Genomic DNA, 251,153 nt, shown 5'->3' with positions numbered 1-251,153 from the left:
GTGTTCACAGAAGTTTTTGCCACCGAGTTGATGTGTATAAACATCCAAATGACGTGCAGTTTGAACATCTCCTATGGTGCTATGAGTAAGGACATTGGATTTACCCGGTAATAACATGTTGTGGGGAGATGTAGGGTCGGTTCAAGTTCTGAAGTGATTAAAGGTGACCCATTGGAAGGTTATCTCGGCTGCTAAAACCTCGTGAATATTGCTCTGGGAAACCCTAGTAAAACTCAAGCCAAGATGTTTTACAATGCAACACTACCCGCCATGTCCAACAAGCCCATTTCGATGTGGGATCTCAGCCCACAACCTGCTGACTCACAGGAGGAGAGAGTGCTGCCAACTGAGCCAGATAACACCCACCACTGCCAGAATAAAACACTGCCCAGACCTCAAAAATAAGGCATTAAATCAGCTGCGTAACTATTCTTGGAGAGACAGAGGCGGGATTTCCCCCTTGTAAAACCTTGGCCTCGCTAAGGTCTGGCAATTCACCCCAACAGCGCAATCATCCTCAATCTCTCGTGGCTCAATTAATCTCCCATCAGATCCATTTCCTCCGAGATACGTAACCACAAGGTCTTGTTCCCCGCAGGGCGGTGCTGAAGGCCAGCTGCTGAGTTCACCTGAAACACATTAGCTCTTCAAAAGCTTTGCACCCAATCCGTTCGGTTCCGTGCGTACGGATCTTCAAAAAGCCGCCTGTCAGGCCACATGTGTGATCTCAGGGATTTGCTTGAGTCTCGAGTCGAAAAAGCTCTTTCCTTCAAAGCTCTCTCTGTGTCCAGTGACCTAGACTGCCAAGGTAATTGTCTTTAACAATCTTCTGAACAACCACAGGGCAAGTGTCTGCATTCTCGCTTTAGCCAGGTGGTGGTTTTTTTTTATATATTGAGATGCAAAACACGAGGTCTAACAGCTTGAACACTTTCACTGAAGCACAAGCGGTGAGATTTATTAGCCCTTCACGGCTGCCCTTGTGAACGTTTGAGGTTCACTCGAATTTCGTACCGTACCAGCCCTGCCAGAAAAATACTTCTGTGCAGTGCGGAGGGAGAGAGGAGGCGGCCGTTGGGGGAGGGGTAGAGGGAGGGGGCCAAAAGAGCGCTGCATTGCTTGGAGGTGCCGTCCTTCGGATGAGACGTCAAACTGAGGTTTTATATAGCGCCCCTCATGCTGGAAGTGAATCAGAGCGCTTTGCAGGGCAATGGGGTAAGAGCGAGGGAGTGGGACTAGTTGGAAGCTCTTTCAAAGAGCCGACACAGGCAGGATTGGCCAAATGGCCTCCTTTTGTGCTGTAAGATTCTATGAATGGCTTTTCTTCCTGAATCTGACCCTCTCCTCTCTACTCTCTCCTCTCCGCCTGTTCCAAAGTTTCAAGCCAAGTCTCCACTTCGCACTGTGTCCCACCGCACTTGAATGAATCCTTTTGTTCCACACACAAAAAAAGGAACGGGAACATTAAGGAATGTCACGTTCAATAACCGTCGAGGCAAGATTCCAAGATGTGTGTCCATCACGATCAGATAACGGGTGGGGAAAGAGAAGAGGCAGAGACGTTTTCTGCTATTGATCCATTCGCTGTTGTCCAGACAGTGTAAAAGAGAGACATTGGGTGTGTCCACACTCAGAACCCAGAGACATAACATTCCCATCCATCAGCACCGTTATCAGCTCAGGTTGAAGCCGTGCACTCAAGCCACGTTGAAATGGATTGAGGAGCTCGATAAGGAAGAACAGTGTAGACAATGCCAATATTATTGAGACAGCCCTGAGCACGACAGCATCAGATGTCTATTCAGATAGACATGGGGCAGAAGAATAGCGCTTTAAACTAAAACAGGGGCTTCTTTTCTTGCTGCTTAAGTGGAAGCAGATTCAATAATAACTTTCAAAAGGGAATTGGAGATACATTCTTGAAAAGGAATTGTGCAGGGCTACGGGGAAAGAGCAGGCGGGGGAGTCAGACAAATTGGATAGTTTTTTCAAACAGCCGGCACAGGCAGAGGCACGATAGGCCGAATGGATTCTATGATTCTATGTTGGGATGAGAGGTTACACCAAGGTCCAGTCTTTCTGGTCAGGTGGATGTTAAAGACCCGCAGCACGATTCGATAAGAGTCCAGGCAGCGGGAAATGATGGGCAGTGCTCACTGCGGCCAATGTTTCATCCCGTCACCTCAGGCAAAGTGAAGCGGGAATGTAAAAAGCGAGTTGTCTATTTTAATAGTCTCCCACGGTAACGCAATCGCCAATCATTACCCTTTGAAGCGAAATTAACACCTCATCAGACAGGAATGCTGAGGCTCAGCGGGAGAGGCTGTTAAAACAAAAACACCGAGTCGAATTTGGAGAGGCAGAGATTCAGAACTTGCTGCAAAAAGAAACTCTCAGGAATCAGTTCTCCTGCACAAGACATTTCCCTTCAGATAAACGACTGCAATGTCCAAGAGGAATACATTAATAACAATAATAATCCTTGCATTTGATCTGGCGTTGAAACAGAGTTTTAGAATGATGTGCTTCACAACACCCAATCTTAAACTGATGGGTAAAACGGTCCGGCAGGCTAAGAATGGGCGGAATTTCAGGTCTCCACACCCGCTAAACTTTGGGACGAGAAGCAGCCATCAGGACCATGGTTAGGGTGTACAACAAGGACCATCAGGTTATGAATGCTTCTCAATCCGAGGTTCTCAGGGGGCGTTTCAAACAAGCATTTAAAGTTCCATTCAGAGGTCAGATAACATCATCATTCACAACAGGCCCTCAGATTCCATTCTCTGACGTTTCAATAACTGGCCAATTTATGGAAACAAAACCTAAAAAGCAAATCTCCGAGGAAGTCTGGATTATTCCTGGTTCCTCTTGCCTCACTAAAGCCCAGTGTGGGTCACAGACCCGCCTCCATTCTGTTCTCAGTAGAGAGCAAAGCATTACTCTCCCTGGGAATTTTAATGATCAAAACTCGATTTAACCGGTTCGTTCCTTACAGCGCGGGCTGACACCGGAGCACTCCTCACATTGCCAACCTGGCTGCTCAATCCCTCGGGAACGCCGAGCCAGTGAGCCATCGCTCCTTTTGCAGCCCCACAGCCTCTCCTCTCCGCTTGGCTACAGGGAGGACATTTTGTTTCTCAACAACACGTCAAAATATCTCACAGCACTCAACGGTAATTACTGTCAATCTCAACGGCTACCTTTTTTTTAAGGAAAATTAGTCATTTTGCACGGAGCCAGGTCCCACAATCAGCCCTGAGATGAACAGCCACCCTATACGGTGGGAGCCTGATACGGGATCTCTTTAAGTTCCACTTGAAGAACAGACAAACAGATTACATCTCGATTCAGCGTCTCTCTCGCAGAACAGCACCTGTGACACAGCTACACTCCCCCAATGGAAGACACCCTCAGTTTACGCCGTCGATTCAAGTATTAAATGCAGCTTTTCTGTTAAAATCCTCAGTCTTTGGGTATATTCCCGTGAGGTGTTACCTGAATTATAATAATAATAATAATCCTCGCTTTGATATACCACCTTTCACATCAGGAGGGCGTCTTGAAATGTTTCATGGCATTTAATGCGAAATGTAGTGACTGTTTTTTTGTAGGCAAACTTGGCAGCAATACACACCCAGCAATGAATATCCCACCAACAGCCGTGAAGTGAATGCCATCTAAACAGGCGCAGAAGGGTTGTCAATTTAACGTCTTATTCCAAAGCGCAGTACTGTGCACGAAACCCACTTCAAAATCAAACTCATATTATTTAAGAATTGCACAAAATCTGCACCTCTGAAATGTTAGATAAATAGAGTAGATCGAGTCCCAGGTGGAATTTCTCCCCAGTCGTGTTTTCAAACAATGACTGCCTTTGAAGCAAGTTATGTAGGCAAACAATGCAGCTAATCTGAACTGGCAGATTGGCAATGAGATGATTGTGAGCGACCAATTAATCTCCTTTCCTTCAGTGAACTACGAGAGCAATTAGGGCCCCGCTGGGGTCTGCAGGCACATTCTTCAACCCGCGCAGCCTCAAAATGCTTAGGTTTTGGATTGTGGATCTGGGGGACTTGGCCAAGGTCAAGTCATACACAGCAGAACCAAGTCGGAGTTCAACTCTGTCAACAGCTTGTAAAAAGCTCCAGGTTGCTAACCGTGTAAAAGTTGTGAGTCAGCTAAAACCTGGCCTCAGCAGCTGGAAAACATACTAAGTCTCTCTCTCTCTCTCTCTGTCACTCTCTGTAGTTTGTGGAGATTCCCTTGATGACAATGGAGGAAGGCTTGTTTGGAAACCGACATGCACGACCCCACTAAGTTCTCATCTCCAATTTGCTCTGTCTACTTCCTACGTGCTTTTCCGGACAGGTCATGTAGAGTTGAGGGTTAGATGCGATGCAAGAGCTGTGGGGGTACCGAACAGAGACACCACTATCACTTGACCATCAATGGTCCAACGATCTGTCTCCGGACGACCACTGCTGCATTGACCACAACACTGAAATAAGTAGCTAGACTTCAGGTTATAAGACCCACCAATTGTCAAAGGGGTTACTGTCAAAACTACAGAGTTACCCCCCACTGTCCCTGTCAATGGATAACTTCAGGGCTCTCAAATGAAAAGCAATGCTTAAACTCCAGCATTTAACCCACAATGCATACCTAGGGGTTCTCCTAGCCTTGGCTCTTTACTGACCTGCGTCTAATATTTATCGGGATAAGGAAAGCAGGGGGTGGGGTGGGGGGAACGTCCCTCTGGAGAGCGAGAGTGCCCATTCCATTCCAAACGCAGGAATTTCCACATCTCGGCGGCAAACACATGTGTGGAAATCTCAGTCTGGTTGGGATGCTCTGAAGCACGGCGATGGGTTTCCACATGTGGCAAGCAACTGGACATTAAAGAGCGTTAAGAATAAAAAGTACATTTCCTCAAATAGACCGTGGCAAATATAAAGCACGAGCGCGCAAAAGAAAATCCCACTGGCTCGAAAGTGTCTCAGTCAGAGCGCTTTCCACACAACTGGCGCGATTTAGGAGCACTCTGCTGCCAAAAAGGGAGCATTCCTAGTCAGAAAAATTAATCGAAAACAAATCGCTCATATTATTTCAAATTGGCGTCTCAAATATTTCAGTGTAAAGCCAAGCAGCACTATGGCTGTTAAGCATCTGAAGAAAGCCACCTGCTTTGCTTTTGATAAATTATGTTATGTGATAGGCTTTGTATATTTCTGGAGAACCCAACGTTAATAGAATTTGTAATCTAATTGTACCCGAACGATATCTCCGCCCGTGCCAAAGCCGCACTTTTTTCTTATAAAACAGACATGCACTTAATTTAGCTGCAACCAAATGTTATTGTTGGCAAGAAAGATATCTGTAAAGGAAAGTGGTCCAATGTTTCACACCAGGTGCCAAGTATTTCTGTCAGTCTTGGCCAAGGCATGACTTCATATTACACGCGGAAGGCTCTGCCCAGAGAGAAAAAAATATGTTCAACCGGTGCAGGTGCAGGGAGCAGTGAAGAAGTGACAACATGGGGGGTAGTTGTCAATCCAATAACAACAACTAGATCACATTTGTATAGCGCCTTTCACGTCAGGAGGACGTCCCATAAACATCCAATAAACTGGTCACTCGCTTTAGGGCTGTTTGAGTAATGCCGCTGTGCACAAAATGGCTGCCCCGTTCACCCACAAACTACACTCACTACACTTTACAGTAAATCCCATCAAGCGCTTTGAAATGTCTTCCTGACGTGAAAGGCGCTGAATCAAACACAAGGATTATGACCGTGGCTATGATTATTAATAATCATTTCACTCTCAATAGTTGTATACGGAGCATGATCTGTGCAAACCCTAGAGAATCCTACAGAAAGAAGTCAGTCCATTTGGACCTGAACCATTACTGCACTTGAGATTAACCTTTGTCCTGATCTTCATGAGTGAAAACGCATCAGCGCTCATGAAGTTCAGTGAAACAGCAGGAATTAGGTATTCACTGTCACTCCCAATCCCTACTTTCCGGTGTAGTTGGAGGAATGGGTCCCTATTAATCACCCTGACGCTGAGAGCTTCCTTTCAGAGATGCCTCATTTACCATCTTCCAAAAGTGGCCCAATGCGCTCCCTGCCAGCAGTCTCTCCCCCCCAAACATCTTTACATGTCACCTTTGTCGCTGGTGACTTGTGAAGAAAAATGCATTTCGAAGAAGAGTTCGTAGAAACACACGCAGGACAAAAGAATAAAGTGTCAATTGCTCCCACATGGCTGGTGGTCCTTTCTGTTCAGTGGGGGGTAAAGAGCAAAAGGAAGGAATTTCATGGTACATTAACACGTAAACCATAATTTTCCACTTTGTGAGTATGTTTTGTAAAGATTCATCTGCGGGAACAAGCTGGTGGGGGAAAAGCTTCTCAATCGAAAAAAGTCACGTTCTTGAAGACGACACAAATATTTGCGGTTGTGCCAAAGGGAGCAAAAATATTCTCAGGGTTTTGGGCTTTGACACGTGACCGAGGCTTACTGACCCAGCACTGAGATAGCACAAGAAACCACAGCTGTAAACAACTCCTCTCACTTAGACTGTGCTCACCAAAACATAGAGCGTCAGAACATCGCTTTGCAATCACGAGAAAAGTATTGAAACCATTTCCCACAGTGGCGATTGCTCTTTACAGAGCGCTTGAGGCACTGTCTGAACTTGCTGAGCCACAGAGAACAGGAGGATCCGAGACTCATCTCCTAGTTTGTGCTTGGGTTTGCTGGTTTCCGCCAGGACAGCGGTGAAGGAGTGGAAATACAGAAAGGAAGGAGACACAATGGATCACTGCATCAATTCAGAGGAAAAATTATCCATCTGGGTTCAACCCGGTAGTCAATTTGCACACAGCAATGTCTTTCCTACAAATGCCAATGAAGTCTTTAGCTGGACTCAACACAGGCCAAAAGTTGAATTCATTGGGTACCAATTCCTGATCAGAGAGTATGTACTCTCACGCAACAGAAAATCCTCCTTAACATTTCACAACCCAATGTGGTGGACAAAACAAATGTGTATTGGGCTGAGAGTCATTCAGGAACACAGTTTTGCACGGAAGATTAATCTCAAGATGTGCACAAGGAATCAAATCCAATCCTCAGGGCTGTTGCACCAGATTCCCAGACAGTCAGTAGGAAATTCGTACAAACTCGAAAGTGTAAGACAAACCCCAGTGCAACCCACAAAGTGCCTAAGTGACGAACATCGTTCTCGAACTCAGGCAATAAAACACCCACATGCCATAAAGCACCTGGTCTAATTCCATAATAAAGTTATTAAAAGGTCTACTGGAGTTTGTTTTCATTAACTGACTTTCTTCTCTCTCCGTGAGCCCATGAAACATGATGCATTTTCAGAGTTTCATGTAATAAAGCTTTGCAATGTAGGAGTAACAAGTCAGCTGTCCTGACTCAATTTAACACATGGCATTCCCGTTTACAAGCTTAGTCGAACAGCGAAGTGGTGCTGAGGGGAATGTGATCCCAGCCACAAGCAAAACTCAGGAGGATTTTCCACTTAAGTCAAAAGCACTTCACAGGATTGACCATAAAGTGCAGTGACTGTGTACTGTATTGTGCAGGCGAACACAAACAGCCATGATGTCGATGAGCGGTTTTATTTGGGAGAGCAAATACTGTATTAACTTGGCAGAAGTCAACAATAAACGAAACAAATAGGACAGCGTTCGTTAAAGAAAAAATATGCGTACAACAATTAGAGCCAGTGACATTTAAATAGCGCTTTTCACGTCGGGAGGACGTCCCAAAGTGCTGGAGAGTCAGGGATTTGGACCCGAGCTGGTGGTTGGGATCAGGAGTCGTGGAGGGCAGGGAGGGTGGGGGTAGGAAGGTGGCTGAAGATAAGGGTCGTGAGACGTGCCTTGAAGGAGCTAAGGGAGGGAGCGAGGAGAGGGGACTGTGGGACAGAGTTCCAGAGGGTGGGAGCAGAGAGGCTGTTACACTGTCAAATAACTCATCGACCAAAACATGTAGCGACACAGCGCACAGACAGTGGACTTGTCTTAAGTCGTGCGGTGTCTGGGACTGACCTGACCAGACTGAGCTGATCTGTGACAAGTTACAGCTGATCTGAGTCAAACCAGGACTGTAATCAACGTGTCACTGGGAACACAGTGACTGTGGCTTTATTGCTAGTGGGGGGTGAGCGCCCCCTGGCGAATTTATAACTCCTCATCTTTCCCCCCCACCCCCCAAAAACCCCAACCCCCAAAAGAACCCCCACCCCCCAAAAACCCCACCCCCCAAAAGAACCCATCCCAAAAAAAAACCCACCCCCCAAACCCCCCCACCCCCACCCCCAAGCCCCCCCCCACCCCCAAGCCCCCCCCACCCCCAACCCCCCCCCCACCCCCAAACCCCCCCCCCACCCCCAAACCCCCCCCCACCCTCAGGTGTGCTTTCTGATCCAGATTTCTGGGTTCTGTGTTTTGCAATTTCAATGTAACCCTCTTTCCAACCCCCACAGAAAGAGAATAACAATAAACTACTCTCACACTCACTGTCACACACACACACTCACACTTACTCACACACTGTCACTCACACACTCACTGTCACACACACACTCACTCACACACTCTCACTCACTGTCACTCACACATACACACACACTCACTCTCTCACATACACACACTCACAGACCCACTCTCACACATACACACTCACTTGTCACTCACTCACTGTCACTCACACTTACTCTCTCTCACACACACTCACTGTCACTCACTCACTTTCACTCACACTTACTCTCTCTCACACACTCACTGTCACTCACTCACTGTCACTCACACTTACTCTCTCACACACACATTCACTGTCACTCACACTTACTCTCTCACACACACTCACTGTCACTCACTCACTGTCACACGTACTCTCTCACACACACTCACTGTCACTCACTCACTGTCACTCACACTTACTCTCTCTCACACACACTCACTGTCACTCACTGTCACTCACACGTACTCTCTCACACACACTCACTGTCACTCACTCACTGCTAAAATAATTCCACTCATCAATGCAAAACACTGTTGCGGACACACACATCACTGAGGAGCAATCGGAACATTCCCAAAGACAGCTTCAAAATAAACTTCAACAGGAATGTGTTCTGCACTCCCCCCTGTGTGTGTGAGTGTGAGTGTGTGAGTGTGAGTGATTGTGTGTGTGTGAGTGTGAGTGTGTGAGTGTGAGTGTGTGTGTGTGTGATTGTGTGTGTGTGTGATTGTGTGTGTGTGTGATTGTGTGTGTGTGTGAGTGTGTGTGTGAGTGTGTGATTGTGTGTGTGTGTGTGTGTGATTGTGTGTGTGTGAGAGTGTGTGTGTGATTGTGTGTGTGTGAGTGTGTGTGATTGTGTGAGTGTGTGTGTGTGATTGTGTGTGTGTGTGAGTGTGTGTGTGTGATTGTGTGTGTGTGAGAGTGTGTGTGTGATTGTGTGTGTGTGTGTGAGTGTGTGTGTGATTGTGTGTGTGTGTGAGTGTGTGTGTGTGAGTGTGTGTGTGATTGTGTGAGTGTGTGTGTGTGATTGTGTGTGTGTGTGATTGTGTGTGTGTGTGTGTGATTGTGTGAGTGAGTGTGTGTGTGTGTGTGTGTGATTGTGTGTGTGTGATTGTGTGAGTGAGTGTGTGTGTGTGTGAGTGTGTGTGTGTGAGTGTGTGTGTGATTGTGTGAGTGAGTGTGTGTGTGTGAGTGTGTGTGTGTGTGTGAGTGTGTTGACCAATTCCACCAACGTTGATTTTCTCAGTGTAATTGCACTCGTGTCTCAAACCTTTGCGCTGTTTAAAGAGAGACAGAGAGAGAGGGAGAGGGAGACAGAGATGGGCAGAAAGGAATTAAGTTAAAGTTTGTCTCTTACCTGTAAGTGACCCGGAACCCACTTCTAACTCCTCCACATCAAACTGCTCACAATACGACAAACTGAGGCAAAGGGTAAGAGCCAAAGGAAAGCAGTTCCATTTCATTGTGATTTCTGTTAGTTTCGTTGTTTGGCTGTTTCCTTTGGTGTTGATCTCTGTTGCGAATGCAGTCAATAAAGCACAGGACAGGGACAGGGCAGTTATTTTGTTTTTCCTGATAAATATTGTGGGTGATGGTGGGTGGGGGTGTGGGGGGGGGAGAGAGAAAAAAATAACTCACAGCAGCAAACTGCAGAGGGATCTACAAAGTCACTCTTCCATCCAGAAATAAATCATTGGGAGCATTTCAATGTGACTTCTCTTTTTTACTTCTCCCCCTCTCCCTCTCTCTCTCTCTGTCCTCCTCTGAGCTATAAGATGTAAGTGAAGGGAGTACAGAGACACAGACAGACAGAGAGGGAGGGAGGGAGGGGATAGGGTGGGAAGGTGGGTGGGTGGGTGTGGATCTAAGATGCTTAGAAAGCAACGTGAAACCACAACCATTCAGATTGACCTGAGTGGCAAAATAAGAGAGAGAAGACATCCAACACTGTGTCCAATGAAAATCACCCCCCACCCACCCCACCCCACCCAGCTGCAAACCCTTGAACTGTTCAGCACCACCTCGCCCCCCCCCACCCCCCCCAAGACTGCTCCAGCCTCACCAGCCAAGCTGCTCCTATTAAGTATTATTAATAATAATAATTTGATCGCTCAATCCACGGCCGTTTGCGGGGACGCTGCCGTGCGCGATTGGCGGCCGCGTTTCGCCCACAAGATACACGGTCAATTCACTGTGAAGCGCTTCGAGACATCTCGAAGACGCGATAAGGTGCTATAGCACATGCAAGTATTATTATTATTACTGAATGTAACAATTAGTTAGGATCTTAGCTTCATCGCAAGGGGGCGAGCTCATTATAAACAGTCTGCGTTGTGCTTACTCTTCAATCTGTTAAAAAAAATTAAAAATCACAATTAATACTTGCATTTAACATAGCGCCTTATCCCGCTGTTGAAGACGTCTCCAAGCGCTCCACAGAATATTCTGTGTCGTGGATGGCCTGTAGGTTTGGTGGGTGAGGTTCACCAAACTAATTCTAAATGAATGCGAAATAGTCATCCATCGCGTCCTTGGACACAGTACCTTTCACGTTGGTAAGAAATGGGAATGTCTGAAAGAGCTTCACGGGATATTACTGTAAAGCGTAGTGACTGTGTAATTTGAGAGCGAAATTAAGGTGGAATTATTTAATTTCAAACTAATGTAAACGAATGCCCAGCGGTGAGTAAACTAATCAGTTATCTGTTGCCCAGCAAGTGTTCCTCAGCTCTCTCAAGTGACAGTGCCACCGACTTAAGCCAAGTCAATCCTTTGTTGATTTTTCTTTTTGGTTTTGCTATTACAGTAAAACTCGCACGTGTCTGATCTGTATAAATCGTATAGTCCCTTCAGACCAAGTCCCGGTAGAGAGTTTATCGCCTAATGAAGTTTGATAAAAATGTAATTTTGTATAAGTCACACTTTGCACATAAAATGCACGGTCCCGGCTGCTACGACCCGTGCGAGGTTTAGTTGCTTTGTGTCGGGTGTCTGACATACTCGGAAAACCATCGCCGTGTTAAAGAGCGGACGAACTAAACTGCCGAGAGCTCCACACACAAATGGAAAAGCCTGCGAATCTCCCTCTCTCTCTCTCTCCCCCCGCCCGTCCCCACCACCCCACCCGCCCGACCCCACCACCCCACCCGCCCGTCCCCCCCACCACCCCACCCCTTCGTGGGAAGGAGAGAGGCCAATGGCGCACAACGGATAGTCAGGAATGCACAACGAAGATGGGCGGTGAAACCATAGCAGGAAAATAACACGCACTTTCTGATGTCAGAATGTGCAAAATACAAGGTTTTATTTTTTTTAGAAGACACGGGGGGAATATAGTACGCTATAGATATATATAATATCATAATACTGTATTTTAGTTTCACCCAGGGGTTACAAGAATGACTTCCAGTGTGTTGCACGACCTTCAGCCCATTCATTGACTGCAGGCATTTTACATGCTATCTATCAGCCGCCCTCAAAGGGAGCACAGTGTAACATGCAACGAGAATCCTCGAAAGATGTCGCTCGTTCCTGAACAAGATCACTTCCGTTTGCAGAGATATTTATTGTTTGTTTTTTTTCTCTTTTTTTTTTCCTTTTAAATTGTGTGCGCGTGCGCGTGTGCGTGTGTGTTTTTTTTTAAAAAATCAAGTCAAGTCCCGTTATTCAAAGAGTTTCGTTCTTGGACTATGATATCCCGCTTCTTTTCTCAGAGCCACTTGCATCTTTAACGGCTTCGGTTGATCTTGTGCAGGGGTTCAGCTGTGTGAAACAGAACGCAAAATACAACACAATGTTTTTACAATCAACGGTTCCTCGAAGGGAATCCGTGTCATCGGGAAAAGGGTACATTTGTTTTTTTTTTAGGGGTGGGCGGGTTCTCGAGACAGAAACGACCGTGTACACAAGAATTCAGGTCACCTCGTCCCTGCTTTCACCCGAGTCCACGTACACATACCCACACGCACACACACGCGTAGTAATACAATCAGAATAATCCTTGCGTTTGACACGGACTTGTTGGGTCACTCTATATATCAAACGAAGACCCTTTAGAGGTGTGCGGTGTCTGCCGCACTCACACAGCAGGAGAATTTACTGAGCGGCAGACGGATGACACGGCTCCTTTAAGCGATAACTCAACCCTAACTCTCTGCAGAAAAATGCAAAACACCTCAGAAACCATTATAGTCGCTTTTTGTTTTTCACGCAAAGAAGCCAAACCTCACTGCTCAGAAACAGGACGGGGGGGTGAAGTCCGAAGACTTATTCTACTGGAATCCTCCGTTCCCAGCCCTTTACTTACTCCTCAGTAACTGCTAACCGAGCTAACATCAGCTCATTTAACTTAGTTTAATCTAACTCGGTTAGATAGCGTCCGGCTGGTACTGTCTATCTGGTGCCTCACCAAGTGTGTCCCTCAGCTTATCTGAATCCAACACGTAAGGAGGAGAAACAAAAATAAACATTTAAAACATCCCAAAGAGTGAGTCATTGTCTTTTTTTGGAGGTGGGTGTGGGAGGTATTAATTATTTATTAATTATTTATTATTGGTTACATAAAAGACCAGCAAGACAATTAATATTCAAAGGCGTTGCATCAATCCTAGTTGGGGACCATAACGGTGATTATCTGACATTAGGTCAAGACACAAGCCAACAGGACACGGTAACTATAATGGTAAAGGTCATTTTTCGCAAGTTCGATTAGGGCTGAGTTCTTGAGCATTTTGACTCCAGAGCAAACAACAGTATTAATAAGAGACAGTGGGAGAACAGATCAGTAGATGTAACTTTATATAGGTTCAAAACATTCATACATTTTCAGCATGTTAAAGTAATGCAACAAAAATAATTGACAAATTGTTTCCCCGCCCCCCACCCACACAAAAAAAAACAATTTACCCAGACGCGCGTGTTTTTTTTTGCTTAAAAAAAAATAGTGCAAATTTAAGGGGAATAAAGCATGAAGCACGTGGAAATTTTCCTTCCGACTTTTATTTTAAGTCAAGAACTCTGTCCCGGGTACAAAATTGAACCGTAAGAAACAAAACTGCAGGAAGGTTCAAAAAGGCTGAATACTGCAGATGCTGGAAATCTGAAATAAAAACGGCAGTCGCCGGGAACACTCGGTCAGGTCAGGCAGCATCTATGGAGAGAGGAAAGTGAGTCAACGTTCCCGGTTGATGTCCTTCCATCAGAACATCAGGTCATCGATCTGAAACATTATAATAATAATAATAATAATAATCCTTGCATTTGATATAGCGCTTTTCACGTCGGGAGGACGTCCCAAAGCGCTTCACAGAACACACTGTAATGTGAATTGACTATATTTGTGGGCAAACGCGGCAGCCAATTGCGCACAGCAATGTCCCACAAACAGTCGTAGATTGAAAATGACCAATTTTATTATTGTTTTGGGTTTTGGAGGGATTATTATTAGGCTCTGTGTGGAGTAAGGAAACTTGCCCAAGGTTTCGCCCTCTGCCTGGAATTGAACTCAGGTCTCTCACTTGCAAAGCGAGTGCTCTAACCACTAATGGTAACTGCTCAGCTTTATACATGGAGCAACCTATGACAAGATTGTACCTAAACACACTAGTCACTTCATCCCAATAAACATTGGTCGGAGGAGGAGGGGGGGAAGAGGCACCAGCAATATGATCCACCACACTGCACACTCAGAGATGAGACTACAAAGCAAAGACAGACAATAATAACAATCCTTGCATTTGATATAGGTCTTATCACGCCTTTCCTTAACCCACTTGCCTCTCTCCATTAGCTGCTGCCCAACCTGCTGAGCGTTCCCAGCGACTGCCGCTTTTAATTGCAAGGAAAGTTTGGCTGATAAGTGGTGCACTGATCAGGACATCAAACTCGCCGACTTCCAGGACCACTTAGAAGTTCTGGTTGTGTTGTATAGTTGGAACCCACGATTTTTTCCCCAACACTGATAATATATACTTATATATATATTTAAGATTTTTGTAGCAGCCCCTTTCAAATTTATACCAAATGNTTTTTTCATTATGTGTATGTGTGGGTCAGCACTCCGAGACCCGAGCCCACGTAAAGGGCACTATATTGATTTTTGTGTGTGTTTAAGCGTCTCTGAGATGCTACCCCACGCGAGCAGTCTTATGTCACTACAAGTTGTATGTTCATGTGTGTGTTTGTATGTGAAACTGTACGCGTGTGCGTTTCAGCGCCTTGGGACATCCTCCCGACATGAAAGGCGCTATAGAAATGTACTTTGCTGTGTGTGTGTTAGTGACTGTTTGTGTGTGTGTGTGTGTGCGAGAGAGTGACTGTGTACTGTTTTATCTTCCAAAATAAAACACTGGCAGCTGATGAATACATTGTATAAAATAAAGTTTTACCCAAGAGAAAACAATAATTTCCATGCACATACCCTTTTATCACATGCAACATTACTTTGTCTAAGTACAGCCACTAACAAACCGGACTGGAAAGGGATGCAAAGGTATCGGCGTGGATTCGATTTGCACTGTAAACAGATTCCGGGAGGCTGCGCAGTTCAGTCGAAAACGTGTATAAACTGCGAAAGGTAGTGGGCAGCGAGGCGACAGAAAGAGGTTCAAAATCTTTCCGTCCCCCTTCGTTCAATCCCACGGCAGTTCCACACGCACAATACTGAATTGGGACAGAGTTTTTCTTTCTTTTTAAGTGTTTTTTTTTGTCAGCCGGGTGCCTGACACAGACGGAAACCCATCACCATGGCTTAAGAGTCTCCAAACCAAGCTGAGAATTCCCCACATCCCACCTAACACGTGGAAACCCCAGAGATAGGTTGTTGGAATGGAATGCGCTCGCGCTCTCTCCCTGGAGGAACGCATCCTACGCATCTAATTCCGGAAAGTATGTAGGCGCAGGTTGGCAAGAAATTTTCTTTGTGTCGTGTGCTGTGCGGTTTCCGTGCAAAAATAAAGACACAATATTACCGACACTTTAATTTACTGTTCGGGACTCTTTTGTGTAGGAAAGTCTTATTTTTTTTTAAGAAAACTAGCAAGTCAAAAGCCATCTCAACATCGTACACAAAAAGGCTGTAAATTGCCCAGCTCCCATCACTGGGTGGGTGGGGGAAGGTAGAGAAAATATAAATTTAGGAGAATTTACATTTTCAAGAAAAATGACTTGCTTTCTGCCAAAGAAGCATTTCTACGCAATCAGAGTATAATGGTGCATGCATTATTTAAGACATCACGTCTTTTAGGACTAAAATTTCCCATCGAACATTCCAGGAGTAATTTTTCTCAGTAATATTTTTTCCCCCTCTCTTTTCAACTCTTTTTAACCCCCTTCGCTCCTCTCCCCCCTCTCCACACCTGTTTCTATTCTCTTTTTTTTTTCCCCTTAAATTTCAAATGAACTTTGTGCCTTTTTCTTTTATTATAAGGAACTCTATAAAAACATTTGGTCACAATCATTCCGAAGTCTGAAATAAGCGAATCCAGCAAATAAAGTTCTGGACGCATGGANTTTTTTTTGACAATGTCTTCTTGTTGCATAGCCCTACTGACAAATAATTGGATCATCCGACACAACCCAACATAATTGTACATCGTTCGATTCTTCAAGTGCTCATTCCCCCCACCCACCCCCAACCCCCTTCCTCCCCTCCTATAAGCTATTTTTCAGACAACTCTTCGTGAAACAGAATTACATTACAAAGGCAACATCAACGGGTTTTGGTTTTTCTCCCTCCCTCTCCACCCCTTCCCCAAAATTATCCTTAAAACATACAAACTATGCACCGTACAACATGTGCTCAGAACCTCCACAACCAAGTTAAAGACTGGACATGCAAATGTGTATTGTACGAGGCAGTGTAAAGCACTGCTCTGTGTCGATTACGCGCATCGTTTTTCAAGAACGCTGTTTCCCCCCTTTTTTTCCCCCTATTGTTTCTTTCAAAACGTAAAACGAAAAGGTTAGTCAAAGCCCAGATTTGCCCACCAACACAAAGTGAAGTATTTTGGCTTTGTTTTCCCTCCCCCACCACCCCCCTCCCCACTCCCTCTCTCTTGCTCTCTATACACACACACACACACACACATACATATATATATATATACCTTTTTTTTTGCAACATGTCGTTCATTGATTTCAAGCTGGTTTGGCAAGCAGCTAACTAATTCTTTTTGCAATTCATCATCAGTTTCTCTCACCTATGCTCTCCGGCCAAACCTTTGAGTGGTGGCCACTCACCAGTTAAGATGCACTAAAGAAGCAAGAGGGCTGCACCTTCGCTAAGAGATATCTAAAAAGGTTAGGCACTTGGAATTCAACAGTTAGAGCAAGAGTGGAACTCAGAATGATTTACACGATGTTAGGTTAACGTCACGTTACAAAATCTCTCGTTTCTCTATCTACACCTTACGCCAAAGTGAATACAATTTTTTTTTAAAAAGGCAGGATGTGATGGACTGCATGTGAGGTTGATTGATGGGGAGGGGGTGGAAGGGGAATTTTTTTTGCCCCCTCTTCAAAGCAAACATGACAGACCGAAGAAAAAAAAAAACACCACCAAGGATTTTGTTTGGCAAATTAAGACGAACGGAAGGAAACGGGAAGCATGTGAAAGAAACCTCCAAAGGCCAAACCAAAGTTTGAGAGCTTAGCACTGCTCATCACCATCTGTGTAAAAAAAAATGCAGTCACCCAAGGAAATTTTTTGATATAGATGAGCACAACGCGAGAGAAAGAGTGTGCGAGAGAGAGAGAGATATGGCGATGCAGTGCAGTACCAGGGCAGGAATTTGTTTACTGGCTCCGTTCAAGACATTTTCTGTTCGATTATTATTAATAAGAATAATAATCCTGGCATTTGATATAGCGCCTTATCACACCGTTCGAGAGGTCTCGAAGCACTCCAACTTCGACTAAATTAACATTGAGTCCTACGTCGAAAGATTGTAGCCGACTGTGATAATTCTCTCGGTATGCATTAAAAACATGGCATCTCCCTTTCAGACTGTCCCGGCTTCTCCTCGACACTCAAAAGTCTGTGAAAAACCCAAACAACCCCCTCCTCCCCTCTCTCACACAACCAATATGTGTTATCAATAAACTTCTCCAAAAACATTCATTCAGCAGTGTTTTTTTTCCCTTTAACCAGAGCAGCGTAATTGTAATTTCTGTCCTTCCTCCATTGATTTGTTGTCCTTTATCATTAATAAATTTGGCATCCGATGTATTTTTTTTTCTGAAACAGCCAATATCTGGAGACAGAGATAGAAAAAAAAGAGGATGTTTCTCTGAACTAAACAGTCTTTTTTTTTAAAAAAAAACATCCTTCACTCGAAGCGAACGGTTTATTTTTTTCACTTGCGGATTTCAGTGCAAAAAAAAAACAAGCCAAAGAAAAAGCCATCCTTTTTTTTTAAAAAAAAGTGCACGATTTTCAGTGTCTTTTCTTTTCCTTTTAAAATCCCCCATTTAACGCTGCATATGAATGAATATACACTTCCGAGCTCTCACAGAACACCCTGCAGATGATAAAACTCATCGGTATTTAAATGCATAATCTGCAAGAGCCTCCTCGCGAGATCTGCCGTGCTAGCACCATTCATCTTGGGTCGTTTCGTGGTAGTATTTCCGTTCCCTTGTGCCTGTCCCAGGACCCGCGCTCACTCCCAGGTTGTAATGGAAACCGTTCGGGACCCTGCGGCTTTGGTGAGGTTGAGATGTGAAGGATGAGACGTAGGAAGAAGTCCTGGGGGTTCCTCCTGTGTTGGTAGCCACGGCTGCCTCGAAGGTAAGTGTCTCTCCCGGCAATGCGTGCCCCACGCTATCGTAATCATCGTGGTGTCCTAAGTAAGGGTCAGAGCCGATACGAGTCACCGTCCATTGCCCGCGCTCGCTCCCGACATAAGGGTGGGTCTGGGACTCGCTACGCATCATAGTGTTGTGCTCTGACCTTCCCCGACTCATTCGCCCTGGGGGAGTTGGAGGTAAGACCCCTTGGAGGTTGGTGAATTGGACGGGAGAAGAGTTTGCAGTTTTGTAGGTGATGTTGGGTCGCGGTGTTTGAGGTGTCTGGGGAAGCTGCCTTCGACCACGACACGGGGTGCTAACGCCAGAGGCTGACTGCAAAGGGCTGCCATTAACCGAACCACTGCCCTACATGAAAATTGGAACAAAGCGATTGAAAAAAAAAACGACACAAAAAAAACACACACACAGACACGGACACACGCACACGCAAACACACGAGACGCACAGAAAACAGAAATAAAATGGAAAAAGGACATTGAGCCAGATGAGAGAAAGAGAGCACATAAAAGGGGGAAAGGAAAAGGATGGAGCAAAAATACACAGAGACGCAGAAAACGGGGAGGGAGACAAAGTATCATAAGTGACAAACTCAAGTATTTAAGAAAGTAGGTAACAACTAGCACTAGTTAGTGTTCTACATATATGCTGAAAGCCTAGAAGTGTTAACTAGGAAGAACGTGCAACTTTAGTCATCGACAGCTTTACAACGAAAATATCATACTTACAACAAACACTCTGACTGTTCTTTTTTTAAAAAAATTGCAATATTACATTCCTTTACATTTACGTTACAGATGACCAAAAGTGCGGTCGAAGAGGTATACGTTTGTACCTTTAAAATATGTCTTAAAACCTTTTTTATTCTTTTTTGGGGGGTGTCTTGCATGCGATATTTCTTAACAGAAGTTTTTCTTTACTCAGAGGGTAATTAACGACTGGAACAGGTTACCAGGGACCAGGGAGGGTGGTTGAGGCCAGGACTAGTTGGGGTGGTTGGGTCTCAGTTAAAAAGCAGCTTGATATAGCTCCTTATTACATCTATGTCTCAAAGCGCTTCACAGTATATACTGTAAAGTGAATTGACTGTGTATTTTGTGGGTGAAATGCGGCAGCAGCGTCCCCACAAACAGTCGTGGATTGAGCGACCAAATTGTTCTTTTTTCCCCCCCAACAAGAATTTCTCACTCGGGAATCCAGGTTAGAAATATCGCAAACTAAGCCGTGTGTTGGTGGTTTATTCACGTGTTTAGTCTGGCAAAGGTAGGAATGGTGGGTTTAAGAAGGACTTACGGTTGCCGTTGGACTCCACTGGGGCATGTACTAATATCTTCTCACCTGTCTGTGGAGACTATGGTCGGGGCCTTGACTGGGAGACGTGGACCGGCTGTGATCGGTCGACTTGGTCTGCTGGGGGTCCCGGCTCCCATAGCGGTCGCAGGAATAATAGCGCTGCTTCTCCGTGGAGGACGGGGGCTTCCTGTCCTGCGACCTGCCACGTTCTCGGTCCCGCTCCCTCGAGGAATGATCTCTTGGAGAAGCCACTGAGACAGGTTCACCCACATGGCCTGAAACCAACACGGGCATCGCAATTAACAAATGAGACGTGTTATTCCACAGGTTGCTTCCATATGTGTGGGAGGAAGGGAGGGAGGGAGGGAGAGGGTGACACCGCATGATGATGCTGGAGGCAGAAGTTTTTTTTTGGCCAGCCGAGTGTCTTGACACGCACGATGAACCATCGCTGCGCTTAAGGGTACCCAAACCAGCCGGAGAGTTCTGTACACGCCACCTACACCAGGGACATTTCCCAGCGCAGCTTACCAGTGTCTGACTTACCTGTCTCTCCGTCTCCATGCCTGCTGGGCGACCGCTCCAGGGAGCGTTGCTTTTTGTCCTTCCTCCGATGGCAGCGGTGGTGATGGTGGTGATGGTGAGGCATCTGATCTGGTGCCACTCGCTCGAGCGGGTAGTCGCGGAGGTGGGTGCTGTGGGTCTGAGCCCGCTGCGGTGTCAGCGTGGACACTGACCGCTTCATGGGGTTGGTGTCCGGTATAGGCTACACAGAAAGCACACGTGCCCAGCCGAGTCAGTCAGTCCGTCAGTCAGTCAGTCAGAGAACTTAAACGCCATCAGTCACACAATACACCCGTCGCACCGGATGTTACAATTGCAACGGTTCTCACATTTGCACCCGCACTCACCTGCAAAACACACAGTCACTACACTTCACAACACATCCAGCAAAGCGCTTTTGAGACGTCCTCGCGGCCTGAAAAGCGCCATGTCGAGCACAAGAACGATTTGCGACTGTTATCACTATTATTTGCTAGACGGTAGCAGCTTTTCATGTCAAAGGGTTTTGAAGAGCTTTGCACGTGAAGTACTTTGAAGTGCAGCGACTTGTTATGTTGGCAAACGTAGCAGATAAACATCCAGGTGCCACAGTGAACTGAAATATCCACTTGAGTCTGTACTCGGGGGTGACTTTAGACCAGAGAAGAATATTGCCCAGGAGATCACACCCCCACCGCCCCCCCCAACCCTGCCCCCTCTTTGAATTAAAGACAGAATTTTTTTTAACGTCCTCTTGACCAGGAAGGAAGGACAGAAGGCAGATGAGGTCAGATCCATTCCATTGAGATGGATGGCAGTTCTGACCCTGCTTACATCCCAACTGGGATTAAATGCATTCCCTGTCCTGGTTGTGTATTGCACTGGGTGTAAAGACAACGAGAAATTTCAAGGCCTTTTATATCAATGTAGAGCAGTAAGGGGAGATCTTTCACCAGGACTCAAAACCACATCACCAGGCACTTAGCAACCCCTGGGCTTGTGAACTGTCAAAGCTCCTTCACACCGACCACACCTTTTGGGGGAGAACAGCAGAGATTCACAAATAAAGCTGAAGCAATCAAACAAGCGTAGACATAATATGAGTTACATACTGCAAGGAAATTCCCCGACGATCGCGTTGATTTCTTCAGCAAAGGGTCGGACAAGGTGATAGACAATTGAAGCAGCCCAGAGCACAGCAGGACACCACGGTTATGGAGGCGAGCGATGATGAGGTTGAGGGCAGTGAACAGTGGTGGGGTGGGTGGAGGTGGGGTGTAAGGGGAGGGTGGGGGGGGGGGAGGAAAGGAGAAAGAAATAAAAACACAAAGCGTGCAAAACACCAAAGATATTTTACAAAGAACGCCCCCCCCCCCACCCCTCACCCCACCCCAAAAGCCCCAAAACCACAGAACACAAAAAGATAGGCCCACAAAGCAGGTCAGAGATAAGAAGAATAAATAAGAGCCAAAGATGGAATTGAACGAGAGAGAGAGAAGAACATTATAAAATAAAAGCGAGGATGAAAAGGGACGTTTTGAGGAGGGGAAACAGTTATAGTGGATTCAGATGGGTGGGGAGGGGAAGACAAAAGCACAAAAAGGACACACAGTTACTGCACTGGAGCTCAAAATAACAAAGCCATTATGTTACAGGACGCCAGGAGGATTTGGTGTGTGTGCGCGCGTGAGCGTGGCTTACAATGAACGACGTTTACCGGACTGAACGAGTGCAAAAAGCAACAGAGAAATGTTAAACCCAGACACCGAACACCAAACGCACCCGACCATTGAGACACTCCACTCACAATGAAATGTAGGGTCTTCCGGTTACGTCTCAAGCAAGAGTGTGGCAGTCCCTGATGGCAATAGACTGATGAGTTTCATTCAGACCAGCTGGACCTCCTCTGAGCATCCGTTCTGAGCTGAGATCAGCGTCAAACCCCCACCCCAATGGGGAAGCACTGGGCGATCTCCCTCCCCACCCTCCCACCCCCCGCAGGTGCGCTCTACGTTATAAACCTGTCGTCTGCTCCTCACCTGGCACTCTGCGGTGAGCCGGGGCATGGAGGCTGCTCGGCCATGATTCTCCAGGCCTGGCTGATCCTCCTGGTTGAGGTCGTGTCCCAATTCCGTCATCTCCACAGCCTGGGCAAAGGGAAGAAAGTATCAGCTGCTCACGTTCAAACCGGATCCTCTCCCACTGGGGAGGCTCTGAATCAAATCGCCTAATGGCAGCCAATTGTGCACAGCAGGGTCCCGCAAACAGCCGTGGATTGAGTGACCACCTTTTTTTGGGGGGTGGGGTGGGGATTATTACCCCCGGAAAGCGATCCGCCAATCAACTAACAACTGGGTTCCTCCTTATGGATTGGTATCCAGAGGCCCTGTTATGTGGCAAAAAGTAGTGACCGTGAATTAATTAATCAATCGTCTGACGCTTTGGTGAATTCTTGTGCTCATCAAAGCCAAGTTCCTACCTGAGAATGACTTGGATCAATCGGTCCTTCATCTGGTTGAACCAACTCAGGGATTCGCATTCTGGACTGACTCAATGCCTCTTCGGTACGGGGCAAAGTGGAGGAGTCTTTTATTCCACTGCCCTGTATCAGACTGAAGAAAAGAGTGAAGAGAGAGAGGAGAAAGAGGAGAGAGAGAAATTGGTCCTGTACATCCTATGCATTCCCTGTCAGAAGATCCCAGCAAACCGTGCAGAACAAAATGCCGAATCTCGACTTTGCCGATTATTGTCTGAATTGTAAGAGTACGTTTACCAATTCCTGTTAGAAAACCTCGACCATTAGAATTGGGCGGGGGGGCGGGAGGGAGGAGAGTCTTCCTTCAGCTGTTATCAGCCAAACACCTACCTTAAACTATATGAACTGAAAGTTAGGCAGGAGACTTTTGACAGGAGAGGCCTGAGGAGGGGCTGAGGAGCCCTTGCCGTTCGGGAGAGTCTGATACTTACGCGTTGCCCCCGTTGTTGAGCGAGGTCCTGCTGGGCTGACGAGACACGGGCTTGGCATTGCCCAGGGAGGGCGGCTGCTCTTGTGATGGTGTCAAGGCTCCCACCATGCGCTGAAAGAACGATGTTCGAGGCTGTTGTGAGACACAATGCCATGCGGCTCTGGGATGAAAGGGACTCATGGATGCAACGGGAACAAATGCAGGAGCAAAAAACCAAAATAAAAATCCCGGTGAGACTGACACCGACTCCGCTGCCGATTGATGCTAAAGTGCACAAGGAGCTAAAGTAGAGAAAGGTGTTTTCAGAGCTGACCTGATAGAGCTACGTAGGGTTGGAACTGGGACTGAAGGAAGTACACGCAGAGCAGCACTTGCAGATGCACCGAGACAGTAGAACAAGAGGCCACAGGATTAGGGTTAGACAATAATAACAATAATAATAATCCTGCATTTGACATAGCGCCTTATCACGTCTTCGAGACGTCTCAAAGCGCTTCATAGGATATACTGTAAAGTGAATTGACTGAATATTTTGTGGATAAACGCGGCAGCCAATTGCGCACAGCAGCGTCCCCACAAACAGTCGGGGATTGAGTGACCAAATTATTGTTATTATATATTTTTTTTTAAAAGGGATTTTTGCCACAGGAAAAGCGATCCGCCAATTGACTAACAGCTGGGTTCCTGCTTCCTGCTTAAGGTTTTAAGAGATTTGTAAACTTAAAAGGTGAAGTAACGCTTGTTTGCCTTTTGCTTTTATTGAATTACAAAAAAAAAGGGCAAATTCTGGTCTTTGGCACCAAGCAGCAGCCTGGAGTAAGACAGACCCTGACGTCAGGTACGGCTTGGTGGGCAACGCTATGGCTGAGGTCGCGGACGGCTCAGGTTCTTCTCTGTAACCAGTGACAGGTGATCAGGACAGGAGCTCGGGCAAGTGGAGGGAAAAGAGGAGCAGACGGAGATTGGGTGGGTGGGTGTTTGGGTGGGGCTGCCTCCATTTCTCTTGCTGAAAACCTCAGTGTAGTGACTGGATTTGCTCTTGGGAGGAAAAAGATTGGAGAGGAGGGGTGTGTGTGTATAATCCCAGTTATAAATCAGATCAGGTCAGTGCACCTAGACACCGTTGCCATTCCTGAGCTCCTGGTCAGAGAGAGACCTCGGGAACCAGAGGCAACTGCAGTTTGGAGAGAGATCGCAAGATAAAGCGGAACAAAAAAGAAGAGGGAAAAGGGAAAGACAAGGCAGGGCAGAGTGTGTATCCAGGAATAACACTGACAGAGAGGGTCGAGCAGTGGGCCGGGGGGGAAGGAAAGAGCAACATGAAAGAGTAGGACCGGGTGGCTCAGGGTGGAATGAAAGCACTTCCGAGTTAAAGTGATGGGAAACATAGGTCTAGGCAATCAATTAGTTCCAGTAGCAAAGCAAGTCATAGTAAGAAACATCACCCAGGATCCACACATACCCACACACACACATACCTACACACCCACATACCCACACACATACCACACACACACACCCACATACCCACACACACATACCCACACATACCCACACACACACACGTACCCACACACATACCCACACAAACGAGAGAGAATACAGCATTTAAGCATTTATCCCACTCCCGAAGACATGTAGATGACATTTACAAATAGGATTCCCTTCATGTTTGTTGGTTTCTCCCATATTCACATATATCGGCCCCCACAGTAGCTTTCCCCCACTCGCCACCTCCGCGAGTAACAACAACTTGCATTTATGTACTGCCCTTCGTGTAGAATAATGCCTCGGAATGCTTCGGAGCGTTTGTGAAGTGCAGCGACTGTGTCTCTGTAGGCAAACGCAGCAGCCGATACGTTCGTCGGGTATTGAGAGATTGTAGCCGTGGTACCCAGTCACTGACTCTGTCCCTTCGCACCCTGGCACCTCCCTACCTGCTTATGCCCAACCCACTACCTGCTGCCTCCGCTCTACTGGCTCCGGCCTCCTGCATGTCCCCCGTGCCCACCACCCCAGTCACTACACCCTGAAACGCTCTTCCTCTGTCCCTCACTCCTGGCCCCTTCCTTCCCCATCTTCAGGTCCCGCACGAAGACCTTCCCCTTCGACCGCGCCCAGTCACTGTCAAGTGCTCTGGGACGCTGCCCTGCGTGAGAGGCGCTGTGCAAATGCAAGTTGTTGTTGTTGTTGGCATTGCTCAGTGCCTGACCCTGTGGTCACCAACCTGCTGCTGCTGCTGTTGTTGCTGTATTCGTTTGCTTTTGTTCTGCTTGTAGTAATCAAAAATCATCAGAGCGGCATAAACCTTCCCCACCGTGAGCTCAGTAGCTGCAGACAGAAAACACACATGACAAGAGGAACAGCCGAGTTCATCGTCAGGACACACACACCCTGAATAGAGCTCAGCACACGGCTTACTGAACCTCGACTTCATCAACTTGAGATGTCCATACATCCCACTTACTGTATTATATATATATATATATACACACACACACAGAGGGTGACCTAAAAGTCATGATATCTAGTCTATTATCTAAAAATAATCATCATTTCTTTAAGATTTATTAGACATTTTAATGGTATCATGACTTTTTGGTCAACTCTGTATATATATTATATATATATTATATATATACACACACACTACTGGTGCTACCTCTGACTGAGGATTAACAGAGCGATAACTTGGTAAGGTTCCAAGTACAAAGGATAACTTCCGTCTTTCCTACCATTATGCAAGCAAGGGAAACCAAAATGAAAGACTCAACAAGAATAATAAGCACTCAATCTGGTATTCTGTAGTGCCTTTCACATCAGGAGCAAGACTCAAAGCGCTTCACAGGATATACTGTAAATTAATAATATTAATAATCCTTACATTTGATAGAGTGCCTTATCACGTCGTTGGGACATCGCAACGTGCTGTAAAGTGAATTGACTGTATATTTTGTGGGTGAAAAGTACAGTGTCTGTGTGTTTTGTGGGTGAACACAGTTACCGACTTGCACTCAGCAGTGTCCCACAAACAGCCGATAGGGTGAGTGACCAATTTTATTTGGGGGATTGTTGGCCAGGACACCGGGGGAAAGAGAGAGAGAGGAGTGTCACAGGATCTTTAACGTCCACCTGAACAGGCAGATGGACCTTCGGTTTAACGTTCAACTGAAGGAAGACTCTCCTCCCTCCCGCCCCCCCCGCCCACCCCTTCCCCAGTCCCCACTCCGTTCCCCGATCTAAAATTATTTGCATCTAATATAAATCCGAGTGTTTCTTTTAAAAGAAACGTAACCAGATGCTCTCAAGAGTTTGCTTTGATTCCGAGCGCACGGGTCTTTAAAACGTTATAAATACACATTCACGATCCCTTTTGCGTGAACTTTTAACACAGGACTGTCTGGTGCACAGCTTCTGGCCAACCAACTGTCTAAACCTCACGGGCTTCCTGCTTGCCTTTCCCCGGCTCCCGAGCACAGCTCTAACCCAACCCAGATCCAAACATCGAGACCTGCCTTTGTTCTGGTCTGATCCGTTCAAACAAGGGAGATGCTGACGGCTGAAGGTGTAGAAATTCACCTGCTCTTGTTGGCCCTATAGGCTCTGACAGATGTTACTGTGACCACTTCAAACAGATGCCTGGCTTGTAACTCTTCACACCCGGTGATGTACAAATGCACTTTGCTTTTTACTGCATTTTACTCCCTTTTTTCCCCCCCTCCCCTTGTCCTGACTGTGAAAGGGCTCCAGTCTCGGGCTGTGTTGTTGTTGTGGTTGTTATCGTGCATTTGGTGATTTACTGACAAGTGGTAACCCACGTGGGTAGGATAAGGAAGCCGATCAGGAAGCTTTTAGGGCTTGAGCCCGGTTTGAGGAGCAGCCAATCAACTGTCACGGTGGTGAGATCCCCTCTCCTCCCAACTCCACATTATACCAGTGTCGTACTTTGGTTTCTTAGTGATATGTGATGTGTATTTTATGTGAGACTTCCTGTTCCATAAGATGGAATTAATGGAAGGTGTGGGTAAGAGTTTATCTTTATCCTGAAGCTCGGTAAAATCGCTCAGACTTCTGAGACATTTGTTTGTATTTTATGATACGTTTTACTTCAATGTTCCTGTATAATGTCCCTACACAATACTATATTTCTACAAGCAATGGAATATTTATGTTTCTTCAGACTTTGTTTGTACAAACAATTCTTATCATTTCATCAACTCATACTCTTATTTTTATCACAAGTAATAATTTTTGTGTAACTCTCTAATAGTTGGCTACAGCACACGGTCTAAATGGTTTACACAATCATGCAGGCAATTCAGCCTTATGACAGTTTAAGATAAGACAAGCGACATCCTATACTAATCTCTGGGATGATTTTGGCTGAGTGATTCCCCTAAGGTACTTCACATCATCAAAGCTGTTGGTCGCTAAGTGTACTCACAATTTCTTAATGCTAAATTCTGGATGGCGGAGGGAAAACTCTTTACCTCGGAGTACCAAGCTGATACCTCTCAGGGTCTCAACAACACTTTTCGTGTTCAGTCGATTCCGATTTTCACAACCGAAACCTCGAGCTTCTACGTGTTTAGGAAACTGGCTTTTTTGTTTATTTTGGATTTTTACTTCCTCATTTTCCGTGTCTTTGTACTTGTTTTGATCTTCCTCGTTTCCCGGGTGCTTTGTCTGGTAAGTCTCTCTCTCTCTCTCTCTCTCTCTCTCTCTCTCTCTCATCTGACTTCATTTTATCAGATTCCTCATTGTCTGATCTCCCCTCAGCCCATTTGCAAATGTCGCTTTATGCTGGGCTATAAGCTCACTAGGCACAACCATACACGGTCTGGGCTCTCTTGTATGTATCATGCCTTCTCCTGGCTCGCGACCCTTAGGCCGGGAGAATCTACCTTCAAGAATTCCCTGATCACTAAAGGTAACTCCGGTGCTATCTCCTACCTCGTTCCAGTTCACAGGCACCACAATGGGTTTTCCTTGCACTGGACCCAGGAATCCGATAGGACTCGGTACGTTATTCTCACACCACACCATCGTGTCACCGTCTAACAGCTTCCAGCCCCAATCACCAACATTTCAGATCAGCGCCAGAAGGCTCTTTCGAGAGACTTTTATATATATGTAAAAAAACTTGCACTTGATATAATTTCTTTGAGAAGTCTCAAAGCACTTGGCAAGGATTTACTGTGGAGTGACCGTGTATGGTGATGAACTCCCAACATTGAGTATTTGTGGCTTAACAGCTCCCCCACCCCAGCAATATCTCCTCTGAACTCTCTCGTCTGCCCAGTTGTCACTTGGAAGCCACACAGATGGTTCGTCTCCGGGCACAAAGAGCCTCATTCCCCCATGAGGGAAGGAGCACACTCGGAAGGTTCATGTGGAGGATACTCACGCTTGTGGGGAGGCACCAGCATGTCCAGCATCTTTTGAGACAGGTTGGGCCAGACTGTGGTTAATTCTTTCCTGAGCTCTGCGTCGCTCTGCTGCTGGAATGCGCCTCCTGGGGGAGGAGATAGAACACAGCAACACGTTCACCCTCACTTTACCACTGACCGAAGCCAGATCTCGCTGGAGTTGAAGAGACCCGGCCAGTACAGAGGACACGAGGGGCCTAAACAGGACCAGGCGACCCTCACTAGCCCGTGCTGGGGGTCTACGGTCCACAAGAGGTGTAGCACAACGACGACGACAACCTGCATTTATATAGTGCCCTTCACGGAGGGTGGGGGGAGGTGGGAGGTGGCTTAGCGCCCCGGAGCCCTCGTCAGTGGTCCAGGCCACTGTGTGCGAGCATTTCCTGAAGCTACGCGATGAGACCTCCCCCCCCACACCACTCCCCGCCCCCCGCCCCCTGCGCTTGTCCTACCCACCTCCGGCGATTTTAATATCCAGAGCCGTCCTGATCAACGCCACCAGCGTCGACGTGAAGTGGACCGAGCCGTCCTCAGCAATGGGCATGTTCATTCTCACCAGCCGCTGCGAGCAAAGGGCGACAGAGACCCGGGTCAGCAGAGACATCGCTGCCCCTGCCAGAGGCCAGTGGGCAACACGACGACGACGACAATGACAACAACAACAACAGCAAAAGCAGTGTTAACTCTTCATCTGCTGACCCGAGTGGTGTCTGGTCCAGACTGCGTGAATGTCTTTAAGAATAGCTTCTGACTGGAATGGGTTCTCTCGGGCACGACATTGGAGCCATCAACACCCATCGCAGCTGCACCCCAACGGAAGGCAAGTGAAGTCAAATGCCCGATTCGGGACATCCAATACCAGTGGACAGTAATACCGCAGCGCGAGGGGGTGGACGGCTGATTCTTAAACAAATAAGATAATAAATAATAAATAAGAAAATAAGAGGGAGAAACGTCTCTGATCAGAACAGAATTTAACAATGATGTTTGATTCCGTGCCTCTCAATTCAGGATGATATCACAAAGCGCTTCACAGGATGTACCGTAAAGTGTAGTGACTGTGTATACTGTAGGGAAATGCGGGGGCTGATTTGGGTACTGACCACAATGAAGACGACTGGTCTTGGTGCTTCGAATGGGATTAACCATATTGTGGGTGAGCAACGGCAGAATCCAGTTGCTTTACCTTCTAGTGGAATTATTCCGTCTCCCCATCTCTCTCCCGCTCCAACCACCTCCCCCCCCACCCACCCCTCCACCCAACCACCACCCGGTCAGCAGACCAGGAGCTAAGATGTTCCTTAGTCTCAATGCAACGGAATGCAAACAACTTACTGAAAGAGTTAATGTGAATCCATTCGAGAGTCAAGAGGAGTGTAGAGAAGGAGAGAGAGAGAGAAAGAAGGAGAGAGAGGAGAAAGGAAGAAATGCATGGCAATGAACAGGCAGGTGAAATGCTCTTCCAAACACGAACAGGCACAGACTCGCATGCAATTCAAGCGGCAGGTAAGTTAGTGCGTGCCAGAATGCAAGAGAAATGAACTGTACAGGGATAGGATTTTGCCCGGCTACTCTGTTACACCAGAAGACAGATCGTGGAAGACCTTAGCAGATCGATATACAAATAGAGACAAACGAGAGAACAGACGTTGAGAAGAAAAATGCAGGAATTTTGTTTGTTTTTATCTGAGAGAAAGACAGAGAGTTTCGCTTTGAGCTTTTCTTTTTGCCAGACCAAAAAAACGTTTTCGAAGCGATTTTTTAATTCCAAACAGTAAGAGGAAGAAGAAGAAAAGTTGAGAGAAAAAGGACTTTTATATATCTATATATATCTATTAAAAAAACAGTGCGACGTTAATACACAACGGATCGTTAGTTAAAGCCAATAATTAAAACAATCAATTGTGCACAGTACAGATGAATTACGTTAATAATTTAAACTGCACATCAAAATGTTTGAAATGAGGTGGAGTGCTGTTGTATTTGGTAACTGTATGGAAGCTGCTTATAAGTGGAGTAAACGTTTATTTTTGGGTGTCGTTGTCTAACCTACTCCCCACTGGCATATTGCCTCTGCCCCTGGACTGGCCTCCTTTCTGGCTGCGGGGTATTTCCGTGGACACTGGTTGCCTCCGTTACCCACTGCCCCAAGTGTCTATTGCCCGTAGGAAAGACACGGCTGTCACAGCAGCAGCAGGTGCTGTAGTAGGAACACTGGCTGATTCAGCCTCACACAGGGTGGGATTGGAACCCGTGACCCTCCTCTGTCCACTACACTATTGGGGCTGCCCCAAGTAGTCGAACTTGCCCTATTTTCTGAACTAGTTGAGATCAATGTGAACCTGATTTCAACCCTAACCCAGATCTGGGAATGAATGCAAAACACAGGGAGTTTGGTTCCCTCATTGCTTTTGGTTCTGTTGTAATCTAGCAGCTGCTGTGTTTGCTCGTTGAGTGAACTGTCACTGTCACTATCTCGCTTCATGATTGATATCAATGCTTCCATGTAGCCAAATCACTCCATTAATCAACCTCCAGCTAAGCAGAGATCAAAGGCCCCCCAGAAAGCTTCCTAACCTCAAGACCATTGCCTCTCCAAAATAAATATTGTGTTGAATGTTGGAAAATCCTTAAATTCACAGTCTTATTTCGGAAGTTATAATCCTAATAATATATAACAATCCTCACGTTTCACATAGTACTTTATCACGTTGTTGAGATGTCTCAAAAGCTTCACAGAATATACTGTAAAATGGATTGACTATATTTTGTGGGGAAAACTCAGCAGCCAATTGTGCACAGCAGTGTCCCACAAACAGTCATGGATTGAGTGACCAAATTATTACATACATATTGTTGAGGGATTATTATCCCTGGAAAGCAATCCGTCAACTGGATTCCTACTTACTGCTAGGTAAACAGAGGCGTGTGGAGTAAGGAAACTTGCCTAAGTCTTTGCCCTGCCCGGGAATCAAACCCGTGAAAGTTTTTTAAGAACTGTGGAAAACCGGTTTCAAAATAAAGGCTGAATTTTAGACGTTTCCGACATTCTCCACAATCGTATCTTTTAAGACAATGGTGAAAAGGCTAAGACTACCAGACGTTGTGTAGTTTATAACCAGGACCTTAGAAACACAGGCAAAAGGTTGAATATCGCTGCTCCAACTTTTGTGCTGCTGTTGCACGTGTGGTTTCTGAATGACAATAGAGCAGTGGGAACAGTTGGGTAAATATAACAGCACTCACAGTAAAGCACAGATTTGTTTTGGGATTGGACACAGAAGGTTTACTTGTGGACACTTAGTTTGTATTGCTACCTTGTAGGCGATTCTTGCAGGACATTTCTTTCCCAGACCTAAGGGTGGACACATATGCCTCAGCATCTCATACATGTCATTGTAAGCGATGCGCCCACTTTGGAAAAGAAGTGAGGAGGCAAAACCAAAACGGAAAGAATGAAGGAGGGAACGGGGAACGGAAGAGGGAAAGGGAGAACAGAAGAGGAAGAGAAGGATGGGGGTGGTGGTGGGGGGGGAGAGAATGGAATAAACAGAAAGAAAAAAAATAGAAATTCGGGTTAATTAGATGTCCAAATGGATTTTCCAACGCAAAGACAGAGCTTTGCACTGGGACTGTTACTTATCTCTCTCTCTCTCTCTCTCTCGCAGTGAATGCTAGGCTAGCTGAATCCCCGATGCAATAAAGAATGATGGCCAGGTTAGTAAAATGGGACATGACGTACGTGTGAGCGATGGTGGAGGGGGCGGGGGGGGGTGGGGGGGGTTTGTTTTTCAATACAAGGATCCCCAAAGTCAGCATGCCACGGGAGGTTACAACCAAACTCAGAAAAAAAGCCAAATATGGGAATGAGTGGAGTGGGATGGTCAGGTCAGTTGTTGCTTTGGTTTTTGAGTTGCAGACAATCAGGGCTTGTGACCATAGGCTGATTTTTCCGATCAGTTTAAATCCAAACCTTATAGGCCACCCTATGTGGGCAGTTCTTCCCTAAGCCCAGTGGCGGTGAGATTACACGCAACAAACTGTACATATCCTTATAATGAATGCGGCCACTGCAAAGAGAATTCCACAGGTTAGAAAGTACGAGCGCACGGATTTTCTTAACGGAATCGAATCGACTCAACGACACAACTGTACATGCAGCGACTATTTCCGTCATTTCGGAGCCAAAAAAAAGAGGAGATTTTTAAAAAAAAAAACACTTTCTTTTTAAATTGGGGGTGGGCCAACGGACAAAATGAGGGTGGGAGGGGTGGGGGGGGGGCGGCAGTATTTTGTTCACCTGTACGATTAAACGCCTTTGGAATTCCACATTGCCAAAGGAAATGGGCGTAACGGAATTTTTACCCCATAACAAACATCCCCCCACCCCTCCTTCCCCCTCACCCCCACCCACACTTCCGAAATCAAGCTGCACAGATACTGCCACGTTTCTCCTCCACTTACAATATTAATAAAGATTCGATAATGACATTGAAAGAGCGTTCCTTCTCGATTCCCTGCTTGGGGTCATCGAGGTTTAAACACAGATGTGAATATGCAACAGTAGCTCCTGCCTTAGATTTTTTTTAATTTAAAGTTTATACATTTTTTAAAAAAAGTTTATAACCTCTTGAATTTTTTTTTGTTTCTTTTTTTAAAAAAAAATCAAGGCGATTTGCTGAACCGTGTTAACCATCCTGTTGGAACAGTTTGAATAAATGGTTCCAAGGCAGACAAATAAGTAAGAAAGAAGTCCCTTTAAACGTCTCTTTCTTGGCCACTCCAACACAACTCAGGCCTAAATTGACTTGTGCGTTAAAAAAGGAACGGGACCAAAGATTTACCTCCACACTTTGTTCATATATCTCCAGAACAATATGTGCAGCGTTGAGATTAAAACATTCAACTTAATCAGAATCGAGTGAAACATAGCAATACATGCTGACTGCTTTTGAGCACAAAGGTGCTGTAAAAGGTTGGCCTCAGGTTTTATAGCTGTGATCGATAGATCGGCTGGAATGAACATTGGGATCTATTAATCCTGTAATGGTTAAAGTTCAGTCCGGGCTGTACTGTCGAATGTGAAGGAACTGGACTCAATAGTAATGTTAAATAGCCTCACGATTCTCCTACGTCTTTCTAACCAAATTTACTGTGTAATGTGGGCCACGTAAAGATCACATTCCCACCGTGGGTCCTGATGCTGTGATGTCCAGTTTATGCCGATTGCTAAAAATATTTGTTGTGTTTACAGCGGGATTTCTCATTACAGTGAAAAGATGGATAATTTCAGTGATCCACACGAGTTGGGCTGGCTCGCCTGATGTGACTGAATGAGCTGCGGGGAAATGGCTGTGTTGGTAAGTCAGGTGTGACAACAACAATTTACATATCCACAGAGCCTTTCACGTTGGGAGGACATCTCCCAAACATCCACCTTCCTCCCTCCCTATTTTCAAAGCCCACCTCAAGACTTATCTCTTTGATTTTTGGTGGTGGTGGGGGGGGGAGTTTCAGCCGGAAACCCCCATCAATGTGTTTAAGAGGATCCAAGCCATACTGAGAATTCCATGCATCCCACCTACACGTGGAAATCCCAGAGATAGATTGTTGGAATGGAATGCGCTCTCTCTCCCTGGAGGGAAGCATCCTGCTCACCTAATTCCGGTAAGTATTGGGCGCAGGTTGGCCAGAGCCAAGGCTTGGGGACCCCAGAGTGTGTGTTGGGGTAACTGCTGGAGTCTAACCAGCTAAAACCGCATAACTTGCCATTACCTCTTTGACTGCACTTTCAGTCCGCTCTCTTCTCCTCCCAATTACACTTTTTAACTCATTCCCCCCAAAACGGCTAGCTGTGTAAAATGCTCCAAAACGTCCTCCCGATGTAAAGGGCACTGCGCAATTGAATGTGGTTTGTGCTGTTCTGTATGTATATCACCTCTCATAAACTTCACTGGAATCACGCGCCTGTAATCTTCACTTTTATTGCGTTTTGACTGCTCTGCATCTATCAATCAGACTTTATGCCACATTTAACAGGAACAATATCGCTGACATTCGACTGGATGCAAGACAAGAAGGGACAATCAATCAAGCCAACTGTCCTCAAGCCTCTTGCAATCTGTGACAATGATAAAGTATCAAAGTTAACAGATATTTATGAGCAGTTAAGACCCGAATGCCTCCCCCCAACCCCCCACCCCGGGTCATTCAGTCTTATAATTTAAGATAGGGGCAGAATAGCGAAAGGAAAACAAGTTATTCAATCCAGTCTTAATTTGGAAGCCAACTTTCCCAGTTTTTTAAGGAAAATAAAGCGATTTCCGGATCGACACTGATTTTATGGGCTAAAATTAGGGGGAATTTCAGCACTTTTATGAACTTTAGGTGGGAACAGAATCTCTGTCGAATTAAATGAATGAGTTATTGATTTTTTATTGCTTGGCAAATGAGGAAGGTTAGAGTCTGAGCAACCAGATGCCTTCCCGCGCATTCAAGACTCTTGTTCAACTTCTTGTCCCCCAAGTACAATTTTTTTTTTAACCTGATGTCAAAACTTCTCCTCAATGCAAGTCCCTCACCACCTCCATTTACCTTCTGGCTTCTGTCAGTGAGATTGAATGGATGGTCTGATTGATCACTTATGTCCTGGAGGCTGTATCTATTGCAGCCCTGGATGCTACATGGAGTAACTTGTGAATTCTACATGGTTTGTTGTTTCTCATCGGCTTGTTGACAGGTCATTCATTGAGTGGTGTGGGGGGGTGGCTGTTGTGAGGGAAGCATGCTCCCATGTTGTTCCTTCATCCAATGGATGTGTGCCCCTACAGACCAGTCTATGCCTGACACTGCCACAGGAAGTAACATGTTGACTCTGTTTATCCAAGTTTCTCTCCACTGTTCTATCCCGGTGCACACCTTACTGATGTGCATAAAGGTGTGCGCTTTAATACAATGGGAGACCTAAAAAGTGAAGGGGAAATATGGAGATGGGGTAGGAAAGGAAAGTAACAGAGTGGAGGGAAGGAGGAGAGCAGGAGAATCTGATTAATTCTCACTCTTTGAACGCTCGGCTGACGTCATTGTGCCAGACGTTGCCCGGCGCCCTTTGTGGCCGGTTGTTTTTCAGACTTTATATCCGCTGTGGCCCCGGGATTGGTGGGGTGCTCGGTTACTGTTGAATCCCTCGGTTATAAAGTCAGTGATAAGTAGAGCCAGCTGTCGATGCTAAAATGCGTCCAGATGTCTATGAAAGGTACGCTTATGTTACATTACATTTTTTCTTTCTTACCCAAATCAATCATTCCCTTTTGCAGCTTCATAAAACAGTTTGAAGCCGCACATGGCTGCCATGTTGTAATTGGGTGGCCATTGTTTCAGACGCTGTACATATTGCACGGTAATACAATGCCCCTTAACAATCTACCGACCAATTCGACTGAGCTGCGAGCTTACATACCAGGCTCCAGGATCGTACTCAGCCCAGACCCGTATGAACTCATCCAGGTGGTGAGGTCCCAATATGGATGAGTCTCGCGTCAAATACTCAAAGTTGTCCATAATGACAGCTACAAAAAGATTTAGCATCTGGCAAACAGAAAGGAGAGAAAGAGAAAGAGAGAGACAAGTAAAACAATTGTATAGATTCACAAGATCGCAGGAGAAGAAGGTGCTTTTGATCTCATCCTTCCACCAGCCGACCATCCTCCCACCACAGCATCCAACTCCAAAGTAAATGGAACCACAGTTGGTCCCACTGAACACCCATCAAGATGCTTAACAACAACAACAATAACAACTTGCATTTCTATATCACCCTTCACACGGGATAGTTTCCCGGAGCGCTTGACAGTGGTGGAGTCTGACTCTGAGTCAACGCAGCCATCAGCAGAGACAAGTGCAAATCCCCCCACGGAACCCAGGGATGTCTTGTAATTGGTGGAAGGCCGTTGGATCCAATAAAAAGTCTTTTGATGCTGTAACAAATTGACCGATTCAATTTCTCAGTTTAATCTCATCAGTTTGTTCCACCCACTCCTGTGCAACAGATACCAGGCTGGGATTGGGGGGCGGGGAGAGAGTCGGGGGGTGGTTGTTGAGAATGTGTCTTGTTCTAGATGGTAAATCATGGGTGTTTGCAGGTGACCATTGGATAATTTCAGTTGCACCCAAAGTCTTCGACCTTTGTGCTATTCTGCTCTCAGCTCTCTGGAATTCCAGCTCAAAGTCCTGCACCTCACCCCCTCACCTTTAAAGCTTTCTGTCCCCCCCACCCCCCGCCCCCCTCAGTTCAGGGTCTCAGTCAGCAATGCGAAGCCCTTCTCAAGGTAAAAGGTGCTCTTCAAGTGCAAAGTGCAATAAGGGAATAATGTTGCGAAGTCAATGAGAATGATTGAGAGGGAGGAAAGGAGGAGGAATTTTAGATTGTTGGCCAAAGGCAATGTCAAAGAGAAGATATTACAAGGATTTAAAGGGGGGAGACAGAGAGAGAAGGCTAACGGATTTTGGAAGGAGAGCTCTGTAATCAGAGCCCGGCTCTTCCTCACCACTGTTGTACGAAACCTTAGTTAACAAGTAGCCAAATGTCAAACTCCAAATGTAATCAGGTGACATTGCTGTGCATCATAAATCAGCAACTGTCAGTTGTGAGCGAGATAGCAGACAGCTAGGAATGTGTTTTAAGCAGTAGTACACACAGGAGCTCCAAGGATATCAAACACCCTGCAGGCGAAACTCATATGCTTCTCAGCAACGAGTTTGTTATTCTTTCTGGGAATTTTTTTTTCCCAATGTAACTAATCCAACGAGCTGGAAGGCAGTGGGGCACAACACTGGGTCCCCCGGATCTCGGGACAATTCAGCGGGTGAATCCCGCGATGAGCACACTCGGTGTCAGTCTGGCTCAGTCGGTAGCACTCTTGCCTCTGGTTCAGTAGTTTGTGGGTTCAAACCCCGCTTCGAGACTACAAACTCGTAGTCTAGGCTGGTACTCCAACACGTTGTTGGGGGTGCACTGCAGCCGCAGTGATGGAGGTGTTGTGCTTTGGAAGAGACATCAAGGTCCTGTGTGCCTGCTCAGATGGACGTTAAAGATCCTGAGACACTATTTTTCAAAGAGAATAAAGTTTCTCCTGTTGCCTGGCTAACAAGCTCCCAGTCTTTCACCTCATGGCTGTTTGGGACGTCCTCCCGACGTGAAAGGCGCTGTACAAATGTAGTCTTGTTGCTGCTGTTGTTGTTGTGTTGTTTGTGGCACACTGCTATGCACGTATCAGATGCCGCGTTTGCCTACAAAGGTACACCAGGCACTACACTTTACAGTGAATCTCTTTGAATCGCTTTGAGACGTCCTTCCGATGTGATGAGGCGCTTTATCTGAATGTGACTCGCCAACCGGCCAAGCCCTCAAAGAGTTAAACTGATTCAGACCGGTGTTTAATGTTACACCTTATACTGGACATTGGTAGCTGGTTTGAATTATCTGGCCTTCAGCTCCGCAATAAGCTTCGCAATGCATTTTAAATACAAAACCAGCTGCTGCGTAAAAATCTCACACCTTTCAGGCGTACACACAGCATTTGTTAAACTATGCCTGCCGTCGTTATCACAGTGGGCAGAACGATTAAATCTATCAATTGGGGGGCAGTAAAAATACAAATTGTTTCCTAAATTATCAAAATCATAACTCTGAAATGAACACCCATTCAGTCAGTCTGAATTTATTTCAGGTGACATTCAGGTAGGTTTCACATCAAGTTAATTTCTTCCATTTCTCCTGGTGAAATATCAGCATATGAACCAGATTCCCAGTTCGGAGATTAAAGTGATGTAATAGTAATATAATAATCCTCGCTTACGATGGAAGTTTCAAATAAAGTGCCTGTCAATTACGTGTAGTTTCTCTCTCTCTTCAGCTTATCTCTGTCTGTGCGCTGGTGTTTCGATGAAGGCGATTTGGATATTCACAACAGATTAGTCTTTTTTGTAATTGTAAATGTATATGAAGAGCTGCAGAGAGGAGTCTCTTATTAAGATCAGTCCTGTGCTGACTGATACCTTCCACTGGTAGCCACAGAGTAACTCCACACTTAATTACTTTCGCGAGACAATATCTCAGCCAGGACCACCTGAGAGCCAAATCCAAAGCCAATAGATAGAGTGATAAATTTACAAGAAGCTGTTCAGAGTAGCTGGAGAGAGAAATGAGGCTATTTGAAACACGTTGAACAAACTCAGATTTACATCCTCTTTTCTGTTCGAAGGATCTCAGTCAAGCGAAGTCTCCCTCTGTCCTTAATATCAGATGAAAAGCGCCTCGCTTCACATCTCTCAGTTTAAGACGTTGTCAAATTTTGGACGATCCTTTACTCTTAATCTTGAAGCTGTCNTTTTTTCCGCAGGTTCAATGTTAAGGAAAGAATTTCTCTCCACCCCCCCACACCCACCCCACTTTGGATCTAACAGTCTGGGGTCTAAAGTTAGGAGGTTTCTAACACATCCCGAGTGGGAAGTTTTTTCCGTTACCCGGCAATACGTGTCCTGCTGATTCACGGGAACTCCGCTGTGAACGTTAATTGTGTTGGAGGGCACTTCCTGTGGGTCAGTGTGACCTACTTCTTGTTTACTGTATCAAGGAAACAAATAGCTGCTGCCTATTGCCCCCCCACCCCACCCCTTCCTCTCCCCCACCCCGTGAAAGGGTGGAAAGGACGTCAACTTACCAGAAAGGAGCACAGGAAAATGAAGGAGACAAAGTAGAAGTAGGCAAAATCGTTTCCACATTCAGCCTTGTCTGTGCCGGAGCGCGGATCACAGGGGCTGTGGCCCAGGCAGGCCAGCATGATCTCATGCCAGGCTTCCCCAGTGGCACTCCTGCAACAGAAAGGTGCGTTTTACAGTCAATACAGTCCAACATGTCCAACAAAAGTGCATCTCGTCTTATAGACTTTGGTTTTAGCGACATCGTTGGGGGTAAAATAATTCCCTCCATTGTTGCATGTAGTGCCTTTGGCGATGGGTGTTCATAATAATAATAATAATAACCGTTGTATTTGCTGTAGCGCCTTATCACGTCTTCGAGTCGTCTCAAAGCGCTTCACAGAATATACTGTAAAGGGAATTGACTGTATATTTTTGCGACGAAACACAGCAGCCAATTGCGCCCAGCAGCGTCCCACAAACAGTCGTGGATTGAGTGACCAAATTCTTCTTATAACTTTTTTTAAATGTTGAAGGGATTAACGGGGGGAATCCCATTGGTGGTCGATGTTGGCAAAGGCGATGCCCTGGACCCTGAATAGAATTTGTACCCAAACAATTTTGCGCTGTTTGCTAACGGATTTCTTACTGAGGAATGTTTAACAAGGTACCGAATTTCTGAAACCCTAACGGAAGAAACCACCAGTCACAGCCTGACTGTAAACTGAGGATTGTCAGACCTGATAATTGTAAATGGAATCCAGATCTCATGTTTCCACTCTTATTTTCCCAAAGCTGTGGGCCGCTAACATAGCCCATGAATTAGAAAGGCTGCAACTTCGAATGCAGTTCTTACCACAACATCTCAGAGCTTAAGTTAATGAAACGCCGTCTTGGTAAGAAATATAAGGCTGAAATGTAATATCCTGAACCCGAGTACAATATGTTTCAGATTTGGACGAGAGCAGAATGAAAGTGAGGTGGGGTGGGGCGGGGGGGGGGGGGGTGCAGGGACTGAATCAGTCTCTCCCAACATGAAGATGAGATTGCAGTTTGGTCCATGTTTGTAACAGAAACAAATAAGCCCAGATCAATGATTACATTACAGATCCCATCAACTTAAAGCAATTGCATTAATTGTTTAGGTTACGTAATACAAGCCCTGAAACGCTATGGAATTTTGAGTAAATTGTGTGTCTCTGCAGTTTGCAGCGTTTATTGTAATGTCTGTTTGTTGAATTGCAATCAAAAAATGTGGTTATACAGTACAGATGTCCAGACAGACTTACCTGAATAAGAGCATAAGAGCTTGCAAGAAGGTTCGGAAATTGTTGTGTCGATTAATCGCTCTGTTGTCATCCAGTGCGATGTTCCCAAACACCTTTTCAAAGGAAAATCTATTTGAGCATTGTTGCATCCAACTTGATCAGAACTACAGTACAATTTACATTCACACAGCTCCTTCCACCTCGGGAGGACGTCTCAAACACGCTTTGCATTGCTGACTGGGCACCCGAGCTTGGAGAAATTGTAGTAAATGACAACAAAATAATAAAAATAATCCTTACATTTGAGACTGCACCCTTCAGGTTGGGAGGATGTCTCAAAGCGCTTCCCAGGATTTACTGTAAAGTGTTGTGTATTTTGTTGGAAAATCAGGCAGCCAACTTGTGGACAGCAATGTTCTGCCATCAGCCCTAAAGTGAATGACCAATTTTATCTGGGGAATGGTTGGCAGGAACATCGGCAGAAAATTCCCTTCTCTTTTAGAGTATTGCAGCGTGATTTTTTAAATCTACCTGAACAGGTAGACAGAGCCTTGGATAAACGTCTCATCCGAAGGATAGAAAGCACAAAAGAGGTTACCTGGATTTACCAACAAGTTTTGCAAAAAGGATTGGAATCATTTGAAAATGATCATCAAACAATAGTAATAAAGGACTCCAGCTCGCTTCCTTGCTTCGACCACATGAAGCAGCCAATTTAATAGATTGAGAGGCTTCACATTTTCTTGCAGGAGATTCATGAAATTAAGGTTCCTGGAAGCAGCAGCCATCTGCCCGTTCTGGTGGATGTTAAAGGTGCAGTGGCTCTGTTTGAGAAGTGAAAAGGCGAGGCAAGGTCCCAGGGTCCTGCCCAACAATCCCCCCCCACCCCACAGAGAAAAAAAAATGTCAGTTCACTTCACAGCTGTTTGCAGTACATCGCCTTCTGCAAACTTCACCCACAGAACACACAGTCCCGACATTTTACAGTAAGATCCAGTGAAGCACTTTGAGACATTCCGATGACGTGACGAGTCATCTCATCAAATCACAAGCATTATAATCACTATTATTATTAGTAGTAGTATTATTACAGTCACCCATTACTTACCTGCATTCCAATAATGGCATAGATGAAAAACAGCATGGCAATTAGGAGACAGACATACGGCAGTGCCTGCGAGACAGAGATCAGAGAAAATTATAGTAAACGGAACAATGCCACAGAGAAAGGCACAAGGATCAACATTCCAGTAAATGGTTGTAATCCCATTTTACTAGTAGACATAACGGTGTAATGTCTATACGGTAATGTCATCAGATTACAATCGGTAGGAATAAATGTCGCCATCTCCCTGGCTCTCCTGGTTGAAGCTAAAGATGGCCAGATCAATACTATCATGTGCTTTAAATAACCAAGTGTCTGGAAAGCATTAGTTAGACCCGTGGTGTATAACACTGGACTGGATTTACCCCTCACAAGTGCCAGCAACCATTTCACAGTGAGCTTCAGGGACACAAGCAAAATGTTGCCCTCCTCCACACAACCCCACCCCACCCCCTCCCCAGGCTCCCGGCCACATGCAGGTAAGAGGCACAAACCATTCTGAATGTTAATCGCAATGCCTCCTTACCATTCACAGTTCAGGAACAGTTCAACAACAACTTCAACATTGATATAGCAGCCTCCACACCGGTAGGGTCTCAGGCTGCTCTGTTTTGCCCCCACAAAATATACAGTCACCCCACTTTAGAGTAGATTCTGCAAAGCGCTTTGAGACGTCTCGACGACACGATAAGGCGCTGTATCAAATACCACGGATTAATATGTATTATTATTAGGATTATGCATGCTTCTGGTGGAATCTGTGTGGCATTTTCCAATGCAATCATTCCACATATCAGCCAATAGATGGCACAATTATACTGTGAGACGTATATTCCCTCAATGAACTAAAACATAATTTGACGCAACAGCAGAGTCCTCGCAGTAACTCCTCTCTGCCTTACATCTTGGAGCTAACACAGGCCGACTGCACCTTCCCCAACCCCTCAGCACATCCACAGACCTTCAACCACGATTGCCCCGATGCCTGCCAATCGCCTGCCTCAATCCTTCCATTTCTCGTCCCTCTTTATCTATCTTTAAATACCAGCTCTTCGACTGAGCTTACGGTCATCCTGCCCCCCCTTCTCCCTCGCTCGGCTTACAATCCCGCCACTGTACAGCTTCCCGAGATGCTAGCCTGAGGGAAGGCCGCTGTGTAAAGGCGACGTTTCTGTTGTTTTATTGAAAATATTGACATCATGCTAAACTTTTGCTTCAAATAACACATAGAATTCCAATTCCACTACCATTTCCAATTGCGCTTTAACACGTACTGTCCCACATACTAACTAATCGATGGCACAATTATTCGGTGACAATTATATGTGGAGAATTCACATACTGTGAGACGTCAATGAACCGAGACATAATTTGCCTGTGTTCAGTATTAGGTGCTCTGCCCTGTGGTATATATAAATACTAGGCTCAGGGTCAGCAATGTATTATCATGAGACACACCTTAAAAGACTGTACGAATGTCCACAGCAGAATACGTATGGTGTAGCCCTGACGGAGCAGCTTGATGAGGCGTGCAGCCCTGAACAGTCGCAAGAAGCTGAGATTGATGAAATTATCCTGGTGAGATTGAAGATTTGAGACAGAAGAAGGATAATAAGGGATCACAGGACTGGTTCAGATGAAGAAAGACTCATCTGTTCTCATCCCTCCAGAACACCCCGCCCTACTATCCTCCCGCCACACACACAAATATACACACACACACACACATCACAGCTTCGAGCTGCTTTTTAAACGAGTCCCAAAGTGCTGGCCTCCACCACCCTGCCTGGGAACCTGTTTCCAGTCATTGGTTAAAATCGGAAACAGCGTGACTTGGGCACCAGAATTCCGAGATCGTAAGTTGACAGGGCGAAACGTTGGGTAAGTTTCCTTATTCCACACACACGCCTCTGTTTACCTAGCAGTAAGTAGGAACCTGGTTGTTAGTCGAATGGCGGATTATCACCTCCCAAAGCCTCCAGGAAGAGAGAGTGTGATTCCCATTCCAGACCCATGGAAATTTCCCTTGTGTGGTTGGCACACACAAGCGAAACTCTTTTGCTGGTTCAGCCTGGTTCGGGTAACTCTTAAACACGGTGATGGGTTTCCAAGTGTGCTAGACCAAACATACATGATACAAAATCGCATGCACCCATCAACACGACACGACAGACACGACATTTAAATAGCAAAAACAATTTCAATCAATCAATCAATCAAAAAAAAGTTTTTCTTAAGTTCATGAAACGAACCCGTTGCTACATGTCGATGTTGTTGATGGATGATTGACATTTTGGCAGTGCGCAACGGTACATTTTTGGGGTGCGGCAGGAAGACAACATACACACGGGATGGACACACGGGTTTTTCATGCGGTGTGTTCGTTTGATGGCGTGATTCCGAGTGTCGTTGGGAGAAAATTAGGAACAGAAAAAAGAGGGAAATGAGAAATTAGGTGAGGGAAACGTGAAACAGAGGCGTTAAGAACAAAACGCTGCCACAATCCAAATTCCATTTGCAATCGCTCAAAGAAATCACCCAGTCGTTGCACCTCAGATATTTCGCCCACAAAATACACAATCAATTCACTTTACAATATATTCTGTGAAGCGCTTTGAGACGCCTCGAAGACATGATGCCGCTGTACCAAATGCAAGGATTATTATTATTAAAGTCACAACAACTGGGATTCATTTCTGTGGGCACCAATGCAATTTTTTTAATATGGATCAAACAGGTAGATGACACGGACTGAAGTCATTATTCATTTATCTCAAATGACAATCTGGGTTTGATGTGCATCTTAACAATATAAGTAGACAAAGAACATCTGCAGAACTGGAATCAATGAAATTCAACATACGGTCNAAAAAATATATATCAGCTTTGATGGATTCCTGGGACAAAATTCCACCTTGGTCTAGGTTTACTCTACCCACCATTTTATTCTAGACACATGAAGGAATTTCCATGTGTTCTTGCCATGCACATTACACTCCCAGTCTGGTTTGGATGCTCTTAAGCATGGAATTGGATTTCCTTGTATGTCAGACATGACACTGACTCAAAATATATATGTTTCTGTGGGTATATATATATACACACACACGCAGAAAACTCCTGATAACTCATCACTCCAAGGGAAAAGTGCTCAGTGACTAGTTATCAGAAGTGGTGCATTAGGCTCGTGTGTCAATGCGTAAATGAATGCTTCCGGAATATTGATAGCATGATGACTTAAGTGGAAGTGACAAGTTAAGCCGGGGGCGAGTTAACAGGAGTTTACTGTACACATTGTGCACAATTTGGGAAATTCAGTCTTAACTTTCTGTCGTTCTTAAACAAATTCACAGAAAACCATCCTTAAAATGAGAGCTGTACTTAAGAATTTGACAAATTCTGGATTTTCTGAATCGCTATGTTTTAATATGGTAAATCTAGATCCAGATGGAGTCTTTCCCCCCCCCCACTCTATCCTCTCCAATTCCCTTTTGAAACCTACTATCGAATCTGCTTCCCCCATCCTTTCAGGCAGTACCTTCCAGGGATTTTTAATCTCAGTTTCTCAAAGAACAATAATGATGACAATGACAGACCGGAAGAGGAGTCAAACCCTGTTCAATTTGTCTGAGGAACCGCGGTGGCATTTCATATTGAATTGGGGGCAGATTGTAACACATACTCACCGCCAGCTCAGTGACTAAGATATCGGTTATACTTCCCAGAACAGTCACAAAGTCGAAGACATTCCATGCATCCCGGAAGTAATTCTGAAAGGAAAACGAGAGAGAGGAGGAAAACCCATCAAAGGATCGCCGTAAAAGCAAATTCTATTAACCTCAATCTCCACTCGTTCCTGTAGCATCAAATGCCCATCTGACTGAGGATGGAGGAGAAGAGAACAAAGGCGGGTTGACTGACCAGTGCTGACCGGTGGACAGGCAGAGTCTAATGGCAAATGTACCATTAATCAGAAAATCGTCAGACTGCAATGCCACAGGATAGCGGAACACATTTAAGGGCGATAAAATGCAACGTTTCATAAGAGGAGAGATTTCCGCCCAGGTTCTAGATGGGCTCTATTGGCTTAATATTTCGGAGCGCCCAGAATTGTTGACGAATCGTTGAACTCAAACTCTTAATTTCACAGTCGTTTTTTTTCTCCCCTTTCAAGAAACTCACAGAGGAAAGTCTTCAGAGCTAAAGTAAGGCTGTGTTTGAGAACTGATCAAATTCCAGACACTCGGGAACACTGAGTAAATAGAGTAACTCTGCACCCGGTTAGGATTTCTCCCCATCGCTGCGACAATTAACCGATTGAATCCGTTGCAAAACTTTGCCTATTTGACCCCCTTTTATTGTGTGCACTCCAACACAGACGAATAGACCAACAGACATGCAAGTCCGGAATGAAATTAAAAATAATTTTTGTTATTCCGTCATTTTGGATCATTTTCATCTAAAAAAAAAGCTGATTTAGTAATATTAATAAAAGCAATAATAACAGTAATCAATAATATTCACAATAAAACTGGCATAAATCTGATCTGTATTAATCGTATAATAGTCGTACATCTGCCCAAGTCCCGTTAGTTCAAGAGTTTATATTCTATGTAAATTCGACATAACTCACACACACACTTTGCACGAGTCATATTAAATGGATGGTCCCAAGATGATGAGGTTTACGGTACCAAATAATATTCAGTAGGTATTTCCGTGAGAAACGAGAAAACTTAATGTGCACATACCAGAACTCCAAAGGCAATTAGTTTCAGCACACACTCCATGGAGAACAGAAACGTGAAGAGAATGTTGAGGTAATGCAACATCCTGTCATACGGGTCGGGAGCGTTATAAAACTACACAAAAGACAAAAAGAATCAACGTTAAAATGCAGGAACATTATTACCGCCTGATTAAAAACACAGAGGTCGGAAATGTTTCCAAAACCCGCCCACTAAACTGAAAGATGTACACTTTTTTAAAAAAAAAATTGCACCCAGCAAAGTCCACTCCACACCCCCCACCCACCCCCCACCCCACCACGCAGACACACACACACACAGCTGCACAATGAAGATTAATTTGATGTGTATGTGTTCTGAGTCTTGATGGAGGCAAGGGTGGGGGCAAGGGAAGGGGCTGTGTGATGGATTTCCAAAGGGTGGGGACAGTAAGGCTGAAGGCTTGGCCGCCGATGTTGGGACGGGACGGGCGGGGGCTGTGGAGCGGGAGGGTGATGGGGGTTAGGAAGGAGCAAGGCCGTGGGGGGGGCTTTGAAGGCCAGGACGAGGATTTTTGAACTCTCTCCTCTGGGAAATGGCAACGTGGGGAGCCTACCTTCATCATCAGCACCACGGTGTTGATTGCGATCATAGCCATGATAAAGTACTCGAAGGGAGAAGAGACCACAAATCGCCACATCTTGTACTGAAAGGTTTGCTTGTTTTGAGGCATGTAACGAGTGAGTGGTTTGGCACTTATAGCGAAATCAATACAGGCCCTCTGAAACAGAGAGGTTCGTACGCGGGAGTTAATAAACACTCTTTTGTTCGACGCGGAACTCGTTCTCTTTGATTATACAACATTGCATTATTATTATTATGATTATCACTATTCTACGTTTCCCAGGGGAGGCAAGTCAGAAAACAAAATTGCATCCGAAACACAAAACTTGAAACGAACCCACCCTGGACGATAATTTTCAAAAGGATCATTTTCAAAGCAAGCAGCGTCTCAAATTAAACTTTCGCATCAGGGAGGGACGCGCCAAAACACATTACAGGATTTGCTGAAAGTGCAGCGACTGCGTGTTTTGTGGGACGAGCGCGGAAGCCCATTTGCTCACGGCGACGTGCCGCAGACAGGCGACAAAGCAAGCGAACGATTTGACCTGAGCCAGCGAGTGGTGAAGTAAAACAGTTTACCTCGTTTTTCTCCAGGCTGCACTCGGACATGACTTTGTCGCCCTGCTCCTGGAAGGTGATAATGATCAACGCAACAAAGATGTTCACAAAGAAAAAGGGGAAGACCACAAAGTACACCACGTAAAATATAGACATCTCCATGCGGTAGCCAGGGCTGGGTCCGAGGTTCTCCTCTGTGGCGTCCACAGAGTGCTTCAGGACGCTGCAAGGAAGAGAGGCGAGATCAAAAGAGGATCATCCATGGATAAACTTGAACCCCGCTTCCCCCCACCAGGAGGAAGGTACTATCGTCACTCCAGAGCTATTCACAACCCTCTCTCGCTCGAATCAGCACGGGGAATGATTACGTGCACAGTTGTTGCGTTTTGCCCACAAAAAATACTGTCATTACACTTTACAGTATATTCCGTGAAGGGCTTTGAGATGTTTAGAAGACGCGATAAGAAGCTGTAACAAAATGCGAGGATTATTATTATTGTTGTAATAATAACGATAATAATCCAATTCTCGCATTCGATATTCGATGTTGAAAGAAGTGAGGTGACTGTGTGTAATCTGTGGGCAAACCAGGAGGCCAGTTTGCACACAGCAATGTCCCGTTAATCAATTAATTAATAAATAAATAATTGTTTTTTTTGCAGCATCTTATAAATATCTTATATCTTACAATCAGCATCAGAGAATTATCTCTTCCCCCGCCCCCCACCGCCACCAGAGCCCCCCCTGCCCCCCAACCCCACTCCCAGTATTCCCATCTCCTCCTCCCACCACTATCACCAAACAAGCACAACAATGTCGCACTGCACCAGCTCAATGTTAGCATTATAGGGCTCGAGGGGACTATTTCCAGAGCTTTCATCAATACCCACAGTACACGGGCTGCTTCATGTGCCTCTAGACCTCCATTCATGGCCCCTATGGGACACTGAATAGCTGTGATTCAAGGCTGTTTTCTCTCCATTTAATATGCTCCAGTAAAACAATGCTGTGGGGGGTGGTGGTGCCGCCAGGAGATGGGGTTGCTATATTGCTACACAGCATGCAAAAAGACCTCTGTTAAAATATTTCACAGAACTGTTGGCCCTATTATTATTATTATCTTTTGTTTTCTCTGCTCCGCCGTTGATTAAGTGTCTGATCCTTTGGCCGTTCCCGTCCACGGGGGTTGGCGTTAATGAAAACTCGCTGTGTGCGGGCTTTACGGGTTGAATTGAGCTCCCCCTGAACCATTGACTGGGACATCTCTGGGAGTGAAGTTTCTCACAATGTGTTAATCATCACAGTCCGCGTTTACGTAGAGCCACCTAATGTACGGAGCGTCAAGTACATCAGTGCGGTGCTGAGCTCAGCGTTATTGGGTACATTGACGTGGATGGTGTGGTGGGGGGTAATTTTCTGGTGAGCTAGATGGAAGGTCGATCTACCTGACCCTGCCTGAAATTGTTACCGTCTTTTATATTTCTACTGCTCATTGGCTGCCGCCTCTTGCATTATATTTCTTAATTTATATTCGACATATTTCAGTACCCCACAGAAACAATGCCATGGACAGGCACTTAAAGTGTTGGCATCCAGCCCTGCTCGGAGAAGATTAACAATAAGGTGCTGTGATCTGCTTTGGAACAGCGGAAAAGTATTTTGGCATTTAGATACCATCGGCACTCCACGCAGCGAGCACAATGGGCCGTTTATCAATGATTTCACAAAAAAAAGACAGCTGGAAATGACAGAGTTCCCACTTTCCTATTGCATTAAAGCAGATCGTGACCTGAGCTTTGAATTACTACCAAAAAGCGTAGATCGGGCCACCCTAATCCAATCCTTTCACCAAATGAAGAACTGATAATGTACCTGACTGTATCAATGAATATTTTTCCCAATCAGTCGAAGGATGCTCAGCTCAAAGGGGCATTCGGAGCGACTTTTGTTGCGCACATTCATTTCTGAAGGAATTGGACTTTTGCAACTCCGAGCTTGAGTAATTCCCATGAGCCCAAGGCATTGTACTCACGTTGGCCACCCCTCTCCAGTGGATACCGTAAAGAGAGTCAGTAAGGCCCACAACACATTGTCGTAGTGAAAATCATACTTCTTCCACTCTCTGGGCTGAGCTTCAACTTCTTTCTCATACACCAGAAACTGACCCCTGTAACACCACCAGCAGTAGTTAAGGTTTGAAAAGAAATATACAACAACATCAACAGCAAATTACATTTTTATACTCCTTTCATGTTGGGAGGATGTCCCAAGATGCTGGACAGTCAGGGATATTTGGACCCGAGCTGAGGGTTGGGATTGGGGGGCAGGGGGTGGGGGCAGTGTGGGGTTGTGGAGGGCACCCCATACGTAGAAATGGAGTGGGGGAGGGGGCTTTTGAATTTTGTGGTTTGAAGAACTTCTATTGATACAGCACTCTTCCCTTAAGGTAATGCCCTTGGAGTATTTTACAAAGAAGGGGTTGGGCACCTGGTGAGGGAAAGGGGAGACGAGGAGGAGGGGAAGAGGGGGGAGGGACCATGAGCATGGTCAAAGGGATAGGGTTTAAAGTGGGATCAAAACAGATAGAGAGGGTGCGAGACGGAGTGGTACAGGGAGTGAGTGTCAGAGCTCAGCGGCATAGGAGCTCAGCAGTGACCGATTATAGTGACTGCTGACGTATTTATCAGTTCTCTGCCCCTTCTTCGGCTGGGTTTACCTGCAGTCCTTCTCAAACTCCTTCGACTCATCGGTGCAGTAGAAGAATTTGCCCTTGAAGAGCTGGACAGCAATGACAGCGAAGATGAACATGAAGAGCATGTAAACAATGAGGATGTTCAGAACGTTCTTCAGAGAGTTCACCACGCAGTCAAAGACAGCCTGAAGCAAACATGCTAAGAGTTAGGACACAAGTGAGGAGGACAACTTGTACTTGCAGAGCAGTCTGTCATGTTGACTCACCAACAGTCATCACTTCCAACCCCATACTCATCAAGGTATTGGCAAATAAATTTGAATCAAACAAGATAGCTGTTGAACAGTGCAATCAAGACGTTTCTCTCTCCAAGCCTTACTCCCCGAATCCCAATCCCAACCCCAACCCTGGTAAAGATGATAAAAAAAATCACATACTCAAATTGAATCTTAGTATATAAAAAAAAGAAAATCCTTAATAATAACCTTTGGCATTCGGTACAGTGTCTCGTCACATTGTTGAGATGTCTTGAAGTGCTTCTCAGGATTTTACTGTGAAGTGGAGTGGCTGTGTGTTTGTAGGCGAATGCAACAGCCAAATTAGGCTCCAATGTTTTAAATCAAACTCCTGTTTATTCAATTGGACTCCAAAATCTCAAACTCTGACTCAGGTAAGCAAAATACATATTTTTTTTGTTTCTTGTTGCTTTATGCATTTGAAATCTATCAGACCAAACGATTAATAAAGTCCATAACGTAAAAATATTGTACCTTTAACTTGGGCAACCGCTTGATGGTTTTGAGTGGGCGCAAGACCCGAAGGACTCGGAGAGATTTAATGGTGTTGAGGTCCTTTCCCTTGTCGGCCCTGCAAGAGGAAAGTAAAGAGTTTGATAGTTTATACAACTGAGGAAGAAGTTTTTACTCAGCTCACCTTTTGCTGCTCGTGAAAGGCTTGAAATATCTACCAATCTCAGCCTGTAAGATTGTTTAGTCTTAAAAAATGGAGACAGTGGGAAATTTCTGCAAATCAGTACCAATGAAGCCCTTTTTCGCCCCAGTTCTTAAGAAAGAAAAACCCGGCTCCCAAATTAAGACTGAAATTGAAGAGCTTTTCACAATTCTGCACGATCTTAAAACATTTCCAGGCAAAATGATGGTACAGGCTGAGACTAGGTGGTACTTCGTGGCCCAGAGGAGATAAAGCATTTTTATAGACAAGCGCATGGCGTGGAAACAATGCTTGTGAAACTAGGAGGTACAACTGAGAAGATTAATACACAGACGAAAAGGACTTAAGACACTCGTATCTTAATTCTCAATAAGAAAGCATGCCATTGAAATGTCAGAATATATCTAGCCAGACAGTGTGTAATGGGGGACAAAATGTAGACTGTGTGATGTGTGTCAGACTTCAATAGACTCACCATCACCTTAAAAGCCTTTCTTTAACTCGGTTTTCACGTGACTTATTATGATTTGCACCCACTGCGTTACAGTTGGGAGTATTTTAGGCAAACGTACCTGTCGACAGAGGGCAATTTGGGTGGGAGATGGAAGGAGGAGGGTGGGCAGCTCCCAAACACAACACCTCTGACGGGGAAGCACTTGTGGTGTGAGTTAGTTTTCCTAAAGATTTTCAAGGGAAAAGGCAGAGGCCTTTATGTTAGGGATGGACAGAGAGGTCTGGCAAAGGAACACGGGGTGAATTTCTGCCTGGTTTGCAAGAGTACAAGTGGAGCTCATCCAATAGTGATCTGTTTGCCCAAAGCTTACGTACGGTATGTGTGTGTTGTGGACGGACGGATGCATGCATATTATTTGGAACCAAAAGTTTCCTGGATAATATTTCCTTAAGTGAGCTGTACGCTCAGCACGAAAGGATCAGCAATTACAATGATTATTCGGTACATGCGGAAATTGCTGCAGTTGGACCAGATAAATCTCGGCAGTAACGATCAATAATTATGAACAGTAATCGAATTAGGCCTTGATCCTTCAGGCTCTGTTTTCAGTCACTGTCCTAATAGAGTCGACAGCATCAAGTGCAGGGAATGAACTCATGGAGCTGGCTGACTGCTTAAAAAACTAGAACCCCAAAATCTGAAACGAGCCTAAATTCTAAATAATTCCAAATTATTTTGAATGCATGTGAAAATTGATATGTGAGAACCAAAATTCTTTCTCCCTGAAAAATATTCCGGTATTTTTTTTTTCTCCCCTGCACAAAAAAGGGGTGATTTTAAATGTTTTTGTCGATGAATTAAAAACCACAACGCAGAACTGCCTCGCCACGCGGCATAGAGTCCCAGGCGAAACATTTCCGGTCAATCACTCTGGGTGAAAATGGTGAGCGCGCACAGGAACAATGCAGATATAATCGTGTTAAGCGAAGGAGAGAGGATTTACCCGAGTAAATTCCTGTTTTTCATTTCCATTTTTTTTCAAAATGTTTTTCATTTCATTTCATTTCATTTTCCAGCATTTCAGGGGGAGAAAAAATGGGGAGAAAGCAGATCAGTTCTAAAACATTCTTGTTTCAATTGCCATCAGCGTCGCTGTGACGGTTACCGCTCAACACAATTCACAGTGTCCTATGTCTGCACTCAACAACAACAACAACAACTTGCATTTATACATATTGGAGTTCACGCAGGAAAGCGTCTCGGAGCGCTGTCAGTTTCGGGCGACTTGGGAGGTGTGATGGTTAAGAAAAACGGGCTCAAAATTGAGGAATTCTAGTTCGACCCGTTTCAAATCCTGTGCTTGTAAACGGTGACGCCTGAAAGGGCGCTGGGAGCAGATTCGCTGGTAGCTTTCAGAAGGGAATGGGATAGATTCCAATGTGCAGGGCTATGGGGTAAGAGTGGGGGAACAGGACTGGTTGGATAACTCTTTCAAAGAGCCGGCACAGGCACAGGCACGATGGCTGAATGGCCTCCTTCGGTGCTGTAAGATTCTATGATTGAGGAGCCTAATTTAGGATGGAAAGTGGAGGTGGAACCAGGCTTCTGACTGCCCACCACTCCCTGGTCACACCCCGGGCACAAATAAACGAGCAGCGATAAGCACGGCACTTCGCGAGAATACTCTGATAACCATCACATCCGCGGGTCACCCACTCCACAAGAGTATTGATGCATAATAAATAATTCACCCTCGGCTGCGTGTGCGCAGGTCTGACACCTCTAGGTTCAGTAAACAGCTGCTGGCATACCTTACTGTGCCTGAATAAAGTGTTGTTTATTCCAAAGGCCTGACTCTTGTGCTCGTGGCACCTAATTTTACATTCATGTGACAGCCTTGCGGAAGAAGCTAGGATGCAACATATGCCAGCGAGGTTAATTTTTTATGCCCGTGAACAATCAACGTTTGGCAGAACAAAGAGAGGCAAGGAAACAGAATCCAAAGTGACCAAATTTGGCTACAAAATAAGACAATACTCTTCAATTACGCACACAGCTCTATGGGTGGGATGTCTATTTAGGGTTGTACTAATGCCCAGTGGCTGTTGACGCACTGTCAGATAGTAAATATTTTACAGAGGATCAAGGCTGGTTGATGGCCGTGGTCAAGTCTTGTGGTGGAGACTTGACTTCCCTGCCTTAGTTATTTGAGTTATACCCAGAAAATGGCATCGCCACTATATATTGTATGTTTTTTTTAAAATCATTCATTTCCCTGCAAGGTGCAGAGCGGAGGCCAGCGGAGGAACTGCACAGACTCGACAATACATATTGGCGACCGAACCCATCATCAAAAAAAAGATGGAACCAGAAAGGCCTTCCTCTCCTTATAAATAATCTTACTTTAAAAATAAAAGAATATTGCATAGAGTTACATAGATTGATAACAGCACGGAAACAGGTCATTGGGCAAAACCAGTGTTTATACAAAAACAACAACTAAAAGACAATAAGATTTTTTAAAAATCGAAGGATGCAAAACTTTGTAAACTACGAGCAATGTTTCCAATTGACTTATTGCTCCCAGGGTTCCAGTCACGCAATTTCAAATCAACAACCAAAGCATTCATTTTCATTGTATATAGCATCCATCATGTAGGGCAGTATCCCGGAGCGAAATCATCAGCTCTCGGCGAGGAAATGCACCAACATTGAACTCACGTGAAAGCGAAGGCGACCAGGGCTCCAGTGACCACAATGAAATCCAGGATGTTCCAAAGATCTCGGAAGTAGGAGCCGGGATGAAGGATTAGCCCTAAATCAATCATCTTAAAGAAAGGAAAGTGACGGAGAGGTGAACTCAACAGAGAAAATTAGTTGCCAACTGCCAAAGCCCCAATTTCTCAGTCCAGCTAACTCAAGCTCACACACACATTTCCCATCGTCTCTCTCCTGGAGAAACCCAAGCCTAGGGCAGAGTCCCATAGACCTATAGGATAACCAACGCTCAGAACAAAAAGAACAGCAGGTGAAGATGAGATCAATCGAGGAACCGTGTTGTACCGGGTCATAATATGGCAACAATGGATTTGAAGGGCTGAGATTCTGAAGCCTCCAGAACGTACGGGCATCGCTTACCTTTATCACCATCTCAAACGTAAAGACTCCCGTGAAAACGTAATCCAGATACTTCAGGACCTGAAGAAACAAGACAAGACTTTGATCAGAATTTACAATGTAATTGCAGTCACTTCTTTGAACGAGCTATCCAACTAGACCCACTCCCCCGCTCTTTACCCCACAGCCCTGCAAATGTTTCCTTTCCAAGTCCCTATCCAATTCCCTTTTGAAAGCCACTGTCGAATCTACTTCCACCAGCCTTTCAGGCAGCGTCTTCCAGATAGTAACAACTCAGGTTTAGTGAATTGCACTCAATACTTTGTGTAGCAATGCAAAAGGATGTTTCCAGATAAGCAGGGAGCAAAGACCATATCTGTGGTCCTTATCAGGAGCTCAGTCTCTCTCTCTCGCTCTCTCTCTCTCTGCTCAGGGCATGCTTTGCGAAGCATTAATAGTTAACGCAGCCTCTTGGAATGTAGAATGTGATACTTGGCATGGCAGCTCTTTGCGATGGCTGCTGTGATAACTCACATCGTTCCTCGGTGACACCGCCAGCACAGGGTCTTCAGCGGCCAGTGCGATGCTGCTCATCGCTATCACCAACAGGATGCACATCTCGAAGTATCTCAGGTTGACTATGTAGTGGCAAGCTCTGCGGACACTGAACACAACAACAACTTGCGTTTATATAGCTCCCCTCACCAGGATAGCACTTGCCAGTGATGGGGCACGAGCCCGAGCCAGGGGGAGAGGGTTTGGTGACCGTAGGCACGGTCAAAGAGGAAGGTCTGAACCTGAAAATTGGGAAGGAGGAGTTGAGAAGGGGCTCTTCACAACAGGAGAGACGCCACCGTTACCACACCAAGCACTCACTCACTGGGGGTCGGCACTATACAGAAAGGTGACTTGACAGTTCCTTAATCATTTCCTGGAGCGATGGCTTACAAGTCACACAGCCACACTACTTTTTACAGCACATGAAGTGAAGAGCTTTGAGATGTCCTGGCCTCAACCACTTTTCCTGGCAACCTGTTCCACCTGTTAATTCCCATCAGGTCAAGAAACTCTTCCCGGTGTCTATCCTGAAGTTGCCTTGTTGCAACTCTAAAACTACGTCTTCTTGTACTGCTGTCTCAGTGCATACGCAAGTTTTGTTCTGCAGTTACTTTTCCAATCCCATTTAACCCACCAAGGGGGGGTTGGAGTTTCACGGATTTTGTGGGCATGAAAAGGCAGTATATCAAATGCAGGCATTGTTATTATTATTATTATTATTATTATTATTATCCCTCCTGGGTGAGGTATCAGATATGTGCTGTTTTCTTGCACAAGTTTACTTGGTCGGGTTTTCAATTGTAGAAATATTGGATCTGCTGTGACTTTTCACCTTTATGTACGATGCCCTCCAGCAGTCTGAACAATTGAGTCACGATAATTTTATCTGTTATCAACCTAGCAGATGGCTTGCAGCAAGACATTTCTCCTCTGTTGATTAGATTTTGTTTGCAAACAGACTATTTATCACTGTAATTGAATTCTTTAATTATTGGCATTTCTGAATCCACTTTCTGAATTCAGATGGATTTGGCAACCTCCAATTAATTCCATTTTTTTTTTTTTTTTTTGGTCAGCCGAGTGTCTGACACACCCGGAAACCCATCACCATTGCTTAACAGCATCCAAACCAATGCATCCCACCTACACGTGGAAATCCCGGAGATAGATTGTTGGATCGGAATGCGCACTCTCTCTCTCTCTCCCTGGAGGGACATATCCTGCTCACCTGACTCCAGAGAGTATTAGGTGCAGGCGCCTGCAGGTTGGTAAGAGAAAGGGCTTGGGGACCCCACAATGTTGTGTCGTAGTACTGTCGGGAGTTTAAGCAGCTACCGCGGATTGCTATTGCCAAGAACTGTCTGCCAGTCTTCTCGCTGCATGTACAGGGTTAACAGGAGACGAGTGGGAAGAACCTGGCAAATGTCGAGCCTTACAGCAGCCATTGACTCTGACTTTGGTTTCGTCTCCTATATTCATACTATAACGAAACGTCACAGCAATTCAACATATATCACAGATATAGTCATCTCTAAGCCCAGACATGGGTTACCTTAGCAATCAGAGGTCTTTTATCACGATAGCAACTAACGCTTCACATCAAACTCTGATATTCGGCGTAAAATACAGCCGCGAGCTTTCAATTCACAGAGGAAATAAGCCGATATTTTTCGTTGAGAAACCGTGGACATAGTTTTGAAATACGTTATTTTGCTCACACACAGCCCCCGCCCAACACACAAAAATCCCTACATTAAAAAGCCCAAGAGTATCAATGATTTCCGTTTCGGCAAACACAGACAGCAAGCCGGCTGTAACCATGGTAACGGCCTGGTCCCAGAGCGGGTGGAGAAGCAGAGCCTGTCAGGAGCTTTGCAGCACGCTGGAGCTGAAACCCAAAGAGAAAAGGTGGAACCGGGCAGCGAGGTCGATCAGTGTCTGAAATGGAAAGATGGCTTAACCTTTCCACTGCGGCTCGTCATCTGGACTGACATGATTAGGCTGGAAAAGGCCACTGCTTGTAGCACAGAAGGAGGGCAGGCAGGCAAGACTAGATGAAGAGGTGATCTAGGGAGACTATAGACTATAGAGCCATCCCTTGTGCCTTTAATGTCAGTGTCTGATGTCCAAGGATCTCTCTAATAACCCGTGCATTTGATGCAACAGAAATCATCAGTCGGTAGCCGGGTTGGGGGTTGAAGGGAGGCTGAGGAAGCTGGGTGGAAATGTGACCACAAAGAGGTCTTAAGGGCGGGCTTTAAAAGTGGTGAGGGGATATGGCCAGACAGAGGATGGGGTTCCAGAGAGCGGGGGCAGAATGACTGAAAGCCAATCAAAGAAAAAACAAAGAAGCTGGACATCACCTGCACGAGGGATGGGAGTGTAGAGGGAGCTGACACCCGTCAGGAAGAGGAGACAATGAGGCCGGAAGCCTGGCGATTGTCAGAGGGAGTCCTGGATGTGGGCGGTTAAGGTTTTTGTTATGGTAAAGTGCGATCGTTGCAATTCGGGGACGTGAAGAGAGATGGTCTGTGACAAGGTGTCAAAACGTTATCGTTTAGACTGGATTGGGGCTCGCGGTTGTGTTGCTGTCCTTTGATCTCGCGCTCAGCTGCCTGGTTCATTGTCAGGTATTCCTGCCTTACCAGATCCCTATCTGGGGCACTTACAATTGGCGCAATCAAGTCAGGTTCGATCCAAACTTCTGATTCCAAATGCGTCTCTCTCTCCTATTTTCCACGGGTTAAGTAAGCCTTGGTTAAAGGGCTTCGACTGTAAACTGCTGTTTATGCAGTTGAACGCACTGCATTCGAATTTCTGACGTGTACAATATTTGGCCGGTGTTAGGGCAAATTGGTGTTATGAGTGACCAAGACATTTGCAATCTGGCACGGTTCTGTTTTTGCAGTGAGCTCAGCGGCAGAGAACTCGTGGGTCTCCTGGATGGTGTGAGTCAGCGCCTTTCTCATCAAACTCCGATTTGAAATATTTTCCCTTTGGGTGTTCATCAAAAATATTCAGCCAATGTATCACTGTTACCGGCTAATAAATATATAAAGGGTCTGGAGGAAAAGGGCATGAGAATGAGACTAAACAGATAAGTCTTTCAGAGAGCGCTGTAAACCTCTAGGGTTCTGTCATTTCGCAAGGCACGAAGTAACAGAGAATAGTAATAATAATTCTTACATCAGACACAGCGCCTTTCACATCGGGTGGACGTCTCAAAATGCTTCCCTGGGATTTACTGCAAAGTGCGGTGACTGTGTACCTTGTAGGCAAAACACGGCAGCCAACTTGCGCACAGAGACAGCCCCCTCAAAAGGTTGTTAAGTGAATGAGCAATTGTAAAAAAATAAACTGTGGTAGTTTGGGAATTCAGAAGGAGTTAAGAGTCACATAAAGCGAGCGTTTTTAAAATGGATGATGTTGCCAGATTGAGGTGGCATCTGACAAGTCTGGTTGCCAATACTTACGGGTTTGTAGGGCTGAAGACGAACATGGAGCTGTAAGGCAGGATCTGTCTCGGTCCTTTGTTGGTCAAGTCTTCCTCCTCCATCTCTTTCTTTTCCTCCTTTTTTGTCTGACTTTCCAGATCTACATTGTTGACTGACAATGACCAGAGTTATCATGGTGACAAGACTCATCGCCCTCTCTCTTTTATATATAGTCTGTCACTTTTTTTCCAATACAACACCCGGAAATTTGTACCCTGATGACTGCCAATTAGGACAAGGAGTGATTTGGTCCAATTTCAACTTAATATTTCAATGCCAATGAAACTAAGCAATTAGAAACATTTTGCTTTTGAAGAATTCTGTACAAAACAACAACAAAACATTACATTTGTATGGATCCCTTCATGTGGGGGTGTGTGGAAATTTGGACAATCGGGGATTTGACCCAAGCTGGAGGTTTGGATCAGGAGGGGTGGAGGGCAGGAAGGTCAGGTATAGAAGGGTGACCGAAAGTCCGATTGCAGAACATCCCTGATTTGGTCTCAGTTACACAGATGTCATATGGACATTGTCACAGGTGTGATACTGGTTAGTACCAAAGCTGATTTCTAATGGTGTTCGAATGCAGGTTGTAATGGTTATTAATGCAAAGCAACCTGACCAAATCGCGTTGAAAACATAAGCCACAAGTCTTCCAAGAGAGTGCTGGCATCTTCTTGTTCCTTCACTTACACCCTCTGTCAACTACAGGTGGGTGCAATGTCTATCACCACAGTGCTACATTTAATATATCGACCGAGCTTGTGTAATAGCTTGAGATCCAGTTTGAAGTCAACGCTAATGTTTCCCCTTTTTATTTTTTGTTCATCACTTACCGGGAAGCACTGTGGTCTCTCCAGGGGGAGCGGTGATGGTGACTGGGATATTGACGGTGATGGTGTGATCTATCTCTTTTGTAGGGACTCGTTTGATATTCTTCTGGTTATCAGCGTCCTCTGGCTGTTGGGGAACGTGCTTCACAGTACCAGTAGGTGGCAACGCAGTGGTACCCAACATGACTGGATCAACAGGGGCCTGGCTTTCTCTGTGGAAATTTGATCAGTCACAAAGTAAAGCGCAAGAGAGGAGACAGAGAGAGAGAGAGAGAGATTTTGTATACTCAATCAGTGGTTTTAGAAATTCATTAGTCAAAAAAACAGGTCAAAAGACAAGCCACAAATTACAGTGGGCTTTTTGTCTGATCAACATTGACCGATGCATTAATGAGCCTTGACAAGACAATGTCGGCTTTATTTTCCTGGGCGAGATTGGGAAAGGTGTTTTTTTATATACGGGTCCAGACAAAAATTGCAATGACGGGGTCTCAACGCTAAATTGGGTCATTACACGCAACAATCCAATTGTCAGGATCGATCCCCATTTCTTTAAATGTTACTTAAATTCATTACACGGACAGCCTCCCTTTCTCGTTATTAAGAAGGATCGCCACCAACAAACAGCGGTTAAGCCTTCTTTACTCTTAGTTAAAACAATCACCGCGTGAAATACAAGCAGCCGATGGTATAACACAGACATATAGATCATCTCACTGTCTGCTCTGTCACCAGAGAGGTTTGGGTTTCAACCTTAAGAATGAACAAACAAAAATGACTGCAATTATTGTTTGAGATACGTCTGGGAGTCATGGGGTGGGGGGGAGCGGGGGGGGGAGTGCGGTGGGTGGGGGGTGTGATGATCCCAATACATTATCATACATTTTTCCTCCACATTAGAAAAGTCTGATTTCAATCAGACTCAATTGTCACCATCCATCAAGCCCAATACTGTGATTGGAAAAGTCATTCTAGTCCTGAACTTCTACAGTCGTCAACTTACACTATAGGCTTTTAGAACACTTTGCCACTGATACAGCACCTTTCACATGGCGAGAACATCTCAAAGCACTTTACCAAGACAGAGCAGGAAGAAACTAGGGCGTTTGAAGGGGAGAGGAGGTGGCTGAAAGCACAGTCGAAGAATTAGGTCTTCTGATGGGATTTGGAAGCAGAGAGGGAAGGGGAGTGGGAGGGCGGGGCAGGAATGGGGAATGATTTCAGCTGAGTTTGGGGTGGGTGGTGGGGGGCAAAGTGGCTGAAGGCTCATCCGTCATTTAACCTCCAGCAAATCGAGATTCAAAAGATAAGAAAGCAGTTTGGCAATGGTAGTGAAGTCAGAAGTTTGCCAGTATCACACCACTGTTTGGGGAATTGGGGAAAATATCTGGAACGGGCAAATATTAAAGGATATGGAGAGAAACATGCGCAACTAAACAGATGGTCCTTTCAGAGAGCCAGCACAGGAACGATGGGCCAACTGGCCTCCTTCCATGCAGCAATATCCTATGATTCGATGATGATAGTAGATTTAAGCTTTGTTTCTTTGCTGACTCTTTATCCACCCGGAGACCCGGAAATGGGCCAGTTCGGTATGAAAAGGCGGCTGGTGCACAGGAATGACAATAATAATAAACCTTGCGATCGATATCGCGCCTTAAAGCATCATTGAGACGTCTCAAAGCACTTCACGGGATATATTATCAAGTGGATTGACTGTGTATTTTCTCGGCGAAACGCAGCAGCCGGTGGCACACTGCAGCGTCCCCACAAACAGTCGTGAACAGGAAGCAGTGAGAGGGGTGGGGTCCACATTGCCACAGGAGCTCATTATTCCCGGGGCCGCACAGGATCATCAAGACACAAAATAGCTACCAGCCGTCTCTCCGGAATGGAACATGGCTTCCAGCTGTCCTTAAAAATTGATGCCGTTGTTCAATTAGCAAATCAATGCTCTGCAGAGCTGTAGCTCGTTTACCTTTCATAAGAGTGAGTGTGCATCTGTGCAGAAAATTGAATCAACATTATATAGTTTTTTGTGGGGGGGGGGTGAGGGGAGGGGTAGGGGGAGAGAGAGGTAGGACTCACAGTTCAAGAGCGGATCAACCCAATTAACACTCTCTCCTCGCGCTCCAGTTACTGTCTAAGCCAGACAGAAGCCGACAATACATTTTTTTTACACTGGAACCACTTTACTCTCTCAATATCTCATCCCGTCTCCTGCAGTCGCACACAACGCGAATGTTGCACCCACCAGAGAGGGCGAGGTAATGCCTAGAATTCAGCAGATACTCAAGACAAAAAAAAGTGCTCCTTTGTCCTCACGTCTGAGGTGGGTACACCAGCCAACGAAGGGGAATCAATACTGTACATCAACCTGATGTTGCCTTCAAGTAACATCAATCATAAGGCGTAACAGCCTGGCTCAGGTGGTAGCACTCTCTCCTCTGAACCAGAAGACGTTGGGTTCAATCAAGCCCCAAATTGGCAACTTTTATCTCATCATCAAAACACTTTCACAGAGGCCATCAACATAGCTTTACTGGTACACGACAACAACCTACGCTCACTTACTTTGGCTTGTGGTTCTTGCGTTCCCTCGGAACAGGCTCCCCCTCCTTCTCCCCGTTCTCCCTCTTCCCCTCCGCCTCGCAGGTGGACAGCGCCTTTTGCCGGTGCCTGCGTCGCTTCTCCGCCCCTTCCGAGCTCTCTGTCCTGCCAGCCGCCTCCCCGTCTCGATTCCCCGAGCGGGTCCCGTCTCCTCCGCGCCCTCGCCGCTCGCCCTTGGCCCCGTTGGCCGTGCCGTTGCCCTCCTTGGGCTGCTGCTCGTTGGCGTGAGGCCGGTGAGACCGATGGCGCCTGCATTCCTTCTCCCCGGCCTCCTCCGCCGGACCCGGCTGCTGCTGCTGCGGGTGGTGGTGATGATGTCTCTTGCCTCCCTCTCGGCTCCTGCTCCGTTCGCTCTTCCCCTCCTTGCTCCTGCCCTCCTGATCTCGCTCACTCTCTTTGCTCCTGCTCTTGTGCACCCTCCGTGGCTCGTCCTTGCCACTGAGTCCATTGTCCCCGTTGTCCACAGCCCCGTCTTCCTTCTCATGTTCCCCTGCCTTGTCGCGGTGACGGTGCTGGCGTTTGGGAACCTCGCAGCTCTCTGGCTGCACCAGTCTCTCCTGCTCATAGTCCTGCCCCTCGCTTGGACGGAGCTTCTCCATGCTGTTCCGGAGATTGTTCCTGGGTTCCACCACCAAAGGCCGGTCCAGGTGGGTCTTCATATCGGGCCGGATCTGATGAGACGAGGCGTAGACTCTGCGCTGCTCGTCATTGAGTTCATTAAACAACGCCTCCTGACTGTTCATGAGGTTCTGCCGTCTGATCTGAGAGGTCCTTTGTTCCCAAACAGACATGGACTTGAATGACTTCTGCAGATCTTTGCTACACGAGGAACAAAGTAACAAAAGGCAATGTAAAGCTGTGTCTGCCATCGCGTCTGCAGAGAGAGGCTAACCGTAAACCCCGACCGATTTGGAAACTTGGTGCCCGCGCACACAGATAAATTAAGCAACTGTTGAAAACAACAGAGCTATCCTTTTGCCAGAAGTACAGCTCCAACCAAAATCTCTTAAGAATACACGTTTCCAGCAGAGGCCGGACAATAAAAGCCACCATCAAAAGCCGGAAACGTGCATTCACCGCAATCCTAATGCAATCACCCTCATCGGAAAAGACACAGCGCCACAAGCAAATGACTATGTTAAAAATATGCCATTTGTTGGACTCTATCGTCAAGCAGCAGCAGCTCCTCAGTACAATGAGAGTACGTGAAAGGCAAGGTCTGATTTTGTGCTGACGCGAAAGGTAAATCAAACGGAGACATTTCCTTTGAGAGAGAAAGGAAACAAAAGAAACTGAGAACAGCAAAGTTGAGATCAAGAAGAAACATCCTACGGAACCCAAATCCAGGCTTTGCTGTTCTGCCGTAGTGCTCAGCCTAATAGCCTTGACTACCAGCCACAAATCCTACAGCCAGATGTCTGGTAGAAGCACAGAATCACACTTGCTACAAACGATGGACAGGACTCACATACACACACGCAGCGAAGGTGCACACACAGACGGGCCAAAGACAGCAGCCTTCACGTGAGACCACAGATCAACTACACACACACACACACACACGCTCCACTCTACAGTGTGCACCAGTGCGTTGAGGCTAAGAAATGACAGTTTCACCACATCCAGCTCAGTGATCTTTTTTTTGGACTGCCTGCTCGTCTATCACTGTGGAGTAAGATTTGATCCAATAATTTAGCATCAATATTAAGCAAGTCTTTAATGATTTAATGTTATTACTGTGAAGTCTTGATTTACACCCAAGCATAGTTTTCACTTGCACTTGGAAGCTTAAGATTGTGCAAGACAGAGAGTATAAAGAAAACTTCCCCTCCCTTTTTGTTTTGTAAGACAGATAATAATTACTTGCTAAAGCGTAACCAACTGTGACTCAAAAGAAAATTACTTTTTATCAATAGAATAAAATTATATTTTTTATTACTTTTTGAACTTTAAGTACTTTGCACTGAGTATGATCCTGTATTGGAAATGAATAGATTCCACAATACTTTTTCTTAATTGTCTTTTTAAAAAGAAATGACGGCTTTAATTTGCTTACCAATTCAAAATGTTAAACGTTGAATGCTACACTGCAGTTCAAAAATATGTTAATCATTAAACAATCATCCCAAAAGGTGACTGGAATGAGATGGTGAGACGGTATTTCTTCAAGATTAGTAGGTTTGCACTAATAAGACATTGGGGGAAACCACAATTTCATCCAGCCTTAGCCTGTAAGACCAATTTGTCTTCAAATTTAAGCTGCAACTGGAAAATTCTTAAATTCTGTCTTAATTTGGAAGCCAATTTCCTTTTTTAAGAGCTGCCAGAAAACCCAGCTTCCAGACAAAGACAAATCAGTTGGACAAAAAGACAAAAGATTAGCGGTTGCACAGGGTAATTTGAGGACAGACACCTGGAAGTTTTTCTTTACTCAGAGGGCACTGAACAACTGGAAAGGGTTGCCAGGAAAGGCAGTAGAGGCCAGGGACACTAAGACTCATTTAAAAAGCAGTTTGATACTGCAGGGGGTGATGGTAAGGGTGGGTGTTCTGTTCTGGAAGGATGAGCTGAAGAGCCTTCGTCAACCAAACCAATCTTGGGATCAAACTTGAGAATTTTGAACAAATGTTCCGGCAGCTGAGACTAGACAGATATTCAGGGAAGGGGAAAGGAGAAATGGTGGCGGTATCTATCTCTGTTCAACTTGATGGTGTGGAACCTTCCACCACAGGTTCTAAAATTCTTTTCACTGCACTGTGGGGTAAAAATTGCCACAGATTAACGGGAGGATTTCTATTTCTTGAGTTGTAGCCATGTCACAAATATGTTAATATTTGTCATTTTGCCTAGTCAGGAGGAAAGTGAACTAACTGGAGAGTTTTAATTGTAAATTGGTATTTGTTTACTTGAGGTAACAATGCACGAGGGCTCCCATGAACGCTTACTGAATAGGAATGATAAAAATATTTTATTAAAGGAGAAAAAAATCCATTGTAACTGTCTTTGCACAAGAGGGGAACAAATTCTGGTTTGGGGTCTAGACTTAGTCTTTCCTCTTCGCACGTCAAGAGTTTTGAAAAATTCTTCAATTCAGCCTTACTTTGGAAGCTGGATCTCGAAAAGGTTCTTTTTAAGTAATTCAAGAATTGCCCACAATTTGCATCGTCTGAAATGCTAACAACAGAGTTTGAGTGTGGACCCTGAAACAACTTCTCCCCGTGAATGGAAACCTGGGCTCTGTATTTAAAACGCCCCAAATAAAATGTATTATTAAGTCCATTTGGCTTCAGAGAATTAAGACTGTTTGGATTTTTTTTAACTAAAAAAAATCATTTTGTTCTGTCCCCAATCAGCCAGTTTGATGGAATGAGATCTACTGTGAGCAAGAGTTTAGCTTAGCTGAAATATTAAGACTCGAGTCGAATCTGTTACCTGATTCACTGTAGAAAAGTCGAAGAAACACAGGGTATCAACAGGTTGAAATGCACAGAAGCGAGCCACTAATGACAGCGAATGTAGAAGAGTTGCCCAAACAGTAAGAGGAGCACAGCCACTAAATGTCTTTACAACATGCGCTCTTCACACTTGGTGTTACAATGGTGAATGACACTTTCTGAAGGGGTTACTTTATAATATTGTAACAGAGAGCAACTCACGGTGAATTTACGCTGCAGACTGACGAGCTGCGAGATAGAGCATCTCGATTTTGCTTTACAAAACTGCACATGCAAAAAAGATGAGACAAAAAAAAAATACATTGGGAAAAGATCAACAGGTTCTATCATATTCACAGGTAGATTGCATTTGTAGATGTCCAGAGCTTCAGAGACTTGGTGTAAAGCAGGGTGGGGTTTTTTCAGGTTGGAAAAAACTACATTTATATCAAGATCAACTCAGCAAAGCAACAATCAGTCTCCAACATAAGAATTTGCTGGGCGAAAGGTCCATCCAGTTCGCCTTCCACCCTCCTGGCAGTCACATGCATGTGTCATGTCCCAAACTACATATTATTTCCGAACAGAAATTTATCTAATTTGTTCTTGAAAGAATCAAGTCAAATCCTCAGCAACACTGGTTCCTTTGAAAAGCAACGTCCCAAGCAGTATAGCGAATGCAAAAGGAAAACCTTCAAAAAGCAAACACAATGTCAAGAAGATTAGCTCTGATGTCCTGCTTTTGGAAAAAAAAATTCCTGAAAAGCCCAAACTGAAAAAATTAGTAAGAAAATTAATATTTATCTACAACAAATACATTGGGATGTCAAGATGGAAGGACATCCCAATGTATTTGGAGTGTTGGGAGGGAAGGAAGGAGGGAGGGAGGGAGGGAGGAAGGAAGGAAGGAAGGAAGGAAGGAAGGAAGGAAGGAAGGAAGGAAGGAATCGATGGAAATGTGGGGCTTGTACTCACTTGACTCCAGCAAACACAAATCATAGCAATGTAAAGGTGAACGGAAAGACAAGGCGTCTCAAACAAAACCATTTTCCTTTCACCTTAAGGCAATAAGGAAACAAGTAAGAACAGAACATTTTACCCTTGTGCAGATGAATCTTATGCAAGTGAACGTCTGCGATAATACACCTTATATCTTTCTGGGCAGATTTGGAGAACGGACAGGGGGGGCGAGTTTTAAAATAAAAACACAAAATAGATTTTTTAACGAAAGCAGAATGTTAATTCGTTGTGAGTTTCTCTCTGATCCCCCACTCCCCCCTCCCCCTCATTTTTTTCCTCCATCATCTGATATCATTGACTCCCACGCAGATACCAGTTGTAAAGTTACCAAAAGCCAAGCCAGAGATGCCTGGTTTGGAGTTTGCCCGGCCTGGGAATGCCGAGGACATTACCCAACGCTCCTGGGAGCGTTGAAACTCATTTCCCTCTTTGGATTGCACGTCGCTGGTTACAAAGGACACTTGCATAAGGGCCCTGTCATCAGGGCTAAACGGCAAACCAAAGCCATCGGGATGGGGATGGACGTAGAAGGACGCTGGCTGGATGAAATAAAACATGAAACAAAAGGGTTGAGAATAGTGGCGTGAGGCAACAGAGAGAGCGAGCGTTGGCTTACGAAAACACAGAGGTGGTTTCAATAAACACAGCCTGTGAAATATTAAATGCTGGACTTACGTTGCTATGGAGAGGTTAGCTGCCGAGATGGGGCTGACGTCAGCCACTTCGATAGCCTTTTGGATGGTATTTTTTTGAATGTTTGCCTCTTCCATCTCTTCTTCGTCCTAAACAGGGAGACGGTAAGAAACTCTCCAATCTGCGTTGTCAGCAGTTTTTAGTGATATAACTGGAAACAGCTGCAGTGCAGTGTTAAGCTGTTACTATCCGGTGTGGGAGCAAATAACTGATTGTTTAAAAATAGCGAATCTTTGTGTTATGAAGCTCTCCAGGGGAACGCAAACACATCATGTTAGCTCTGCCTGGTGTAGGCGGGCCAGCTATAGACAACCTACAACAGAATTACATCGAGCTTTACAGCACGGAAACAGGCCATTCAGCCCAACTAGTCCATGCCCTGTGTTAATTCCCTCTGTTCCCTTCTCCCAAAGGTATGCAATGAGTATCACTGCGCACCTAATAGGTCTTCAGCATATCAGCTGCCAAAGGAGAATATCTTTCACTCAAAAACTGACCATCGACATTGCTCGCCTCTTACAAGTGCATCTTCATACCTGTGGCTGAGGCAATGATCAGAATACCGTACCTTTGTCAGTTCCTGAGCATTTGCCAGGTTGTCCACTGCAATTGCCAAGAAGACGTTCAGTAGGGTGTCTGTTCAGGTCGGCGCTAAGGAAATTGAGGGGTTTTAAGGTCAAAGAGATCACATTTTCTTTAAACAAAAAGGAAACATTTGCATCTCACTCACACCATGGGCTTAATCATGTTTCCCCAGTCTTCTTTCCACAGCTTCTGACTCTCCATCTCCGTCTAATCTATTGTTTCTAAGCATGAGTCATGAAACACACACATGGTTCAGGATTGCTGCTCCACCACTAGACTGACATCAAGGCACTGTTTTTCCCTGACACCCTTGCAGGTGGAGAACAATAACACACAGTTTATGTGGGTGCCTTTCTTGCAGGATGAGCATCTTGAGGTGCTTCACACTGACCAAGCATGGCAGGGAGGAAAAGGAGCACCAAACGCACCGCAATAACCAGTTGGCAACAACAACAACAACAACTTACACTGATACAAACACCTTTCCTGTTAAAAGAATAAACGTCTCAAAACTTTACGAAACACAATATATTAGAAAGGAAGTTAAAGCTGTTAAACGTGGGCAAACATGGCAGCCAAGTTTCGCCAGGAACATCTGACGAAGAACGATGGGACGGGTGGAAAAGTGATTTGACATTGAGGGTGAATTTGGGGTTGTGGGGGGGGATAGAGACTAGGATAAACAGGAGAAAGTTCTCTGAAACAGCGCCAGCCGGGCTTAAAAGAGCAATCAATACCCATGGCACTCGGTGGCCACGCTTTGAAGGATACAGTTACCAAACAGTGTCAAGATGATGAAATAAACGGATGAAAACATTCCTTTCTTCACGCCTCCTTGGGATTCTATCCCGAAATACATCACTGCATTCCAGTCTTCACCCGTCAGGACCTGTGCAATTATTAACCCAAGAATATAAAATCCAGGGGGTAGTGGCTGAATAATAACAATCCTTGCATTTGATGCAGGACCTCATGTTGGGAGAACACCTCAAAGTGCTTCACAGGATTCACTGTAAAGAGCAGTGACTGTGTGTGGGTTTTTTTTGTGAGTCTCCCTTTCTAGAGTGACTTGCCAGTGATATATAAAAATCGGCTGATCACTGTATGCACGCAGGCAAATGTAATGTAGGACTTGATTAATTACTCCTTCGCTCCAAGAACCCACAGACCACAATACTAATCCCTGTGATTTCGCTCACCTGCTGCTCCGGAGAGCTAGCGATTGTGTGTGTCTGTTCAGTGTTTGACTTTTGTGTGGGAGAGATGACTGGAAGCCAAGCAGGCAGATCTATCAAGCCTTGGCTGCTGGCCTTTTCACTTGTAATGCTCAATTAGGATTTGCAGCCTTGATCCCTTAATGTTATACATCCAGTTACTCTGCCTTGTCTGCTCCTTCTCGACTGCATGCGGCACATCAGGTCTGGGCATCATAATCGCAAGTGCCATCCCCCTCCTCCCCCTCGCACCCCACTGGGCCTTTGACATAGGAACAGGAGGAGGCCATTCAGCCTGCCGAGTCTGTTGGCCATTTTATTAGATCTATTTATCCTATTTCTTTCTCTTTACTCCATGACTTTGTCCCTTAATATTGTGTACATATCTGACTGTCTCTAGTAATAATCCTTTCCCATCAGTCTCAATGCACTTTGATTGGCTGTAACGTGTAGTAACTGTGTACTTATAGGCAAATGCAGCAGCCAATTTGCACACCGCAATTGCCCCCTAAACAGCCGTGAAGTGAATGACTCATTTTATTTGCAACACTGCAGTGGAGCATTAGCTTGGACTGTGAGTTCAAAACTCAGGTCTGGGGTTTGAACCCACAAGACCTTCTGATTCAGAGGCGAGAACGCAACCAACTGAGCCCAGGCTGACACACGATACAAGACACATATCAACCAACATCTAACATGACAATTGACACCGTGGTTCAACAATGAGGAGTAATTTGGGTTTCATTTACCTAATGAAAGTGTATTTCCTTACCTGGAATACAGTGAGGATCGCGGCTGGGAAAGTATCGAAATTTGTCGGAGGAGTCCCATCTTCAAAATTAAACCTGCAAAGATGATATTAATTCACTTTTCCTGATAGGAATACACGGTGGCTGAGTCCAGAAAGCAGTGGGCAGCAGTCTTGTATTTGATACAGCACCTTATCACAAGCAGTCATGAAGTGAATGACCAAGTTTATTTGTTGGCCAGGATAAATAAACAAACAAATGACATTTACACAGCGCATTTCACGTCGGGAGAACGTCCCAAGGTGTTCGGCAGTCAGGGATTTGGACCCAAGCTGGGGATTATGCTCAGGAGGGGTGGCGGGCAGGAAGGGTAGAGGTAGGAAGGAGGGGGGGGTGATCAATGGTACGGTCGAAAACAAGACATTAAACACAAGAGGACTTTGGTTTAATGTCTCATCCAAAGGACGGCCTCCGATAATGCAATGCTACCAACAAACACTGCACTGGAGTGTCAGCTTAGACTGCGTGAGCTCAAAATCCTGATGTGGGGCTGCAGTAGTATTAAAAACATTGAAGAAAAACATGGAAGGGAGTGGGGTGTAGGCGTGTAGTCAATATTCATCACATGAAATTCAGACGAAAGTGCTAGAGAAGGACCAACGTGACTTACTGTCCTCCAAAGAGTTGCATCCCAAGCAGAGCAAAGACCACAATGAAGAGGAAAAGCAGGAACAGCAAACTGATGATTGATTTCATCGAGTTTAGCAACGAGACCACCAGATTCCGCAGCGAGTTCCAGTACCTTGAGAAAACGCACAGTGCAAGAATGGGGATTACACATGGCACTAATAGGTGGAGGAGAAACACTAGCAGAGGGAGTTGATATCAAAATGCTCACTTGGTTACTTTGAAGATCCTCAGCAGGCGAAGGGCTCGGAGAACGCTTATCCCAAAGGAAGTGCCAGGTTTGACCGCAGCCCAAATCACTTCAAAAATACTGCCCACAATCACCTGCACAACCATAGCATGAGACAGGTCAGCCATTAAACTTTAGGCAGTAGGGGTCTGTGCCCTATATTATATTATATATATATATACATATATGAGCGATTGAACAAATCTCATTCTTACCCCAAAATCAAAGCAGTTGAATGAGGAATGGAAGTAATTCCTTGGTCCTAGACCGAACATCTTCAGAAACATCTCGGACAGAAACAGACCCAAGAAAACAAACTCAGCGAAATCTGAAGTAAAAGAAAGCACAGCAATTACACTTGCCTTGTTACAGTTTTCTGTACGTCGTTCATCTAATCTTTACCAGTCAGTCAGGCAGTGAAATAAATGAAGTCCTAACTCATTGCTGCCATTTCTTCCGCTGCCGCACACAAACATTTTCTTGGGCTCCTCAATGCGACAGCTAGGACAACACTGAACACGGGAGATTAGACAGCGGCGAGCACTTACACAAAGCCTCGGTGAGCCAGGGCGGCTGGTCATAGTGGACAATGGCCACACAGAGGGTGTTCAGGGCCACCACACACAGGACAACCCAATAGAAGGTCTGAGACTTCACCATGCGCCGGGTAAAGAAGCGGAACCTCTTCTCCTTCCTCCGGAAATAGGAAGAGCTCTCGTTCTTAACACTTTTAAGGCTGGGTCTGGTAAACCCTGTGGACGAACGCAAACACAAGTTGATCGTTCACTAAGAGCTGAGCAATATCAAACTTTTTTTTTAAAAAAAGTGTGACGAACATCATGTGTCACTTGGGTATTTATAAATATTCCCGAGAATCTGTTCTTCCTTTAGGTTCATGGCACCTTTTCGTAGTTACACGCTCTTTATTTGGAGTTACTGTAAAACCTTGAGGGTTCAATTTAAAAATACTCTCGAGTATCAATTAGCAATTACTCTGGATCTGACAAGAGACAAACACAGACCCCTCCTATACACCAAGACAGGAACTTCCCCCCTTCCCCCCCCCACCACCCCCACCCCGATATACAGTGCTTTGATCACTGAGGGTACTTTGACCATAAAAGTAGAACACAATCCTGTCAGGTCCCAATTTCATAATGGAGGGTGGGAAGGAGGAAACGGAGGCTAAAGAAGACGACGTGAATGATTCCTGTATTATTTTGATGTTTCTCTGCTGCCGATATAGAGTCGGGAAGATATGCACAGACGGCAGCAAATCTCTTAACCGGGAAGAAAAAGAACACTGTCCGACCGAACCGGAGCAAGAGGCGGAATGAAGGGTTTATGTGAAATGCAGAAACAATCAGAGAGACACTCACTGCTGCTGGTGTCATCCACTGGTACTGCTGTCGTGCCGTGATCTGTTCCAGCTCCTTAAGGGAACAAAGGGCAGCATTAATCTTAAAAGAAAACAAAAGGCTTCATATTTGAGGCAATTGCTATAGAGTCTTATAACACTGACAGGTTTCAATTCCAAAAGGTGACTGCTGTTAAATACGGTGACTGCCAGCCTCCGACAACTAACCATCAACTGAATGATCAATAGACTCAATAGAATAACATAGACTCCCTTCTCTTTTCAAATAGGCTTGTGGAATATCTATTGTCTATCTGAAGCAGCAAACGGGACCTTAATTTAGCATCTCATCAAAAGGATGGCAGCTCCAACTATGCAGCTCTCCTTCAAATCTTCTGAGCCTGCTTATACCTTGGCTCAGCTGGTTGCATGATCTCCATTTGGACTTAAGCTCACAGTCCAGGCTGATACTGTTTGCCTACAAGAAACATTGAACTTGACAGCGATTATCATGAAATGCTTTGAGACCTTTCAATGCTATGGGTGTAACATCAAATGCAAGGATTATTATTTATTGTAACTTTTTTTATTGTCTTGGATGTTGCTCAAAATCACAACTAGCTTTAGGAAGCTCTGAGTGGCTCTTGTGATCTGTGAGTTACCAATGACATTATCGCTGCCAAATCCAAAGGCTGGAAGTTGGATTTGTGGCCCAGCTAATCAAGGTTGTGATGGTGATCATATTCTCAGACATTTTATGTGCCATTGATATTAAAAATTAAAATACTAGCAAAATGTAGTCTCCCAATTCAAAGGTCCCCAAAGCTGAGGTCACTAGAATATTTATCAAACTTAAAATAAAGGGAAATGTTGAATGATAACTTATTACATCATATAGTCCAAATTGTTATTCTAGGATGTTAATTTAGCCAGGCGTCTGGGGCAGGCAAGGTTGGTGATGTGTCAGTTTAGGTCTTACACAATGGAGCCAAACCGATTTGCGTTTGACAAATTCCCTGAAATAAGGCTAAATGATCCACGGTGCCAAGAGGAGTAGCAGTGATATATCGTTGACATTGTAAGAAGAAACTCTTTCAAATGTTAATTCCAGCACGTTAATAAAAGATCAGGAATCTCTTGTTCCTCCACAGACACACACCCCCTCGAGAGGGAATCATGCCAATGTTCAGATGTGGAACCTGACAGTACCGTTTTCACTAAATCACCGTTTTAACAAAATATATTAAAAGGCAAATGAGCTCCAAATAAGCACCTCAAGTGGACATTACAAACCATTTGTTAATTGGCCACTTTGCCGTATAATAAACTGCATCTGCCTAGTTATTCATTATTGATCTTCAGTGTTAAATATTCAACTGCCAAACTCCAAAGATATGGGCAAAATTCCAATGTGGCCCCACGTAAATGGGTGTCTACTTCGAAGCAGTTCTTAATCATTTATAAAAAATATTAATCATATTATTTATATAATTCAAATGCTAAAGTAAGATCCCATTCATCTTATTGTTAATAATTATTATTAATATTGTGGTACATCATATTAATAATAATTAGTAATAAATAGTTGTAATTATTAAATAAGCTCCTTTCTGCCAGGAGGAAGTCTCAAAGCTGGATGAGCTCTTTCAAGTCCATTGAGTAAGAATGCCCTTGTGAGATGTCACTCACCCACGGAGGAGATGTCTGTGAAGTGCTCATCGCCCTCTTCTGCATGGATCAGGTCGTTTTTGCTCTTTTTGGTTGTGGCTCTCTTTAGGACTGTGTAAACAACGCAGTGTTACTGCTACAGGAACCTGCTCAGGCGCCATTTTGTGTTGTTTTTTTGACTGCATGCATTTTGCCTCTTTCACGTTGAAACTTTTAAACGAGCATTGAAACCAGAGCGAGCGACAAAGGGTTTCGCGACAACAGATTGGCAGGTCGCAAGATGGGTTTAGATGAGCAAGGTGAACAATTCCATCCCTCCAGAACACCCACCCTACAGTCCACTCGTAACAGCATGGAGTTCTTCAATACCCCGGGGTAGGGGAAAGGGGTGACCTTCAGATCAATGAAGTGTTACGTTAATTCGCCTACAAAACACAATCACTATACTTTACAGTATATCCTGTGAAGAGCTTTGAGATGTCTTCCTGACGTGAAAGGTGCTCCATCAAATGGTAAGGATTATTATTAGTATTATTATTATTAGTCAAACCTGTCTTCCACAACCACTAGAGGGGACTGGGCCATAGTGTCTCTTATATAAGGGTGGCCTCTAAGTAGGGGTTTGTTGGTGTGTGGGTGTAGAATTGTCTTTGAGGCTGTTTGCGAGCCGGTTGGTTGTAAACAGGAGGTGGTTGCTTGCTCAGGGTTGAATGTGGATCCAAGCATGGTTCTCTGATATTTAACGCTCCAGGTTATCCCCAGAAAGCGTAAACCCTGGGTTTGATGGACCTTTCCTCTCACAAACCTGGAGACAAATGTGGATTATTGAGCTGGAGAGGAGCCATGTACTGTATGTCCCTCTAACACGCTCACAGTAAAACTCACAGGGGACAAAAGTCCTGCTGCCCCGAATGGGATCTCCCCCTCGTTGTAAACCCGGATGAATTCCTCACCCATTGTGTCCATTACTCACCTGCCCCCACCATCCCCACCCTCAGTCACATTCATGTTGCATGCCCCCCTCCCCTACCCCGCATGCCTGTCGAACAAAGATTTGCAATTCCGTATAAATCTCAACTACAGACCCATGCATTCCCTCTCAGAGCAGTTTCACATGGTGGTTAAACGTGCGACCTGCCATGCGTTAGTTATCACCGATGATAATTAACGCATCACAAGTCCCCACTTTTCACCCTTTTTAGTTGCATTCAATGCGGCGCTTCACTACATGCAAATGTCTTGAAGCATTCTGCAGTGCAAGTAACTTTGTAGTGTAGTGACTGTAGCAATGAAGGGGGAAACCAGGAAGCTATCCAGCACCTGAAACATTCCCGCAAACGGCGATGAGATTAGACACCAATTTATTTCCCGTGAATTTGAAAGTGAAGGAGAAATATTGGTGAGGACACTGAGGTTGTGGGGCAAATAAAACAACTGTTAGTTCTCCTTCAAAATAGAGCCATAGGATGTTTAACATGATCCACCAGAACAGGGCCTGGGTTTAACATGTCAACTGAAGGACGGCACATCCAACAGTGAGGCACTTGTTCAACACTGCACTGTAGTCAGGATCAGTGATGAGGAGATACGGGCAGCACCAGATATTAAACTAAGGTCGGTCCCACCTGTGCCTGTTCAGGTGGACATCAAAGATCCTATGGTGCTATTCGCAAAGAGGAGGGAGTTTTTTCCAGTGTCCTGGCCAACAATCTCCCTCCCCCCCGATAAAAAAAATTGAATGTTCACTTCATAGCGCTCTACGGGACATTGCTGTGCGCAAATTGGCTGCCAACCTAGGTTTCTCTACACAATACACAGTCACTACGCTTGACAGTAAATCCCGTGAAGCACTTTGAGATGGTCCTCACGACATGAAAGGTCCTATACCGAAAGCTCAGTCTTATTCTTGTTCTTATTATCTTCAGCAGTAGTGGCACACACACTTTCATCTCCTTTATCTCAAGCATCTACAAGTCGTGGGTAAGATATTGCACATTGCCGGTGGAATGCTTGGATCTTGTTCACCCCAAAGAGTACTCGACTGTGCTTTCTTCTTCATTGCTGAAGGATGAAACTAGTCGGGACGCCACTCAGACACATCAGGCCAACATGCAGTAGGGAATGTAGTTGACGACAGAGGTTTGGCTCAGTATTAGAGACAAACCGAGGATGGGAATCTCAGAAGAGGCAAGACATTTATCAGTCATTTTTCATGCCACTAAATGTGAGATGGGGGTGGGGGTGGGGTGGGGGGAGAGGGCAGGGAAATGAGGGGCGCGGGGGGAAGTCATGTAGCATTTGTTACCACGGATCCACACTGCTCCTTTGTCTCGTTGGGTTTCCCCTACTGTAAGCCGTGAACAAACAAAGAATTATAAAAAGGTACAGACAGACAGACACACACACACACACACACAGATCCAAACGAAAGGGCAAAACCAAACAAATCAAAACAAAAATCGAAAGAGATGAAGAGACGGTGTGGAAACAAAAAAATGAAGAAGAGAATGAAAAGAAACAGCAGCAGAAAAAACAGAGGGAAACATATTAAAACAGAAATAGCCTCACAAACTGACCCAGGACTGAATACACAGCGCGATGGAAAGCCACCTAACATCCCGATATCGTAAAGTTGCTTCACAGTGATGGATCAGCCACGGTATCAGCAACCAACGGGGTCAAAATTCATTGAGATTAATGGTATTTTTTCCTCTACTCTGAGCATTCAGTCCAATGTTGCTGGAAAAGCCGGGTTTGCAAGGCATCTTCCATCAGGAGAATGGACGTGCACAACACAAAGAGAATGACGAGATAGCAATCCACGGTTGACCAGGCGAACTGAACGGAAATAGTGTCCAGGATTAGGGTCTGTGCAACGAACCGGGGTCTAACATGGGTTCGTTCCCCTCCCGTTCCCCCGTTGCTCAAAGCAGGATCCCGTTAGAATTCTCGTCCACCCTCGGAACACCGATCCGGAAGAAGGTGGGACCGGTGTGGAGGGTAACGTGGGTGGGTGAGACTTACGTACCAACTACCCACCTCCCCATTAAACGTAACAATTGAAGCCAGCAGCTCTCTCAGTACAAACCAATGTGATTGACACCAGGTGCACATACCATCCAAAGCAGATTTGTCTTCCGCATTCTTATCCTCTTCGGCTAACATGACCTCCTCTAAACAAAGCATAAAAGACAAGAGAGTTGAGCCACGCATAGTCCTGTGGTGCAGCAGGTGAACTGCTCCCCCGCCCCATGTTTAGTGGCCTCAGAAAATTAGCTTCCCAATAAAGCCTGTCATAAACTGCACTCTTCAGTCATCAACTTGTCCCCATTCAGATTACGACAATCGTAAAAAAAAGGGAATAGGATAAGTATTAAAATATCACAATCAGCAAAGTAACCAACAGCTGCAGTAATGTATTGAAAGTGGAACTTTTCCTCTGTTCATCCAATTGGCCAAAACGTCGAAACCAAAGGGCCACTGAACTCAAGCCCAGAGGTGAAAAGGTGAACAGATGGTTGAGATTTTACTCAGACAGTGTTGAAAATGTAGAATAGACAACCCAAGGAAGATGGTGGAGGCAGGTTCCTAAGGTCCTCCTGCCCTGCCCATTCCCTCCACTGTGCTAACTCTGGTCTGCTTTTGTACCTAAGCCCCACTATCGGCACGCAAGCTTTCGGCCATTTTTCCAAAGCTCACCTGCTATATGTATCCAGCGAAGGTATCTGTTGAACTCTTGCTCGATCTGTTGCTGTCGTCGTAGCTTCAGGAACGCACGCCTGTTTTCCACTCTTTCGCGCTCTTTCGCAAACTCACTGTGGAATAAGACAAAAACAGTCTTATTCCTGCCTCGCGTCGGGGGATGAGATACATCGATCAAAGTGAAAGGTCAATCCAGACTTACAGTTTTCTGTAATTCTATGAAGAAAACTGACAAGAAATCGGCTTCAAAATGAAGGCCAGATTTAAGAATTTGCTCTGAAATTCTACATAAATAATAATAATAATAAAAGTAATCCTTGCATTTGATACGGTGCCTTATCACGTCTTCGAGACGTCTCAAAGCGCTTCACAGAATATACATTTTCAACACTGTCTGAGTAAAGTAAATTGACTGTATATTTTGTGGGCAACACGGCAGCCAGTTGCACACAGCAGTGTCCTACAAACAGCCATGGATTGAAATGACCAAATCCTTATATATTTTGAAGGGATTATTACCCCCGGAATAGTGATCCGTTATTCAACTAACATCTCCCAGAATAGATTAGATGGTGCATTTGCATCGCTTCAAGTAATCAAATTTACTTGTATAATCAAGAGTTATCGTCAGAAATCACTTGACCTTAGGATTAATCTCGCCGTTCGTTCCCTGGGGAACATGTTCCTTTAACAACTTGTATGACAGCTTAATGAGGCATCAACGCCTGGTACACAGAGTTGCAAGATACTTCATCAGGTTTGTAAACAATGCAATTCACAATGGTGCGATCGCATCATTAATCATGTTTGACACAAAATATTTCAACATTGTATTAAGTTTGACTAACGCTGTGTTGGCACTGCTCGGAACTTGACTTACATTACCTGCGGCACATTACACATTACGAATCAGGGCAGTGAGAGCCTAAACAGCTCATTTGGGAGTTGAATGCCGAGCTCTTTAATAACATTGAAGAGGACTTTGAATGCACAGTCTAGGATGGCACTCCAGTGCAGGGCTGGATGAGTACTGCATTGTCGGAGGTACCGTCCTTCCTTTAGATGAGATTAACATTGAGGTCCCATCTGCCTGTTCAGTTGGACATTAAAGTTATTCAATAAGAGAAGGGAGATTCCCCTGTTATCCTGGAAGGACAGTCCCCCAGATAAAATTGGTCATCTGCTCCATGGCTGTTTGTGGCTCAATGCTGCCGTGTTCACCTGCAGCTACACAGGCCCTGAGCTTCACAGTAAAATCTTGCAAAGCGCTTTGAAATGCCTCGATAAGACGGGTATATCATATGCAAAGATTATTATTAACATTGAAGGACGCTTTATTGAACCTTTTTGGATGGTCCATTGAACCTCCTGCGAGCATTTGGTGAGCCACAAAAGGAACAAGCGTGCTGTGATTTGCACCCACTGTCACTGTAATCACAGGAAAGGTTCAGTTGGAAAAAATGCCCTTTTTTTTGACAAAGGTCCATTTGTCCTTATCTTCCCAGGACAACAATCCAACATTTTCCTATTATAGCATTGATCCGTTTCTTAATAATTCAATGCCCTAGCCTCATCCAATTTTCCTGATAACCCCTGCCAGCTATCGATCATGCTCTGTGAATTATTTATTATTATTATTAAAGAATTATTTTGTGGTGTCTGTCCTAACCATGCCCAGAACAGCCCAGATACAACGTGTAAAAGTATTCCTCTGCGTTGATGTTCTCTATCCCACTCGCTTCAATTGAACTCAAAATCTTCTCTGTCTATTGTGTTTCTTGTTTGTCGACTGTATACATCAATAACCAACAGTCTCCGAAATATAACAAAGGTTTGTTAAATTGGACCCTTTTGATTGCACTGCAGCTCCTATATGCTCAGATCCAAACCCCTAGAACATGATTGATAAGCATCTAGCCAAGCTCTACACTGGATTCAATCAGTCTTTGCCGTACACCCGGCTCCTTCAAATCAGCTCCTGTGATACACCTGACACATAAATAATTTACAGACAGACGATCTCAATGACTCACATCAGTAAACATGTCAGTGCACAGTCCCATACACCCTCTCAACATCTCGCTTCATGCCTGGTAGTCTAACTCAACCTGTACGGGAGACTCCGTATGGATTCTGGCGGCTGGGCTTTCAGCCGTTATGCCCCCACTTTCTGGAACTCTATCCTGGAGTCCCTCCAACTCGCTCTCTCTCTCCGCTCGTACAAGTTCTGTCTCAAAACATACCCACTATTTTGAGTAGTAAACACACTTTGAACCTGAATTCTGGGTCCGACGAGACAGACAGACAGACAATTTTCAGTCCTAGGTTCCTATGAAACTAATATGTCAGATCAGAATGGGACTTGAGAAACAGTGGAACAGTTCAACACAAACAGCAATGTGTGAAACCTCAAAGATTTTTTTTTAAAAGTTCCATCTTTATATTTCATAACCAGGGGAAATGTCAAACTCATATATTTCCACACCTTTTTTTATTTGCACCGTAGTAAAATTCACGCCTTCTGCACTTGGGATTTCTGCGATTTTTTGCTGGAATGAGGAGCGCACATTAATAACCTGGGAGCACTGGATGCGAGTGGCTTTAAGTCAATTGAGTTTCTCTCTGAGGCAGGCTGTCAATCAGGAGATAGTTACCAGCGCTGCAGACAGCTGTGGCAGCGTTTGATTCATTTTCCATTGGGCTTTGCTTGGTGCGAAGTGACGGAGTGAATAGCTGACCATTCAACGATCTCTCAGATATAAATCATGGTTTCAAATTTGATAAATGTAGCTCTGTGTTTGAACAGAATGAGGAACACACACACACACACGTGTGTCTTCATCTTGTTACACACACATACACATGGGTGTCTTTATTTTGTTACACACACATGTGTCTTTATCTTGTTACACACACACACACACACAGAAGTAAAAGTAATAATAATTGTACTTGCATTTGATAAAGCACCTTTCACACAAGAAGCATGATCTCTCTCAATGTGCTTCACCGGATTTTTACTGCGCATTTGTGGGCAAACATGGCGGCCAATTTGCACACAGCAATGTCCCACAAACAGCCGTGAAAAGAACCATTGACGTTATCTGGGTGTTTGTTGGCCAGGACACCAGAAGAAATTCCCTTCTCTTTTTGAATACTGCCGCGGGATCTTGAGCGTCCACCTGAATAGGTAGGCATCGTTTCTGAAGGACGGTCCCTCCAAAAAATGCAACGCTCCCCAGGGCTTCTGCAATTGAGATTTCTATGGAAATGAGGCCAGCTCTTCAAAAACCTGACAGCACTGAATCCAAGTGGCTCAAGTCAATCGGTTTTCTAGGCAACATGGCCTGACAATCAGGAGATGGTTAACAGCACTGCATACTGCCTGGACTGACGTGTTTTCCAGCAAACTCAGGTCTTGAGCACCCCCATCCCATCCCCTACCTTCCACTCTGCTCACACGCCACACAGACACACTCACACACACTCAAACACACCACACACACACACACTCACTCACTCACACACACCACACACACATCATACACACTCACACACACACAGCAATCCATCTCAACAAAGCACTTTGATACATTTCCTGAGTAAAAGATGCTGTTTAACAAGATTGTAAAATACAATACAATTACAATTTATATTTATATATTGCGCCTTTCACGTCGGGAGGACATCTCAAAGCGTGTTAAAGTGCCCGCTCTTGTAATGAAAAGGCTGTTGCATTGGATAATGACACAACGAAGAGCACTTGCCTGGAAGGCGATAAGCCAATGAATGGGCTGTTAGCCCAACCCGCATTTTAGTGCCCAATTCACCTAAAAAGAAATATACTCTTCACAGCCAACATAAAAAGTAAACGCCACACCAGCTGTTCATTTGTTAAGATGATTAATGCCACAGTGTTAGCTGAGTATTTGGCAAATCCACCGATAACACGGTTGCTCATGAATACTGTCAGTAATGAGAGTACTTAACATTTCTACCGCGCGTTTCCCTGGCTGAGTCCTTTTGTACCTTACTCTGAGGTGGTCTTGTTAATGTGGCTCACCAGATGTTGCTTAAAGTATCGGTGCATTTCCCAGCGTAGGGGAGCCAAGCTGAGCTGAACTGCCCGCTGAGCACGTGGGGATGAAATGGTTTATTTATTTTCTGTAACCCTTTTGCTAACGTGTCTTCAGGCGCGCGGGAGAATTTGGAAATAAAAGCCAAAGCAAAGCCACTCGTTGGGAAGAACACAGAAGGGTGCAAACTAACAGCACCCTGTACAGAACGGCTCTAACGAGTCTCATTGGAATGGCACCTCCCTATCTTTCTGGCCTCCTTTCTCCCCACTACACCACCCGCTGCCTCCGCTCGGCTGGCTCTGGTCTCCTGCTTGTCCTTCTTCCACTCGTCCCCTCCACTCCACCATCAGCGATCGCACTTCCCCCTCAAAGCCTTGGAACTCTCTCCCTCAACCCCTCCACCCTGCCCCCTCCTTCCCCTCTTTTAGATCACGACTGAAGAGCTCCCTATTTGACTTTGCCTGCGGTCACCTCCTCCCTCTCCCCACACGCCCCGGCTCAGCGTCAGACTCCATCAGACACTGCCAAGCGTGAAGGGCACTAAATAAATGCAAGTTGTTGGTTTTGTTGTGTCATTGAGAGACTGCTGCTCTCAGCACTCAGGAGTTTACAAATCAGGTTTTATAAGCACTTGGGAGTCCATGTCTTTATTATTGAGTTAGCTTTTCTTTTCTATTTAATGCCATTAGTGAGAGTGGCGCATTGTACGGTGAGGTGTTTCATTGCTTATAAAGACTTATGTTTATCGTAAATTACGTGGTGGTTTTGTTGGTAGCTGAGGTCTTTCATACAATTACTATCTGCACTTTTCCCTGACAGCAGTAATCAGTCCTGATGTTTTTGCTGTGCGGCGGCACTTTTAATTTTGAAAACCTTAAAACCGCAGAACAAAAAACTGAACTTGTTCTCGATTTTATATATTTTTTTAAAAAATACGAAGCGCCGAATTTTTTTCATTAAATAATATCACTACTGAAATATTATAATAATTGAGTCATTTATTATGAGACCTCAGCTTGATATATTAACTAATTCTCACATCTGATATGCCCCTTTCATGTCGGGAGGATGTCCCAAAGCGCTTCAGGCGATATACTGCAAAGTGTAGTGATCGTGTATTTTGTAAAGTGAACACACGACACCCAATTTGCGCACAGCAACGTCTCACAAACAGCCAGGTGGCAACGGACCAATTTTTATCTGGTGGTGGGAGGGGATTCTTGGCTGGGACATTGGGAGAAACTCCCTTCTCTTTTCAAATACTGCCACGAGATCTTAAAAGTCCAGCCGAACAGGCAGACAGGAGATCGGTTAATCCCTCACCTGAAGGAAGGCAGGTCCGACAATGCATTGGAGCGTTAGCCTTGATTGTGTGATTTTCACGTCCCGATGCGGGGACTTGAACCAACAATCTGCGAGAGTGGGACCAACTGAGAGGGACTACATGTTAAAGAGTGGGATACTGAAATGACATCACTCGCACCCTAAACCCAGCATCAATGGAACACAACATACAACTCGACTTGACTGAAGTACCTTCATGTAGCACCTCGTTTTACGATAATTATGATATAAATGACCCACCATTACATGAGCCCAGGTTGAAGAAAGCCAGACTGACACGCACTGCAATCTTAAACAGAACCCAAATTAGAATTTAAAAGCAATCTCCGCTGCCCTATCCTTCAACGTCCAGCCATCGAGGCTGACTGTGCTGTCAGCTTCGTTCAACACTGACCATAAAGAGCCGGCCAGGGAAATGTGCTTTGTGAATAGCCCCTGGGGGCAGTCCTGCACAAAACCTCGCCAGTCTCTCATTCTGCACATTAATAAGAACAAATAGTCGCAGCTGCCTGTTCCTGCTCCCACCGTCCCAACACAGGCTGCTCCAACGAGGAGAGCAGGGAGATTATAGCGCTGGTGTTAAACAGGTGTGAAGAGATTAAGGGTTTAACTCAATGGGATTTTTTTTTTTTTTTGCCTGACATGTGCAGAAACCAATCGCCGTGTTGAAGAGTATCCCAAATCGGCCTGCCACGTGATCACGCGTGCCACTTACACACGGAAACCGCCCTGCGTTTGGGAGATCGCAAAATACACCGTCGATCCACTTTACAGAATAGTCTGTGAGGCTCTTTGAGACGTCTCAACAACCGTCTGACTGAGCCGGGGTGCAGGGTGGGTGAGGGAAGTAAGATAATAAGGCAACAGCACAGATTCATCGTATTGGTGGTGGAAAACAACGGGGCTGCTTGCACCTGGGGACACATTGGAACGATTGCTTAATGTTACAATTTGGGAATGTCATGTTGAAGCCCTTTAAATTTTTAATAAAGTGTTGGCAGTTTTCCTCGCTGAGCATTGATTAGTTTTCACTGGGGTTTCTGTGTACCAACATCCTTGTGAAAGCCATGAAAACAAATGCTACTGAGGTGAATGGCAACACTTCTGTGTGCAATTGGTTGCCACGATTGGCCCACAAAACACACAGCCAATTCGCTTCTCAGTGTATTCTGTGAAGCGCTTTGAGACGTCTCCAAGACGTGAGAAGGCGCTGTATCAAATGCAAAGATTATTATTATTATTTCATAATAAATCGCATGAAGCACAGGGGGATGTTTCGAGGATATGATATCAACAAAGTTACTTTGTATAAGGTGTTATTGTAAATGTAAGAATTATTATTATAACAGATCAGATGATCTGTGTTTTGTTATTAAACGTTAAACGCATGTGAAGATCAGTTTATTGAGGGCTAAACTCAGAGATGAACTCAAATTACTTAACAGACGAATACATTGAAAATATCTTTTCGCCAGTTGTGAAGTCCTGTATTGTCGACCTGGGTGTCGAGGGAATGTTTCCTACTCACTGGCACAAGCTCTCATCTGGCGCCTCTTAAAACAGGTTGTAGGATTGTCGTGCTGAGTGAAATATTTCCCTTGGGAAAAGTGACGGATCGTACAGAGAGGTGTCACTTTAATCTGCTAGAGTTTCGCAAGCTGCCGACGCTGCATTTATGGAGTAATCAGTTTACCAGACTATGCACAGGTGGAGCTTGTGCGCGTGTCACACAGACTTACACGTCGATTTATGCCTGCGTTTCAGGGGCAAATGTAGTCGAGCAAGAAATCCAGTCAATGCCAAACTCTGTTCGAAAGTAATATCCGTTACAAGGCACAATGAGACCAGTCCCCAAACACCACGTCATTAACAGGTTCTGCCGGGTTCATCTTGCGGAGTGAAAGGTGTCTGGGTTTTACGAGGTGCACCGACTGTTTCCCGGCATCTCCGGCAGCGTGTTGTAACAATAATTACCGCACCAGTTAACAAGCTCATTTGTTTATGATCTGGTGGTCAGTCCCTTATGGCTACACGGTCCCGATAACTCTGCTTTTAATGCCGACTCGAATCGCCATGGCATCCGGTAAACTGCTTTCAATCGGCGGCAATTCCAGCGCTACGCAGCCTTACCGTCGAAAACCCCTCGTCACCACAAACGAAACGCGCAGACCAAGTACCTTTCGTGCCACACTTACCCTGACAAAACACCCAGCACTAGATTCAGCATGAAGAAAGACCCGATGATAATCAGCGGGATGAAATAAAGCCAGTTCCACGTGTTCCCCAAGACATCGTTTGCCTGTGAAACAAAGAGCGAGAGAGAGAACGAGAGCTTCAATGAAACAAGACAAGGCAACCGCTATTTCTACCCAACTCATCTTAGCCTCAAACATAATAATGTGGAATCAAATAAGCAGAAGGCTTTTTTCAATAGAATAATGCAGTTTAAGGTAAAATATTTGCTGAGCGTTGCTGAACTCTGCTAACCCGTTTCTTGCTTTCCGGTCATCATGTTTACTGACTCACATTTTGGCGGAAGGTGAAAGGAGACAGGAAGAGATGGGGAGAAGGTTGGTGCAGAGCAGCAAAGAGAGAGAGAGAGAGAGAAAAACAAAGACGGCTTTTGAAGCAGAGAGAGCTAGAGATTCCTCAGAAAACGGGTGTTTAAGATAAGTTATTAAATGGTGGTCTCCGGGGCTTTGAATATTTATAACAGACATGTAATATTTAGCCTGCATCTTTTGTTTGCGCTAGTCATATATTTTACTTGTTAGTGCAAGGTCTTATGAATAAATGCATGGCTGGCACAACGGATTAACTGCACTGTAATGACTTTGACGAGAAATGATCTCTTAATATTCAGGAACGTCTCATTCATGTACTGACAGCTCATTAGTTATAGGGTCGACTCGATTTTCACCGAGGATGGCTACTACTTTATTTTAGGATACCCTGATGATGCTATATCAAGTGCAAGGAATATTTTTCTGATAAATAAAGTGTTAGCAACAGAGCGACACAGGAACAGGCGGAGGCCACTCAGCCAATCAAGCCTGTTCCACCGGTTTATTGGACCTTGGCCGATCTTTTATTTCCAATCCCCTGGTCTTTTCACCACAGAACCATATAAATTTACAACATAGAAGATGTGCATTTGGCTTATCATATCTATGCTGGTTCTTTGAAAGATCGATCCATTGAGTTCCAATGAAGAGCACCCCCAGTGCACACTCTGGGAGCCCCAAGCCTTGGCTCTTGCCACACCCCTGCTTAACCTAGTTCCGGGTAGTATTAAGCACAAGTCAGTGCCTAATACTACCCAGAACCAGGTTAAGCAGGGGTGCGGCCCTCCAGGGAAAGAGAGAGAGAGTGAGTGAGAGAGCATTCCATTCCAGACACGGGGAGGAATTTCCGTGCGTAGGCGGCATTGTGATGGATTGTGTTGGAGCTGGGGTTCCTGTGGGCTGATGTGATGTACTTCTTCATTAATTAAACCCCATTAGAAATCATTAAATACCAGACCCCAGTGCGAGAACAAGTGGTACACGAATCCTGTCTGGCTTACAGTCCAGGAATTACAGTGGGTGCTTCCCTTGGGCCACTTAAATCCCTCATTATAGACTGCATCAATCGTCTAACCAGTTGAACTTTCAACCCACACATCCTGTATTTCTGGAGCACAAGGAGCCCCTCTTTGTGACAGTAATTCCCTTCTGTATCAAATCAATTCTTTGTCTGCTTTCCAAACCTATTGTCACCAGCTCTGCCAATTATAACGGTTCTATTTACAGTCGCCTTCTGTGTTGCATTCCACACAATGCAGCCCGTCTGTCTTTAACCGCTTCACGCCTTCCCTTTCAATGCAGGTGTTTCGCTGATTTGATTACTTGTCAGGGCTCCTCCACAAAGCGTTCACAGAGACTCCAACGCGTGTGATTTTCAGGCAAGGACTGGAATGAGCTCCTATTAAACCATGTCACACGCTACACAACACACGTCACAAGGTACACGACACACCCCACATGCTACACCCCACGTGTCACACTGTTTGATCCTGTTAAGAAGAAGAATCCTTTTATTTGAAATCGCGCCTCATCACGGCAAAATGGCTTCAAAGCTTTACTCTGAGTTTTTGTTTAGAGTGTAGTGACTGTGCATTTTGTAGGCCAACGCGGCAGCCAATTTACTTGCAACAACGTCCCCCACAAACAGCCATGAAGTGGGGATGGGGTTGTTGGCCTGGACCCTGGGAGACTCTCTCTTCTCTTTTCCAAATGGTACAATGGGAATCTTTACCATCCACCTCAACAACAGCAACTTGCACTCACACAGCGCCCTTCACATCGCGTCACGTCTCGGAGGACTTTACAGAGATCGGGTTAGTCGCAGATTAAGGAGTGGGGGAGAGGGAGGGGTAGGATTTGAGGAGGATTTAAAGAACGAAGTGGATGGGACTCAGTTTAACGTCTCATCCAAAAGACAAAAATGTCGATGGCAACATTTCTACACTGTTAATTTTAGTGACCGCCAATAATACTGTAAGGCCAGCAGCGAACATACAAACACAAGGTAACAGTTCTTAATATGGCTAAGCTTTCAACGACAGTGTGCATTTGACTGGATTCCCTCTGAGCTTGGCTTCACACTTCCCAGGACATCAGAGGATGAAAGGAAAATGTGCAATGAATAATTCAATGTGTGTGGATCAGTTTTGGGCAGATTATTTGCAAGGAATGAACACACACACACACACAAGGTTTTTTATACGTTGAAGAATTGCAGGATTGTGAATAGGATCCAAAGGCCACACTATTATGTTTCTTCATAATCAGTAGTGGTTGAAGTGGCTCCTTAATACAGTATATTGTTAAGCAGCTTGTTAAAATAAGAGTCAAAGGCTTCTGCTTTCACTCTCTCTGGATCTCAATCTCTGCGGAGAGAGAGAGAGAGAGAGAGAAAGAGAAAGAGAGAGCAGAGATGGACATAAAGCTAAGTTCCTGTCTGTCGGCTCCAGTCATTTCAGTGGATGTCAAAGATCCCAAGGTACTATTCAAAGGAAGAACACACAGTTCTTCCATTGTCCGGCACAATTTTGTTCTCTTATCCAACATCACTGAAAATCAGCTTGTCTCAACCCTGTTTCTAAGGCATTCCTGATGCTGGTGAAGATTAGGCAGCAGCCTGGCCTACGTACACCCACTCGCTCTGCTCCCGAGTAACTCCGCATGCGAAGTTCTTTGAGACGATTTGACGTGATGAGGCGCTGCCTGACTCCAGTACAGCGCCGGGGGGTGCACTGCAGTGTTGGAGGTGCCGCCCTTCAGTTGAAACGTTCTGCCGGACGTCAAAGATCCCACAGAACTGCTCAAAAAGAAAAGTGAGCGTCTATCTCCCGGTATTCTGGCGAGCAATGCTCGGGATCGAATTGATCATTCACTTCGTGGCTTGAACCCACGAGCTTCTGATCGAGAGGTGAGAGTGCTACTGATTGATCCAGGCTGAGAAAAATCAATAAATACAGGTACATGCTTGCGTACATAATAATAATCCTTACATTCGGTACAGCGCCTTTCATGTCGGGAGGGCATCTCAAAGTGCTTCGAAGGATATACTGTAAAGTGTAGTGACTGTGTGTTTTGCGGGTGAATGTGGCAGCCAATTTGCTGACGAACGCACACGCACACAGGAACAACTTGCACTTATATAGCGCCCTTCACGCTGGGTAGCATCTCGAAGCGCTGACATACATGTGGCTAGCAATTTACTTGGCATAAACCTACAATTTTACAACTTGACAACGTTCTGTCAGCGCCTGCAAGCCTTTTCTTGTTAAATGCCGTAAACATGCAGTGTGTTTTGTAAGACTGTCCTCGCTTCAATGCCCACGGGTTCCTAACCATGGGTATCGTGAGCTCTTCAAAGCCCTACCCTTCTCCAAGCAGCACTGAGCTCCTGCTGCGGCTTCCCTTTGAACATGGCTTCTCGCTACTTAAGATGGAGAATTAAACATGTGTTTTTTAAAAAAAAACCTAAAAGTCCCGCAATGTGATCTGTTGAGCAGTACATGTGTCTCACCCTCACATGACTGCGCAATTAACCTCCCAGCTCGGTTCATGTAACTCTCCACGGGCTGCGAGCCAACGGCTAGATACACGTTTCGTGGCTGAAATCGGCTTCGAATGTCAAACTGCACAGATAAAGTCCGAGCGAATTTACAAACCTCACTCGCCAGTCTGTCTCCCTCCTGCTGATGGATTATTCCTGCACACAATCTGGCCATTCCTTTTTTAATGTGTTTCATCCTCTCCTATATTTAACCTCAGTGGCATCCAATACAATTGGCCTCAGCCCTTTCTCTGAGTTTCTCAATAAAACCCACATGGATATACAGTGTGGCCCTTCAGTCCTAAGGCAGCTCCTGAGCTACAAGACGCTTGACCAAGAGAAACTCCCTGCTCTGTTTCACTCTCTAACCTGAATTTGCAGAACAATCAGACGGGACCTTGGTTATTATTATTATTATTATAATAAATTGTTTGCTCTTTCAGAGCAGCCGAACCTGGACATGAGCCGTACGGACAGCTTTTGTCTGAGGCTGTATATTCTACATCTCTTAAGTCTCCTTTGGGTTTTCCATATTTAATTAGTGATGCACTTTAGACTATGAGTCATCACCGCAAAGGTAATGGGAAATTATATCACTTTAGTATTGAACGCAAAGCGCCATAAATAATCCGACTGCAAATCAAAGGGTAACCTGAACGGCACTGCACTTTAATGTGCTTCAAAACCGTAACTTCAATACAGAAATGTACAAAGAGCACACCTAATAACATTGATATTCCTTCTACATAATTTAGCATTTTCCTATTAGTGCAAATGCTATGCTGGACTCGATCAAAAACGTTCAATACATCAACGCCATCAACACCGGCACAAAGGTCTCTTGAAAACAATGGCCCTCGCTCGCCAGCCTCTCTGAACATCACTCAAGTTGCGTTACCGACTGACAAGCGACAGCTGAACCAAATTCTTTAGAATGGGGGGACGGTAGGGACGGTGTTCTGGAAGGATGAGACCAGACAGGCCGAAGAGTCTTCCTCATCCAAACCAATCTTGTGGTCTTGTGATAACAGCAACCGACTGCAAGCATTATTATATCACGTCGTTGAGACGTCTCAAAGCGCTTCATAGAATAGACTATAAAGTGAATTGACTGTATATTTGTGGGCGAAACGCAGCAGCCAATTGTGCACAGCAGCGTCCCCACAAACAGCCGTGGATTGAAATGACCAAAAATTTTGGGGAGATGGATTATTACCCCTGGAAAGTGACCCACCAACCGACTAGCAACCGGGTTCCTACTTAATGCTAGTTAAACAGAGGTGTGTGGAGTAAGGAAACTCGACTAAGGTTTCGCCCTGCCCGAGAATCGAACCCGGGTCTTCTGACTTGCGCAGTGAGCGCACTAACCACTACCCTACGGGACTCCACTTATTATTATCATTATTACTACTACTATTATTGTTTGGGATTTCTGGCAAGTAAACAGGGGTCAGGGTGAAAACCCTTGTTAAGCAAAAACTGTATTATAATGGAGGTCCCACAGTAAATGGACTGACAAGGAAAATGAGACATTCACAGGAAGTTAAAGTGCACAGCTTCAACAATATGGATTAACCAAATGGTGGCTATTCACTCAGGAACAAACACCCTGTCAGGCGTCTTCTACACAATGAGCATCTAACACCGTAAAAGGGCTCGAAAAGCTTTGAAGATTCCATCTAACACACACACGTGTCGACGAAGGCAATTAATTCCTTTTATGCACTGTCACTTGACGCAAATGTTCTTATAAGGGAACGCCTACAAGGACGTCCAACAGCACACAAGGCGCTGACAAGTGAAGCACAGTGACTCACAACCATCCCATAATCAACCATTTTCCTGCACAACCCATTTTCCTTTCTCCTCCAACAATGCCCGGCAGAAACAGCCCCGAACAGGGCCTAGGATATGACTGTGGGGCAGCAGAGTCTCACAACAATCTGCTGGAAACTAACAGCAACAAACCCAGCCTCTAATTCTAGTAAATGCGTAAATCTAGACCTAAATTAAATTTCTCCCCCACAGTGGTTTGGATCCTGAAATTCCCTTGCCACAAACCAGCGCTGAGGCAGAACCAGTAAAGGCTTTTTAAAAGGGAATTAGATCAATGCCTTAAAAAAAAGCGGAATACTAAAGGGGAATGAACACTAGAGTGACGTTAGACCAAATGGTACGTGTAGAGAAAATGATCAGCGCAGACTTGATGGGTCGAATGGCCTGTTTCTGTGCTGTAACAGCTTACGATTCTACTGTGCAGGTGTTTTTTTGGGGATCGACGCGATAATATCACATGTGATAATATCACACGTCGCATTCTTCCCAAGTTTTGATTGCCATGGAAACGCGGGCATTTGTCAGCACAACAGATGGGTTGCAATGTGCAAGCAAGGGCTGTTCAGTTGGATCACAGGATGTGGAAAGCAACACACCCAAGTACCTGTCAGTAAATCGAATCGCTCCTCAGTGCTTGGCCTATAGCAAAGCCTTTCGGATGCGACGTTAAACTGAGTTCCCATCTACCCAACCCTACTTGCAAAGAGAAGCGAGTTTCTCCCGTTGTCCTGACAATCCCCCAGGTAAAATTGGTCAACCACTAGTTAGCTGTTTGTGGGACATTGCTGTGTTGCAAATTGGCTGCTGAGTTCGCTTACAATTGACTGAATGATTTGATAAGATGCTGTAACAAACGCAAGGGATTATTATTATTATTATAGGGGTGTGCCTGACCCAGGCGTGTCCTGTGAAGATGTTGAGCCAAAATAAAAGGGCAATTTCATCGTATTAATATCTTATTGTTGTTTGCAGTCTAAAAAAAATTGCAGGTGATTTTAAGTTTATTATACAAGCAGAATCACCTGGTGCGACTGCACTCTCCTTCTATTAAATGGATTATAATAAAAAAAATTCCCAGGTTTTCCAAACTTCTCAGTAGGGAGTGGACCGATTCTTCTGCTTAGAACACAGGCTTGCAATTAAATGGGGATTAATTACAGCCAGTTGAGTCATAACTTTAATTTAATAATGTGAACAAAGAGACAAATTTAAAAAAAACACAGCAGGAGCAGAGCTGCGTAATAGAAACATAGAAACAGGAGGAGGCCATTCAGCCCCTCGAGCCTGTTCCGCCCTTTTATAAGATCACCGCTGATCTACACCTCAACTCCAATTACCCGCCCTTGACCCGTATCCCTTGACACCCCGGTCTAACAAATAGCCATCCGTGTAATGTGTCTGTCGCACACATTGCAGGGCGTTGTCCGTGTGCGTGGAAAGGAAAAGATGAGAGAACGAAATGAATTCGGACAATAATAATACTTTGATTCGATACAGCAGCGTTCACACCAGGAGCACGCCTCAACCGTTTCACAGCATTTACTGTAAGGTGCAGCGTCTGGGTTCTGTGAAGTCCCGTAGCATAGTAGTTAGCGGGTTAGCTGTGTAAGTATTTTTGGAGGTATTATTATTATTGTTTGGAGGTATTATTATGATTAATTTTTGGAGGTATTATTATTATTTTTTGGAGGGCTTATTACCCCCGGAAAGAAAGAGGAAACATTTCAGTGTTGTATCTCATGCAGTAAATCTTTCCAACAGTGAGGCACACCTGCTAAAGGGCGTCTGTGATTTACACACGCTCCATCTCTATTCTTATCAGCTCACACCACAGCCAAATTGGTATCGGGGAATAAGAGTTGTTGTGTTGCAAATGGCACTTGTAGCTATTAAATGCTATTACTGCTTTGTTCTTCCAGGAACTCGATGCGGGGCTATCGCTGTGAGCCCATTTCCCTAATCGGTGTGTTAATCTCATGGACATCAGATGGATCTCTTTCCATTCGAGTTTCTCAGAACCTTTTATTCATTACAATTACTCCCGTGCACGTCAGTCAGACTCTGCACCTTTAACGGCACTGCCCAAAGCCAATGCTCACCACCAGCCACACAGGTGGTCAATGCCTGAGCTGGACACTGAACGGAATTTTTATCCCCGGTCTTTAAATGTCTTTGAACTATTTTTCTGCATTATAATAATAACTCTTAAATTGCCATTTTGCACAGCGCCTTATCACGTCGGGAGAATGTCTCAAAGTCCTTCACAGGCTTAACTGTAAATAATAATATTATCCTTGCATTTGATATAACACTTTACCACGTTGTTGAGACGTCCCAAAGCGCTTCATGGGATATATTGCATTGTGGGCACAATTACGGCAGCCAATTGCGCACTGCAAGAGGCACCCACAAACAGTGGTGGATTCAGTAAGCAAATTATTTTTATTTATTTGCTTTGGGGGCGGGGGGGGGCATTATTATCCCCGGGAAAACGATCCGACAATCGACTAACAACCAGGTTCCTACTTACTGCTAGGTGAACTGCTGTGTGTGGAGTAAGGAAACTTCTCTAAGGTTTCGCCCTGCACGAGAATCAAACCCAGGACCTCTCGCTTGTGAGTCGAGCGCATTACCCACTGAGCTACAGGACTCCACTAAGTGGTTTTAAACCCAGGATCTTAAAGATCATTGTGTTTCTGTGCTGAGATGTGAGCACAAGCATTTGGTCGCAGTGAGTGCTACAGTGTGCAATTGAAATAAAACCCACATCACATCACAGGATCACCAACACAGCAACAATCCATCACTGTCTTCCCGGACACCCACCTCCAACAGCTTAGAGCATGTTCAGAGAATGAATGAATGAACAGAACAGTACAGCTGTGAGCTTACCTCTCTTATACGCTACAAATATACCTGGCATCTGTAGGCCTCGACACATCACAGTGTTCAGTCACAGTTGGCTAAATAAGCCAAGCTACACTCCACTCAAGCTCCACGTCAGCCCGGCTCAGTCAGTAGCACTCTCTCTCATCCCTGAATCAGAAGGTTGTGCGTTCGAGCCTCCACGTCGGGACTTAAAGCTCCCGTGGTCCAGGCTGACGCTCCGAGGCAGCGATGGGAGAGCATCACATTGTCAGAGCTGCCGTCATTCAACTGAGATGTACACCTGCTGCTTTTCTATCGCCCTTTTACACTCCAGGCCGGCACATCCCCTCCAAACCCTTGGCTCTCGCCAGCCCATGTCTAATGCTTTCCCGAATTATGTCAGTAAAGTGCATCCCTCCCGGGAGAGAGAGAGAGAGAGAGAGAGACAGAGAGAGAGAGAGAGAGAGAGAGAGAGGGCACATCCCATACAGACCAAAGGTAAATCTCAATGTGCAAGTGGCATGTGGAACTCTGTCTAGTTTGGATGCTCTTAAGCACGATGGGTTTTCACATATGTCAAGACACCTGGCTATCCCCAAAACAGAATGTATTAATAAAAGAGCAACCCATCAGGCAACGATTCTAATCTGATGCAGCACTTGCAACAGCACAGGCTATCAGAATATTTAGAATCATTCCCCGACGGTTGCTGTTTTATTGAAACATTTTGTTTTTGGGGCTAGCCGGGTATCTGACGTGGCATTGGGACAAATGGCCTCCTTCCTGTGCTGCAAATTTCTATGGATCTAACACTCTGCAGCTGATTGCATTTATGCTTCAGGACGTGAAGACAAAACACATGGTATTTCATAACCTGTGCTTTGTGATATTTCTTACAAAAGTCACGTATTATCCTCTGTACCCCCTCTCTCTCCCCTCCCACCCCACGCCCCGACTGTCCAGTGCCCTGGGACGTCTTTCCGATGTGAAGGGGACTATACAAGTGTGATTTATTGTTGTTGCTGTTGATTGTCTCCACAGAGAACAAATTAAGGGGAGAGACATACTTGCTCATAGAACAAAGAGAGAGCAGCGACGACTGACTGATGGATGGACGGACGGACAGGCTCCAGTGTGCATCACACACTTGGTAATCCTTCCTCCTTGATTTCTCTCCGCACAGAAAACCTGGTCCATCGGGAACAAGCCCCAACCTCGCCCTGCCTTGTCTGCTGTAATGCAACCATCCATCTGAGCCTCACCACAGCAGGTCACGTGCGGGGAGATTCAGCCACAAGCTGTCAAGGGTATTCAGCGCTGTTGCTCTCAGGTTCACAGCGGATCTGTTACAGTGGCGACTAGAAGATGGATTTTTTTCTCCCTCTTTGAGAGAACCCCCCGCACCCCTCCTCTCCTCGCCTCCCCAATCCTCCTCTCTCTCTCCATCTCCAAGAAACGTCCGCGAGCCCAATTGCAGACCGGGAAACCGAGATTTACTGGAAAACTGCTCATGGGTCGGTCTCCTTGCCAACAAGCCAATATATTCGATACCAATCTGTGATTCAAAAGCTTCCTAGAATTTCAAGTCGATGACTCTCTCGTCTACACTTGTTGTTACAGAGCACATCAAGATTAGCAACCAGGCATCATGCTAGCTTCACAGTGTAGCAAGAACCTCCTCCCCTCTCGCCCTAATAATAATAATAAAAATTTGGTCACTCAATCCACGACTGTTTGTGGGGACGCTGCTGTGCACAATTGGCTGCCGCGTTTCGCCCACAAAATATACAGTCGATTCACTTTACAATATGTTCTGTGAAGCGCTTTGAGACGTCTCAACGATGTGGTAAGGTTCTGTATCAAATGCAAGGATTATTATTATTATTATAACCTGTTTGGTCAACCAAGTGGATGGCGGAACACGCAACAAAAAACAGACCAATCCTGCTGTGCCATTAAACCGAGAGATGTCAGGGGCAGTGTGGACCCATAGAATTATAATAATAATATTGTGCTTTTAATACAGCGCCTTTCAATTCAGGAGGTCGCTCTGAAAAAGTGCTTCACAGGCTACACTGCCAAGTGGAGTAACTGTGTGTTTCGTAGATGAACCCGGCAGCCAACATGCCCTCTACAGCAAAGCCCCAGAAAAAAACATCCGGTTTTATTCGGGATGATTGTCGGCCAGGAGAGAGAGAAACTCCACCTGAATGAGCAGACGGGCCTCAGTTTAACAACTCAACTGGGGGAGGACGGCACCTCCGACAAATGCAGTGCATCCCCTGGGTTGGGGCACTGCACTGGAGGGTCAGCCTAGACAAGATGCGTTCCAAAGTCCCCGACCTGGGGCCTGAACCCATGACCTTCTGAGGCGAGCGCTTTCCCACTGCGACATGCACTGACACGCACATCATTATAATGTCCTACGTTGCTGGTAAGTATTTACAAGGCTGCAGTAAATCGTCTACAAATACAGCGCTGAGGATCTTGAGTTCAACTGAGTGCGAGAAAGCCTCTCAGATTGAATCGGGCTGCAGCAAGAGGAGAAGGATTCAGAAGACACCCACAGCTTCTCTCTCTGCGCGTGGGCGAGCGCTGCTTCAAGGCACAAACTTAGATAATCTCTCTCTTCTTTTCTGCCCGTCCCCATGCCGCTGCAGGGTAAGTAGTCTGGCCCAAACATAGCAGCTTCGCCATACCTTCTCGTCATTCCCCTTTGATGACTCACTTCAGTTTTAATGCCTCAAAAAAGGACTGTCATTCGTTTAACTTTACAACAGGAAATAAAACAAGCGGCTGCCCACAAAATAGTTACCTCATCGCACAAAACGTTTCAGCTCTGAGCTACGCTGGCGATGGCATCTGTGTCTAAGCCACACTTTCCACAATAATTCTATTCCATCTAGGAACAAGGAGCACAGAATGCTGTGCGCAATTGGCTGTCGCGTTTCGCCCACAAAACACACAGTCACTACACTTTACAGTGTATCCTGTGAAGCTCTTTGAGACGTCTCGAAGACGTAATAAGGCACTGTATCAAATGCCAGGATTAATATTATTAATCTTTACATAAGAGCTGAACTTCAGGCATTCGCTTCACAGCTCTTTGAGGGATGTTACCGTGCTCAGAATTGGCTGCTGCATTCACCTATAACATACGCGCTCACTCCACTTCACAGTAACACTAATCCTTCTCTGGTTTGTAATTAAATTAATAATAATATTAATAATAATGACATTTGTCATTATTCTTGCATTTGATGCAACCCATAGCTGTAATGGTTCAATGGGGCCTTGCTATGAGGTGCATTTTTTTAGGCGAACAGGATAACCAATTTGCGCACAGTAATGTCCCACAAACAGCCGATCGATTTATCTGCAGGACTGGCTGACTTGATAGCCAGGTCACAGGGTGAAGGGGTTTAATAAAGGCACAGCATGTAACACAGCAGCCTTGGGTCTAATTGCAATAGACACTGCTACAATGGCAAGGGTGAGGCAGAGAATGTTGTTAATGCAAAAATTTGACGACGTAACGAAGAGAAAGCACCGGTAAAATTAAACAGTCACAGCTCCCTATCTCTTTCAACACAAGATTATAAAGTAGTTTACTCTGTCTACCGTACATTCAGATCTGATACAAGCATATTTAATGACCTGGAGCATTGCGTCTCTCGAGTTGACATCAAAGTGCTAAGTGGGGATTCAAACAATCTCCCACTTATTGGTTTCCTGAGCAAAAGCTGAACACTGAACGATTCTATTCCACGGAGCTGATACACACTAAATAAATTAATCCTCGAGAATGTCACAATGCCCTGGGAGTAAAATGTCAATCCATTCAACGAGCGATCACTCCAGCACACACGTCCAGCATGGCATTTACTGTAATCTTCCTTTAAAATTCTGCTTCTGCCTCATTTTCCCCAGCTACTTGTCACAGCGAGTCAGCTTAACGCAGAACCCCCTTTGTGATGGGACTCCTCTGGGGTCACTGATTCCAGGATTTGCGGGCTTTCAGAACAGGCGAGACGCAGTCAGTGGGGTGTGAAGCAGATAGAATGCATGATTCGTTCCCCGATGGTGATGCGCCCATCTAGCAAGCTGCCTGAGAGCTGACAGAACCCATACGTTAAGCCCAGGTATAGAGTCAGATCCCTCTGTGCAACACTGACAAGCAGACGGGGATCAAGGCTCTCTCAAAACACAGCACGACCAAATCACCCATTTCCTCAATCTGAATCAAATCTCATCACAGACAATTGAGTTCGGTATAACAGAGATTCTAAGGACCATTACAAAAGGTTTCCTGGTAACTTATTAGAAGAAGAAGAATAAAATAATAATAATAATTCTCGCATTTGATATCGCGCCTTAGAGACGTCTCAAAGCGCTTCACAGCAACCACTGGGAATTGCAAATATAATTATAAAAGGCTCGACTTGAACTACGTTCCGCATAAACAGGATAGGCTCTCGGAAAGCAATGGTGGTGAGGAATCAGGACAAAAGGCGTCAAAAGACCTTGTGGTTCAGTAAACTAGCAGAGAAAGTTCAGTGGGCTGAATGGCCTCCTCCTGTTCCTAGTCTCACCCAAGCGTCACGGCCAATGGCACAGTGAAAACCCAGCTCGAGTCAAGCAATGTTCCCATTGTCCCTGTGTCACTCCCACACAGGGTCTGAGCGCACGCGATGTACTTACATTGTACAGAATGTCCACCCAGCCCTCCATCGTGATACACTGGAACACGGTCAGCACAGCAAACAGGATGTTGTCAAAGTTGGTAATCCCATAGTTGGGTCCAGTCCAGTATCCTCGACAATCAGACCCATCCGGGCACTGCCGAGCCGAGTCTTCCCCACAAGGAAACTCTGCCACCGTCTCTCCTGGGAACAAAAGGACAGCGATGTTTTCGTCAGCTGTTAAACACTAGGATTCTCATCCATCACTCATGAGACTCCATTCCTCAGTGAAATTGGATGCAACTTTCGAATAGCGCCGTGGGATTGTAAACGTCCCACCTTGAGCAGGAAAACGGGACCTCGGTTTAACGTCTCATCCAACAACGCAGAGCTGTCGATAGAACTGGGCACAAACTGTCCATGTGGCTGCAGAAGATCTGGCNTTTTTGACCTTCAAACTATGGCAGAGACCGTCCCACAGTGTGACTGACTCTCGCTCCTTACCTGTATCCAAGCTGAAGCAGGTTTTATGAAATTTTCCCATGTAGAATTCCAGGCCAATAATGGCAAACATTACAATGGCAAAGAACAGGAGAAGCCCAATTTGAAGCAACGGCACCATCGCCTTCATGATTGACTTGAGCACGACCTGCAAACCTGAAGGAACAAAAACACAGGACATCAGTTGGTTAATAATAATAATGAGAATGCTTGTAATGTACGCAGCACCTTTCATGTGGTGAGCAGTCCTCTAAAGCACTTCACAGGATGTACCACAAAGGTGTTCGTGCTTTCAGCCACTACCCCACAAAGCTTTGGAACTCTCTCCCTCAATCCCTCCATCTTGCCCCCTCCTTCCCCTCTTTTAGGTCATGACTGAAGACTTTCCTCTTCGAATGTGCTTATGGTCACCTCCCTCCTCCTTTCCCCCCACCCCCGCCCCCAGCTCAGCGTCAGGCTCTGCCACTGTTGAGAGCTCTGAGAAGGGTATTACATAAGTGTAAATTGTTGTTGTCGTCCAACTATTTTACACATGGTGTTACCTTGGTGGGTGAACGAATAGCTTGCGGAACGAGGTTGGCTGATAGGCTGAAATGGTTTCACGCTCAGCGTTCAGCAGCAAATGAAAATATATATATATTTTAGAGTATTCAACGAGCTCCAAATTGAGATAATTTTTTTTAATATTGTCAATATTAAAGATTTTAGAAAGGCGACCCTAACAACAAAAAAATGAGCTCCTAAATTTTACTTCAAAATGAAATATTAAAGCCGCCTCGTACTGTGAGCTTCATAAATGACTCAAGATTTTGCTTGATAAACCCAAATTGTTAATAAATCAAGCGTTGGTAATTTATTCTCCGAAGCCATTCATTGTGGAATGGGATACAATAACAGAGGGACTTACGCTCCTCCAAAACAATGGATCTCTCAGCCTTCATTAAATGATCAATGCAACAGCTAAAAGTTAAGGTTGTCATAATCTTATAAGGTCGCAACATCCCAAAGCGCTTCTCTTGTGTTTTCTGTAAAGTGTAGTGATTGTGTATTCAACTGCAAAGGCGCTATATCAAATGCAAGGATTATTATTATTATGATTATTAATACAAGATGAGAGATGTGGGGAATAATAATAATAACCTTGCATTTGATACGGTGCCTTTCACGTCGAGAGGACGTCTCAAAACGGTGAACGCGATTCACTGTCAAGTGCAGTGACTGTGCATTCCTTTTTGGATAACAAAAGGGTGGTGGAGAATCAGCTGTGTACGCGAGATCAACACTGAAGTAAATATCACAGAATCAGGCAATTTTTTTACGTATTAAAAAAACCACTAAGTACGCCTCGCACAAAGGACTGGGTTTCTGTAGAGCAAAACCGGTGCGACTTTCAACCTGTAGTAAATGCCACACGTACTGATCAGGGTAACCAGCCATCGATAGATACATCGTGGACATTGTTAAACTTTACAGCAGGTCAATCGCTGAGATCTACAGTTTTATTGGGAAAGCTTGTGTGATCGATAGGCAGCGATGCAGTTTTAATGGAAACAAGACTCAATTAGCACCTGGTTCACAATGTGTGTTGTGTGTGTGGGCGGGGGGGGGGGGGGGGGCGGGAGGCAAAGAGGGGAAAAAGTGACCCTTTCAATACCATTTTTTAATGATTGATGTGTTAATTGTAGATGTTTGCAACAGTCCCTGAAATTCCACCTCACCTCAGCCTTTCAGATCATTGTTATCCTAATATTTAAGGTTGCACAGCATGGTGATATTCTCACAGGATAGATGGTAAAGTGGAGTGACTGTGTGTTTTGTGGGCAAAACAATTACACCACTGCTTTCTGCTTCAAATGGGCCCTCCCATATTCCCTCCACCCTCGGGGGTAGTAACATAACAGAACCAAGTGATGACGTTCAGAGCGCTACACTTTAAATGACTCTGCTGCAGAGTGAAATCCATCTCTAATCGGGATCCAAGGCACAATTTGATGAACGACAGTCACTGAAAGGCAATTTGCTACATTCCAATGACCGTAGCTTATTAGGCAGAACTGCTAATTTACTATGGAACTAAATTAGCCATCGCCATGAAAATGGCGTGTAATGTAAAGTAAAGGATCTCTCCTCTTCGTTTTCCTGATGATGAGTATCTGTGAAATGTAACCTTGTCAATTGGATACCTTCTCCCTGACATACTGTGGTAGGACTTGGAAGGGGAGAACAGTCAATTAACAGGTAGGGTGATCCAAATCTAGTTAGACAGTGAGAAAACTTGCCAGACAGTGCCCTCAATGGCGAGCTATGTGATTTTAGCTGGTTAGACTCAGGCAGTTTGCCCAAAACACACTCTGGGTCCCCAAGCTTTGGCTCTTGGCAACCTGTGCCTAATACTCTCCGGAATATGCTCAGCAAGGTGTGTCCCTCTGAGGAGAGAGAGCGCGGACTCCATTCCAACACATGGGCATCTCCACGTACAGGTGGGATGCATGGAACTCTCAGTCTGGTTAGGATACTCTTAAGCACTGTGAGAGGGAATGAACAACATACACAGACCATTGCAATCCCGCCTCTGACGTGCACCAAAGTAAAACGTGAATGCAAAGAACATACAAAGAACATACTTGGAATTCCTGACACCAGTTTCAGAGGTCGTAATACCCGAACAGCCCGCAAGGTCCTCAGGTCAAAGTCTGTGCCAACCGTGGCTAAAATCCTGCACGAAAGAAGGGGAAGAAATAAAGAGTCAGCACATTAACTCTCCAGGAAGGATTACTGTAACGACAAAAGAATTAGCACCAAAGCAAAAGAGGAATAATTGCAGCAGGCTAGGACCCCCAAAAAAGATTGATATAGCTTGCATTTATATAGTGCCCTTCATGCAGGGCAGCGTCTCAGGACGCTTAAAAGCGAAGGATTAAAAGGCAAAAAGAATAAAGGCAAAATCAAGCTTGATTACTTGATTATTTTTTTAAAGCTTCTTGGAAGACATAAGAGCAAAAGCATTGTGAAACCGGTTTCATTTCTGTCTATCTCTGACACCGGAATTTAACCTACTGATTACAATCCGTCGGTACTAACACTCAGTGTATTAAATACATGACCGGACTATTCATAACTTCTTTTTTTTTTGCTGTTTTGCTCTCTCCCCGGCATCTCCGTGCCACTGCACAAACAGGACAGGCAGAACCAAGATGAACGGATTTATTGTGAAGTGTAGTGACTGTTGTGTTTTGTCGGCGAGCGAGATTTGCAGTGTAGGAACCAACGAAGGTCTGACAGAGTAGCAATTTAGCACAGCAGCGCTGTGTTTATCAATGCAAACCACATCTGATCCTATCATGTACTGTAATATCCATCATTTCAACCTTTTCCAAGTGTAAAGTTACACGTCCCACCACTATGTAATTTTATGATATTCCGGAGCACGGTTTTGTCAAGGCAACTCATGATTTGATTTCGGTCTCTCCGATTCACAAAACAAAATCGATAACGTCTGCAGAATCTTGAAGCTAAACCGGATAAAAGCAACGACAGAAGCACTTTCCTGCCTCGGATTCCATTTTCCAAGTCTATTTACTTATAAGTAGCTCATCGCCCGTCGATCTCTGTGAGGTTTCTGCGTTCAGTATTTCTTTGTTTTTTTTCAACGATGAAACTCCCCTGAGATCCAGCAAACCACCAGAGACATCATCGGCCTGTCGTTAGGGAAGGTGTCGGTGTGGCTCACTGGACAGCACTCACACCTCTACCTCAGAAGGTTGTGGAAACGAGCCCCAAAGCCTGAACTCTGTACGGAATCTCCAGCTCATTGCTGGGGTGGGTGGGCGGGGGGGGAGCGCTGCATTGTTGGAGGAGCTGTCCTCCCAACCCCCCGACATGAAGGGCACTGAACAAGTGTAATTTGTTGTTGTCCTTTGGGTGGGGTGTTGAGCTGAGGTCTCGTCTGTGCCGGTTCAGGTGCATGTTCAAGATCCGTAAGCACTACTCACAAACAGAAGGGAGTGTCTCTCTCTCTCTCCCGATCCCTGGCCAACAATCCCCCGAATAAAATTGGTCACTCACTGCAAGGCTGTTTGTGGGACACTGCTGTGCGCAAACTGGCTGCCACTTTCACCCATAAAATGCAGAATCGGAATACTTTACAGTAAAACCCCATGAAGCGCATTGCACACATCAACAACCTTCCTACTCAGAGGCGAGAGCACTCCCAGTTGAGCCAGGCTGACACCAATTCCCAACAAGGCTAACGAGGGAGTTTGGATTGGGCTATGTGTAAACAGGGTTAATGGGTATTCACTGCAACATCTACCAGCAAACAGCTGGGCTCTGCCATACTCTGTGGGGAGATCCAATAGCTCTTTGCCTGAGGACATTTTTTTCCTCCGACAAAGAAAGCAAATGTATTTTCTACGCTGCTCATTCCAAACAAAGGAATTCAAAATGGGAGCAAGGAAGGTAGGATAGAGGTCTGGTCGACAACAACCGAAAATCAGCCGTGTCTGTACACGTCACAAAAGGCTACGCTGCTTCTGCAGCTTTTACAATCAATTATTCCGGGTTTACACTGTGGGAGTTGAAGCCAATTTTCTCCTGGCTGTTCAGCTACGCAGATCCCGGAACTAAGTTTCCCATTGCACATGGCAATCTGTCGAGTCTGTGTAACACACAAACACACCTGCTGCTCATATTGGAGTCAAACTCACGCATGGGGTAATAATAATAACAATAATAATCCTTGTATTTGACATAGCGCCTTATCACTTCATTGAGACATCTCCAAGTGCTTCACAATGTTGTGTGTATTATATATATTATATACTGTCAAGTGTAGTGACTTTGTATTTTGTGTGCGAAAGGCGCTAGCCAATTGCGCACAGCAGTGTCGTAAAATAAAGGTAATGGGTGGTGCAAAGAACACAGAAATTGGACACTTGTTTTTTAAAAAAATTCTATATATTGCTGGCTTCATTTGCTCTCAATCTGCTGCCTCAGTAACTCAGCATTATTAGGACATCAGAAACCTGGTATTGCTCAAATCTCTTCTTGTACTCTATCCACTAATGGCTCGAGACCCAACCCTTTCTCCCTCCTCTCCTCCTCCTCGCCCTCCACGGCAGCCAATTTTCTCACAGCAACGTCGCCACAAACAGCCATGAAGCCAATGGCCAGTTTTATCTGGGGAGAATTGTCAGGGTGGGGTGTGATGGTGGGGGGAAGGAAACTCGCTTCTCTTTTTAAACAGCGTTGCGGGAGTGTGTGTGGAAGAGAATAATAAACTCCACACCAACAACGTCACCTGGGTTCAATGAACGCAATGCCAAATTTTAACAACACTATTTTGACCAACAATCCCAGACACCGAGAGAGGGAGAGAGAACGAAGGGGAGAGAAAGAAGAGATTCTGAATATTTATCAGCGCTCAAAGCTCTTGTCCTCTCCATTGGATCAGTGCGTGCCAGATTTATGAGAATCCAGCAGACACCCAAGTGAGAGCGAGATTGAACAGGAAATTGCTTTCGTTGATGACTTTAGTATTTCATAACATGGATCATGCTGAGAATCAATTAAAAGAAACTCTCTTATTCCCTGACTCATGCCAGGACCAAATTCCCACCTCTTTACCGCACATTTAATGTTTTATAGCCAATAGTTGTTGATAAAAATAGGAGAAAAACAGACTGAATCTACCTCATATCTTCCCCTCTCTAGATTTCGATTCATATCCCCAGTCTCTTTGTAAACAATTACTGAGGCTGGACATGGTTCCACAGGTGACGATTACACTCCATTCTTTTAAATGTATAGAATAAGAATTTCTAACAGAAGGGTTTCTATCTAAGGTTTCCAAATTCCACCCAGATTTAGTCAGTAATATCAATATTTCTCTCCAGTTGCCAATCTGGCCATTTAAAGGGCAGATTTTTCTCAGCAATACAATGGAGCATCAGCCTAGACTGTGAGCTGAAAGTCCTGAGGTCAGGCTCCAACCCACAACCTTGCGATTCAGAGGTGAGAGCATTACCCACTGAAATAGCGAAGGAAACAGGGAAGCTTGACTTCCAAATAGCAGTCGAACCTTCAGCTCAGAAGAATATAAGAATTCGCGAGACGAAAGAAGACCAAGGTCCATGCAGTTTGCCTTCTACCATCCTGGCAGTTGCCAGCACTTGTCGTGTATCCAAACTCTATACTATATCCCCAGATATTATTCCCTGATAGAAATCTAATTTGCTTTTGAAAGAATTGACACTTTCAGCTGTCCATCTCCCTCGGGAGCCTGTTCCATACGTTTACGACTCACTCGCTCCAATGCAGAACAGCAGAGGTACAAACGCACAGACCAGATGGCAAAGCAATAACTGCACATTACTATGCCGTCAGATTGTTCCTGTTGCCTGGAGACGAGAGGAGTAAACAGAGCACTCCAGGACACTTTGCTCTGTCCTCCCAACACAGGACCCAACACCCACTGATCTAACAAGAATGTCAGGGGTTCAGACGACCGATCGACTGACCGGTGAATTCTCTTTGGTGTCAATGATATGCAAACAGGCCTCTGATGGAGACAATTGGCTCATTCATCTTAGGCCAAGTGTTGTCCACAAAACACACTTTACAGGACATCGTGTGAAGAGCTTTCAGACGTCTTGATGAAATGTTAAGGCACTACATCAAATGCAAGGATCTTATTATCCTATTATATATTATTATTAAAAAGGGTATAGTTTGACAAAATGCTCCACACTTTTACGCGGCTTAAACTTGGGGAGTCAGTCTGTCAGTCTCGTCACTCGCTATCAGACCAAGGTAAAAGTGATGATCTTTTTGTGAGAAAGATTGCTACCTACGTGCAGCAATTCAATTCATAACTTCATACTTCCGACGTGAAAGGCAGGATTGTATTGTACTGCACTGCAATCTGAACCCACCAAAGGGGTAAATGTGATAGATGTTCCTTAACAGGTTTGATGCGTTAACAAGCACATCGACCGAATCTGTTAAAAAATATAATAATAATCCTTGCTTTTGATATATGTCATCGAGACATCAAAACTTGCCAGAGGTTTCGCCCCGCCCGGGAATCAAACTCAGGACCTCTCGCTTGTGAGGCGAACGTAATAAAATACTACGCTATGGCCCTCCACTAATATGTGTCCAATCGTTACACAGTCACGAACCCAGCCACGCCACACACCATCAATTTCGAAAGACGGTAAATAAATGCGTCTGCAGTGCAGGCTTTCAGAGATGAAGAACAAGAGTCTAACAGAAAGCAATGCCAAACCCGTCTGGCTTTGCTTTGCAGAGTGAATAAATGCAGCTAGCCTCCAATTAACTACAGATCTGCCAAATTACCATCAAATTCCACTGATGGATCCGTCAAGCTGAGTTTCCCACTGGCCCCTTCATAACCAGTGAACTTCTGTTCAAATCTGCATTTCAATGATAATGCCAGATAAGCAGGAGCACAACATATCAAATTCCCTCATTTTGTGGTTGATCTGTTTGGATCAGAAGCTAATTGCTAGCACTCTACCTCCGAGCTTCTATTCTATACAATGCAGACACTCTCACAGGTTATGGCTTAGTTATTTATGTGGGTGCAGCATTGAGAAGGGCATATATATTGTTTAGGGCAAACGTCCAGCATGTAGTAGTTATTTACACAAAAAGCAATCAATGTCAGGAATGAATTGGCATCCAGCACACTAAAGAAACATTTTCTGAAACAGCTTGATTCCCTAATGGGAACGCAATAGAGTTGGTGTTCAAATGGATTGAGATCAAATGGACCGACAAGGCTTCTTTACCATTCTGAACCTCGATGATGAGTGTACGTGATTATTAATGTGATAAAATGTAACAATAAAAATAATCCTTGGATTTGATATAGCGCTTTTCACATCTGGAGAACGTAATAATAATAATAAAATAATGATAATAATAATAATCCTTGCATTTGATACAGCGCCTTATCATGTCTTCTAGAAGTCTCAAAGCGCTTCACAGAATATACTGTAAAGTGAATTGACTGTATATTTGTGGGTGAAACGTAACAGCCAATTGTGCACAGCAGACGTCTCAAAGCGCTTCACATGATATACTGTAAACAACCACAACTTCACGTGGGATAGCGTCTCAGAGCGCCCAGGCCTTTGTAAAGCGTGGTGACTGTATCTGTCGGCAAACATGGCAGCCACTTTACACGCAGCATTGACCCACAAAGCGTCCAATTTTATTTGGTAGATTGTCGGATTGCGAGGCGAGAGCTCTAACCACTACAGCTACGCTACACAGGATTCAACCCATGCAGCACAGTAGTAAATGAAGACGGCTGTGATTCCCAAGCACGGACATACGGCGTCTGACTGCAGGGAGCTTAAACTCAACAGCTCATTAGAGGCAGGAGCATTTATCCACCCGTCTGAGGAACGAGCCTCACACAGCTTGACAGCAAGCAGGTATTCACCATACAGATGGGATGGACTTTTGCTATCCAAACACAGGAGGTTGGGGTTTTGTCGGCAGAGAGCTAACGCACCAGGTGCAGATGCAATGATTCAAGCCAAGATTCTCCCCCTGTTAAATGATATGATCCCTGCACTTTATGTGATAAACGATTGGAAAACTGCAAAGCTGAAACTTATCTCCCATTTCTAAGTGTCGGGAACAGATTGCCAGATTCTTTTTTAGGAGCTTACGATGACAAGAGTAGCTTCCCTGGTATAATAATAATAATAATCCTTGCATTTGATATAGCGCTTTTCACGTCGGGAGGACGTCCCAAAGCGCTTCACAGAACACACTGTAAAGTGAATTGACTGTATATTTGTGGGCGAACGCGGCAGCCAATTGCGCACAGCAATGTCCCACAAACAGTCATGGATGGAAAATGACCAATTTATTATTGTTTTTGGTTTTGGAGGGATTATTATTAGGCTCTGTGTGGAGTAAGGAAACTTGCCCAAGGTTTCGCCCTGTCTGGAATTGAACTCAGGTCTCTCGCTTGCAAAGCGAGTGCTCTAACCACTGAGCTACAGGTATTTGCTAACCTGACAAATATTCCCTGCTACATTTTGCATTCGCTCCCATATTTAGGTAATAATAAATAATAATAATAATAATAGTAATCCTGGCATTTGATTCAGTGCCTTATCATGTCGTCGAGACGTTGCAAATCGCTTCACAGAGTATTCTGTAAAGTCAGGTGACTGTATATTTTCTGTACTTTTTTAAAAATCAAACGCGTATTTTCTTAGAAACGAGCGCTGGGCCTGGAGGGGGGGCAGTCGCTGGATTGCCAGTCTTTCGAATGAGACCCCCACCACGGCCGGTCGGGCCTTCAGCCTCTCTGCCCCCATCACCTGGAATTCCATCCCCCAGTCCCTTCGCCTCGCGCACCGCCGTGCCTCCTTCGAGGCCTGTCTCAAGACCTTCCTAACTCTTCCACTGTGCAGTCATTCCGTCACCCTCCTTCCCCTTACCTTCCCTGCCCTCCACCCCTCCTGATCCCAACTCCCAGATCGGGGTGCGAAGTCCTCGACTGCCCAGCGGCTCGGGGCGTCCTACGGACGTGAAAGCCGTTATACCAACGGAGTTTGTTGCTGTTAAATCGAGGCCCCGTCTGTGCCTGTTCATGCGGATGGTAAAGATCCCGCGGTGCTATTCAAAAAGAAAATGGAGTTTCTCTGTCCCAAAACCCCGGCCGACAACCTCCCAAATAAAATCTGTCGCTCGCCTCAGTGGCTGTTTGTGGGCACGTCGCGCTGCACGCAAATTGACTGCCGCGATCGCCTACAAAACAGTCACAGCACTTCACGGTGGAATCTCCTCCTGACATGAAAAGAAGCTGCAACAAATGTAATTAATAATAATAATAATAATAAGCACAAAACAGCTCCGCAACATAAATCGCCCTCCTCTGGCACCACAGGGTGGATTTTAAAAGGCTCTCGAAGCTGATGAATAATATTTGTCGATTCAGCGGAAATCAGGCGTGAGTTTCTGGTACAAATGGACTATCGTTTCCAATCAGAGCACTAAATGACGGAACAGAAATCAGCCTGCGGGGACATGGACCGTATGATGTCAAGAGTCTGAAATGGCCATCAATCCTTTCTGCTTATACTAATAGCCAATAACCTTGTGATCCCCTCTCCTCCTCTCAAGCCTTCACCGCTAATACATGCTTACACTTGCCTGACAAATTCCCCTTTTACTGTAAGGGAAGACAGGCACACTGCCCAAGAGTTCTGATAAAGAGCTTTTCGATTTCTAATCCTTTCCCCACTTACCGGTTTGGGGCCTGTCATGGTTATTGTGTTTTATTTTAATAAAGTTCAGCATGTCCAACGTTATTTCATCGGCAAGTCATTTATTACTTCTAGTTTGCGTGTATGTTATATACACATATATATGTAGCTAAAACAACAACAACTTGCATTTATATAGCGCCCCCTGTACAGCGTCCCAGAGCGGAATTCAGGCGTGAGTTTTCTGGTGCAATTGAACTATATTTTCTAATCAGAGCACTAAGTGACGGAACAGAAGTTAGCCTGCGGTGACATGGACCGTATGATGTCAAGAGTCTGAAATGGTCATCAATCTTTTCTGCCAATAACCTTGTGATCCCCTCTGCCCCACCTCCCCTCCTCTCAAGCCTCGACAGTGGTGGAGCACATGACACTGAGCCCAGGGGTGGGGAAGGTATATATGTATATATATTTAAAAACACTGAGGATTCAATATTCAGTGATTTTGAGCCAGAGCCCTTAACAAGGCAACCAGGAATGTCTTGCTCCGATTCCCAAAATTCCCCACTCCGTCATGGTGAATGGATAATAATAATAATAATTATTATTACTATAATTGCACCAGGTCTCACGGGAAGCTGAGCTGGTCAGTCTTTCTCATTAATATCCAGCTGGAGAACAAGTGCCTTTCTTTGGCCATAAAACTACTTAAAAAAAAGTCGGGAAGGCTACGACAGCGAGCGAGCAGCAAACGGACGGAACAGGCTCTTCGGGCAGAAAGCGTCGATTCTTTCAAGAACAAATGAGGCAGATTTCTGTTAGGCAGTAATATCTGGGGGATACAGTGTATAGTTTGGGACGCGACATGTACAAGCGACATGGGATGGCGGAAGGCAAACTGGACGGAGCTTGGTCTTCTCTCACTTAGCAAATTCTTATGTTGATAAATGAAATGGCCCCATTGTGTTGACGAGCACAGAATTGCTGAGTCGGCCGGTACAAACACTGGCTGAGGACTGATTATCCAGTGCAGGAGAAGGCTCCCCACAAGCCTGAGACCAGTAGCTCCTACCATAGCCGCTGCGTTATGTTAAGGGCTTAAGGATTGTGCCACTTCTCCCAGAGAAAAAAAATAATTGGCTTAGCAACGCTCCCTTTGCCGAGCTTCAGCAAACAGAGAGAGGATGAAATTGCTTCTCCAGGGCCAAAGCTGCCATCTTTGTCCTCTCCCTCAATAAATCAACACTTGGCATTTTCTGCGTGTCTCTCTCCAGTTCCGCTGCACCGAGAGGGTGCGTTAACGTCTCATCCGAAGGGCGGCACTTCCGACATTGCAACACCCCCCAACCCTGCATTGGAGCGTCACCTTAAGACGATGTGATTCCAAGTCCCCACGCGGGATTCGAACCCACAACCTGCTGAACTCAGAGGCGAGAGCGCTACCCTTCGAGCCGGGCTGACACACCTCGTCGGGATGTCTCAAAGTGCTTCACCGGATTGACTACAAACTTCAGTGACTGCGTGTTCTGCAGACAAACGCAGAAGAGTCAATATTCGCAAAGCACATTTTCCTCAGCTTCAGCCGAGAGCTGGAAGGTAATTGCGCACACTCAGCTAGAATGTGGCCCATAATGTGGAGTGGAGTCTCGGGGGCAAACCTTAACACGGCCTCTCCCCATTTTCTATACTTCTGTGATTGATTCCACCTTATTTTCTCTGGTGTTAGTTACCCATCAGATCATAGATCTGAAGATTGCTCAAGCACGCCTTCATCAGAGTGAACACCAGTGCAGAGAGAGAGAGGGCAGGAGGGAGGGAGGGAGGAGAGAGAGAGAGAGAGAGAGGGGGGGGGAGGGAGAGAGAGAGAGGAGAGAAATCTCAGCATCGCTGTACAAACAGTGCAGCCAGAGCCAAGATGAATGGATTTAATATAATGAAGTGTAACGTGAGAAGGACTTGGTAGAAGGGAGAAAGAAGAGCCATCATCTGAGTTGAAATTATTTTACAAACATGACTCTCATTCAATTTTTTCCGCCAACCAAAGCTTCTTGACAAAAGCTACACCTCTAGAATTTGGCTTGACCTAGCTCTTGTTATGATGTGAAAAGCGAGGCATAGAGCATTGCAGTCAATGCAGTACAAAGCCTCTGTGTAAGCTATTACGCTTTTTTTTAAAAAGCAGTTACATTGTCCTACGCACTTTGCTGTTATGATGCTATTTAGGTAGATTTATATAGACTGGCGGTTACAGCACAGAAACAGGCCATGAGGACCAGCTGATCTGTGCCTGGGTTTACACTCCACATGAGTCTCCCATTACTTTCCCTTCTGTAAAGGCCACAGACACCAATGTCCCCCCAAACAGCCGTCAAGTAAAATCACCAACTTTGTCAGTGTTGGCCAGGACCCTGGGAGGAAATCCCTTCTCTTTTCGAATAGCGCTGCGGGATCTTTAGCGTCCACCAGAAGTTGGTTTAACGTCTCATCTGTATTGGAGCATCAGCGAGTTCATAAACCCCTGACGTGAAGCTTAAACCAACGACCTTCAGACTCAGAGGCGAGAGGGCGCCACTGACTGACCCAGGCAGGACTGCCCACCACCACCACCATAATAACCAACAATTTGCATCTATTAGCGCCCGTCACACAGTGTAGGGTCTCGGACCGCTTGACACCGAACCCAGGGACGGGGTGGGGGGAAGGGGGAGGTGACCATAGGCACAGGGAGGGTCAAAGAGGAGCTGGGGAGACCGACCGGTGAGGAGGGCATTTGAATAGTTGCGGTGGGAGGTGACAAACAACGAGAAATAACTCGTAGGAACCGCAGTAATATTGATTTTTAATAGTGTAATGAGTGATTTTCAGATTGATCGCTACAACAGAGGGATTAAAGGGAAGCCTGATGGTAAATGCTAATGATCGGAATGGAAACCACTGAGAAGAATTGCTCCTGGGGAGCGTGTGACAGCAGTGTGCATTTTTAGCTCCTTTGATTTGGATTGCTTCTCACATTAACACCTGTCACTGGTAAACTGTGATAATGGACCAAACAGCTTCCGACAGGATGCCGATTAGGTAAAAAGAATGTTCCACTCAGCGCTACAGAATAAATTAAACACAATTCACACACTTGCGCACACAGGCGCCCGCGCGTGTGAGAGAGAGAGAAAATAAACAGAACTCTTTCCGCTGAGCGAAGTTAATATTTATATCATAATAACAATCGTTGCATTTGATATAGTGCCTTGTCACGTCTTCGAGGCTTCTCAAAGCGCTTCACGGGATACACTGTAAACTACTCGGTCACTACACTTGACAAGTGATCGGCCTCGAGCACTTGCGATCACTTTAGCGCTACAGGTCCTGTGTCAAATAGAAGGATGATTATTATCACTTTACCACTGGAAGCATTATTGCTTTGCTACTCGTGCAGCGAAAAAAAACCCAGCAATAAAAACTCACTCGTAACTTCACTCAGAGAGAGAATNAAAAAAACACACAAAAAAAAACTACATCAAACACCTGCATGCGAAGAAACCTACGTTCAAGTATCATTTCCATCTCGCCTTTCATTTCCCGGTGACATTCTCCATTTATTTTAGGTTCACGCTTGAACAACGAGACTCAAGAAAAGGATCGTTTGGGGTTCCTACGAAATTTTGACAACCAAATAATAACAATAATGATCCTTGCATTCCTACTTACTACCGGGTAAACGGAGGGGTGTGGAGGAAGGAAACTTGCCTCAGGTTTCGCCCCAACCGGGAATCGAACCCAGGTCTCTCGTTTGCGAGGCAAGTGCTCTAACCACTGAGTTACAGGACCCCACAACAAATGGCTTGATTTGCCTCTACCCTGGTTCATTCTGTCCTGCGTGGATTGCTGCTGGCTCAGTCGAGCACCCTGGCTAACCGAGTCAGAAGGTTGTGTGTTTTATGCCCCCACGTCAGGGATTTTACCTTTTGCTGAGTATAAATAGGTGCACAGAGCACACACTTAATTCCATCTCAAGGTAATGAATGAACGCACTGGACTTGAGGGATTTCCAACATCATTCAAGCGGGTTATTTCAATTAAAGCCACCTGTACAAGCAGGTATTTCCCCTCATCCCATATTCACTGGAGTAATGCTCTTCCAAGTAAGATACAACATGAATAGCTTCGTGCAACTCAGTCCATCTCAGTTAATGCGTTAATTAGCAGAGATCCGGAGATGTCTCCCAGGCTAATCCCACGTCAATTGCCCTCGTACAATCACCTCCTTTCAGCTCTTCCAAAAACCCAGGCTGTAATTACCTCTCTCTTCACAAGCGCAAAGTGAGGGAGGGTGGGGGTGAGGGGCGTTTGGGTTGGGGGGTGCTGTGTGCAGGTGTGGCTATGTGTAGGTGTGTGTGTAGGTGTGGGTATGTTTGGGTGTGTGTGTAGGTGTGGCTGTGTGTGTATGTGCGTGTAGGTGTGAGTGTGTTTGGGTGTGTGTAGGTGCGTGTGTAGGTGTGGCTGTGTGTGTAGGTGTGTGTGTGGATGTAACACCAAAATGACCTCCATCTGTTTGCTGAGGCTCCTTTCCTTGCAGTGATACGCATATAGGCAGAATTGCTGCAATAAAGCAATGCTAAAGTGGGAGCAATTTGTAACGGAGCCTGTACTTTGGGGCATTATTTAATAACACTGTTTTATATTAAAGCTCATTATTTCACCGGACTGTCACTCGAGTCAGCGTTAGTGCAGTCCATCATTTTATTTGGTGGGGGGTTGGGAGGCTGGGGAGGGAACGAGGACGGGCAAACGGGGTGGGGGGGGAAGAGAAACATTCAGCAGAGAAAAATCTGAGAGCACAATTAATGATCAAAGCACTGAGATTTCATTTGACTTCCAGAGGTGGCATCATTCACATGTTCTCAGTCTTGGTTCCGCAGCAAATAAAGCAGTTGTTTGCTCGTCGGTGAAATAACTCTGTGAGAGATGCAAAGGGATTCATTACATCTGCCCAGGAGTCAGAAGTCAACAACTTAAGGCCATTTGCTCTGGAGGAAAGTTTTTTCCCCCCAATGATAAATTATAAACTGGAAGGTATCAAAGAGTATGTGCACTATATGGCAGCGCAGAAACTTGCTGCATGAACGTCCCCTTGCTAAGGTCTTAATGCCAAGGTGAGTGCTCTAAATAATAGTCTATCCTGCAGTGTATTGGTTAGAGCTCTCGCCTCGCAAAGTGAGAGGAACTGGGTTTGATTCCAGGGCAGGGCGAAACCTTAGGCAAGATTCCTTACTCCACACTCACGCCTCTGTTTATCTAACAGTAAGTAGGTACCCGGGGTTGTTAGTCGATTGGCAGAACTCTTTCTGGGGGTAATAGTCCCTTCAAACGATAAAAATAATAATAATTTGGACAGTCAATCCACGGCTGTTTGTGGGACGCTGCTGTGTGCAATTGGCTGCCACATTTCACCCATAAAATATACAGTCAATTCAGTTTACAGTATATTCTGTGAAGCGCTTTGAGACGTCTCAGTGACGTGATAAGGCGCTATATCAAATGCAAGGATTATATTATTATTAATCTCAGACACGTCTCTATAGGAGAGCACTGACACAGAGAGAAAAGGGAGAACTGAGGCAATCAGCCATAGAGTCAGTGACCAATTTTATTTGGGGGACTGTTGGCCAGGACACCAAGGGGGAAAAAGAAACTCCCTTCTTTTTTCGGATAGTGTCATGGGATCTTTAACGTCCACCTGAACAGGCAGACAGGGAGCTCGGGTTAACGTCTCATCCGAAGGACAGCACCTCAGACAACGTAACACACCCCCAGCGCTGCATTGGAGGGTCAGCTTATACCGGGCGAGTTCAAATCCCGACGTGGGATCTGAACCCACAACCTGTACAACGTACAAAGAATCTTCCCTTTAATATACCACAGCGTCAAATACAATGTGCATTATTTATAGCTTTGGGGACACTAGGTAAAATGCCACTTATTCTTGTTCACATGACCAGACTACAAAAAAGAATAATGAGCGTTCTGTCTTCTGTCATTTTAAATGCTGACTCTCACTCGCTCGGCTGGGTGTGTTTTCAGTCGCGGTTGATTTTGCGGTATTTCTTAAAGCATCTCTTAATTAAGAAATCCGAGGGAGGGAGGGCACTAGCATATACTCCTAGAAGTAAGTCAACACCTCAACGCTGTGGAAGAGAGCCCTGGAGTCGTCAACATGATTAAGAAATCGGGTACGAAACGGCGCAAAATTGACCCCGTTGTGTTAAGAAATGTCGAGTCTCCATGACAGCTCAGGCAGCTGGGTGCGTTGTTGGGGTGGGCGCAAGAAAATCAAGAACAAAGGGAGTCGAACTGCAGCTTGGAGGAAGGAAAGTGAGCAGACAGCTCAGATTTCATTACCTTACGCAGCGAGAGAGAGAGGGAGAGAGGTGAACATATGAAATGGATTATCCAGGAAGGCTCTAGAGACAGGTTGTGTCAGTGAATGCAAGAGGGAATTAGATAGTGATTTGGTGAATAAATCAATTCAGGATGATCTGAGATGTAATCCGATGCGGGATTTACTTATTTATTTGATTGCTGTGCACGCTGAGGCTAGATGGATGGCAATGGGCTTTTCTATTGCCAGTCCTGGGAAATGTTGCTGTTGCTGTAGGATTACAGCCTTACGGTCTAAGTGCAACATCAAGGTCACAGCCACCAGCATCTAATTATTTTCCTTCACACCTGAAACTACTACAACAACAACCACAACAAATTACATTTACACAACTCCTTTCAAGTCAGCGTGTCCCCAGGTACCGGACAATTGAGGGTTTGCACCCGAGCTGGGGGTTGGAATCAAGATGGTTACACGGTTGGGGTGAACGAGGAAGCCACAGTCAAAGAGGAAGATCTTGAGATGGGCCTTTAATGAGATGAGGGAGGGGGTGAGGTGGAGGGGTTTGAGGATGGAGTTCAAGAGGGGCAGAGAAGCTGAAGGCCCATCACCCAATGGTGGGGCTGGTATAGGTAGAGTGGGGAGGGTAAAAGAGTAATGTCCTTTGATTAAACGTTGAAGCGAGATCTCGTCTGCCTGTTCAGGTGGACGTTAAAGATCCCATGACGATATCCGACAAGGGAGTTTCTCTCTCTCTCTCTCCCTCTCTCTCTCCCCCGGTGTCCTGGCCAACAATCCCCCAAATAAAATTGGCCACTCACTTCATGACTGTTTGTGGGATGTTGCTGAGTGCAAATTGGCTGCTGAGTTCATCGTCAAAGCACACAGTCACTAAACATTACAGTAAAATCCTTTGAAGAGCTTTGAGATGATCTGCCGATGTGAAATATATTAATAATATATTGTGAATAATAATATTGAATAATAATAAAAATATTGCCATAAGAGTCCAAGGTGGGGGAGGGGCGGGTGGGGGAGGGCACACTTTTTATTTACGGTCTGTCCCAATCACATGCAACAACAATGTGCAACAACAACCACCAATTACCACTAACAATTAGCACATCACACACTACAATTTTCACAACTCGGTCTCGGATGAATTTAGGATGAACGCGACTGCTGAAATGGGAAGGAAGTGTAACTACAGTATTATATGTTACTCTCGGGCCAGATTAATTATTTAATCAATTTGGTGCTTTACATACTTACAATTACTGTAGGGACGGGAATACCCTTAACACAAAGTGTTTATCATGACCTTTGACGGGACAATGGGTGATGCTGCTTTTTGCTTTCTAACACTAACAATAAAATAATCATTTTCACTCACAAACCCCAAGCGCAAACTTAAGTTAAAATACAAAAGAGCACACAAAGATTCACCACACTCAAGCCTCTCATCAATGCACGTTCGGGCTAAACAACTGCATTATTTATAAACCGTCTCACATTCTTGCTGAATTTCCCATTTTCTCTCCACTGCAGCATTGCCCGCTGAGCCAACGGAGGTATTAGCAACGGTATTCCCTCTTTAATAAAACCGTAGCCACAGAGTTGCCGCATTGCCAACCGCTTTCACACCCTCACATCCTGCAGCAACCTCAATGGGTTCTTACGGGGCCCAGAAATGCCACCAGGTCTAACAAAGGTAGAGGCCAGCGGGGCAGTTCTTCATTCCAAACCAATCTCGTGAACTTGTGATCTTGCGAAGACAGAAGTGCTCTTACAGGCCAAGACAGGGTGGAATTTGGGGGCCTCAGAGATCAGTATGTTCAGCGATGAGCCCCCAGCACCACCACCACTCCCCCTACAACAGCGCGGGGGCTGCTGAATTCTAATGGAAAGATCTGTCAATGCAAACAGCACGAATTTATACAGCGAGACCGACTGAGGTCTCACACACACACACACACCGAGTGCCTTAAGCAAAGCAGAACACTTAACAACCAGCCGCGCGCAGAGTTCTGCACATAAAGGACTCAAAACAAACCCTGAAATTGAGACGGATTTTCAAAGGTGGATTACAATTGCAATGGCAAGCCAGCCTTGTTCTGGCAGAGCTAACTGTTCACACCGATTGTTACAGGCTATAGAACAGAATTTAATGGATGTTTTGTTAAGGGAAATAAAAAAAAAGAAATGATATTGTACGAGCATCAGAAATAAAGATTCAGATGAACGGCCGTCAAGCGAGCGAGAACTAATTGGAATTTTCAGACATCACCTGCAGCTGTGGTGTGATAATTGCCAATCTACAGCTCGCAAACTGACAAGGACACACTCCTCAGCGAGCTTTGCTGGTCTGATATTGGTATTTTTATGATAATAAAACAATAATTCTTGCATTTGATGCAGCACCTTATCATGTCATTGAGGCGTCTCAAAGCGCTTCCTTTTGACTCAGAGTCAAAACAACTGAGTCGGGTTGATAGCCAGAACTTAAGAACAACAGTTAAAGTAACAGATTATCTTGAGTGATTTTTCACACCAGTCTTAATTATTATTTCTTTTGAGGTGTTTTGACTGAGCGACTGAATCTGACTGACTGCTCTTGTTGCAATCATTATATTGTATTACGTTTGCAATTATAAAGAATAACTGAAATGTTGTTTGAAATCCACTCAGCTTTGGGGAGGGTGGGTGGGTGTGGTGGGTGGGGGGATAAAAAAAGCAAAGAATAAAAACTTTATGAATGAAATGGTTCAAATAGAATATCGAAATGAAACTTCACAATGTGTAGAAATGCAAAAAAAAATCTCAAAGCTCCGCATTTGACTTTGCTGAATTGAAACCTTTGTTATCTCAAGGCCAAGACTTATTCAGATATGAGTGATAAAGTGATCTCAGCAGAAGCTGGTTATTGTCAGAGCAGCTGTGTAATCCCCAACATTAAAATACAGAACCCTCACTGAAATCTAGCTGCGGGAATTCTTAAACAGATCTGAGGAAACGACTGCTTTTGGAGACAAGGTTAGAAAGAATAGGCGACAAAACTGATAATAACAACAATAATCCTTGCCTTGATAATAATAATCCTTGATATAGCGCCTTATCACGTCTTCGAGACGTCTCAAAGCGCTTCACAGAATACACCATAAAGTGGATTGACTGCGTATTTTGTAGGCGAAATGTTTATTTTTTCTTATTTTTGAAGGGATTATTATGCTGGAGCAGCTTGTTCAGCGCAATAAAGTCTGCATTTGCTACTAAACAACATTTGCGACAAATTTGGAATGGAAAAGCATCAGAATCTGTAATGTTGATACAAGTGGCTCGGTTTCTACTGTTGAATCAAATGTGAGTTGAGGCATTATTATAGAGGGCTATTCCATAAGCATCATTCAATCGGTCAAAACAATTTACAGCTGCTTTGAGGCAAAAAATACAGCGTCTGATGTGATAAGCATCACATTTGGCTTTCAGTGACGTAACCAGTCAGTAAAAAACACAGGTTTCCCAATCCCACTCTGAATATCTGACAAAAATTATATTAGGAGAGTATTAACCAATATACTTCAATACATTATGTACAAAAATAATTTGGTCAATCATTCCACGACAGTTTGTGGGACTCTGTTGTGCGCAATTGGCTTCCACGTTTCGCCCACAAAATACAGTAAATTCACTTTAGAGTATATTCTGTGAAGCGCTTTGAGACGTCTCGAAGATGTGATAAGACGCTATATCAAATGCAAGCGTTATTATTATTATTCGATTAGTCCCCAAACCTTCCACCTAGACTGCCATGTTTCCCTACGTGAAAGGTGCTCCACAAGTAGTTGTTGGTGACTTTCTACAGATTGTTAGACCTGATATTTGCTCATCACATTTGCCATTAAATATCCACCAATAAGTCAGTTTGCTGAAGAGCATTCTGTATCAGATCCTTCGTTCAAACTAATCGCAATTAATAAGTTCCTGACAATCACCCAACAAGTGGTGATCAATATGCAACGGAAATGGTACTTTCATTTCTCCCATCTGCCTGTCCAGGTGGACGTTAAAGATCCCATAACATTATTCGAAAATAGCAAAAATCTATCCCACTGCCCTGCCCGACAATCTGCCAGATTCAATCAGTCACTCACTTCACGGGGTGTTTGTGGGATGTCGCTGTGGGATGTGGAAGAGATTATTATCCCCGGAAAAGCGATCCGCCAATCAAGTAACAACCGGGTTCCTACTTACATGAGGCATGCGGAGGAAGGAAACGCTTCGGGCTGCCCAGGAACCAAACCCAGGTCCTCCCGCCTTGTGAGGGAGAACTCTAACCACAAAGCTACGGCACATATTACTATTATCCCATCTTCCTGATTACTTTACAAAGGGAATTGCCATCTAAACTGTGAATCCATCTGAGGCTTTGACTGTACCATCCTGAGGGGAACACGGAATCCAAGCCTTGTGATCGCCCGGTGGAGCACGCACGAGCAACATTCCGAATCCCATTTTTAAACTCGCGGAAATCTCGGCACTCGCTGGGGTTCAATATAAATCTGCAGCAGTAGTGAGTGTCAGAGCTGTGTGTGAAGCTAATTCATGGTCTGGAGATCCAGTGGGAGTCAGCCATCTCCAGAGACCTCTCTCTGTGCCTTTCAAGCAGGAAGCCTCGTAACCATTCCAGGGATCAGTGGCTGGTTACAGACTCAGCTGGCTTCTGTAGTATTATTCCGGGGGTTCAATCCAATGGAAAAACGACCGGGTTCCTACTTACTGCTGGGTAAACAGAGGCGTGTGTGCGGAGTAAGGAAATTGGCCTAAGGTTTCGCCCTGCCCCGTCTGGGAATCAAACCCGGGTTCTCTCGCTTGCTTGGATGTTTCTATTTTATTTCTTTGCGGTGTCTCTCTCTCCGTTGTCGACTCACTATGTCTCTCTCCAACAGTGTTTCCTGCTGCTGGAATTAAACGTGGAATTAAATGTGCCACCTGCAAACACACTTTAACCACATACTGTAATAACACGGGTCATTTGCCTCAGAGAATCGTTGCGTTTTGAGGCTCATTGTGCACGATATCGCTTGGTATTGAAAACACAGCAGTGGGAACCACTGGTGGAGACGTATTGAGCCGAACCAAAGATACAGACACAAATTTACTGGTAAAAAGGATCGCATATTGAAAAAATAATTCAGTGCCTTGAGAGCATGAAAAGGTGACACAGTTACAGCCTCGCGACCTGCTTGCGGATTCCGAGAGGAAGGAAACAAAAACATACCTGGAAAGTCAAACATCTACAATTCAACATTTTAGGCATCTTTAAGGTTTGAAGAGGTGCGAGGTTAAGGCAGGGACTGAATGAACACCTTGATCTGAGTTGCGGTGCAGACTTTAAGCACTCTGGGACACTACCCTGCGCGAGGGCGCTGCATAAATACACGTTGTTGTTGTTGTTGTTGCCGGATGTGCCGAATGACTTATTTCCGCACTGCGATTCTCTGAACATTTGATGTTTGAATTGCTTGTTTAGTAACACGTTGCTTGTGTTACAGCCATCAAACTGTCAGGCTTATAATTCCCAAGATGGTTTCTGACCTTTTTTTCCCCCCTCATAGATTAGATTAATAGGAACCATTTCCAGCCTTATCCATCACGTGCCAGATAAGCTTTGAGGAACCTTTGGCTGAGCTGTTTTGTCTGTAAGTACTTTTAAGATGCATTGCATTTGGCAAAGCCTCATAAATATTCACCCATTCCATTCTTTTTAATGACAAATTTATTCTTAACCTGTACGTTTCGAGAATGATTGTTTCCCCGATATCGCTGAGCTCACGTCGGCTTCCGCGTACACCTACAAATACACAGTCACTACACTTCACGGTAAAAAATCCTGCAAGGTGCCTCGAGATGTTTTGGCGATGTGACAAGATGCTACATCAAGGATTATTACTCTTATCATTGTTCTAATGGATCTTGAAGGTCCATCTAAATAAATCACCAGGCCTGCCAGTGTAATGTTTCATCAGTGGGACGCCATCTCTACCTGCGAGTCCAACAAAGTGTCAGCCTAGATTAAGTGGTCGGATCCACAATCTTCTCTCCCGGAGGTTGGAGTGCCACCAGCCCAGCTGAGCCAGGCTCTCTCTGAACTGAGGGGTGGGATTTACCAGCTGGTTTGGAATCTCGGGCACTATTTTAAGATTTCGCTCGACTCGACTCGAGCAAAGGAGACGGTCGTTCCTGGGGCCAAAGTTGAAGGTAACAACAGGTTAAAAACAACAAGAAATCTCACGTAAAGCTCCACGTTATCCCTTAATCATGGTGTCACATGTGTACCAGCTAGATTTAACATGGGCAAAGACTTAAGAGTATCCAAACCAGGCTGAGATTTCCATCCATCCCATCTGCACGTGGAAATCCCAGAGATGCACTGTTGGAATGGAATGCGTCCTTTCTCTCTCTCTCTCTCTCTCTCTCTCTCTCTCCCTGGAGGGACGCACCCTGCTTACCCAATTCCGGAAAGTATTCGGCTTAGGTTGGCGAGAGCCAAGAGCCAAGGCTTGGGGACCCCAGACTTTGCGTTGGGGAGGGGGGTAACTGCTGGAGTCTAACCAGCTAAAACCGCTGGCAATGAGAATCAAGAGTCAAGAGCGAACAGGCAGGACATCTGATATTCCGAGGCTTGAAACAGTGCACGGAATCTCAAACATCCACCCGCACAGGCCGGACAGGAAGGGAAGCGCGGCTTCATGTGTCATTCAAAGGACGGCACCCCCCACAATGCAGAGCTCAAGCCCACTCGCCAGCATCGCACTGGAGCGTCAGCTCAGGGCTGTGAGCTCACAGCTCCCGCACGACATGAAATGCACAACAACAACATCCATTTGCATTCGCATTTGCTTCCACATTCATTTGCGAAACAGCTGAGCTTGTGGGCTCATCATTTATTTAGTATATGAAACTCATTTATTGCTTCATAAACCTGGCAGCTCCGATGTGCATTCATTTCGAGTTTCTTTTTCTCCCTCTTGCATGATAGGTGACATAGCAACAGGGTGCAGCTGGTAATAACTGTAATAAGGACAGATGTCTCACGGATGTAGCCTTAGCGGTTGCTGAGAACACAGACGGACCAGGAGAAATTGCGCTGGCGTTATAAATGCCGAGCACAGATTTCCCACAAGGTTACCACAGGGGCTAGCAGTTCCTGTTCTGTTCCAGCCAGCAAGCAATGGTTAGCAATCGCTGTACATAGAGGATAGTGCGATTGCATGTCTCGTTTCCCTCTCTCCCCCCCCCCCCAACCACCGCATGCTACTACTACTATTAGCCAATTTGGCAGCCAATTTGCACACAGCAATGCCCCTCATAAACAGACATGAAGACAACATCCAATTTTATCTGTGCGATCGAATGAGCATCATAAATGACTGTTTGTGGGACGCTGCTGTGCACAATTGGCTGCCCTGTTTTGCCCACAAAACACAGTCAATCCACTTTACAGTGTGTTCTGTGAAGCACTTTGAGACGTCTCAACAATATGATAAGGTGCTATAACAAGTGCAAGGATTATTATTATCTCCCATCTGGAAATTGAAGGGGGGCGGGGGGGTGGGGGTGGGGCTGGACAGGGGTGTGGTGGGGGGGAGGAGCGCAGAGGGAAACAAAGGAATTCACAAGATAGAATACTAAGAATCACAAATCTAAGCCGCGGCCTGTCAAAGATCTTTTACGTACAAAAGACTAAGCCTCATCATTTATTCAGTGCTGAAAGCCATTTATTGCTGCAGAAGCCCAGAGACTCAGCTGTGTATTACTTAAATACCATTAAGGAGTACACCGCACTCCAGTGGGATCTCTCTAAATCCTGTATCTTGTTACATCATTTACGGTGCTGCCGTTTGTATCATTACAACACAATTTCAACCCGTACATAACAACCCACTGCTCTACCCAACAATCGCCCCCAACAAAGACTTTACTTCTCCAATGAACATCCTCACTGTAGGCTAAATGTTTCCATATTGGGAAGGCAAGCCCGAACACGTAGTAAACCGTTCAAATCCAATACAGCACAATTTACATTGATGAGGTGCCTGGCACATAGGGAGGATGACTCAAAACACAAATGATCTATAATGCAAATACTATATCCAATGCAAGGATTATTATAATTATCCTTACATATCCTTATTTTCCTACCGCTCCCCCCCCTTACAACAGAGAACTGTTTGCTTAAATGAGTTCAGTGTGCTGGCTTCAAGCAACAGTTAATGCTGAGACGGCAATGAAAAACACTTCCCGGTTTCTGTCTTGAAACATCCCTGGCTGCGGTTTGAACGCAGACGGTGGCAAATTGAATCAAGCATAAACATAATGTGGTACACGATTCTTTGGATGCTCAGGGACTTTCGAGGAAGAGGTATTGCAGGACATTAAATAACAGATCACAGGGCCAACTCCGACCATACACACAGACACACACACACGGAGTTACACTAACAATTGAATGTGGCCACAACTGTAGGAAGCGTGAATCACTGCACTGTTTGCTTCACTCCCACGAGTGAGACCAGAGCAGGTTCACACCTGTTACTGTACTTTTCGTCACCTTCTGTAAACACAAGAAATCAGTCCAGCGAGAAAAAATTAAAGCAGTAATGAAACACTTCAGGTTATGTTTAATAATAGGTCAACTTTGCTGGAGGCAAACATAACCTGCTGTATTTAGCTCTCTTGAATCAATATTTGCACACAAGAGCGTCCCATCAACAGACAGTACAGTAAGCAATTTCACAAGCGGTGTTATCACAGCATGGCATTGCGCCTCTCATCAGCCCTCCAGTCCGTCCCCACTGAACAACTCAAGAAAACAACTCCCTCGGCATCAGCAACAATAACTATTTACATTTTTGTAGCACCTCCCACGTCAAGGTGCCATCTCTGAAGATGTCACTTTATATTAGCGACTGGGAACTCAAGCTTTGTGTGTGTGTGTGTGTATCTGTGTGTGTTGGGTGGGTTGTGGTGGGGGGTGGGGGGAGGAAGAGGGGCTGAAGTGGAGAGAATGTGATGCCTTTAATCACTGCGTGCACTTGATCAGAAGTTTACATTTCATAGAATCCATCCTGCTCAAAAGATAAATCCCACCGCACTTTTAGCATCTTAATGTCCCCCCTCAAGAAAGAGATATCCTCCGAAGCACAGACTCCGCCATAGGGTGTACTTTGCTCCAACCATATTATGGTGGGACAATAGGTTCGCTCACTCAGTCGCCCGGAAATGACAAGGCAACATTTGTTAATGTTTCGTGTCAAATCTAACCAGATACTTTGCAGTTGTCTGGAGACAAACAAAGACAAAACGGATAAAACTTGTATCAGTCCTGAGATTTTTTTTGGAGGGTTTTAAAGGAAGTGGTCGTCGCGGTTATGGGATTTACGGAGGATGGAGGGGGGCCAGGGGGATAGACATTCCACCAGGGTCTAGGCTTATCCTTGTTTACTTAGCATTTCGGTGTGACAAACAGCAGCGATAAAGATCCAAGACATGTCACATTATTTAACACGTGATCTCCGACGCTATTTGTGTAATGAAATCGCCTTTGCTCACATTGTACTGCGCAAACGGCGCTAATGAGGAAATTGCTGGCAATCGGGCACAGTTAGCCCTTGAAGCAATGAATATGATTTCAGAATGGACCCAATTCCCAGCAGAATAACAAGGGACTGAGAACATGTGAAAGTCTTCAGCGTACTCCTAACCACAGTGTTTAGATTTGAAGCAGTGTTCCTGAACATTACACTTCCAGCTTATCCGTTAGGGACAGGCATCCATGGTAAGTAATTAAGCAAGAATTTAAATGAAAGCAAGTGTATTTCCAGAGTGATATATAATTGATCTCTCTCGCTCTCTTCTAGTTGCCACCACTACTAGTTGCCGGGAAGATCTGAGCAACATTCAAAAAGGGAAGGGGATAAAAATTCTTGAGGGAAAAGAATATTGATGAGTACTGGGGAGGGAGGGGAAAGAGCTGTGGAATGGGGATCAAAGTAAATCGCTCCAGTGGGAGAGCTGGCACCAGTGCAGAGAGAATGGGAAAAGAGCAGGGAATGGGATTGGAATAGAGAGCTCCAATGGGGGTGCGAGTACCAGCACAGACACAAGAGTAAATCCCATCGGAGGAGAGTTCGGAGTTCACGCAGGTCAAATGATGCTCTTTTAATTAAGAAATCTCACCACAGGTCGGACTCCAATAGGTTAATTTCAAGCTACAGGCGGTTTTTCCATTCGCAGGTCTTTAACCAATTCCTTATGTCAATTAGCACACAAAACGGGTTAAGAAACACTGCTCATATTAACCGAGTTGCAAAAGGGTTTCAATCTTGGCGCAAAGATCAAATGTACATTTGGTGGCATTGTGGATGCTGGACACTTGCCGATAATGTAGGCAAAGCAGCTCCAGAATTGTTTTAGTTATTTATATACATTATATATATATATACACACACAATAATAATAATAATCCTTGCATTTGATACAGTGTCTTATCACGTAGTTGAGACATCGCAAAGCCCTTCACTGAATATACTACAAAGTGAATTGACTGTATATTTTTGGACAAAATGCGGGAGGCAATTGCACATAGCAGCGTCCCACTAACATATATATACATATATAAAAAAAAGAGTCTCTCTCTCTCTCTCCCTCCCTATCACAGACACAACCCCTTGAATGTTACTGCCTGTCGTATTAGCTTAATTCGCTGCGCGAGATGGGGGAAAGGAAGCCAATCACTGAAAACAGAGCTACGGAACATCTCCATAGAAACCGAGCCCAGGAAGCTCTGAGCCAGCTCTCTCCACAGCTCATTTAAATGTGGCAGCAAAACACAGCACAGCCTGGCTGCCTGGCCTCCAAGCTGCTGTGCGAGAGGGCGGGGGGGGGGGGGGGGGGGGAGAGAGGAGAAAGGAAGGAGGGGGGGGAGAGCAGAGGGGTGGGGGGGGCACAGAATGCAGAGGGAGCATTCATGAACTGAACTCCCAGAGCACTTCATTAACAATTAAAATCCGGTACCTGAATGATGTGTTCCTGTCTCGCCTTTGCAATGCAACTCATGTTCCTATATATATATATATATATATATTTGACATACACACACATTAATATATATATATAATTGTATATTGATTAAATATTAATATATATTGATGTATAACATATAAAATATATTTAATACATACACACGCACGACATGAGGGGCGCTTGCTGTACCGAATGTCAGCGTTATCAGAGAACCACAGAATCGTACAGCACAGGAGGAGGCGACTTGGCCCATCGTACCTGTGTTGGCTCTTTGGAAGAGCCGTCCAATCAGTCCCACTTCCCCAGGAATATAATCATTTTATTATATTATTATTATTTAGCCCAGGAATTCCAGCTAGTCTATGCCTGGGAGAACAAGGGTGTATTGGAGCCTTGAACTTTTAAATAGACTGGCTCCACATTAGTCAATGCCTGCATGGCCTGCCTGTTTAAGTGGCTTTAGCCTGCACAGGAGTGCTTTAGGCACTTAAGTAACAAGCCACTAATGCAGCTCCGTATTAAATATTGCTGTTCCTCCAGCTCTCCCTCTCACAGTGCATTCCTGGCCATACTGCTGTAGCTTTATCGTGAGAGAGTTTCAGAGGGCGATGGAGGCTGTGCTCTCGGAGAGCTCAGCTCTGTCTGTTAATGATACTACGCCTCAGTTGTTTAAAGTGAGCACCAGATGAGCAACGTCGTTTAAAACCAGAGTTAAGGCGAGTTGCACAAGAGTCACTGACAAACTCCGAGTCAAACGTTTGTGAGCTCAGTATCCACATCAGGACTCGGAACTCATATAGTCCAAACCAACACTCCAGTGTGTACAAAATATACAGTCACTACACTGTGAAGCACTTTGAGGCATCCTCCTAACATGAAAGTTGCTATGTCTATTGCGTGGGGCTTGTATGGGAAAGGGATTGTTCAATTGCTCCCGATTCAAACAACTGGGAAAAACTCAAGAACTTTTCTATATACACACACACCCACGCACACACCACATGCACACCACACACACACATGCACACACCACACACACACGCACGTACGCACACAGTGTGTGATTCCCTACTCATCGAATCAAGCAGTGGAGATATTGCCGCGTCTAGAGCCAATTGAGAACTTGCCCAATATTTGATGGTTAAGGAAACCTGAAGCAGTTAAACGACAAACAAAGAGCTCGAGGGCAGGCGCGCCCAGGAGGGGTCGATTATTAAAAAGCGATAATCCTCGACCAGTTCAAGTGTCCCCCCTTCGTAGGCTTGATATGTTTGCTTAAACGCGATACAGAGGCACTTAGACGTAGCACTCAACTTCAGAAGCCAAAAGGTCCGTCGGATAAAGGGCACTCAATACGGCTGAGGGCAAACATGATCAAGCTCTGCGGCACAATAGCAAGGCACGGTTGAAAGCCACATCGTCGGGCTTTGTTTCAACCGCCTTGAAAATGATCAAAAGGTACGACCCACAGACAGCCTTCCTACAACCTTCAAAGTCGATTTTGACATTTTAAACTCCGCAGGTGACTGCTGAGCTTCAAAGTCCTGCCCTGAATAATCCCTTTTATCAGCGCGGAATCAATGCGGCAGCAAGAGAAAAACAAACCAACACGGAAAAATCTTCCTGAGCTTCCCCACCTCCTCACGCTCTGCCCCACCTCCTCACCCTCTGCCCCACCTCCTCACCCTCTCCCCCTACCCTTCCTGCCACCCACTGATTGTTCGGCAAGTAAAAACACCAATTGGTATTAACCCGCACAGACCAGGACGACCCCAAGTTCAGTCATTGGTCTGTCCTGGATTTGGTGATTTTAGGATGGGTTTTTAAGGTCAGGTCAGCTGGCTGCCTGACACACTCGGAAATCCATCACAGTGATTAACAATGCCCAAACCAAGCTGAGTGTGCCACCTACACATGGAAATGTCCCTGCGTCTGGATTAGAATGTGCTCTCGGACAATGCAACACCCCCGAACCCCCCAGCACCGCAATGTGGAATGTCAGCTTAGACTGTGCCAGTTCAAGTCCGCGTGTGGACTTGAACCTTCTGACTCAAGAGACGGGAACGCTAGGAACTGAGCCAGGCTGACACCTACAGAAATACAGTAAAACGTAGACCCCTGTGTGGAATATCTCCCCCCCGCTTTCTGATTCCTCTGGCTGTGCAGCGAGCACCATGAACAGGGGGATTCTATCTGCAGTGAATTGCTCGTCAACGAGCTACACTTGGGTCTCGGTGGCTTGACAAATCCCCTGGAGTTACGAGCACACTCACGATGAGACATCAGTTCAAGGGGAAAGGCAGGCTGCCAGTGTTTGGATGGCTACATGCAGAGTGTGGCAGTCATCGCTCACTTTGCTCAGAGTGTTTGTGTGCATTTTTTTTTCCTTCTCCCTTTTTATTGCCACAGTCTCAGTGACTGAGAGAAACAACGACAAGATTCTTGTACCCTTTACACAGCTCACGGTCCAGGCTGACGCTCCTCCAGGCCGGGGGTTAGGGGGAGGAGAGGCACCTCACAAGAAGTCCTGGCCTGTGCCTGTTCTGGTAGACGCTAAAGAACCCGCGGCACTATTCGAAAGGAGAAGGGCTGATCACAACAATAATAATTCACGGCATTATTTGTTATTATTTACAAGGAAATGGAAAGATGGAGTTTGTGAGCAGATGCTCAGCGAGGAAGCTAATCACTGAAGGGCTGAGTTTCTCCCAGTGTATTGTCCGACCGCAAAAAAATTGGGCGATCCATCCCATCAATTGGCAAAAGGTAAGGTGGGAAGCAAAGTTAAGTGTTTTTCCTCCCTCAAAGTTAAGTCACGTTTCTAAGAGATGCTAAACCCCCGGGATTAACCTTCAGCACTTGAGAAAGCACGTCTGTGACATTGAATGAACAGCGCAAATTGATGAGCGCCAAATTTGCACCAAAATGCGGAGCCAATGATCATCATTAATCCATCGTTACGCACAATGACTGAAATAGATTTGCCACATTTACTTTTCTCTCAACGCTTCATTAAATTCAGTGGGTGGCCTTGAAATCAGCTAAACGTATGCGGCAATTGAAACAACATTCCCTGCCAGATCATTTCGACTCGTGTAAGTTACAGGAGCACACGGCACTTTTCACGAGCATCAGTGTTAGGATTTGCCAATTACACAGCTTAGTAAACCCTATTCAACACTTTCCTCCCCCGCCCCCGCAACCCCCCCTCCACCACACACACACTCCCCCCACTCAAATTCATGCAACAAAAAATCATTACTGTGCAAGACAGAATCGTTGGCGGATTGCACATTACAAAGGGTATATCGGATAAAATTGGTCTGTGGGACTTTGCTCTGTGCAAACTCGCTGTCGTGCTAACCAACACGATACACAGTCACGACACTCGAACAGTAAATCCTGCGAAGCGCTTTGTGATATTGCTGACATGATAACGCGCCACGTCAAATACAATGATTATTATTATTATTATTATATTATTGTGATCATTACATCGTCTGTTTCAAAACGAACCACTTTAAAATGCTCATAATCCAACCAAACGCGGAGTGGGTTTGGGGGTTGGGGGGGGCGGTGAGTTTGTTACATCGAGGTTTAGACTGAGAGTTGTTGCAAGGATTTGTTAGAGAGAGCTCTGATCGGGTTTCCGATAACCAATGATTAGCCACTGCTTGAATTCCGAGTTCACGGCATTATTTGTGATTATTTGCAAAGAAATGGAAATATGGGGTTTGCAGGCGAGGAAGCTAATCACTGAATTGCAGAGCTGCTAATAACCTTACGGGGGGGGGGGTGAGTCCAACCTTTTGGCTGCTGAGGGCCAGTTGCACTATTTGAGAAAAGTCTGTGAGCCGCATAAGCAATATTGTTCCAAAAACACAACATAGCATTGATGGGTTATGGAGGGAGGGGGGTGGGCCGGATGACATAAGACGGGGGGGGGGGGGTTGGGCGCGGGGAAGGATCGGATGTGACCCTCCGGCTACCAGTTGGACCACCCTGGCTGACTAGAATCAATAGACTAAATACAGCTGTTCTTTAGAAAAAGTGTGTCTTTCTTGAGAGAGAGAGAGAGCTCTGTGAATGCTCATTGATACCTTATTATCAAGTCTGACTAAGGTATTTTTCCGCCCACGTTTCAGCAGATTCCGAGATGGATTTATCATGAAGTGCGAAGGTTTACAATAAGTGGCTTGCGGCTTTTTGTTCCCCCTAAAAGGGGATTTTGCTTGTGATACGTATACAAAATCCTTGCATTTGATACAGCGCCTTATCACGTCTTCAAGACGTCCCAAAGCACTTCACAGGATACGCTGTAAGGTGTAGTGACTGTGTACTTTGTGGGCGAAACAAGAGCTGCAGCCCGACCCAATCGTTTAAGTGTAATGCTCGATGTCCCGTGTCACAGGTTTCTATTCACACTTCAGCATTTGACTGACGTCCATATTCATCTTCTTTTCCAATGAAAGTTTTGCCTCTTTTCAACCAGGCTGAAAGAAAGCACTGGAGCAGTATGATACTAATGGGAGACTGCCAACATCATTCTCGTCTCACACAGCTACCTGTCATTCAAGCTAGAGTCCGTGTGGAGCTCAAGATCCAATCAGATACACCCTCTCATCCAACAGAGGATGTTCTGTGATGGAGAGCACATGATACAATAATAATAATAATAATATTACGCACAAAATGTCCACCTCCTGCCCAAAGTACTCATTTTGGGAAGTTCAAACATACTGAGAAAAGTAACGTGTTGTTGGGCCATCGCTGAAAACCAGTTAGAAATTACCTCTACGGAGTGATTTAAACTGTAGTAACATAATAATCTTTCTATTTGACGCAGCACCTTTCGCATCAGTCTCAAAGCGATTCACGTGACTATAACATTGAGTATTTTGTCGGCCAAACGCTGTAGCCAATTTGCGCACAGCATAGTCTCATAAACAGCCGGGAAGTAAACGAGTGACCAATTTTATCCGGGAGATTGTTGGGCAGGACATGGGGAGAGAGAGAGAAACTCCCTTCTCTTTTTGAGTAGCGCCAGGGGATCTTGAACGACCAGTTGAACAGGCAAACATGACCTCGGTTTAACATGGTGTCCAAGGGATGGCATCTCCGACAATGCAGTGCATTCCTACCGCAATGTATTTGAGCATCAGCCCAGACCTACGGGTTCAAAGTCCTAATGCGGAGGTTGAACCCACAGCCTTCTGACTCCGAGGAGAGAGAGTTACCCACTGAGTCAGGCTGATTCCGAAAATACAAACCATTTTAAAATAGAAATAAAAAAATAAGACAGGAGAAATGAGCAATGAAAGGGAGCAATTGCTTAAAAATAGAACGCTGGCGGTTAAAATTAATCTGCTGATGTTATCTTTGGAAAGGCAATGCGCAAAGCAGTGCAGGGAAAATAAAAATCGAGCTCCGGGTTTCTGAGTGCTCCAAATAAAATACATTGTTCAAAGGTATCGCCATGCGTTTAAGGTCTCATCCTATGCTGCCGTAAATCACAATTCATTTACTATTCCAGCTGACCTAGTAACGGCACGAATGTAAAATGAGTACACTCTACCTCCAATTCGTGTAACACACAGTTGATTATGCAGTGTTTTGGTTACCATCTGCACGGCAGTGTCTATTACTGCCATCTTCCAGCACCCTACACAATTTGTCTCTCACTCCCATCCGCTATTTAGGGACGCTTCCCTGCTGTCCTACATTGACCCTTCTGGCTGGTAATTGGATTTCTACAGCAACAGCAACTGAAATGAGCCAAATCGCACATTTGTCTTTTGTCTCTTCCCTTGACAGAGCTTCGGGATTTGGGATTCTGGTTTGTAGCAAATGGGGCCTTTCATGTGAAGGTAAATAAAGACCCCACCAGCCCACCCCCACCATACCCCACCTCAGAAATTGTCACTTAATCACAGTAAGACTGAGAACAGGATATGCTGCCACATCCTACGGCCAAAGGCATTCGAGATTCTTCCAAGAACAAATGAGATAGATTTCTGTTAGGAAATAATATTTCAAGACACAATATATAATTTGGGACACGACATGTCAAGCGACTGCCAGGATGGTGGAAGGCGATCTGGATGGACCTTGGACTTCTTTTGCCAGCAAATTCTTATGTTCTTAAGCATTGTTGAATGTGTCTGGGTGTGGGGCTTTATCTCTTGTGTTGAACATGAAGCCCACTGTCCTCCTGTCATTCGGATGAGATGTTCAACCGAGCTACCCAGCTACAGGCAGACAGTTAAAGATACCAGTGGCACTATTGAAAAAGAGAAGGGAGCTCCTCATGTGTCCTGACCAAAAATCCCCCAACTTCAGATACACCAATCATTCAACTCCATTCTCACAACCGTTCTGTTTACCTACACCCTACAATAACACAGTTACTACGCTCAAAAGCAATTACCTGTGAATTGCTTTGAGACACTTCATGATAACTGCTTGAAATGCTTCTGTCGTTTCACTGTGTTTTCTGCTTCGTTTCCATTGCACTGTCTCTATCTGTAATAAAGGGCTGCTCACACAATGAGACAAGTTTGTGGTGCGAACTGGTTGAATGCCACAAACAGTTTGCACCAATTGATTGAATCGGTTTCTACAGATCAGCCAAGACGGGAGTGGTTTTGAAGAGAGTTTGGGCCAAGGGTTGTGATTTATTGATGGAGGCGATTTTCCAGAGGTGGAGAACAATTCTCGGGTTTCTAAGATACAGAGTGGATTAATTAATGCATGGCGGGAATCACTAAAAATTCAGAAACATTCCGACGCATCATTGAAACTGTATATCATCAAACTTTTAGAAGAGCTAATGGGGAAAGCTTTAATAGTAATTTAATCCCACAATAATTAGATTAATTGATTGGGGGAAATGTTGTGCAATAATGATGACAAAGAGTATTTCAAGAATAATGCATTATTTTACAATCCATCCCTTTACATTAATAAAAATCCTTGCATTTGATTTGGCACCTTACCACGTCGGTGAGATGTCTCAAAGCTCTTCACAGAGTATACTGGAAAGTGAATTGACTGTATATGTTGTGGGTGAAATGTGGCAGTCAATTGCACACAGCAGTGTCCCACAAATAGCCATGGATTGAGTGATCAAATTCTCATCATTAATTTTTTTAAGGAATTATTACCCTTGGAAAGCGTTCTGTCAATCAACTCACAACAGGGTTCCTAGTTACTGCTGGATAAACAGAGGCGTGTGGAGTAAGGAAACTTGCCTAAGGTTTTGCTCTGCCTGGGAATCGAACACTGGTCCTCTCGCTTGCGTGGCGAGAGCTCTAACCACTGAGCTACAGGACTCCAAATTGGCTTTCTTTTCAAAGAATTGGCTCTCTCCATTTGTCTACAAAATACAATGTCACTGCACATTGAATTCTGCGGAGTGCTTTGAAATGTGCTAACGTATTACATCAAATGCAAGGATTATTATTTATAATATAATTCCTTTGTCCACTTCAGTCAATACTTATTATTCTGCTTTTCCCCATCCCTTACATGGGTTCCCATGTGTAAACTGGGATCCAGATCGGATTCACTGTTCAAAGACAGCAGTAAGTACTGGAGATGTTAAACTTCATTTCCTTTTACTTCGGCGTCAATCAATAAAACTAATACTGAAAAGAAATTGAATTTTTTTTCAATTAACACTTAAAAGACCACCCCGTTCCTCGTACCGAAAAGCTGCAGCCAGGAATCAAAGGAACTCACGCGGTGAAAATCTCTGGTCTTTTATTACTGCGGATCCACAACATCCACTTGTCCCAAGGCTTTGACAAGAAACTGGTGCGTTTGATTAATTTGGAAGCTGGGCTAATTTAAGAATCCATTATTCTAAAATCCTTTTTAATGAAAGATATCTGGAGTGTTTACATAAACTCCTGACATCAAATCGTCTTGCTCTAAAACATCGATGCAGCAGTAGCAATCTCTGCAAATCACCAGACAGGCACAGTATTTCACCTGCACGTTCACAAGCAAAGCTTTGGTTTCCTCTCTGTTTAATGCGCTCCAACAGTTCAAGAGCAGTTTAATCTAAAACTAATCCTGGCATTTGACACAGCGCCTTATCACGTCTTCGAGACGTCTCAAAGTGCTTCATAGGATACACTGTAAAGTGAATTGACTGTATATTTTGTGGGAGAAACTCGGCAGCCAATTGCGCACAGCAGCGTCCCACAAACAGTCGTGGATTGAGTGACCAAATTATAATCTATCTGTCTATCCATTATCTTACAATCCAACTACTTTTAACTCTCTAGAGGTTAAAAGCCACAGATAGATCACATCATCCCTCCATCCCTCCCTCCCTCCCACTGCTGTTATTATCAAAGACTCTTCCCCAAAAGGAATAAATTCATGAATTGGGTTGAATGAATTATGATGGACGTGGAACAAGCTCACGAGGTAACGGAGTGAACATTTCACTCTCAAAATCGATGTAACAGAGTGACGTTTGCATTTGACTCTATGCCTCGCCTTGTTCTCCTGTAGCTCCCAGTCTCGTGCTCTTGTAAACCACAGCGTGTGCAGCGATGGATGGATAGATCATCCTGCAAACTACATCTTGGTGCCTCAGTGTGGCCTGTGATGCGTTGGCAGCCTCCCTGTCTCCATTGGCAGCTCTTAATGTTGGCAGGGAGCCAGTCATTTTCTCACAAATGCAAACACGGGGGCAAATTACCTCGCAAATATATGCCATATTGATCTTCAAAGTCAATTAGGCCGATCCCATCTCTGTGACAAAGCAAACCTCTCAATACCTTACATACTCAATTAGTTTGCACTCAAGATGGTCTACTGTAGACCATATTGCCTGGCTCTTAACAAGGATTGAATGGAGTCTCTTCTCATTTGGTACCTGTGTGGTTTGCAACCAAGTGAATCAGGTGTATTATCACTTAAATCCGCTGGTAAAATAATATTTCACTTAGATTTCCCCAAAACTTCAATACCTACCTTGCGAGCACTGTCGACAATATTCCTGGAGAAATCCTTGCATTTGATCAAATGCCTTTACCACGTCCAAACAGCTACAATTGGATTCTCAGAGTTGACGAAGTAAAGTGTAGTAACTGCACTGTGTCTTTGCAGGCAAACGCGGTAGTCAATTTGCTCACTGTGCAAGTTCTGCAACAGTTGTGAAGCAGTTTACCAGCGGAATTGTATGAATTCCACACTCAGAATTCATCCCCGACATCGCAAAATGTCCTTGTGGCAGTAGCTTTCTCCCCAGGATGAGTTTGGAAAGGGCCGCGATTTATTCAAGATCTTATTTTCAATTTCAACATTGCTGTCAATTTCAGGTCTCGAGCTTTAAACCTGTGCAACTTCAGTGGTAAACAAGGCTGTAAATCGTAAGATAATTTGAGATAAGATTGAAGCAAGGGTTTGGTGGCTTGAGGGCACTTATTAAACCCCAGTGACAATCTGTTAAAAAAATATCCCAAGATATTCAAGTAACAAATGACTGTCCAGCACCCAGCGTTTCAAGCGCTCTGGGACACTACCCTGCGTGAGAGGCACTACATAAATGCCAGTTGTTGTTGAAGTGCCGTAGCGTATTTGGTTAACCAGCCGTGACAAGGTATGTTAAAGGATGCACAGAATATCGAAAGCAACCTACACAGCGAGTAAGTAAATCATGAAAAATTATAATTCCTGCATTTGACAGGGAATTACTGTCAAATGTAGCTGCTGTGTGTTTGTAGCAGCCAATGTGCACCACCACGCACAAACAAACAGTCCTGTAGCGTAGAGTCCTGTAGCTCAGTGGTTAGAGCACTCGCTTTGCAAGTGAGAGACCTGAGTTCAATTCCAGGCAGAGGGCGAAACCTTGGGCAAGTTTCCTTACTCCACACACCTAATAATAATCCCTCCAAAAACTAAAAACAATAATTAAAAAAAAATTGGTCATTTTCAATCTACGACTGTTTGTGGGACATTGCTGTGCGCAATTGGCTGCCGCGTTCGCCCACAAATATACAGTCAATTCACTTTACAGTGTGTTCTGTGAAGCGCTTTGGGACGTCCTCCCGACGTGAAAAGCGCTATATCAAATGCAAGGATTATTATTATTATATTATTATTATCATTCTAAAATTGGTCATTCACCTTGTGGCTGTTTGTCGGAGGTTGTTATGACAGATTGATTGTGTTCAACCACAAAATACGCAGTCACTACACTTTACAGTATATCCTGTGAAGCGCTTTGAGACATCTCGACAACATGTTAAAGCTGGTTAACCAAATGCAAGGATTATTATTTATTAATATTTCAGATATTCTATTTCCAGATAGAAACGATTTCTGTTGAGGACATGGCTTGACTTTCTGATTGACAATTCCTAAAACATGAGCAAGTCAGTGTTCACGAACACATGGATGCTGTCATAATATTTCTTTCGTAAGCTGTGGATAGCAACTAACCTTGGGAATAATGCAGAACAAGGTCTACAAAGATTGGGAAGATAGTACAATAATAATAATAATCCTTGCATTTGACATAGCGCCTTATCACGGGTTCGAGACGTCTCAAAGTGCTTCACGGGATACACTGTAAAGTGAATTGACTGTATATTGTGGGTGAAAGAATGCTTTTCGTAACAAGAAAGCAAATGTCAGCCTAGGTCCATTAGACGTTGCAAGATCATTCAATAAGATATTGATCTTTGTCTGAAGGATAAAAATCTAATTTTATTTTCCCCATTAACGTGTCCTAACACTGGATCCTGATAGATTATGTCTGTCACCACTGCTTGGCTCAGAAAATCGTCCCTGAAAGATTCGATCAAGTCGGAAAAAGCTTCAGAGGAAATGCATTTCACACAGTTAAACGATTATTATTGATTACTATTATTGTGGAGTCCTGTAGCTCAGTGGTTAGAGCACTCGCCTCGCAGGTGAGAGACCTGGGTTTGATTCCCGGCAGGGCAAAATATTGGGCAAGTTTCCTTACTCCACACACCTCTGTTTACCTAGCAGTCAGTAGGAATCCAGTTCTTAGTCCATTGGCAGATCGCTTTTCCGGGGTTAATAATTACTTTAAAAAAAAACTAATAATAAATTGATCACTTCAATCACTACTGTTTGTGAGACATTGCTATTGGCTGCTGCGTTTCACCCAAAAATACACTATCAATTCACTTTACAGTGTATCCTGTGAAGCGCTTTGAGACGTCTCGAAGACGTGATAAGGCACTGTATCAAATGCCAGGATTACTATTATTATTATTATGATTAAATACAACACCTGTTTCTACAATGAGATTGAAAGCTTGGCTCAGTTGGTAACACCCTCTCCATTTGGGTCAGAGCTGGTTCAAGCTCTCAGTCTAGGCTGACCTGTAATGTCCAGTCCAGCAGTAAGGTGGACATTTAATTGGCAGAGATGCCGAGCTTCAGATCAGATGTCACGCTTTCCCTTTCCTGTTTGGAGAGAAGGGAGTTTCTCCCTCGTCTCCTGGCCAACAATCCTACAGATAAAAATCACTTGTTACGGCAACGGCACAGATGTCGCAGGCCAAACATCTCTTTCGCTGTGTCAGCAAGTCCACATTTCTATTCTGATGTCATTGTTCAGGTCTTTTGGGTGCCATATATCATTAGCTCAGGGTTTCATCCTCACAACCCAATGTCCCCAGTCAGCACGTTTACACAGGCTAAGAGATACTGAGCAAAGTCCAGCAACAACAACTGGCCCTGATAGAGGTCTGTCTCTCTGTGGGAGAACATCTCAGGGCATTTTACAAAGACATTGGAGGCCCAAGTAAGGGAGAGAGGGGATATTGAGAAGTTGAGGGGGTGGGCGGGGGGGGGGGGGGGGGGATGGGATGGTGAGAGGGGAAGGAGAGAGCTGGAAGCCAGTTATCCACACACACATGCAGCTTCCAAATTGAGACTCAATTTCACAATTTTCCGCAGTCTGCACACTCGTAAATTTTTAAGATTCAACAGTCTTTATCGGCTAAGAATTTGGGGCTGTTTTTACTGCCGACTACGTGTCCTCAATCTCAACTCGCGTCTATGCTCCCGCGATGTGAACTACAAAGTAAGATGATATACCGAATCAAACAGCAAACCCAAGTTTATAACTCAGGAAACAAAAACAGAAGTCGCTGGGAACACTCAGCAGGTCAGGCAGCATCTCACGATGAGTGTTCCCAGTGACTTCTGTTTTTTTCTTGAGATTTCCAGCCTCTGCAGTGTTTTGCATTTTGTTTATATCTCAGGAGTTTGGGTGTAGCTAACGTGAACTGAAGTGAAGCAACGCTTCAGTGCTCAATCACAGAAAGTTAAAACGAGGATTATCAGAGTGCCAGACATGCAACAACCACAACAACAAATTACAGTCAAGGATTTAGACATTGATATTCCAGAGCCAACCAAGATAAGAACCAACTCCCTCTAATTTTTGTGACAATACAAATTGCCTCACCACACATCGCTTTCACAGTTTGACGAGGCTTCTCTGCACCACTTATATTGTTGGGGAAATAATTCTGGTGAGCCAGAAGATGCACAGCACAGGGCCTTTGGTGGCAAGAGATTTTAATGGGAAACCCCATTGGTGGCCAACGTCAACACAGAAAGACGTTTCTGACTTTCCCCAGATGTGAGAATCTTTCTCACGTATTCTGACCGGCCAAACGATGCACTTTTGTGCAAGAGCCTAACCGCAAACAATAGCTGGTCCGAAACACTAAGCGCTAAAGCTACAATGTCTGTCTTTACTGACAATGTGGAGCACGGTTTCGCTTACACAATATAACACAAGATTCTACGCTTCCACATTCTCCAGAGTAAGCCTTACGTGAGGGCTGATCAGGGAACCTAAAGGTTTGGTGCTCAGACTCACCTTTCCACTCCACTCCGCAAGAATAGGAGTCATCAATATTAAGCAGGTACCCTGAGCGAGTTCACAAAGAGATGTCAGACCATTAATGTAGCGACAATGACTTGCGGCCCCACAAATGCCGCGGGTTTCATTCTTCCGACTACATAATGCGCTGTGTCAAAACGAGACTTTTGGGCAGCTTACCCCGTCAACACCACCACAAAATCCATCACGTTCCAGCCATTCCGGAGGTAGGAACCTTTGTGAAAAGCGAATCCCAGAGCAATGATTTTGATGCCGGCTTCGAAGCAAAATATCCCAATGAAATAAGGTTCCGTGTCGTCCTGAAAGAGCAAAACATGAGAAAGTCTGAGACATAGAAATTCCACACATTCCATCCGAATAGATAACTTCCCAATCCAACTTCACTGGCAGAAAATGGCAATTCTTTCAAGAACAAATTAGATGGATTTCTGTTAGGAAATTGTATCTCGGGGATACAGTGTATAGTTTGGGACATGACATGACTCTGTGACAAGAAACTTTACACCTGAAACACAAACATACTTTGAGTGAAATGGCTCTGAGTTTCACTTTGAAAACGTGTCAAATAATTGCGAGATTTTTGTGGAGTTCATTTTTTAATTGGCTCTTAGAAGCTAGAAAAAAAAACTTTTAGCCATTTATCCCGGAACAATTAATCAGCGAGGTTACTCTTATAATATTAACACTGGATTACATAAGGTTATCATGCCCACTCCTTGGTGAGTACTCTATTACTTCTAGTTTAGAATCATCATCCATCTTGTGTGCTACATTAAAATCAATAGGGTGATATTTCTCCCCCCATTTTTTCCTTTGCTAATGAAGTTCACTCTTCACAGATCGCACTAAAAAAAACGGAGTTGCATGATCTATTCCAAGCGGACTAGAGACGGACTAGCTCTTTCGAAGTCTTTTCGTCACGAGTCCTATAATTCCCAGCATCGCCATTGTCTCTGCTATAAAATGCAAACATTGACTAATATACAGATTATTAAAGGATAATTAACTACAGGGCCCAATAAACAGATACTCGGAAAATAACTCACTGGGTTGTGATCAGAGTTATCTTTCTCGATAATAAAAAGCAAATCAGACCATTGCAATATGTATGGCAATGGCTTGCCTTGGCTTTGCTACTGAAAAATAATCGATAAGTCATTAACTGTGCGCTGGGGGAGGTTTATCTACATAGACATCACGTGTTGTCAGGAGACTGTAAATTCGGTTCACGGACACCAATTAGGCAAAGGCTAAAAGCTTTCAAATACTTTCCGAGACGATTGCAGTCATGGCTTGTTGAGCAAATAGAGGATAGAAATTCCACCCGGGTTTACATTTACTCTCTTTCTCTCTCTATGTGGCATTTCAGAGCATCCAGAATTTGGCAAATTGTTGGGTCATTTCCCCCCCCCACAGAAACCCCCCTCCCCCCAAGGAATTTTGCGCTGTTTACTTCATTCAACTTGAATCAAAGAAGAAAATGTTGGCTTGGTGCTCGACATCTACAATGATGTCATCTCATTCAGGATTGATGCAAAGATCAAATGACTTACACAATTGCACAAGTTGAATTTGTACTGGGTCTCCATTCAGCTGGAAGCATCACGCAGTCCTTATCACTAGTTTGATACTATAGCAATATCACTGGGGAAAGGTATAACAGGGAAATAGCACTTACCAATCGCTCTGACATGGGTGTTTTGTCTCCATCTGGTAGGTGTTGTTCCAAAGCTAATACAATGCAGTTCGCAATAATAGTGGCTAAAATCATGTATTCAAATGGAGTAAACAAGGTTAAGGAACTTGATATTTTTCAGAATAATATCAACTTATTTCCCCCTCTCCCACACGCACACACCTAACCTGATTTTGGATTGTAATTTACGACTATTTTCAAAGATAACAAAGACGGAATTGAAATAACAAACAATCCTTAAATTTGATATGGCACTCTTCTCATCGTGAATGACATCTCAAAGTGCTTCACAAGATTGATTGTAATGCAGAGTGACTGTGTATTGGTAGGTAAACACGACAGCCAATTTGCACACAGCTAACAGCCATGAAGTGAATGATCAATTTTATCTGTGCGATTATCTGGAAATTTTCTGAGCTCAATAATTCAGAGCAGCAGTTATTGCTGCAGATAGATAATGATTTGCATCCTCTTTGCACATTCACCAGAGAATGGGAATAGTGGAGAAAAGTGGTGGGCTGAAGAATATGAGGTGGGATGTGATAATTACCGCTACTGCTAATTATTATTATTATTATTAATCCTTGCAACACCTTTCATGTCAACGCGCTTCACAGGACTTACTGTAAAGTGTAGTGACCCTGTATGTTTTAGGCGAATGCGCCAGGCGATTTGCATACAGCGACGTCCCACAAACAGCCATGGACTGAATGGCGAATTTTTAACCTGGAGGATCACTGGTCTTTGAGTAGTGTTGTGAGAGCTTTTAAGATCCAAACTGAGAAGGCACCTCGGTTTAACGTTTCGTCCAAAGGACAGCTCCTGGGACAGCGCAGCACTGATCCTCAGCACTGTGCTGGGAGTGTGAGCTCAAAGCTCTGAAAGTGAACCCCACAACCATCTGACACAGAGTGCCACCAACTGAGCCTGGCCAACCACCATAACATGTCAGCCTGATTCACTCCTGCCTGAAAGGTCAACGCTGATTTGTATCTCAACGACATGATAAGGCACTGAATCAAATGCAAGGATTATTATTATTATTATTATCATTATTATTATTAAATTTAGCCGCATTTGTCCACAAAGCATCAGCTGGCACATGGGTTCTGCCTTTGCTTGACAGGTTTTTATTTCCTAGATTGTGAAGCACTTTAAGACATCTCAGGCGCTACATCAAATGCAAGGATTATTATTACTATTATTAGAGATAAAAGCAAACCTAGGGATCTTTTACATTACATTTTTCCAGTGTTGCATGCTAAACACAATTCCTACATAATGTTGTTGATATCTGGGTGCAGGCACCTATCTCTCTCTCTCTCTCTCTCTCTCTGCCACACACAAGCGCACAGTAACAACTACAAATTACATTTACACAGCACCTTTCACGTCGGGAGGATGTCCCGAGGCGCTGGACAGTCGGGGGGTGTCTGGACCTGAGCTGGGGGTTGGCATCAGTAGGGAGTGGAGGGCGGGGAGGGGGGGGGGGGGGGGAGGAGGGTGACCGAAGGCAAACACAAAAAAAAGATATTTTTGGAGCCAATGGAGGGAACGAGGCGAAGGGACGGTGGGGATGGCGTTCCAAAGGGTGAGGAAAATAGGTACATCGTGGAGATACACTGGGCAGATACATTAGCTGGGCTCATTCTCTGTGTTGAGACACAGTTCTGGTCGCCCCCGTTCAACGATACGGGTTTCCCCACCAACAACCACCACCTCCTCCTCACTTGCCCTGTCTGAGTGAGTGAGTGAGGGAGGGAGGGAGGGAGGGAGGGAGGGCAGGGGATGTATATTTCAGCACCAGAGTGCAGTGAACAGCGCCATTGTAAGGAGGTGAGAAACAGCACAAACAGCATCGCTCAGAAACTTTCGCAACGATCGAAGCTCCATCTCTCTGCTCAAATGTTTGCAGATTTTGACTTGGGAATGAAATCTCGCCTCCTTTATATCGAGCAAAACGTGGCCCCTTCCCTTCGCTGCCTTTACAACCAATTCCCAGGTCGTGCGTGTTTGGGGGTTAGTTGTGTTTTCCACGGTTTGAAAGTAAAAAAAAATAAACAAAAACCCGGCTGCCTCTCTGCATATCTCAATGGCCAGAGAGCGGTTGGTTCTCATGGGCACTTTCTTACCTTAGGCGAAAAAAAATCTCTGGCTTTTTTTTAATATAAACAGCTTTACAGAAATATCTATCTCTCTTTTATCTATCTATATCTATATATATATATAAATAAGCAAAAGATCAGAAGGCTGACAACATAACACCTCACAGGAGATGAGAAGGGGGTTAAGAGAAGGATGCAACAGTTTTCTACGCAAGATTTCACACACCAGTGGGGGGAAAAAAAACGCCTTTTAATATGCAAAATACTCAAGAGACTTGCAAACAACCTCGTTTGCAGAGAACATGGCTAGAATAGGGTTTAATGGCCTCTAGATCTCTCTCTCTCTCTCTCTCTCTCCCTCCCAATAAAGCACCAATAATGCATTTTGATTGTTGGTGAATGACTGGTTATTTCTCGCATCGCCCGGACAGAGTCAGAAACATATTGGGAACAGGTGGGAAGAGGTGGGTTTTGATGGGGATGAGGGACAGTAATATAAAAACAAGGTGTGATGGGTACAGCTGTCACAAATAAAACGTGTTGATTCGCTCGTCTCCCGGGCGCCTGTGGACGAAAGCCAACACTGCCCAGGATCAATAAGGAATTAGAATTCATACCAATAAACTGTCTCAGTCCCATGAGAATGGATGCGCCAAACACAGGCATCTCTGCTGTGCACATCAACCACAAACCCCTGGCATCAAGTCTTCCCCCACTCCCACCACCACACCCGCAAAAAACAAAACACACACCCGCTCAGCACTACTTATTCATTCCCAAATCATGTGTTCCCTTTTTGAAAGGAATAATCCCTTTCAAAAATAAGAAGAATATCATAATAATTTGGTCGCTTCAACCCAGGGCTGTATGTGGGGACGCTGCTGTGCGCAATTGGCTGCCGCGTTTCGCCCACAAAATATACAGTCAACTCACTTTACAGTATATTCCCTGAAGCGCTTTGAGACGTCTCAATGAAACGATAAGGCGCTGTGTCAAATGCAAAGATTATTATTATTATTGTGTCCAATTCAGATCTCTTGGGTTCACATTTAATATATCGGTGCCGACACATTTGTTACATACTAATTGTGTGACAATAATACTTATATAATATTTATATAATAATAATCCTTATATAATAATATTCAGATAATAATGACTATATATATGCGCATATATTTAAGTAGGCATTTCACCCACAAAATACAGTCACTACGATTTACACTATAATCCTGTGAAGCGCTTTGAGACGTCTGAACGACGCGATAAGGCGCTCGATCAAATGCCAGGATCCTTACTGTTACAACACACAAATGTTTATATACACATATATATAGTGTGTAAATACACATACATTGTTACACTGTGTTTATATCAATATCAACGTAAATAAAGAGAGATAAAGGATATGGCCATTCGGTGATCCTTTTGGCGTATTTCCTGATGACATTATCTTCACTGAAAATAAAAAGTGATCTGTTGAGTGTGAAGCAGCTCTGGCGGACAGGGATGGGGTTGTACAGAGCCATAGTGCGGGCTCTCTGGGCCATCGTCTGCTTGTACATCCTTTGGCTGCTTTGGGGGACCCCCTGTCGGCTGCCACCCCGACCCCCTCCCGCAGGACCCCCAGCTCCCCCATAGCGAGGGGTGGGCACCTCTTCTGCGAAGCGAGGCATTCTGCAACAAGTAAACCCACGCGTTAGAATTCCCACCTCAGTTGGAGTCTCTCTCTCTCTCTCTCACAGGGCTGGTGGGTGGTGGGTGGGTGGGGGCTGATGGTGGGTGGGGGGCTGTGGGTGGTGTTGGGGTGGGCACAGAGCCTCACAAGTCTCTCCCCGCATGTGGATCTCCTGAGCCGCCCACAGGAGAAAGTCCAGGGTCCATCCTTGTGTGTGTGTTGGGGGTTAATCCCCACCCCCAGAAGTCGAGCCTTTGCAGCAGAAGAGGGGGAAACTCTCTCAATCGTTCTTCGCACAATCTCTTCGCCTTATTCTCCCAACTTCCATCTCAGGGTCGCACCACATCCACACGAGGCTGACAGGACAGTGCGATGTAAGAGATTTATATATATATATATATATATATATATATATATAGATGATTTTTTAAAAAAAGGAACCGTTGTCTGGAAGGTATCAGCTGTTTTCTTTCTCTCTGTCTCTCTCTGTCGCTCTCTGTTTCTCTCTCTCCAGTTCCTGGTTGAAGTATTTATATAAAATATTTATATAGAGATAAATACATAGATTGATCTCTCTCTTTCCCTCTGTCTCTCTCTCTCTCTGTCTCTCTCTCTCTGTGTCTCTCTCTCTCTCTGTCTCTCTCTCTCTCTGTCTCTCTCCCTCTCAACACAGCGTCAATTTCAAACGTTGAGAGTAACCAATTTACTAATCTCAGTCTCTCCTCAAATATATATATATATATACAGTAATGTCCATGTGATACTCGGAAGCCAATCACTAAGAGAACAATACTCCACCTTTATGACCAATATCAGCTGTGTGATGTGATGTAGAATTCACCCACTCCCTCCCTCCCTCCTCTCCCTCCCTCCTTCCTTCCTTCTCTCTCTCCCTCCTTCCTTCTCTCTCCTTCCTTCCTTCTCTCTCCTTCCCTCCTTCCTTCTATCTCTCCTTCTCCCTTCCTTCTCTCTCTCTCCCTCTCTACTGTTCCAGAAGCCACTCACCCACTCCCTCCTTCCTTCTCTCTCTCTGTTGTGTCAATTACAAGACAGACAAAGCCAGGCGTGTCCTGCAACACAGACACACCAACACCCCCCCCAACATACACCCCCCAACACACACACACAGCAACACCCCCCCCCACATACACCCCCAACATACACCCCCCAACACACACACACACACACAGCAACACCCCCCCCCCAACATACACCCCCCAACAACACACAACACCCCCCAACATACACACACACACACACAGCAACACCCCCCCCCAACATACACCCCCCAACATACACCCCCCCAACACACCACACAGCAACACCCCCCCCCCAACATACACCCCCCCCAACACACACACACAGCAACACCCCCCCCCCAACATACACCCCCCAACACACACCACCCCCCCCCAACATACACCCCCCAACACACACACACCAACACCCCCCCCCCAACATACACCCCCCAACATACACACACACACAGCAACACCCCCCCCCAACACCCCCCAACACACACACACAGCAACACCCCCCCCCAACATACACCCCCCAACACACACACAGCAACACCCCCCCCCCCCAACATACACCCCCCCAACACACACCCCCACAGCAACACCCCCCCCCCAACATACACCCCCCACACACACACCCCCCCCAACACACACACACACCCCCCCCCCCAACATACACCCCCCAACACACACAGCAACACCCCCCAACATACACCCCCCAACACACACAGCAACACCCCCCAACACACACACACACAGCAACACCCCCCCCCAACATACACCCCCCCAACACACGCACACACACACAGCAACACCCCCCCAACACACACACACAGCAACACCCCCCCTCCCAACATACACCCCCCCCAACACACACACACACACACACAGCAACACCCCCCCCCCCAACATACACCCCCCAACACACACAGCAACACCCCCCAACATACACCCCCCAACACACACAGCAACACCCCCCCCAACACACACACACACAGACAACACCCCCCCACCAACACACACCCACACACACAGCAACCCCCCCAACACACACACACAGCAACACCCCCCAACACACACACACACACAGCAACACCCCCCCCCCAACACACACACACACACACAGCAACACCCCCCCAACACACACACACAGCAACACCCCCCCAACACACACACACAGCAACACCCCCCCCCAACATACACCCCCCCCAACACACACACACACACAGCAACACCCCCCCAACACACACACACAGCAACACCCCCCCAACACACACTCAGCTCTGATGCATTTTTTTATATATTGCTATAAATGATGTTAAATGGTAGATTCCCCCAAAAAAATTGCATCGACTGTGTGTTTATGCATTTTTAACGGAAATCTGTTTAATTGGAAACGCGAGTGTGGTTTTAATACTTTTAGTTACAGATCTGTGCCGTTTTCCCCCAAAACAATCACATTTTCTTCCTCCCCCCCCATTCCCCCCTCCCCCCCACCCCTCCTTCCCCTTTGTAAATGTCTCCTGTTAAAAAAAACACCCCAATAATCAACAGGTGGGTTTCACCCCCAGGAAACTGAACCTCTGGTCAACTACACATTTACGTTACAGAAATTGGAGATGATGCACATATTCTTTCTGTCCCCACACACCCACACCCCACACATACTCTCTGTCCCTGTTCCCCCCCCCCCCCCACCCCCAAGACACCCACACTGTCTCTCCCCCCACATTCAGACACACACATAAGACTTCACTGCCTCTCCCCCCAATCCTCATCAGAGACAAACAGCCTCTGGGATGTCACAGTCAATTAAACGTGGGATGTTTGAACTATGAAGTGGCGCAAAAGGCAAGTGCCTGTGAGTGGAAGAGGGAGAGATCCGGGAAGCAAAGACCTGCGTTTGATCTGCCGTATATTATATTATATATACAGTATATATACATAGACTTAACTGTGTTTTTCTGAGCCACCTCACACCGCCTTACAATCATCAGGACTCAAACTCACACCTTGGAAATTTACAGCAGAGAAAATAATTCTTGCCTCCTCTCCCCCCCCCCCACCCCCCACACACATCCATTTACATTTTTTTTCCCTTTTCAGAGATGTTTCTAATGATGTAAATGAGCTATTTTTATAATTACTAGTTATTATGCAAGCGATTCCAAACCAGCCCATCGGTAAATAAACCAGTAAAAACAATGGCAAGAGTTTATCTGCGTCTTATGTTAGTGAACATTATTTTTTAATATGATGTAGTTTTAGGGGCCGGATATCTATGGATATTAATTCTGCCTCTGATCTCAGGAAAGAAAACCTCTGCAATTCTCTGTCACGTTGTCTCAGATGGATCCTGGAAAGAAACAGAACTCTTTGCATCCCTGGGACCAGGTTTTGCTTTCAAATCTGACAAATTAATATGAAAACAAAAATATATATACACAAATATCAGTCTATTTTGAAAACACAAATTCAAGCATTAAGTATAATAATGATCGTTGAATTTGATACAACGCCTTATCACGTTGTCGAGACGTCTCAAAGCGCTTCACAGGATTTTACTGTAAAGTGTAGTGACTGGGTATTTTGTAGGTCAAACTAGCAGCCTATCAGCAATGCCTCACAAACAGCCGTGAAGTGAATGATTAATATTTTTCTGGGAGATTGTTGACCAGGAAAAACTCTCTTTTCCAATAGCAACGTGGGATATTTCAATGTACGTCCAAACGGCCAGACAGGACCTGGGTTTATCCAATAGATGACACTGGGACAATGCAGCTCTGCCCCCCACACCCCCACACCCCCCAGTGCAGCAATGGAGTATCAGCCTTGACTGCGAGTTCATTCATGGAAACTTAATGAGACAGTTGAGTTCATTACATTGGAAGAACTCCAAATGGAACAATGGTTTCACATTGATTTGTTCTCAACAAACAAACCTCTTCCAACTCTGTGACTCGATCAGCGGCACAGATTATATTTCAAGATCACACGACCCCCGAGGGGAACGCACTGAAGCCAATGTTCCGATCAAACTCTGAGAGGCCCTGACATAAACTGATGAGCATCAGCCGCCCCGTACACTGATAGCGCCATGTGATAATCATAGTATAATGATAATCCTTGCATTGCATGTGCCTAAAGAGCCTTATCACTTCCTCGAGACGTCTCAAAACGTTTCACAGAGTATACTGTAAAGCGAACAGCCAATCGATAACTAACTATTCAAGAGCTATTGGGTCAGCCTCATTCATAATATGAATTCTTACCCATCAAATGTCTTCGCTGTTGGCGCTTTTCATGTACACCTTAAAACAGGGACTAGTAGGAGTTTGAGCATAAAATACCACTCTGAATTGGGAATATAGGAGGCAGTCATTCAGCCCCGCGAGCCTGTTCCCCCATTCTATTAGATCAAGGTTAATCTGTACCTCAACTCCAAATACCCACCTTCGCTCCATATCCCTCGAGACCCTGACCTAACAGACATAAATAGGTGACAGAGAGTGCACAAGAGGAACAAGTATTGGCTGACATGTCCCATTTGCCCTCCCTGTTTCTCCTTTTGCTGCTTCCTGACATCAGTTGCCTGAAGAAATAGTTCGGTAGAAAATAGTGAAAGCAAGCAATCATGTATGTTTAATAAAACAGTCACTGCAGTTAAACAATAATTACTTGTGAAGTGCTTTGAGGCATTTCAACACGATGACAACAAGAGATCCATTTAGTGAACTGACAGCCATTCAAAATGGGAAAGCGCAGGATGATAATCCTTGTGTTATCATTTGATATCACATCATTAGGACGTCTCAAAGTGCTTCACAGTATATACTGCAAAGCGGTGTGACTGTGCATGTTTTGCGGGCTGACAAATAGGATATCTGTCTGCACCGAACAAAAGTGCAAACGGGTTCTTTTCCGCACAAGTTTCTCAGAGCTTTGTTCCCCGCTCCCTGATTTATGAAGGTGTTCGTGTGCTTGCACTGTTCCAGTTTTTTTTCAATCTAAAAAAAATTGCTTGCGCTGCATTTTAGAGAAGCACATTAACATTTCCCTTCGCTGCTCAGTTACAATGGCACATCTACTGTCCATGAGATACGGATACTTTAGATTAAATTGTTCAGGCCATATTTCCCCTCCCCCCCCCACCCCACACACAAAGGTTTGGGGTATGGCTGCTAACTCTCCTGTTTTATATAAAAAAGGAATTGACGATTCCTGACAATCTTGTTTGAAAAGAATCCAGATTTGACATCAATATGTTGCGACGTTGGTTTTGTTTTTAAGCTCCTCGGGACGACGTCTCGACGTGAAAGGCCTTATGTATAAATATCAACATGTATTGTTATTGCTGTAATGTGTCCATTGTTTCATTGTCAATACTTACCAAAAAAACGTCACACATTATTCATAATATTTGGTCTGGAAAGACTCATACATTCACTACAGGTAGAATAACAAACAAAATGTTTAAAGTAATGAACCGTGACAGCATTTTCATTTGGGCTCATTTATTATCCATATACCCACCTGCCTTAGGCGCAGCCAGAAAGGCTCAGCTTCACTGTCACTATCACATCCGTTTAATTAGCAGAGCATTTCGCTTTGGAAACAGAGCAAAGGACTTACTTGATTGTAAGTGCCTTTTTCGACTGATTAACTAGTGCTTTCTCCTCCCCAGCCCACTCACCGCACCCCAATTCCTTTTAGAATAAAATAGTATTGTTCAGTGAAATCCAACAATAACAACTTGCATTTATCTGTAGGGCCCTCCACGTGGGGTGGGTCTCAGCGACTCCTGTGTGTTTCTTACTTCATTGTGTCTGGTTGGCATTGTGAAAGATCCTGCTACTTGCCTTCTCGATTTAACGCAAAACAGATTCCATGGCTTTGTCGCTATGAAACTTATTGCAGGTAGATGTGGGAAAAAAATATTTGCAATGAAGTCGACAGATAGAAAAGCTTTCTTTTAAAAAAAACAACTAAAGGCCCATCTGCCGGTTCAGACTGACGTTAAAGATCCCATTGCGCTGTTTGAAAAGAGAAGGGAGTTTCTCTTCGCATCCCGGTCAACAATTCCCCAAATAAAAAATTAGTTATTGGAACTATACCAAATGTAAAGATTATCATTGTGATTAAGGCCCAAAGTAATGTTTCCCGATAGCTTTCGTCTCAGGGCAACTTCCCAGCAATTCATAAATGTACAGCTTAATCACAGCTGCTTTGGCACTCGATAATCTACAATTGTGGAGTCCTGTAGCTCAGTGGTTAGAGCACTCGCTTTGCAAGTGAGAGACCTGAGTTCAATCCCAGGCAGAGGGTGAAACCTTGGGCAAGTTTCCTTACTCCACACAGAGCCTAATAATAATCCCTCCAAAACCAAAAACAATAATAAATTGGTCATTTTCAATCTACGACTGTTTGTGGGACATTGCTGTGCGCAATTGGCTGCCGCGTTCGCCCACAATTATACAGTCAATTCACTTTACAGTGTGTTCTGTAAAGCGCTTTGGGACGTCCTCCCGACGTGAAAAGCGCTATATCAAATGCAAGGATTATTATTATTATTATTACAATGTACAGAAATGCACTTGTCAGATTTAGTGCAAGACTGAAGGGGATTTACAAATGCAGATATATATATACAAACACACACCTGTATATGATGCATCTCTGACAATGCAATGCATCCCCAGCACTGCATTGTAGCGTCAGCTTAGACTACTTGAGTTCCAGGTGTTATCGTGGGCAAGAGGGAAGCAGACACACACCGTGGTGTGGTCTACAGACCCCGTGAGAACGACGATGTCCGGAGAGGATTTTTTTTAATTTTAAAACTTTCAATCACCAATATGATATTTTTTTTCTCTCTCTCTCTCTGGAAAAGTCGTGTCTCCAGATGAAAAGTAAACCCGGGATTTGGTTTTGCAAAAATCACCGAATATCAATTCTAACTTGATCTTGCGGTGAGTATATCATAATGATTAATCACTCAGTCTCGACATCGCTCAATAACTGACGACACAGTGTCATTGGTGATGGCCTCTATCTAAGCTGCTAAAAGCCAGACTCAGAATAGAACAAAAGAAACACCTTCACAAACTCCACGACACACGTCATGAGAGAGAGAGAACAAACAACAGATTGGTTGGGAGTGATTTCATTGCAAGACGACAGCTTTCCACAATTAATGGCGTAATTTGAAGCTTGATCAGATTCCTGCCTTGTAATCCATCTCGAGCTTTATGGGCAGCCATTATTGTTGGTGTAATGCAGTTACAAACAGCTTTCCCGAGTGGCGCTTAATGGGAACAATCACAATCTGATCTTTAAGAAGGTGCTGCACATATTACTGCAGTCAGACTGCTATGATATACCTCAACCCTTCAGCTTTGAGCTATCCCTTCACTTCCACATCAGCCCCTCCTTCAATTGAAAACCCTGCCCAAAGGATGGGTTTTGCCGGCATTTGAGCTGCATCTTTTGTGTTTTAAAAACAATTCTAATTAGTTTTATTTCCAATTTTGTTCATTGTAGTTGGCCTATGATTTGTTTATTGAAGAGCTGTGTGTTATTGCCTGCTGCGTTTCTCAAACAAAACAGTCAATTCACTTTACAATCTATTCTGTGAAGGTCTGAGACATCGTGAAGATGTGATGAGGAGGTGTATCAAATGCAAGGATTATTATTATTATTATTATTTATGATATCGACGTCAAACACAGCTCATGCCGAAGCTTATTTTGCGGTCAAAAAGAAAATCTTTGTTTTCTATCAGCAAACTGTTCTCATGATTTATCGTTTGATTCTTTCCTCTTTAAAGCTTACCCGCGTCTCAGCTGCCTCTGCCTCTCTGGGTATCGTTGGTAGATCTTTCCGATTGGAAACTGATCCAGGTTCTGATCCCATTTGTACGTTTCATGTCTTATGACGATGCTGTTTTCCTCCCTGTCCCTCAAAGCCTCCTCACCCAAGCTCTGGAGCTCTTGATCAATTTGCTTTGGGCAACCCGGGGTGCACTCATCTTCAGGGTCATAGGACAAGCTTGAATCTGTGTCTTGTTGCTCATCCTGTAGCTCATAGATAGCGTCATAATAAGACACAGGCTCGGGTGTGGAGTAGGACTTGTTTGGATCCAGAATTTCAGTCATCTCTATATCGCTCTGCAGTCTCGCTGTCTGTTTGGATGTTTTTCTAGAACAGACTGTATGCTGTTTGGGTCCCTTATTAGCATGTTCCTGTTGTCCAGTCTAATGGAGCGCACAGCTGTAACAGCAAGGGCAAAGAGGTGTCTCTACACATGGTAATAACAACATAGGAACCTCAGCTCCTCCTGACATGAGAGGTGCTATATATATATATATATATAATATATGTGTGTATAAATTTCATGCTGTTGCTGCTTGTATTAATTCAGAATGTTTTTTTTTAAAACCTTTCTTTAGGTGACTGCAACACGTGGAAACCCGTCACTGTGTTGAAGAGCGTCCAAAGAAAGGCCCACACGCTATGTTTGATAGTCTACTGCAGTGGCTGTGGTCAACAGCACAGACCAGTCCCCTCTGCTGGTCACCTGAGGAACAGCATCGGCCACAGCTCTGCAATAAAGAAGTGGAGCAAAATTGGGTTTCATTCATCTCCGTAACTAGTTCCTTGGTGCAGATCACCATCTTGTTACACGATCCGCTGGCTTTCTTGTGTTGCTGTGCAGCTGAGCTGATCCCAGTGTCAGAAACAACAACGGCTTGCACTTATTATTAAATATAATTTTGTTGTTGCTATTATAGCTCACGCAGGTTAGCGGTGGGAAGACAAATTTACCCCACAGCAGTTTGTCGCTCTTCCTCCTCCATAACCTTATTCTAGTCCAATCTTCCTCCTGGATCTGCAGTGCGATAAATAGACAAGATACTAACTGAGATCCAAGAGAACAGTACGACTGGAGGTACCGGGTTAAAAAGGCCTGAATTTTGGCGCATCACGAGTGCTTCCACCCACCAATTAAAAAAATATAGAAATAGAACTTTAATCGAGTGACACCTTGAGGCGTCTCAGTGACGTGATAAGGCACTATATCAAATGTAAGGATTATTAGTAGTAATAGTCGTTCTTTCCTATAAAGGCGATTATTAAGCTGCAGATGAACACGGTTTACCTTCACGCTGATAATTATTCCGAAACTGGCCTTTCCTTTTAGCCCATCAGTGAAGCTGTTCCCGACCGACCACAAACTCACCATAAACAATTGACGAGGCCCATTCCTCCCAGGCCGAATGCATGGGTGGCTTTCCCCGCGACATCTTCAGTTCCTTCTAAAGTTGGCTGGGAATTCTTTTTTTTTAAATGATCTTTACATAAAAGAACTTTAGACCCACATCGAACTGGAGTCCAGACACAAGCAGCCGGGAGCGCGATTTGAGACTCAATGAAATTTAGTGGAAGGTTGGAATCTGGCAAATTCACAAGGAAATCCCATTTCCCAAAGTCGTAATAGAGATGATTGGAAGTACAGATACCCATCCGGAGACTCTGCTGAAATCACGTTCAATGGAACAAAACATTTGTTCGAGGAAGCTGTTTGTCACCACCTGCTAGTCTGGCAACTTAGTCCAAATTTGTTGTAGAACTACTCACTGAGGTGATTGCCTTATGTTCCGTTTGATTTACTTTTGTGGGATTGTTTGTGCTCAAAACATGCCTCCCCCTAGACTGTGGGGCAGATGTTTGCCAGGATCAAGCTATTGCTAAAAAATCTGTGGGAGGGGTGTGGTGGGGGGGTGTTCAGGATAGATTTTACACTTTCAGATTTGTATTGTGTGAAATTTGGCTGCTCACAAGTCTTAAGATTAGATTTTATTAATTTGCTTGTGCGTTTTTGTGTGTAAGGAACTCAATTTATTCTGCTCCCCCTCTTGACCACAATACAATCTGGCACACTTCAGCCTTCACTGCGCAAATCCCCATTAGCTCCACCTCTCAGCTGGACTACTCGAACGCCCTCCTCGCCGGAGTGCCATCCACTACCATCCATAAAATCCAACTCATTCAGAACTCTGCCGCCCGCATTCTCACCCGCACCAAACTCCGCTCCCCGATCCCCCCAGTCCTGGCCAGACTGCACCGGCTGCCTGTGCCGTGGAACGGATGCTCACAGAAGAGCTCCGGGACACTACCCCGCCTGAAGGTTGCTGTATAAATGTAAGTTGTTGTTGCTGCTGCACACCGGGTGCGAGTGAAGGTTTGGTGCCAAGAATCTGACCTGTGTGTCATATCCCAATGACGGCCTTGCCATCAACACGGAGGCACTAATGGGTCTTCTTTCCTGGGAGAGAAGCAAGAGGAGAAATACCAATCCAAATATCCCAAGGTTTACTTCTGGCGATTTGCGATTGGAGAACAGCACTGTCGTGGGAGAGATGGTTAGCTCCCTCACTTTTTTTAAAAAAGTACAGGAATTTTTTTAAAAAAGAAAAGCCCCTCTTTTTGCATGATGTATAGCTTGGTACCCAAATTCCCAACACACATCCAACATTTTTTTTATAACAATGCTGCACGTGTTAAACAGACAGACATACAAGGTCTTCAGACCAGCAATTGTGTTGATTTCAACTAATCTGCTGGAGCAGGCACCATGTAAAAACAAAGCCTTCCCACACACAGATAAACCAGAGGGCAAGTCAAAACAGTGCTCCCATTGCACGCTTGCTTCTGTTATCACCGCGCAAAAGCAGCTTTGGCAACGGCCTTGAGAACAGATAAATAAAACAGGTTGTTAGTAGATGGGCGTATCGCTTTCCGGGCAGTAATAATCTCTTTTAAAAAAAAAATTTGATCACCCAATCCACGACTGTTTGTGGGACGCTGTTGTGCGCAATTGGCTGCTGCGTTTCGTCCTCAAAATAGTCAATTCACTTTACAGTAATAATCTGTGAAGCCCTTTGAGACATTTCAACGATGTGTTAAGGAGCTAGATCAAATGCAAGGATTATTATTATTATAATACAGCACCTGCCTTTCCTCTGCACTATCCACTGGCTGAAAGAACATTAGAAATTCTTAATCAAACATGTGCTTATTAGCGTCAGAAGGATGAGGTCACAACAAAACTGTCGACAGTATTCAACACTCCCAATAGCTGGGTCCTTCTTCACAGGATGGGAAGAATGATAAATCAAAGAATACGTTGAAAAATCTGCTTGCATTCATGTGGTAACAATACCTTCAATTCTCCCGCAGGTCTCTGGTCAAAGAAAGCTCGCTCGCTCCAGAACTGCATCTCATGTGCTCAAGGAAGCAGATTGGAACAACTATGGTTGCGATTTTGGCTGTAAACTCGTGAACAGCTGGAACAAAACCCTGTGGTCCCAAGAACATTGCCATGGAGTCAGGCATCTCCTGCGAAGTGCACTTCCCTGGCATCCATCTCTAACATCTAGGCAATGCTGTACTGACTTGCTCTCCACAGACAGGTTGTACACGTGTCGGTCACACAAATACCTTCGTCAATTTACCTGGGAGAAGGTATCGAAAATTTCAAGGCGCCGCAACACGAGGCTGGAACAGGAACAAATGGCCAAGTCTAATTAATACTCAGAAATGGCTCAATATTTCAAGAAAATCTAGCAATTAACAGGTCGACAATTATTCACCCACTTTTCAGCACCCGAGTGTTTTGCTGACAAGATATTTGTGCTCAATTACAGTTTTTGCGAAGGCAATACATTCAGTTTATCTGCTCCTTATATTACTTAAAACTGAATTAAGAATAAACATGTACATGGCGTTTCACCCACAAAATACAGTCAATCCACTTAACAATATATTCTGTGGGACATCTTGCATATGCAAGGATTATTATTATTCATCTCAGTTGATACAATTAAAACTTTTGTTCACTTCAATTTTAAGTCACCAAAAGGACACAGTTGGTCGGGTCTTTGGAAAATAAAAGTGTACACTTTGGGCGAATCTATTACAGAACTGCTTTTTTATTTATAACATTTGAGCAAGATTTGCATACAAATTCAGAACACTAATGGATCAAGCATAAATGCCCTTAAAACCGTCCCAAATTAAAATGAATGCAAACAGTATTTTTGAATGTCTCTGTAAATTTCTTGAAGGGAGGATTCGCACAGAAAGAAAAACTGACCTGCACTAAAGGATGTTTAAAAATCTTTATGCAAAATGGCGTTCACGTCCAAACCATCACGTATCAACAGCCGATGGCGAGTTCGTAAGGGACAAACTATTACTACGGTTATTGCTAAATATCACTACGACATGTAAAAAAAGTTTTGACTGAATTCATGGTAAAAACGGGTTGTTTCTTTATACAATCAGGGAGGTGCAATTTACTTCCGAGTAAAATCACACTAAAATCAGCACCAGAACTGTTGGCCCTCACACTCAAACAAAAAAAGTCCCATTTATTAAATGTCCTATCATCGATATCTAGACAGACAATTCGAAGGAAGAATTTATAAGTACAGCTGAGCTGGCGCTTCCAAAAGTCTCTGCGTGTAAAGCGGAGCCAATTCTCTCAATACAACTCAATGTGGTCCGTGGGGCGGAGGAGCTTGTCAAGAGGTGTTGGCAGTTGTGGCTGAGCTGGTGTCTGGGAGTCGGTTTTGCTGAGCTTCCTGTTGAGCCACTGTGGTTTGTCGTTGAGCGATGGCAGCGGCTGAATGTTTGCATTTCTCCGAACCGCACTGACAGGTAAAAGACTTGCTCTTGATGTCCCAGAACCTGTCTCCATAGTCAAACCTACAAAAGAAATAGTCGTACGTCAAGAGTTTCGTTTAAACGAAAGCAAATTGACCGCTTATTTGCTGAGTGTCATTTGAAGGTATTAATTTAAGGCTTGATTGCCACTGTTAAATTCAAGCATTTTGTTTGTGGTTAATGCATTAAATCATTGTATAAATCATAAAACAGCTACATAAATAATACATTTCTACCCAAGCAATAGCCGTCTTCACCTGCATTGTGTAGAAAGTGAGCTTAACCTAAACCTGAATTATCTAGATCTATCTATTCAAACAACCTTCCCACGTACTACAATCAAACAATTTGTGTGTTTCAAATATCTATTTCAGTCACTGCTTTATTTCTCTCCTCATCCAAGTCTCTTCCTGTCGTGGATCAAATAGATCAATGAATCAAACAGAATAGAAAGTGTAATCAAAAAAAAATGATCTTGGGTGCTTTATAAAATCCTGCTGCGCTGAATATTTATACATTGTGGTAGACACTCAGACGGGGGCACTTATGAATTTGCAAAACATGTTCTGACAAAAATGATTAACTTTCTGGATGGCCTTCCTTTGTAGATGTATGAAGAAGAAAGGCGCAGTTCTGAGCTCGACTTGTGAAGACAGCTGTGAAGTTCAATCATCTGATGAAGTGTCTCAAAGTTAAATGCTCACAGAAGCACAACTCTATAACAATAGTGCATTCACCTCCACTCTTACATAAGAACATAAGAATTGCTAGACGAAAGAAGACCAAGGTCCATCCAGTTCGCCTTCCACCATCCTGGCAATCACATACACACGTCATGTCCCAAACTATACACTGTATATAGTTTGGGACAAGACATAATACTCCTCTTCTACCAAGTGTGTTTTCATCTGGATAAGAGCAAAGAGACAAACATCATGTCAGAAATTTGGCCAAGGAACTGAAACGGTACTAAAGTTTGGTGGTTTAGGTGCCTCAGAACATCTCTTGTATAAAGCTCCCATCTGTTTTCAATTTGAATCACAACTACGGCCATTCTTCTGTCTGTTCATCTTTTGCCTTTCAGACTCAGTATAATTCACCATTCTGTGTCCGCGTGCGAGCTCGAGTCCCAGGACCGCGAGGTGAGCACCAACATCTCCAGCAGATTGTGTTTTGGGTAAAACAAACTGAAACATACTTGTGTATTCAAATGCGGTCGGTCCCTGACATGCATTTTATTTTGTTTTTGAAAGCCTAATACAGATGGATTGAAAAGCACACGGTATTGCTGCTTAGTTAGGCAAGTCCCGAGAAGTGCTGTCGGCCTTTACCCAAGCTCCTCGCCAGTCTTGATGTCTCTGCTGCTGAAGAATGCAATTCTGGGGAAGCGGAGGTCCTGATGTGACATAAACACCCGCACCGGGATCAGATTTGGTTCGCACAGATGGTTCACAAAGCGGCTGATGTTTCCATAGTAACGAGCATCAATGCAGTACACCTCCCCTTCCTGTTGGAAGACGAAACAAAAATATTTATGGTTATTTCCCGTTGGGCATCGAACCACAGAAGAGGAATCAAGAGTGGAGTTAGCGTGGCTGCTGGGTTTAGAGAAGGGAATAGTTTTGGATCTTTGACCGCAGAAAGGTGGGGCCATCCTTCCTCTCCATTTGATTTTGTGGTTTTGTCAGTTGTTCGCGTAATGTTTCAGTTATCTCTGGAATACCTCTGCTCTTATCCAGAGGTTACCAGTAGATTAAGCTCAGGAGGGCCACATATCATATGGGAAATGCACAAAAATAAGCAACGATCCTCAAATCACATTCCCCACTGAACATACTGGATGAGTCACTTAAAGGCTTAATTACCCTCAATTTAGCTGTTCAGGTTAAGCTGAAAAAAGTAGAGAAATTCAAGAGGCAGTTTAAAGCTAACATTAATTACTTTAAAAACGAGTAGAAAAAGAATCAATATTGCAGTACAGTATCTATAATATCCAGATATTTGGTTAATTTTTGTCAGGTCACAGGGTATCAAGCGATATGGGGCAAGGGCAGCTAATTGGAGTTGAGCTACAGATCAGCCATGATGTAATTGAATGGCGGAACAGGCTCGAGGGGCTGAATGGCCTCCTTCTATTCCTGGGTTCCTACGCTCCTATTTGTTCACATCGCTTTCTGAACGAAACTACTCTTATTGACATACATTAAACAATCGAAAACTTGATCAAATGGAATGCACTGGTTTAGAGCATACTACAGTCATTGCTTTTCAATTTACAGCCTCCAGTCGAGAGGGGAGGTGAAGGCACGGTTGAAGAGAAAGGCCTTGAGACCGGCCTTGAAGGAGGAAAGGGAGGAAGCGGCGAAGGCACTGGGGGATGGAGTTCCAGAGCCTCGAGGCTGAGAGGCTGAACCCGTGGGAAGAACACCCAGACCCTTTCCTATTAATTGTTTATCTGATCCTAAACAAGGAACTGAAACAATCACTGTTAATCCACAGGTCTGTCAGAACCTCAGCGGCGTGTAAATAATACCAAAATGTTAAAAGGATGTTTGCGTTCCTTTGATTAAAATGTTATTGTCTCAAATAAGCATTTTTCTGTGACAGTTTCAGTTTGAGAACATGGCTAATGGGCTCCTTTGTCACTTGCAGCAATTTTTAAAAAAGCAGAAAACTAGCAGATTACATTTAACAATGGTTTTGCCTTTACTTTGAAGACAAAAGGCACATTTTCTCTTTGTAACTTCTATTGAACTAGGTGGACATTTTAGGGCAAAAGGCATAAAGTTCAGGGTTCAGTTAACCATTAAATGAATCAACTTGCAAAGTGCCACCTTATTGCACGTGTCACTGTAAACAGGGAAACCGGTCTGGCCAAGTGAAACAATGAGTACCTTATTGTCAAGGTCAAAAAGATAGGAGTCCTCTTCCCGCACATCAGCTTCTGCGTCAGTTATAAGCTCCCCGACGTACCTTGGACAAAGTAGAAAGGTTCATTTTGATCGTACTTTTCTTGATCAAGTGAAACGAATGCTGAACAGAAACTGCCTCTGCTGTGCGTTGCTGCCATCCGTTCAATAAACTGACCTTAAGCACCAACAGGCTCAGGGCAGTGACCGACCGGACAGTCAAACATATAAATGAATGATTGTAATGCCGATGAATTCTGCAGCGTTGTATAGAAATGTCAAAAATGCACATCGAGAATTGGTGGCCATCACAGGCCAATGTTTTGCTGATTACGCCCCCTGGTGGTAACACGACAAGTCCTTCCACTTGAAGGCACCGGCACCAGAGAAGCCAAGTGCATTTCACAATGGATATCAATTACCTAGGCCTAGATTTACGCACCGCAGCCATGATTTCTGAACAGATTGGATGGCGTCAGCGCTAAGGTAAGGCCAGACAAAAGGCTTGGGAGACACACGCCTCATTATCACGTGGCCGCTCATACGCTGGTTTCCAGATATTTCAGGAGGTTACGGTATCTTTACAAGTCATGTCTTGATCTTAAATGGAAGCAAAATCCTTTAACTAGTATAGTAGTTGTATTATTTAAAATAGCACCACCTCTGGACGTACAGAAATCCCTTAAAGCATAATCTACTAATATAATCCCAAGCCTGAATCATTTACTTAACCCTTTGTTTAATATACAATGAAGGCAAAAAAAGTCAATTATTTTGAGTAAAGTAAAAAGGTTTGATCTTTATCCTCCTCTCTTGGTATTCTGAGCAGCTCCCAAGCCTAACAGACATTTTCACTGCATCTCTATGTACGTAATTATTTCTGTTTTTTGGCTTTGTGAACACTTACTCGCAGATGAAATTACCCTTTGGAATGTCTTGCAATGACCGTACGCCCCACCCCATCTTGTTTGTACGGTAGATCTGCAATCGAACCCTATGAATGAGAAAGAACAGCCCAGTGAGTGAAGCTTATCAACCAAATGCTCAGTGCAGCAGAGATCTGAGCACTGATATTCGTGAAGACCTAAATGGATCATTAGATTTACTGTTTAAATTTTACTATTGAACGGAAAATAGTTTGGCCACGATTACAATGAATGGGAATAGGCAAATAGTTTGGAAAAGCTTGTCAATGTTTAAAGGTTTAATGGCCATTACAATGAAAATAAAAACAACCCTCCTATTATTAATTTTTTTAGAATTTTTTAAAAGGATTATTACCCCCAGAAAAGTAATCCGCCAACCGAATAACAACTGGGTTCCTACTTACTGCTGTTAAGCAGCGGCGCATGGAGTAAGAAAACTTGCTTAATGCTTCACTCCGCCGGGAATCGAACCCAGGTCCTCTCGCTTGCGAGGCGAGTGCTCTAACCACTACTCTACGGGCTTGTACTTAAAAGCATCACAATGCATTGGGTCTGACCTGACGCCGTTTTGTACCACGCGGTTTTTACAGGTCCTCCAGCATCCACAGGCATGATTGCACTCGAAGATAAGCGGTGGCTCCACCATGTTGAATTCAGGAAGAAGTCGTCCGTTCTTAAAATGCAAAGAACAATAGTTTGTGAAAACTGAGTTGAAATTTCCATTAACGTATTTTTTTTAAAAACCGAGCAATCGAAAATCAAACCTGTTTTAAGATTTGAGTGCTGTTGTGAGAGATGCTCAAACTTAATTAATGTTAGCTCCTTTTTCCCACCCCAATAAAAATATCAAAAGCTTTGCTTGTCACACATGAAGCATTGAGAAATTCAGAATCGTCTCCAGGAGCAATTGTGTATTATAGTGAACTATCCCCAACTTGGGAGACACAGAAAAATGGACCTCTGCATAAGAGGCGTTTTCAGAGCAAAATACAACTAAGCTCAAAACAGTTTACATACCCGGTCATACCAGCAGCGTATACTTAGTTGGCCACACATGCAGTTACTGGAGGAGCAATCATCTTCACAGAAACAGTACTGTACAAAGAATAGAGTTATTTTAGACAGTAAAATTAAGACATTTGAAGATTAATTGTGCTATTGATTTTTTTAAAAATTTTACATCTTCAAGACGTCTCAAAGTGCTTCACAGAATACATGTTAAACTGTGCATTTTGTGGGCGAAACGCAGCAGCCTATTGCGCACAAGAATTCTATAGTCTTACAGCAATATTCAAAGCTTTACTGAAGTGCTGCCTATCGCATTGGTATTCTGCTGAATGTGTGGGCAAGGTTCCATGCATCTGATAAAGGGTACTTAGGCTCTTAGTGAAAAGGAAGGAATCTTGTGTTTCCTCCTGTTGTTAATCTAGGAAGTGCTATGGCATGTGGCAACAAGTAAATTACCAGATCTGGATTTAAATAAAACACAAAGTACTGCAGATGCTGGAAATCTGAAATAAAAATAAGATTGCTGGGAACATTCAGGTCAGGTAGCATTTATGGAGAAGGAAAGTGTATCAACGTTTTGGGTCCATGACCCTTCGTCAAGAACGGTAACTGATCTTAGCTCAGTCTGATCTGAACTTAGCTTGGTCACTGCAACCAGAAAACAACTCAGCTCTGCTCATTGTTGGAGGGATATTTTGCAACACAACAAGAACTGTCCTGTCCCACTCCGCAGAAGTCTAAGCCCAACCCGAGCAAAGAAGCATGAATGTGAGACGCTTTTTTATCTGCCAGTTGTAATAGGACCGTCTCTCTCTCAATTTCCAATGATACTTCGCTGATAAACCCTCCCTCATGACTGTATAAAGCTGTTGGGGGTGGGGCGGGTGGGTGGGGGAATCGTACCTGCAAGTGAGTGATATTCCTATCGATGTTCATTGGAGACGTTACACAGTTTTGGGAGACATATTTATAGTCATTTGGACAAGGTTCCTCATCCACACCGTTGACACATGGAATTGGTACATGTTCATACCCTCTAGCGATATCTCTGTAATGCGGATTTTAAAAAAAAACAATGTATATGAAACTTTTTTTTAAAAACGCTCTGAAGGCGAGAAGCAATGGAACAAATAATGGGAGCATAAAATTAAGAGCTGTGGGTGGGAACCAAGGCACCAATCAAATAACAACCAATGCCAACATCCCTTATCCAATTCTTCAAAGTTGTGATGAGTGGTCTTAGAAAGAATTCAAATAATTGTCTTAATATAATGTGAAGTCAAAGATTGCAATGATAAGGGTAGTTTTCAAAACGTCTACTTCTGTGACAAACTTTGCAAATGCTCTCCCTCCTCTTGCTAACAGGAGTTTTCTGTGTTGAAGATAAATGGCCAATAATAACGTAAAAATTGAATGAGACCCTCGTGAATGCAATGAACACAAGAGTTATGACTAAGAAAGCTCATCCTTTCAGAACACCATTCCCACATCAACTATGGAATGGAATACAATTTCCTTGCTATATGTCTTCATAAAGTATTCCGCTTACACTATACTTTAATAATTAATTTGATAACATTAATTAAGTGACAAGGCGAAAGAGACGGATTTAATGCTGTTCTATGTTCTGTGAGGTTTGGTTCCAGTACGCTTAAAGTAATCATCATCATCATCATCCTTGCATTTGATATAGCGCTTTTCACGTCTTCTAGACGTCTCAAAGCGCTTCACAGAATAGACTGCAAAGTGAATTGCCTGTTTATTTGTGGGCGAAATGCCAAGGAAAGTTACACAACGTGATGTGGGTTCATACCATGTTTTTGCTCTCTTCAAAACAAGATCTGCATCGAGAAAAGTCACATGTGGAGCAACGTCAGCACCACAAAATACAAAAAAAATTTCATGGGAATGTTTATGGGAAGTGTGCTACCGTACCAGAAATAGATTTGCTGAAAGACAATGTACAAGCAAACAGTAACAGTGTTCCAGGAAATATACAAGATCAAACATTATACATTGTTTAGCTAAAACAAAGAAAGACATAATTTTGTTGCATTATACCTGCTAATCAGCTTCTCAGCCTGAATGGCTTTGCTGGCCGCTGCTTGTTTCAACTTTTTGTTCACCTGCAGAGCAACCCACACTTGTGAGTTCAGGCTTGAGCACTCCAGCGGTGTCTCTCCCTCTTTATTCTTGATATTAACATCAGCACCACGTGAGAGGAAAAGCCTTGATGTGCACATGGAACCAGTTTGTGTGTTAGCATAGTCATAAACCTGAGCTATTAAGTTACTCAATTGTCATAGACTATAATGCGTTTCCACTTGTTTGGAGATCCCTTTGCTTTTCGGTATTTATCTTTGTACACTACAATTCTATCAGTAAATCCATACAGACTTGAGTCAGCTCGAGTGAGATAGATGCACAAAAATACAGCGGACAAAGTACTACATTTTAAACAGCTTTTCATAACAGTCTTTTCTGTCTTTTATGATAAGACAAGTTTGCAGGTATAAGCCTCTCTATTTTCTTCCATGTCTGCGGAAAATGTCTGCTGTAGCTTAACCAATAAGAAGAGGACTTCACTGTGACTGCTGAAAAAGAAGCCCTCGGGAATACCCTAGAGATGTTGTCCTAACCGGGACAGAAAGGAAACGTGAGTAATGAAACCTTCTACACGGGCAAAGTAAACCCACAATAAAAACTATTTAGGGTAGATTTAAAGTGAAAGCTGCTCTGAGCCTTCAGCCTACATACACCAAGTACACTCACTTAGTTTATGGGCTGGGTGGGGGGGTGGGGGTAGTGTCAAGAATTAATTTGAGTGGAACCTATTTATATATTTGTAGAAGTACAAGCATAAGTGAAAGAAGAATTGCAGTTTATTCTGAACAAACTGTAACAATAATTATAGTATGTCCCTATATTTTATTATTGAAACTCTTGAAATGTGTGTATTTAAACCACAAGAGAGAGACAAGTGTAGATTAAGATGGATCACACAAATTGTATCAGGTCAGACAGTAAATAGTGAACCTCTCTTGGTTTTGTGAAGTTAGCATATTGAACATGGTACTTACACCACACACTCGTAATGGTTTTCCCTCGATGCGATGTGTAGAGGGGAGTCCCCGTGCATGTTTACTGCAAAGAGGTCACACCTTGCATTCAAGAAGATCTCAGCAATGTCCACGCAGCCTGAGAAAGCTGCCCAGTGCAAACAAATATTCTCCTCCTGTGCATGGGGAACAGGATATGAGCACAACTGTAAGGAATCTGTTACCAGATGAGATTTCGGAGATCTTAAAAGATACTTATAACTATTTTCTTATCAAAAAATGCGCTACGAAATAAAACACTTACAAAAATTCTGCAAAATTTTCGCCCACAAAATAGTCGATTCACTTCACGGTATATTCTTTGAAAATAGTCTCTCGAATACGTGATAAGGCGCTGTATCAATTCCAAGGATTATTTATTATAAGATTCACTCAAAAACTGCATTTTGTCTTTTGCACTGCATGGTAACAATTAAATAACCTGTTCGAAAATCCACTGAGTTTCAACAATTTAAAAAAAATGTGACCCAATTTTAATAGGGGCAGCTCCATAATAATGATAATAATCCTTGCAGTTGATATAGTGCCTTATCATGTCTTTGAAACGTCTCAAAGCACTTCATGGAATATAGTGTAAAGTGAAATGACTATATATTTTCCAATATACACAATATTTTCCTATACAGAACATTTTCCATATCTCGCAATCCCATGTCACTGTTTCTGGTTGCCAATGTAGCTCCCAAGCTTGACGGCTCTGATGATGTTAGAGGCTCTGTCAGCACTAAATTATTTAAAGGGCCAGCAGCATTTGATTGGCATCCCCCTCAAAAAAAGATAGCTAATCTTGCTGAAAGGATGCAATGCCCAAAGTCAGAGCTCAAGGCTAGACAAAACGAAGAGCGAAGCTCCCTCTGCTCAGTATATATATATATTATAATATATATAAAAAATAGATCAGTCTTTTTTCAGTAGATCCAACTCTAAATTACAACTATCTGAATCTACATTGCAGACTGTCATCAAGATTCCAATTGTAATTATGTATAAACTGAATTATTTTAATTTTAACTTTTTAATACTCTTCTTTGTGACTCGTACTATTCACTGTGGTTTTACCCAAGGGCTGTAAGTGACTCACATTGTCCCTAATGTTGATATCGGCTCCTTTTGACAGGAGTAGCTTTACAATATCTATGTGCTTATACTCGGTGGCCCAAATCATGGACGTCCAACCTCCATCATCCTGTCCAGAAAATACAGACAGTATATGAGTAAACTGGCAAAACAAGTATTGGATTTGCTCATCATCATTTTCATATACAGATATATTCTTTATTTTTATATCAACACTTTAGCAAACTATCAGTGGAATTATATACACAAATAAATATGCATCCATGAACCAGTAATATATAGACTTATCATGAATTCCAACATCATATAACACACAGCCCTGGCTTCTTTCCCTTCCCCATTATAATACAGGAACTGTGAGGACCAATTGTTCCCTTGCACTGAAACACACCAGGATCAACCAGGGGCATTTTGTGGGACGTAGGGCTAAATATTACACAGAGCGACACATTTCTCCACTCAGTCATTGGGAGAAGGGTTGGATTTGCCATTATTAAATTAAATTGCATGATTGGTTAACTAGTTTACACATATAGCAACACTATGTTCCACTCCGCTTTCACAAGCAAAATGTCTTGCTCACCTGACAATTCACATCTATTAGTCCTGTGCACAAGAGATGTACAACCACGTCATAGTGACCTTTCTTAGCAGCCAGATGTAGGCACGTTGAACCCTCTACATCCTGAAGTAAAATTAGAATACAAATAAATATGAAGTAGAAGTACACTCTTATACTAAAATACCTACACAAATAAAGGCAGTTATCTTTAACAATGGTACCCTTCTTACAATATTGCACCATGGCAGCTTAGCACAGAACCAACCAATTCATTTTATTTCTTTATGAAGTTAAAATAACGATAACAATCCTCGCATTTGATATAGCAAGTAGAGACGATGTCTCGAAGCACTTTACAGGATTTACAGTAGAATGGGGCAGCCAGTTTTGTGCACAACATGTTCAGGGAACCCAAGATATTCCAGACTCTTGCAGTAGTGAATCATTTCCCATTCCCTCAATCAGGTTTTTCTAACTCTTTGCAGTATCCGAACCATACAGTCGCACGTTTCACTTCCCGAAAGTGCAAATTAAATCCAAGCAAAGAACTTAATCCTGTGAAGTATTTATCTGCAGCTCATTCTAACCTTGTGATCTCCCAGTGCGCCGGCTTTCAAGAGGTATTTAACGGTTTCAAGTTGGTTGTTCTCCGCTGCTTCCATCAATGGAGTCCTCTGGTCATCATCACAGGTATCTAGATTAGCACCAGCCTGCAAAACAACCCAATAGGAATTATTTTCTTACTTTAAAAAAAGTCAGAAAAGTTACTTCATTCTTAATCCCAAGATGATCTATCACGGTTTACAATTAAACCTTTTCTCATATACCTTATTATTACCCCACAGTATGAAATTCTATAGTTTATGTTTACAAAGTCAAACTAGACATTACCACTATTCATTTTAGCGTTCATCTCTTTCACCTAGAACCTTTTTTTTAAAATAAAAGAAAAACAAAGATGGAAAAAATTTCAGTGAATCAAACTGCTGGTTCGAGTTAAGTTTCCTATTCAGAAGAATACAATTCTAAAATACAGCCAGGGCCCAGGAGGAAAAAATGCCAAGTTCATTATAATCAAGTGAATAATAGTGTTAAATGGCATCTTCAAACTCCTTTCTTCTTTTAATTCTCACTACTTTTTGATGCTGAATTGAATACTCGCTCATGATGATCAATCTGTCAGAATTGTGCATCAGTCACCCAAAGGTGTGACGCAGAGCCCAGCTGCTCAATAAAAGTTGACAAATGTCCTTGATGAATGAGCAAAACAAAGGAGGTGCCAGTGAATCGATGCTGACACAGACACATTTGAAGAACTGGTACCAAAAACACAGCAGATTTTACAGATGATATGAAATTTAAAACAGCCCCTTGCTCAGTGTCCAGCTTTGTCGCTCTGAAGCGCTCTATAAATGCCAAGTTATGATTGCAAAAGCTCTGAGCCATGCGTACTGCAAGCTGGGCAAAAGTGAGAACATTCCTGAGGGAAGTAGCAGCTGGTGAATAGGAGCACTAGCAAAAGTGCTGTGGCAGAAATTATTGGTGTAAATAGGTCTGAAAAGAACTCTACTTCACCAAAGGACAGTGTATGGTGGGCAAAGCACAATTGGATCGTAACAGAAAAGTACAGGTAATCATTTTGCAAAACTTTGGGGAAACATTTTATAGTGTCAGTCAGTTTATTGGTAAATATGTTCGGCTTACTGCACCGTAGATCTAACGGCAATGTAGAAATCATCAAAACCCGTTGCTGAGTTTTCAAATGAACTCCTGTTACCTCCTTTTTTGCATCACAGGTTTGTAAGCGGAGTAAAAACAAGAGGGAAAGGCAGACTAACCTGTACTAGCATATGGCAAATTTCCACGTGGCCCATTTCAGCAGCTGCGTGAAGGGGTGTCCGCCTATTCTGGAGTTCAGCTCGAAAGTTAGGATCAATCCCGTCAACTGGAGAAAAGGCGAGAAAAATAATACACTCAGTTTAGGCTTTCGTTGAATTGGAAGCCAGTGACTGATCTGTTGGTAATGCAAATGGTTAACCAAATAGTCACATTCTGAAAGATGTAATAATAATGTAGTTTGAAGCCATAAGTAGTACAGAAGTACAGGAAAAGGCCATTCAACCTATGAATTCAGCTTCAGACAAAGTCACTGCACTGTACAGAAACTTTGTGAAGCACTTTGAGACATTCATCATTCTATCAAATAAAATGATTATTATTATTGATAGTCATCATCAAGTGATGATATTGAAACTTATCTTCGGCATCATCATAGATTACTATTCCATTTCTCTGGAAGAATTTGGAAGTCAATATTAAATTACTTTTGTTTTTTGTGAGTATTGTGGACCATTTTAGTGAAGTTAAATATTACAATAAATCCTTGGTATTATTAATTTAATACAATAGTGGGGTGGGGGGAGCTAATTGTTCGAATTAAGTAATAAGAGGAGTTTGCCTGGACACCAGAATAGGCTTTACAGAAAATATTCTGATGAGCATGATAACTAAAGATTGTATCCTTATACAAGTGGATTAGGTTCGACCATGACAAACACGATATGGAAGGCAAAACATGAGACGTTGAGAGCAAGTAGAAAAAGTCCTGATCAGGAGGGATAATGGACAGATAATAATTGGAGTCTAAAGAGAAATATGTACATGTGTGACTTTAGCTAATATATGGTAGCGCTCTCAGACGCCGTCCGGCGTGGAGGGCGCTATATAAATCCAAGTTGTTGCTGTTGTTACCAACTTACCCAACATTAGAAGCACTTTCTGCATCTCCCCTTGCTTTGCAGAGATGTACAGCTGTTTTGGGTGAAAACGCAACTTCTTGGGTCTATTTTGACAAAAAAAAGTTAGCACTTTGTTAAATAAAACAGGCAATACCACAGATTGGCATGATGAGGATGATAATAATCCTTGCATTTGCAATCACGTCTTTCAGACGTCTCAAAGCGCTTCACAGAATATACCATAAAGGGAATGATGTAGCATTGTTACAAAGGAGGTCAAATTTCACAGTATGTTGCAGCTCCAACATACAGTGCCAACATACAGGAGACATGAATTTCCATAAATCAACATAGTTGAGATCCCAATTTCAACTATGTCACCTTGGTGAAGCATCAGGTTGATGCTAGGAGCTGCCCTCCTGAGTTACACAGCTCAGGAGACAAGGGAATTGGAAAGCAATCAACAATCACACCCTTGCATGAAGAAATATAGTGGTAGAACATGCTCTGTTCCAAATGCTCTGTATGGCAGGGTAACTTATAAGCTCAGCGAGTTTACAGAAAGGAAAGCAACAAAAGAAAGTGTTCATAACAAAACAACCAAACAATTGTAGCTTGTTGAGTTGTATTTTTTGTTAAACCATAGATCTTATCACAACTTTTTTTAAACTGCTAGCACCTGCAAGGGTTGGCTCAGGTTTCGGGAAATGCTTACCTCTCTGTGTCAAGTGCAATAAGTATACTTTCCATGGTCTCTTTCCCAGGCCCTGTTGGCAGTCCTGTGGTTGATATGACTGCACCCGTTCTCAATGCAGTGAAATGCCCCGAGGTATCTGAACTATCAGCTACTTTGGAGATGGTGGACTCAGGCTTACTCTCCCCCATCATCCTCATCCGAGCACTGCTAGAGAGTTTTTTTTAAGAACTAAATGTTAGCTTAACAACAACAACAAATTATATTTGTAAAGCGCCTTTTACGTCTGCTTTTAAAAACTTTCCAAAGTTCTGCAGAAATCTTGACACTTTAAGACAATGATTTTAAGGCTACGAGAAAGTTTGGGCCATAGAGAAGTCCATCAAACTAATCTTCAGTGAAAGGAGCGCTACCCAACCAAAGGCAACTAACTCACCTTGCTGTAGTGGTGTCTGCTTTTCCGTTCACAGTAACCATCTTCTCCTCCTCTTCCTCCTCCTCTTCCTCTTGTGGTGGAATGACCGGCACCATCGAGGTGGTGTCTGCTTTCGCGATGGTAACTTCTTTTGCTTGCGCAGCATCCTCCCCACAGTGCGGACAGAAAGTCATCCCGTTCATTTCAGACGCACAGTTCTTGTGAAAGCGATGAGAAATGTTGTTATCTGGTTGGCATTCTATGAACGTCCCCTGGAACAAAAAATGTGACGCAGCCATAGGCAATTGGTATTTATTTTGTGAACATTCCTGGCAATGGTTAACAAAACATTTTGCTCTCCCACTCACACTCCCAAAAAATTCCCAAAGTAGAAGGTCAAGCAGCAATTTCATCCCATGTCCGACATGAAGGTCGCTATACAAGTGTAATTTGTTGTTTACACTTGTAAATTTACATTTATTTAGTGCCTTTAACATAAGGACATCCCAAGGGTGTCCCACTTTATAAACTAACAGAAATTACACCAACAAACTACCACCTCCCTCGAGATTTTCTTCCCTCTTGGGAAAAATGCCTCATCGATTTGCTTGTAAATTCACAGCTTCATACAAAGGGCTTGTGCACAGACAAGCACTTTTCTGTCTACCTACAAAGACTTTCCAGCAGCAGCTGTCTAGATAGGAGCAGTGCAGATTTCCCCCCTTCTCTATCTCCAGGAGGGGGCAGGATAGAACCTTATTTTATTTGTTTTCGATCTGGCCTAGTGCTTTGGAGTCCTGCACAGTACTAGTCTTTGATTTTGGTCCAAATAAGACATAGCATTTTCTTCCCCTGCCTAAAGACCGTTGCTCTGGACCAGATTGCCTGCACAGGAAGACAAACAGTGCAAGGAAACTGAAACCTAATGAACCTCTAACACTGCTGCCGAATTGGGGCGACAAGAACCATTCCACAAAAACTGATTGTTTGGTCCATCAAGGGGGGGGAACAATTCAATCCTGATCCAAATATCTTAACTCATCCCTTGAGAGGAAAGACACAAACTAATGCCAGGATTATGATGATTAGATTACTCCCTCTGCCAAACTCTCATCCGCCACCTGGTGGACAACTGGACATCTATTTACAGCCTCAGGACTCCCCAGTTGAAAAATGACACGGGACTGTCTATACTCACAGCAGTACAGAAGTATCCACATCCTGGACAACACTGATGTTTAACCATCCTGGCTCTGTGGTCCTCACACAATACCATTAGTTGCACGTTGTTGGAGGGTCGCATCATCTCTTGTTTGTTCACACTGTTGATGCATCTACTCAACTGCAAGAAACATTCACAAAATGTTCCACAAAATAGAAAAAAAAATACCAAAGGATACGTTGGCACATTTTAATATTTTAATTCGTAAAATCGGTCAAATCGTCACATCATATTGAAAATACAAGACCACCACCAAGGAAATTTCTTGTAAACATTTTATTTCAACCTGTCCCACCCATGCTGTAACTTGCAGTGTAATTTTATCTTCAGCACAAATATCTCTTCAAAGTAATATTGCTCGTTGAGACATTTAAGTTTTAAGTTCAGCCTTTCCGACTACGTAAAAACAACTTGCTACAATTCAGATGGTTTAATCATCAGAAATAGCCAATATATCCCCCACACAGTGGCTTTTTCTAACTTATGGAAGACTTACCTCATCGTCTATCGTCTCGGTGGCCATACACTTATCATTCACCGTCTTAAAAATCTCTCGGCTTTTTGGCGCTTCCATCCGGCAACTGCAAAGTGGCAGCTCTTGTAGCTTTTCGAGCTCCTGTAGTTTTTCTAGTTCCATTGGGTCAGAGCTTTGGGAAATACCTGCGCAGAATCCCCACAATGCTAAAGCGGCTCTTTTCAACTATATTTGGAAGTTATTATCAGTGTAAAACCGTTGCAAGCACCAATATCCAAAAGACGTTTGCATGGCATTAAAACCTCAGTGAAAAAAATGCAATCGTTCTAAACGTTTTTTTCCAAGTTGTACACTACATGCATCTCTCTCTATCTAAGCATCTCAACTCACTCGTCATTTACGTTTTTATTCATCCAATCGAACATTCTCCAAAGTGCAACAACTGAGAATTAATCAACTATTGATTGTCATAAATTGATCATCAGTTTCTGCCTGCATTACTATACACTTAAACTCCTTGCTGGAAGCCTATAAATGGCCTAAATCATGACAATATTGAATACTTTTTAAACCTGAAGTTCATATTGCTTAAGTACTGATCACACAAAATTAAAGTTTGAAAACATCCACCAGAAACATGCAATTATTGTTCTATATTCTACGCAATTAACTAATGAGATTTAGAAAGGCTATTACCGCTGCTGTTCAAGCAACACATTAAGCATTGCCTTCAAATTATTAAAATGCTTTTAAAGTTAGTAATTAACAACAATTAATTTTGCATCAGAAAAAATGAGAGTCGGCATGGTTTGAGTAGCACTGAAAACAGTAGTCATGTCAGTTTCGGATGAAGGACTCTCCCCTACTGAGCTCCATCTGGTGTGGAATGACTTTGGAGATGGGTGGAAATGTGAACCATTCCGAAAATTAATTAAACAAATGGAATAGTGCTAAACAAGTAGGGTTTACACTGTATTTTTTTTAATAGCTTAGAGTTCACACTGTTAAAACTCAAGACGATAATATTACCTGGAGAGAGTGAGGAGAACAGACCTCCTGCAGGCAGATCCAGTGAGCCAAGTGGCACCTCTGTATACTCAGTGCTGTCTGTCTGAGCTTGGGTCTCTGTTTCAGTACCTGAAAGCAGTCAAGATACATATTCCGATGGATAAAAATACAAAAGACCCATAATACACATCACAAAAGATACCTAATAATAATTGCATTGGTATTGCACCTTATCACGTCTTTGAGAGGTCTAAAAACATTTCACAGAATATACTGTAAAGTGAACTGACTGTATATCAATTCAATGTGTGTCCTGAAGCTCAATAGTTAGAGCACTCTCCATGTAAGCGTGAGTCCTGGGTTCGATTCCCGGCAGGGTGAAATATTGGGCAAGTTTCCTTATTCCACATGCATCCCCCGAGAAAGAAAAAACATAAATTGGTCACTTCAGTCCACAACTGTTTGTGGGACACTGCTGTGCGCAATTGGCTGCTGGGTTTCGCTGACAAACATACAGTCAATTCACTTTACAGTCTATTCTGTGAAGCACTTTGAGACGTCTAGAAGATGTGAGAAGCACTATATCAAATGCAAGTATTATTTATGTTTTGTGGGCGAAACACAGCAGCTAACTGCACACAGCAGTGTCCCACAAACAATCGTGGATTGAGTGACCAAATTTTTTTTTGATGGGGAAAAGTGTTCCGCCAATCTACTATACTTGCTGCTGGTAAGCAGAGGTGTGTGGTGTAAGGAAACTTGCCTAACGTTTTACTCTGCCCAGGAATCGAACCCAGGTCCTCTCGCTTGTGAGGCGAGTGCTCTAACCACTGAGCTACAGGACTCCACAGGTGACTAAACAGTGCTGGGGCTATAAATGCAAGGATTCTTCCCTGAAAGAAAAAAAAATCGGAACACATTTTCTTGTATACCGAGGGGAGCACTTTGGACAGAACAATCACCTTTGCCATTTAAGTTATCACATACCATGTAGCAGACCCCAATTGCCTGGAGTTCTAATAGGGAATTAATCTGAAAGGAATTAGATCTTCAGCCTCAATTATCCCACCAAAATGACAAACCACGATTGCATTATTTTGCTGCATCCCCAGTTTTATGCAAGACAGGCAATTCAAAAAATGTATGCTTGTGTGTGCTTACCTCTGCATACAGAGGATGCTGGGTGGACAAGCATTGAATTACAAGGTCTAATCCAATTGACTGGTTTTGATTAAGTCATATACTCTATTGGTTTATTTCTCTGTTCAGCTCTGAGATCAGATTAGTGCCAGTGAATCTTATCCAGACATCCAGTATACCGTATATGCTTGTCCATCAGAACATTTGAATGGAAAATTGGATAAATACTTCAAGAAAAATGTTTGCAGAGTACGAGGTAAAAAGGGATTAGGTCTCAGTAGGGGACAAGTTCAAGCAAGGTAACAAGCATCAGCATTAATACGATAATCCAAATAGTCTTGTGGACTGTAAGGATGATTCAAATGCCTCCTCACCAATCTCCCAGCTCCACCAACCACAAGTTCCAGTTCATACAAACCTCCACTGTCCTGACAATAGGAATGGAACAAATAGTCTCAGTATCCTTGGACAAGGAAAATAATTCAGACAAGGTTCTTACTCCTCATCTCCATCCAGTGATTCCCAGGAAGCACAAAAATAGTCCTTATAATCCTTGCATTTGATGTGGCGTTTCATCACATCATCAAGTCTCAAAGTGCTTCACAAAATTTTACTGTGAAGCGCAATAATTATTTGTCGGCGAATGCAGCAGGCAAATAGCCATGAAGTGAGTGACCAGTTTTATCTAGGGATTGTTGGCCAGAGCACCGGGAAAGATTCCTTTCTCTTTCTGGCATGTGCCATGCTTGAGAATCAAGGTGCAGAAACAATTGGGCTTGGCTGTGATGCTCAGTGCAATTATTTACATTACCTGCGATATTCCTGCTTTTTGGTCGATTTTTCCGCCTTCGCTTCCGTGATGGTTTAACCCACGGGTTGTCATTCTTTCCCTTTTTCTTCCACTTCCTTTTCAAACCAGATTCTGAACTCTGCGTGGTCAAAGACAAAATTCGGAGTTTTTTCCTCTGGCAATTTCTTTGTTACAAACCATCGGCAAGATTATTAGAAGGGCTAATGTCACACGAGAAACCAAGCCCCAACATGCCTACGTGGCTCAGTACCACACCACAGGTGTACTACATCAGGAGGGCTTGTGTGAGTTGCCTTTTAATGCTATGTTAGAGAGGATACACGTCAAGCTGAAGAGGCATGTAGAACCAAATAAAGCGAGACTCAGACAAGTCAATTTTGAGAAATCATGCGAGTTGGTAAGTGCCAATTTTCAAACAGAGAATCAGAAATACTGAAAAAAATCCTATGTTTGGGTGCCGAGAATCCTCAAGAAACTCAAGTGCTCATATTGCATGCATCAGGATACTATAATCTCAGATTTCCCTAGTTATTGGCCGAGTAAATTCTTCAGGTTTAGGTGAAAAACACCTCAACTTTATGGTAGCACATACACCCCTAGAACTTACAACTCACCACATCTGACTCAAAGTCATCATCTTCCTCCTCCATGTCATCAGTATCTTGGTCCTCCTCAGGATCATATCCCTCTTGCTACAAGTGAACCCAAGGAAGGTGGAAGTGGAAAGAGAAAAATAAAAGCACCGTGCATAAAAAAATCCCGCAATTATAATTCTTTGATGTTCTATCTGTGTATTTAAAATGTCAGAATGTATATAAAGCAAAAAAATGTGGCACAAAAGCCTTAAGATAAGTTTTTTTCATTTTGCGGGGGGGAAGAGAAGGGCAAATTGTAGAAAGAATGACAATAGCAACCGAAAACAACAGCTTAAGTAAATGTTTAGTGTTTAACCTTTCAGGTCGGTCAACCAAATACATTTTTCTACATTGAATTTTTCTTCATTGAAGGCCACGCCATGGGTATCGCGGCTCGGTAGTAACTGGAAACAAGGTCTTGATGTGGTGTAAAGCCGTGGCCCGTGAGCCACTTTTGGGGGCATCAGGAACTAGCAAGTCTGCTGCAAATCAATACAGTGCACCTGGTTTCCAGTAGCTACCAAGATATTGCTATACCCATGGCACCCATGATGAAAAATTCAACAGAATTTTTTTTATATACTTCATCTGCTGACCGAAAAGGTTGGCCACCACTGGTGTAGACTGTGAAGCAACCAAAAAAGAGTTATAATCTTAAATTTGTGATAATACGGCACATGTACATACTTTCTTAGAAGATTCCATTTCACGAATGCTGCCCTGAGAGGAGCTCCCAGTGCCTCCACAATCTGTTGAGAGCTCGGAATCCGGTTGGTCTGCAACACTGTATTTTTCCTCTTCCTCCTCATACTCCTCCTCTTCCTCCTCCTCAGACTCCATCTCTTGAGATACATCGACATTCTCCCCGTTTATATTCTCAACGACACCATTAGAAGAGTCTTTCTGTTCCTGCAACACAGAAGGAAAGCTTATAGATCTACAATAATCCTTGCATTTGATATAGTGCCCGATCAACATCGTCGAGACGTCTCAAAGCACTTCACAGGATATACTGTAAAGTGGATTGACTATTTTGTGCGCGTAATGTCGCACGAACAGTTCTGGGAGACAAACTCCAATGTTAAAAAGTAAGCACAAATGGTAGATTGCCATTGATTTTAAAGGTGGCTTTGAAGCCATGTTCACACCAGTACATTTGAAATCCATCATTTTAGTATCGGTATAAAACCAAATAAAGTTTCCTGAGGCAACAAGCAAAATTCATTTTCCCTTTTTTTTGCCACATACATATCCAAAATCTATTCTGTTTCCAATTGACTTCCAAAACTTTTGGATTTCAAATCACACCTTGATTTTTAAAAAAAAAACTACACGCTTCCCACAATAACATAATAATCCTTGCATTTGATCCACCGTCTTATCATGTCGTTGAGATGTCTCAAAGAGCTTCACAGGATAACAGGATACACAGAATTGATTGTATATTTTGTGGACGATTAGGTAAGTGTAGCACAAATTAATTTTGATTGTGCAAAATTGTAACTTCACATCCACTTCAGTGAAAGATAGATGAACAAGATAAATCTTTTCTTAAAATAACATCAAGACCTGACCATGAAGAACAGATTTTTTCTTAAACCTGTGTAATAATAGCAGCATGGGTTTTACAATACACCAGTGTCCTGTTTCATGGTACTTTTCCACTCCCAAGGCCTTTCTTCCAACCCTTTGTGTATTCTGTGCCCAACTCACCAAACCTAACTGAAGTCCCACAGTTGAAGTTTTGTAACACACCAGATTGAAGCTTCCAGCACTGATCTCCACCAATGAATCGTGTCCAAGAAATGATGCATTGGTTTGTGATCAAAATGGAAAGATGCCGACTGCAATAATTCACGAGGTTTACTGAAGACGAATAACTGAGTGCTTTCGGGTGACTACAATACTTGAAAGGAAATCACCAAGTCTTCAGATGTTGGGAGAATTTGTAACCATTGCCCTGGAAAACCCTTTTTGGGGAGAAATTCAATGGATGCTGCTTCCCATTAATCTTGAGAGTGTAACCTTAGTGGCTATGGTGGGGTTGGCTCATTTCTTCTCAGGTCTAATGTGCACCCATCTTTGATTTTATTGTTATCAATTTAATGGTAGATGTGATATTTATCACACTGAATGTTCTCTGATGTACCAGAAGGCCTGACCCTGTTTTCAATGGCAAAGCCCACGAAACTGGGCCTGTGGTATTGGATTTTCAGCTCATGATAACTGTTTTTTTAAACTAAGCATCCTGCTAACTACCCAACTCCATGGACTTTGCCTTTGAGAATGGCATCTGGAGACTACCTCTGCCAAATCCAGATCCTTTCAATGCGACAGAACATGAATGTAAATTGGCCTCAACATCTTGCGCTGAAAACACTGGGAAGAGAGAAGCGCCAATTGTGCAGGAGTTAAGTGTAAAAAGTTTGTGATTCTGCAATGGGAAGTTCCAGGTTAACTGTTAGACAATACAGTACAAGTCATTTTTACCAGTCACGTATGGAAGTGGCAATTGGAGTAAATAGAGGCAAAGTTCAATGGTGGCTGCTGTAGAAGAGATCAGTTCGAACTGCTAAATGCTTTGTAGTTACGAAGAACCTCAGCTAAAATGTCTGCCCAAGACAACTTCTACACCAATTAATGCACATTGACAACTGATAAGGAATTGGAAAAGAAAAAGGAAACTGTGCTCTGGGTCACTCTTAGAAGCAACCGTATTAAGGGGTATGGAGAAAGACATGGAAATGGAAATAAAGATCTGCTTTGATCTAATGAACTTGGAGCAACAGGGCTAAATGGCCTTCTCCTGCTCCTACAGGTCTAGAAGGTCTTTTTGGTCAAATATTCTATGGAGGCAGCTTCCTGGTGTCTCTTTACTCGGTACCATTCTCAAAATTTTTATTCAAAGGATAATTTTTTTTAAATGGGTTTTTTTAAAAAAAAACTGACCAACAAGAGAAACAAAAATGTATCAAGTGAAGGGGAAAAAAATAAGCAACACATAATTTTGAATTGTGTGAATTGTTGAAAATTTCAAGCTGAACTGCCCCTACAGCCTCATTTGTACTTTTTTTTAAAGTAGTGAACAAAATATATACTCTGTGCAGAAAGTTTACATTTTCTGGACCCACCTCCATGCCAGATGCAGACCGTGATATGTTCTGAAACATTTCAAGTACTGTGCGCTGTTTTAGCAGTTTGGTCTTCTTCTTAGGAACCAGGCTGTAAATCCCCATTTTTCGCTTCTTCTTCCTAGCCACTGTCAAAGTTTTAATTATTTTGAACATTTAATAAAATAAACACTAGTATGCTCTGCAATTTGTGTCATAACTGCAATTCATATGTCTAATGTGCTACGTTCCTAGGCATAAATACATGTAGAATTAGTTACATGTCCAAATCAGACCTGTTTTTTATTCCATGGACTGGATAAACATGGATTATGTACAGTACATCAAAATGCGCTATTTAATTCTTAAATGAAAGCAATTTTTTTTAAATAAACGCTTTGGCCTCTGAACTATTTCGAAAGCTATTGCCTGTGTGTAATCTGTTTTTAAAAAGACGAGCGATATCCAGCCAGGAAATGTTACTATAGCACTACCACTCTACATTTTTACTGTCAAGCGCTTCCAGTAAACCTACAATATTGACATTAGTTGATCTCTATAACAAACGCACATTTGAAAAAAAACTTACTGTATTCCGGTTCAGTTTCCTTTATTACCTGACTGTGGTTTGCTAGTGGCAGTATTGTTCTGATTCTGAGGTAGTATCTGTTGCTGTGGTGGTGTTGGTTGTTGTGATGGTGCTGGTGATGGTGGAGGTGGAAGTTTTGTTCCAGATTCTAGACTATTTACACCTTCTTCCTTTGGGTCTTTGTTTGGTGTCTTTAAAAAGGCAGAAGTACAAAGTGAATGCCCTTTCCACTAGTCTTCTCAGAACGCTCACTACTCTACATTTTTTACTCTACACTACACAAAGTCATTTTTTTTTAAAAAAAAGCCACAACTTGAAAACATGTTCCCAAGATAATGCAAATGATATCTTTATTGGTTTAAGGAGTTTGCTAAACATCCAAGCTCCATCTAAATAATAAGAAGTTCAAATGTATTGTGTGGCAGCAATAAAGAATACTTTTTAAAAAAAAACGTTATACGCTCGGGAGACTTTTCACAAGATTCTGTGATTATAAATCTCTTAATCAGAGGGATTATTCTGTGGTTAACAAAGCGACTGAGTCAATGCCAAATATATGTGAAAATCACAAGTTGTCTCAGTGGGTCACCAAAATAAAATGTAGGTTTGCAAAACAAAGCTTCTCCACAAGTCCTTGAAATGGAAGACTTCTGAAGACAATGGAAACTATCCCTGCGCACATAATCAAGCAATTATCGGCATTAGACGGGATGGGTTATCGGGCCTCAAGTGCAAACGTCCATTAACTGGCAAGTGATCAGATTAAATTCGCTTGAGTGAATGCAGAATACCTTGATTTACCAAATTCCTCTAAGTGGTCTGAATCTAAAATAAAAACAGTTTTCAAAGGAATTGTTCTGGCGTCTTTTTTTAAATAATCACATTACTTGATAAACTTGGTGATTGAAAAATAATGAACTCGAACTGCATTGTTTATGAATGATGGGCCTTCAACGGTGCCCAATCACTAGTATGAAATCCCAGCCACAGCCGGATTTAAAAAACTTGTACAGGAGCAAACTATACCTAATTTAGAACCTCCCTCTGTGTTAAATTAGGCTTCACTGGTTCCTCATTTAAAATTTCTCTCAAACAATTTTTGGTTAAAATAAAGCACCCAAAGGGTCAAGTTATGATTGTTGTAACGAGATGGTCGCTGTGATATGTGCGAGTGAGTTGCTCATGGACACAATTTAAGCTTTCCTAAGATTAAGGTTTCCCTAACACAGCAGATTTATCTGCTCATTTTAACAGTGCTGTACTGTTTTGAGTAGTATTTCACGATGGATTTATTTTACAAGGGATTTTTCAGTCTGCTAAGTTATCCACAAGGGGAAGATGGTGGGCGGGAGTTGAACCTGCAAAGAAGTAGGAAGATATTGTATTGAATGTTTTGCATTCAAAGCACTTCACTTTTAGCCTTTTAAGTGATGATAGCCAAGCAATAATCAGTGGAGGAGTTGGGAACAGCAGCAGAAGGATCAAATAGTTCCAGAGGATGCTGATAGCTAAGTCATGATCTCCTCTTCAGCAGGTAGAAAAGGTAAATAAAGAAGACAGGTGTAGAAAAAGAAAATGGAAGACTGAAAGTGAGACAAAAAGCACACACAAATATATGATGGAACAAGAAGCAAAAAAAAAAGAAGCAAACAGAAGACATAGATATTAAACTGAAGCAGAGAAAATAGAAGAGGAAGTTTCTTTCTCAATGCATTGCTGATTATGTAAGAAAGCTTTCTGGGCATTTCTTTGTGAACCATTGTTTAAAAAAAGGCTCAATGCCTAAATCATCATAATACAAGCTGGCAAACCTGAGACTGCAAGGTGTCACCATTCAACTGAGAGATAATAAAGTACTGACAACTTTGGAATCATAAACGTAGCTCCCCCAATGAGGTATGTTAAAAACCGTACCTGTCACATTTATGAGATCTCACATTTCTGAGATTTCTTTCCCCCTCGGTAAGAGCAAGTCATTTCCAATATAGCAAAACACAGTTTATCCACACACTACTTATCCACACGTCTATTTGTTCACGTGGGCTCCAATGAGAATGATAGATGCGGATGTGTGATGACCAACTGGCTACTTCTCCTGGGGGAAGGGGGCAGAACCAATAAAGAAATAAGAAGAGCGCCCACCCCTCCCCACCCATCCCAACCATTACCAACTCCAAGAGTACACACTGTAAAACAAAGGTGCATAAGAGAAATGTTCAGGCGTGATCACCTAGAGGCTTGGGTGATCATTACGAACAATTTTAAATCAATGACAAATTCACGTGATCAATTGATGAGATTACATTCTTGAAATTCTTAGTTCTACTGAAGAATAGCAAGACTGCGGGTCTAACGTGAGGTGATTTCAATTCCATCCAAATGGCACTCCTTTCCGTTGATTGGAAGTACACCACACCAGCACGCAATGTTAATTGACATTACATATACTCACAAGATACTTATTTAGCCAATCAACTGAACATCAGTGAATGCCTGAGTCAAAGTGAGGATACAGTGCTGGAGGACCTACGCTATTCACTACACTTATGAGGAGCAAAATTCCCAACCAAATACCTCCCCAGAACACCGCTTGGGAATCAGGTTTTAACCCTTTATTCACTTCTCCGTGCCTTATTTCCTCTCCAGTCTTTCTATGTCACCTTTTCTGACCACTTAATCTTTTACTCAGTCACTTTAAGGAAAACAATAAATTCACACAAACTGTCAAAACGGACGACTAAGTGTGGTAGAAATAAAGTGCCTCAGATCAATAGCATGCAAAGAAATTAATCATTTCAATGGCAAATTATAGAATTTACTAGCTCTTTGGACTTTAATTCCCAGCACTTAATTTCCATTTTGGCAGAAAAAAAACGCCTTCCAAGTTGTAGTTTTTCACTCACCTAGTTGCTGCCATTAACTGGTGTGAGGAGATTTTTTAAATCAGCAGATTCTCCTGAGATTTTAACAACAGTTTGCTTATGGCTGCTGTCTAAATACTGGCTGGAACTGTAAAAATAAATGAAAGCAGCTGCTTCCCCCCTTCCCCCTCACTTGTAACTACCCCAATCCAGGGTTAGGCAGTCAACCTTCTAGTAGGCCTCTCTTAATACTGATCGACTGCTTGAATGTTTTAACCGCAGCCCAGCATGACTAATTAACAGGCCAGGGTTTTGTATTTTTTCTCTCTGAGAAAGTATAATGTTTATTTACACTCAACATCTCCCTCGGATCTATGTTGAGGCAGAAATCCACTGTGTACAGAAAGAATCCACACTCTACCACTGCAGTGTGTACAAGTGCACTAACTTCTGTTATAGTAAGTTATTCAGAAAGCAAGAGTTTCCTTCAATGGTGCATCTTAGAAAGAAAATAAAAAGCAAGATTTTTAAATTCTTTGTTCCACTAGTGCCGAAGTATTTGTCAATTCAAGCTAAAACCAAAATGAAGACGGATCGGACACCCATTTGATACATCAGATTGCATACCATTATGAAAGGTTTATAAAATCGGTTAAATATTTAGATTCACTTCATACCCAATTGTGATTGAGATAAACTCTTGAGAGTTTAAGATTTCTTTTAAATCCAGAAATGCATGTTTTTGTTAATATTGAGAACTGATAAGAGAAATCAAAGCAATGCAATTCCGTCAGCAACATAGGAGAACATTGTGAATGATGGCACTTAAGCACGGGACCAACTGATTTCCCAAATAGAGTAACCATCTCGCAACTCCCAATAGTTCTGAAAACATTTTGCACAATATATGTTGCATGTGTTTCGCATAAAATGGGAGTCAGCTTTTTCGGAGAACAAGAACAATGACGTTCATAAAGGAAAGCGGTGCAGTGCCTCAGTAAGGCAGATTGAATGCTATGTTCTCCTCTACTTAGAAAAGGAAACGGTTTTCCAAGTGAGAATTTCATTGAAATGAACAAAGTTTATACACAGAAAAGTATTTGTTGTTCCAATGTCCACAATTCATTCGTGTATTTTTAACCCCTCTGACATGGAATCTTTGTTAGTATTATGAGGAAGAACAGCATAAAGTGGACACGGCAGAGAAATAAGGATGCAAAGGCAGTGCAGGATATTTACTGACAGAGCAACAGTACAATGTGACTGATTTAAGAGAATATCTTACAAGTATCCTGGTTTATTACTCATTACATAGTATTTATTGGAAGGTCCTGCAAATGGTCAACTCATAACAGGATAAGGCACGAATGGAACAAGTTCTGGAACTGAAATTTCTCTGATCCTACCTGCATTTCAGCTTTTCATTGACAATCTATACATTCTGAGAGTGTACATATAGCAAAGATTCCCAACAGATCAGTGGAGTCCAGAAGCATCAGACTCGAAACGTCAACTAATTACTGACCAGGTTCAATGTGGCAATCCCGTCTCACTTAAACCACAGGCAAACCCAGTCAATGCAGTTGCCCAAATGGTCCCAAACCAATATGATGCAGTGTAACTTGCACAGATCGTTGAGTGTTTAAATACCATTTCACTGATATGGATTATATGTGAACAATGTACAAATATTAAGGCCTTGTTTCTGTAGAGTCAAATTCACTCTAATTACCCAAACGGTAAACACTGGCATTCAATACCTCGACAATTTTCATTTGAAAAAAACATTCTTGCATTTCAAAACAGAACTCTAATCAACTCTAAATTTGGGTCAAATTTTGTAAAATCTTCAACAGGCCACGGCAGAAGTCCTCATTCACCAGAAACCCGAAACTGAGAATTGTGCTGCACTTGCGAATGGTAATAAGATTCTTACCTGATTTGTGTTGGTTTTGGGTAGAGTCTTCCTCGCTCTGTGAACCCTGACCTCAGTGGCGAGGCCATGTGTGAGATTTTTAGCCTGAGATGCATTTTCTTCTGTATTTTCTTCTCCTGATTTGGCCAGTGCCACACTGAGCGGTTTCATGGCTTGGTTTTGAGAAACTTCGGTAGTTCTCACTGCGTTCATACTTTTTACCTTGTTGGCTCCCCCAGTCTTGCTGGGAGAGGAAGGAAGTGTTTTGGCAGCATGACCGATTAAAGAAGCAGTCCCGGTCTGTACCTGCGATAAAGGTTTACTATTTAAAACAAATCCATTGCTTCCTGTAAGAGAAGCCAGTGTCAAATCGTCTGAATTCATATGATTACTTGCTTTAACAGTCTTATTGTCTTCGTCTAAAATTCCATTTTCGTTTATCTGGTTGAGTTCATTGAGATCCTGCAATTCTCTTTTCACAGTGTCCTGAGTGTGTTTAAGTGGAGTCTGATGATTCTTTGCCGAAGACGCTTCTTCACTCCTTCCACAGGAACCATTGGTTTCACCGTCTGCAGACATCTCACAAGCTTCCACCGACTTCCCTGTGGCACTCACGTTGGCCGCTGTGAGGTCACTTCCTGTGGAAGAGGTCACACAACTTGATTACTTCCCACTCCCAAGATCAGAACGCCATGTCTCACAAGAGCAAGCGGACTAACTGAAGGTGGAACTGCAGACACGGGTAATAGCAAGCTCTTTCAAAGCATTGTTTTGGTAATAGGTGAAAGCATTCAGGAAGTGCATTAGACTGTTTAAATGCTGTAATGCAGGGTTCAGGTTTAGTTTCTCCCCGTTCCCCGTTCCCCGCCATCATGAATGCAAACCGTGAAGCAGAGAATAAAAATCCTTCTGAAACAAAAACATTCATTAGGTCATTTTAAACTTATGAACCAGCTCAAAGTTGCGCTAAATAAATGAAAGCATACAAGTGTTTCCACCCTTATGGTAACAATAAAAGATGCTGAAACTGGCTAGAGGGCGCACTAGGTCTTTCTTTGACTGGAAATTTGGATGTCGGTTAAGTTTTTGCCTGGATACCACTTGATCCATAACTGATGTGGGTCAGGAATGCGTAGGGAGTATCTTACATACTGATTTTTATGGACTTCTACAGTTAATTCAACTACTTGAACTAAAGTTGTTCATATACAAACAGAATTTTGAAGGCATGTACAGTAAAACCACCAGGGTTTTTTTAAAAAGAAAATGAACAATTTTAGAGAATTCCATAATGGATTCAAACACTCGATGACAGTAATTTATAGGTTTAATGTTTAATCATTATGACTTCTAACATACCAAAAAATACCGAGAAACAAACTCCATCACAAATGTGTCCTATACAGACGTGAGCGGTTCAATGGCCATTCTTCAGTGCTGTAAATTCCTACGGTTCCATCACCAAAAATGTTCAGCTTCAAGCTGCCAAACACTCTCCTTACATAAGGTTGAGTGGCATTTACTGAGCTTTAACCATGGAACAGCAAAAGAACAACTCGCACTTGTATCACGCCCTCGATGCAGGGTAGCATCTCAGAGCACTTAAACACAACAGTTATGCCAACAGCTACCAAATTGCACCTTCTAAATTAACTGAGCAAAGCCTACCTGTAATCTTAATGCTTACCTTTCACTTAAAAGTGGGCACTTCACCACAATAATAATACTTCTTGCATTTGACATAGCGCCTTTTCAGATCACTGAGACATCTTGAAGCACTTCACAGCATAAATCTGATGTTGAATTAAGCATGTTGGTTCCATAACAAAAATAGATGCAAAAGATCTTCAATGCATTGGAATGGTGAACTTAATTCTGCTGTATCAAAGTACTATAGTTTATAAATGTATGTCCACTCACCATTCTCTTCAGTAGTAGACAGTTCCTTTGCAACCTCCAGCTTTCGATCTTCTATAGCAGTGTCTGCCCCTGTCATGCCTGCAGACTAAAGCAGAAACAGGATGACTGAACCACAATCAAACAGGTACACCTTGGTGGCTACTATTTAAAGATGTTCATTTATTATGCCAGCATTTCTCCCTTCTGCCAGTTACTCCAGCGTACAATTTCTCTTTGTGCAGTTTAGAAATTAACAGGAGGCAATACGGAATAAAACAGAGTGTTCCTGCGTCTTCCTCCAACGAATTCAACTTCTGTATTTTACTAGCTCATGAAATCGGCTGCATTTATACAAGTAATTGTTCTTAAAAACCTGTATTTAGAAAAAGGGAATCTGCGTCTCTCTCCGTGTCACAGCTACATCTGCAAACAATCCCATCCCCAAAATTGGGTACTACTTAAGAACTCACTAAAATCATTCAGATTAAAAAAAAACTACTTATGCTTGCCCATGCAGAGGACTTTAACTTTTTATTTCCAATATCCTCAGACAGTCCTCGTATAGTGATCAAATCTAGGTTTAGAGGAAAGTGCTACACAGGAGAGGTGGGAGACAAGGCTTATCACTTTTTCAGGCATCTGAGGTTCTTATGTGAACCCTGTGCGCTTATTTTATTGTCCAAGGCTATGAGTTAGTTAGCAAATGGCTTTGTCAACAGGTAAAATAATGACGAGGTGGATTTTTATTATAAAGCAATATGAAGCCACACTGGTTGGTTCACTGGCTATCCTTGTGGGAGCTCTTCTGTGCAGAGCCAAGTCTAGCCATTTTACCCTTGATTTTTCCTATCCATTGAGTTTCCTTGAAATTACTCAAAATCTTTTCCCGAACCCTTCCCACAAGACAGAAATAAAAAATACGAATGAAGCAAAACCACACAACAGAAGGCAGCAGAGAGAAAAATGTGGCAATTGGTTTGGGGGGGCGGGGGGGGTGGGGGGGGGGGGGGGGAGGGAAGGCCTTCCTGCAATTCTAGTTGTTTAGACTTTAAAACCTTAACCCAAAAGAAAATCACGCATATCCTCGAATCTGTAGGCTGAAAACAAGTACAGCAGTAGAAAGAAAAGCCTTCTTTCGCTCACCAATAGAAACGGGATTCAGGCAACTGATGTTGGCTAGCTGTGGGAGAAAAGTAACTGAGGATCATCCAATATGGCTTCTCTTATAGGTTGGGAGCAGCGAGTGAAGTCGCATGGATTTCAACCAAAGGGAGGTGGAGTCTTAAAGGGGCAGGCGTCTCTGCTGCTTGTTTCAAATGGATCAGGTACTGGACTCCAAAGGCGGGCGGGTCAAACCAAACTATAAGCGTTTCATTCCCTGTCCCCAATTATTCCATGATGTTTTGTGAAACTGCGGCGGCTCTCAGTAACCTTTATGAAACTAAAAGGTGATTGTTCCATTCACAATAAAATGTAAAGTTGAAACCCTTGTTTCAACCTGCTCAGCTCGCTCAGTCTTCTGTACAGTACAATCAGTCTAAAAATACCAATAGTTGAAACAAACCTATTTTTCTCTCATCTTTCTCACAAGAGGTAATTTTGTTTCCAGCATCCATAAGCACAATTTAATACAGGTTGTGGAGAATAAAGCTATATTAACCTTTGTTTAAAATTGGACACAACGCATCCAAATCTTCCAGATTATCCCAATACTCCACTTATTGTCACATATTTCCCCCTCCCCAAATCCAAATCTCAAAATAACTAAGACTGGATTACAGAAACATGAAGAAAGCAACAATTCTATTGGATTTTGCATTAAATCGCTAAATTAATTTGGTAAACAATCCTATTCTCTACAAACCACTGTGATGAAAAAAAATCACAAAGCATTGCCTCCGATATTTCCAGCCTTTGTTTTAGCTCAACCTAGGCCAAATGATTTTCTAATGATTGGCTCACAAAGTCAACACCCATGCGCTCAAATAAAAATGAATCCACGAGCTGAAGCCGTCTGCCACTCACTGGGAGCTATTTCATATTAAGAGTACCTTTCCTCTGCCTTTCATGTTCCTCTCAAGCATAGCAGATTCTCAAGTTATGGACACAGAGTTTCGGGCGACATTTTTCAAAACATATAGCTTGCTGCCCCAAACTTTCTGTAAAGGTTTACATTGCACAGGGATTCCATTACGCTTTGAGAAAATTGTTGTGCAGGCTACGTAATCGTGTATAGACTAAAATGCACTTATGAAACATATTGAGAGAATAGAATTGCACAAAACATTGAAATGCTTAAAGCCATGAAGTGTAATTTACCTCACCCATTTGCAAGTATTTTAACTAATTCAACCAAACTAGTGACTATGCCCAGCAAAGAGCACGGCCCACAATGCCAGGGGTGGCAAAGAGTAGTGGTCAAATCAGAATTACATCAGCTCTGATAAGAAAAACCCTGCATCATATTATTAAGATATTCGGTAGCAAAGTTAACCCGGAGGCAGCTTGACCCATGTAATGCAGGTTATTGTGAACTTGAAAACACTGCTATTTATCATTGGTCAACCATACTGCTTCCTTTTGTTTGAGCCTATTTAATGAACATAACTCCAAACTGCATGGAAAAATTCTACCTTGTTTCTGATATCACATAGAATCAAGGTATATTGAAGTTAGATTTTGAGCAGAATTCTCAATTTCGTTATGAATTTAATTTCCAAAATGGTACTTGCTGCAGTGAGTAAAATCAATAAACACTATTGCAGGTCATTTTATCCATGTGCTGAGATCACAGCAGTTCCCTACCTACAGGGTTCAAAATACAGAACCTGCAAATGCATCAAAACTAAAAAAAATGTAGTGCCATCAATAAGGTGTATTATCAGGTCCTGTTATATGGGAAGAGTGAGTAACAGCTTTGTTTTTAAGCTTTGAACTCTCCCACTAACTATTCACTGGAGAAGTACCAACATCTTCCCAAACCTTGCTTTAGTAAATCATTTTAATTTAACACTGTATGTACGTTGACATACAGAATAAAACCATCTCATAAAACAAGTGATTTTGCTTCAGCCTTGATCCTAAAGACTTAGTTTGGATTTGATTTTCACTTAATGTTCTCAGCAGAAAAGGTTTAAAATGGATTCTGTAAATATCTGAGGCACTCAAAGCAACTATTAGGATGTTAATATCACTGGTTGATGCATTTTTGTCTACAGATTAGGACTCAATTTGAGATCACATGTATGTTCAGTTTACATCCTTCAGTACTATGTTCTTTTCTCGATTTGTGGCTCTTGAAAAAAGAAAATATTAAACAAGTACAAACACATCCTAACCATCTGCTTGCTCTACATTGTTTTGTTAGATCTATAGTGAACTAGTTTTACATTTGTTTGACATTCAATGAGTTTGAGGCAACTGCCAAGTTACCTCAGAAGGCCAATGTAATCTACATACCACATCTGAACTCCTTTAAGAAACATTTAAATTGTCGATGCAGTGGACTTTACAATTTGAGACTTGAAGCAACATTGCTTTGCTCAGAGAAATGGAGTCCTGTTATAACTTCATGTTAAATTTAAAGAGTTTTCGAAGCAACTGATCACAAAATCCGATCTTTAAATTTAGAGCAACTAATTCACACTGTTGGCTTTGAACCATCTGCAGCACAGCCATGAAAAATAAAATTGTTGGGTTTGAGAGACTCGGAAATATTAGCTCGCAGGCAGTAGAGGAAAAATTACCTGCACGGAAGAAAATGTCTTCAAAAGTGAAGATCTAAGGTCATTTTGGGGGATCTCTCTTTGGACAAAGACTCAAGCAGTTTTGAATCCCAGTACCTACCAAATACATTTATCTGAATTTAGTCTTCATCTCCCCCTATAGGCTGCAATCCAGTGTCCTGAGCATGCTCAATACAGGCATTTCACTGCAGATTCAGCCATTTCATAACACAACTGCTTGCAGACACAATCATCTGCCATTTTGAGGCTGCATTAGACAATGCTGTTATGGTCTTAAACTCTGTAAAATCTCATCACAAAAATAATTCATGAAACAGTGCCATTGATTTAATCTAAAAAACTGGGAAATACATACCCCGATCTGCCTTAATGCTGAGAGGTAGAATTCTAGACAAAATTAGGTTTTCTTCGAAGCAAATCCAAACTGCTAATAAATTCACTGAGCCCCAAAAAATGCTGCTATGTCATTCAGTTATAAATAGGTAACACAATCTTGGACATATGAGAGTATGATGAAGCATGCAGGACTACATTGTATAATCCAGTGTCAAGACTAATTATTTCTGCAGAAAACTGTCTCCCCGCCCTTTATAAAGATCCTTACAAATCACTCGGAAGCAAAATGCAATCAGAAGCCATGAAATGCCAAGATCTTGCATGATCAGCTGTATACATTTCTTCTGGAAGATTTGTGTTTTTATAAAGCAATAAGCAAAGAAGCTTCAGAGAACACTGCACATCTGATCAAACATCAAGGTTGCATTTTCACTAAAAGTATTAGAGAGTTTCTGGATTAAAAACAATTTTGCATTTCCACAGAATTCAGAAAGCCTCAAGTTCTAAAGAAAAGCAACTTTAAGCGCATTTATGGTCTTTGGGGTAGAACCGTTATTCGTGTATTATTACAAAATGGTAATTGCCCATTAAGAATGTAGCTCCTCAAAATTCACACACACACACACACTGAAAGCACTGTATCTAATAGTTGAAGTAAGACATAGATACTGTGTAATCGAGCCAGAATGTTTATACGTCCCACCTCATACTGTACCAACAGTAAACTGAGAAGCTGCAAAATTGTTTGCCATGTAACAACGTCCATAACATGCTGCAAACCTGCCCGCCTTCTCACCATATCCCTCAAGATTTTTACTCCTCTGAGTATCCATCCATCTCCGCTCTTAAATCCCTCAACTGATTTCTCATCTAAGGCGATTGATCTGAATCAGGGTCTTTCTCGTTCTTTATAGCTCAGTATCACATTACTCGGCCCCACTGAAAGAACAGGGGAGCCCAGCTGATGAGTTAGAAGTAGCAATCACTTTGAAACACATTCGAAAGCGGCAATTGTGATCGCGTCACCATGGAGAACCACCAAAAGGTGCGCAGTAAGAAAGAATGAGACCATTATTATGTCATTCTGAAACAGGGACATGACAGGGTAATCCGGGTTGTGATGGAGAATGGCTGTCTGGGGGAAATGACCAAATGATCTTAAGGGGTTTGAACAATAAAGCTGTATTAGATCAGACACCTCCCCAACCCCAATTGACAACTTGTCAATTTTGTCCATTCCTCTTCTGAAACAAAACAGGCGGCTTTCTGAAACGCCACCCACATCATTCTTCACATTTAAGGCTGGATAGGAGTGTCAGTAGGTACTGAATAATGGACAGCACCGCGGTTCTTTTGTGACACCAAACGTGCGTGCTTTCCAACAGACTCGGTAGATCATGAAATGAGAACCCTGACTGATTTTTTTCCCCCATCCTTAGTCCAGGGCTAAAAAGGCCAAAATCAGCCTAAAGGTTCCAATCTTGGTTCATACGTAAATTCCTCAAGTCTTTCCTTTCAACCTCATTCTCTGATAAAAGCTGTCCTACTCAGCAGCCAATTTCAAACGCACGAGTCGGAACCCAGCTTTCAAACCAAACACCTCAGATTCTTCCGTGCTGTCACTGGGATTTCAGAAAAGAATCGTAGGCGTGTGAACTTTTCTTGCTGTCTTTAACTGAACTGTGAAAAATGCCCAGCAGTGCACCTAGATTTTGTTCAAAAATTGGGTTGTTGCTGGACCTTCAAATATAGAAGTCAAGGATTGAATACTGGTGCCTAAAGTGCTGTGATAAAGTCGTGGGAGCAACAGAGGTAAAGATCACACAGCATTAAAGCATATTGGTTTAAGTGCAATCTTTGCCATAGCACAACTACACTCGAGTCTAGTTAAACACTGCTCCGTTGCCTAGAATCTTCACATTTGTTACAACCGCATTGTAATTCAGAATGAGGTCACTTGGGCAATCCTCATTAACCACAAAGAATTATGGTTAACAAGCCCGTATGGAGAAACTAGCTAGTAGCCAGGTTTAACCACATCTGATAGCAGACAACCAGAGGTCCAACCAATTATTGCCATTTGTAAACCAAACTCTGGTTAGAAATAAGTGGTCTGGTACATACAGGGCATTGGTATCAATTGTGCTCCATCAAAGGAAAATTTTGTGAGATTAACTCAAGGCTTCAGTGATCAATGGTCCCAATGATCCATGTGAAGACTGTCCAAACCTATTTCCCTTGGAGCCAAGATAAAACAAAGTCAGACTCAAAATAATTACCTATCGATTCCAAAAAATATATAATTGTATGCTTTCACTGATCTCAATTCACCTTATTTTTCTTCTTCTTCCTCTTAATAATAAACTAGTCCTCTCTAAAGTGCAGCAAAGTAGTGCTACTATATCCCACAACAAATAATTAAATCCACAGCCTCATAATGGTTGGGAAAAGAAAACTCTTAAGGGAAAAAAACACAACACAAAGCCTGAAAAAGAGAATGACCAAATACTTTTCATTTAAAGCCCTGAGTTCATTATCAATATATAACTCAGTGTAGCTGTAAACACATTAGCTAGTGTTTGTAAATTTAGAGGAAAAGAGAGGAGATAGAAACAAGAACACCAAACCACATGATACTGCAAATACTGCACGCCAGCCATTAAGTGCTGAAACATTATTACAACCATTTCATTCTCATTTACTAAATACACTTAAGCGGTGAAAACACATACATTTACTGTATTTTATTTCTCTACAGCATACCAACCCAGCTTCCTCAACCATTGTTCCACTCTGCAGGTCCAACCAATTACAGTACATGTTGATTTATCAGCTCATTCTTTTGATGATATATCAATTCTCCTTCATAAAGAAATCAACAGTTACATGCCGAATGCTATCTACTCATTTAACTCTGCGTAATGCACTGCCTTTGATAGTTAACATGCAAGGTCAAATGGTGGTGGTTACAACTTAACAGGTACCATCTTAAAAAATGTCAGCAAATATAATCCTGCACAAAAATCATATACATGGATTAAAAACCTGCTTCATGTTAAAAGACCCAAGAGAGTGCAGGTATGCTGTTGTAACACACATTTACAAAAGAAAAACAGCCATGAGCTGGCTCTAATGTGCAATACTAACCCAATGTGTGTGGCCTTTTCTGTCATGAAGACACCAGTGTTTACCTCACATCCACATAGAATTGTGAGCTATGTTACAGCTCCCCAACAGGTTTTAATTCACTAGGAGTGAGCATGCTCAATGAGGACCAGTTACAGTGTTGTATTTGAAAAAAATCAGCCATTTATGGAGACTAGTTGTAAGCAGCCACAAGGTCAGTCAGCCATTTGGAAACTGAATTGGTTTTGACAATAAACTGGGCTATTCAATTCTGTCTGGGTGACTTCAAATTTCAATAAACCCCAAGAACGAAAGTGGTTGCAAAATTACTTCAGCTGCTGTAGAGTACAGCATTAACTGTACTGTACAGCAGCATTGTAAAAGCTTCAGCAGCTATGCAAATTGCTTCAGCCAGTACCCCGAACACATCTTCCTTCCCACACACCGAGCATACGTAGGGAGGTCTTTGTTCCTAACAACTACAAAGCAAGTGTGGAATAGTGATAAGATCAAAAACACTGTGCGCTGTGTCACTGACAATGAAAATAAATAGCAACATCCGGTCATTTCTTAGGATGTTTTGACTCCCAATACACAGCTCTGCATCATTGTTTCGTGTTCAAAGCATTTCTGCTTGATGTGTAGAGGTTTATTTTGTAAACGTAAATGTACATACTATATTGTGTACATTTTCTGGCTGCCAAACAATATACTTTCCCCATCAATACCACAACGAGCCAAAAACAACTGATGAAAAGCTAGGAAAATTGTTACAAAACAAGACACTACATCTTCATCTCCAATGCAGTGTTTTAAGTTAAACAACGGTTCAAGTAAAATAATATTATTTATTGCTGTATTTCTATGAACAAAAATGGCATATATGGATACTTGCTTATGAGAATATTTGATCTGAATGGTATTAGTTCTTAAATTATTTTTTTACAATAAACACTGTATAATTAACATATTTAGCTTGGCAGCAATAGTTTGTAAATTTCTCAATATTTGAGGGTTTTTTAATTGGTACTGCAGTTTCACACTGCATATTTATTTCACAAGTCTTAACTGTGTATTCCAGGTCATTCACAACGGTAGCAAAACACACATCCACACAAACAAAAAGACTGCAATATATATTTTTAATCCAACAAATGCAAGAATGGAACAGCCCACTGAACTGTTTTTTTCCAATCCTCTACATTTACCAACGCTTGTACAAAATTGCCCAAAATTGCTCAAATCCTCAGATTCTGGATCTTAATTTGATACAACTACAGAACAGGTCAATCTACTTACAGACTCTGAGTGCATTAAGCAGGAATGGGAAAGAAACACTGCATCATAAATTAAGACAAAAAACATACACCCTCACATATTCCAAGAGCTACAGCATTTCACCAATGAGCTAAACATTCCATGATCAAAATCTCAGATTCCAATCAGAAAGCCTTCCTTCTTGTTCTGGGCTTCAATCTCCACCCAACATTAACACTTTGGAGGACCTCAGGAACACTCTTGAAACACACCCAAAAGATTAATAAGAAGAGAATTAAAGATATCATGGTATATTTCATTGATCCCCGAGCTCAAGCGGGCTCGAATGATCATCACTGCTCAAGGTTTCACAATTCTAATCTAACGAGATATAATTGTCACTCACTCATTAAGGGTTAAGTAGGAAAACGCTCAAGTATTGTAAAAGATTTACCTCAAACTAACTTTCAAATCCAAGATTACAATTAGAAGATAACTACAGGGAATGCTTGAATAAACTGACACTATCATTAAGTTCTTCTCGATTTTACCTTGCTATTTGTTCAGCGAGCAATATTATTTCCCTTTGGCGTGATCCACTGCACTTAATAAATGACGACACACTCTTACTATATTCCGTACAAAGTCTCATAACCCGGGGCCAACAAAAAAAAACTACAAACTATTTCTACAGATTTTACTTGCTTTATCTCGTAATTTCATGAGTTTAAAAAAAACTGGGCTCAACAGCCTCAGTCTATTCTCGATACTCACTGAGCACATTTTAACTGGGCCAAAAATGGCTGCCTTCAAACTCACTCAAAATGATGATCACCCTTTTCTTCCCCTCTGTAGAGTTACAGCCTTTTATAATGTGTATAAAAAAAGTATTGATTTTCCACAGGTGGGCTTTTCGCCCCCGTTTTATTGAATAAATATATATATTTCTCAACATTCCTCGAAAAATTCTGAATTTCAAAATACTGTTTGGGGAAATCATTCACCGAAAAATTTGGGACAAGGACATGCTGCAAACACAATTGTTCTCTTCCAGCAATTGTGTCCACTGAGTCGGTAAGAAATGCAGAAATGTATACAATTTGCCCATCAGAAAATCCACACATTACAATAAAGCTTCCCGCTTTGCAAGAAATGGAATGACAAAATGCCACATAGGACAAGTCCACTCAGGCCTCCGAAAGATCCCAAACTATTCAAAGGCCCAACGTTTTTTAAACCACCTTTTCGTTTGATATAATCTGCCTTTTTTTAAAAAAATAAAAGATTTTCAACGCATTATAAGTATCAAAAATAAATGGTTCCATTCGCTCTTCAATGTGGAATTCCCAACAAAACAGAATGAGAAGAGTACATGCAGCGTATCATTCAAACGGTAAGTACAAACAGGCAGGATAAATAAAGCTGATCCCGCAGCCGCTGAACCCAAGCCTTCCTCCCTGAGGGGTGGGTCTGCTTTCTACCCTTGCATATACCAGTTAGATTGACTGGTACATGCCAGGGAAGAAAGCAGACCCACCCCTCAGGGAGGAAGGCTTCACGCTGGTGTCAATTTGGATGCACATCAGTATAAACCGATATCGTATTTTCTACCATGTCCATGCTCAAAAATAAAAATATATATATATACTTTGCAGTAGAACTGCAATGCAATGAGAAACAGCAGTATAAAGTAGTTCAACAAAATGTACCAGCACATATTTAAATGTCAAGCGCTACATTTTAGGCTGCGTTAATATCAAACTACATTATGTTTCGAATTGAACAATAAGATTAGCAGCCGGTATTAAACATAGCTAGGCAGAATCTGCACAAGCCTAGTGAGTTTAGGCAGATATTGATGGCCAACACTCTGTTTGCTGTTCATTTCTTTTCCTTCCTTAGATTGAGATTTGCCTAAAACAAAATTGTCAATGATAAACTGGAATTAATTACACATTGGAACATCAAAAATAAAGCAGAATGGCACCCCAAAACCATTAAATACTGTTAGCCATTTTGATTGAGGATTAACCTCGAATTATAAAACAAAAGCCTATAAAACCCTGAATCAGATTTAATATAGAATTACTATTTGAAAAGGCATTTTGTATCATTTCCATACAATAGTTAGATGGTTTCTGGTTTCATATAAAATAGTAATATACTATTTTATTCTATATTTTCCTGTAAAGTGGAAAGCACATCCCATTTCTTGCTTGATGCCCATAACAGTAACACTTAAATCAAAAAACAAAACACTGTGCTGACTAGATTACAAATGACCGCGCGTTATGTACAATACATGGCCTTAATTTTCACCTACAGTATGTGATTAGCTGTGCTTACTTCAACGTACACATGACCAGCACCAAGAAATTTTCATTAGCTTTGAAAAAAGAATGGAGTCTTAACTTGTAAAAGATGTTCCTTGGCATATTCCATCAAAACACACACTAACCATAACTTTTAAACATTAATTTCCATCTAAACAAACATTGATTTTTAGTGCTACTGTCACACTGACTCACCCACCCATAGTAGACAAGTTGCACCTACTGCTAAAAATGATGTAGTTCAAAATACAATATTGCAGATATCACACAACGCCTGATAATGGACTTAGTATTCTGAGGTCTATATGTTACATGTACACGTAACATATAGACCTCAGTGCCTTGGGATGTCCTCCTGACGTGAAAGGCGCTTTACAAATGTAATTTTGTTGCTGTTGAATGATATTCTTACCAGTTTTACAGTCTGCATTGACGAAAAACATAAAAAATCTTGCAATAAGCAATTCTAATGTCCGTGAATGTAATGTACAACGACCCCCAAAAGTTAGAATGAGACTATTTAACAATCTTGAACCTTCAGAAGGGAAAATGTACCCCTGGAAGCCTACAAACCTATGATTTAATACTTACAATCGTTTTTATACATTAGGAAGCTGCTATACAGCAGAAGACTTTTGTACCAATTCCACCAGAATAATACAGAGCTATTCACGTCTTCTGCCTGCTCATAGGTTCAGGTTCAATGTCTTGAGCATGCTCAGTCAAGATACCTTCTCTGCAAAGTCAGCCATTTCATGGTCCTGACTCCTGGTTCAGAAAGGAGGTCCTGCCGATATACTGAACCAGATGTCATGCTGCTGGGCTTCAGCACTGCTTTGAAAAACAGCTGTTTTCATTTAGACTGTCCCAAAAAGAAGACTTCAAAGTTATAGTATCGGTATAATTCTGGAAATAAAAACTAACGGCAGCAATAGAAATGTCTTGTTTGCAACAAGCGATGTGAATTTTACAGATTTTACACCCATTTCAATGCAAGACTTCAAAATGGTAGGTCGGTATGCAACTTTAACAAAAAGGAAGAGAACACTGCCCACTCCCAGTGTTAAACAAATACTGCACAATACCAAGCCACAACTGTTTTGATCCAGTTAAGGATCAAACGTTGAATATTTCATTCCTCATATCTTACATGAATCAAATCGATTTATGAAAGAAATCTTAAATTGAAGACAAGAGGGAGGGGGAAGAAGTAAAAAGTCCACATTACAAGAAAATCGTTGTGTCATAAATATTTTCTACTAAAAATGAAAATGTGCTGACTTCAATGTCGAGTGAAGAAAAAACTCTTTCATCTAATACACTGAAATTTGAAGAAAAAGCAATTTTACAGCTCAATAAATGCAACTTACCAAGAAATACAGGATAATCAATTCTGGCACATTGCATGCCAATACAATGTGCCAATTTGTTTTCTTGTACTTTAGTTCATGGGGAGTGCATAATATTAAACAACTTTAAATAATTTCTAACTATATAGCGCAATTATAGTAGGTAAAAACTGGAGATCAATATCTAGCATTTTTAATTACAATCAAATATATTTACAGCCAATATTCTTGGTACATTTTGAACTGTAAGAGTCAAGTATAGGACTAAGTATTGCCCAAGAGCATGCTACCCAGAAGACCCTAAACACAAAGCTTATTTTAAAAATAACAAAGGATATAAAACTAGTTGCATTTTAATGTCAAGCTGTTTCAATAGTCCAGCTGCTCAATATGCCATATCCTGTATACATTGCAGAACTTCCGTTCTTTCGGTATTAAGTGAATGTTATTTGTAATGCCAAAATACGAGAGCATCAAAACCCAAAATATAACAGGTGTATATGTATACCTGTCTGAAAGGTAAACAGTCTGAAATAACCATATGTTTAGAACAATCTCTCCTTACAAGTCTTATCCCAACTGGATCACAAAACTAGAGGGATTCTGTAATATTATCACTCAATACAATCAACACAATTTCTGGTTAGAATCTTGACTCCCTCTGCATCCAAATTCTAGAAAACATTGGGAAAACATAACACAAACACAAGTATGAACCCAGTTTTCAACTTCCCGAAATTAGGTATGAATTTCCCCTTTAGGTATGAACCCAGTTTTCACTTTCCCCAAATCTGCATCACAAATCTATATTAAACATTGTGCAAATTGGAAAGTTTCTATGAGAAGCACAGAATGAAATGAATTAAACAAAAACTTTGAATGTGCTCTCAATGCTAACCTTCACATTTCAATGCAGGGATAATATAAAAATGTCCAGTTTCCAGATAGTATAAAATTTCACACCAAATCCAGTTTCTAAACAAATGCTGCACTTTTGTTGTAAAGAAAAACTTTCGTACCACCTCTCCTCCTTGCCCCCCTAGCTTCTTTACACACACGAGATGTTGAGTAAGCTGTGGTCCCCACTTTTCTTGCTTGCTGTCAGTGCAGCCATTTTGAAAAGAGCAAAGACAATCTCTCCCCACCACGAAATGGCCACTAGGCTAACAAGCACAGTACAATACACCCTGCACAATACACTACATCTTAATGCACACTACTCATGTTGATGGGTATAGATTATTCATAAAATATGAGATACATTTTCTATTTAAAAAATAAAAATATCATACAGTAGCACATCGCGATGCATACATACTGGGCTGAAATAAATCACGCAATAAGAAAAAACTTGCCATATTTATCTTGATCTCATTTCTAAACTACTGTACAGATGGCAAAATCGTAAGCTCACAAGTCACAGTAAAAATACATAGCGCAGAAAAGTTCATTGCCCAAACCAAACCTAGTACTAATAGATATTGAATTCCTCACTCCAGTTACTGTGCCTTGAGATGCTAACACACAAATGTAGAGCCCTGAATTACATACTCAAACCATTTTATTGTTCCACTATATTGCAGTTGTGAATGGATTGTGGTACTATATCTATTCGGATCAGAAAAGCGCAGACATTGAAAATGACCAAAAGCAAGTAGTAGCTACCGCTGATGGACAGAATTCAGAAAACAAATTACGTTATGAACAAAAATGAATAATTCACATTTATCCAATTGTTAGACATTCCAGCAACCCTACACAAATTGTAATTAAGTGTGAGAAGGAAGGAAGGCATCTGAAATGATGCTGCCAATAAGCAGTTCAGAAAACATTAAACGTTAACTTCAGACTTTATTAGCTGGAATCTAAAGCACATGATCTTCATATGGACCCCAGGACACTTCCCCAATGCTTAATCACTCGAGTTTGCAAGGTAAAACAGATTCAAGAGATCAGGTCTAATTTTATTTTAACCAAACACTAAATGGGGCTTTTTCTAAGAAATTTGGTAAAGGTTATATGGTTTTAAGAACCACAGTTTTGCAAATAATTTTAGGCAAACAGCTGTGTTATATTAACTTCTCAGATGTAAGCTATCCCAAAGTCCAGAAACTCTTATTTTTCGTAGGAAACAGGAGGAAATGTCATAAGGCTTGAACTTTTCAAAGTGCAATTTTCAGAGTTCTCAGCTCAGTTTGCTGTACTATAAAGGCATACTTCAGTCATATGCAACAGTTACAAAATACATTTTATTCCATGTTTTCCATTCAATGAATCAAAAATGCTCTGAGGTTCATCAATCTGCTTCCTTTCTCAACATTTACTTCAATTCCTGCAATGCTGGAGTCCAGATAGCTTCTGCAAACTGAAAAATAATATCCCAAATAAAACCACACTGCAAAAAAAGCAAACCAAAAAATTCAAGAAAGATGTACAATAAAGCCTTTTACTTCCTCCACAGCACACCCCTTTCAGTCGTCAGCCAGACTCGATTTCTCTAACAACCAACATAGCAACCAGATGCAGACCAATAAAAACAAAACACATATAATGTACACTCAATCCAATTTTACTCAAAATAGATAGATTAAAACATCTCACAACGATCATTCGATGCCTCGGTTGGTAAAATCACTGTGGAGTGATGCTAAACTGCACAGACTCAAAGTTGCCACGGCAAATCCTCTGTGTGCCCTGAATTAGTCAAAGCAATAGTGAGGAGCATTACAATTGACCTCAGTTCCCCTTGTGTAGAAAGATGTGCACAGGGTTCTTACTCCTGATCGCTTCTCAGTTACCGCTGCTGGACATTGGATAAGCACAGGTATGGCTCAGCTGGGATTCTCCTGCCCAAGCTCCCAACAAATCACAACCCACTCTCTGAGCTTACATAGGAGAGCAAAGCCTTCGAAAGAATTTCACAATCTTCAGTTGCTTCTTAAAGTCTACAATTTATCTCGACATGTCAATGAGGTATTGATGCATTGAGTGGAATTCATTGGTTACTGCACCTATCGGATGATTATGTAACTTTCGATTTCCCATTTACTTTTGGTCACCCAGGTATCTGACCCATCACCCTTCTAACGCTAAACTATTTTCAGATAGGGTTGCTCAGTTTATTTGCCAAATTAAATGAATAATGTCCAGTAAATTCTGTGTCAGCCTTGAAGAGAAAATAATGACAAGTAACACTGTAGAATGAGGCTAAGAATGGACTGCAGTAGGTGATAAATACTGTATAAAATTGGCACACCTACTTTACAAGTGCTTCCAACTTACTGATTCTCCAAGTTACAATTTGGACCAGGAATGGTGATTTTTTAATAGTTTACAAGAAATGTAAATCCACATGAACATACAGGCTCAAATACAAGGAAATTCATCTAAACAAAATTGATATCCCAAAAATATGACAAAGGGCCCAATCTCGTAGCTCCTTTCTTCAATCTTAAAATCAAGAAAGATTTTTCCTATTACATTTTCCAGCTGTAAAGGGACTGAAGGCCGAAATGACTGCAAAATGAATGCTGATGCAGTTAGGTAGGGGAAAAATAAATGTCTTCACTCAATAGTCCATTCTTTTGAAGATCAACCACCATGCAAGGTCCCATGTCAATCTGTATTGTGTTCAACTATGAGCCAGCCCTGCAAGAGTTGGCGGCCAAAAGATTAACAGACTCCAGTGTCCTTTGCCGAGCCAGCAACTGCACAGCAGCTTCTGAATCTAATGACTTGGAGAAACGGATCATTCCCTTCTTGAGGACACAAGATTGAAGATTATTCGTTGTCATGCCACATCAATGGAAGGATAGGAATCATCCTGCTTTTATTTGAAGTTTAATCGAAATCCAAGGCCAGTCCTACACTACACGATTGTCTTATTTCTTAGCTTGATTTCAAAAGGAAATGCTGAACCTTATACTAGCCATAAACAATGCAGGGAATATAATAATTCTACTCACCGCCTGTGCAATATATTGAGAAAAAAATTTCCAGTTAATTTTCCTTGGGCCCAGAAAATAATTGTAACAAACGACATCCATTGCAAATGAGCAACTTCAACTGCCTCAACCCTGAAGATATAATAAATAAAAAAACATGCAAATATAGAAGCTGCACCTTTAAACACCAGTATATATTTTAATGCTCCAATTGATGTGTATTTTGCAGATCATGCTGGTGAATAATGTAAAATATTTGTTTTATTCTCAATTACAAGACTTCAAATATTGCAAAAATATGTTCTTTGGTCTTTGAGGAAATTCTAGATTCTACACACAGTGTAATAGTCCACAAATTTCAATCAGTGCAATTGTCAATAGAGAGAGAGAGAGAGAGGAGAGAAAGAGACTTACCACTGATGAGAAATTATGCACCCCATTCATACATATAGGATAAATTGTTATTTGTAACAGCTGTTGCCGCTGGTCAGGGATTCAGAAAGGTTAGTCCCAGAGTCCGAGCACTCATTCTTTTGATGGAGTCTTCATACACTACTTGATAATTCTACATGAATACAGCATGTGGCTCAACTCTTCAACTCCCCCTATAGGTATAGTTTCTTTGTTTGAGTATGCTGCTGGAGATTATTTCATTGCAGATGCAGCCATTTCGTGCTGGCAGGTATGCTGGTCTGCTATTTGGAGGCAGAACCAAAGCACGTTGCTGCAAGAGCTATCTCTACCACTGCACAAGCACAACACTGTATGAAACACTGAGCACAATGAATACGGGTTCGACTAATTTCTGAAGGTGCTGAAGATCGTGCAATCAAAAGTTAGGCTGCGCTATATTCTGGAAATTACACAAAAAAAGAGTAAACCATAATTTGAGAAGCGCCTCAACAAAACCTTCTGGCATCATCCAGAGTACAAAATGCAGTTTCTTTGCATGTTGTGTTTTGAGCGAAAAGATCTTGATTTGCTGTTAAAACCAGTTCAAGTGATCAACGCTCACATTGTATATAGCACTGATTTCCATATACATTAAAAATGAAATATTGGGATGATTAAAAATAAAATCTCAGTGTGAAGAAACAAAATGTTTTTAACTAAAATATAAATAAGTGCAATTAACTAAATGATCAGAAATGTACTCAAGTGTTTAAAGCAGAAATATACAGTTCTATTTGTAAACAGAATGATGTTATTCAATGAAGAATTAGAGACACAAACCCATTATGGGCATTACAATTTACTGCATGTACAGTGCATTCTGTCATTTATGGCAAACATTATTTCAACCAATTTTGATAATGTTGCTGTTCTTCATAAGATGATGTACAGGGATTTGAAGAGTTGAGCAATTTGTAGATGCGTTTTTGAACACCACATGTATTATACCCAACAAATCTAAACTGATAACCCAGCAACATAGTAAACTGTACAAAGCAGACTTGGGAAAACAAATTCATAATGTTCAAAATACTGAGTTAACAAGTGTTATTCAAACCACAGCCATAATTGCAGTATCAAATTTACAAATTAAGACAACCACAACTGCACTTTAACCAAAACCCTCAAAATATTTTTTTCTTAATTTGATTTTTTTTAAAAAAACACAACAGAACTTGTTCCAGACACAACTAAAAGATACAAATAACGCTCTCATGTAGATTATTTCAGACAAAGTATGGAATTTATCTGAATTTATTACAATACTTAAAGAAAGCACACACCACATCTGTTGCAAACTATGACATTGAGATTTTACAAAATGCCAAAAAAAAGCTGACTCAGCTTTCGGACGACAAAATGATGTCTTTATGCACAAGATTCACTCAAGATTCAGACCCAAAATGTATTCACCTCTGGTTCCACCAATTTATAAAAAGAGCAAACAACAAGCAAACTAACCATCATTTCAGGTGGAACAAACCAATTTACCGAGATTTGTACTAACAATGCTTTCACTTTCTAATTTGGACCAGAGTATAACCCAGTGAAGAGGGAAGGGTGTTATTACTGCATCTACTATGTGCTTCTTATGCAACATTGGGCTAAACTTTGATGGGCAACAAATAAGAGTGTAAAACATTATTTGTACGTTAGAAACTGAAAAAACATCGTATTTCTCACGACTTCAGATTATAATTTACAACCGCACAGTTCTTTATGTCAAGTAACAACAAAGAAGTGCAACCATATACCATCCGGTTCTTCAATGGATTCCTCATTCTCATTAACCTAATGATTAAAACATTGGTAAAGTGCTATAAATACACATGCACTATGAATACTCGAGGCATAGTGTGTGTATTATTCTGAAGCAGTCAACGCACACTTCTGATTTCTTATACATCACAGTATAGGCACATGATAATAAGTCAAATACTTTTTGAAGACCTACCGTGATACATTTCAACTACATTGTGCCTCATATGTTCCAGCAATCGCTGTACATTTATTTTTAAAACTATTGGTAGATTTGCTTCAGATATTCAGTACTAGCTTTGCTTTCTGAATCGCAACGTAATCCCTGACTGTTCAGCGCCTTGGGACGTCCTCCTGACATGTAAGACGCTTTACAAATGTAATGTTGTATTGCATAAACGCAATACATTAGCACAATAGCTTTCTCAACCAATTTCACTCCCCAACTATGAACAGTCCCAAGGAGAAATTCTCCTGATTCTAAACTGCGAATCTGCTCGCAAGAAGCACCGCGAAGCGTACCTTACGACACATACAAGTCTGAAAAGCTCAACAGATCTACAGGTTTAAACATCACAACAAAGAACAGCGCAAGGCTCGAAAAACTGGGTTGAATCAACAGCAGCAGACACAAACACTGGCGTATGAGCACTCTTCCAACAAGCCACCCGAACGGGAGACACCTCACACTCACTCAGCGCGCAGCAACTGGTGGCGAGTGGGATTCTCAAAAGAGGCGGTCAATTTCTTCCGTTCAATAAAGAGCAACTTTTAAAGTACAGTAGTTGGGTTAGTTAGTAGTATGATCAGCTCCACCTCAATACAGTAAACAGGTCAACTCATGTACCCCCCCTGTAGGCTCAATTGCAGCCTCCCGAGCATGCTCACTCCACGTCAACTCACTGCAGCTTCAGCCATTTCATGGTCCAAGCTGCTGGCAGACATGACAGCCTGCCATTTGGAGATTAATCCCATGCACGGCTTTTGAATCACTAAGAGGGGGGGGGGAAAAAAATACTCTGATTCTAATTCTGGTGGTGGGGGAAGGGGGTTGGTGAGGGGGAGGGGTGGGGGGGGGGAAGTAGAGAGGACAAATTTATCCAAAGACCATGAAACCAAAGACAGAAAAACACTGCAAGTTTCAAAGCAGCAAATTGAAATGGAGAATTTAAACAATGAATTTGAGATTTCTGCCATTCTTTCCCAATGTGTGCACTGCTCACACGTTCTGAACAAGATTTTGAAGCTGAATATCGATGCAGAATGAGGGTCACTATGCCAACCTAACTGCAAAATGCTAACTTGCTGTTAAACATCAACAGCTCTTGAATTGTCCAGCAAATTTCTATTTTAAGAACAATGCCGCATTGACCAGGCAATAGGGTTGCCAGGTAAAGTGGCAATACCTGTGATCATTCATGAAAATAATGAGAAAGTGCTAGCAACTTCATAACCATGAACTGTAGATATGACAAGGAACTTAAAGGTGCAATATTTCTGTTTCACTTTGCCAACTCAAGTCTTAACGTAACAAAAGGGCCAAAAGAACAATGTCGACAAAGTGTCACATTATCCTGAACAGATCGTGTTTGAGGGAAATAAACAGGTCGAAGGATCCCAACTAACAAAACGAGAGTTTTTTTAAAATTCTGACTTAATGTTCAAATTATATTATCAACAGATGCAACAATATACTGAGATACACAATTTAGTTCAAGTGGAGGTACTCTTATCCAGCATCACTAAAACATGCTAACTACACCTACACAAGGAAGTATCTTGATCAATTTCAGTTAATAAGTCAAACGAGCAAGAGTAATTAGAAATGTATATTCGCAATTTCCCTATGGCATGACCGTTAAACCTCATTATTTTACATTGAAAAACAAGTGATTTCTGAGGTGAATATCATGCTGCACGGATTTTGGGTGTACGGCGAATATTAAGTACTTACATGTACCTCATGCGATGAGATTCATGTTAAAATGTATATATGGGTACAAAGCAATGACAAACGGAGACGTAAACGTTTTAAAAATATTGACCCATTTAACGAATAACTAATTTAGGGATACAACAAAGAGGAAACAACAATAAAGGCAATGGCAGATATCCAAATTGAGAGAGCTCCAAAGCCTCAAACTGAAATGCCATTTGAGTCATCACCTGGAGTAGAATCTACAGAAATGGCATCTATCACACTACGTAGATAGACAGTACAACAAATGCCCTACGCTTTAAACTGACAATAGAATAAAGAGTTTGGGATTGAGAAGCACCATTTGAGCAATACGATGATATGGTGAACCACAATCATATACATATGCAAACCCTTTGTTCTTAAAACTGGTAATTATTATTGGGAGACACGTTTTTATTATCCACTGATGGGAGACAAATGTGTTGGCGACAAAAAAATCAAGGATAAGAATTTGTGATAAAATACAGGTAAATATACGTGACATTCACCTGTAAGAGTTTAATAAATTACGCAGAATTGAAAACCAGATGGTGCATTTCAGAATAAATCCTGAATTTCCACCACCAGATTGCAATATACTTCCAACACACCAACACCCACCCACCTCCAAATTGGGAGGCCTGATTCAAAAAGCATCTTGCTCTTCGCAGATGCGTGCAAAAAAAATTAGAAGTCACATTACTTCATCTACCAGGAATGGAAGAATAATAAGGAAAGCAGCTTCTTATGGTTGTGTTTGCCTCTCTCTCTCTCCAAAACAAAACAGCCACCCCTTAAAAAGAACAAATCTCCCACCCCTTAAAAGGAACAAATCTTCCCAGGCAAAGGGGCGGTTAAAACACATTGATGGCAAACAATCGAGTGAGAGAAAAAAAAGAAAAACGCGCCAGGAAACTGCGAATGGCGACTTTTAAGTGTTAAAAAGGAGCACCTTTCCAATGCGTAAAGGCTCAACTTCCAAGAGGCTTCGGTTGACCATTGACAAAGATGCCCTTCCATCCTCCTCCTCCTCCTCCATGCTCGCTCGCTCTCTCTGCTCTTTCCGCACCACACACACAACACTTTCTTGCCCCCCAACTCGCCCCTTGGGTTACAAACCAAAAAGAGAAGAGAAACAGAGAGGGAGGAGGGCAACCAGAGAAAGGCAAAACATTGGGTTTGTGGTGGAGATATAGATATGGATAGTGATAGTGTGCGCATGTGAGTAAGAGGGAAAGAGATCAAGTGCATTGGGAAAGAAAGCCTTCAATGAAAAGAGAGGGGGAGGGGAATGGAAAAGAAAAAATAGAATGATAGTAAAATAAGAATTTTATGTCAAACAAAAAGCTGATAGATAACTTTGGGGGTATTGTGTGATAAGGGTGGGGGTGTGGGGGGGGGGGGGTGTGTGTTATGGGGGGGTGTTGTGGGGGGTGTGGGGAGGGGGAGTGTTGGGGGGGGAGTGTGTGTGGTGTGGGGGAGGGGAGTGTTGGGGGTGGGTGGGGGGGGAGTGTGTATGTGGGGGAGTGTGTGTGGTGTTGGGGGGGGGAGTGTGTGGGTGGGGGGAGTGTGGGGTGGGGGGGTGTTGGGGGTGGGGGGTGTGGGGGAGGGTGTGAGAGGGGAGAGGGTGTGGGGGAGGGGGGAGTGTTGGGGGGGTGGTGAGTGTTGGGGGGGGGGGGAGTGTGGGGGGGGGGGGTGTGGGGGGAAGAGAATAAAATCAAACAGAACAGCCGTTGGGGCGAGCGAGAGGCTAATAACCGCCTGTGCCGCGCGCCCGGGAACCAGCGCAGGTCATAACCGGGTCCCGGCGGCGGCCGCGGGGCAGCGCGTTACACACATGCCGGGGCGGGGGGGGGCCGCCCCCTCTCACACACACACACACACACACAAAAGCCACAACTTTTTAATGGCGGTCACCGGGCCCCCGCCCCCCGGGGCCCCCTGTGGGCAGTGCCCCCCCCCCGGGGCCCCCTGTGGGCCGGGTCGGGTCGGGTCGGGCGGGGTTCGAGCGGCGGCGGTGGGGCCCGAGTTGGGTTAAGTTTTCGCCGCTTACCTCAGTGTGCGCGGCGGCCATGGCTCCGCACGGCGTGACCAGCGCGTGACGTCACCGCGTCACTCCCCCCCCACTCCTGGGCGTGAGATACACAGCGTGAGATACCGGAGATACGGGCGGAGAGAGATACGGGGGAGAGAGATACGGGCGGAGAGAGATACGGGCGGCGCGAGATACGGGCGGAGAGAGATACGGGCGGAGAGAGATACGGGCGGCGCGAGATACGGGCGGCGCGAGATACGGGCGGCGCGAGATACGGGCGGAGCGAGATACAGGCGGCGCGAGATACGGGCGGCGCGAGATACGGGCGGCGCAAGATACGGGCGGCGCGAGATACGGGTGGAGCGAGATACAGGCGGCGCGAGATACGGGCGGCGCGAGATACGGGCGGCGCAAGATACGGGCGGCGCGAGATACGGGTGGAGCGAGATACGGGCGGAGAGAGATACGGGTGGCGCGAGATACGGGGGGCGCGAGATACGGGCGGCGCGAGATACGGGCGGCGCGAGATACGGGCGGCGCGAGATACGGGCGGCGCGAGATACGGGCGGCGCGAGATACGGGCGGCGCGAGATACGGGCGGCTCAAGGCCAAGTTGCGCGCTGTGTCAGATACAGAGACGGAGCCTGAAATATCACGTCTTCGAGACATCGCAAAGCCCTTCACGGAATACACTGTGAAGCGAACTGACTGCGTATTCTGTGGGCGAAACGCGGCGGCCGATCGCGATCAGAGGTTCGCGGGTTGTGTGACCAAATTATTATCTTTTTTTTAGTTTAGATTATTTTTTTTTGGACGGGTTTACTGAACCCCCGGAAAAGCAATCTGCCCATCGACTAACAACCCGGTTCCTACTTACTGCGACGTAACAGAGGTGTGTGTGTGTGAGTGTGTGTGCGCAGCTGCTGCCCAGGTGCAGCCGTGTGCGGTCAATGGCAGTATCTCTCTCTCGTTCAAAAAAAAACGGGTCCGCACTCGATTTCCACGACGACGCGTAGCGTAGCTTCCAGCAGCAACTCAACAGTTTGAAATGCAAACTGTCTTTGTCTGGGAAGTGAGAAGTTTCTCAGCTTCCCCCTCTCCCCCGAGAAGCCTTACCCGAGGACGTCAGCTGGGAGCAGCCCCGACCACTCCAAGGACCGCTCCAACTCCCCGGTGTGATTGGAAGGCGACGGGACAGGAGGATGTTAATTGGGTACCAATGTCCCTGCCTCAGCCACACACACAGCCTTTCTGGCAGCCTGTACCACTGATCCTGCCCCGCAGCTCGGGTCCAAATCCTGACTGTCCATCTCCTTGGGAAGTCAGCAACTAAGAGTTGACGGTAACGTGTGTTGCGGTGGACACCGGAAGCGGAGCACTTAACACCCGCACGTTACTGTGCGGGATTTCTCGCTCGAGGACCTTTCCGAAATACTTTACCAAATCAACACAATTCCATCAAAGAAAGGTGGCCACAGTGTAGACGGGATCCCGTGAGTGATGATGTGGGAATAAAAGCACAGTCTCCACTGAATCGCGAGACCCTGCATTTTTGACTGTGATACAAAAGGCTGCATTTTTCACCCCCCCCCCCCCCACCCACTCCTCCATCTGCCAAAAACCCAGTGTTACCAATCTTCTGGGTAATAATAATAATAATCATCCTTGCATTTAATATAGCGCCTTACCACATCTTCGACACATCTCAAAGCGCCTTATCACGTGTTCGAGATGTCTCAAAGGGCTTCGCAGCATATACTGTAAAGTGATTCGACTGTGTATTTTGTGGGTACAGTCCCAAACCAGCGAACGTTTTAAAAGGATTAAACCAAATATGTTTCTTTAATCTTTAACCAACCGACCGGCGTGTGGCTGGGCTGCAATGTTGCTCTCTTCATCGCGAGCCTCATTTGCGAATGACTTGCTGCTCTCGATAGGTTCCTTCGTGTTGGTTTCCACTGACCAGAGCTGGAGAACTGAAGCCTCGCGCACACAGCCGAACAAGAGACAGTTTTACTGCCACCTCGTGGGCCGACTACGTACACAGATCCTCCACGTTCTGGAGGCCCATTTCAAAATAAAAGTCTTCCTTTACACCCACCGCACCTCCTTCCCTGCCCAAGCCCTTTGCAAGGCCATGCTAACATTTTCAACGTCTTAACGCTTAACGTGGTTTCAACGTTGGCCCCTCGTCCTCTCCGAAAAAGACTTTGCATATCTGTCAGAATCAGTGAAAAGGTGTCTTCATGCCGTATCAGTTTCCGAGAAAGCAGCATTTACAGTAAAGTGGTTTCCTGTTGGCTGCTGAACCTTGAGGCCTAAATGTTTGGGTCTGTTGCTGAGTTATAAATCACCCAGGCCAGAGAACAACTAACAGAATAGATTACATATTCCCAGGTTCAATCTCAACATGAGCGAGAGACCTGACCTGGATCTCTCTCTCTCTCTCACACACACACACACACACACTCAGTTCAGCTCAGAAAATCTTGCATGGAAATGTGTCTTCCCAACACATCTGTCTGATGGAAAGGTTCAGAGGTAAGGATTATCCCGTTGATAATTAGTTGAGACACATTATATTTGGCTACAAATACACAGTCACTACATCTAAAGCAATATGAAATGCGAGGATTATAAGTGATCGGCTGTTTCCACTTGTATATTTAATAAAAATATATATATATATATCAGGTACAAAGACTTCTCAAACCATTCCAATTGATAAAAGTCTCCCTGTAACATTTTGTACTTTCTCCTGAAATATTACACACAGAATATATTTCATTTCACTTTGAGCCTTGTAAGCAGAGTATTTATTTTACACATCGCTGCAGAGCAAAATGCTTCCCAGTGTTTTCAGTCCAAAAAAAGAGTTTTGTGTCTCTCTATTAGGGGGTCAGGAGAGAAGACTCAAAGTATGTTTTGCTTCCTACATTATTCAGCAGTGTTCCCTCACGTATATCTTTGCGTAACAAACTATTCCCAAAGTTGCATTAGAAATGCACAGTACAGTATTTATATAACGTGGGTGATTCTGGTTTCCTTATAAAATACAAAGTATGGAATTTCCTTACTCCACACGCCTATGTTTACCAGCAGTAGGTAGGAACACGGGTTGTTAGTCGATTAGCGGATCCCTTTACCGGGGGTAATAATCCCTTAAAAAATTTTTTTTTAAATGTGGTCCCTTAATCCACGCGCCCAGTACAGGCAACCAAACCCGAGACATAGCGAAGGAGAAGTACATTTTCCAGACCAAATGTCCTGAGAAACGACTGATTGGTACCCAAATTTCCAACTGTTTATGCAAATGGTGCCAGCAGTATATTAGAAGAGCAAAGCTTGTCTCCAGCTGCACCAGTGCTGAAAATCAAATCAACAGATCATCTTCAACAACAACAACAAGATAACATGTGTATAGCGCCTTTCACGTCGGGAGGATGACCCAAGTCGCTGGATAGTGACAGCATTTCAGACCCGAGCTGGGGCCAGGGAGGGAGAAGGGATGGGAGGGGAAGGGGGGTGACCGATGGTATGGTCGAAGAGTAGGGTGTTGAGCGGGACTTGAAGGAGGCTACAACAACAACAACAACAACAAGATTCCATTTATAAAGCGCCTTTCACGTCAGGAGGACGTCCCAAGGCGCTGGCTAAGGAGGGAGAGAGGTGGAATGATTGGGAGATGGAATTCCAGAGGTTGGGGGCAGAGTGGCTGAAGGCTCTCCCACCAATGGTGGGGTGGGTGACGTGCAGCAGCCAGAGCCGGCTGAACGGAGGGAGTGGGTGGGTTGGTAAGGGGTTAGGAGCTCGCAGAGTTGGGTGGGGTGAGGCCATGGAGGGCTTTGTAGGTGAGGACCAGGATCTTGAACTGGATGCTCTGAAGGATAGGGAGCCAATGGAGTCGGGGGAGATGGGGTCACGGAGTTTGGTGCGGGAGAGGACATGGGCTGCAGAGTTAGTTCTGGATTACCTGCAGCCTGTGGAGGGAGGAGTTGGGAAGGCGGACAAGCAGGGAGTTTGCATAGTCGAGCCTGGAGGTGATGAAGGCACGAACAAGAGTTTCAGCGGTCTGAGGGATGAGGTAGTGGCGGAGTAGGGCGATGTTACGGAGTTGAGGAAAGGCAGAGAGGGTCATGGCTCGGACCAATGTGTGGTAGAAAAGAAAGTTGAGGATCGAACAAGACGCCTGATATTCAAAGTGACTCTTACAAAAAAGACAACAGTTTGGTCCTCAGACAGGCCGTGGCATGACTTTCATCAGGTCTCAGAAAAGACATCTGATTAATCTCTGTCTCTCTCTCTCTCTTTATAAAATTATATGATTGTGACTTTAAAACTCCACTTTATAACAGTAGTCTGGTCTGTTGCTGTATTCGTGAGCCCCCCGCTTTCCTTACTCCACACGCCCGCCTCTGTTTACCCGGCAGTAAGTGGGAACCCGGTTGTTAGTCAATTGGCAGATCGCTTTCCAGGGCTAACAATCTCTCCAAAAAAAAAAGGGGGTGGGGGGGTCACTCAATCCACCGCTGTTTGCGGGACGCTGCTGTGCGCAATTCGCTGCCACGATTCGCCCGCAAAATATACCGTCAATTCAAAATATGTTTTACTTTGCCAATTAGCCTCGTCTGGTGAATCGCACAGTGAGGAATGGAACGGAAATGGAGACCGGTTTATTGGCCCAACAAGTACCTTGTTGAGTGTGAGTGTGCCCTCTGGCGGCCATAATTGGTTGGAGTCGTACACGCTAAAGTTTGGATTCTACCGTTGCTGTACAAGCTGACACGACGGGAACACTGCAATATCGGAGGCTCCGTCTCTCGGACGAGATGCTAAATCGAGGTTCCACCTGTCTGTTTAGACCCTACCCCACTGTTTGATAACAAGAAGGGAGTGTAAATTTTGGTCGCTCGCTCGGCAAATTTGCCTGCTGCGTTCGCCTACAAAACAGTCACAACACTGCGCAGTAAATAATAATAATAATCCTTACATTAGCTCCCCAGCTCCCTATCGTGTCATCGAGACGTAGCAAAGCACTTCACAGAATATACTGCAAAGTGTCGTGACTGTATCTTGTGTGGGCGAAATGCGGCAGCCAATTGCGCACAGCAGCGTCCCACAAACAGCTGTGGATTGTGTGACCAAATCATTATTATTCCTGTGAAGCACTTTGAGACATCCACCCGACCGATGTAAAAGGCGTTGTTTCAAATGTGAATTTAATCTATATTAAGAGAAGAGGAACTTTGAGGATGCCGAAGTGATCAAGCTTCACATTTTATTGCTGGCGTTAGTTCGTGCCCATGGGATGACTAGGAAATGTTGAAGTATGCCTCATTGCTGTTAAAACGCCCAGGGTACTGCTATTGTGCCACCTGGTTTATCTGGAGACAAAAATTAAAGTGAAATAAATAAGATTAGAAACGTTAAATTGAATTGGAATGGCCAGCTGGCACTCGTGGCTCCACAGACCATAGTGAGGACAGATGGTCCATTCAGTCATGTGATGTTTAGACATTAAACGCCTTTAACCCTCCCCTCACCCACCCGACAGCCGTGTAATCTGCCAAGTATTCGAAGTGGACAAACAGAATGAAACATACTGTGTGATTCTCTCCCTTCCTCTCTCTCTGATATATTCAGCTACATCTCCAACTGACTACGGCAGCTTCCGAAAGGAATAGTAATAATAATACTTACATTTGATGCAGCGCCTCTCACTTTTAATAGGAAGATCTGTCAAAATGCTTCACAGGTTATACTGTAAAGTGTAGTGACCGTGTATTTGTAAGAAAACGTGTCAGCCAATTGCAGACCACAATGTACCCTGATAACAGCCACAAAGTCAGTGACCAATTTTATTTAGGCCCAGGACACTGAGAGAGACAAACTCCTTCTCTTTTCAAACTGCGCCATGGGATCCTTAACATCCACCTGAGCAGGCAGTCAGGGCCTCGGTTTATCGTCTCATTGAAGGACGGCACCTCCGACAATGCAGCGCTCCCCACCCTCCGCCACTGAATAAAAGCACGACACACACCAGCGAACACAAATCAACCCTGATAGGAGACTTTGCAAACTGAAGGGAAGGATGGCAGCCAATTCTTTTATAATCACCCACATCATTAACTCTTTGCGAGACTAATGTTCTCTGCATTTTGCTCCAGAACAAAGTTTCCAGGCAAGGGAACAGACCAGTGTTCTAACCTTTTACTCTCCATTGACTTTCTCCTCCTCCTACAACCCACCTTCACGTTTCCTGATGACATTCATCTCCTCTGATTTCCTGGTGCTATGGTCATGGGTTGACTTGACCACTGGCAGCTCATTCAAATGGATGCTATTAATTATTTTCTCGCCCAACATCCACACACACACAAGTTCTGTTTTGGCAGGGGATCAAGTCCTAGCATTAGGACTGATGAGACAACTGTGGCAGTTATATTAAGGTGAACCTCCAGGGATCCAGCTATCCATTTATTAATAATTTATTAATCTGTGGGCTTTAGCAGGAGACTGATCCTGATCCTTCAGCACAGCAGATCTGACTCAATAATCAATCAGGTAACATCTGCGTCAGCTGAGCTCTGTCCAGAGCAACAATGAAAAGCTTGAAACATTCGTCAAATACACAACAGTTTTGACACTAAATTCTGCCCGCAGTGAAAATATACATAATATATATTACGTAGAAAATATAGCAGACGTGATGAGGCACTGTACCAAATGCAAGGATTATTATTATTATTATTATTGCTACTATCTATCCAGCAGGTGGCGGGCTTGGGTTCTTTATATCAACATTCTCCACAGCTCTGGAAAAACAAGGCTGAACTTAAGGAGAATAAATGCTCTTCAAGACGAAGATCATGAGAATTTCAGGTCTCAGAACGGTTAAGGAAAGCCCTGAGGAAAATCTTGTTGCCTTTAAAGTTTGAGCTGAGCTTCTCTGCAGCAGTTCGGGGAGGTCAGAGGGGAAGAGTAATTGAAAGCATAAACCGCATTAGATAACAGAGGATGCTATTTATACACAGCGGTTTGGCAAAATTGTGTCAGTTGCAGATCTCTCAGTGGGCGAGACTCCTATAGCTGATTAAACTACCAACAGTTAACGCAATACACACACTGCGATCCTCAAGCCTTGGTTTTTGCTGACTCCAGAACTGAGTGAGTAGGATGGTTCTCTCCAGGGAATGTGTGCGTTCCACTCGAGACTCAAGTAAATTTTCATGGCACGTGGCACACACTTGTGGGAACAGTGGAACGGTCCTGACTTTCATGTCCCTCTACAGCTCTGTCCCTATTACCCTGACCGCTCCCCCCAGCTCGCTTCACCTTCTCCCATCCAATCTGCCCCATCATCAATGGTTGAGCTTTACAGTTCTAAACCGCTATCCTGGAGTCCCTCTGCCCCGGTACCTTTCCGATCCACCTTCAAAACCCATCGTAAGATTGATTTTTCGAGCCCGCTTTAAACCACTGTTCACCGCCCATTTCCCGCCACCCCCAACAAACACACAAGCTACCCACCCAGCCCGGACTCTGTAAATTGCTGCAATTGGAAAAAAAGTGCGGAATTACTGGTCTCTGCGTTTGAACAGGTTATTTGCGTAACCTTTAAATTTTTTTAAAAAAAATTAAAGGTTTAGTATCATGCTTTTAATAATGAATCATGTTCTCAAAGTAGTGACATGGAAACCCATGCAGTATTTTTAGATGTCTCCCTCCTTGTCCAGAAAAACCTGTTAGAATACAGAAATCTAAAGTGACCCAGTAACATTCCTCTCTTAACAACATTGCACAACTAACCGAATATATTTTAAAAAACTAAAGCAGCTTTATAAACACCTATAACAACAACGCCTACAACAACGCCGAGTCAGGGGGAAGCACGATCAAAGAGGAAGGACTTCGGGTGTGATCTGAAATGGGGAAGGAGTGGATAAGGCAGAGGGACTGAGGGAGAGACTTCAAAAGTTTCGGGGCGTAGTAACTGAAAGCACAGCCGCCGAGATGGAGCTGAGGGGATGAGGGACAAGCAGGAGGCCGGAGCCAGCCGAGCGGCGGCAGCAGGTGGTGGAGTGGGGAGCAAGCAGGTCGGAGAGCTAGGGAGGTGCCAGGGCATAAAGAGATTTGTAGATGAGTTAAAAAATCTTGAAGTCGATCCGTTCTGTGATAGGACGCCAGTGGAGCCTGGCGAGGACTGGCGTGATGGGGGAATGGAGTTTAGTGTGTGTGGTAGTCAGCCAGTGGAGCCTGGCGAGGACTGGCGTGATGGGGGTACGGTACAATGCAGCAAATGTGTGTTTGTAGGCCACCCCAGAAACACGGCAAAATGTCTGACAAACAGCCAGAAGGTGGAATATCAATTTAGCTGGAAGATTGTTGGCCGTCACGCCGGGAGAAACTCTCTTCTCTTTCAGATGTGTGTGACGGGCTCTTTAACATCCACCCAAAAAGGCAGACAGGACCTCCAATAAAAGCCTCATTGAAAGGACAGCGCCTCCAACAATGAGGCTCTCCCTCAACACTGCATTGGAGCGTCAGCCTAAACCAGGGTGTCTCCAACCAGTCGATGCCATCGTCAGAACGACAAGAGGAGGGAGCAATTAAATGGTGGTGTTATCGAGTCAAATTGTAAAGTATTTTCATGCATCTGAAAATAAAAATATAAACTTTGAAGTTAAAAACGGTAAATATTACCTCTGGCCTAAGACCATAAGCTTTAAAGTCTGTCCCCAAAAGCAGGAACAAATCATACAACCAACTCATTGAGCTTGTGCCAGTTTTAGATCTTGGTGAATCTTATAATCACTAAGTTTCACACTTTCAAAATCACTTAATGTCTCTTAATTTTAATACCTTGAACAACTATAAAACGTGCCAGAAACTTTGTACTCATCAGCTGCAGTCACTGTGATATTCATTTCACAGGATACACAGGGGAGGGACAGAAAAAGAGATCTTTGAATTTTAAATCTACGCTCTCCGGTTTCAGTTCCACACTTACAATTTACCGAAGGGGAAGCCTTTTTAATCTTAACATATGCCTCGGAAACTAGATGTACAGAAATTCTCCCTGGCAGATAAGAGCAAATGCCTTTCAAAATGTGAAGCACAAGTGTTTGAACCGTACATTACTATCACACTGTGGGGCTGCACGACAGGGACATGAACCACATCGCTGTTTCTCATGCAGATCAGTTTATGAGGCATTATAAACTCCACGGACAATAAGGTTGAATTACAAGCGCCGCAAAGATGAATGCAGCCATTGTCGAAACTGGGGGAAAAAAAAATCTAATTTATAAGCTGTGTAGACCCCATCCTGTCAGAACTCTGTTGGAGAACCGTACAGTCCTTCTTTGGACTGTGACGTTGAGAATTTTTTACTTCGGAACACTGATCAGATTGTGTACCAAACCACAAGCCTTCCGCCTCCAAATACGTTAGTCAGCGTGGGCGGAAATCCTTAATAATAAATGGGCCATGGCAAAATGGACTTGGCTTCAGATTCTTGGAAAATGAAGGTTGCTCAAGGTCTCGATGCAAGTGTTAGTGTCAATTTGTTTTCCATCAAAAGAAGGGTGTATGACTCAGTGTTACTGGTGAGCCTGAAATAACATCAGCCTGCCCGTTCCACATTGGTGGGAAGCAGAAATCAAAAAAAAAAATATGAATAAGAATTTTTTGTCTACAGACAAAACAATATATAAGTGTTTCAGGGCAGATTTTGGGATTATTCCCAGATCCCAGAAGGAAAGAACACTATGTGAATCAAGTCCTTAGGATAAGCACGTGTTAAATTTGGCACTTGCCTCTTCAAAAAAAATGCCAATGTGTGAAATTAACCAGACACTATCAGGTGCATTTTAATAATAACTTCAATGTTTCCTCTCCTATCCCTACCTTCACTTTCATACTTTCCACGTCAACCCCCGCTGCTGTGTTGATGCACGATGGCATCCCAGACTGATATGGCCACTGATAAAAACAGACCGTCCGATTACAGGAAGGGCAAAGTATTCTCAGAGATCACCTCACACATGAAGCTATATGCGTTGAGTTCAGAGAAGGGGCAAACTCCGAACATGTTAATGCAAGGTTAACCTTGCATTTCAAAGCAGAGCTAAATCCTAATCAGTGCAAACCAAGTACGGAAAGAGTAGAAAGAAATTGCATACGTCAAACCAAATATCAATTTCAAAAACACGCACTGGGGAATATAAGTTTCCTAGAAGTTTTGCAATACACTGTCAATTTTATCCCATATAGCCTTCTGCTGTTTTTTTCTTGTGAAAGTTGTTGGGCGTTCTACCAGATTCCTTTTTGAAAAAGATTGCCATTCTTTAAAAAAAGCTTCGAGTCCGTTCCAAGGTTGTGAGTTAATCTGGTGGCTAATGTAGTTCATCACTAAAATGCACAGAAGAGCATTTGTTGGAAGCTGGGTTTTGAAATAATTTGTAGCTGATTACAGGGAAATTCTATTCCTAGTCAAATACCACGGGTTATAAAGCTGCAACACAAGCTGAGAGTTCAGAGGACTGCTTTGCATTGAAAAAAAACGGCTGAACTCCAGAGCTTCTGTTACAAAACTGGAGTTTGTCTGCATTGTTTGAAGATTTGCTCCGAGACGGCCATTATTCTGCTGGTTATTCAAACTCAGATCAGCTGGAAAATAAAATCGAGAATGTTGGCAGACAACAGGCATTGAAAACGATTTTGCGATTGTTATTCAAAATGTAATGGCCTACATCTGGCGGTCGCTTTACTATACGGGCAGCAAAATCTTTACTGTAATCCCAAACAATGTGCTCCTTACTCAACAGTATCCTGAATTTATATAGCGCCCTTCACATGGATAACGCCTTAGAGCTTTAATAGGCACAGTGTCAGACACCGTGCAAGTGAGGTGATTGTGGTAGCGTCAAAGAGGAAGGTGTTTAGGAGGGATTTAAAGACGGATAGAGAGGGAGTTCAAAAGAGTGGGGGAGTACGTCAACTGAGCACAAAGTGAGCACAATGTAACTTGGCTCTTTTACACTGAAGAGATTGAGAGCTGGTGTACGTTAGTGAGAAGCGTGCAGTTGGGGCCCACAGCAGCTGTTTTAAATTGAATTTTGTGATGGAAGCTGTTTTGTGTGGACGATTTAAAATTGCTGGAATGTGTTTGGGAAGATCGCTTGCTCCGGTCTGAAGTAACTCACCTGCTGCATAAAAACAGCAACCCAAGGCGATTTGAGCCCTAAGCAAACCATTTTAAATAAGTACATTCTGTTAAGGCAGCGTCAGATCTCAGAGAACAATTTAGCCAGGAGCATTGATACAATCAATGCTGTTCGCAGAAACCCTGGGCCAGTTCTATCTACTGTAGCAGCAACACTTCAATGAGCACAAAAGAACACCATTGTAAAAGAAAAGATTTTATTAGTACAGAATTTTCCCACTACTCTGGTAGTACATTTTCATACAATTGCATCAACTACTAATACTAAGGTGCATCAACAAATCAAGGGTTTAATACAAAAAGACATCAAAACAATAAAAAAGGACAATGTGTACAGACAGTTGAAATTAAGACATTTATAAAGCTATAAACCCAAGTGTGCATTGGTAAGGTTTTAAAGCCATTTTCCGTCTATGTGCAGCAGACACCACAGCTGTGTAGCTGTGGTAATAAAACCGAACCCTGTTCAAATCCATAAAATGGTAACAATTCATTCTCTTAATAGATATGTTATTGATAATCAGTGATAAAATCATGGAGTACTGAGGGACTAAGGCCGTTTACTGGGATGACAACAGTCTAAGCTGCTGATCAGTTGCAAACCAGTTGTGGGGGGGGGGCGCGCGGGAGAAAAGGAATAGGAGCAAATCTAGAAATGAACTGAGGCACGATAGTTACCCAGAACTGTTGATTAAAACACGCATTCCAGTGTACAGCTACATACATTAAATAAACTGCTTGTGAGAAATATCTGAGGTGAATACTTTCAGCTCAGATAGACAACCATTCAGGACACAGCTACTTTTTATGTCTTCAATGTTAATAGGAAGATTTAGAGCCTTTTTGGACGTGAAATTTAGTGGCCGAAAAGCATCCTCAGTACTCAAAAATCGTAAGCAATCAAAAAGATCACAAAATTACAGTAAGATTCTATACAGAATCATCGCATACTACATATTTTTTTAAAAACTCTTGAAGCAATTTTTTTGGTAATGTTTTCTTGGTAACACTCAATGCCCACATATTCCTACATGCGCCAATCCTGCAGTAGAAATGGGTTTCTAGTCAGAGGTAGCGATTGCAATCGAGGGGACAGTCTGAACAACGAACGTTTGGAATAATGTCCTCTTTCAGTGCTACGTTCCAATTTCCAAGTACACACGAGTCACACAAAGTGAGCATTCATTTCACAGCTTACACTTGCCCCCCCCCCCACCACACCCCCATGCATGAACCCTCAATTCTAAAAAGGTTAGAATCACTGGCCATTTATGCAGTGAGCACATTTAGGCTTGGTTCATAATAGCTCTATTTTAGATAAAATGAAGTAAATATGTTGGATAGGATTGTAAAGGAACATGTTGGTAAGGCAATCATTTGCTCCAGTGCATAAGACAATGATTGGATAAGACCTAATCGAATGTGCTTGAAATTCATGATTAAGGATTCTCAAAGTTAATCTCTTAACAGGAGCGAAGATTCTGGGGAGATGGAAAAGAGAAGGGTAAATGNAAAAAACCCACCAGATTCAACAACAAGAATTACAAAATTAAATGCAATTATGAGACTGAATGAATGTTCCTGGGTTCCCCACAGGATTAAAAGGTCTTAATGCACAAGTGAGAGACAAGTGCTCCTATCAGGATGAAAAATTTTCAGTGTCCAAGTAAGTACAAAAAGGCACAACACTGGGATAATAGGATTTAATTTGACAAATGCTCCCTTAAACATCTGAGCCCAACATAGGCTTGGAGTTTTTAATAAAAAACACACACACAAAAACACACACACTATTTTAGTCCCTTTCTATATTACTGGTGCAAACCTCAACTGTTCTTCAGTTCAACCATTCTCTTGTGCAAGTGCAAGAAAGGCTCCTTGGATTTTGCGATCATGAAATGCATTATTCTCAATATTACTTCCCTGTTCCACCACCCGCCCCATCGTGTGTGAATGTCAAGGCGTGGATGGTATGTATAATGCAAACAACCATGTGTACGTGTGTGGGGAGAGAAATGAGGAAGTGAACAACCACACAATGCACTATTCAGTTCATTTCCTATTGCAGCAGGTGAGGATATTAAACTGTTGTTCCACAAATTGGAAAGGAATGGAATATCTTACAAACTAAGTACTGACAAACAAAAACCTTTGGTTTTCTGTAAGAAACTTTACCATTAAAATGAAAATGAAGTGTTCACTCCAAAATAGTTATGTCTGTAACTCTGACACATTATTTTTTCTCAGATCTTTAAAAGGCAAATCCAAGCATTTATCAGAAGAGAAATAGAATAAGCTTAACTCATTCCGTTCCTGTTTCTACCTGTTGAGTTGTTTTCCCAAAGATTGCGTTAAAATTTACAGCTTCTCAGTTTTTTCAAATGAATAATGCATGAAAAATCAGACTTAGGTTTGGTTAGGTCCTGAAGCTTGAATTTGATACCAGCCCATTGAATTTATCAGTCAGTCAGCTTATTGCTCAGTTCTACAATGTCACAAATGTCAGCCTATGATGCTTGCAACACTGCAACTTACAAGGTATACACTAAATCAATTACAGAAAAGCTGGTCAGAAGCATCCAGATGACCAAAAATACTAACTGGAAATTATGGTGCAAGGATGCAACAGGTTTCTTGTTGAAACAAAATTTAAGTATGGGAGTTGCCAAAGTCCTTAAATATGCCACAATTCTACCAAGCATGGGAATGTGCTGAAACACATTAATTTTTATTATCCTGCACTCCCTTTTAGTTAAAATATATTTATAAATCTACACTCATACATGGATAAAATAATACATAGAAACAGGACAACAATTCTGAAACAAAATCAAGCGGGTTAGAACTAAAGAGATTAAAAGTTATTGAGAAAATCATAAGCAAAAACAACTTGTTTAAGTCAGTTCAAATACAGTCAAAGAAACAACCCTCTGTTAGTTTAAGATTTTTCCCTCCTCCCAACAAAATGTAGATAACAATCCGTGCGTTTAATATAGAACTTTCCACGTCTTTGAGATGTCTCACAGAATATATTGTATAAAGTAAATTGACTTTATTTTTGTGGGCAAAACGTGGCAGCCAATTGTGTACAGCGTCCCATAAACAGCCGTGGACTGAGTGACCAAACTATTACNTTTTTTCTTCAGAGATTCTTATCAGGTCTGTGGAGCAAGGAAATTTGCCCAAGGTACCACCCTGCTGGAATCGAACCCAGGTCTCTTGCTTGCGAAGTGAGTGCTCTAACCACTGAGCTACAGGACTCCACTAATGTCTAAATAGCAGCATTACAAGTCATATTAACCACCAGCATTGCCACCTAGATATTCAGTGTATTCTACTTCATTTTTGAATATAGTATTGTGCTGCATTATAGGCATGGATTAAAAACACTGCAATATCTTATTTCAAAGTCCCTTAACAGCAGGAGCACATTATAGTGCAGTATATACAGTAAATGTGAGGAGCGTGCCTGAATATACTCACCATTCCCCACTTCCCTCCAATAAAATCCTATAATTTCTATGGCTCTGCCAGAAGTCTTTCCCTTCCCTTTCTCCTCCAAACTCTTTTATTGTAAACTATCTAACAAACTGATAAAGAGTTCCTACTCCAGAACAGGTTTAGCAGCTACAGCCAGTTGCGCTCTTGAACGCACCCAATCTGTGGGTTCATTAAGAGCCTGGACAGAAGACACTTTGTTGAGTGCAGAATGTAAGAATTCGATTTTATGCATTACCATGAATAATGTTACCGTTTTAATCAGTTTTGGACATACAGTCACCAAAACTAGCAATTCCACTTCCTGTGTGCTAAGAATCATTTTCCAGCATTTTAACCATTATAAATGCAGTCACTTGCTGCAGATTGCTAAGTTTCATAGAAGCAGGAATCTCAGTTCAACCAGCAAGGCATCTTTCCAAACCCAACCTGTGCTTATATGGAGATTCAACAAGATTATTTCACACATTTTGCACACGCACACAAAAAATTTAAAATCCTGAACATTTCAAATAGTAGNAAAAATTGCAAAGTCAACATTTTCAGCAAGTAGTTTGGCTCCGGGCTGGTTTCAGTAAGGCTTTGAGAATAGTAATTAAAAAGATATTCGGCAGGAATTTATACCTGTTGTGTGTGTTGTGCTAGATTAAAGATGCATCGCACGGTTACCAAAACATATTCCAATTTATACAGAGCATCTTGTGAAATCACGATTGTATAAAGGTGCAACTTAATAGCACTTCAAACTGTAAGGATATTGGATTTATTTATTCTCATCAGTAAGTGGAACGTTTACCATGTAATCAGCGGTACTCATTACATTTTGTCAAAGATCCAGATGGACTAAGGTAACTGTGCGATATTAGTGCTCAGTACTAATAAAAAATACTAATGCCCCGCATTAATTGGATCCAGAGTCAGCTCTAGTTGTTAGATGTACAAGGCACTCAGTTTCTCAGCCTCCTTTAAAAACATGGAAGGCTCTTCTATTGGAGAATCCCAAGGCCTGTAACGCTATGAGAAGCTTTTCATTTATGTTTCTGTGCTGTATTTATCTGGAGTGCAAGAGTGGATCGGGCTTCTGATCTAAATCAGGAGTGTGAGCAGGTGAGGGAGAACGGGGAAGTGCAGCTGTGGATCTGTCAGTTGGTCTGTGGGCCATATAATGAGTACTCCTTCCATCCATGAACTGCCAACAACCCTGTCCGGGTTATTACGTCAGACAAATCTTATCTTTATCATTCCATCAATACCGGAGCAAAGGTGCGGCTAGACTCATGTCACGATTGCTTTTCTGCATCAACATCTGGAACAAGACCTTCCAGTTCTATAACTCGCATTCTAAAGAGCAATCATTACTGCACCTTGGATTTTTAATCACCCAGAGTTGCCTGCGAGCAGCCTTCAGTATTAGCGGCATGGCTACTCAGCGACGAGACTGATTGTGAAAAGGTCATTCAATTCACCCATAATTATGGTTAAGGTGCAGCTGTCGCATAACATTAAGAGGATAATGCATTTATGTGAAGTTGGAGGCATTCTGCACTTATTTATATCCATGGTCTTTTAACATTCTTGACTTGGTATTCGGAGTCGATACCATCCCGAAAAGCGTGGTACACAACAGTAAAACAGTCAGTGTCTGAGCAAAGACACTGTGAAAGTAGTTCATAGGTAGCATGTGCAGGCTTCCATTCATCACAGATTAATGCTAGCTGAAAAGATTTTTGTGGCTCAACTATCCATCTAGACATCACACATTCCTGCAATCTTCAATCCCAAACTCTTCTGAAGTGCTGTAATGTTTGCTTGTGTTTTCCTGAAAAAAAACTTCAGAAGGCATTCCTGCACAGGAGTAGTATTACCTCAGTTTCTTTCAAAGGTTTGAATCAGCACTTTAATTTCCTGTGCTCATGCTGGAGTTTGCACTACTGCAGCTCTCCTCATATGTTGGGGGTGGATCTGGCATGGGAGTTAGAAGTAAAAAAAAATCATTTTTTATGTTATAAGACCGACATTCACTTATGATTTAGTTCAGGATAATGTAAAGAAAGATGGAAACTCATAATCATATTTATTACGACTGTTTCATTGCTGATCCGTTAAAATAATACGCTAAACAGTAGCCTTGGTTTGAACCATGGCAGTACCAAATCAAACTTACCGTATGGATATCCCCATGTTGAACTATATTCAGGAGGTAGGATCAAGGTATTTTCAGAAGGAACTGTGACCACGGGGCCATCTGCATAGTAAGGGACTGTAGCACCAGTTGAAACACAAAGCATGGGACCCGGAAGATGTCCACCAGTGCCACTCTCACAGTCTGGCAAGTTCATCCCAGACGTGTAACTGAATGCATGAGGTGATGTCTGTTGCTGAGAGTGGCTTTTGGTTGGAAGAACTACACGGTCCATGGGCTGATGACCACTAGCACTATCGTCTTCAACTGGAGGGGCTGTGGGGACGACCAAGGGTGAAGCACACTGGAGTTCTCTGGAGGGAGTAAGTGGCGGACTGTTCACGGCAATGTTTCCAATATAAATTGGCAAACTGACTAATATCTCCGGCGATCGGATAGAAACCTGGCAAAACAAACCAAGGTACATTTTCATCATACAGTCCTCCACACATGTGGAATCCAACATGATATCAATGGTTGCCTACATCACTTTATTAGTAGGCAGCGACTTCTATAGTGGAACCCAATTGTTTACCCATGCTCCATCTATCAACTAAACATGTACAGTGAAGTGGATTTATAAAGGGCACAGTAAAAGGAAGAGAAAATATATGGCAAGATGCAGGTCTCTGCATGTGTTAAGAGTTCTGGCCAGTATAGCCTGATGGTCGTGAATGAGGCTGCAATGTTCAGTCTCACTCACACAGATCAGTCTCACTCACACAGACCAATCGGCTCAGGAATCAGAGGCACGATTCTTAAAAGTGCTTTGCATTAAATAATCAGGTAACAGTCTTGAGCTAACAGTCAGCAAAAGTTCAGTGCAATTATTTTCGGGAAGGGGAGAAAAAAGAAACAAGATGAGAAAAGCAAGGAGCTCGCTTTTATTTTCTCCAAAAGTATTTCAAATTTAAAGATGTAAAACCTTATCATGACCACATTCCCCCCACTCTGCCTCTTAATCTGAAGACTCACCTGAATTAAGTAATCAATTTGTATTAGATTGCAACCATGCAGAGATGACTGAGGTAACGGTGGCACAATGATCTGCTCTCTCCATTCTGCTTGCTTCCAAGACTTCACTCCTGATCCTTCAACTTCTGCGATTGTTCGCAGGTCATAGATGGCGCGCTTTGATTTATAGGTCGCTTTCTGTGACATGAGTTAAGAGTCAGAAATTTTCCCTTCAATTACATTAAATACTACAATCTAGTGCACACACAAAAAAATGGCCCATTGACGGTAAAAGGTAACATTGAATCCATATTTTAAAATCTTTGTTAAGCAGCAAATGAAAAAGAACCAGAGAGGCCACTTGACACTCAATTATTCGATACACTGAAATATCACTTGATAAATCTGACGCTCTTATCGACAAGAGTTAAGAACTGCCAATGGAAGGAGACCACAACATTGAAATCCGAGAAGATATGGCTTCTTATATCCAACCAATCATGTGTAACAGTGGGGGAGAAGAGAGGAAAGGGAAATAAAAAAGGCACATTTTGATTAGGGAAACAGAACTCGTGTTAATGTGAAATACTACAAGATTAGTTGATTTGAAACTTGCAAACTTTTTATCAAACATACATCAATGTTTCCAATAATTATAGAACATTACAATTTTCCTCGTAGGTTACAAGGTGAACCAGTTTGCGGCAGGCAGATTTTGTGCAGTTTTGTACACAACAATTCTGAGAAGCAGAACAAAAGAGTTTGCAGCGAAGAGCAGAAAACATCACTTTCACCGCTCTAACTGACAGCTCTGATATTGCAATAATCTAGTTGTTTAATATGTGTTATGTTAGTGTTAACTGTTAATCCTCTGTAACTCTCATAGTAGTCTGGATCCTGAACCAGGCGAGTCAGCATTACTCCAGGATACTGCTGATGACACATTCTGGGGTTCCAAGCCTTGGCTCTTTCCAACATACTCTGGAATTAAAGCTCTAAGTTGCTCCTACCCCTTCATACGCCTATGACCACCTCATAGTTCCCCCTTCTTTGCTTGGTGCCAACCCCACCCTTGTAAGGTGATCCGAGACATTACCCAAGACATTATCCTATACCCGATATGAATGCAAGTTTCTGTTGTAATTCCTGCTCAATCATTGAATTATTCACGTGCATATTTTCAATTAATTCTCTCATGCTAAAATGCATAACTGCACTCGTTACAAGTCATGTTTTCTGTGGGAGGCAGGGAAAGAGAAGGAAGGATACAAAGCACATACAGTAGCAGCTCTACATAACATGATAGCAAGACAATTACTATTCAAGAGAGTTGGAAATTAACATTTCAGAATTGTTCTCATTTGACTGGAAACTCTCAGCTCACGCAATTTACTGTAAATTTAGCCACACGTATTGGTTCAGCATAATGAGCTGTAAATGGAGGAAAATTGCTGTAAATGGAGGAAACTTTTCATTGTGCTTTACAGGAAATCTTAACCCTTTCCTTGCAAATCAGTCAGGTAAATTAATATTTCCAACACTGAAACACACATTCTAAAAGGTATAAATTCTGAAAACTGCCTGCAATTCAGCTGACATTCCTCATTCCTACTTCTGCAGGGGAGAGGAGGCAGGCAAGGGGAGCACAACAAGAGAGGTAGAGAAATAGATCAGTAAATCAATGTCGTTCCATGAAGATCGGTGTGTTTTACTTCCTATAACCCTTTATTGTGAGCATCAGAAGTCACATTCGAATGTTAATCTGAATCAGAATGTCAGACAATTAATGCTAAATGACATTCTCGAGAAAGGTCTCCTACATTTTATCAGTGCACTGAACATCAGCCCCCATGCAAATTTAAGAGATTTTGAAATCAAGTTTTTGAGGAACTAGCAATGTATTTTGGAAGCCAACATACATATACGCAAAATGGTTGAACTGAAATATGAATTAAAAATGGGCTGTGAGCTAAACTGTGAGAAACCTGACTGGTCGTCAAATGGATGCTTATCGAATTTCAAATGCTCCAGTTTAATAAGGCTTTGCAAGGCACACCTTGTTTAGAGACAAATGTAGGGCAGTTTAATTGTTTGAATATTAATCAAACGCTTCCTTCATTTTCTAAAGTACTGTGGTTCCTTGTAAGTTAACAAACTTTAGATGCCATGATCCTAGTTTATCCTGAATGAATTGCTCTTTATTCACCGAGAAGCTCCATACTTGTGCAGTCAACTAATTCCTGCAATGTCTTCATGAAATACGAGTTACAAAAAAAAAGATAGTCAAAGATTCCCAGGTTATTTGAAGGTTTGTCAGTTCAATACATGTCGCTTAACTGGATGAAAACCTCAAAACTGCAGTAATCTTAGATCTTCCTTAAAATTACCTGGATGAGACTGGCCACAATGTTACCCAAGTCTTTCCCAGACTGGTTTTGGATAGCTGTAGTCAGCTGTATGATCTGTCCTGAAGTGTAGCCTTTAAGGTCAGTGCTCACTGTTAAAGACGCAGTCCCACTCTTCACAAGCATGTAGCTGAACTTCTTATTCACATGCATGACATTCGGTTGCTGTAAACAAAAACAAACATCATTTAAAAATCAATGTAAGTAATCTACTTCACAAGCAGATAGGCTTGTGTATATACTGCACGTATAATGCTTTTGAAGATCAGGGCCTGCTTTTTTTGGAGGAGAGGGTTAGGGTCATTACTGAAGGCAGTTCTGTGCCAATATGCAGAAGTAAAACCTTTAGCTTAATTCAATTTGTACTTCACTTTAAGATCAGAGGACAATATTTTCAGGGAAATAATTTAACTTATTGGCACAGACCTTAATATGGCAACGTACATATCTGTATTTCTGTACAGATTCTCCTCCCCAACATGCGATCCTCATCTTCACTTTTAAAGCCCTCCAGTCATGTCCCACTCTACCTCTGCAACCTGCTAAAACTTTACCAACACACCCAATCCCTCTGCGTCGCAGGCCTGCTTCATGCCCCTCACCAGGCCCATTCCACCAGTCGGGACATGGCAGTCAGGACTTCAACCTTTCTACTCCCACCCTCTGTAACTGCATGCCACAGTCCCTTTGTTTTGTCTTCTTCAGGGTCCATTACTCTTCAGGGGACCTTACTCTTTAACCTTGCCTTTGGTCATCTTCCCACTCCCATTCCCCTTGCACCCCCTTCCCACCCCTCTTGAATCCAATCCCCAGCTCGGGTGCAAGCATTCGACTGTCCAATGCCTTGGGATGTCCTCCCAACAGGAATGGCACTATATAAATGCAAAACAAAAACAGAATTCACTGGGAACACTCAGCAGGTCAGGCAGCATCCATGGAGAAAGGAAAGTGAGTCAACGATTCGGGTCCACGACTCTTCGTCAGAACTATATAAATGCAATCTGGTGTTGTTAATTATCCTATCATTTCTCTAACTACAAAGTTGTGCCTTCCTGTAAGAGACCCTTTGTAATTTTATTGGCCTGACAGGAAAGGCGCTACATAAATGCAATTTGTTGTTGCTTTTGTAGTTTCTTGCCCAGTAGCTAGGAGGTTGACTTCCTGTGATTAGATCTGAACTGCACATGTACACCCATTATTCTCTAGATTACTGATTACAATCTTGTTCCCAGCAAAAATAACTGTAAAGTAAATATTAAATGGGACAAAGGCACATTTGAGGGCCTGATCTCACAATCAGAATACTGTAATTAGCAGTTTTTCAAAGGCTACAGTAGTATGTACCTTATCCACCTTACCGCTGAGTCATGATTTTGCAATTATAGCTAATTTCCACATTAACTTCAAGTTGCTTAATTTCTTTTGCAGCTGTGCAGATAACACATTAATAAAATTCACCTATTAAAGGGGCAGCAAAGTCCAATCAGAGTGAGGTAGCAGCAACTGTGAAAAAAATTCAAAGAATTCTTGCAGGGAGCAAAGTCTATTTGATGCCGTATCCTTTGCTGCTGACTGTTCAGGTACCAGGAACAAGTGGCAATGGCCAGGAGCAAACAGAGAACAGCTTTGTTCAGATTGGTTGTGCAGCATTTGAAGGAGCATTTAGTTCAAAATTGCCAGCAAATTAGCACACAGCAGAATTTAAAGAGTTCAAGTCGAAGTTGGCTCATACCTCAGTTGGAGCACAGACTGATTGAATGTTCGATATGTCTCATTTGCTACAGAAATGTTTTCCCAAAAACTCAATTTACTGCAGGAGTCAAAGCAATGACTGCTGCTACCCTAATTACCTCCCAGCAACCTGCAAATCTGCTGCTTGATAACCCATATGCATTTTTTGATTTAAAATTTACACTTGGACATGAACCTACCCATAAATACACTTAAAACATGTTGGCAAGAATATTGACTTACTTTATATTTGGCCCCATTGTACATTAAATTCAAAAACCTACGAGCAAAGACAAATCCTCTAAAACTGCTGAAAAGTGACAATGCATACAGAAACAGGAAGGGAGTCAGCTTCAGACTCGTCTGTGATTCAAACACTTCTCCCTTCCCCTTTGCAAAACTATTCTGTTTATATTGCAGATCAAAAAGACAAATTCTAAATGCAGGAATGTAAAAGATTTGTAAGATATGCAGTCTTTTACAAAACAGTTTGAATTTATACAACACTTTTTGCTTAGGGTGATGGTCCCAATGCTGTTTGCAAATGAATTAGAAATTAAGGGAATGTTTTTATAGAGCAAATGTGGCAGTTAATTTGCACCAGCAATATCCACAAGATGGGTTGGTCAATTTATCTGTATTTGTTGTGGTGAATTTGGATGAGGGAGTTTTGTTAATTAGGACAACTTGAATGAGGAAGGGATGAATGAGGCAGGACAACAGAGAACATAGTAACATTAATACATACAATGATTGTCAACTTAAGAGTGGATCCAAACGATTTGTTTTAAACTAGCATGCATTTTTCAGTAATGGGAGACAATATTTGGTCATTTAACTATAATAAAGTTGACTTTAAAAGGACAACTCAATTTGTGTCAATAAATGCAGGCTTTTCTGAAGGCTTAGTTTTCAAAAGCAGCCTTTAACAAAACAATTGCTTGAGAAACATTTCTACATTACAGTCGCTGTTACTCTATCAGTCTATATTAAAAAAGTGAAGCTCATAGTATCATTCCCTTATGCCAAACCAAGCAAATTGTTCTCACCTCAATGTCATTGATCTCATTTAGGTTGAGCAGATTAAGAATGTAAAACACTTTCTCAGCTTTGTAATCTTTTGAGAAGCGAGGAGTTTCAACTGTAGCTCTAATGCGATAACTTATCTTCCCAAAGGGACCTTCAAATGAAGTCGGAGCAGTTGCTTAAAAGAAAAAAAGCACATATTTTACTCACAGGCTAGTTCAATACCTTAATATACTCTACAAGTGGTATTCCATTTCAAAGTAATTTGACATAATCCAATAAATAAAGGACACCAAAGTGTTTCTCTCGGCAATACTGTAGCCGGTCTCGGTGCAGATGCACATTCTCCCAAGCATCTCCGCAAGTGCTAATTCTGGTTTTAGGTCAGGCGGCTTTTGGTTTAGGTGCCATCTGTCTAAAAAGAGAAGGGGAACACATGCTAACCACGTCATGGTTAGTTCTGCAAAACCATGGCATAAAGTCAGGTAATGGAGGAAGAGAGACCCCAGCAGGGGTTAAATATTTACTAGGTTCTTTTATGCATCCCCCTTCTAAAGTTATCTTAAATATGTAATTCAAACTAGTTTCCATCTCAGTTGTACTGTCAGGTAGAATAGAAACAACAACGTTCAGAATGCGTTTACCTCAATGTAATGCGGGGGGGTGGGGGGGGGAGCGAATAGCATTAACCGCAGAATTGCTATATACAAACCACCAGAAGTCTTTCTTTTATTGCTATTAGTAGAGGGTGAAGGGAAGGAGGAAGAAATAAATACAGTGAAAGGGAAATCGGACTTTATAAAGAAAAATGTGAACATTAAATACTTTCTGTCTCTGTCAGCTGGGGAACCAACTTGCAGGGTATTTCCTCAAGGACTTATAAAAGCACCCAGTATCCCTTTTGAAGACCCCAAACCATTACTACAGGAGGTAACTTGCTTCCAGCACAAAATTTATTGCTTGAAGGAATGAAATGTTCCTTACATTCAAAGGTGTAAAAAAAAGTTTATGTTCAATGATTATATAATCTAGCAGGTGAGGAGCACTAATGTGTGGTTGATGGGACTTTTTTTTAAAGAAGGATTACCATTAGGAACATTGTTTTTGGCATGTCCTCCTTGTCTGAATCTTGAACTGGTGGAAAAATATCTTCTGGCACAAAGAAATAGCTTCCAAGGCACTGAAAGAATGATGTCAGGGTTTATCTGAAGGTATGGTTGCAGATTTGCCAACATTTCTACCTGATGTTTACCAATAAAGGGCAATGCTTAATAGCTGTGCTTGCAAGTCCAAAAGGGCACCGACATTCTACGTCTGAAAAAAGCTGATGAATCTAAAAGGTTAGATTAATAGTCCCCCCCATGCCTACCCCCCACATTGTGACATTTGTGGTGAAAGTTAGTATATAACCACTCTATTGCACTAAAAATAGTATCTGGAATAGCTGGGGGAGGGGAGGGGGAGTGAAGAAAGAACAGGAAAGAGAACAGAAGATCAATAGGACTCTTGTGTGTTGTCAATAACCTAGAGTGTGTAGTGGCCCTGCTTTAAGCACACCTAACTCTGTTGTTTAAGGAACAAGACAAGAGCAAATCTGGACAGACTGCACAATTATCAGCTGATTGCTGGGTCTGATATGTTTTGCAATCTCAAGATCAACATCCCACATCTTGTAAACATTAGCTTACCTGGAAGGAGAAACTGGAATGGATACGTGTATTCCCCAGCTGACAAAGACGCTGTGCAGATAGAAATAAAATAAAACAATGAATTTAAAATGTTATTTTAATAAGATTTTTTTCCACTATGACATTTTTGGGCAACTTACAATGTAACACCATTTTACCAGGACACTGCAAAGCTGTTGTAACAAGAATGATTCTTGTATTATTTCTTAAATGTTTTACATTTTGTTTTGTTTTTAAGAAAATCACACTTCTGATTACATAAAGTAAAAATTGACCTGTAGGCAATGTCTAATCCTCAAAGCATTTGTTAATATGTTTTAATTCATTTTAATTCAACAGTAAAATGTGTATCAATTGTGTTGCAATATTAAATGTTTACGCTAAATGCAGTTAAGATAATGAAAACACAAGAGTTAAGCATTACCTCATCTTCAAGTACCAGAATGGTCTGAAAACCAAGCCAAGAAAATGCCAAAGGCAACACTGCATCTAACATATGGGACATCCATTAAGGAAATATATTCTAATTTAAAAAGACAGAAAATGGAAACTTGGATTTTTATATACGTATGCTTCTTTTTTCTGAGTATTGTAAATTTTCTTTTATGGTTTGTTGGGGGAGAAGATATTTACAACAAGCCACTGCATAGCTAAATTCTGTGTCTATCCAATTGCTATTTTTTGGGGAAGGGGTTACCAGTTTCTGCTTTTCACACAATAAGCCATGTTAAGCAAACAGAACCACTTGTAAATGAACACTGCGAGGATTACTTATAATCTGATTGATCAGCAAATTTTACTATATAAGGGCTTTCATAAAGTTTTGATTAGGAAAATATGCATATGAAAATGTGCATACCCTTGTTTCCACCACTTATGTGGGTGAATAATAATAACAATCCTTGCATTTGATATAACGCCTTATCACGTCTTTGAGACGTCTCAAAGCGCTTCACAGAATACACTGTAAGATTGTATATTTTGTGGGTGAAACGCGACAGCCAATTGCATACAGCAATGTCCCTCAAACAGTCGTGGATTGAGGGACCAAATTATTATTTTTGTTTGAAGGAATTATTAACCCTGGAAAAGCGATCTGCCAATTAACTAACAACCGGGTTCCTACTTACTGCTAGGTAAATGGAGGCGTGTGGAGTAAGGAAACTTGCCAAATGTTTCACCCTGCCGGGAATCGAACCCAGGTCTCTTGCTTGCGAGGCGAGTGCTCTAACCACTAAGCTACAGGACTCCACAATAATAATCCTTGCACTTGATAAAGCGCCCCACCGTGTCTTCGAGACATCTAACACCTAACCAACATTGAGTGACCACCACTAAAATATTCATGCAATGAAAATACTCGATGCAATATCTAAAATACATTAAATGTACATAACAGGGAATCGGGTTTACAGATTCCCAGTAAAATATTTTAATTATAAAATAATTGCCAGTTACAATATTCGCACTAACAAAATAATTAGTTGCGCACAGATGTCTAAAACCTAAATTTCAGTCACAAAATTAAAATCTTTCTTTGAAATATTACAAAAAATTGACATTGGTGAATATACCCTGATTGTTAACATGAAGGCAATGGTAATGAGAGTAAATCAGCTACTGATGAAAGCTATTTTTAAACCTAATCTTTCAGGCAGGTTCAAGAATCACATAAAACGTACATGCCTTTGGAAGTCAGATATGCCGGTTTCCCAGATGCAATCCCTGAAGTATCTTAAATACAATTATCATCAATGTCAAGTTCTCAAGGAATAAAAAAAACAGGAAAATCATGTGCAACAAAATACTCTCTTGACCTGGATAACATTTCTTACAACACAAGTCAAATCAGCTCAACAGAGTGTTTCCTGTGTGTTTGGGGACCTGCAAAGTCATGGAAATAGAACATTGTGTTTTTCTGCCCTTTTTCAGAGCAGTTTCTGGATTTAAGCAAACAAGCATTCTGCATGTAGGGGTGAGGAGAGAAAACTGTTTTCCCCTGGTCCCTGACTATCAATGTTGCCTAACGTTCTGGCCCTCTCCTGGACCAAAAGGCATTCTCTTTGACCGTGCCTTCAGCTCCCCTCTCGACTCTCTTCCCCCTCCTCGCTCCCTCCCTTCCCTCCCCTCACCCTGACCATTTCCCCCCTCCTCTCTCCCTCCTTTCCCTCCCCTCACCCTGACCATTTCCCCCCTGCTCGGGTCATGACCCAACTGTGCAGCGCCTTGGGACGTCCTCCTGACGTGAAAGGCGCTCTATAAATGGAATCTTGTTGTTGTTGTTGTTGTAATGCAAATCATGCACCAAACTGAATGGGCGTGTTCGAAAAGATTTGTTTAGGTTTTCTGATTCACTCTCAGTTAGAAGCATTTACTTAGACAGTTTTCTCCATGAGAGGCAGTTGCATAGTTTATTTTAGAAGCTCATAAGTAACGTTGAAATTTTCATTTCTACATAATTGGATATGCAGACTTTGGGCAGTTTTCTGACCATTGTTCTGAGGAAATCACAATAGAATATTGTAAACAGATTGGATGTAACTTCTAACAAACCAAAGACCAGCCCAAAGTCAGTCAGAATGTCTCACATTACACAGGTGTAAAAGATGGAAGGAAGATAGCACTTGATCAAAATTCAGTGATAGAATGCCTAAAAAATGAAACATCTCAACACGTTTCACATGGAATCGCTGTAGAGTTAACTATATTTGTAAACAAATGCATCAGCCAATTCATGTCTGGCACTGTCCCACAGATGGCGAGGAAGCAAACCTATTTATCTGGAAACAAAACGCATAATACTGCAGATGCTGGAAATCTGAAACAAAAACAGAAGGTCAGGCAGCATCTTTGGAGAAAGAAAAGCAAGTCAAGGTTTCAGGTCCACGACCCTTTGTCAGAACTCGGTTCTGACAAAGGGCCGTGGACCCGATTTCTCCATAGATGCTGCCTGACCTGCTGTGTGTTCCCAGTAACTTCTATTTATCTGGAAGATCATTGGCTGAGTTTGTACACTTGATGAACATCAAGAGAAACTTCCTTCTCGTTTTGAATAGTGTCATAGATAATGATCACCCAGACGGGCATATCTCAAATTAAAATCTCATTAGAGGGATGACATCTTTGACAATGCAAATGATCCCTCCAGCCCTGCAGTAGAGTGGCAACCCAGATATGATTTGGTGCTTGAACTCAACCTACTAACTCAGAGGCCACAATGCTACAAACCAAGCTAAGCTCACATGAAAACTGTACACCCACAAACTATAATAAACAATACAAAAATTTATCACAAGCATAGAAATAAAATGATCTTATATGTATGGACAACAGTCAAGGCTGCTGCTAATGATGATAACAAAAGAACTCAGCATGTGGTTCTAAGTGAGTTTACATCCATCAGCACAGGGAAGATCACTCGAATAAAATGACTAAACAAAGGAGCTAATTTCATTATGCCTTCAGGTAATGTTTTTTCTGTGCCTGGTGAATAAATCCCATAGTTCATATAGAAGTTAAACTTATGAGGAAGAACTTTTTTTAAAAAAATGATTTGTATTCAATCTCCCCTTTTCAATTTGCATTAGGTTTGAACAAAGAACAGAGCCTCTTAATTTAGTGAGTTCCCTTCATACTGTAAACACAAATATCCAAATAGCACAGATTTGCCTAAATTCCCACTCACATGATCTTCTGTGCACCTTTTGTTTTATATCCTTCAGAGCAGAGCATGTTCATTGGAGAAAACTTAATTAGTGCACTGTGGACTCCCACACCCCGCTTACAGCCAGCCATTTATAGACCAACTGAAGATTATACCCCTAACGTGATGCTTTGTTGCAGTGTTAGTGCTTCATAAATAAATCAATGCTTATCAACTTGATGCTGCACAAATACATCACTACATTCTTGTTAAAATCACACCAGTCAATACAGAAACACTGAAGGAACTGAGAAAGGCAAAATAACTAAACAAATCCCCTTTTCAAAGGCAGTTTTAGTATAAAGCTCCATTGCGCTTTCACTTAAACATTTGCCAAACTTATTAGAAATGGAACCTCAACATGTTCTTTTCAACTGAAAACTAAAATAAACATTATACTGCTTGCAAATCTTTCATATTATATGATTAACCATAATAGAAAATATTCTAGTATTCTGGTAAAATCTTTATAGAAACGGTATTAAACTGACTATGTTTTCCTGGTGTTTAGTTGGCTCTCTGCTAAAATAATTGAACACCCATGGCTCTCTCCATAACTAATTTAATTGGAGCAGCAAATGAGGAAGCAGAGATGAAATGGCAGCGCTCCCATGACATAACAGGAAGTAAAACAATTCCTTATACAGTATCATGTTGGAAAAAAATTACTGTCTGGGCTCCAGAAGAATGGCCAGCTGATTGGATAAGGTACCCAGGTCTGCTGATCAGCTATGGCCCACCGAGGTCATTGGTTTCAGATGGTGGTGGTGGGCGGGGGGGTGTAGTGAGTAAGAGGACAGAAGATAAAAATTACATTCTTCCCATCAGTAAAACCCTATCTAATCTTAGTTGCTGTAAATTGTAAATATATTTTATTTCTATAAATAGAAAGTCACTATGGCTAAATGCATCAATTTGGCCAAGTATTTTCAATCAATCGTGTTCTATTATTAATTCCCCATTTCACAGGACCTTTTATGTCATTCCCTAAATACATTCTGTACCACTGTTTCAAGGCCACCAACAACAAAAAACATTATTGGTTAATGATTCAATGTGGATTAGTGAATCTTTAATCTGCAAACTCACTGCTTGATTTCGGTTCAGTCATTTCACAATTTGCTGCAATGATTCTATTGGTGGACCTAGAGTTGACACCCTGAGCAGAGAAATAGCCCAAAGAGAGTCTACAAGAAGAGTCCATTGAAGTGCCACCAGGCCTGCAGTTAGTACTTCAACACCATGTAAACATCATAAACAAAAAACTGAAAAGAACTGATTTAACAGTCAATTCCAGGCCAAAACAAAAAACGTAATATGATGTTTGAAACACTCCTTTTCCATTTCAAGTACTGCTTCAATAAGATGCTCAACCTCTTCAAGCTGACAGCCAATATTTCAAAATTGGGTTTCATGAAGGGGAGGTTGGATAATGTAATTTCTTACCTTTTTCTGCGACAACAAGTGTACTGCTGAAATACTGCTCCTCTGCCTGCCATACTGTGTCATTTGCTTTGTTGGACACACCGCAAGATCCAATGCAGTTCACTTTTACAGCTAGAGTGAGAGGCAAATGGTAAGAAAAGTTAACACACCCACAGCCATATTTTCTGTAAAGCCATATTTTACTTTTGCCAACAGCACTAAAGTGACAGAAAATAAACCTCTTCCTCCACCGCCCCACCCCTTCCCACTCACTCCTCAACTTGGCATCTCCCAAAAACCGCACATCCAGTAACTCAGTTACATTGATAGGAACACTAAATAGTTTGCAGCACAAGATATTTAAACTTGTTCAACTGGTTCACCATCGACTTCTTTTATGCGCAGTGTTTAGCACTGCAACTGGCAAATATTGCATACTATACCCGTAAAACAGGGGATCCTTTGTACTGGTGTTTCTGGTAGATTTATTTGAGCCTTTAATGCAAAACCTCTGGATTCATTATGGTGCAATTTTGTAATTCATTAACTGAAATGCATGACCTGACATACCAACAATAGTCAATTCATACTTTGCCTCCAGTGTGGACTAACTTTCATCAAGGTTACCGTTGACTGCTCCAGAAAAAATCAAATTTTTATAAAAAGGTCAACATCCCACTCAGAAATCTTTTTTTAAAAAAACCTCAATCCACCTTAGGTTAATTACTAACCAATAAATGTGCACAGAATTTTCCTTCATTCTATGCCCCTGTGGGAGTTCCATTTGGCACTGTTTAAATTAAAGAGACTGACCACTCAAACTATGCCATTGTATTTCAAAAGAAAAAGTTCCAAGAGAACTTTATTAAATAAAAGTTTCAACAATCTTTTTGTTTGAGAGAGGAAGTTTGGAACCATATATATATATATATATATATATACACACACACATCATGTAATATATACAATGTAATATATTATATATATACATAACCTGAGCTATTTTTGTTCAATTTTATTTTTACCTGGTATCTGTCCTGAAATTGCCCTTTACAACTCTAAACCCATGTCCTTTTGTTCTATTATCTTGGTGTATCTTGAAGTATTGTTCTGGGTTTAGTTTTTCAATCCCATTGAAAATATTAAGCATCTCAATAAGGTCCCACGGAGTCATCGTCTTTCAAGGCTGAAGAGCCCTAATTTTTCTAATAGTTCATAGGAACAGGCCATTCAGCCCTCCAAGCTTGTCTCGCCATTCTATTAGATCATGGGGTCATTCTTCTAAGGCTGAACAGAAGACCAAACAGTCCGACTATGACTTCTGGGTATCCAAACTCAACTAAATTAGCAGTAGAGCCCAGCATCCTGTCTGCCTTATTCATTGCTGCCTCACAGCTTTCTTGAAATAGTGGGCAATGAATTCAATGTGCTTTAAAAAAATTGCTTTTGCAACTTTTGAAGAAAGATATGATGCCTTCAAAGTATTTTTAAACATTGGAACTTTGCACTGAATTTACAAATGATATTCATCATCCTGAAAATCTACAAAAGAATGCCATTATTGTGTATCTGGCAAATTTTATATTGATCCTCTAGATTTATATGCCTGTCAAACAAGTCTCAACAATACTTTGAACTCTCTTAGTAGAAATGTGTGTCATGGGTTCAAATACTTGTCTCTACTGTTAATTAGTTAGAGTTCCTGCTGCTGATGGATATCTAGGGCCCCCTGCGAGAAAATGTGCACCAGTGTGAAGGATTGCGTTCAGCTGTGATGTTCCCCACAGTTGACTAGATTGCCATCCCGCAGACATGACATTGGATCTGTCACAGGTAATCAACCAAGCATTGCAGTTGAAGCATAATGTACTTTAAAATGTTTACTTCCTTTAATGTCTAAAGTCTACTAATATGCAATAAACAACAACGTGCATTTATACAGCACACTTTCAAGCACTTTACAAGGGATGGGATCAGATACCATCTAAGGGAGTGAGGGGAGGATAGAGAAGATGATAATAGCACCTTTGAAGAGGTACATTTTGAGGCAGAATTTTGACATAACAGGGATAAGATGGGTGGGGGGGGAAGTGTTTCAGATGTTGTGTCATACATACATACTTGGGTTACAGAGGTTAGGGGCATATTCCTATTACGCAATCATTGAGAAAAGTAAACAGCTTAGAAACACCAAGCCCTCCCTACATGTTCTGCTAAGTGCTACACAATTCTATCCTGCTCATTTGGACACTGCAACTTCTTAAATTACATAAGTACAATTTCTGCTAAAGCTAGTATGCTACCATTTTCCCCAACACAACTTGTTAAAATGAAATTGTATGGAGGACAGTGCATTCTTCCATAACTCCTCATCCCAATCCACCGATATTCTTAATCATATCCCACAATAAAATACAGCTAAAAATGTATCACAATTCTGAAGGGACAGCAACAATCTTAGAGATCAGCAATTCAAACTTTGTTCTTGTTGTTTGACTACAAGCGCTCTGAGACTCTATCCGGCATGGAGGGCACTATATAAGTGCAAGTTGTTGTTGTTGTCGACCAACGGAAACTCTGACTGCATCAACAGTAAGTGACCCAATGGCAGTAAATCCACAATATACCAAGAGTATCAACCATACTGGCGGACCATGGGGTGATATTTGGCGGCACGTCAATTAGTTTCTAAAATCGAGTTCATACACTGTACTATACTTTTTCTTTAAACAACCCTCCTCTTTTTAATATAAGGCATATATTAATACCTGTGCATTCTGCATTGCATAAGTAACATTGCCATTAAGCCAATAACAGCTCACAGGGTTAGTAAAAATAGCCAATCAGATGGCGTACAGAATACATTTGCTCCCATACACATGTAAAGGCGCACTCCTAACATTGAGTAGTATAGCGAAGCAAAGTCATATTAAAAATTTCTTTTACTTTGTATTAAATTTGAAATAAGTTGTCAAAACGTAGTTTGAGATGTCACGGAAGCGAAAGGTGCAGGAGGAGCAGGATATTTCAAGATCATTGGACAGAAGGTTAATTTTTCACTGAATGGTACGCCAAGACAACACATCTGCAACGGTTGCTGTTAATGAAAGATTATAACATACAAAAGCACAATGACACACTGCACATGCAACTTTTTTAAAAAAATGATGCAGCCCACCAAGTGAATAGTGTTAACTTAAATGAACCTTGTGGCCAGCTGAGTTTGACACCCCTGCAATATACAATCTTTTATCTCCTAGCGATCAAGTGATTACCACTGAATAAAACTGGCAGTGATTATAGCAAGACCATTAATCCTTTCCCGTTGCACTATCCTACATCCAAAGCACAGGGTACATGGCAGCTGACAACAAAGTGATAAATCCAACATGCTGGAGGAGCAGAGAGAGAGAATGTAACCAGAGTGATTTCAAGGCTGTAATCAGAGAGTTCAGGAAACTTTATACAACATTCAACCTGTCTTAATAATATCATCTGAAACAAAGGCGATTACAGCTTTATAATCACTCCGAGGCACCCATTATTCATCCAAGTGGGTTAAAAGCTCATTGTTCTAAAAAGAAGTACAGAAATACTGCAGATAATTTGCAGTTAGCCCTGTTAATCTGCCTCAGATAGCCACTTTAAATGCACGCAATGTTTACGAAATACTTTAAAATAAACAACTGTGCGCTTCTCTCCCTCCTTCCCCTTGAACTCCCTTTAATCTCTCCTCAGATTCCCCTAAAAAAATTCCATAACTGCACTTACTTGCCACAAAGTACACAGTCAACTCACTTTACAGTGTATCCTGTGAAGCGCTTTGAGACCTCTCAACCACAGGATAAGGCGCTATGTCAAATACAAGGATTATTATTGTTATTATTATTACTCCTGCTTTTCCCAGTTATCTTGCAGCTGTGCCCGTTGGCTCTTCATTGCTCAGTGTTGTGTGTGTGTGTGTGTGTTTGAGAACATCTCCTTTCAATGCTGCCCCAATCACCTCTTTATTCCCTTTTCATCCCCACTTCTGCTTCCTCCTTCTCTCCCCCATTCCCTTCTGATCTGTAGTCCTTCTCTTTCTCTCTTCTCCCTCTCCCCACCCCCCCCACCAACCTCACACGTACCGTCGCAGACACACAAGCTTGTGGGCAGGAGTTGGTTGGGAGGGGTGGGTTGGTTTTGAGGGGGGGGGTTGGGGGGGGGTTGGGGGGGGGGGTTGGGAGGGGGAGTTGGGGGGGTGTTGGGGGGAGTTGGTTTTGGGGGGGGGGGGTTGGGAGGGGGGAGTTGGTTTTGGGGGGGGGGGTTGGGAGGGGGGAGTTGGTTTTGGGGGGGGGGGTTGGGAGGGGGGAGTTGGGAGGGGGGGGTTTGGGTTGGTGGGGGGGGGAGCGGTTGGTGGGGGGGAGTGGTTGGGAGGGGGGAGTAGTTTGGGGGCGGAGGTTGGGAGGGGGGTTTGGATGGGGGGGGGGGCGGAGTAGTTACTCTCCCACCCATCCACTTTGCCCTCTTTACTCTTCCTTAAGGCCTTGGGACAAGTCGGGTGGGAGGGAGATAGCGAAGCCCAGGCCACAGGAAGTTGAAGCCGCGGGAGCCTCTCCCCGTGTCACTCACCTCTGAAGTTGAGGTGGGCCGCCAGCTTGAAGCCCACCTCCCCCGAGATGAACTCCCCGGGCCCGTACACCACTTTGCTGTTCTTCAAAGTGATGCTCAACTCCTGAACTTTCCCCATGGCCGCCCGGACCCCCCGACGGCGAACCAACCTCGAGCCCCCACCCCCTTCTGCGACCGTGAGAGACCGACCGACAGACTAAGCGGGAGGGGAGGGAGGAGGGGAGGGCGAGTGAGTGAGTGAGTGAGTGAGTCAGTGAGAGAGCGCGAGCGCGGAGCCTCGCGCAGCTCCTGGTGCCGCCGCCGCCTCCCTCCTCCTTCCTTCCTTTCTTCCTCCCGCCCTCCCCTCGCGCACGCACAGCGCCCGTACGTCAACGGTCACCGCCTTCGCGCCACGCGCGCGCGCACGCACGCACGCACAGCGCCTATGTACGTCAACTGCCACCCCCCCCCCCCACCCTTCGCGCCGCGCGCACGCACAGCGCCTATGTACGTCAACTGCCACCCCCCCCCCCCCTTCGCGCCGCGCTTCGCGGGCTGTCGAGGGGCCCCAACGTGAGGGCCACGAGGATGAGGGGAGCGGGTGAGGGACGCGATGGCTTCCGCTCAGCCGCGGCTGGCAGGCGCCTCGGAGCGCTTAACGGTGGTGGAGGCCGGGCCGGGGGGAGGGGGAGGGGGGAGGTGACCGTAGGTGGCGGTCGAAGAGGAAGGTCTTCAGGCCCCTAAATCGTTAGGGGGTTACGGAGGGTTATGGAGTGCGGAGTTCAGTGCGGGTGGGAATGTTCGGCGCTCAGTTAAAACTCTGCATCGTTTCTTATTGCCCTGGAAACAGGTGGCCTTTGGGATCTGACACGTAGGACAGACACGTCAGTGGGGATCCCAGTCCCACAGGGGGTGGCCGACACTCCGTGTGACACTCACAGCATTGCTCACTCATGATTTCCGAGGTGTGGCTTCTCACGGTCCTGATAGGGCGCCGCGTCACTGCAGGAACTGAATGATGTCATTTCGACCTAAACCGGGTCCACAACACCTTAATAGTGCTTAAGGTTCGGGTCATGCGGTCTCATAAAGTTTTCAGATTTGTTTTGACTCATTTGACGGTCGCAGGCAATGTGGCCGACGCTTGATCGTTTCAGCATCAGAATAGGTGAGCTGTCCTTTCTTTCCCCACGTCCGCGCCACAACGGGCACCGCCTTCCACCACCTCCGGAACATGGCCGGACTACGGCACTCCCTCACCCCTCACGCGGCTGACACTCTGGTCCACGCCTTTATCACCTCAAGGCTGGACTATGGGGACTCTCTCCTCGTCGGCCTTCCCGCCACCTCCCTCCACACTGCCGGTCATTCAGAACTCTGCAGCTCGTATACTGTCCCTCACCACATCACTCCCGCCCGCACCCTCACTCCCACCCGCACCCTCGCCCTCACCCTCACTCCCACCCTCACCCTCGCCCTCACTCCCACCCTCGCTCGCCTCCACTGCTCCCCATCCCCCAGAGAATCGAATTCAAGATCCTCATCCTCACCTACACGGCCATTCACGGCCTCGCTCCCTCCTCCCTCTCCGCCCTACTATCCCCCTCCCTACCTGCCCGTACCCTCCGTTCCTCCGGCTCCGGTCTGCTCCACATCCCCCGCCCCAACTGCCCTACCATCGGTGGCCTTCAGCCTCTCAGCCCCGAGGCTCTGGAACTCCATCCCCAGTGCCTTCGCCGCTTCCTCCCTTTCCTCCTTCAAGGCCGGTCTCAAGGCCTTTCTCTTCAACCGTGCCTTCAGCTCCCCTCTCTACTCTCTACCCCCTCCTCGCTCCCTCCTTTCCCTCCCCTCACCCTGACCATTCCCCCCCAATGCTCAGGTCCTGACCCAACTGTCCAGCGCCTTGGGACGTCCTCCCGACATGAAAGGCGCTCTATAAGTGCAATCTTCTTGTTGTGGGTGCCATGCAATTTTCAAATATTCTTTACGTTGCTATTGCATTAGAGAATTAGCATTTGTTACTCACAGATGAATACCACTTCATAAATCCTGTCTTGATTGCTACCCATCAAAGACATGAACAAATTGTCTACCAAAGCCACTGGGACTATGGCAACAACAACTTTCTTATTAGGCGTCCTTCACGCAGGGTAGCATCTTGGAGAGCTACAGTTTGTATTGATGAGAGAGGGGAGTTAATAGCTTCCACATTGCATTTGGTCTTGTCTAGATTTTAGGAGAGCAGATATTACAGCTAATTTAAGTGCTAAAACTGACACTTTTTCTCAGGAGCTGCTTTAAATACCCTTAGTTGTCATTGTAGGGAGTTGATGTGCCCTGAACTCCTTATGACACTTCATGGTCCTGCCAACGTCTCAAGTAAAAGCCTGCAGTGTAATCATCAGTTCCTGATCCCTTCCCCACAGGGAGCAAATTTATAGCTCTCTGTATGTATCTCTCTTTGAGAGAAAAGGAAATCTAATTACTTCCTACCTTGAGTTTCAGCTTGAGGAGGTTTAGAAATTGCAAAAATTCCTTTTTAACCTTCCTTTCAATTCACCCTTGAGATCCACATAGTTCTGAATAGAACTGTTAAAAAACTATATTGATTTCTATCATATAAACGTCCTTTTTTTGCTTTGATTCAATTAATATCTTTTTCTTGTGTCTATTTGCCACAGATGTGTATGTTTATTGCTCTGCTTGGAGTGACAAACTGCTTCTGAATAGTGTAAATTATATAATTGCTCAGCACTGAATTGAATTTGTTTCTGCTTTCAGATCCTATAGCAGCTTGATCTTAGCATTTGTTTTTCATGCAAGATCTCTAGCNTTTTTAGGTTGTCCTTCCAAATCATTGACACTCCTTTGCTTCCTCTTTTTCTGTAAAGAATAATTCTACAACTTGAGAAGCTGGCAGGACCATGGAGTGTCATGTAGTTCTCATGTAATTTTCTAAATTGAATCTCAGCATCTGCTCCCAAGTTTCATCAACTACCAGAGATTCATTAAATCTATATTCAGTTGATCAAGATTAGCATTGACTGTACCCAGTCAGGAATATGATCAGAAAGATTTATCGTACCAATCTCAGCTCTCACCACCCCTCGTAATAGAAGATAAAATTATATAATTTCATGAATAATTGTAATGGTCATTGAAATAATGACTGCAGTTGCTCCCTGTGGGTTTAGTTTCTCACTAATTTTATGCTCAAACCCATCCCATCATTGCTAGACATGTTTCCATAAGTGTTGGCAACCCTCCAGTGCCTTACCAAAATAGGCCATTCTCCTTGTGTGGCAGATGTAAAGCAGATGGATTTTGAAGAGTCCTAGAAAGCGCATAGCAAAGTGGCTGAAAACCTGTGCACCATTGTTGGGGAGGAGAGAGTTGTGCAGTGGGCTTGAATTAGCAGAGGGGAGGGAGGGAGAGGAGCTGACTAGGATGGGGCAAGGGTGTAGACACATTTGAATGTTTGAACAAGAATTTTGAAATTGATCCTCGAGGGAATAGGGAGCGACCTAAGAGTTTGTGGAGGGTAAATTTAGCAAGGCGATATTGTGGAGGTTTGTCAAGGACCAGATGAAAGTCTTAAAAGAGAGTTGAGGAACTATTTAATTGTAATTAAGTTAGTGTCCTCAAGATAAAGCCCATTAATTAAGCAAATTTTTAATATAATTCCTTAATTATGAGACAGAATATTACACAATATCTAATCCAATGCATCAATCTGTAACAGTTGTGCCCGTATTTCCAAGACACAACTTTCAACCTTGATTCCACACCAAATCAATTCTAATGTTGGTGGTTGGAACAGTGGATGGTTTACATCTCAAGCTGTTACCCCCTTGTGGTCAACTTCAGAAACTATCCATGAGAGTAACTTGAGAAATTGGCAAAGGATACAAAGAACAGGTTGTGCGCGGGAGGAGGGGAGAGAAACAGTAGATCTGCGGAAACAGATTAGCACATAGAAAGTAACAGGAGTACGTGGGGTGGGAAGGGGGGGGTGAAGAGATCAGGGAAATGGGATTTTAAAAATCTGCCACGATCAAATAAACTGATGGAACGGGTTTGACATCTGCGTAGCCTCTCCTGTTCTATTATTCTGAAATGTTTTTATTTTTCACTCTTTCTGGAACTCTAACCTGTACGGTTTCTGTTCTAAATGAAAATTATTACACAACCAATAACTCTCGGGACTCCAGTCCTGCTGTGCATGTACACAGGCTGCACCGGAGAGGCAGTACTTTGCAGTTTATTACATTCAAGGACTGGAACAAACGCATCTCAAACAAATAGCTGGAGAGAGGTGACCCTGAAGCATAATTTTCACTGACCACTATATATTTTGTGGGCAGAAAATGAATGTAAACAGCAATATAAATGGGAATTGGGTATAAACTTGAAAAAAAAACTATTTAAGCGGGTGAACAAGCCAAGGAATTTAGTAAATACCACTCGTGAGAGGAGCGTGTAAAACTTGGCACCATGAACTGAATGCTGTAAACATACTTTGGTTCTCTTATGTTCCTGATACTTGTTATGTACGTAATTTGATTACCAAGTGCAAGTTTGGTTGAAATTGTTTTTCTGACTGGAGGGGGAAGTGTTCAGTGGTGTCCCCCAGGGTTCGGTACTGGGACCACTGGTGTTTGTGATCTATGTAAATGATCTGGACTTGGGTAGAGGGAGCACAATTTTGAAGTTCGCAGATGATACTAAGCTGGGAAAAGTAGTAAACAGTGAGGAGAATAGTAGCAGACTGCAAATGGACGTAGACAGACTAGTAAAATGGGCAGACGTGTGGCAGATGAAGTTTAATGTGGAGAAATGTGAAATTGTGGAGAGGCAATATGTGACAACAACAACTTGGATTTATATAGCACCCTCCACGCCGGAAGGTGTCTCAGAGCGCTATATATATATATATATATAAGCTGATGGGTACATTCTTAAAGGGGGTGAAGGAACAGAGAGACCTGGGGGTTCATAAAGTAAATCTTTAAAGGTGGCAGGACAGGCAGATAAAGCTGTTAAAAAAGCATATGGGATACTAGGCTTTATAAATAGGAGCAAAGAATACACAAGTCAGAAAGTTTTGATAAACCTTTCTATAAAACACTGGTTAGGCCTCAGCGAGAGACTGTGTTCAGTTCTGGGCCCCACACTTTTGGAAGGACGTCAAGGCATTGGAGTGGGAGCAAAGGAGATTTACCAGGATGGTACCAGGAATGAGGGACCTCAGTTATCAGGAGAGGCGAGAGAAGCGAGGATTATTCTCCTTGGAGCAGAGAAGGTTAAGAGACTTAATACAAGTTTTCAAAATGATGAGGGGATTTGATAGGGTGAACAAGGAGAAACTATTCCACTGGCGGGTGGGTCGGTAACCTGAGGACAGATTTAAAATAGATGTTAAAAGAAAGAGGGTGAGGAGAAATGTTTTCGCACAGAGTTGTTCGGATCTGGAATGCATTGCCTGAAACGCTGGTGGAAGCTGATTCGAACAGCTTTTAAGAGAGTAGTAGATAATTATTTGGGGACGACAAGTTTGCAGGGCTATGGGGAGAGCACAGGGGAATGGGATTGAATTGGAAGCTCTTTTCAAAGGGCCGGCACAGACACAGTGGGACGAATGGCCTCCTGTGCTGTATAATTCTATGAAGACACACACAGCTTAATGCAAAGGGCATTTTTTTCTCAAATCAGTTGGCTTAGTTATATTCTCCCTCCTGTTTTAAAAAATACAATAGAAATAATTATACACTACTTTAGTGTCCAAAATAGGACTCTGCAAATAAATAAAAAAGGATCAAATTAATTTTTTAAGCAGTTTGTTCATTGTGAAAAACAGATACTCTGCAATAAATATAAATCTTTGCCATCAGTTTGTGAAGCGATTTTAATCTAAAATCTTGCACTTACTACAATTATTGTACCTGTATATATCTACATATGTACATACACAAGGGATTATTTTTCATACCTTAAAATCATCTACGGTATTATATCTACAAAGATGAATAAAAGTAAAAGTGCTTCATGCTTATCAAGTAATGCAATCATACTGTATATATTGTGCTGCTGGTATCAATTTGGCATTTTACATCAGGTGCGAGACTGTTGTGATGTAGTGCCCTGGACAACAATTCCCATAAATTAAATTTTAAAATGTCATTGACTTCATGGCTGGACATTGCTGTGTACAAAATTGGGGGTTGGGTTTGCCTACGAAATACACTTTACATTAAATACTGTGAAGTGCTTTGAGATGTCCTTCTGACATGAAAAGCACCGTCTCAAATGTAAGGATTATTTATTTGTGTCACACTATTAGCTTAACACTGACTACAACATAACACCAATTGGTGCAAAAAAAAGCTCGGGTGAAGGCTTTCTGTCCTCTTGGAGCTTTTCTATTGCTTCAGGTTCAGCAGCAGACAGACTGATGACAAGAGCAGTGCATTACCCACAACAGACAGCGACAGTCCAAGCACAGCAGTTTGACTCAATATTACCTGATTGTCCCACTCTGAAAGATGCTCCCCTTAAATGGTACCTGCAATAAACTGTAGCAAAGCTCCTTTTTAGTCAAATGTAGTACCAGAAATAAAATAAATAAAGCAGGATCATAACCACAACCATTAATAATTTTGTATTTAAAAAAAACCTGTTGGATTTCTGGAAAATAGATTAATGGTGATCTTCTAAAATAGTCATCTTCATCTTTTTCTCCTAACCTTCAGACACCTCTTAAAGGCCTATTTCCTTGTGCATTTGATACACATTCCTATGGTCAATGAAACACTTCAACATCTGATAATGAAAGGCACTATATAAATGCACTTTGTCACTGTTGCAATGTTTAGGCTTAAGTTATTTGATGGAAAACGGTCGTGCCACTCTTGGGACTATGCAAATGTATTTATTGTAGCATCCCAAAACATTTACTTATTTGCTTGGGAGAAAGTTCACTGCTATTTGTGGATATGTTCTCTGCAGCATCAGTTAAGAAGAGGTTGAACATCACTTTGATCATAAACAACACATCAACACTTTGCATCAAGGCAATATTTCTACAGAAGCGGGGGCATCCAGCCGTTTTCCTTCCTCGATATAAAAAAAACAAGTTCTTTAGGTTCTGGAACAGACATTCTGTTTATGACACTGCTCTTTGCCAATCCAATTTAGTAACAAAGCAATATGTTTATGCTATAAACTGATCAAATGTTGCGAGGAGCACAGATACGTCAAAGCAGGGCAAGTAAAACATTGATTTAATTTGAGTGAATATCAAAGTGTTATTTTTTATATAATAAAAGAACACCTTTAGGTACAAACCTTGTATCCAATATGTTTATTCCATCCATTAGCAGCATTAGACTGAACATTAAATGCCATCCACTGTTATGTTA

The 251,153-nt window shown here is 43.3% G+C and overlaps 4 protein-coding genes across 10 annotated transcripts in view; all 4 read right to left on the bottom strand.

Annotated features, from left to right (window-relative positions):
* Positions 1 to 17,977: 17,977 nt before the first annotated feature.
* cacna1ba (calcium channel, voltage-dependent, N type, alpha 1B subunit, a) lies at positions 17,978 to 145,148 on the bottom strand. Its single transcript, XM_042337397.1, has 48 exons — positions 144,883 to 145,148; positions 141,350 to 141,455; positions 139,831 to 139,970; positions 101,669 to 101,760; positions 99,048 to 99,200; positions 98,563 to 98,747; positions 85,248 to 85,351; positions 77,627 to 77,742; positions 77,044 to 77,100; positions 76,233 to 76,274; positions 73,949 to 74,038; positions 71,451 to 71,654; positions 71,118 to 71,230; positions 70,885 to 70,997; positions 70,657 to 70,788; positions 70,010 to 70,082; positions 68,795 to 68,912; positions 68,007 to 68,074; positions 67,421 to 67,527; positions 62,256 to 63,110; positions 59,685 to 59,893; positions 58,828 to 58,960; positions 55,331 to 55,460; positions 54,818 to 54,877; positions 54,401 to 54,507; positions 51,045 to 51,141; positions 50,299 to 50,459; positions 49,615 to 49,749; positions 47,604 to 47,805; positions 47,017 to 47,181; positions 46,425 to 46,535; positions 45,360 to 45,443; positions 43,132 to 43,248; positions 41,677 to 41,742; positions 40,590 to 40,681; positions 39,324 to 39,474; positions 36,062 to 36,189; positions 32,576 to 32,672; positions 29,059 to 29,164; positions 28,581 to 28,688; positions 25,386 to 25,504; positions 23,175 to 23,284; positions 22,687 to 22,819; positions 22,247 to 22,354; positions 21,320 to 21,352; positions 20,211 to 20,430; positions 19,710 to 19,915; positions 17,978 to 18,719 (listed from the first exon to the last, which is right to left on the bottom strand). Exons 1-48 carry the CDS (start codon positions 145,146 to 145,148, stop codon positions 18,156 to 18,158), a joined length of 7,086 nt encoding a protein of 2,361 aa, XP_042193331.1. The 3' UTR covers positions 17,978 to 18,155.
* An 11,994-nt stretch (positions 145,149 to 157,142) lies between these two features.
* Positions 157,143 to 209,374, bottom strand: LOC103180404 (histone-lysine N-methyltransferase EHMT1). 7 transcript variants are annotated; one of them, XM_042337201.1, is made up of 28 exons: positions 209,325 to 209,361; positions 208,224 to 208,376; positions 187,031 to 187,115; positions 185,132 to 185,748; positions 180,363 to 180,525; positions 179,767 to 179,894; positions 177,323 to 177,544; positions 176,615 to 176,692; positions 176,001 to 176,118; positions 174,071 to 174,178; positions 173,063 to 173,226; positions 172,543 to 172,686; positions 171,366 to 171,616; positions 170,951 to 171,139; positions 170,257 to 170,339; positions 169,336 to 169,442; positions 168,085 to 168,207; positions 167,519 to 167,620; positions 166,940 to 167,044; positions 165,820 to 165,974; positions 164,801 to 164,968; positions 163,643 to 163,787; positions 162,749 to 162,826; positions 162,289 to 162,404; positions 161,713 to 161,799; positions 160,791 to 160,869; positions 159,228 to 159,403; positions 157,143 to 157,938 (listed from the first exon to the last, which is right to left on the bottom strand). In XM_042337201.1, exons 1-28 carry the CDS (start codon positions 209,343 to 209,345, stop codon positions 157,755 to 157,757), a joined length of 4,149 nt encoding a protein of 1,382 aa, XP_042193135.1. In that variant the 5' UTR covers positions 209,346 to 209,361; the 3' UTR covers positions 157,143 to 157,754. The 7 variants fall into 7 exon arrangements, with proteins under 7 accessions (XP_042193135.1, XP_042193136.1, XP_042193137.1 ...); XM_042337202.1 differs by having other exon boundaries at positions 170,951 to 171,136; XM_042337203.1 differs by lacking the exon at positions 208,224 to 208,376 and having other exon boundaries at positions 209,325 to 209,374.
* Positions 209,375 to 224,265: 14,891 nt separating this feature from the next.
* arrdc1b (arrestin domain containing 1b) lies at positions 224,266 to 243,921 on the bottom strand. Its single transcript, XM_007896238.2, has 8 exons — positions 243,757 to 243,921; positions 239,167 to 239,277; positions 234,018 to 234,068; positions 232,353 to 232,507; positions 229,555 to 229,737; positions 227,189 to 227,365; positions 226,196 to 226,616; positions 224,266 to 225,993 (listed from the first exon to the last, which is right to left on the bottom strand). Exons 1-8 carry the CDS (start codon positions 243,872 to 243,874, stop codon positions 225,929 to 225,931), a joined length of 1,281 nt encoding a protein of 426 aa, XP_007894429.1. The 5' UTR covers positions 243,875 to 243,921; the 3' UTR covers positions 224,266 to 225,928.
* Positions 243,922 to 251,084: 7,163 nt separating this feature from the next.
* LOC103180406 (glutamine synthetase-like) overlaps positions 251,085 to 251,153 on the bottom strand; it is a 5,975-nt gene continuing 5,906 nt past the window's right edge. The window contains 1 exon segment of the mRNA NM_001292519.1: positions 251,085 to 251,153. This exon segment is cut by the window's right edge and continues 812 nt beyond it. The gene's annotated coding sequence lies outside the window, so the exon portion shown is untranslated.

The sequence above is a fragment of the Callorhinchus milii genome, unplaced genomic scaffold, assembly GCF_018977255.1.
Source record: "Callorhinchus milii isolate IMCB2004 unplaced genomic scaffold, IMCB_Cmil_1.0 Scaffold8, whole genome shotgun sequence".
Lineage (NCBI taxonomy): Eukaryota > Metazoa > Chordata > Chondrichthyes > Chimaeriformes > Callorhinchidae > Callorhinchus > Callorhinchus milii.
Note: the sequence above shows the minus strand (reverse complement) of the source record. Positions and strands in the feature narration are given on the sequence as shown.

Bases quoted from the DNA above. Each gene is read 5' to 3' on its own strand.
- cacna1ba (XM_042337397.1), bottom strand. From the start codon at position 145,148: ATGCCTCGCTTCGCAGAAGAGGTGCCCACCCCTCGCTATGGGGGAGCT. The intron at 46,536-47,016 runs GTAGGCTCCCCA...TCTTTTGTGTAG, and splicing joins CCGTGGTGCTGATGATGAAG to TTTTATAACGCTCCCGACCC. The intron at 40,682-41,676 runs GTAAGTAATGGG...TCCTTTGAAAAG, and splicing joins ATGCCATTATTGGAATGCAG to GTGTTTGGGAACATCGCACT.
- LOC103180404 (XM_042337201.1), bottom strand. From the start codon at position 209,345: ATGGCCGCCGCGCACACTGAG. The intron at 169,443-170,256 runs GTAAGTTGGTAA...CCTTTTCTCCAG, and splicing joins GAAAGTGCTTCTAATGTTGG to TTGACGGGATTGATCCTAAC. The intron at 167,621-168,084 runs GTTAGAATGAGC...ATTTTACTTCAG, and splicing joins GCGCACTGGGAGATCACAAG to GATGTAGAGGGTTCAACGTG.
- arrdc1b (XM_007896238.2), bottom strand. From the start codon at position 243,874: ATGGGGAAAGTTCAGGAGTTGAGCATCACTTTGAAGAACAGCAAAGTG. The intron at 239,278-243,756 runs GTGAGTGACACG...CTCTCACTCTAG, and splicing joins GGCCCACCTCAACTTCAGAG to CTGTAAAAGTGAACTGCATT. The intron at 227,366-229,554 runs GTAATTTTAAGG...CTCATGTCACAG, and splicing joins TTGTGGCCAGTCTCATCCAG to AAAGCGACCTATAAATCAAA.